The sequence below is a fragment of the Epinephelus lanceolatus genome, chromosome 21 (assembly GCF_041903045.1).
Source record: "Epinephelus lanceolatus isolate andai-2023 chromosome 21, ASM4190304v1, whole genome shotgun sequence".
In the NCBI taxonomy this organism is placed as follows: Eukaryota; Metazoa; Chordata; class Actinopteri; order Perciformes; family Serranidae; genus Epinephelus; species Epinephelus lanceolatus.
In genome coordinates this window covers 31,976,446-32,200,836 of record NC_135754.1, presented here as the reverse complement: position 1 = coordinate 32,200,836, position 224,391 = coordinate 31,976,446, and the positions used below count along the sequence as shown (strand labels likewise).

The 224,391-nt window shown below is 40.3% G+C and overlaps 14 protein-coding genes and 1 non-coding gene across 18 annotated transcripts; 6 read left to right on the top strand and 9 right to left on the bottom strand.

Annotated features, from left to right (window-relative positions):
* Positions 1–19,759: 19,759 nt before the first annotated feature.
* acsl5 (acyl-CoA synthetase long chain family member 5) lies at positions 19,760–37,178 on the bottom strand. Of its 2 annotated transcripts, XM_033610607.2 has the most exons (22): positions 37,103–37,178; positions 32,915–32,982; positions 30,303–30,468; positions 29,512–29,623; positions 28,179–28,243; positions 27,980–28,081; positions 27,773–27,872; positions 27,221–27,399; positions 27,038–27,070; positions 26,896–26,947; positions 24,774–24,847; positions 24,607–24,684; positions 24,389–24,523; positions 23,850–23,984; positions 23,647–23,742; positions 22,622–22,694; positions 22,245–22,333; positions 21,808–21,924; positions 20,983–21,126; positions 20,793–20,894; positions 20,447–20,518; positions 19,760–19,912 (listed from the first exon to the last, which is right to left on the bottom strand). In XM_033610607.2, exons 3-22 carry the CDS (start codon positions 30,456–30,458, stop codon positions 19,775–19,777), a joined length of 2,052 nt encoding a protein of 683 aa, XP_033466498.1. In that variant the 5' UTR covers positions 30,459–30,468; positions 32,915–32,982; positions 37,103–37,178; the 3' UTR covers positions 19,760–19,774. The 2 variants fall into 2 exon arrangements, with proteins under 2 accessions (XP_033466498.1, XP_033466499.1); XM_033610608.2 differs by lacking the exon at positions 37,103–37,178 and having other exon boundaries at positions 30,303–30,489; positions 32,915–32,988.
* Positions 37,179–39,336: 2,158 nt separating this feature from the next.
* On the top strand, positions 39,337–55,539 carry gucy2g (guanylate cyclase 2g). Its single transcript, XM_033612188.2, has 22 exons — positions 39,337–39,677; positions 41,473–41,821; positions 41,907–42,031; positions 42,204–42,386; positions 42,468–42,612; positions 44,813–44,948; positions 45,061–45,164; positions 45,294–45,460; positions 45,578–45,718; positions 46,950–47,033; positions 47,875–47,979; positions 48,167–48,238; positions 48,432–48,600; positions 48,704–48,859; positions 49,770–49,947; positions 53,210–53,350; positions 53,472–53,664; positions 53,943–54,117; positions 54,362–54,460; positions 54,598–54,689; positions 54,790–54,897; positions 55,023–55,539. The coding sequence occupies exons 1-22, from the start codon at positions 39,351–39,353 to the stop codon at positions 55,101–55,103; spliced, it is 3,330 nt and encodes a 1,109-aa protein (XP_033468079.2). The 5' UTR covers positions 39,337–39,350; the 3' UTR covers positions 55,104–55,539.
* Positions 55,540–57,595: 2,056 nt separating this feature from the next.
* Positions 57,596–63,795, bottom strand: tectb (tectorin beta). The gene is made up of 11 exons (XM_033612213.2): positions 63,720–63,795; positions 63,559–63,634; positions 63,265–63,455; positions 62,825–62,976; positions 62,644–62,716; positions 62,384–62,487; positions 62,190–62,273; positions 59,914–60,076; positions 58,550–58,628; positions 58,113–58,145; positions 57,596–57,826 (listed from the first exon to the last, which is right to left on the bottom strand). The coding sequence occupies exons 2-11, from the start codon at positions 63,623–63,625 to the stop codon at positions 57,753–57,755; spliced, it is 1,020 nt and encodes a 339-aa protein (XP_033468104.1). The 5' UTR covers positions 63,626–63,634; positions 63,720–63,795; the 3' UTR covers positions 57,596–57,752.
* Positions 63,796–68,717: 4,922 nt separating this feature from the next.
* On the bottom strand, positions 68,718–71,997 carry LOC117246652 (dickkopf-related protein 3-like). Its single transcript, XM_033610531.1, has 4 exons — positions 71,587–71,997; positions 71,156–71,330; positions 70,851–71,052; positions 68,718–68,921 (listed from the first exon to the last, which is right to left on the bottom strand). The coding sequence occupies exons 1-4, from the start codon at positions 71,737–71,739 to the stop codon at positions 68,861–68,863; spliced, it is 591 nt and encodes a 196-aa protein (XP_033466422.1). The 5' UTR covers positions 71,740–71,997; the 3' UTR covers positions 68,718–68,860.
* Positions 71,998–86,069: 14,072 nt separating this feature from the next.
* On the top strand, positions 86,070–111,484 carry LOC117246895 (plexin domain-containing protein 1-like). 2 transcript variants are annotated; one of them, XM_033610912.2, is made up of 13 exons: positions 86,070–86,279; positions 97,684–97,847; positions 104,104–104,244; positions 104,335–104,404; positions 106,091–106,213; positions 106,300–106,418; positions 106,527–106,626; positions 107,558–107,653; positions 107,746–107,827; positions 107,912–107,972; positions 108,058–108,181; positions 110,237–110,397; positions 110,712–111,484. In XM_033610912.2, exons 1-13 carry the CDS (start codon positions 86,204–86,206, stop codon positions 110,835–110,837), a joined length of 1,443 nt encoding a protein of 480 aa, XP_033466803.1. In that variant the 5' UTR covers positions 86,070–86,203; the 3' UTR covers positions 110,838–111,484. The 2 variants fall into 2 exon arrangements, with proteins under 2 accessions (XP_033466803.1, XP_033466802.1); XM_033610911.2 differs by having other exon boundaries at positions 104,101–104,244.
* A 2,781-nt stretch (positions 111,485–114,265) lies between these two features.
* Positions 114,266–114,337, bottom strand: trnac-gca (transfer RNA cysteine (anticodon GCA)). The gene has a single exon. It is a non-coding gene; the product is annotated as a tRNA-Cys (tRNA).
* A 724-nt stretch (positions 114,338–115,061) lies between these two features.
* On the top strand, positions 115,062–130,483 carry LOC117247319 (LIM and SH3 domain protein 1-like). Of its 2 annotated transcripts, XM_033611776.2 has the most exons (8): positions 115,062–115,281; positions 118,371–118,465; positions 119,536–119,620; positions 122,712–122,819; positions 125,188–125,295; positions 127,279–127,348; positions 127,448–127,539; positions 129,749–130,483. In XM_033611776.2, exons 1-8 carry the CDS (start codon positions 115,213–115,215, stop codon positions 129,920–129,922), a joined length of 801 nt encoding a protein of 266 aa, XP_033467667.1. In that variant the 5' UTR covers positions 115,062–115,212; the 3' UTR covers positions 129,923–130,483. The 2 variants fall into 2 exon arrangements, with proteins under 2 accessions (XP_033467667.1, XP_033467668.1); XM_033611777.2 differs by lacking the exon at positions 122,712–122,819 and having other exon boundaries at positions 115,063–115,281.
* Positions 130,484–130,602: 119 nt separating this feature from the next.
* Positions 130,603–146,472, bottom strand: LOC117247318 (kelch domain-containing protein 1-like). The gene is made up of 13 exons (XM_033611775.2): positions 146,063–146,472; positions 143,695–143,765; positions 143,333–143,450; positions 139,636–139,748; positions 139,000–139,084; positions 138,793–138,891; positions 138,582–138,656; positions 136,509–136,567; positions 136,289–136,401; positions 136,132–136,204; positions 135,929–136,013; positions 133,855–133,934; positions 130,603–131,002 (listed from the first exon to the last, which is right to left on the bottom strand). The coding sequence occupies exons 1-13, from the start codon at positions 146,162–146,164 to the stop codon at positions 130,867–130,869; spliced, it is 1,209 nt and encodes a 402-aa protein (XP_033467666.2). The 5' UTR covers positions 146,165–146,472; the 3' UTR covers positions 130,603–130,866.
* A 3,714-nt stretch (positions 146,473–150,186) lies between these two features.
* On the bottom strand, positions 150,187–170,794 carry plekhm1 (pleckstrin homology domain containing, family M (with RUN domain) member 1). The gene is made up of 12 exons (XM_033611331.2): positions 170,567–170,794; positions 168,033–168,122; positions 165,760–166,001; positions 164,105–164,779; positions 162,876–163,356; positions 160,730–160,877; positions 157,060–158,034; positions 155,797–155,942; positions 155,287–155,480; positions 155,131–155,194; positions 154,885–155,042; positions 150,187–152,861 (listed from the first exon to the last, which is right to left on the bottom strand). The coding sequence occupies exons 2-12, from the start codon at positions 168,084–168,086 to the stop codon at positions 152,750–152,752; spliced, it is 3,249 nt and encodes a 1,082-aa protein (XP_033467222.2). The 5' UTR covers positions 168,087–168,122; positions 170,567–170,794; the 3' UTR covers positions 150,187–152,749.
* A 5,782-nt stretch (positions 170,795–176,576) lies between these two features.
* LOC117247636 (interferon a3-like) lies at positions 176,577–177,893 on the top strand. Its single transcript, XM_033612226.2, has 5 exons — positions 176,577–176,933; positions 177,040–177,132; positions 177,239–177,388; positions 177,553–177,627; positions 177,723–177,893. Exons 1-5 carry the CDS (start codon positions 176,706–176,708, stop codon positions 177,807–177,809), a joined length of 633 nt encoding a protein of 210 aa, XP_033468117.2. The 5' UTR covers positions 176,577–176,705; the 3' UTR covers positions 177,810–177,893.
* Positions 177,894–183,736: 5,843 nt separating this feature from the next.
* LOC144459360 (interferon a3-like) lies at positions 183,737–184,782 on the bottom strand. The gene is made up of 5 exons (XM_078163040.1): positions 184,651–184,782; positions 184,464–184,556; positions 184,208–184,357; positions 183,969–184,043; positions 183,737–183,873 (listed from the first exon to the last, which is right to left on the bottom strand). The coding sequence occupies exons 1-5, from the start codon at positions 184,780–184,782 to the stop codon at positions 183,787–183,789; spliced, it is 537 nt and encodes a 178-aa protein (XP_078019166.1). The 3' UTR covers positions 183,737–183,786.
* Positions 184,783–188,344: 3,562 nt separating this feature from the next.
* LOC144459416 (interferon a3-like) lies at positions 188,345–189,391 on the top strand. The gene is made up of 5 exons (XM_078163382.1): positions 188,345–188,476; positions 188,571–188,663; positions 188,771–188,920; positions 189,085–189,159; positions 189,255–189,391. The coding sequence occupies exons 1-5, from the start codon at positions 188,345–188,347 to the stop codon at positions 189,339–189,341; spliced, it is 537 nt and encodes a 178-aa protein (XP_078019508.1). The 3' UTR covers positions 189,342–189,391.
* A 5,837-nt stretch (positions 189,392–195,228) lies between these two features.
* On the bottom strand, positions 195,229–196,271 carry LOC144459414 (interferon a3-like). The gene is made up of 5 exons (XM_078163381.1): positions 196,140–196,271; positions 195,953–196,045; positions 195,696–195,845; positions 195,457–195,531; positions 195,229–195,365 (listed from the first exon to the last, which is right to left on the bottom strand). Exons 1-5 carry the CDS (start codon positions 196,269–196,271, stop codon positions 195,279–195,281), a joined length of 537 nt encoding a protein of 178 aa, XP_078019507.1. The 3' UTR covers positions 195,229–195,278.
* A 2,557-nt stretch (positions 196,272–198,828) lies between these two features.
* On the top strand, positions 198,829–200,056 carry LOC117247002 (interferon a3-like). The gene is made up of 6 exons (XM_078163693.1): positions 198,829–198,902; positions 199,031–199,069; positions 199,191–199,284; positions 199,392–199,541; positions 199,706–199,780; positions 199,880–200,056. The coding sequence occupies exons 1-6, from the start codon at positions 198,829–198,831 to the stop codon at positions 200,015–200,017; spliced, it is 570 nt and encodes a 189-aa protein (XP_078019819.1). The 3' UTR covers positions 200,018–200,056.
* A 1,855-nt stretch (positions 200,057–201,911) lies between these two features.
* On the bottom strand, positions 201,912–215,395 carry cd79b (CD79b molecule, immunoglobulin-associated beta). Its single transcript, XM_033612072.2, has 5 exons — positions 215,217–215,395; positions 210,787–211,107; positions 210,567–210,685; positions 207,817–207,870; positions 201,912–204,543 (listed from the first exon to the last, which is right to left on the bottom strand). The coding sequence occupies exons 1-5, from the start codon at positions 215,266–215,268 to the stop codon at positions 204,454–204,456; spliced, it is 636 nt and encodes a 211-aa protein (XP_033467963.1). The 5' UTR covers positions 215,269–215,395; the 3' UTR covers positions 201,912–204,453.
* Positions 215,396–224,391: the final 8,996 nt, after the last annotated feature.

Genomic DNA, 224,391 nt, shown 5'->3' with positions numbered 1-224,391 from the left:
GAGCTGCTTAAATGTGTAATTTGTGGTAGATTTTATTTAGTTGAACTATTAATATTGTATACAGAATCTGAATCTCACTCTGAGTTACTGTTGTTGTTCACAAACTAAAGAAATGAGAGATCATTTTTGTTTGGTTTTTACTGAATATTTGAAGGTAAACTGTAAAACTATGTCACTTATTTTGTTGCAAAACTGTTTTGTTTTTTTAAATCAATAGAAAACTTTTTTTTACTAATTTATCATATCATCAAAAATATCATTATTGAAAAGTACCTTGAAATATTGTGATATTATTTTAGAGCCATATTGCCCAGCCCTACTCGCTCCTCCACTGCTTCACCCTCTTGTCCAAATATGATCACTTTGGCTCCAAATAACCAAGATGGCGACAGCTGATTTGATTCTTAATGAATAGTACTAAAAACACTGCATCATGCACTGCTGTTTTTCTACAAAGCAGCTGTAAAATCAGGCGTTTTGAGCTGCAGCAATCCCAAAAATAGCCTGTGCAATCCTGGAGGGACTGACTGTTAATTTAATTACAGTGACTACAACACAACATACTGGTTGTAATGTTACATAATCCTGTTCGTACACGTGTTGAACTCAGATTTAAGGTGAGAAACTTTCCTCCTTCAGCAGATAAATGGTTAAACAGATATCTAGAGTTTAACTAAAACACTTTTTACGTGGGGTGGGACTTTAAAATGTGCCAATAAACTCACAGCACACCTTCACTTTGATCCATGCTCGTCTGACATGTGCTACAAATCCACAAGTTTATTATGTCAGTAGCCCCTAATTATAATAAGTCAATCATCTTATTAGCTTTGGGAGGTTTTGTGTGACAGGACCAAAACACTTTACAGAGCGTGATTGGGCTTGTGTCTGCTTGTCTGCGAGGGTGTTATCAACACCAAATACTTCAGTATCACTGCGAGCAAAGGCAAACTCTGATAGTTAGTTGTTTATACATGTGTGTGTGTTTGTGTGTGTGAGGTGTGGTTCTTCGCTGAGGGCTGTGATTTGTGCGTGAGTGTTTCTGAGGGAGAAAACTTTGCAGTGACATAGATGCTGATGTGAGCTAATGAGCTGCTGGCTGCGACACCACAGAAGAAGACTTGTAGTCTTTCTTTTACTGTAAATCACCATTCTGTGAAGTTCTTTACATCCCAGTGATGAGTGTGTTTGTCACTGTGATCAGATTCATGGTGTGCACACTTTCTCTGCAGCATGAAGGCCGGCTCTGACTTCAGTATGTGATCATCCTGTACATCCCGTTTCTGAAACCCCGCAGCACAGGTGTGAACTTGTCGAGTTGTGCACGTAGATTGTGAAATCCTCGGCAAAAACAATAGACAAAGTGCAAGTTAATCACACAATAAACAACATAAAGAGTGGGAAAATACAAACACTGTGGCAGCTCTGGGGTCAGATTTGCAGTTTATATGACACACAAATGAAAGCAACAATATCAGAAAGATTTGTGTGTCTTTCTCTGGTTTCCTGACATCGAGGAATGTCAGTTCCACCAAATCCACCTGATAAGATCTGCGTTTCATGTAAACGATGCCAAGAAAAAAAAAATGTTTTCCTTTTCTCACATCAAGTATCTTTCCTGTGATCTGCTGTTCATTTCCTTCACGTCCCTCCACTTATCTCCTCCTCTCCTCTCACAGGAAACAGTAGCTTTACACTAAACTTCAGACAGTTCAGACTTGGACGTCTAAATATTTGCCTGTATCAAACAGTAACCTGTGTAATGATCAGAGACACTCGGTGCATATTAGTGATATCTTTGGATATGATCTTCATATAGACCAGCCAGGAGGAAATGAGTCTGAGGTGCCATGGCAATAGATGAATCCCCATGGAAACAACCATAATGGCATGATTTCGCCATGACAACCACATTAACTGTGAGAATTTCACTGATGAACCAATCAGGGCTTCGGAAAGGAAGAATGTCACAATCATTCAGGTTTTTTTAAACTGGAGGAACTTTGTCATAGGTCTGAGAACGCCCCTGTTCGTTGTACCTGCTCCGCAAGAACTAGGAACGATCTTAGAACGCTGATTTGAGGGACTTTTTGGCTCCTATTTCAAATCAGACACTCTCTAAGGACACCTGAGTGATGTTCAGTAGGGTCAAAGTTCAACTTACTGTGAATATTTAAGCAAGTAGAAGATGAACTGATTTCCAAATGGCACATTTCTTCAATATTTTAAGCAAGATTACTTTTTAAATTTCATCTTTTACAGTTTCAAAATACCATAAACTGAGAAGGGCCTGAAGCAAAACTTTCGGCATCCTGTATGGGCAGTGCTCAGTAGCGCCCCCTTTAGCAAGTACCACAGCTTCTAAACCAGGCGTGTCAAACATACGGCCTGGGGGCCAGAACCGGCCCACCAAAGGGTCCAATCTGTCCCTCTACATGACTTTGCACACCAAATGGTGATCGACTTGTCAAGGCTAAGAGGTGTCAGGTTTTAGGAGCAAGTTAAACAGTGAGTGGCCTACTTCATGTAAAATGCTGCTACAGAGACTTCGGTAACACTTTACTTGAAGGTATCTACATAAGGGTGACATGACACTGTCATAACTATGACATGACACGGTCATGAACTTGTCATAAACATTATGTACATGTCATAAACATTTATGACTGTTGTCATTAAGTGTCATTCAGTTTTTGTAATGACAAGTTGACATTGTTTGGGTTGTCTTGATTATGACAAGTTGACATTAATCAAAGTGACATTACCAGAAGATGTCTTTATGTTAATGTCAAGTTGTCAGGACATCCCAACTTGTTATGACAAAGACAACTTCTGGTAATGTCACTTTAATTAATGTCAACTTGTCATGACAAAGACAACTTTTGGTAATGTCACTTTAATTAATGTCAACTCGTCATGACAAAGACAACTTCTGGTAATGTCACTTTAATTAATATCAAGTTGTCATAATCAAGACAACCCAAACAATGTCAACTTGTCATGACAAAGACAACTTCTGGTAATGTCACTTTAATTAATGTCAACTTGTCATGACAAAGACAACTTTTGGTAATGTCACTTTCATTAATGTCATGTTGTCATTATAAGGACATCCCAAACAAATTTAATGTCAACTCGTCATGACAAAGACAACTTCTGGTAATGTCATCCTGGTTAATGTCAAGTTGTCATTATAAGGACATCCCAAACAAATTTAATGTCAACTCGTCATGACAAAGACAACTTCTGGTAATGTCACTTTGATTAATGTCAAGTTGTCATAATCAAGACAACCCAAACAATGTCAACTTGTCATGACAAAGACAACTTCTGGTAATGTCACTTTAATTAATGTCAACTTGTCATGACAAAGACAACTTCTGGTAATGTCACTTTAATTAATATCAAGTTGTCATAATCAAGACAACCCAAACAATGTCAACTTGTCATGACAAAGACAACTTCTGGTAATGTCACTTTAATTAATGTCAACTTGTCATGACAAAGACAACTTCTGGTAATGTCACTTTAATTAATGTCAACTTGTCATGACAAAGACAACTTCTGGTAATGTCATCCTGGTTAATGTCAAGTTGTCATAATCAAGACAACCCAAACAATGTCAACTTGTCATGACAAAGACAACTTCTGGTAATGTCACTTTAATTAATATCAAGTTGTCATTATAAGGACATCCCAAACAAATTTAATGTCAACTCGTCATGACAAAGACAACTTCTGGTAATGTCATCCTGGTTAATGTCAAGTTGTCATTATAAGGACATTCCAAACAAATTTAATGTCAACTTGTCATGACAAAGACAACTTCTGGTAATGTCACTTTGATTAATGTCAAGTTGTCATAATCAAGACAACCCAAACAATGTCAACTTGTCATTACAAAAACCAAATGACACTTAATGACAGCAGTCATAAACGTTTATGACATGTACATAATGTTTATGACATGTTCATGAGTGTCATGTCATAGTTATGACAGTGTCATGTCACCCTTATGTAGATACCTTCAAGTAAAGTGTTACCGAGACTTCTCACCAGAATGCAGTTCTCTGAAAAATCAATACTTATCATGTTCATATTTAAAGATATTGAACATAGCTTAAAACCATATTGATGGATCCCTTTTGCTAAGGCAGTAGGCGACAAACGAAAAACACGGGCAAGTGGATTGACAGTGAAGTCCAGTCTTTACCGAGCACATGCGACAGTGGAAATACAACTCATCAAAACCAAAGTTGTTTCACCAAACAGAAAAAAAAGTGCATGAAGGAATGTAGCTCTCGAGTTAGCTCCCCGTGGGCGGTTCCTCTCAGAATTGTTTGGTCCGAAATGCCTAAGCAGCGGTGGATAGTAACTAAGTACATTTACTCAAGTACTTTACAGTTTTGAGGTAAGTGTGCTTCACTTGAGTATTTCCATTTTATGCTATTTTATAGCAAACCTCTATTCCACAACAATTATAAAGGAAACACTAATTTTACTTCACTATGTTTATTTGACAACTTTAGTCACTTTCTACTTTCCAGATTTAAATTAATAATACAAAATATAATCACCAAATAAATGATATTGTTATAATTATATCAATTAGACTTTACCAATCCCCAGAGGGGAATTCATAAGCAACATTATATAAAGTCATATAAATTAAAAACTAGAATTACTGCCCCATGGCTGTACGCCTCCACACACCAGTCAAGTTTTCTTACTGTACGTGCACACCAAGAGCTGCAAAAGCGACCGATTCAATTCATTTTCAAAGGGCACTGGCGACCACAGCTGCAAAAGCTGGAAAGCGTCCGCGTTTTGGCGACCAGAACATCAGATGAAAGTTGGGCAGTTGTGAACTTTATGCAAATTAGCTATGACGCATTTCAGCTGCAAATGACCAGCCACCAGTCGAAAAGTAGATGTCCATCACTTGTGTGGAACCCAGAGAACATCCTCGGAAACTGTAGTTCCTACCACACATTCGTTCCTACTTCAAAATGAGAGAGAAGCTAATCACTGCTGTAGCTGAACACCGAGTCCTTTATGATTCGAGCCTGTTTACATATAGGGACCGAAATCAAAAGGAGCAGGTGTGGGAAGCCGTGTCCAGAGGGTTAGTAGTTCTGTTCTGTTATCACTGACCAAATTTCTTTACTCATGTAGCCTAGCTTTTGGGGCTGGGCAGCCGGCAAAGGCGCTGTGCTCCAGCCAGTAACCTGCTTTGCAGCTCCTTTAAATTGACAAGCACAATTGAACGTTCAAATGTATGATGTCATGAGCGACTTGAGCTGCCAAAAATATTTTGGTTTGCAGCTTTTGCAGCTCTTGGTGTGCACGTACGGTAACAGTTCACATCCATGTCTGTGAAAAGATGGATGCTTCACACACATTGTCCCCCAGGCAGCACAGAAGATCTTATCAGTTCATTGTGCGAAATTTAGAGAAATTCCCTTGAGGAGTTCTTGAGATACAGTGTTCCCACGATGGGGTGGACGGACAGACGGACAACCCAAATACATCATGCTTTCGGCCACACGGAAGCATGAAAAAATGAAATAGGACCTAAAAATAATGTTTTAAAAATGTATGCTTATCTGTTGTTTGGGTATAAAAGAGCATTGGCTTATCTACAACCCAAAATTCAAGATTAAACGATGCTGTGATTTTACAGAATGAAGTTGACAGTGACACAGGCTTTGATATAAAGCTCTGACTCATCCACAACAGACGCCCCAGAGCTGAATGCACAGTAACACATCATGACCCTCTGCAGTGCATAAAAGGATGGAGCATTCAAATTCAGGATAAAATGGGGACAAAAACAAGAACGTTTCAACCTGGGAAAATTACGAGTGGTGTTTTATCCGTCTTAACCGACCAATCAGATGAGTGTTTCTCCACAACACCCCAAATGAACACTAGTTAAGTGTCGGATGAAAAGGTTAATGGACACTCGTAAAGTCAAAGAGGCTCATTTACACAGAGGAGAACGAATCCCTCACACACACACACACACACACACACATGCATGACTATTGAGAAAGAGCAGACACACAAACACCAGTCACAAAGAGATGGACTTTCCAACCTCCCCTGATTTACAATCTGTCTTTGTCTCTCAGGACCGGCACACTCACACAATGCTAATGGCAGCAAAAAGGACACGGTTCCACGCCTAAAATGGTCTCATCGCCAACTGCAGTGAGACGCCCGGTGACAGGAGCAGAGCTGGAAAGTTGGATCCTGACTCGCTTTATACCAGCGAGCTGCTCTCCCTGCCCCCGACACCCCGACAGCTGCAACATCTGGAGGTTTCTGGAGACTCTTCTGCAGCTACTATAGAAATATATGATGTTTAACTGTGTTTGTGGCCTGATGACGTCAGTTTGTTCAACAGGTTTAAGAGCAACAAGTATGGAATAACATTTAAGTCCATATGTAAATAAATATGCCTATGAAAACATGTACATGGCTGAACAATAAATTCCGAAGAATCTAGGCAATAAAAATTATAAATAAATGTATGTATAAATATATAAATGAGTCAGTATGGTTTAATAAATTAATAAATACATTTTTACTTCATTTTATTTTATTTCATTTTATTATATTTTATTTCATTTTATTTAAGTCTATTATATTTTATTTTATTTTAGTGTGTTTTATTTTATTTTATTTTAGTCTATTTTATTTTAGTTTAGTTTAGTTTATTTCATTTTATTTTATTTCTTAAGGACTTTTTATTTAAAGGCTACTATTTATTTCAAGGGATTTTTTTATTTGATAATTCCACATTTATTTACTTCAGGATTTATTTTATAACCATCTTTATTTATTTATGTATGTTTTTATTCAATTACTTATTTATTTAATATTGACTTAAATGGCATTCCATAAACTGGGGTCTGACATTTAAATTGTTTTAAATAATAACCACAAATAAAATACATAAACAAAACTATTAAGCTTGAAAACATTTATCAGATATAAATAGAACATGCTGCAAATAAATCAGATTTTTTGCAGCATAAAATCAGCTAACATCGCCCTGATAATGCAGCATATAAAAAAAGTGCGAAAGTGCGAAAACAGTAATAAACTGTAACACAGTCATAGTTACTTGTTATTTTTTACATTTGAAAAAATGCTGATATGATGCAGTACTGTAGTACTATCTAACCAGTAGTAAATACATCTATATATATAAATAAATATAACATAAAACATATAGAAAATAAATAATATATATATTATGTAAAAGACAACATTTTGTAAATTCTACTGGTTGTAATTACAGCCACTGCTGAAATATCACCCTTCTACAGTTTAAAATAAAAAAAAATATTAAAAGGAAAAAAGAAAATAAATTATATATAAACCAAAGAAATCAATGAAATCAAAAAAGTAAAAAAAATAATTAAAATTAAAATTAAATCAAATTAAATCAAATCGAATCGAACTGAATTGAACTGAATTAAATTAAATTAAATTAAATTAAAATTTTCTTACCTGTATTTGTTAATAATACTGGAATAATGTCATATTCTTTCATAATATAACACTTTGAAAGAAGATATTCTGCATATTAAGTAGTTTTACTTTAAATACTTTAGCAGACGGTTCTTCCATTTTTAGAATCAGAGTACATCTTCCACCAGTGTGGCAGACGTGTTCCTCGATGGCAACAGGCGTCGACAAACCCATTCATTCATGTGACTGTGACTGACGCTCAGTGTTCACGTTGACTCATTGATAAAGACATAACAGAGGCACAGATACACCCCGACTGTACAACACCCTGGTGTCAGTCTGTGCTACGACCCTATGATTCTGTCATTACACACTGGTTCTCATTCATTCATTCAGTCATTCATACGTCCATTCTTTCAATGTGCAGATGTTCTTTTGTCAGTCATGTTTTTGCTGCTCACCCACAGTGTCGTTTCCATTTGACTACTCTTTCTAAATCATGTCAAAGTTTCATTGCTGAAATGTTGCTGCATCATTTTACATTTATCAGAACAAACACAGCCCCATGTTCCTTTAAACATTTCACAACTGCAGCATCTAAATTGCTCCGTCACGTCCAAACCGTATCTGCTGACCCACCTGGAGCTTTGCCTAAACCAACATCATTATTGTTTCTGGATCCTGAAGTTTATTTGACCTTTGATATCATAAATTCAAAATAGAGCTGAGAAGTTTAGATAAAACAAACTCCCTGAGGGATCTGTTTCACATTTAACTACCACAGCACAGTCTGTTAGTTAGACGTGAGTTAAATTAAAAGTTTATTCTATATTATTGAACAGCTTACAACCTACACTTATAAAAGATGTCATCTGATGGGACAGTTTTTTGAATTGACAAACTAATCCTGTTTTTTCATATCCAACATCCAAGTCAATTTTATTTAAAGCCCAAAATGACAAAACACATTTAGTCTCAGAGAACTTTACAGGATGTAAATATATTTGTTTGGAGTGAAAACCTTCCTCATATTGTCAGTGTTTAACAGATAAAGTTGAGCTTTTGTGCCGTAAACAAAGAATAAAGCAGGTTAATCATTACTTGTATCTGCACATTTATTACTTCATATCAAAACTTTATTGGTGTCTGTGGAATAAAGGCCTTGACTGTAATGGTGACTGTTGTAGACAAGGTTCTGAACGCCTTAAAGTAAATTATTAGTTGAAACCAAACCTGGAGAAATGCAAGGATTTGTTTAAGTCTCTTGATATTAAGATGCTGCCCCAAAAAACGCATTGCTAAACTGACAGGCGAAAAATAAGTGAACTATGGTCTTTGTGTCCTAGAAACTGTTATTGTTTGTCAAAAAGGCTCTTAACCATTTGATTTTTAAAGTTACGTTAATACAGTCAAAGTCAATGGGAGTGTAGCCCACCGTCTTTAAAATCTTTCACCAAAGTTGCTTTCTTTCAATAGTGGGATTTCCGTCAATATTTAACTTGTTGATAGTTTTAATTGCTTTTCTGGATATGGGAAGAGAGTACCATCGTTTTAGACGTGTGCATGCGTGAGCTTGAGTGGGCGGTTATCTGTCAATCATTTTTTTGAATCAACCCCCCATCAGTCAAAAAGTTAGCAGTTTTTAATACAGCTATTCACTTCAGTTAGCTAGCTATGCTAACGCTAGCTAGCATCTGGGTATCAACTTCCCGATCATAATGGAATACAGTAACTTTGACCACTGCTCATTGTAGAAGGACTACTGCAAGAAAACACTTTGTTTTAATTATCGGACAATAAATCATAGTTGTTTGTTTCTGGCTGCCAGTATTAGCCAGCCTTGCTAGCACGCTAACTAAGTTTGCTTAAAAGTTGTCCATTTTCACTTAAAAATGTCAATTAATGTCCGCCTGTTCGGAGGGTAGGGGCACGGAACCCCTGGCAGAAAAAATGACAAAGTCCATGACTCGACATCTCTCTAATTTACATAAAGTGTCCCAAAATAAGATTTCATTTCTCAGACATAACATTTTAGTTTCAGACTGAGTGTTTTCTGAGAGTTTTTGTGTAAATGTCCATTCCCTCCTCCCACATCCTGCATTTTTTGGGCTGAGTAGCCCCAGACCATGATATGAGATACGATAACTGTCTCAAAAAATAGTTATTATTATAAGTCAAAATGACTCTTAAAGAAATTACACCAGAGGGGTTATTTTTGGTTAAACATATGCTTTATTACTATAATTGAAACTTGACACCTTTTTTTTTAATGAAAGTTTGTGTCAAAAGTAAAATAAAGTTGAGCTGCAACTCCTCGTGAGAACATTTTTCTCAAATGGAAGTTTTTGTAAAAAGTCTCCCTTTTGAAAATAACTAGACTAAATTTGAGATTTTCCATGTAGTTGCATTTTTTTCAATATCGTAGATAAGCTAATGTACACGGTATGATAACCGTTAATTTTAATATCACGGTACACCTTAAAACCCTAAACTCATTACTGTCTTTCTTCAAGTTTACTGGTGCAAACCGCTCAGTGTGGTTCTGTGGTAAATATGGACACATGTACTTTAAATGTTTGGTGTCTAAAAAGCTGCAAATCCTCAGTAAATAGAGACTTCATATATTCTGCCATCTTCCTTGTATCTGTGACTCTTTGTCAATGGCGACTATTCAGTCATCACAGGCTCTGGTCTGTCTCAGCACGGACTGTGTGTATCTGCCTCAGCTAGTCACAGACCAGCACATACACACACACACACACACACACACACACACACACACACACACACACACACACAACAAACAGTACAACTGATGCAAACAGAAATACATCCATATCACACTTTATTCACCTCAGTGTGTGATATAATCAGAACTGCTGTCTGACACCATCAGCGTGTGTTTACCAAGTCACATCTTCATCCTCTCCACAAACAAACACTAAACTGACTTGACATTACCTCACCACAACTGAGGTCATGTTTACTCATACCATTACAATCCCCTGCACTGAGCGCTGAGAGCCAGTGTGGGTGAATCAGTAAGCTCACCCCCCCCACCCCTCCCTGCGTGCTGCACGCTGAGTCAGCTGAACTTGACTGTTCCCACCACAATGAGAGCGACTATGAAAAGGCTCATGTAGAATAAATTAATGCAGGAACTAGAATGATTTCGCCGACTGGGCTGACCTTTTGTGTTCTCGTGACCTTTAAAAGTTGTTACTAATCATTATATTATTGGGGGGGGGGGGGGGGGGGGGTGTCGATACAGTAAAGTATCACGATACTTTGCATCATGATTTTGTATCAATACACGGACACCAAGTATCAATCTTTTATGCAAATACACATTTTAATTAATTAACTTTTAATGCTAGAATAATAAAAAATCAGTTGCTTTTTCATGCCACTAGATGGTGCTGATGTTTTTTCCCTGGTGAGGTCAGCAGAGGTCACAGTCAGCGACATTTGGCATTAAGTTCTTCAAAATAAAGATGGAGGCACCAGAGAAAGAAATCAGAAATGCAGCATCTGCGTTTAAATCAAACGTCTGGATGTATGTTGGAGTTTTTAAACACAGAAGGAAAGATGGACTTGGATATGACACGAGCGGTTAGCAAGCAGTATCATGTGAGAATAAAATACTCTGGGAATACTACGAACATGAGGCTCACCTCACACTCTACCATCACCAGAGATAGCGTTAGCCACTGACGGTCAAGCTAACGCTAAACCCAGTCCACCGAAAAATCGACACTCGACACGCTTAGCTCGACAAAACTACCATCCAACTCTTCATATTCGAGGTTTTCTCACAACAACCCTCGGAGACTGTCTTTATTCTTTTCTCTCTACTGTTCTGTTAACCTTGCTCTGGCATTTTGCTCAACATTACACAACGTCCGGTGATGGTGGCGCACTGAGTAGTCGTGGTTACACCTGCTCTACTGCTAAATCTAAAATTACTTAAATGATCTCATTCTGCATCAAGAGTGCCATGAATGTTGTGTATCGACGTGCTGCAAGTGAATTCGCCACAGAAAGGAAACAAGGACAAAAATAGGACAATCGAACGACGTTTTCAGAAAGACGACGCGCCGGGCTCAGATTTGGGAGAGGGGAGCGGTGCGAGCCCTTTGCAGACAGGTAACACTGTCTACGCAAAGAGCACAGAAAGTCCCTCCATCACGGACATTCTGTATGCCATACAATCCTACAAACAAGACTTTCATGCTGAAAAGGACGGTGTATTATCGTTCCAACTGACACTGAAGAATGCAGCGGACATATCGCCAAGGCTGAACAACACGTATCCGCCGCCGAAGACAACATTACATCACATTTTGTTCAATACAAATTTACCAAAGAGGGAAAAACAAGTGATGCAAATCGACACCTTTTACAGCCAGTTAGCAGGCGTGTTAGCTTAGATTGGTAGTTAATGCGACAATAATGCTGCATTCACGTGGTGCCAGAATAATCAGAAAAATGAGCTCCCGATTGGTAAAATTACCACCCTCAAGTCAGAACAGCTCGTTAAGTCAAAGAAAATTCTGGTACAAGCGTTGATGAGTTGACGTCATGTATGAAGAAACACAGTGGATAAAAGTTAAAGTTCAGTTCAGTTGAATATATGTTTGAGCATGTTGGCGGATTCTGATACTTCATTTTAAATCGACTGCACTTGTATAGCGCTTTTCTTGTCGTCCGACCACTCAAAGTGCTTTTACACTACATGTCACATGGCCGAGGCTACCATACAAGGTGCCACCTGCGCTACCACCACACTCGCACACCGATGGAACAGCCATCAGGAGCAATTTGAGGTCAGTATCTTGCCCAACTTCAACACGTGGACTGGAGGATCCAGGAAGCGAACCGCCGATCTTCCAATTAGTGGATGACCTGCTCTACCTCTGAGTCACAGTCGACCAATATCAGCCAACACAGATGACGTGACGATATTATCACGCATCCCAAAGAACCACATTTTTTAAACTCTCAAATATCACTTGGTATTGGCCTCAAAAATCTGTTATCAGATGGGCTGTTGCTGAAACCAGTTGTTGATGGTGACATGAGATGGTAACACTCTTACTATTTCCAAAAACTAGCCAAACCATGAGCATGAATATGACAACAATAAGGCATGAATGAGGATGAACCATTTCTGATAAGATTCAACCAGACAGGCAGATTATTTGTTTCAGGTAAGAAGTATTTGCAGTGTAATGATAAAAGGAAAAATTAATTTCCAAACACCTTGATGCTGTGTCTTTTCATCAGACCGGCCTGCGCTACATGCACACGCAGCTCTGCAGGCTGCAGGTGAAGCGTAATCACTGTGTTGCCCATTTGCTTTCAGACCAGGACATAGGTGGAGCCTCACTGTGTTTGCTCTGCCACAATAAACCTGCACAGTGTCCTGACAACAGGCAGTTATTACCAGCAGCACTAAAAAAGCTCCTATTCCCCATTACAATCTGTGGTCAAACATTAATGGATAGAAGGAGGAACCACAGACACACAGGCTGAAACACACACACACAACAACACACAGTGTGGCTTAAAGAAATCATCATGCACACCTGGTATTTTCTAAAAGGACATATGAGCTCAGGAAACAGTGAATGCTCAGCTTATATCAGTCTTTACAAAACATTCAGCAGTATAGTAGGGATTTAAAATGAATGTAAAGCTGTCTATGCATATTTATTAATTAACAGCCCCTAAATGCAGGCAAGAGGCCACTGTTTGACCTTGTCATGCATTTCCCAGTTTCATTTCACCACTTGCACTCAGCTCAAAGAGGATTCCCCTCATGAACTCGTTACCCACAACAATGAATTTGCAAATCACAACTATTCATGATGTGTTCAAAGTCTGAAACTGGCAACAATCTTCTGAGTGCACATAATATTTCCTGGTATAATAAAATGACAAAGTCCATAAAGGTCTCGTATATTCTACTCAGTCTACTACTAACAGGATTAGATTTTTCTTCTCTGATGGGTAGAATATTGTTTGTTCTGCTCTAAATAAATTGTTTACATTTTCATTCTTAGATCTTCTCAATCCTCATCCTTAAGGCTGCCCCCTAATAGTCGACCAAACGTTAGTCGACCAGAAAGGTTATTAGTCGGCAAGATTTTATTGGTCGCTTAGTGGCAGAAATAAAATATGAACAAACATGAAACTCTATTAGGAGCTGCACCTTTTCAAAATAAATCAAAACCTATATGACTGGACCATGTGAGAACAGGAAGTGGACACAGGAAGTGGCTACGCTCAGCAGTCAGACAGGAGTCACGTTACAATATGAATATTACTATCTGACCTGCTGAAAATGATACTGTAGAGTGTTCACTAATTTTCAGTCAAATAAAACAATTTGTGGGAGTGAATTACATGTAAAGTCAATGTTAAGATGCGATTTGACACAAATTCCAGTCGGGCGGCACGATGGACGCGAATTAAATGGCACAGACAAAGCAACCTGATTTCACACCATACGTTTATTCGCGAGAGTTGAAAAATCTGGACTTCAGCAACCAATTTGCGATGCGAAACCCAATTAGCACTGAGATCCTGTGGGGACGTATGACGCCAAGGATGTACCAGCTGAACTTCAGTCATTGATTTATCGATTTCATTAGCATATGACGTGAGTAACTGCCGTGTATGAAGCGAGTCAAAACAAAATATTCTTGTCATTCAAACTTGTGTAAGTAACACAACGTAAAAATTCGCAGGCTTTTGACAGATGTGAAAAATGCAAAAAATCTTGCCTGTTCAAAAACTTTAATGACAAACTAGAGATCTGGAGTGCGCAAATGTGACTGACGCAATGTGAGGTCGTACTTATTTTAACACGTACGACAATTTCAGACAAAAAAACGGACACAGTGTGCAAAGGCCTTAACTTGTGTCACAGCAGCAACATAAAGTTTGCTGATCCAGCGGGGACTTAGGATAGTTGAGAGGGCGGTCGCATTTTTATGCGTAATCAGACCCCCGGCACTTGGGCACTTGATCTTGCTCTGACTGAATTCGAGTTACTTAAGGGTGCTAAGTGAAGGTCCGCTCCACCGGGCTGCTGCTGCAAAATGTATGTGAACTCTGTGTTGTGGTGGGTGCCGGTTGTTTGTTAATGTTAGCGGACTCCATTTCTTGTCCATAGGTTGATGTGGAAGGTCTCAGCTTTTGTATATTGTAAATGTATATAGAACACCCTTAAGAAGCTAAGGTTGCTTTCACACTTGCCCTGTGTGGTTCGGTTCAATCGAACTCAAGTTCATTTGCCCCCTAAGTGCAGTTCGTTTGGGCAGGTGTGAACACACCAAAACAACTGGACCAAGACCTTCTTGAAGAGGTGGTCTCGGTCCAGTTACAATCAAACTCTGGTGCGGTTCGTTTGTGGTGAGAATGTGTTCCGACCTGGATTTGAACCAACTGCAGTCACATGACACATTGTTTGTGTTACTTCCTGGATTTTTCCCACATGGAAATTCTGACCAATCAAGAGCAGCTTTCTCACACAAGGCATTTTATCTGGTCCACTTGTAAATGTTGCCGAACCAACTCTAGGCAGTTATACAACTTTGTTGCAAAACTAGTCCCTGATTCAGACCAAAGGAGACAACTCTAGGTCTGAGGGCAGCCTGAAACTAGGGTCATCACAACACCATGATAGGGTCCTTTAATGTTATTATTTCAGCCATTATACTCATTTTTATGCGTAAATCAAGGTTCTCAGAGATGTATGCTGCAGAAATTCATGTAAAGACAATTATGTCCAGTGACATTTCATTGAGTCACATCAGCAAGTGAAAGTAAACCTCTCCTGTTGACTGGAATGAACCTCAGACTAACAGAAAAAAACAACACAAACACAGACTTCCGTCACAGTTTGAGGATGGCACTACTTCCATGTCAAAGTGAATAAGTGCATTTGTGAGGAAATAATTAGCAAGATTTTTACTATTTCTGCTTTCCCCCGCAGATGAAAATAAAACTTTCATTTAGGAACTTTAAGGAAACAAACCCGCTCCTCATCCTTAGTGTTTCACATCCACAACAAACCAAACCAGCAGTTGAATCCCGACATTAACACGGAGACCTGTTACTGTGAGCAGCAGCAGCAGAAGTTAAACTCCTCTTACCTGCTCCGCGCGGTCACCTGTGGCGGAAGAAGCCATGTTGGAGAAGCTGCTCCGGTTCACAGGTAGGATTGAATCACAGGAGTTGAGGAGGAACCAGACTAATCCTTACACCGACTGTACAGTAGTTTTGAACACATAGGAGGAGGTGACATCCGCGTGAAGCTCCAGTCTGTGACACACTGAGGGGACTCCTGTCCTCAGGGGTCCGGAGACAGGGGGAGGTGAGCGGGGAGAGCGGCGGGTTGTCCCGGTGTAAACTCCAGGTGAAGCGGAGCTGATCCAGCTGCAGCACGGGGGGACTGTCTGAGAGGAGCAGAGACAAAAGCAACCACAAGGTGGCAGCATTGATCACATGAGCTTCACATGAACAGACAGTGTAGTAACTAAGGGACTGTTCGTTACTCAGAAGAGGGGGGCATGTCAAATTATTTTAAAGCACTGAGGAGGGACTTATGGCTATTTATTTTGGCCTACTCGTTTGTCAATAAGATGTATGATTCTGTATGAATAATCTGTAGAATAGAACAGAATACAGGGTGTCTGCAGGTCCTTAAAGGGTCTTAAATTCTATTTTATATTATATTTTATAAATATATGGCCTTAAAAGTCTTTAAAAAGACTTGCATTTAAATTTGTGAGGTCACAACCAGTTTATCTAATTTATCCATGATTTAATTTCTTTTAGTCAAAATGAGTCAAGCTCTTCTGTTTGTTCACATTTCTGATGTCACAAATCTTTACGCCTACCACTGAGCCTCATACTGTCTTTTTAACTTCACACTTGCACTTACCTGTTTGCAAAATGTAGATCAGGCATGTCCAAAGTCTGGCCCGGGGGCCAATTGTGGCCCGCAGACCAGTTTTAATCGGCCCTCAGCTTGACTTTCAAAATATACCATATGCGGCCCTTTACACAATAATGGTTAATCGAGCAAGATCACTTTGCATTTTTACCCTTCACCTCACAATGATGGGACTATCATACAGTTTGTAGGCAGGCATCACATTGTAATAGTTCATTAAAAGATAAAAATGGTTGCATTTGTCTCACTTTTTTTTTAAAACCCATTTGATGCGAAAATCAGTTGGCCCCCAGGTATTTTCACCTTGTTTTATGTGGCCCCCATTCAAAAAAGTTTGGACACCCCTGATGTAGATGAACCTAACTCAATCTAAAAACCATATTCCCATATAAAACCTACCTCTGCTCGGGACCACATGTATAATACATACGTTTTTAAGTACCCATAATGCTTAAATAAGAAAATGATGATTTGTCCAAAAATCAGTCTTGAAAGGACCTTAAGAATAGTGATGGGCAAAGCAGTTCTTTAGATGTTACTGAATCACTAGAATCAGTTCATTAAAAAGATTCATTCAAAAGATTCGTTCACCGCTTGGCGGAAGGAGCCCTGACTGTGTACTGCGTAGTCCGACTCACTGAACTGATACACGGCTGAGCTGCTGCTGCATCTGCCCTGCACTGGTGAGTCTCATTACTGGCCAGCCTAATGTTTTAAGTTTATCTGGAAACTAAGTCTGTTAAAACAACATTAGCCGTTAGCTTGGAGAAAACAGTCCCTCTGAAAGTGTATGGCTGAGAAGAATTGATTTGAATCACTCAGGGATCGGGGTTACGTCGTTCACCAAGTGATTCTTTCACCAAGTGATTCGTCACACGGTAGGCAGTCCCTCCCTGCACCCCGGCTGCCTTGCGAGTGATTCATCGTTCGTACGAACCGAATCGGCAGTTCCACTACCGGACTGCATGCTTGCTGATGAGCTCAACTGAACTGAGAAATGAACGAATCAGTTCCAGAAGTGATTCAGTTCAATACGTTCACTCAAAAGATCCGTTCTTTTGAACGAATCATTCGCGAACGACACAACACTACTTAAGAAGCATTAAATTTAAGTAACTGATACCTATAGACACCCTGGAATAGAATCGAAAGCCTTTACTGTCATTGTACAACAATATAGTACAGCTGATCAGGTGATTAAACAAGTCAATAAAACAAGCATGTAAAAAAAACAGACAATATAATCATTCATAAAATCAGAAATAAATAGTATTTAGGAAAGGCTGTATTGAGCTGTACTCAACAAATGGAGTTTTGCACAAAGAAGTAGTGGATTGCACTTGAAGACTGAGATAATTTCATGTACTGCATTTCAAAACCTTACTGAGGTAAAAGTCAGTGTCATCAGCAAAATGAACTCAAAGTTTTTAAAGTAAAAGTTGTCATTATGCAGTGAAACATTCGCTGTCATTGTTTTACTATCATATAATCTACTGTGTAGTCGTTAGGTTGCACGGTGGTGCAGTGGTTAGCAGTAGCTATGTTTCCATCCAAAAGTGATTCAAATCATTGGGAAATGCGCATTAAAAGAAATATGAATCCTGTGCGTTTCCATTAAATGTACGGACTTTGGTGAAAACTACGAACTTGCGCGAGTTTTCCGCAGAACCGGAAACAAGTCTCACATTCTTCTTCTACGTTTTCTGGCGGTTGGCAACCAGCTTGTAAATGCATTACCGCCTTCCCGACCCGGAGCGTGGATATCACCATGGAGAGAGGTGCACTACGTCAGACTTAATTCGAACATAACTGTTTCTATCCCACGTTTTGCGAATCAACATTTTTTCGAATCAACCAAAACCCGGCTAAAGCGAGCGTATTTTAGTTTGTGCGAATCAGGGGATTTTAATTTGAATTTGGCGTTTCCATCATAATTTTCCTATGCGATACTTCTAGATGCGCATCTAAACAGGCTGATGGAAACATGGCTATTGTCGAATCACTGCAAGAAGGTTCCTGGTTCAAACCCAGCGGGAGTGGGTGAGTTTGCATGCTCCCCCCGTGTCAGCGTGGGTTTCCTCTGGGTACTCCAGCTTCCTCCCACAGTCCAAAGACATGCAGGTTAATTGGTGAGTCTAAATTGTCCGTAGGTGTGAATGGTTGTCTGTCTCTGTGTCAGCCTGGTGACCTGTCCAGGGTGAACCCTGCCTCTCGCCCAATGTCAGCTGGGATAGGTGCAGTTACGTAAAATGAATGAATGTATATTATTTTATTTGTGTAACAATAACTAAGATTAGCCCATAATTAATTATAATCCTCACTATTTTACGGCAAGAGAAACTAGGAGGTAGATTCACCAGCATGCAGGTGAGGGTGGACAGTGGGCGGACTCCATGAGCAGGTTGTCAGTTCAACATATTTTCGGCATGTTTGGGAGTGTTGCAGAAACGATCAACTGGACAATCCTGTACAAATGATGTGAAATATCACTGGCCCACTGATGCCATTTTGTCATTCATTTCTCTCAGTAATGTCAGTGACACAGCTAAATATACTGCAGTACAGAGATCATCTGTACCTGTAATGTTTGTGTTGTAACACATGAGGGCAGTGTGAGCAAACAAACAGCAGAAACATTTTGCCTTAGTTGAACTTTGGGAACAGTTCAGACTATGTGGATGTTCGTCAGGAGCAGTGACACTGTGTGTACTTGTATATTACATGTTTTATTGTAGTGTGGACACGAGATTTTGTCTGTTAAATGTCCGATAGAAGTTCAGCTTTGTTCTCCATCCTTAGATTACCCTTACATTTCACTTATTGTGTGTGATATTGGCTACATGATAAACATTTAAAGGGCCAGTCCACGAGGAGAATGACTCAGCCATGTGAAAACTGTTGTATATTCATGTCCTTTGTGGCTCTGAAGGTAACTGTGACATCATGTATTATTGTGTGATTTTACATGTGTCATTGCAGCTGTGACTTGTTTTGTGGCTTTACCACGTAAACCACTGATAATTTTGCTTTGAACTGAAGGCTTTTGGGAAGCAGCACTGACGCATCCAACTCTTTGATGAGGGTAAGAGAGTTTCAGCCAACAACTGTGAAAGGATGAGTCACCCAGACTGCAGCCAAAGAGTCGGTCCCCCCCCCCCAGGCTGCTCTGAAATGAGAAGATGAGTTTAACAGAATCTCATTGTCTCAGGCCTCTGAGGCCAAAACACACAACTTCAGTGTCTTGTTCTGGGTGTTTAGAGATGGAAATGTCTTCATCAGAAACTGAAAAGAAAGAGACACAAACACAGAAGATGGTGTCGCATCCATTTATTGCATGTTGGCGTACAGTTTGTCGATCTGTGGCTGGAAGAGAGATTTGAGCTCCGCCCTCTTGGCCTTGAGCGTCGGCGTTAACAGACCGCTCTCGATGGTGAACTGCTCTGGGTGCAGGTAAATGTCTTTCACCTGCGTCAGGTGGTAAGAAGAAGAGGAGGAGGAGAAGAGCAGATGGTTAAAGTTTGGGTACAAGATTCTTCTCAAGATGCAAACTGCAGAAAAAACTTTAAATGATTAGAGTCTTCGTTTAGAAGTTTAATCTTTGGAGGATTTGGGGGGATTTCTGAGCAGTGAGGAGAGGAAATGAGTCGAGTGTCTGACATCTGCGTGGTCCTGATGTTACCACAGGACATTTCTTTGAACAGAAACTGCTCATTTTAACCACTAGAGGGTCAACTGAGCCAGGTTCAGTGAGATGTGGAGCACCACAGATGTTAATAACCTCTCGAAGATTCAGCTAAAGGTTGATTTACTCTTTAAATATGGAAATAAAGCCCTAAAAAAGGACACTGTTAGAATCAGCTCTAGATGCCTGCAGAACATTTAACTGGATTTAGGATAACAGTATAATCACCAATAATTGCAAGTGTCCCCAACAACAGTGGACTTGCGTATACCTTACACATGACTCCTGATGAATTCCCCAAATAAAACAGCTGTTACCTGCTCGAAGGACTTGAGTCCTGCTTCTTTGCCCAGTTTGATCATGTCAGACAGGATGGCTTTCTTTACTTCCTGTAAACAAAAAAAAGGTGATCACTGTTGGAGTCACTGCTCTTGATGTTTGATTTGATTTGCAGGAGTTGTGTTATGAGTTTTACAGCAAGCGTGCAAGACGACTCCAACTGGCGTCTTTAATCGTTAATGATCACGTTTACCGCAGATATCCTTTGCCTGTGTGCGGGCAGCTATTCAAGCTTGAAGAGACTAAATTATATTACAGTGACTGGATTATCTGTCCGCAGCATGTTTGTTTTGTACAACGAGGGGATAGAGAGGGAAACCTTACTGTTTTTTTGCAGAGTTCTTCCATGGAGCCTTGGCACCCCAGATCCTTTGCAAAACCTGGCAGGACGTCCAGGTCAGGGACCACGATGGCGATCAGGCACGACTACAGACAGAGTACACAAGTTGGATTATCAGATTGAGAGCGTACGTACTGACTGTATATGGACAAACTGTAGATATGCTGGTTTTACCTGTAGACTGTCTCCATGCACGAACACTTGGGCCACAAGTCCGCTGTGCACATACACGTTCTCAATCTTCTCCGGTGCGATGTACTCTCCCTGAGCCAGCTTGAAGATGTTCTTCTTCCTGTCGACGATCTTCAGAACTCCACTCTGTTCACACAGCAGTCACAGAGGAGAAATCACCCTGTTTCTAAAACCTTTCAGTTATCAAGCTATCCATTATCCAGGGCTGCTCATGGGGGCAGCAGGCCAAGCAAAGCACCCCAGACGTCCCTCTCCCCAGCAACACTTTGCAGCTCCTCCTGAGAGACCCCGAGGTGTTCCAAGACCAGATGAGATATGTAATCCCTCCATCGTGTTCTGGGTCTGCCTACCAGTTGGACATGCCTGGAACACCTCTAACAGGAGGCGCCCTGGAGGATCCTGATCAGATGCTGAACCACCTCAACTGACCCCTTTCGACATGAAGGAGCAACAGGTCTACTGAGCTCCCTCCGGATGTCCGAGCTCCTCACCCTATCTCTAAGGCTGAGCCCAGACACCCCACAGAGGAAGCTCATTTCAGCTGCTTGTATCCACGAGCTCATTCTTTCGGTCACTACCCAGAGCTCATGGCCATAGGTGAGGGTTAGTTATTAAACTATTCCACCTTAAATCCCTTTTGTTCAAACACTGAAAACACTCAGCCAACATGTTTTAAGGGCTCCATCCATAAACATTACACATCTGTTGCAGAGGAACATGTTGTTATTCAGTCGGCTCATTTACATGAAGTAGAGAGAAAATTAAATTACATCAGCATTTTCCTGTTATCTGTGTTGTGGTTCTTACCGGCAGCCATTTTCCGATGTCCCCAGTGTGGAGCCAACCGTCTTCATCCAAAGCCTCTGCAGTCTTCTCGGGGTCTTTAAGGTACCCCTTGAACACATTTCTACCCTTGATACAGACCTGGAAACCACCACCAAGAAACAAAGACACAACCATTAAATATGCTTTCTTTAAAAACCTTCTTAAAAATGCTAAAGATTTGAAAAGCAGGCAGGTGGTCTGCAAGCCTCTGACCCTTCGTTTACAACACTGGCAAACTAATCTGATATATCTAGACTTTAATAAGATTAAACTGTTTTGTTTTTTCCTTTTGATGATTTATCAGGATTGTGACTCGTCCACTCGGGTCTCGGGATCCTGGCTCTGTAACATTTCTCAGTCCAGGTAGCGGTTTAATATCCTCATCCCTCCACCTCACCTGTTCAGTTCCATCATCTTACCTCTCCTTCTCCGTTTGAGGCGAAGTAGTTCATCTCTTCAACATCCACCAACTTCACAATGTTACAAGGCAGCGGCACTCCAACATGACCTGTTGGTAAAAGATCATGTCATTTTAAAAATGAAATTAATCTCAACTTTGAAGAAATGTTGCCTTTGTATTTAAAATTCAAATATAATTCTAAAGTGTTTTAGTGGTGGCAGTGGTGACGAAGTATTCCGAAGCACCACTCTGTTAAAATTCTCCATTACAAGTAAAAGTTCTGCATTTAAAATATTACCCAAGTATGTAAGTATAGTCAGGAAAATGTAGAAGCTAAACCTATTAACTGTTCACTCTCATGTAATGAAATGCTGGACAAGAGGTTGACCTTCATACCTGAGGTGGCGTCTCCTGGTGTCGTGAATGTGCAGCCAGCTGTGCACTCTGTCTGACCGTACGCCTCAAAGATCTACAGTGAGAGCACCAGTCAGGTTAGAGTAAGAAGGGCAGTGTGACCAGGTTGTCATGACAACATGAAGTGATCAATACCAGGTTGACACTGATGGGTAACCCCCCCCCCCAAAAAAAAAAAAAACATGAGTGGTAATGTATCTCAGAGTTCCTCAAACATCATCAAGTACATGACTGCTTTGAGGAACTGGGATAACACTGTCCTTCTCATTATTCACAAGATAAAACAAAAAAAAACATTTGAAAAAAATTAAATGTAAAATACAAACAAATACAAAAAAATAAATTAAAATACAAAATTAAAATACAAATATAAAATAAAATACAAATAAAAATACAAATATAAAAAATTCAAAAAATACAAAAATAGAATACAAAAATACAAAAAATAATACAAAAATAAAATAAAATACAAATAAAAATTCAAATATAAATAATTAAAATACAAAAATAAAAACAAAATTAAAAATTAAAAAAAAATAAAATAAACAAAAATAAAAACAAAAATAAAATAAAATCCAAGAAAATATTGCATTTAGCTTTATGGGGTGATAATTCTCAGGAGGTGTGCATGGGGAAAACAAGTGTTAAACTGGCATCTTTAAAAAATTCCTGAAATGTAAGACAAGATAAAATAAACTTTTATTAATCCCCACAGAGGAAATTCTGGTGTTGTAGCAGCACAAGTACAGAAATAAATACAGCTAAATCAATTAAAGTAGATGAAACATAACTGGAGTTAATAAAACCAGAAAAAGAAAAGTAAAAATAGAAACTATACATGAGCAATTTAAAAAAAAAAAAAAAAAAATCACTAGACTAATATATACTATGGTTAAGTGTTTGTATTGATATAGAAATATAATGAGTTAAAATTCTATTACAAAATATGTCGGAAATAATATAGTATAATATGTAATAAAAGTTGTTACCTGGATAAATGTTATTACCTGACAGCCCAGAGTCGCCCTGAGGAAGTTGAGCACAGAGGGAGATATGGGTGCTGCTCCCGTCACCATGACCCGCACTCTTCCACCAAGAGACTCCTATGATCAAAATAAATACATAATTAAAGAGACTCCTAAATGTAAAAATTGGGCTTGTTTTCCATTAGTTGACTCTGTTTCTATGAGAATATTCTACTGTGCTGCACCTGCACTTTGTGGAAGATGAGTTTGTCCCAGACGCTGTTGTTCCTGATGATTCCCTCCTTCACCTCAGCAAACTTCCGCTCCACGGCAAAGTTCAGCAGCCATTTCTTGAAAGGCGATTTGGCTCCACTCTGAACCTGGTGACGGGACGTTTGATTACAACATGTGAAATAAGAAACTGGACGTGTTGAGCTGATGATTAAAGCAGAGTGAGAGGAAACAGGGGGTGTTGTGTCCGAGAGGAAGAACTCAGACCTTTAACTTCAGTTAAATTACAAAACCACACTATAAAAATACTGTTACAGGAAAAAGTACATCAGTATAATCAGGAAAATTTACTTGAAGACTGTTTTATATCACATATCATAAGATTTTACTAATGTGAGTATGTAAAACTCATAATGTAAATAAAGCAGTCAGATAAATGTAGTGCAGAAAGTAAAAAATTTCCTTCTGAACATCAAAACACTCGACACAAGTACTTAAATAGAGTACTTGAGTAAATGTACTTAGTTACATTCACCCTCTGCTAATCACTAACTTTGTCATAGATGCGGTTGAGAAGTCGAGGGACGACGGGGAAGATGGTGGGCTGCAGAGTTTTCATGTCATCTGGCAGCAGTCTGATGTCTCCCTGGAAGAATCCGACCCTACCTCCAGCACCGTACATCACTGTCTACAACACACACACACACACACAGTCATTAAGTCTCATTTATAAATACATGATCGTAACATGCTTTATGATCCGAGTCTCACCTGTACGACTCTCTCGAACATGTGTGCTAAAGGCAGGAATGAAATGCTGACATCCTGAGTAGATGGGACAAACGCCACCTGTGGGACGCACACCGTTAGCGACACGTCTGTCTATAACAAACTCTGAATATTTCACTTAAGTGACACCTGATGGTTTTTAAACATACGTCAAAGCTTTTGATGATGGCTGCAGCATCAGAGACCACGTTCCCATGGGTCAACATCGCTCCCTTGGGGTTTCCTGAAAAAGAGATAAAGTTTTTTACCTTTTAAAGTATAAATATAATTTCAGGTAAATATGGAGGCCTGATGCTGCCAGTGTGATGGAGAAAAATAGATCATGTAGGTCATTATACTGAAAAACTCTCAAAATAATGGCAAAGTATCTTAAAACAGTGACTCATTTAGAGATAAACTCATTACTTTAAGATCACTCATTATTTTGAAATATTAACACATTTGACATAAGAGTCATTTTGCAATAATGAGTCATTACTATAAGATGTAATTTTTTTGTTATGCCAATTCATAATTTTGCAACAATAAGTAATTTTAAAATAGTATGTCATTTCGAGATAAATCATTTTGAAAAAGTTTCATTATTATGTGACAGGAAGTCATTATTTTGAGATCCTATATCATTGTGAGATACTAACTCAATATTTTTCATGTACTAAGTCACTATTGAGAAGGTTTCTCATAATGTTGAAATACTAAGTCGTTTGAGTCAAGTCATTATTTTCAGATATTCATTTTACAACACTCATTATTTTGAAATATGTACCAACTCATTTTTTCAAGAAGAGCAAGTCATTATTTTGAGGACACTTTTCATTATTTTCCAATAATGAGTCACTATGAGACACTACGGCACTATTTAGAAATATGTCATTTTGTAAAATACTAAGTCATTATTTTGAGTTTTTATTTTTTGCAATAACGAGTCACTATTTTAAGAGACTAAGTAAGCGCTTTGGGGTTGCATTTTTGATGTATGAAAGGCGCTATATAAATAAAGTTTGATTGATTATTTTGAGTTTTTAATTTTCATCTACTTACTTATTATTTAGTCATGATTTTGAGATACTAAGCCATTATTTTGAAATTAACAAGTCATTATTTTCACAAAGTTTTACTGTAAGATACTGAACTCAATATTTGTCACATACTAAGTCACTATGCAGAAAGTTTCTCACTATGCTGCGATACCGAGTCAATATTTTGCAGTACAAAGTCATTACTTTGGGGATGTTTCACCTATATATTTGTGATTAGTCATTTTAAGAAACTAAGTCAATATTTCAAGATACTAAGTCCTATTTCAAGTTCCTTAGTGACTATTTTAAAGAAACTAAGTCACTATTTAAGACAGTAAGTCATTTTGAGATTCAAAGTCACTATTTTGAGAAAGTTTCAAATTATGACTTACAGGATCTTTTTTTTTTCTTTTTAAAAATCACATTGGTGGAAATGGGCCTCCATAATTATTACTTTGGAAACAAGTATTTTTCATAGCAACATAGTTGACATAACGATCGCTTCTACACAAATTAAAAGCTGAATGTCGAGTAAATACATGATTTAACAAGACGAGTGTCACTACTACACTACAGCAGCTCTGTGAGGCTGTGCTTCAGGTACAGAGGTGCTTTGAGTGAAACGCTAACACCATCATACTGATTTTATCAGGTACAATGTTTAGATGAGATCAATAAGCCTTTGTTGATCCCCAGAGGAGAAATTCAGTTGTTGCAGCAGCAGAAAGGACAGAAGTACAGATAAAGAGAGAAAGTAAGAAGTAAATTAATGGAGGTATACACAACTAAATAACAGGAGTAAAAACAAAAACTGCTAACATCTGATAATTTGCCCACTGACGACAAGACGGCACTGAAGGAAAGTCAGAGCATCTCCAGAGTTTCTAGGATTCATTCTGCAGGAGACATGTCATGACAGTCAATGACTGCTGAGACATTTCACTCAAAACCATAAACGTCACCTTCATGGTGGCGCTAGAGCAAAAGTCAGGGGATCATTGAAGTCAGTAGGATTCATCCTCTGGGGACCAATAATGTCTGTACAAACTCACAGGGCAATCCATCCAATAGTTGTTCAGATATTTCAGTCTGGACAAAGAGTGTTGAACCAATCAGCTGATATTAACATCCTTAGTTTATGAGCGGTTAAAAGTGAACTCAACCATGTCTGCTCTTGCTTTTCTCAATCACAGACTTCCTTTTCTTTCTGATTTATAAACTCAAACCCTTCAGATGAAAACAAAATGATCACCTGTGGTGCCGCTGGTAAAGCAAACAATACTGAGGTCTTCAGGCTTCGGTGGCTGTTTGAGACATGAAATCATCAGCAGCACATCAGAGCAGCATGTTGCTGGTTAAATCTCAAAACATGAATATCTCAGAATTAAACTTACAACTGGCTTTTGGAGATTACTTTTCCCCAGAGCCTGGGGAACAAAGAAACAAACATGCATGTTTTCAATAATGCTTGTGCTTACTTTGAACAGTATTACTTGTGCAGAGCTGAAACAATTGAAGCCAGTAAACACGAGCAGTGACTCACCAGTAACCACTAATTCGTGTTGGACATGCTTTACCTCCACATCCTGCATTGACACAATGTCGACTCCACATTTGGTTCCCCGCTCGACCAGCTCAGAGTTGAAAGAGTCCATGACGACGATGGTTTTGAGGACTGGAGTCTGGCCTTTCTCCCGAGTCTGCAGCAGTGTTTCTGCTTTGCTCTGGTTGTCACAGAGCACTGTGGAGATCTCCGCTGGAAAAAAAAAAAAAACTTTGTGTATTACCAGTAGAATAGATATTATAATAGTGTTGACACAAGTGCTTTTATGAAGCAAGCAAATGCGCTATACAACGTTGAATTTGTCAACAGTATTGTAGTTTTAGTACCATTTCCAAATAAGTAAAACTATATTAGAAGCTGTACCAATCGTGTTCTTTGTCTTGTGATAAACTGCCCACAGATGATCACATAATTAAAAGCAAAATGAAGCACAGATTGAACAAGCATGTGTGGTAAATAAGTGAGAAAAGATTAGAGCACCCTTGACACAGATCCCTGTGGAGGCTGATGAGTTACTGGACTCTGTCATTAGCAGGATTAAGAGCGCGAGAGAAGCTCCAATTACCTCGGTCGATAATGAACACAAGAGCTTCAGGACCCAGGGTGTCGTACAGGGGAACCGCTACCATGGAGTAGGTGTAGCAGGCCTGCTCACCGATAATCCACTGTGAGTGACCCATGAAACAGAAAGAGAGCGTTTACTGTGTGTTGCTTAGATTAAAAATAAAAAAATAAAAAAAAAATCACCCCCCTTGGCAGCGTCCACACTCACCTCAGGTCTATTCTGAGCAAAGATGCCAATAAAGGTCTCAGAGTTCGGCTTCAGGCCCTTGTGAAGGAGCCCTGACCCCAGGTGCTCCGCTCTATCAGACACCTTCATGTACAGGAAGTGGGGGAAAGGTCAGCTGGAGTTCACAGCAGTTCATCTTCAACATGTTTTTCCCAGTGTTGCATTTCCAGTGTTGTTTTACCTGTTTGTACCTCAGCCACTGGTACGGCCTTCCTGGTTTTCTGTAGCCCAGACACGGTCCATTACCTGCAAGAGACAACAGTAAACATGTCATTAATTTTTTCTAATTGATTAAAAAAAATCTACACATTTCAGATTAAAAAAAGAAGAAATTAAGGAACTTGAAAGATCATCTGGCAAAACCTTATTTTCCACCTGCTCTTTAGTCATAAACACAGGAGAAACTCGAATTACTGCTCCGTGGTTGTATGCCTCCGTGCACCAGTCAAGTTTCTCACAGTTTACATCCATGTCTGAAAACATGGATGCTTAGATCCATTTTAAGGTGGACACAAAAGATTAGTGTCACCAATTCAGTATCTGACCAGGAAAGTGTTTTTGGAGCACATTATGATGTCACAGTGAAGCTGACCTTTTGGATATATATAATGTTGTCACTTCATTTTATACTGTTAAACATACGTGTAAAGTTTTGTCATAATTAACATCTGAATTCTTGAGTTATGGCCAAAAACATGTTTACTGAGGTCACACTGACCTTGACCTTTGACCACAAAATTCTAATCAGTTTAATCTTTAGTCCAAGTGGACATTTGTGTCAAGGTTTAAGAAGTTCCCTTGAAGCCCTCTTGAGATATTGTGTGTTCCCAAGAATGAGACAGATGCATGTCACACTGACCTTGACCTTTCACCTCCAAAATCCAATCAGTTCATTTTTGAGTCCAAGAAATTCCCTCACGGTGTTCTTGCAATATTGCATTCACAAAAATGAGACAAGGTCACAGTGACCTTGACCTGTGTCCTACCAAATTCGAATCTGTTTAATCAGTCCAAGTGGACGTTTGTGTCAAAATTGAATAAATTCCGTCAAGGTATTCTGGAGATATTGCGCTCAGTGACCTTTGACCACCACACACTAATCAGTTCATTGTTGAGTCCGAGGGGAAGTTTGTGCCAAATTTGTAGAAATTCCCTCAAGGCGTTCACAAGAATGGGACGGACAGACAACCTGAAAACATGATGCTTGAAGTTACAACTATCGTTGGAGCAGAGGCTTAAAAACAACCTATATCAGACTTAGAAAACGGATCACCAGAATTTTTTTTCTCCCACTCGCCTCTATAGGTCAACAAAATTCAAAGAGGAGCGTGAAGCCTTACTCTCATACCCTACACATTTCCACCCTTACTATACCCACACATCTATTTTCATTGAAATGGTTTGCATGTGATGAAGGGAAGGTGCTACTAATTGTTGCATACCAGAGAACCACTGGTAGCATGAACACCCATCCTGAGAGAGTCATCAATGAGTGTAAAGAAAGTTTTCATCACCTGAAACCTTCAGACCCCTCTGAAAGACCTCATACATGGTCTTGGCGTCACCATGGTAATACGACATCAGGTTGTTGTTGTCCTCAAGCAACGCGCTCTTCCTTGCTCCATCCTGAGGACATCAGGAAGAATCAGTCTGAGAATTAACATTTCACTGATAAACTGTGTTCATGAACGTACATAAACATGCTCATTAATAATCCCCATCAGATGGTACGGCCTATAATCACTATTTATCTTGCATTTCCACGTCACTGCATCTAAATGTATTTCAGTCCAATCGACAGGAGAAATTGTTGGCATTGTACGTTTCTGCAAACCACAAATACCAATATCAAGGTTTCTAAAGTAACTCAATATATGAGCCGACTGTCATCAGGAGGTGGAGGGGACGCTGGATGGCGTGACAACAAGGTAAGATGCCTAAAAAGCTGTACACAACTGTTTGAGACCAACACACAAACAAACTGGATGTTTTTTTGTGAGTCAATGCTGTGTTTCCAGCAGCTTTTTAGGGACCGGTCGCTGTTTTTCCTGGGGCTTTTTAGTTGCCAAAAGTGTGCTGTCATTGTTTTTCCAGCAGAGATTGTGCCACCCAGAACAGATATTTTATGCCAGAACCTGATCTTTTCCAAACCATAATCAAGTGTTTTTTGTGCCTAAACCTAACTACACGTTAACCATGCAAATGCAACTCATCCATGGTTTGCAGAAATGCACAATGCCAACATTTCCTCTGGTGATTGGGTTGTGTATTTTAGCAGAGTAAAACTCATCCTGGCACTCTTTACCTTGATTCCTAGAGTCTGGTTGTTGAGGTCCATGGGGCTGCGGAGGGGACTGGGTCGTGTGTTGAGGTAAAACAAGGTAGCAGCTCCCACGGCAAACAGGGAGATGATGGCCGGGGTGGAGAGAGGCGAGAACAGCAACTGCAGAAGGAAGTCCATGATGCAAGGTCTGCAGGGACACCGAAAAATGCTGCATCAGAAGATCGAGACATTTAACACTTCAGCATAAAGTTTTGTCTAAAACTTCACTATATTTAACATATATGATCTTATCATGCAGATCTAAGCTCCTTGACATAGCTCAATATTGTTTATATTATATTATAACTCCAGGTCAAAGTCAACATGACTTGTTGTGAAACACTTATTGATAATCACTCAAGATAGAGTCCAACCCATGAACACCCAAACATCACAGTCTGTACGTACACTACAACAAAACAGTGCTTCAATCTTTAAATCTGACAGTATTACAAATGCAGCTTTTTTATCTTCTTAATAAAGAGCGCGACATACATTTTTTTTGACCTTTAAAACAGTTTCGTGCATGTGTCATGAGTGTGAACTCCACCGAGGTCGAGGTTAATTATTTTATGAGAACACACCAAGAGTTGGGGAATGAGCTTGTTTTATGGCATTTGTGTGTCCATTAACCGCATTTATAGTCAATGTAATAAAAAAAAGGAAAGGTTGATGCTTACTTCCAGCATGAAAAATCAATTTGAATAAATAAAAAGGAGGTAACAAAAGCATGGACCAATTTTTCTCCATCTTTTCGGGTCAGGATAGGCCTAATTTTCGCAATATTATGCAGATGAAAAAATGCAGTAGGTGAGGTTTGTTTTAAATGAGAATTAAAAGACAAATCTTGATCAAATGTTACTCTGAGATTTCTTACAGTAGTGCTAGAGGCCAGAGCAAAGCCATCTAGAGAAACTATGTCATCAGATAAAGAGTCTCTGAGTTGTTTGGGGCCAAGAACAATAACTTCAGTTTTGTCTGAATTTAACATCAGGAAATTGGTGCTCATCCAGGTTTTTATGTCTTTAAGGCAGTTATGGAGTTTAGTTAATTGATTAGTTTCTTCTGGCTTCATCGATAAATACAACTGAGTATCATCCGCATAACAATGGAAATTTATAGAGTGATTTCTAATGATGTTACCTAAAGGAAGCATATATAGAGTAAATAGGATTGGTCCGAGCACAGAACCTTGCGGAACTCCAAAACAAACTTAAGGATGATTCATCATGGATGTGAACAAACTGAAAACGATCAGATAAATAAGATTTAAACCAGCTTAGTGCTGAACCTTTTAGGCCAATTAGGTGTTCCAGTCTCTGCAGTAGAATTTGATGGTCAATTGTGTCAAACGCCGCACTAAGATCTAATAAAACAAGTACAGAGACGAGTCCTTTGTCTGAAGCAATCAGAAGGTCATTTGTAATTTTAACTAGAGCTGTCTCAGTGCTATGATGCACTCTAAATCCTGACTGAAATTCCTCAAATAAATTATTATCATGGAGAAAATCACACAGCTGGTCTGCGACTACTTTCTCAAGGATCTTTGACATAAAGGGAAGATTAGATATTGGTCTATAGTTGGCTAACACCTCTGGATCCAGGGTGGGCTTTTTTAGACTTTTTGGGTTTAATTACAGCTACCTTAAAAGACTGTGGTACATAGCCTGTTAATAAGGATATATTGATCATATCTAATATATGAGTGTTAACTATAGGTAAGACCTCCTTAAGTAGCCTAGTTGGGATGGGGTCTAAGAGACACGATGATTTAGATGAAGAAATCACTGCGGTCAATTCTTGGAGAGACTGGGGAGAAGCAATCTAAATATATATTAGGTCTTACAGCTGTGTTTGAGGTTAGATAGATAGGCCTACTATCTGAGGACAGGAGGTCATGAATTTTGCCTCTAATAGTTAGAATTCTGTCATTAAAAAAGCTCATAAAATCATTACTACTAAGGGCTAAAGGAATACAAGGCTCAATAGAGCTTTGACTCTCAGTCAGCCTGGCTACAGTGCTGAAAAGAAACCTGGGGTTGTTCTTGTTTTCTTCTATTAATGCTGAGTAATAGTTTGCTCTGGCATTGCGGAGGCCCCTCTTATACGTTTTGAGACTGTCTGCCCAGATTAGACGAGATTCTTATGGGTTTGGAGAGTTATACCAAGGAGCGAACTTTCTTTGCTTTGTTAACTTCTTTTTAAGAGGTGCTACAGAGTTGAGTGTTGTTCGCGGCGAGCCTACAGCACTATCGACAAGATGATCAAAAAATACTGTGCATCCCTAACTGATACTTTTGTACTTTTACTTGAGTAAGATTTCAAACACAGGACTTGTAACAGTATCTTCCACATTGGTATTCATGGAGATAAATGTGTCTATTATTTGTGTGAACAGATCAATAATCCTTGTGTAAATGTGTGATCCTTCTTCAAATACAAAAACTCACAATACATATATTTCAAAATGAAACAGATCTGCAAATATGTTTTATGTGAATTGACATTGACAAATTGGCAAATTCATTATTAGTTTGTAAGAATGGACCCTTACAAAAACAAACACGCTGATTTAAATGCCACAGCTGTCCTACCTATTGCCGTCCTCTCAGGTGATCGACTCTGCAGATGTGTGTGTACACAGCAGATCCTTTCCTCTGCTCTGACGGGTGACACAAGGAGAATGAGGACTCATAAAAATCAGCCTGACAGAGTCAAGACGAACCTTTGAACCTTGAACATCATCATCACTTCTACTGATAAAGAAACCCAAGCACAGACGTTTAAACTGCTCCGGGCTGTACATCAAGATATTAAAGGGTGTGTGTTGTGCAATTTTTTTAAGTTTATGTTAAACCAGCTCAAACAATAAAAAAATGACTTGATTTCAGTCGAGAGTGATAAACTTTATCTGAGACAATGTCAGAAGGAGGCCAAGATGCTGCAGCTGATGAAAGGTTAACGCTCTTATCTGCTAATTATCACGTTCAAAGTCCTCACGTTTCAGCAACAAAACACCAAACCTGACAATTCCCTTTATAAAAAGATACTTATAGATAGTATGCAAAAGGTAAATAATCATCAGGTCAACATGTGGAGTCTTTCCTTTTAGTCCATCGCTCCATTGACTCAGTGAGCTTTAGCGCCACGTTTTAAAGGTGCTATCCATTTAAAGGTGGTGAAATTCTGATGTTTAATGATGTAAAATGTTTCGCCTTTTATATTATTTTCTGTTGGCTTTTCTGACAGACAGCTGTCTAACCGCTATGACATGCGGAAACATAGTGCCCACTACCCACCCTCCGGTCTCCGATCATTAGCTAACGTTAGCTTTGGCCGCCCTGTACTGCCCACCACCCTGGGCAGGTGCTTGCTAGCTAGCGGCACCGCACATTTGACGATTACCGCTCGTAATGCCGCCATGATGCAACAGCATTGCTGTGGAAACATTGTGCCCACCCTCTAGTCTCCTCCCAGGTCGCCCCGGAGAAAAAGCGTTAGAGTTTTGAGCCACAAACCCTCTTTGGCATTGTGTTTGCTCTGCTAGTGCCTTTAGCAGAGTCAGCACAGCTACTGGTGCTACTTAGTCTGAGTGGGTGGAAGTTCGCTGCATAAATCAGCCTCTCATTGGGCGAACGAGCCACCCGCTGAAGTCCCGCCCTACCACCTCCGGTTGTGTAGTAGTTTTCAACCGTTTAACATGTCCTTTACTAACTTTTGCGGTGTTTGATCTTGCAGGGATGTAGCCATTTTTCTGCCATGGTTCGCATCCTGAAGGCGATATTTTTGTGGGCGTATTACACCAAAACCTGTTTCCCCCCGGCAATATTTTTGCAAGCGACCCAGGGTGGCTACCATGTTTTTGCAGCAATGTCGTGCCACCACCGAAAGGCAAGTAAGCAGCTTCTTTTGAGCCCCAGAACGCCTTTAGCTCTGTTAAGTAGCACATAGTCTCGCTCACCAGACCTTTCTCAAGAAAAGAAAGGTCTGGCTGGGCCGACTCTCACTTTAAGATTGGAGAAAAAAACGCCCCGGCTGCTTGTATTTCTTTCAACCAATCACAATCGTTCTTGGCAGTGCCAGCAACGGTGCGCTTGCAAAAATATTGCCTATGTTTTGTGGCTCAAAATGAAGTCGCTTGCTCACCCAGGTCACACCGGTGAGCAAGCGACTTCATTTTGAGCCACAAAACCCCTTTAGCATGGTTGACTATGTTAGCACCAGTAGCTGTGCTGAGCTAAAAGGGGTTTGCAGCTCAAAACTGAGCCACTTACTGACCAGGGGGGAGACTGTAGGGTGGGCACAGTGTTTCCACAGCCACGCTGTTGGGTCGGGATAGCATTACAAGTGATAATTTCCGAAGGAGAGGCAACGTTAGCTAACTTTAGCTCCCACCAGACTTAGGTGGCACACAGTGCAGTAAACTTAAAGTAGTAAATTTAACCTATAACTGGTTTATTGTCGACAACAGTCCGATTCAGAGTCTGATTCTGATTGTGTGAACATGGTTCTCAACATGAAGGTGGCTGAGCTGGCAGCTATCAGCTAGGTATAAGTGTTCACCAGGTGGAAACTGGAGGGTGGGCGTTACCTTCTCTGAGTCTGTTATCAGCAATGATCATAGTATGAGTGTATTGCAAAGAGGTAATAATTAGCTAGCCAGTGCGATACGCACACGCGCACACACACACACACACACACACACACACACACACACACACACACACACACACACACACACACACACACACACACACACACACACACACACACACACACACACACACACACACACACACACACACACACACGGTCTCACATGTGCTAACATGCACACGCAGAGGGACCGGCTACCACAACAAAGAACAGAGAAGCTCAGTGTGACCTCATTCTCTGCTCAGGGCATTGTTTCTTCATTAGTATCTTTACATAAATAGTGGTTGCTGCTATACTGATGCTCTGAATGTCATATACAAAAAGAAATACTTCAACCTCCAAATGACCATTAGTGTATCAATTACTCACCCTGTGTTATGTTGAATTTGCGAAGACAACTTTATCTCACATGCCTCCACAGTGAACGAAGAATCCAAAAAATGGAAATAAATTCTTGATGAATTTAAGTAAACGGGGGCCACATTCAAAAACAGCAAACCATTCTACAAAAAAAAAAAATCCTTTACAAACTCAAAATATAACATGTGCAGTATAATCCAAGTCTCATTTATCAAGTCGTATGCTCAGTACTTCCCAAACAGACAGCCCTTTCCAATGAGGACCTGAACTGACACTTATCTATGCTCTCTTCAAAGCCAGACTCCATTGACAAAAACAGTAATTTTAGCTAGCTGAACACAGGCGCCGCTGGTCTACTGCTGCCTCAATCAGTCAGTTTGTTTTTGCTATCGTGTGACTTTGGTGTTTTAACGGGTTAGTTTGGACTCACCAAAGTCACACAATAACAATAACTAACTAACTGATCGAGACTGTGGTAAACCAGCAGCTCCTGTGTTCAGCAAGCTAAAATTACAGTTTTGTCAATGGAGTCTGGCTTTTAGTTCAGTTCCCCTTTGGAAAGGGCCGTCTGTTTGGGAAGTACTGGGCATATGACTGGATAAATGAGACGTGGATTATACTGCAGGAGTTGTGTGAAGGTTTGTAAGCAGTTGTTTTGACGCGGACCCCTATGACTTCAATTCATCAAGAATTTTCTCAGTTTTTGAATCATTTGTTCAACATGGAGATATACAAGAAAAACAAAGTGTTCTTTACAAAATTCGGTGTAACACGGGGTTAGTAATTGATAAACAAAGAGTCATTTTGCAAGTGAGGTATTCCTTTAAAAATCAAATGTTACATACATGTATCCAGTCTAACTTCACTGAAATGGGTTGGACAAACAATGCAAACTACAGCCTCCAAAATGAACACACTGTTCAATGAAACACTTTCAGCAAAAACTGAACATTATAACCTTCATGAATAAAATATATGCAAGTCCTTACTTCTTGTAAAACTGTCCCCAGTTGCATTAGACTGATCTAAGAGCAGAATTAAGACAGGCCTAACACTAAAGACCAGTCTAATGTCTCTGTAAAACTGACCTCAGTTCTGCACTGGTCAAATCAGGAGGGCTCAGCAAACTTTAATTAGCCATTGAACAGGACAAAATATTTTTTAAACAGCACTGAATGTTAATTTAACTGAATGAAAATAACTCTTGTAGAATTTTAGCCTTTAAACTTGATTACTTTAAACATATTCACATGTGCTCAGGCCAGAAACTTATCAGCAGACTGTGCAGTACACTGTGTCTGTGTTCTTTGATGTTTCACACTAAACTCAGAAAGATAATGTGAAATTGCACCTAACACACCTTGATCACACTGATTAAAGTGACACAACGCAACATTTTCTGGACAGCAGCCACCATGGAGACATTACAAAATAGTGGTGAAGGCTAAAATGTCTCTAACAGTAGCAGAGTAGTCATAAAGACAGCAAACTGACTCTAGCTAAAGTTTGCTAAAACTAGCCACCAGAGGCTACGGTGCATTTTCCTGCTTTTGAGTTTAACTTTTCATTTTGTAAAACAAAGATTAAACAGACACTAAATGACAGATACATCAATTAAACTGACAAACACATTGTCCACTCAAAGCTTTATATATTTACTTAACAAACACCGTGCTAAACTTCTAACATGTCGTCATGTGTGACTGATTTCTGCTGGACGGTAAGCTGAAGGTAAAGGTTCATTAGGAGAAGCTTTGAGAGGTTACCTGGTGGGATTAGCAGAGGTGATTTGGGGCCAGGTTGAGCAGGAATCTCCTGGGAAGGAAAAATAAGCAGCTGAAGCCAGCAACAGCACTAATGCACAATCTGCCCACCTGTGGTCATTAGCACCTTAAAGTGCACACAGGTGTGTGTGAACTTCTCTCGCTGCCACTGAGCAAGGCTCAACCTGCCTCATCTAGTTTCTGCAGATAACACTCCCCCGAGGGCTCCAACACAGTTTTCACTTTATTTGTCTTAAATTTATTTAAATAAACAGTCGTTTTCCACTTCCCCTCTGGTGTGTGTGTGTGTTTGAATGCAGTGGATATGAAGAGACTGTGATGAACTTTGATTGTGGGTTTATGAACATGAGTGATAACTAGAGGCAGACAGGATGTGGTACCTTTGGAGTTTACTGATTTATGGTTGATAAAATCTAATCAGTGAATTATCTCACCCAAATCTGCCTTAACAATATCAGATGAGCAGTGGTGGAAAGTAACTGAATACATTTAATCAAGCACTGTACATTTTAATTTTGGTGCGATATTGCTACTTATACTCAAGCAGTAAAGTTACTACTGTACTTAAATACAATTTTGACATATTTGTACTTGAGTATTTCCATTTTATTCTTCTTTACACTTTTACTTCACAACATTTCAGAGGTAAATATTGTCTTTTTACTGCTTTATATTTATATTTATAGCTTTAGTTACTTTGCAAATTGTAGTTATTAATACAAAATATAAATCAACTGATAAATATGATGTATTATTAAAGGTCAGGCCAGTGGTTCTCAAACTTTTTACAATAATGTAACCTCTTTAAAATAGTTTTTTTTTTTTCATGTAGGAAAATAAGAATATTGAAATTTGTCATTTATTGAACTTACATATACATTTTTTATTTAACTTATTATAATATTATTACGTTGGGAATCATGCATGACTTATACATCTTTTAAATTAGCATTTTTAAAAATCTCACATACCCTCTGCAGTACTAGAGTACCCGTACCCCTATTTAAACGTCTAACATGTACAATTTAGTCACATGTAGTGGCAACGTTGCAGAGTGAAGTGTTCTCTCGTATGCCAAGCATGTATGAGAACTAAGATGGCCAGTGCAAAAAATGTGAAAGCTCCTATCTAGAGCCATTGGCTGGTTTGTCTGTTCTGGGCTACTGTAGAAACAACATGGCGGACTCTGTGGGAGAGGACCTGGACTGAATCCAGATGTCCACCCTCTGGACTTGTCCCTCAGGGACTTCAGTCGTACGTACCGTGACAAGTTCACCGTCATCACGTATAGTCTTGCGAGGGCAGAGACCACAAGACAGGCCTCAGGTCTGTTTTACTCATTGCCATGGAAACATTCGAGCAATAATTACAATCATTGTAACTGCTGTCATATTCTGTCTGCTCATCTGCCCCTGCAGACTCTCTGGAAGTCTGCAGAAAGTCCGCCTTGTGGACCAGGTGAATTGTGGATTTGGACAGCCCTAAGCGCTCCCAGACTTCCCAGGATCATGCCCACAAAGTCTGCGATTCTGCAGGTGCGGTGAAGTCTGGACATCTAGATTTAGCCTTGATCCTCATGAACATATAAACGGCTCATTCTATGAGAAAACACCACAATAATAACATATATTATTCTGAAGTGGGCCACTGTAGGTAATGAGTGCTTTTACTTTTGGTACATTGAGTATATTTTAAAGCCACTATTTTTGTACTTTAACTGTACTTTAAGTTTGAAAGCAGGACTTTGAGTTGTAACAGAGTATTTTTACATTGCAGCATTGCTACTTAAGTAAAGCTCTGAATATTTCTAGTTAAAGAGTTGAATATCATTTTTGATTTTAGACACTTTGAGAAAGAAATGTGAGCCATGAAACCTTCACACATACAGAAATTCTGCTTCTTATTGTAAGCACTGATTTCGTCATCATCGCCCTTCAGAGAAACGCTATAAAAAGAAGTCCTCCTTGATTGCTTTAAAAACATCCAGTGATTTCAAGCAGGGGGTTTTAAACGTAATGGTGATACAAGAATACTCTCTAATGAGGAGAACAGAATAGAAATTAATGGACTTAATGCTTCTTTGTACCTCCCACCCTTCTCCTCATATTTCCATTTTCTCCTCCCTGACCAGCGTGTCCATCATCACCAGGGAGGATGGGTATTTAAACCCTGTGAACATGAAGCACCTGACAGGGCGAGAGTGATGTGGAGGGCAACGTATTCTCCTGACATGAGGTACATACTGGTTCTTCACTTCACACTGACGGCTGTCGCTGTCATCAATAACGACACCAACAGGTCTAACAAGCTGATCATTGGCTTCCAGGCCCCCTGGAATATCTCGTCCCCCTTCAGTGCCCTGCGGCTGGGCTCAGCCTTGCAGATAGCCGTGGACAAGGTGAACACCAACCCCTCCCTCCTGGGGAACTACAGTCTGGATTTTGTGTACACGGATACAGACTGTAATCCTAAAGTCTCCCTGGGAGGATTCATTAACCAGGTGTGGAGGGAGAACGTGTCTGCACTATTTGGTCCGGCGTGTCCTGAAGAAGCCGAGGTATGATTCATGTGATGTGGAAATTTATTATTCATGCATTAGATCTTTTTTTTTTTTTTTTTTGTGCATCACTTTTTTAGAGTAAAACAGGAGTTCCACAGGTGTCTAGCTTTGGTCCACTTCTCTTCAGTTTATATATAAATGTCTGTATGTAGGTATATATGTGTGTGTGTGTGTGTATATATTTATTGTTAAAGTTGATAGTCAAATGACTATACACAATAATTGAGACTCTTAAAGGGACAGTTCACCCCAAAATCAAAAATGCATGTTCTTCCTCTTACCTGTAGTACTGTTTATCAGTCTAGATTGTTTTGATGTGAGTTGCAGAGTGTTGGAGATATCGGCCGTAGAGTTGTCTGCCTTCTCTCAAATATAATAGAACTCAATGGCACTCAGTTTGTGGTGCTCAAAGCGCCAAACAATACATCTGAAACACTCAACAGCAATGTCTTGTTCCAGAAATCACGACCCAGTTACTCAAGATAATCCACAGACATTGTTCTGAGCAGTTTCATGTAGGAACTATTTTCTTTGTATCTAACTAAAGTTGACGACCGTATAGCTGCACAGAGGGAACCATCAATTCTGAACTGATATGGTTAGCAGGTGTAGTTCAGTCGAAAAAAATATCTTGAATACTCGCCAACCCACACCAAAACGATCTAGATTGATAAATAACAGACAGGTGAAAGGAAAAATCTGTATTTCAGATTTTGGGCTGAGCTGCCCCTCTAAGGTGGTGCCATAGTTGTGCAATTAACTTTCTGGATAGGGAGCTGGTAATATCTCATCACTGCCATGTTCTCAAGAAACTACCGGTAAATATGTAAAGACTGATGATTAAACTCATTCATAATCATTTCTGGTTGAGTGACTTGATGTGTGTGTGTGGGGAACTGTGACTTTGTGTCTTTCCATATAACCTCCTTTCAACAGACTTAATAGGGCTCATTGATGCTCAATGTTAGATGTGTATATAGACATGAATAGAGCCTTCAGTCCTAGTCTGCGATCATTTTGTCCATATTTGTGCACATTTTCTTAAAGCTTAAGAAGATGAAACAGAGCAGTACCACCGGAGATCATGGGGGAAGTGTAGTGTAGTTGAAGCGTGATACGACCATAGGACATGAAGACATTAAAAGATGGTGAAACAGAATAAATCGTTAATACAGTGAAAAGAATTCTCCATCTACATGTCACTATGTATTTAATGGCATGACAGACATTGCCATCTGCAACACTGCCTCTGTTAAAAGGTACAGTATTAAGACTTCTTCCACTACCGCCTCATTTGTTGTGTGAAACTTTTGCATTCGCCCTCTAGTGCCATCTGTTGGCAGTTATCAATGCCATCATAAAGGACACATGGACGTATGAGGGCAGTGAGATTTACAACAAATGGAAGTATCTAATTTTATACATAAAGAGAGTGTAAACCAGCCCATAGACAGACAGGTTATTACAGTATAGATCAGCAGTTCCTAACTGGTGGGTTGCAGTACAAAAGTGGGACGTGGGTCCATCGTGAATGGACTGCAAGTGACTTGCGAATGTATCAACTTTTTGAAAAAGACACTTTATTTTTGAGGTACAGTGAGTTATCAGCACAGAGCTCTTATTTTGAAGTGCCATTTCCTGCTGTAGAGCGAGGAAATAATGAACAGCTAATCTGTGTGGACCTTGAACTAATGACTAAGGAGAAATCTGGACCCCATGGCTGGACAAGTTGGGGACCACTGGTATAGATCATCAAGTGCTAATTTCTAATATTATTTTGAATTATTTCTAGGTTACTGGTCTCATTGCATCCACTTGGAACATCCCAATGTTTGCCTTTGTGGGACAGTCCTCCAAAATGGACAACAGTGAAATCTATGACTCCTACATCAAAATTGTGCCCCCTCTTAAAAGAAGCGCAGAGGTCCTGGTGAAGACCCTGGAGTTCTTCAGGTGGAGTCACGTAGCGATGATCGGAGGGGGGTTGGATTCAAACACTTGGGACAAAGTCGACGCTTTGTGGGACACCATTGAGAATCCGCTGAGAGAAAAATTCAACGTGGCTGCGGCAGTCAAGTTTGATACCAGCAATCCTGAGCTGTTGTATCAAAATATTCAGTTCATCTCAACAGTCGCCAGAGGTAAGAAGAGAAGTACTTTGTTTCTGGCTCTTTAAAGTCATATTTATACTGCTGATTTGGCTTCTAAATGTTTCCTGCCCTCCAGTGATTGTGGTGCTAACAAACAAAGATGATTCAATGGCTCTGTTGCTGGAGGCTGAGCGACAGGGTCTAATGAATGGCGACTTTGTGTTCTTCCTGATACAGCACTTTGAGGTCAGTGGCAGTGTGGTGAGTCAACTTTAGATATACAGTTACACACACATTTAATTGAGGTAAGTTGTTGTACTGTCAGGCAGAACCTAAACTCTGGATAAGCACTGAAAAAAGATCAAACTTATTATCTTCCATACCTCTTTAAGCTGTTTTTCATGGGTTTTGTATCCATCTTTTTCCTGAGCAGGATAACTTGTGGAAATACGCCCTGAACAACAAAATCCACCATGCCGCCATACGAGCTTTTGATATGACCTTCATCATCGGCCAGAAAGCCTACGAAGGCTATGAGTATTATGACTTCTTTGAGCAGGTTTTTGACAGACTGAGAGGACACCCGTTTCAGAGCAACTTGACATCCGAAAGAGAGGTAAGCACCCATCAACCATGTGAGAAATTGATTATTAAGATGTCTGAACACTTGACTATCATTTTATTTTTCTTATTTCAGGTTAGCCCGTACTCTGCCTACCTGCATGATGCAGTGCTTCTTTATGCGATGGGACTGAAGGAAGTCCTCAAAGATGGCAAAGACCCTCATGATGGACGGCAGCTGCTGCAGAGATTAAAAAATAAATACCACATTCGATTTGACGGTTGGTAACTGAGTGTTCGTAAAGCTTTTTACAAAGAAATGACAAGAGATCTGCTAAAAAGTAAATATGGTTTGGTACTCTTAAACTGTGTTAGAAGAAGTATTCAGATCTCTGTAGGAGAACTCATTTTGCAGAGTCAGTCTGGTCTCACTTCCAGAGTTTAAAATACGCCGCTTGGGCAGTGTCCCTGTTGTCATTATAGTGACGTGTGGTAGATGGTCCAAAAACCACAGGACTGTGACCCAGTAGACTGGTGTTCATGTCCCGTGTTTAACTAAAAGTCAATGAGAAGTTATTCTGTCACGTCAGTTGACTCACCCGATACTGTCAACCGTGTTCGTCTCTTGACCCTAACCAAGTACTTTTGTTGCCTGAACTTAACCGCTGACCCCTTCTTAATCACATGAAACGACTCATAAGATTTGCAGCCGATCCCTCTAGGTCAAGATCTGTGAGAAGGTTCCAATGGTGGACGTGCCACACCTCTTTGCCATGATCCTTTCCCAACAACACTGCCACGTGTCGTGTCTCACCACGTGGTTCTTCTCTTCTCCCTCTCTCTTTAGGGTTTACCAATAGCTCAATGACCATGCAGTGCATGAATGTATAATAACAACAGTGCAATTTTGGCTAGCTTACATTAGCTGAGATGCTAGTAGAAGCAAGTTGGTTTTTGTTTCTTTTTACTAAGATGGCAAAGACATGACCTGCCTTACTTAGCCTTTAGGGCCGTGTCAGCCAAAGCGTTTTTTTCTGAGGCAGACATATTTGTTTTAATGCTTTATAACGAGGGCGCCGTGTATTTACATTGTGCTACAAACTCCAGCAGCCCAGAAGCATTGGGCGTGAATTCTGCTGAGCTCTGCTGGTTGAATGTTTTCTTTTTCTGAGCCCCTGAGAGTTGAAAATGTTCAACTTTGGGCAAAAACATCACACTCGTCACTGTCAATTCAGCCTTCAAACCGTCACATCTTACATGAAAAGGTGCTGAACAAGAACGACAACGGAGAAGTATGTTAAAACTGGATACACTGTACATATATTTTGTTTCCTTTCATGAACCCACACAGACCAGCGGGTCCGTCTTCTCTCCCTGCAATTACTCTACCTTGTGCAGACATGTCTACTTCCACGGATATCCTGTATCATAGCAACCAGCTACAGTCATAGCATCTCAACTGAGAAAATGCCACTCCCCCAAAGCGTTCTCAAACTCTCCCAGTCGGTGTTACCAGAGGAGCACATGGCATTTTCAGCTGGGAAAAAACACTCTGGTGAAAACAGGGCCTTAATCTGCCTCTGACTGGCTCACTCTGAGATTCTTACCCTGACCCTAACCAATCGTAGCTTGTAGCTAAGATGGTAGCAGAGATGGAGTGTGTTAAACTTAAGTCCAAAATGCTAATGTTAGCTGAGATGCTAGTGCAGATTAGTTGGGGGAGGGATGTGAGGAGTGGGAGGGCACTGAGGTACAGTGGGGCCACCACCAGATATACCTGACATCATAGACCGTACAATAAAGATGGACGTCAGATGAAAACCTAAACATCTAAACCACTCCGTGGTGGCCGGCTGCAGTGTAGGTCAAAACCTCGCCCCCTCCATGGTAGCGGATAGGATGTGAGACAAACTAAAAAATCAAAGGACATGTCAACCTAAAATGACAGAAACCAAAGATGGTTTCTGTCATTTTAGGTGTGTGTTCAAGCGTTCATTTTCTCGGTAAGTTTGGTTTTAACTAGTTGTCCAGTGCTATAAAAAGGGGGTCTGACATCGCTGGATGGATGAGGCCATACTTGTCCATCTTTGTATACAGTCATCGCTTGAGATTCGTCGAACTCTCTGTGTCAAGATACAACAAAAAAGCTAATGCGTCAAAATATGATGAGTAGGAATAAAATCACGTCGGCAGAATGGCTCATTTTAGATCAGTTTATAATTACAACTAATCACAATCACTATTATCGCAGCTGGTAAAGGTTGCATTTATTTTAGTCGCTTTATCGTCTGCTAGGTGGCTTAACCCATAAAATTAATAATATGAATATGAATATATTATTTTACAAGTACAATATTTCCCTCTGAAATATAGTGTAGTACAAAGTAGCATAAAATGGAAATACTCAAGTACATACATCAGAATTGTACTTAAATACAGTGCTTAAGTAAACATACTTTCCACCACTGGTTTTCATTACAGGCGCCTCTGGACTGGTCCACTTTGACGATGAGGGGGAGAGAAATGTGGACTATTCCATTTATGACCTGCAGCATGTAGGAGACGTCACCAAGTTTGTACCCATCCTCCATTATGACAGTCACACCAAAGCTGTCCGGTAAAATATGTACATCTAATATATATTATCAAACAATCCAACTTTTTTTTTTTTTTTTTTTTTTTTACGAACTCATTTTGGGGAATAATACTAAAAACAAATGTCATTTCAGGCCAACATCTATGTTTGCCTCTGTGGTCTGGCCGAGCGGAAGACGTCCCTCTGACAAACCAGAGTGTGGGTTCAACAATGAACTCTGTGAATGGCTCAGTAATGGTAAAGGTAACACTTTTCTAATTATGCAACCACTAAATACACCAATTATCCATATATTATGTTTCCATAAAATAAACCAAACAGGCCAAGCTAACCACCGTCATGATTTGCTATCTTAATGGCTAGCAGACATAATCCTGCTGGCTCTGCTCGTGACCTTCCCCATCATTGGTGTACTGGCAGTTTTGTGCATCGGGGTCCTCATTCTGCAGAAGTTACGTCTCCAGACGAAGCTCGAAGACGCCTGCTGGTGGCTGATCAACTACAGTGATATCACCATCATCAGGGAGCACTCAGTATGAGCACCGAACACTGATGAAGAATAAAAGAAGCATGAGCATGCATGTATGAGTGTGTTTGCCTGTCTGGTTTTGTGTTTACAGGCTTGTTTGGTGTGTTTGTGTCTCGTCCAGGGATTTCAGGGTTTATCTCTGAGCACCACAGCCAGTCAGAGCATGAGCAGTGGCTCTCAGTCCACTTTCTCCAATAACAGTTTCGGCCTGAGGGACAAGACAGGGAAAGAAAACGTCTACACCACCATAGGTCTCTACCAGGTACCATCTTATTCGGTTTAACGCCAGCCAATGTAACCTGCTATATACCCTTATACAAGGGACTGTTCTTTACTTATCAGAGGAACAGGGTGGCTGGGGTGTGACTTCTTTTTTGTTAGCTACAAAAAGGTTTTCCTTGAGCCTCCCTGAGTGACTGTGGAGAAAATGCAATGACCCATCGTCCTCCATAAATTAACTTTAACAATGAATTTTTAAATATTCACATCAAAGGATCAAATGACGGATTTGGAGCCAATGCAATGAGCAAATTATCAAAACAAACAGCTTATTTCTTTAGCAAAATGCTTATCCACCTTAGAAATCACATCCCCATCACACACCTGTGTATTCACCTCAGCAAAATATGGGGGTATGACAGCAACCCCTCCAACCACACACACAACCACCTGTTGTTAGCATTTATACTTGTGCGGTGGTGTGTCTGTGTCATTCTGCAGTTACACCTCCAAAACACTAGTGGGCAGCGGGGTTTCTGCCAAGTACTGTAAAGTTTAGTTGATTCAAAACAAACATTAAACACACATTAAACATGGCTTAATAGAGACAAATTCAAAAACAAGTACACCAATCAGCTTCACTATAACTCGCAGCATTCACAGACAAACACTTGTCTTTATCTGGACACATTTTCCCCAGAAATACAACATGCTAACATTATTAGCACAAGCCTATAGCATTTTACATTGTATAAATTACCCTAGCAGCTAGCAGACTTTTCCTCTCCTCATATGAAACCAGGAACAACAGCAACATTAACAAAGGTAACGTTACAAAATTCAGCTCCATTACAACTCACCAGGTTCACTGACAAAACAACTGTCTTATACTAAACATGTTTTCCAAACAAATACAACATGCTAACATTATTAGCACAAGCCTATGGCATTTTTCATTGTATAAATTAGCCTAGTGACTAGCAGAGATTTCCTCTGCTCATATGAAGCCAGGATAAATCACGCACAAGACTTAAAATGCTATTTTTGTGGAGGCTTTACTGTGTTCACAATTTATTGTTTCTTATCTGTGAAATTAAAGTAAATAAAAGCTTTGTTTCCACTGAGGGAAATGGTTTCAGCTTACAAAATTAGACAGGAGGTCTGCAACGCCGAAACCTGGCATTACATTTCTGGGGAAGTGCATGTCAGGCTACAGCATATACAGGAATAAATGCGTTTTCCTAATTTTTTTTTTTTTTTTTTGTTCCATACAGGGAAATCAAGTGGCCATCAAGTACACCAAGAGCCCTGTTTGCACTAACTTCCATAAACCTTCAGTTATTGCGGAGTTCAATATGGTAAAGTTCCTCATGTTGTTCTTGATCAAACAAACATTTTGATTTTTTCGTTATTCTGTTTTTTTTTGTATTTGTTTAAATAAATGTAAAGGTCTAGATACAGGAAATGTAACTAAAAAGAGGTATATGTAACGTTCATAATGAAGAAGAAACATCTTCAACTTAAAGGGAAATTTCAGTTTATTTCAACCTGTCTCCTATCGTCCTAAATTTGTTTCAAGTGACTAGTGACATAAAAATAATAGTTAGCATGTTAGCCGTTAGCCTAGATACAGCCGGGGCGCATAGTAGCGTCAGACCTGTTAAAACGTAAGTGAACGGGCAACCTTCAAGTGCAAAGTTAGTCCACTAAACAAGCTTTTTTTCCACAAAGACCGCCTCATATCGTTAGGATAAATGTCAGAGAACATACAGAAAACGACATGTAAGTGTGTTATCTTACCTTACCGGTGTGCTGTTTGTTTACCATCTAGCTCTGCTTTCCAAAGCATGGCCGAAATATCGCGAGAACAAGAACCAACAGAAGGCAGAACCGGACAGTAGCCTGAAAAGTTCATTCATTTATTTTATGAAAGATTTATAGATAGCTGTATCTAGGCTAACGGCTAACATGCTAACTAACAAATTATTTTTATGTCACTAGTCACTTGAAACAAATTTAGGATGATAGGAGACAGGTTGAAATAAACCTAGATTTCCCTTTAAAATAAGGCTGCTTTTTTTTCACAACTACTCAAATCCTAAAGATATTATTCTTTAAGACATATTAGTGAACATTTTCAGCACTCATGAAATACATACAGTTGTTGTGTGCCTAACCATCTCAAACTTTTTAAGACAGATGAAAGAAATGAAACATGAGAACTTGGTGCAATTCTTTGGTGTTTGCATTGAGCCACCAAATGTCTGTGTGGTCACCCAGTACTGCAGGAAAGGCAGTCTGAAGGTCAGTGTCTCAGCCTCTACTGCATGTACACACACTTTTAATTCTTGCTGTGAAGTATCACTGCAGAACTGACACTTTTACGCTTTGTATTGTAACTCAATACCGTCTCAATACTATATTGACCAGTAATTTTAAGTGTGTAATTAGATATTTAACTTGAAAATGCTGCTGTTATTTTTTTCTGCAGGATGTCCTGAAGTCTACAGATGTTGAGCTGGACGCGATGTTCAAGCTCTCCTTTGCTTATGACATTGTCAATGTGAGTCAGTTCATTTAAGCAGCATGTTATTGTTGTTACCGATTTAGTGTTGGGAAAGACAATTTAATCATCATATGCAATCAGTGTTTCACAAATGTACTCAGAGTACGGGCTGAGTTTTTTTTTTTTTACATGGTAACGGCCAGCTAGTCTTTAATGTGTTGTGTGTTATGTGTGTTTATTTGTGTTCTAGGGAATGGATTTCATCCACAAAAGTAACTTGAAATTTCACGGGAACCTAAAGCCCAGCACGTGTCTGGTGGACAGTCGACTCCAGATAAAACTCTCTGGCTTTGGACTGTGGGAGTTTAAATACGGCAGCAAAAACAAGATCATCCCACTGGATAGCCTCAATCATGAAGGTCAGTGGCTGCACTCGAATGTTTACCAAGTGTCGTTTTAATTGTTCATGAATTTATCATAGCAGGAAACAGATGTGAGAACATGTGTGGTGATTTGTTGTAGTGATGTACTGGACAGCCCCCGAGCTTCTGAGACAAGTCGGACTCCAGGTCAATGGGACGCCCAAAGCGGACGTCTACAGCTTTGCCATCATCATGTGGGAGCTCATGTACAACGCTAAGTCTGGCCCCTATTATGACATCAATCTGGAGCCCAAAGGTAAACATCAAGCAAAGCCTTTTGTTCAGGGCAGGTCATGCCCTGCCATAGTCTTTCTGCATAATAATCAATGATGTGCTTGTATTTGGGACAATGCCATTGAAGAAAAGGCGTTCTGAGCAAGGTGTGTTTGTTTTTGGGATACTGTGCTGTTGTTGGGACTCTGAAATTATGAGCTGTTGGAATAATGGCATGGCATCGTCCAGTTTACTTGACTGAGATCATTTAAGTCTTCCAAAAATAAAAATGGCACACAGGAGGCTGGAAATGAAACAAAGTTAAAATTAATTCAACTGAAAATGACAAATAACAAGACGAAGACTGCTCATGCTAACAGTTCTGTGTTAGGCTGCAATAAGCCCAGTTCAGACCAAAGATTTGAACAAAGACAAGCTGAAACAGGTACTTGCAATGCACCGTTCTGCAACGTTCTAAAAACCTGCCAGTTCAGATAAATAATTATCTCTGTGCAACAACTCTCGTGCATCAGTTCTGATTTCCACCTTTTCAGGCTTATTTTGTGGCTGAATATAATTTGTAGCTTCTTAAATTATAAATGAGGATGCTAACATGCTCAAAATGACAATGCTGTACCATGTTCACTATCTAGAAGTTTAGTGTGTTAGCATGCTAGCATTAGCTAATTGGCACTTAACACAGTACAGCTGAGGCTGATGTGAATGTTCTGGATACTGGATTATTCTATGCCAAGAAGTCTTCTTGGGCCTAACGGCATCATATGACAGATGTAATTCCACTGTTTGGCCAATAGTTGTTGAGAAATTTCGTCTGGTTGTGGACAGTCTACCAGTGCCACACTGCTAGCATGGCCAAAAAAAGTCTCAAACTAAATTCCCCAGTTTTCCAACACCACGATGATTCTTGCTTCTTGCATCAATGTTTTCCCCAGAGATTATCATGCAGTTGCGGACACCTTACCAAGGGGAATTCCTCCGACCACCTCTGTCTGAGGAACTGTGTGATGAGAACATCAACTTACTGCTGAAGGCCTGCTGGAATGAAAACCCAGACCACCGACCACCGTTTGCTTCTATACGGAGACAGCTGAAGGACATCAGCCCAGACAGGTCAGGCTTCAGACATTTTTCTTGTTCCTTACCCATAATATGCTTTAAAATGCTGTGAGGAAATAAATTGTTCTCCCTGTCTCTAATTTAGGCCTGCAGGTGCAGTATGTAATATGGTTACATGCTTTAATTTTATTTACTTGCTTGTTGTCCTAAACTAGACAGCATTCACTGAGCGCATACCTTTGCTGGGGCTGAAAATTCAGCCATTATCTGTTCACCCTCATGCCGAGGGAGGCTCTGGTGAAGTTTTAGAGTCCTCACATCACTTGCGGAGATCCGAGGGGGGAGTGGGTAGCAACACAACTGCACACCTAATGGCTGACGGCAACCCAGATTAAAACGTCCAAGAACACAAATTGAATCCACAAAGTATCTCCATACTGCTCGTCTGTAGTGATCCAAGTGTCCTGAAGCCCCGACATAAAAAGTTGTTTGGGAAAAACGTCATTTAAACTCTGTTTTTAGCCTCATTGTAGCCTGTAGCTCTAAATACCTCTCTGTACACTGAGCTGACGTGTGTGCGCTTGAGCGAGACCGCAACACATGGGCACCGCCTTCATGTGTGTTCACATGCTTTCGCTGGTCTTGCGCGCAAGCGCACATGTGAGCACAGTCAACAGAGAGACAGTTAGAGCTACAGGCTACAATGAGGCTAAAAACAGAGTTCAAATGACGTTTTTCCAAACAACTTTTTATGTCGGGGCTTCAGGACACTTGGATCACTACGGACGAGCAGTATGGAGATATTTTGTGGTTTCAATTTTGTGCTCTTGGACGTTTTAATCTGGGGCGCCGTCTGCCATTAGGTGTGCTAGCCGCTCCCCCCTCGGATCTCCGCAAGTGATGTGAGGACTCTAAAACATCACCTGAGCCTCCCTTGGCACGAGAGTGAACAGATAATGGCTGAATTTTCATTTTTGGGTGCACTATCCCTTTACGTTAGTGCAGTAGTTAAGGAGTCAATAGCAAAAATGTTAAAGGTTCTGTATGTAACTTAACTTTAATCGTTTTTTTATTGCCCACGGGTGAACGGGTGGTAACGTAATCTAAAAACGGAAACTTTCCCCAACCTTCTCAGTTGCCTCCAGCTGTCTGTGGTCTGATTTCTATGTAAAGGACTCGAGCTGAATTTTTCCCGAAAAATCCAAAGGATATGACATGATGCGCATCCTTGAGCTTCTTTTCTCTCTTTAGATCTGCTACAGCTTTAGCAGAGTGCAACAGTAGCTAATGTTAGCTAAGAGATGGATTCCACTAGTGTGAACAAACAACTGTCACCCACCACAACACACTGCGAGTCCACACATGCCGGACATGCCGTTTCCGTTATTTTACAGGTAACATCTCGAATTCAACCAGAACAAGAGCAAGTGCCGGAGGTCTGATCCTGGGCCACCCACCAGATTAGCACACTTTGTTGCTGTTGTTGGCCACTAGCCCGATGTGAACCACAGGGTTGGTCTTTGCACTGGCTAAATTCGAGTTGCTGATGTATCTAAAGTCCGAGCGACTGTCTGCTTTTGTATTGGGGAAGTAGTGTCCTTGCAGTGGGGAATCAGGTGGAGGGTCCACAGGCTGCCCTAGCTAGCTAATTCTTATCTCATTTGTGCTCTGATAAACAGTTAATCCATTAAATTAAATTCCCCATGGTGAGGACAGAAATTCTAATGTAGAGGGGCATCGGTGGCTTAGTGGTAGAGCAGGCGCCCCATGTACAAGACTGTTGACGCAGCGGCCCGGTTTCAACTCCAGCCTGTGGCCCTTTAATGCATGTCACTCCCTCTCTCTCTCTCTCTCTCTCTCTCTCTCTCCCCCCCCCTTCACACTTGTCTGTCCTATCAAATAAAGTCCAAAAATGCCCCAAAAAATAGCTGTAAAAAAAAAATTATAATAATAATTCTAACGTTAGAAAAAATGCTGACATGTTGTTGTGGTTTTGGATGGCTAACGTTAACTAACGTTAGCTTGCTTGCTGACATAGACAAATCGCTAGCTAGGTAATATAGCAACATGCTGCTTAAATGATTACTCTCTTTTAATTCATCCAGAATCCAGGGCTGGTAAATTAGCTACCTTGCCGTTTGCACATAACTTTTTCAGCTAACGTTACGAAGCAACCAATGCCAGATAAATGCAGCATAGCTTAGCTAAGCCTACAGCTAGCTGGCTACCTTAGCGTGCCTGCTCACTCATGTTATCACTAGGAAAATACAATGTGAGTGGATTTATTGGATGGCTATCTTGCCAAACAACTTCCTAGCTAACGTGATACAGTACATGATACTAACTTATGTGTAAGGGCAATTTCCATTCCACGTATTTGTTCTTTGGTGTGTGTTCCATGTTGTTGCTTTCCGTATTAAATGTACAAATGAACTTGTCTTACCACAAGGTGCAGGGCAGGCACTCGAAACTTAAAACACAGACTTCAAAACTTAACTGCTGTCATGAAGCAGTCAAAAAACCGTGTCGCTACAAACCAGAAAAAGCACTAGACAGCTGATAGCTCCACCTCTTTATACATGGCTGCTAGCAATCACTCAGTCGATGCTCAGTCAGCTGATTGTCAAAGTAACATCTACCTGTCAGATTAACAATTATCGCAAATACAGCCTGCAACAAGCCCATTTTCATTTCATTTGACATAATTTATAATAACAAAATCCATACACAAAGTCGTTAAAGAAAAATTCATTCCAAAAGCAAAAATTTGGAAAAATCATAATCATGGCTCCAACATTATTTATCACACATTGGTGTTGATGTAACATTACAAAGCACTTCTACAAGCCAAGAATGATGTAGCAGTGAACGAGCTAACCATAACCTGAGCTAATGTTAGCAAGCTAGCTGTAACTTAGCTATTCTACATGGTTGCTCTCAACAGCAGCGAATGTAATTTGCAAGTGGTTAACTACGTAGTATCATGGAGCCAATGGTCCAAATTAAATATAGGAAGATTGTAGATGGTAACGTTATGCTAAATATGATTGAAATGTACTTTCATCCTTTTACAAACAAGATGGCAGTCAGTCACAATCAGTTTCATGTCACTTTTTTAGCCGATGCCCACTCATGGCTACCGATGGCCTCAGAGAGAGGTGTTGCTAATAACAGCTGTTTTGTAAAAGTTACATACAGAATCTTTAAGGATTTTCAATATTAAAATGAAAATTTGAGAAGTCCTACTGGTTAACAAACGAGCAAACTCAACCGGAAAACTCCTTAAAGGAGGTGATCATGATTTTCTGTACTGTAGTCATGCAAATATACTGGATAATATGGTGGAAAAGTTGGAGAAATATGCAAATCACTTGGAGGAGGTGGTGGAGGAGAGGACCAATCAGCTCACAGCAGAGAAGAGCCGTGCAGATAAGCTTCTCTCCAGCATGTTACCAAGGTACTTGAATTCAAATAGCAATGTATGGTAACCCATTCAAATCACGTGACCACGGTGGCACCGGCTGAATGGGCATCCATGACTACACCCCTCACCTTGTCAGTGCTTCATTGGTTCATAGACCGATTGCAGATCAGCTGATGGCAGGGAAGTCCGTGGAGCCGCAAAGCTACGACATGGTGACCATCTTCTTCTCTGACATTGTGGGCTTCACGTCCATGTGCTCTGTCAGCTCTGCGATGGAGGTGGTGACGTTCCTCAATGACCTCTACAGCCTCTTTGACGACATTATCAAGATGTACGATGTCTATAAAGTAAGTCACACGCAACGATTTTAGTCTGTTTTAATCTTTATGAATTGAGGGGAGTATAATCTGTAATATGTAGGTTAGAAGTTTTTGTGCACAACATAGGACTGTAGTTTCATACACACCTCACAGACATGACAGTAGTAGCAATCCTTTCACAAACTCTCCAAAATGTGAGACTTTTTTTCAATATAACTGCACTTTGCTTATTGCAGGAAAAAAAACAGCTTCCCACTGTTACTTTAAAAAACTGGTAGTAAAATTTTGTCATCTTCGTGTCTTAGGTGGAAACAATTGGCGATGCGTACATGGTAGCCAGTGGTCTACCTATCAGCAACGGCTTTCAGCACGCTATAGAGATATCCACGATGGCTCTACATTTCTTGAGTGCAATCAAGATCTTCAGAATCCACCACATGCCTACTGAGAATCTTGCAATCCGCATCGGGATACATTCTGGTTAGAGACAGATTTATTTTATTGTTAATGCTGAAGTATTTGTTTTTTTCAGGTGGCATATTTAGAAGGAACCAGAAACTTAATGAGAGTGGTTATAAACGACCAATAGTTTGCAAGATTTCTGGTTCATTCAAAGTCGTCCTACTCACTTGTCATTGAGAACTTTGCTGAAGTTTGTACATGAAAGATTTGAGACATTTGAGTGGATACACACAGTTTGTCTTTTTGCTCGTGGGTTTCATAGGTCCAGTGGTTGCTGGAGTGGTCGGCACCACGATGCCTCGCTACTGTCTCTTTGGTGACACGGTGAACATGGCCTCTCGCATGGAAAGTAACAGCTTACGTGAGTCACACCTATACAGAGGCTGTTTATTCAGACCATCAGTACTTCACTTTCATTAATCAAACCTTCTGGAGAGTGGTTTAAGCAGTTTTAAAACTATACCTTCAAAATGTTTGTCCCTGTCTTCTGTATAACAGCCCTGAAGATTCACATATCTCAGTGCACCGCTGACATTCTGGTCCAGGCTGGATCGTTTGTGCTGGAGGAAAGAGGGGAAATTGAAATGAAGGTGACTTAAGAGTCTGCATGTCTTTTTTTCCCTCCAAATAAGATGTACAGCCAATATTTTTAACATTTTTAATACCTTCATGTGTTTGTGTCTACGACAGGGTAAAGGGTCTCATAAGACCTACTGGCTGCTGAGCAAAAAAGGATTTAACCCTCCTGTCATTGCTCACAGCTCTCCACCATCTGACAGTCACAGACTACAGGCAGAGGTACAGTTAACACACCACAGTCTCTTCGTTTTGATAAAGACACTATATATCTATGGTAGTAAATGTAGTATTTCATGTAAAGCAGTGTTGTATATTGACCTTTGTTTGTGATATCTCTGCTCAAGAAACTAGGAATGGTCCGAGTCGCTGAGAAAAGGGCCCAGAAAACGCTGACCAAAGCCATGATGACAACAGTACACATTTAAGGAACAACTGCATATTCTGACCAAATTAAGCACAATTTGGTGGGTTCACAGAAACGACTTGTGAAGAGGAGACAAAATGTAGACAGAGACTGGAGTGATGATATAAAACACCGTAGAGCTGAGAGGATCACAACATTTGTGTTTTCAGACTCTTGCTAAAGAAAGCTAAAGATACTTTCTAATCTTAAAGGGACAGTTCACTCAGAAATCAAAAATACATATGTTTCCTCTTATTACAGAGTATTGGAGATATCGGCCGTAGAGATATCTGCCTTCTCTCCAATATAATGGAACTAGATGGCACTCAGCTTGTGGTGCTCAAAGGGCTAAAGAAATACATTAAAAAAAAACTCAACAGCAATGTCTCTTTCCAGAAATCCTGACCAGGTTACTTCAAGATACATTTTTCAGGCGCTGTGAGCAAACAAAACTACAGTTAAAGGAGAAGTCCGGTATTTTGCACTCATTTTCCGAGAGTTTGGGTTTCCCCCTGCCTGGCTTAACACTGCTGCCAGTAGCCATGTGTGAGCCTGTCCTAAAACCACCCCCTAAACGTTCGTTTTCAAAGCCATGAAACTCGCAGAGTAGCTCGTAGCTAACGGTGGTTTCCGTGATGATTTATGTGACATTTTGTGTAATCCATTGGTTTTCTATAGAAGCCTCATTGTCCGTTGGTGGTAATCCGCCACCGGAAACGGAAAGAGGGTTGTTTACGACAAGGTTATAGTCATTAGCCATGTTTCCATGAGCCTAATTAGATGCGCATCTAGAAGCATCGCATCGGAAAATAATGATGGAAACGCCAAAATTCGAATTAAAATCCCCTGATTCGCACAAAGTAAAATACGCTCGCTTTAGCCGGGTTTTGGTTGATTTGAAAAAATGTTGATTCGCAAAACAGGGGATGGAAACAGTTATGTTCGAATTAAGTCTGACGTAGCGCACCTCTCTCCATGGTGATATCCACACTCCGGGTCGGGAAGGTGGTAATGCATTTACAAGCTGGTTGCCAACAGCCAGAAAACGTAGAAGAAGAAGAATGCGAGACTTGTTTTGTTTCTGGTTCTGCAGAAATCTCGCGCGAGTTCGTAGTTTTCACCAAAGTCCATACATTTAATGGAAACACACAGGATTCGTATTTCTTTTAATGTGCATTTCCCAATGATTCGAATCACTTTTGGATGGAAACATAGCTATTGTAGTCTTTTAGCTCAGTGAAAGTGCCGGCTCGACAGTGCTGTGTGCGCTCCTGGAGGAAGAACAAGAACGAAAAAAAAAGTTTTGTAATAAGTTTAAACAACTGCACAATGGATTACTCGCTTGTAAACAACCTTCGCAGTACGATGCCTTTGAACACAACGCCAACCTTCTTCTTCTTCTCTGTGTCCCATTACATTGCAATTGTTTCCTGCCGGTTGCCGACACCCACGTAAAGGAGCATTATCGCCATCAAGTGGGCTGGAGTGTATAACGCTTCAGGGTCAAACGAACAATCAAGCAGAAGTTTACACACGGGTGTGACGCAGCTGAAAAAATAGTTCCACAATCGAGATGAATAGTGAAAACACGGATGGAAACCACAGTTAGCTATGATTTTTATGTCAGAACATCAGTTAACACCACTGACCACTCTGTCCAGTTTCATGGCTTTGAAAACAAATGTTTAGGGTGGTTTTAGGACAGGTTCACACATGGCCATAGGCAGCAGTGTTAAGCCAGGCAGGGGAAAGCCAAATTCTCTGAAAATGAGCAATCATCACTATTTTGGTCTTAACCACTCCATTTCATCATAAACAACCCAGAAATGGTGCTCAAAGTGCAAAATACCGGACTTCTCCTTTAAGAGAAAACGTATGTATTTTTGATTTCGGGTTAACTGTCCCTTAAATTCTGAGTGACACATCCATTCCTTCATTGAGAAGAAGTGGAGTCAATGCTAATATAAAAATACTGATTGTTTAATTCAGACTGTTCTTTGTAGCTCATATTTTAAAGCAAAAGGAAATGGGGATTTGATGTAAAAATACAAAAATGTATATATTTAGGCATATGTCATATGAGAAGAAATTAATAAATTAATATTATAATATATAATTATATTATATAATTAACAGTGATACAGGTTAAGTTTCTTAAGTTTCTTACTGTTTCTTTTAAAAAAAACAATTCTTTGTTGCATTTTGTGAGGACGTCAGACAGCCAACTTTATATATTTTAAAACAAAAATTGTTTCCTTTTAACATACAGAGAAGTCAGACTCAATGATGCTGCATGTAATCAAAATGGTTTGAAAATGTTTTGTTCCCGAGGATTAAATTTGAATGAAATAAATATTAAAGTATGTTTAACCATCTGATTTATGTTTATTATCTGATTTCAATTTCTGGATTAAAGGAAATAGTTTATTTATTCATCAACATTGTGAGGACGCCCAGGATATTTTTTCATGAGAGAATGGGGGCATGATTAAAAACAAAAAGGGACAAAGATCATTTCTTTAAAAATGTCAGTAAATCTTTATTGGAAGAAGCAGTGAAGGAATGTGTGTGACATTTCAAAAGATTATCCAAAGCATCAATAAACATGCTAATTACAAATAATGTCTGTGAGATAATGAGAGTGTGGGGGTGACACGAATACAAGTTTTTACTACATTCTTGATCCGGTTGCTAAATCACAGCACATGTTTATGAGGACCACCAGCAGGATGAATAGTGACGTGCCTGTGAGGGAAACAGGAAAAGAGAATACAAATCGGATCAAATGCAGATGAGAGACAAACAACTTATGTAGATTAGCTGAGACATAGCATGTTTCTCAAAAATGTTTTAAGATTTAATGACTTTAAGGCCAACAAATAAATGAAGTATTTTCCCACCAGGATTTGATTTCTGGTTATCTACAGAAAACAACAACAGCAACATGTTTGGGAAGAAAATATATGTGACATAGATACAGATTCAGATACATTTTACCAACAGTAGTCATCATTGCATCACATTTGTTTACCTTTCATGTGTCCATTATTGGAGGAATTAATACCTGTTGATAGATAAAGACATCATAATACAACATAAAAGCAATTACAGTAAAGACAAAAGACAAAAACAGTCAGCTAATGGATAATTTTATTTTGATAGAGGCAAAATTACAATGCTACAAATTGATATTTGTATATTTAAAGTCCCCCAAAACTCAAAACAGTTTTTAACTTACTGTTGCTTCATTTGGATGTTTGACCGGAATGATATATGTCAGAGTGGGATCTAATTTAATCATTTTTACCTCAGTAATTTAACTTTTTTTGTGGGAAAAAAAACATCAGACACAAACAAATATTCCAAGCTAAGAATTTTAAATGTCTTCAAACATGTCTGAAGGGGATGTTAAACACTGTGAAAAGTCTAAAACACCTCAGCACGTGAAGACCACATGGCGTACTGTACCTTTAATGTGAAACTCAGCTGTAAGGATCCCCCCACTTGGATCCGCCTCTGATGACAGACTTCTAAAAGAGCAGGGACCCTTGAGGGAAGAGAGGAGGAAACATGAGTTCAGTAAGAAGCACATTTTGTCAATTAAACTTAGACCAGACTTGCTTTGACCAGGGGACACTTCTGCAAAATGAGGCCAGGGTTCAGTTAGGGACATTTCTAGGATTTGAGGACAGTCGAGGATCAGACCACTGTAGGGGGGTCCTGGGAACCTTCCTGAACATTTTTTCATAAAACAAGCTCTATTTTATTTTTTTATGCACTCTTGAATCTTATTTACATTTAAAGTACGAAGAAGTCCCATCCAGTGTGAATCAAACGTCACGTAATAAACATACTTATTATAACTCAAAATATGATCATTTTTTAAACTTAACAAGCACGACCATTTAATAGAATTAACCACACTAAAGCAGTGGTTCCCAGCTGGTGGGTTGCAGTCCAAAAGCGGGTCAAAGGTCATTCTGAATGGACACAAGTGACTCGCAAACATGTTAAATTTGTAAAAAACACATTTTATCTTTAAGTACAGGGATTTTCTGGCACAGAGCTTTTATTCTGAAGTGCCGTTTCCTGCTGTAGAGTGAGTGACTGACAGATAGCTACTTAACAGAGACAACAAACTAGCTTAACACGGCCAAACACAAGTATGCACTGAATGTATTAAACTATGTGGACCTTGGACTAATGACTAAGGAGAAATCTGGATCCCGTGGCTGGACCAGTTGGGAACCATTGCGCTAAAGGGTGCCCTGTGCGTCGCTATCAGATGCCGAGGGCGCTGATAAAGTATTGGTATTCGAAAACCTGTGAATGAGAAGGGGATGGGTCCCTCCAAAGGATCATCAGATAAATCTGAAGGGACATGAGATGAACAAACCCACAAAATTACACAAACTTAAATCCATTCTGTGGACTTTTGACAGGAAATCACTTGATAATGACTTAAACGCCAAAGGGTTGGGAACCACTGGTTTAATCGTTACCAATTAATTGGATTTTATAAGCTTATCATGTATATTCTGAAAAGTAACTCATAACCTCATTTGTACGTTGCTTTGGACAAAGGCATCCAAAAATAAATGTAGTGAAGTATAAAGCAGCAGAGAGTGGAAATACTCAAGTAAAGTACCTCAAAATTGTTCAGTACTTGGCTAAATGTACTTGGCTACTCTGGAAACTGGTGCCTCATAATGACTTAAACTGCATGTGATATTTCAAGGGCAAAAAGAGTTGGAAATGTAACAACAGGGACTGACATTGATAAACAGATGAACTGAAGATATGTTGATATCATGTCTAAGTGTTGCACTCACTGGTTGACAATTGAGCCTCTCTCCATCACAGACCTGGACCTCACAGTGAAGCCAGACAGTGGAAACCTTCTCCAGACGTTGGAAGCGGAAAGAGTTGAACTTGAACATGGAGCGGCTGTCTTTGGCATTCTCAAAAATCGTCACAGTGTTGTCAGAGGAGCAGCTGGTGGAAGACAGAAACAGGTTTAATCGGAAAATTCATTTAAGTATCAAGTGGCATCCAGAGGTGTCCTTTCACATTTAACTACACTGTAAAACTTATTTGAGGTATCAGGAGCAGACTCTGAACAAATGACTCAAGTACATTTTCAAGATTTTCCACTGTCCCAGACAAACTTCCAATGTCACCCAGCTGGTGCATGCTCCATGCCCTGTTTACACGTGGCCAGCTATTTTCATAAACGGACATTTTACCATCTCCGTTTTCAAAAATAACATCGTGCACACCTGTCCGTTTTCAAAAAAATCTTCGTTTACACTAACCCGTATATATATGCTGTCAAGAGCATGCCAAACCTGTAGGTGGCAGTGTAACGAGAAGCTCAAGCCCACGTTTGCCAATCAGAATCCCGAAAATAGCAACAACAACAACAACAACAACAAGTCACTTCCTCTCTCTCAGTAATGGCGCCAGGATCATCATTCGTATGGACTGACCAGGAGGTAGAGCTCCTGTTAAATGTAACTTTAGATTACAAAGCCACAAAATTACAGGAGAACATCGACTGGGAGACGTGCCAAAGTAAATATGCCGACATACTTACCCTCTTTTTAGAGCACTACCCAACGCATCTAGCGCTACAACCCCATCAACCGATTTTCCTCATTGAAACGAGGACATCACCCGCGCCATCCTCACAACCAAGCTTAAGGCAGTTCGGGGGAAATACAGAGGCAAAATTGCTGACCTCCGAGCACTCATTCGTCTCTGCTCCTCGACATAATAGAGCAGCTGTATTTGCAAATGCAAACAGACAAGAAGGGAGGTAACCAACATAAATGTGACTGCTACTCTGAATGTATCCATGGTCACCATAGCAACAAAAGTCGCACTTTTGACACAGGTGCAAGTTCCGGCGCATACTGTGACGTCGGCTGTCTATAACTCCGTTTATTGCAGTTTACATGTAAACGTGCAACCGGAGTTTTCCAAAATCTCCACTCTGGCCGGAGTTTTTAGAGGAGAAATCTCCGTTTGCGTGTAAACGAAGGGTACAAACGAAGGAAGATGTCTCCGTTTATCAAAATCACCATGTACGTGTAAACGGGGTGTCAGTGAGCTTTAAGTCTGTATTTCTCTCATATTGACGTTCCAATAAAATACAGTATGGTTGATGTTATTGTTAATTTTTAGTCTTGGCTCAGGCAAATAATGAAGTTCAATGTCACGAACATTGTCAATAACCAACAACTGCACTTTCTCCACTGTCAAACAGGAAACAGCAAAACGGGGTAGACAGTAAACATGTACCCCTTTTCGACAGTCCGGAGCAGGCTTGGCTTGGCTTGGCTTGGCTTGGCTTGGTTTGGGTCGTCAGCCCAGTGCAGCAGGGATTTGCATCTCCATTACAACAGGGCCACACACTTGAAGGTGTGTCTTTCACTGATGACTGCTCATCTTGGGTGATGACGTTTAAAAGCAGAGTGCTGATCCACAACTAAAGTCCCCTGTTATTTCTGCTGCATGTGTCTTTCCACAGCAGGGCAGGGAAAAGAAGTTGACCTGTTGGAGGTGAGCTGTTTGCAGAGGTGCAGTAAGAGCCTGTTGTCTGCAGCTCTTCATCAACATCTCACTGCGGCGGTTTCTGCTGTTATTCTTCCTCCCTGCCGTATTATTAGATTTGTCTTTATTGAAGAAAAGCCACCAACCAAGTTCCACTAATTCAGTAATATACACATTTCATTTTCTATAGATTCTTCGCAATAAAAGTCCATCGTTATTTTGTTATGTAAGAATTTATTGTGAAGCAGCAAAATAAGGAAATGTTGATTTTTTTGGGCCGAAACTTCACATAAATGTTAAATGTTTTATGTTATGTTAATTAAATGTTAATATGTTAATGTTAATATGTCAAATTTCTAAAAGGGAGTTTCCACCAGATGGAAAATGATCTCAAAGGGAATCTAGTTGCAGTTTTGCAAATAGTGACCCCTGCAAGATACTCAGTCTTTGCAAAATCTTATCATGTGTGACTTTAGTCTTCTCAAAATCTTTTTAAAGTCTTCTGGTGTATGGTGGACACTAGCTGAACCAGTTGAAATGTTTGACTTTGTACCTGTTGATGATGAGACTCCACCTCTTCTTGTCTGTTGAGTATGGAGTAGGAGTGGCCCAGCAGTTGTTTATCACAACTTTGAATCTGAGAGGTGATAATTGAAAGATGTGTTAGACTTTGAGTGGTTGTGGTACTTGTATGAATATAAACATAATCTTTAAACACCTGGAATATTTCAATATATGCTGACATACCTGTTACTTAGTCCTTTGGCCTCGATGCCGATGAAGACTTCAGAGCCGATCTCAGAGGTGTCGATCACATACGGGGCGTCCTTGGCGTACAGGAACTTTGAATTCTACAAAATATATACATATATTTTATATTTTTATTTGCATCTTCTTATTGGTACAGCTGTTCTGCAGAGGATTTATTAAACAAATATAAAAATAGCATGACTGCATGAAACATGTTGCCTCCACTGGAGAAACTGAATCTGCGAGCGTCTACTCACCGTGAACACGTTCATAGACAACTGTGACCTAAAAGTGCCTAAACTCCCGTTGTTGACATAAACTGTAGCCACTCTGGAAAAAGCAGAGGGTTTAGTAAAAACGCTGCAAGTCATTGGGTTAGAATGCACTTATGTTCCACACGGTGACTGTGGTCGCCTCGTGTCTCGTGTCAATGCTTACCTTTGGCTGAACACTGCGTTATTTACCAGGTAGGCTGCTCGGTACATGCAGCTGAAGGTGTAGTTGACCGGCTGGTTTCTGACTGTGAGCGACGTGTCGTTGGACACGATGGAGTTGTAGAAGATGTACTTGGGATCTTTGCCGGGCATGTACTGTCAGAGGGGATGTGAAGACAAGAATATGAATAATATTTTTTTGTACTTTTTGGTTGTTTTCTTCTGTTGCTGAGGCTCTAAAATAAAAATGCGATGCCTTCACCTGAGAAACAGAGACATTGTTTCTGGTTTTTAATCAATGTAAAATGCTTTAGCACTACAGACTAAACCCCGTTGTCCTACTTTGAACTGGGGTGGTGTCAAAACTATCACAAAGCAGACATGTCAGAAACTGGGCGAATAAACAAAGTCTCCATGGCTGGATACAGTAATTGTGACCCTCACCTCAGACTGCGTGCCGCAATACGAGTGGTTTTTGGGCGTCAGGTCTGGGATGATGAAGCGGTAGTAGCCTGGACTGTGTATTCCAGAGTAGCAAACTCCACCCAGGGACAGCTGGTCGATCTCCCAGCCGTACGGACACTCAGGGACGTTGGCAATGATAGCATTGGGGAAACATGACACCATAACATAGTCTGGAATAAGATGCAAACTCTCAATAAACCTGGCAAATAATTGCTTGAAATATGTGGACATCCAGCATGAGAACAACCTGATCTCTGTACTGTGTGATGTTACCTGCTTTTTGGGGAGAGCATGTCCATGCAACAGGTAGAAGCATTAACAAAGCACCAACAGAAGCCATGCTGTGATACTGCGAAGAGATTTTAGTTACCAATGAGAGAATATTCAAGGATAACATAGAATGATGTAAGTATGTCATTAAATAAAAGATTTACCTGTTGGGGAAAAAATCTCTTTATATATTCTGATGTCAGAGGATCCTCATGGCTCTTCAACAAGCCACCAGCACCGGCAACTCTACAACTAACATCTTGACAGCTTGGGGAGGTATTTTATACCATCACAGGTGAGGGAAATCAACTTCTCCCCCATTCTCTCTTCGTCTCCCCTCTGGCAGGTTTAAGAGCTCTATTGTGTCACTGCTCACAAAAGCTTTCTGTGCTGCTCGGACATTCACTTTCAAATGACCAGCGTCTCACGGGACGAGCACTCAGGGTGCTTAAAGTCACCTTATCTGGAAACGGGCTCACAGGGAAATCTGTCAATTTCATACAGTGAATAGAGACAGTTAGGACTTGTTATAACATAGGAGGGCGAATAATTTATTTCACACTTAGCTAGCAGCATCGCTGTGGCAGCGGAGGAGTGATTATTGAAGATTTTCCACCTGTTTTCACCTTGTTACAGTTTATTAAATGTCTCCTGTCTTTCTAAATTTTATTTGTGTCATTCATATATGCTTATGTAAAGCAGAAGTTTGACATTTTGGGAAATAACCTTATTTAGTTTCTGGTGGAGAGTTAAACAAGGAGATTGATACCACACTCATACATGTAGTCAGAAAACTGTTAGCTTAGCATAGCATAACGACTGGAAACGGGGGTAAACAGCTAGCCTAGATCCAGTCACCATAGTCACAAAATCTGCTGACATGCACCTCTAAAGTTCAGAAATTATCATATTATATCCTGGTTGTTTAAAAGATGAAAAAAATAAAAACAATACAACCAAAGCAAGGATGTCAACGGTTAACCCCCAGTCAGTTAGCAGCTGACAGTATTTTTGACTGGTCATGCATTATAGATCAGTTTTGCTACTCTTCAGTTCACTGCACTGCACACCACCTAGATCTGGTGTTAGCTAACATTAGCTAACAGCGCTGCTAATTCAGCCCCCCCCCCCCCCCAGTTTGCCCCAGTCTGCCCTGTTGAGTAAGCTCAATTTGTTATGCTATGTTATCACTGCAAGCGCTTTTAGCACTGTTAGCAGTGTCAGCCTGGCTAGTGTTGCTAACATAGTTACCGATGCTAAAGGAGTTTTGCGGATCTAAAATAAGGCGGCTACTCACCGAGGTGACCTGGGGGCCACCATGTTTCCACAGCAATGTCCTTCTGCCACTGAGACGTGGTTTGCAGAGGTAATCGTAAATGAGCGGCGCCACTAATTAGCTCCCAGCCCACCTGCGCGGTTATTTACCGGTAAATGGGTGTCGGGCTATCGACAGAAAAATTAACCAAAAAAGACATTCCTTAGCCAAAGTGTAAAAATTACAATTCATTTTATAGGGAAAGCCAAACATAACTCATCTGCACACACTGTGACAACACAGAGATAGCTGAAAATTGGCAAAGTGTCCCTTTAATTAATGAGCTTGTGGTGTTGGTAATTGGATTTTAATTCCTCTGGACAGAGCCATGCTAATTGTTTCCCTCTGTTTCCAGTCTTTGTGCTAAGCTAAGCTAAGCTAAGCTAAGCTAAGCAAGTGCTAGCTGAACCCGAATATAAAGCAGACAAATATGACAGTGGTATCAGCCCTCTCATGTAACTTTCCACCAGAAAGCAAATAGGCAAACTTCCCCTGCTGTTAACCAATAAATCTCTGGAGATACAATTTAAGTGTACCTGCACACATTCACGTTTCGGGAACAGAACTTGAGGTAGACAGAGAAACAGACTGCCCTGTTCCTTCTCTTTGTCCTCTTGGCCAAAAAGGACAAAGTGTTCAGGAACACAAAACCATTTAAGAAGCTAAATAGTGCAAACAGACATGTATAGATACCTTCAAAAAGTGATGGCAGCTCAGATAAGAGCAGGCTCACACTACTAACTAGTGTTCTTAAGTGGAGATGATAGGGCTGTGTTTTGCAGCATTCAGTAATATAAGGTTTCTCAGTTTTGTGCGATCAGATATCACCTTTGTCTTGTCAGCCCTACATGTGTGTGAAACATGTGTTTCATTGGCCTGTTTACATCATTTTAATTGGTTTATATCGAGTTGCCTGAAGCCTCAGTCACTTTAGTTTGATATCTATTCAGCTGACAGTTCATCATGTTTAATTATCTGTTCTAATTATATGTTTTTTAAGAAGCTAAAATGGCTGGAAAACTGAAGATACTCAGGGGAAAAGAAAAGGAAAAGGTAGATTTGCCTCCAAGGCATCAATAAAGTTAGAACTCTTTGTTTCTAACGTTCGCTTCCGTTCACACAATCAAAAACCTCCTTGCAAAGACTTAATGATGAGAGCTGTAAAACGATAGCAAAGAGGTTAGACGCTAATGTCCTTCACAGAACAATTCAAGTCACCCAGCAATTGAGGGGGCAAACTGCAGACGATTAGCATCTGAATGGAGCGACGGAGGAGTCTGTGAAGAAGATATCGATCTAAGAACGGGTCAGGAGACAGCTAGCGTTACAGCATCTGGTGACGCTAACAATCAGGAGCCGCAAGACTCCGCCATGTTATGTAACTGCAGCCTGTCATCCAAGAAACGTGCTCACTGTGTCCACTTTGAGCTTTAAAGTGATACTCCACCCCAAAATCTATCTTTTGAGTCTTAAGTATTCATTATTTACTATAAATTTACTGATATCTAAATTAGAAAAGTGTTTGTAAAATGTTTGTTGTTATTCCTAGGTGGAAAACATGAGGCCACAGTCAGCTTTTCACAGTAGGAAAAGTATCAGAAACCTCTCAAACCACTCATGCAGCGCAATTCATTTCTCTATTGTCCATCTGTATGGTTAATTCCAAACATATTGTGTGTGTCCAAATATTTTTGGCAACAGGCTCGCCAGTCAAGCAAAAGTAAATACCACCCCAGATTTACTCTCACTTGGCATTTCATGTTTCTAAATTTGAGTTTTGGGGGCTGTGTCTCTTGGACGCTTGCTGTTTCTGGTACTTTTATATAGCCCCGACCTCACCTGAGTGCTGTGGGGGTACACAAAATCTGTTTTTTAACTAAAATGCCTGGAAATCTCTGTCAAAAAACTTTTTAATGTGTAATTATGTATTTAAAGGGGGCCTACGCCCATTTTCAAAATTCATACATGTTATGTCTGTGGTCTAAAATATTAGTCAACATGAACAACACTCTCCACAATCCAGCAACTAGAGTGCTAAAAATCGAATCTGTGAGGTCATCAGGTATCAAGTCTGGAGTTTCTCCATTGGCAATGAATGGTGAAAGACGTTCTAGACCAGTGGTTCCCAACTGGTCCAATCGCAGGGTCAAAATTTCTCCTTAGTCATTGGTTCAAGGTCCACACAGTTTAAAGGGATAGTGCACCCAAAATGAAAATTCAGCCATTATCTACTCACCCATATGCCGATGGAGGCTCAGGTGAAGATTTAGAGTCCTCACAACACTTGTGGAGATGAAGGGGGAGGGGGGTAGCAACACAACTCCACCTAATGGAGGCTGACAGTGCCCCAGATTCAAACGTCTAAAACACATAATTGAAACCACAAAATATCTCCATACTGCTCGTCCATAGTGATCTAAGTGTCCTGAAGCCCCAACATAAAAAAATTGTTTGGAAAAACGTCATTTGGACTCTGTTTTTAGCCTCATTGTAGCCTGTAGCTCTGACTGCCTGTCTGTACACCGCGCTCACGTGTGTGCACTTGCGGGCGAGACCAGGGAAAGCGTGGACACACATGAAGGAGGTGCCCACATCTCACGGTCTCGCGCAAGTGCACATACATGAGCACGGTGTACAGAGAGGCAGTTAAAGCTACAGGCTACAATGAGGCTAAAAACAAAGTTCAAATGACGTTTTTCTAAACAACTTTTTATGTCGGGGCTTCAGGACACTTGGATCACTACGGACGAGCAGTATGGAGATACTTTGTGGTTTCAATTATGTGTTTTTGGATGTCTGAATCTGGGGCGCCGTCAGCCTCCATTAGGTGGAGTTGTGTTGCTACCCCCTCTCCCCTTGGATCTCCGCAAGTCTCCATCGGCATATGGGCGAGTAGATAATGGGTGAATTTTCATTTTTGGGTGCACTATCCCTTTAATACATTCAACATCATGTGTTTGACCATGCAGTCCAGCCAGTTTGCTGTCTGCCAAGTAGCTATCCGTTAGTCACTCACTCTACAGCAGGAAACAGCACTTCAGTGTAAAGAAATTGTGCCAGAAATGTACTGTACTTCAAAATACAGTCTGTTTTTTTACAAACTTGACATGATTGCGAGTCACTTGTAGTTCATTGAGAATGGACCCACAACCCACTTTTGGAGCGTGACCACCAGTTGCGAACCACTTCTTGACAACACAGAGCACCCAGGGGAATGCTCTGAGTATACAGGTATATTTTCTGTTTCTGAGGCTAATTTGGGCTTAAAAAGAAAACAGTGTGTAGATCTAAAAAGTAAAATAAAATTAGCCTCCTGTTCATTGTCTATGGAGTAGCTCCAGACTTTATACTTGATGACATCACACATTTGAGACTTACTTCTCTGGTTTCTGGCTTTGAGAGAGAATCGTTCATGTTCACAAATTCCCAGGCCATCAAAACAACATTGGAATTCTGAATTCCCCTTTAATGGAGGAATTGCATGACACATCATCAGAGTAACACTGGAATAAATTCACTGGACAAACAAAATGCTTTACATTTGGGTTTACTGTGTCTACAATGATGATAAACATGGACTACCCAGCTGCATATTCACCACAAGAGGGCAGCAAAACCTTTTCTTCAATACACTCTTGCTGATGTGTATGTATTATTCATGAATGATTGATTGATTTTTGGCAGGTTTAAAATAAAATCATAGCGGTGAATAATTACAGATTCTTTGCTTTTGGAAAACAATCTTTTTATTCTTTAAACTGAAGGGGAATATACATTTATAGATATCATCAGTGATCACTAAATCTACACTAGATTACATACAGTAGTGCTTTTGTCAAAATTTACAAAATGAAATAATAAAAACAACCGTACTGTACAAGTCTAATAAAACATGCAGCTACACAACACATTTGGAAATACCTATGCTTTTTATATACAAATATTTACAACACATTTACACAATAAATAGCTTTAACATTGAGGCTGGCATCAAGATTTGGGGACTTGGCAGGTCCAACTGGTTTGTTCAGGCTGGTAAATAAAATCTCTCCTGAAAGACAAACAAACTGAGGTTAGACCATGAAAACATGCCATTTATTAAACATATTGAAGCATATTTTAAAAAACAACTTGTGGTGTGACTGGATTAACATGTCAGGGAGTCTTGCGGCAAAACTTTGTCGTTAGGTTCCCATTGACACCCCTCCACTACCTCACACTCCTTAGGCCTTGCGTACATATCTCCAAGTTACCATCACATACACAGAGAACTAGTGTCAGTTTGATTAAACAGGACCATGACCACTGGACACAGGTCCTCTGATTCCCCTTCACTCCTATCACATTTATTAGCACAAGCTTGTCTTTGTCTTCAAAATAATCAGCTGTTTTAAACAAACAGGAAAGATACAATACATGTCGTGCCACCGCCTGTCAAATAAAACTATGACATTGGAACGTCACTGCCAACTAAACTTCACAAATGTCACGAAAATGCTTCTCCAAAGGATTTAATTGGTGTTTTTGGCTTTCTGAGCTGTTCCTGAAGCCGTTTTACCGACACCCATAATTTGTTTTAATTTCTTCCAGCTGTGAGTAGCTCCTCCGTTTCCTTTGTGCAGTGTACTAAGGACAATAGTGTGCATCAAGTGCAGACATGCACACACACATATATAGTTTCTTTAGTGTGCATGGTAACTGTTTTGTGGTGCCATATGAGTTCACTACACACTCAAAACCTGTTTAGATTTAGAGGAAAGATGCACCGAATGATCGACAATGACCAGTGACCTGTCAGTCAGTCTCAGATCCTGTGTCAATCGAATTTACATGCATGTCACGTCACAAACAGCAGCACAGACAGTAGCTCAATAATGTCAGAGTCGCTGCAACCTAATCTCAAAATATGCCGTTCATTCCCATGCATGCTGCACATGGTTTCAAAGCTCCTGTGTTACGCTAACTAGCAGACTGGACAACACCACCCAAATCTGTTTTAATTATGGAGTTGATAAGGAGCTCACAAGTGTAGCATAGCAAAGCTAATGCTAACCATTTCATGTAAGTGGGTGGAAGATGCTAAAACACTGAGACACTCTAAGACCAGGAAGTATAACTCAATAAAAACACAAATTTGGGTGTTCTACCTCAGTCTGGTTGTACCCAGTTTGGGGTACAAAATGTTTACATAGAAAAGCTAATGCTAACCTTTTAGTATAAGTGAATGGAAAATGCTAAAATGATTAGCGCCATATTCCACGTAATATAGTTAAATAAAAACATGGAGTTGGGTGGTCTAACCGAGTTTGCTTGTTAGTTTAGTGAGTCATCGAAGTATGGTACGGTTCATCTGACAGATTTGGTAGTTCATTCTGTGGCAATAAAATGTTTTTACTCTAGTAATTGAAAGGAAATAAAATGGTGACGTTACTTGAGCTGAAAGGGAGCTGAGAAATGGTTTGAGCAGTCAAAGGAGCTGTTTTTGAACGATGTTTTCTAAACGTCGTAAATTTATTTTCACTCAGATTTCTGTGCATGCTTAAAGAGACACTCATCTTTAATGTCATGTATGCATTTTTAATATTTAAAGCCAAGGTTTAAAAATATGTTTGTCTATGTTGTTGATTACAGTTCTTAAAAGGAAAGAAAATTTGCAATTGGCAAGTCAGACTTTTCAAAAATCAGAAACTGGAATTGGCTAAAAGAATGAAATCGGTGCATCTCTAATTAAGTGTGTGGAGTCGACTTGGAACACAGTTTGAGTCTTCAAGTAACATTTTAACAAAGGGCTCTAATAAAGCAGGACCTTCCTGACATGACATTATAAGTAACGTGCAAATTCCCTCACAAATCTGCAATTAATCAAATGCTGTACAACAGCTGGACAAACAGTGGCCCTGAGGCTTTTGAGGCCATTGGTAAATCAGCTCTGAGTTGTGGTACTTTAAGTGGATAAAAACACTCTCTTTGCTGTACTCACTCTCTCTGGTGTGATGCAACGTTTTCTCGACACAGCAGCCCCTCATCACAGGGACAAATCTGGTTTATGCTGAACGCCAGACCGCCGTCGGGGACATAGCAGCTCTCGCCGCGGATCAGACGTCTTTTGCACACCTGCTCACCATGGTGTCGAGCGCAGCACATGGAAGCCCCGCAATCCCTGTCGACTTTACATCTGGCACCTGGATGAAGGAACCCCAGGTTAATTCAGGTCCAGCTGTATTCAATTCCAAAATTTACACTCTTAAATAAATGAAAATTAATTGTTTGCTGTTGTACTCTTACCCTCTTGTCCGTTGGGGATGCTGCGGTGGCACTTCCCAAACATGCAGCTGAGACCGCGGACACACTGGGCATCCCTCCGACAGTAGTGGCCCTCCCCTCGCAGGGGAACACAAAGACCAAAGTGCCGATCACAGCAGAAACCTCGCCCACAGGCCCTGTCATGCTCGCACACGGCCTGGAAATAAAATGGCGAAATGTTAAACTTGGCCCAAATTTAAGTCCTGTATGTCATAAAAATCCTGAACATGGAGCTATGTGAAGTCTAAAGTGTCCTAACAATATTTTCATATAAGTAGGTAAAAGATCTGAGGTGTAACTATTTTCTGAGCTTAAGAGGAAATATTTGACTACACTAGCTGTGATGATTTCTGACAAGATTAAATAAAGGTTGTGCTTAATTCAAATTCATGCGTAGTATCCATATATCTTACCATGGTTGCTTTCACTACAGGAGCGCTTTCTCTAAGTGCCTTTGCTCCTTCCTTTGGAGGGCTGTGGGGCATGTTGAGCATCCAGGCCCATATCCGAGCTTCGGCCCAGGAGAAGCAGAGACACAGGCAGAGCATCCACAGATTCCCCAACATTTCCACTAACAAACTGATTAAAAAAAAAAAAAAAAGAGCAAACTGAGAGAGGCTGAGAGCGATTAAATCAAGACAGGGTGACTCAAGGAGCAAGAAAAGATGAGTCACTTGTCTCTGAGTCCACACCAAATAAAAATCCAAAGCTTAGAAGTCCCAGTAAAAGTGTAGAAAAGTGTCAGGACAGCAGGGATCCCAGCAGCGACGGTGGCTGCCTGCTCTTCCAGCGGGACATTTATAGGTCACCTGGGCTGGACTCCCCCCCCCCACCAGGCTGTTTGTCCAAACATCAGGGTAGGAGGAGACAATTAGTTGTTAATGGATTAACTAAATTGCCTGAGTCACCCCCCTGCAGTCAGAAAATAGTGGCAAAATGACCAGTCGTGGAGAAAGGGAAAGAGGGGAGATGTGGGGGTGGTGGACGTGATGGACTGACAACAAGCCTCACACAATAGAGCCAAGACAAGCACCACCTCCGTGTGGTTATCTCTGCCAGACAAACAAATGAGGACAATAGCAGACAAATGCACGACATGTTTCACTGCTCACTGAGTGACAGGTAAAGTCACCGAGGGGCCCAGCGTCCAAACGCTCCTGGCCCCGACCTCGGCTGCCCCGTCGCCCCCTACCCTATCCCACTCCAGACCCCACGCTGTGAGCAATTTGCAGAAGTGCACCCTGCAGACGACCCCATGATCTCATTAAATGTAATTACCATCAGCCATTAGTACTCGGGGGGAGAAGGGGAGGGGAGACAAGTTGCTCGGGGGAAACAAGCAGATTCATTTTTGCACATTTTCTGCAGCAACTTCAGTTTCTTTTTACTTGCTAAAACGGGATCAGACCAAACATTACATAACCTTAAATCCACTGAAATAACAAAAAGTAATCACTTGATTTACGAAACATTAAAGAATCAGGTACCAAAAGTTAAACTTGCAAGACTGACAGTATGTTCTCTCATGCATGAAGTGTTTTCATACTGTGTATAACCTTCTTCCTGTCTGTCTGCGATACAGCTTTTTCTCACAACAAAGATAACAGCTGTGCTTGTACCTGGAAAGAGTAAAGAAAAGACAGTTGGCCGTAAGTGTGAATGTGAGTGTGAGTGGTTGTCTGCCAGATTTCCGGTGAATGTTGGGCCGTTTTGCCGGCAAGCTGTGAGCATTTAGACACACAGGGCCGGATTGGCGAGTTGATCCAAGGCGCCCAATTTTCCGCCTCGTAGGGTAGACATATTGGTGGAACCTTTTTGGTTTAAAAAGAATGAGGCTGCCTTCTGCCACGGGAGGAGCTGTTGATGACACCGCACGTCTGACCCACTGGCGGTGGATAAACAGGAAACAGCTGATAGCAGGAATGAGCAGCTAATAGCAAGAGGGAAACGCAAACCTGGAAGACAGTAGCTATGTTTCCATCTAAAAGTGATTCGGATAATTGGGAAATGCGCATTAAAAGAAATACGAATCCTGTGTGTTTCCATTAAATGTATGGACTTTGGTGAAAACTACGAACTCGTGCAAGATTTCCGCAGAACCGGAAACAAAACAAGTCTTGCATTCTTCTTCTTCTACGTTTTCTGGCTGTTGGCAACCAGCTTGTAAATGCATTACCGCCTTCCCGACCCAGAGTGTGGATATCACCATGGAGAGAGGTGCGCTACGTCAAACTTAATTCGAACATAACTGTTTCCATCCCCCGTTTTGCAAATCAACATTTTTTCGAATCGACCAAAACCCGGCTAAAGCGAGCGTATTTTAGTTTGTGCGAATCAGGGGATTTTAATTCGAATTTTGGCGTTTCCATCATAATTTTCCGATGCGATACTTCTAGATGCAAATCTATACAGGCTGATGGAAACATGGCTATTGTAAAGATGAGCAACTGGGGAGACAAGGAATTGTGCGCCCTCCTTGTCTTCACAAACGAAGAGGCCATTAACCATCAGATGACGGGGACGGTAAAGGACGGGCCAACTTATGAGAGAATCGCCAAAGGACTGACTAGTCGTGGCTTCCCTCCCACGTCACTGTTTACATCATACACTGAGCTACACGTTTTGTTACTTGCTCATGCCCCCCATTGCCCCGGAAATTCTGTATGAACAAAAGTAGGCAGGTGGCATTTTGCTGCACTCCCTGATTTTGTTTTTATACTGCCAATGCTGAAAGAAGACTGATTGGGCTTTCCTGCAAATTTGCACAATTCCTATCTAAAAAGGGCTTATATGTCAGCCCTGTGATAGTCAGCTGGGATAGTCTCCAGCCCTCCAGTGACCCCTATCAGAATAATGGCAAATGAATGAATAAATGATTGTTTTTAGGTGGCTAAAATATGTTTTGCTGCTGCCCCCCTCTTGCTTATTCTTATGCTGGTACTCCTGCTGGCTTCTCCAAACTGGGGGCTTGCCGACTGCTATCTACTGTTTGTTATACAGTGACTGTGGATAAGTACCTCACATAACCCCACTTCAAAACATCCAGACTATCCCCTTAGGCTATGAGGACACCATTACTCACTTTAGTCAGCACCAAAAATATTCAGCTTTTGTTAAAATGACATCGTCTAATAAGCTCATTGTCATCAATCATTTCCAAAACCTCTCACAGAACACAACAACGTCTTCTGGCAACTCGTAGTCTCTGGAGCTCCGTTACATATCAGCAGATAGAAGCTTGAAAATGCTTTTACCCTAAGGACAAAGAGAAGGACCAAATATGTGTCACTGCAAGAATTACTGGCCAGTTAGGAGTAATTTCCATCTCTGAGACACTTGATAAAACATGCATGAGTCTATGAGCCTGTTTTAGTTATTTAGCACTAAAGTGAGAACCTGCAAATCCTCTTCCTGGCTCTAAAGACGGACTCACAGCAGCGTTTATGTTTCAGTTTTTCCCAACACTACAATGAAGACTGTGAGTGTTTTTTATTAGTAGTAGTATTGATTCCTGTCAGTGTAGTATTGAGTGCTAATATTATACATACCCCATGTTTAATGAATTACAGGCCTTTCTGAATTTGTTGTGCCTATGTTATTTCATCTCCTTTGACCACTGCAAGGCTTCACGCTAAACTTTGTCTCATTCAGGTGGGATCACAAGCCTCCAGGCCACCATTAGACCCAGTACCTCACTCACTGGTCTTTATCAAGTATTGGTGATCACACTGAGGATGTTTATTTGCTTTGGAAGGAGTCCAATATGACGACTCTCCCTCCAAATAAGACTGTATGGTGTCGAGGAACTGTATCGTCAGTAATCATAACTTCTGTGTTTGAGCTTTACTTAGCATTAGCATTCATTGTTTCATTAGCATTCAGTATTTCGGCTCAGACTTACGGTACATGCCTGGATAATTGTTCATCATTTACATGTTCTTAGTGGCAGACAGCACAGATTGGTTACGTAGATACCGCAGGGTCTGCGCTTATCTCAGCTCCAGGTACTTAAGTCCTTATCAAAACAGGCTAACACAGACTAATGATGTAATGGGCGGTCAATTAGTAAACACAATAGCAGCGACTGGATCAATTAGCAATATGTAAACAAGTATTGAATCATGACTATGCAGCCATCGGAGCAGTTTAATGACATGGATTCATGTGGATTGAGCACTTAATGGCTCTGTAAAGGATGTGTCCATGGAAGAATACAAAACATTGGGGTGAAAATGCGTTTATGTCAAATTTATTTTGTCTGAGTCATGAAGATTTATGAGTTCCAATGTTTGCAGATTAATCATCAGACTAAAACTACTTGGCAACTTAGTCTATGTTTTGTAATTTATGAGCTGAAAATTTGGAGCTGTTCACTTACAAACACTGTTTTGCAGCATAAGAACTACAACTTAAACTACAACTCCCTCTCTCTTTTCTTATCACATTCCTCCAAACAGGTATTCTTGTTCTACATCTTACAGCAAGATACCCCCCCCCCCCCCCCCCCCTTTTATTTACCCAATGCCAACAGCAGATAACTGTCTCCAAACACTCCTTAACATGCTCCAACAGTGTTAATGACTCTGCTAATGACAGTCGTAATGAATGCCACAATCAACATTGCTGTGGGTCTTGCAATTAGGGGCTAACAAAAACAACGGGCAGGGTGGTTTTTGTCCATTGTAATGGACCTTGACCCCCCACAGGAGCTCTGAATGGTGGAGGCCACGAGGAGTCTGCCTTCCCATCACCACAAAAACATGCTCGGTGCTGGAGTGGATGGACGATTGGCCATCAGTGAATGTGTATTCACAGTACTGGAGAACAATGAGGTACAAGTACTGTTTCTTCGGGATTCAATAAGGAGTTTAAGTATATAGGCAAGTTTACACAAATTGCCAACAACTGCTTCACTCTAACACGGAGTGAAAACAGCCGTCACAGAGACAAAGGAGAGGTGATACTGTTTAAACATGAGGCACATTGTTGGACGACATACATGGCATTCATTTGTGCACATGAAAAGTGACAGAAATACTTAATAGGGCCAGGAATGAACAGAGAGCTGGAGAGAGAAGTTCAAACCCTGGCTACTCTCTCAGCATGAAGTAGGTGTGAATGTTGGATCGTCGGTTTCGGAAAGTTACATCCAACGTCAGCAAGGTGTGGGGGGCCGAGCACTTCTGACATATACTGGCCCCTTAATTCAAGATACTTTATTTGTCCCTTGGGAAATTTGTCTTGGGCATAAAGGCTGCCACATGAAGTACACACAATTACAATGCAGCAACAGACAAGTTCAAACATAATGTGGATTCAAATGCATTTCTTGAGTTTAGGAGATTCAGTAATGGAAGTACTATTCTGGCACCTTCTCCTGTATTTAACTGGGGCTCCTTGATAATCTTCCTGGCCTGTTTAACTACAGTCTTCTTAAAGAGCATCACAACCAGTAAGTTTATGCGTGATTTTAACTTCACTGATACATCACCAAACCAAGCTAAGATACTTTTTTGTCTTGTCCCACTTACCTGGCGTTTTTCTAATTTACCAAACTTTATTCAAACATAATTTCAGCTAGCAGGCACACAGGAAGGGAGAGACGGAATGCAAGGAGAAAATGGAGAGACACAGGCTATGTGATAGTAAACAAAATGTTGTTATACATTGATATCAGCTCCAGAAAATAAATTTGCCTTTATGTTAAATTAAATGGAAGATTACTGTAACAATTTCATTAAACAACATAATTCCATGACTTTTCAGTGATTTTTATGAAGTCCATGACTCTTCCAGACATGGAAAATGTGATGGTGAAATTCCATGACTTTTCCAGGTTTTCCATAACCATGGAAACACTGTAATATACACCTAATAACAGCATGATAAAATAACATCATTACCCTCTGTCCAACCCCAAACACTGTAAGTCTCCACCAAAAGTATGGCGGGGTATTGGTACTTGAAACCTTTAAGGTATCGATCTAAATAACCCCGTACTAGTAATATCGAAACGTCTTCGTCTTCAGTCAAAACATACCTGCATTCAGTCCTTTGTGTGTCGGGGATATGCAGAGTCTATGGCGTATCCTACGTTGTAGCCTGACGTGCACCTCCCCAGAAATGTAAGTATACATCAGGGAGATGCAGACCTCCTGTCTATTTTTGTAAGTTGAAACCATTTCACTCAGTGGAAACAAAGCTTTTATTTACTTTAATTTCATAGATAAGAAACAATAAATTGTGAAGACAATAAAGCCTCCACAAAAACTGCATTTTAAGTCTTGTGTGTGATTTATCCTGGCTTCATATGAGCAGAGGAAATCTCCGCTCATCGCTAGGCTAATTTATACAATGTAAAATGCCATGGGCTTGTGCTAATAACGTTAGCATGTTGTATTTGTTTGGAAAACATCTTTAGTATAAGACAGTTGTTTTGTCAGTGAACCTTGTGAGTTGTAATGTAGCTGAATTTTGTAACGTTACCTTTGTTAATGTTGCTGTTGTCCCTGGCTTCATATGAGTAGAGGAAATCTCCAGTAGCTGCTAAGCTAAATTATACAATGTAAAATGCCATAGGCTTGTGCTAATAACGTTAGCATGTTGTATTTGTGGGGAAAATGTGTCCAGATAAAGACAAGTGTTTGTCTGTGAATGCTGCGAGTTATAGTGAAGCTGATTTGTGTACTTGTGTTTGAAACTGTCTCTATTAAGCCATGTTTAATGTGAGTTTAATGTGTGTTTTGAATCAACTAAACTTTACAGCACTTCACAGAAACCCCACCGCTGACTAGTGTTTTGAAGGTGTAACTGCAGAGTGACACAGACACACCACTGCACAAGTATAAATGCTCACAATGGCATAGGTCACATGGATAGCCTGTGCAAAGAGCTAACACACAAGTATAAATACACCTTTAGCACAAGCTAATGCAGCAGTGGCTAACATTCAACACCAAGCACAGTAAAGAAAATCTCTTTAACTTGTGTCAGCTACAGACCTTATTTCAGACATGTAACAGAAAACCCTTTGCAAAGAAACAAAAGAAAACACAGTGTTCTCACATTTTAAGTCACATTTTAAATGAGGCGCAAGAAATGCCTCAGAGCTTTTACTGGGCAGACATTCCACAGCGTCCACACACACGGCAGATTTCAAAGATCATTCTTCATAAAGTGAAGTGAGGGGTGAATGAAGCCAGTAAATGTTAACAGCACATAAACAAAGCATTTCCATTACAAGCTGAATATTATACTCTACAAATCTGACTGTGCCGACAATTTATTTTAAGGAATGTAAAGCTTGTTTGTGATTAATGGAGTGTAGATATACTCATGAAAGAAAAATACTCAGTACTCCTCTGTAGTGTAGAATAATGTTAGTTTTCAGGACAATAATAATAATGATCATTTCTAATAACTTCTCCATTTTGAATAACATCTGCAAAAACTGTTTCACTCACTGTTTTTGTAGTTGAACAATACTGTCAAAACAAAACTGGTCTCAAAGTGACATAAAGGGAATTATATGTGTTTGTTTTGCTGTAATACCTGATTTATTTCTAACAACCAAGCATTAAAACTTAATGTTGGCCCCATTTAGCATGCTGTTGTTACCCTGACGCTCCTGTACAAGAGTCCAGACCAACCGTCACATTCAACACACAAGATTAGCCGCCTGTTCTCCTACAGTGTAAATTTCTAATCAATATAAACTGGTGCAAAGGTGATTCATCTTCCGAAAGCCTTCCTCACTGCCCTCTCACTAGCACCCCTAGTGGGTTGAATATAAAAACACTTGACAAGAACATTTTAGCCAACGACAGCTCCCTTCTAAAATGTAGAAAAACAGAGGCAAAACTGAAATCCTGCTTGTCTGCCCTAAAACAAAAAAAGAAATGCTGCTTAATAATCTTGGGAATTTAACTCCCTGGATTAAATCTGAGGTGACAATTTTGGTGTGATCCTAGATTTATATCTAAGGTTCAAGTCCCACATTGACAAGGTGATGAAAACAAAATTTTTCCACCTCAGAAACATCGCCAAGGTACGACCATTTCTAAATGGTCTACTCCACACTACTGAGGAGGCCACCGCGGTTCATGTTGTTGCCATGGATAACAGTATGACATCAATATGTCATCAACAAGTCAAAATATTGCAAATATCACAATATGAATATTTCTTATGCTATTAAAAATTACAACGGTATTATCGTGAACAAGACGATATGGCACACCCCTAAGTGTACGATCAAACCAACAGCGACCAGAGCTTTCAAAACAGCGGCGTTCGCGCCCACTCAGTCCTTTATAATGTGTCGCTGTTCAGTTACAGAGACCAAAATAAAAAGGCTTGGGAGCGCGTTGCAGAGGTAGTTGGTTGGTCTGGTGAGTTTTAAAGTGTGTAATGTTAATAAAAGAGGAGAGAATTGCAGGCTTATGTTGCGACGTAGCATGCAAGTCTTCCTTGCTTGGTTTGAATGGGATGACATACGTTTTCTGTTTTCATTGACCAAACATAACTTTCTGTAGGCCAACTATGAGCTTTTTGACTGGACAACAGCAAACAGCAACTACTCTGCTACTACTTTCAAGCCAGTTGTCCGCATTGCGGCTCCTTTAAATTGACAAGCACGATCGAATGTTCAGTGATTCACGTGATGAGTGACTAGAGCGACCAAAGCTGCCACAAATATTTTCGTGCTCCTTGGGCGTCCGCGAGAGACTTTGCCTCTTTGGAAGCTTCTGGTTTGAACGTACAGTAATAGGAGCCCTCTACTAACTGTTCATATGCTGCCTAGAAATGCTTAATAGAGTAACCATACAATCCATGATATCTCACCAGGTTTTACATACTGATGGGACAAAATCAGAAAGATAATAATGATAATCATGATTGACTAAAACTATGAAATACAGATCATTATGCCAACTTTAAAACCTTTTCAAACCCCCCGCATGGTTCTGTCCATGGTTCTTTAGTCTATAGTCTACAGATGAAAATAATTATAATATAAGGGATATTCTGATTATTATCTGTGATAATACTGGCAGTAATTGTAAAAGTAGAAAGAAAATAGAGAGTCAATGCAAGTGTGTACTGAGGTGACCTCCCATACTCTATCTGTCTGGAATGATACAGTGACGTCTACTCTAGTCATTAACTGTGTACTGTCTTAAAAGTGAGGTATCTTTATTGTTGGTGAGACAGATGTTAATTAATGACACCTGTGTTCATTGTCAGGTCCTTTATAAGTTAGTCATTGCTGCTTTTGGAAAGATTTGCATATTTCTTTTAAAAACAATACAGTAAAACTGATTTTGTGCAGCATTTTAAAGCAGGAAACACGAAAAAAAGTAAACGACAAAGGTCTTGAATTTGAGTCATTTTGGACGGGATGAGTATACAGTGTGCCCGGCCCAAACGTTCACTGGGAAACCACTACACATAACAGCCTGTCAGTTTATTATAATGGTAATAAGGCGATCTCACTGACTCATAACCAACTCCACATCTGTAATTTATCATTCAGACACAGTGGCAGTAATCCTCCACAGACACGTTTTGACAAGGGAGAAGAATTAATGATGATAAAATGTGCTCATTGTTTTTGGGGTCCTTGGACAACATAAATTCACTTACCTCATCATTATATATAACCTCATATAAACCTGTCCTCAGATGACTGAACTGCATTTCTGGTAAAGTTTAAATAATGTTCGCTATAAGCTGTTTCCAATTGGAACAAGGCAGATGAGTGTGACTCCCTCTGTAATGGGAAACAGCCCGGTGTCTTATTTGTGCCAGGTTTAAAAAAACTTGGAAGAACAGGAGAATCTGGAGCAAGGGTCACTATTGGCTAATAATCACAAATCAGGCTGTTATTAGGATTTTAAATCATTAAAACAAAGAAAACAGCGTGTCAGGTAAACAAGATCAAATCAAGTGCATATGGAGGGGTAGTGCACCTGGAGTTTGAGGGTGCTTTCACACCGGACCTGTTTGGTTCGGTTCAACCAACCTCAAGTTCGTTTGCCCCCTATGTGCGGTTCGTTTGGGCAGGTGTGAACACAGCAATTGCATTCGGGTGTACACCAAAACAGCTGTCTTGAAGAGGTGGTCTTGGTCTGGTTACAAATGAACTAATGTGCGGTTTGTCTGTAGTGAGAACGTGTTCCGACCTCGATCCGAACCAACTGCAGTCATGGCCGATCGGCAAATAAGCTGACATTCACTGATGGCAGTAGTCAATGTTTTTCTGTTGTGTCACATATATTTTGCACAGGCTAAAAAGCAGGGCTTGAAATGGCCACAAACTTAAATTAACGAGCAGGTACAAGAAGAATACAATGCCTGTTTGGTGACTGGGCTCTGTGATGATCTCACTGTTGTGTAACGAGATGGCTAGAAGCATCCAGCGTCTCTTCATCCTGGGGACGATAGAGAGTGTGTTTGTGATGAACAGAGATCCTCTCCTCCAGGACAAAAAGAGGCAGTTAACTCACTATTATTGTGTCAGAGGAAGCATCTGATAATGCGACATTGTAAATAACCAATCTGTAGCTATGTTTCCAACCAAAAGTGATTTGATCATTGAGAATTGCGCATTTAAAGAAATACAAATCCTGTGTGTTTCCATTAAATGTACGGACTTTGGTGAAACTACGAACTCGTGCAAGTTTTCCGCAGAACCAGAAACAAAACAAGTCTCGTATTCTTCTTCTTATACATTTTCTGGCGGTTGGCAACCAGCTTGTAAAAGCATTACTGCCTTCCTGACCCGGAGTGTGGCTATCACCATGGAGAGAGGTGCGCTATGTCAGACTTAATTCAAACATAACTGTTTTCATCCCGTTTAACGAATCAACATTTTTTCAAATCAACCAAAACCCGGCTAAAGCGAGCGTATTTTAGTTTGTGCAAATCAGGGGATTTTAATTTGAATTTTGGCGTTTCCATCATAATTTTCTGATGCAATACTTCTAGATGCGCATCTAAACAGGCTGATGGAAACATGGCTTGTGTTAAAATCGGCAGTAGGAGAGCTAGTTAACGTTAGCACTTAGATTTTGATGCACATCTATTCGTGCTGTTACGGTACTGGTACATGGAGCAGCCAAAAAGGAGGAAGACAGATTTGCCTTATGATATTAATCTACTTCACCTTGTATATAAATGTCTTGTTGAACATTTGACGTCACTCTTGATGTTGCCACACAGTTAACAGCTGAGTTTCCAAACCACATTACTGAGTCAGGAGGAAACTGAGATTTGGCACAGCTGTTGGATGTTGTAACAAAATCACTGAATGTACTTTTAATGAACTTCTCACATCAATCACCAAACTAAATAAAGGAAGCGGGAAAAGTCCAGTCATTTGGAACAACTTTACCGGACTCATAAAAACAGTTTCTCTCATTGTGTTTGTGTGTTAAGACGTAAGTAAATAAACATTACACAAGTTTATGAGGAGTCACAGAACAGATCCCAGTCTGCCCACTGGATGGCCTGTGTGTGCTGGATCATGACTTTTAAGAGGGTTTTTCCCCAGCCGATCACAAATGCACTTATTTATCGTATTTGTCAAGACTGCAACTTTGTTTTTTGACCATCAAGCTAAAGACATTTGACCTTACAATAACCTGAGTATCGGTAGCTGTAATGATATTGTAGCTTTTACTTTTGATTTATAAATTTAAGCTAACTTTAATATTTGTTTTTGCAGTTTTCTGCCCTGAGAGTCATTAAACAGAATCTCACATCCAAGATGCTTTAACTAGAGGGCATTTGAGCCATTTCAAATTGTGCCTTCCAAGTGAACGGTTTGGATTAGTGTTTTCATCAACTCTGATTTATATTCAGTATTTCACATTAAGGGCACTTTCACACCTATATCCTTTTTCCATCGCAGTGACCTGGTTTGGTGTGTCTTTAACTGATGATGGCGTGTCCTGAGTGATGACGTTTAAAAGCAGCAGGCTAATCCAAGGCTAATGTCCCCCATTATTTTGCTGCAAGTGTTTTTCCATCACACAGCAGGGAGGTGAGCCTGTTGTCTGCATCTCTTCATCAACATCTCACTGTGGCTGTTTCTACTTTCACTGTCCTCCCTGTGGCGTTGGTAGACTTGTTTTTATCAAAGAGAGCCACTAACAAAGTTCCACTAATATAGTGATAAACTTATTTAATTTTCTATAGATTCTCCACAGTAAAAGTCCCCCATTATTTTGTTATTTAAAAGCTTTTATTGTGAAGCAGCAAAATAAGGAAATGTTTTGCAGGAACAACACCTTCACAAAACTTCTTATATGGCTGATCTTGAACATGAAACAGTGAAATAAAGCAGATATATAAAGTTCAAAGTTCAAAGCTACAAAAGTACTGAAAGCTGAACACACAGAGACTTTTAAAAATGCCCTTTTCTCTGGTCTCCTGCAGACAGAGGTGAGGACAGTCTTGCAACACACACACAGTTTGTTTCAGGGGATGGGTCGTCAGAGGTTGGCTGCTGTCGGCCAGACGTCACTGATTCTCAGCTTTTGGACCTACCCCAGAGAAGGTCCATCTGTGGCGCACCTCAGCATAGCGTGCTGCGACTTAACTGATAATGGAAAAACGAATTGGCCCAGCATGGCACCGCCAAAAGTGGTAATGGAAAGATGGTACTATAGTTGGTTGATTGAGTGTAATTAGGGGGTGAAGTTGCAACATTGCATTTGATTTGGTTAGCGTTCACACTGCACTTTGTCAAGAGCATCTAACATTGTAAACAAACTCGCCATCACTTTCTGGTGTCAGAAATAAATGAGCAACACCATTTTTTTCTGTTTTTTATTTGTGGTAAATGTTTTGAAAGAAGACCGACAGTATGAGCAGCTGATAAGACAGTGAGTTGTCGAGCATTTTATTCTTCAAATGAGACGAGTGAGACAATGCAAACTGAAGAAGACAGCAGGCTCTAATGAGAGATTCATGGGTTCTCCTTGTTACAGAGACGAGTAACCTATGGTCATAATGTGGGATTTATACTTCTGTGTTGAATCAGTGGCGTACCCACAGCATATGCTGTGTTGACAAAGAGCCTACACTGTACGCTATGCCATCGCCTGACAAGCACCTTCCCAGAAATGTAACTATACATTGCATCACCACAGACCTCCTGTCTATTTTTGTAACCATTTCCCTCAGTGGAAACAAAGCTTTTATTTACTTTAATTTCACAGATAAGAAACAATAAATTGTGAAGACAATAAAGCCTCCACAAAAACAACATTTTAAGTCTTGTGTGTGATTTATCCTGGCTTCATATGAGCAGAGGAAATCTCTGCTTGTCACTAGGCTAATTTATACAATGTTAGGATGTAAAGTGCCATAGGGTCGTGCTAATAACGTTAGCATGTCGTATTTGTTTGGAAAACATGTTCAGTATAAGACAGTTGTTTTGTCAGTGAACCTTGTAAGCTGTAATGGAGCCGAATTTTGTAACGTTACCTTTGTTAAATGTTGCTGTTGTCCCTGGCTTCATATGAGTAGAGGAAAAGTCTGCTAGCCGCTAAGCTAATTTATGCAATGTAAATTGCCATAGGCTTGTGCTAATAACATTAGCATGTTGTATTTGTGGGGAAAATGTGTCCAGATAAAGACAAGTGTTTGTCTGTGAATGCTGCGAGTTATAGTGAAGCTGATTTGTGTACTTGTGTTTGAAACTGTCTCTATTAAGCCATGTTTAATGTGAGTTTAATGTGGGTTTTGAATCAACTAAACTTTACAGCACTTCACAGAAACCCCACCACCGACTACTGTTTTGGAGGTGTAACTGCAGAGTGACACAGACACACCATGCACAAGTATAAATGCTCACAAAGGCATAGGCCGTGTGCATAGACTCTGCATAGAGCTGATACACAAGTATAAATCCTGCCTCAGTTATGGATAAGCAGTTTGTTGTGTTTGCTTTCTATATTTGTGTCTGATCGCATTCTAACTTAAAATGAACCAAACTCTACTCTTGGAAGTGAACCAAGGTCCACGTTTTTAGGAGGACCAGAGTTAAATTGTTTGGTCTGCACCAAAGTTTGAATGAACTTATGAACAAACACCCCAAACGAACCGGTCTGGTTAAAAATGACCAAGCAGCTCAGGTGTGCAAGCATCCTAATATGGCTTTCACTGTATCTGGATCTTTCTGACATCAGCCACATGAACAAATCTTTTCAAATGGGAGACAGAACTATTCCAGGAAAATTCATGCATGTGTATGAATTGCAAAAGTCATGCATACTCAAAGTAATGTAATTTGTGTGAACAGGAACAACACTTACAGTAAGCACAGATCTGAAAGAAATAAAACTTAAAATGAGCTTAGCTGTAAGAGAGAATCAAATATTTCCTAAAACAAACCACAGGGGAAACTTTTCAAATGTCAACCATTCAACAATATCACATTTGTTTTGGTTCAACATGCTTCCACATGGGGGAGACATGCTCCTCCCATCTCCAACCCCCTTTTTTTTGGTGTGGAAGGAAAGAAAAAATGTAGAAATACATAAATATTTCCTCTTTGTGGAAGACTTGCAAAAATCCAGAGCACTGTTAGAGAGAAACACAAAGAAAGACACAAGAGACAGACAGAGAGGAGGGAGTGAAGAATCATTTCAAGGAGCAGAAAATAATGAGACTGGAGCAAAGGAAGGGCAAAGAGAAAACACCTTACTCTGCAACACTTCAACTGTTTGTCAACTCTTTCCCTGACATGGACCCGCCATCCCAGAAGTTACTCTAAAGGGCCAAACAAGGACGCAAAGCAGAGAAGAGTGACAGACAGAGGGGGGAGAAAAGCAGTAAACCTTGGCTGAGGTGAGGAAAAAGCAGTGGTGTGGGAGAGCAGTGAGCGACGAAAGTCAGGGGAGTGGAGGAGTGAGGCGCCCCGTTCCTTCCAGCGAAGTGAGGGGGGGAAGAAAAAAGAAGTAGAAGAAGAAGAGAGGAGTGATAAAGAGTCGGGGAAGGAGGGAGAAGAGTCGGCTGGACATGGGGCTTTGTGCTGTTCTCCTCATCTGTCTCTCCCAGGCTGAGCTGGGGAGAGTCTGGGCTCAGGAGCATGAAGGTAAGCCCCCGTTCTTGGATGCCAATATGCAGGTATTTACAGCTAATATTAACACTTTTTTAAACTGCGTTTCTTCAGAACAGACTGTCAAGACAGCTTCCAAAAATTCAGATTAAAAAAATATTATATGACCTGAATTCTTGCCGCTAACGCTGGCAACAGGCGAGCTTGAAATATTTTATAGGGCACTTTCTTGGGGGAGTGGATTTGCATATGTGTGCACATATGAATGTGTGAAGTTAACAGGTCCCTTGATATTTCTCTGCGTCAGTCACAGGAAGCACAAGAAAGACTGTGTGTGTGTGTGTGTGTGTGTGTGTGGGTCTGGATTTTCTGAAGAAGCCATTCCAAAACCTCTGTATTTCCGATCTGAAAACACAAATCATATGATTGGAAATCCTACAATTTGGCAGATAAATGTTTGAGGTTAACCAGTAATTTCAATTTGGCTGGTGTTTTCATTACAGCAGGCATTTTAGAAAAGTACAAAAAAAAGTCAATGAGAGCAGCAGCTGAGCCTAGAGTACTTAAAAATGTAAAGTTTCTTCTCTCTGTTGCTTTATCTTAGCTCAAGTTGTGTTTAATGGCCCAAAATACTGTGCTTAATTGTTTCTGTGCATCACCTGTATATATATATATGCTGCCTTCCTGTGTGTGTGTGTGTGTGTGTGTGTATGAGTGTACGCGCATGTATGTATTTTTGTTCTCCTTGGAGATATATTATTTTTAGCCAGCCCCCGTTATTCTGCTGCCGCTCCTCCTCCGACAATCAGTGGTGCTCCAGTTTCTCTGGCCTATCCTGTGGTCCCAGTTCCTCTGATCAGGGGCCTTGCTCTGCAGAGGACAACCCGACACACTGTGCAGAGACCAGAGAGACTAATCCCCCCCAACATAAGACAACTTCAAGTCCGGCAAAATGTCCACACTCATCTTCACCACTGAAATAACCCAAAGCCCAGGATTCAGTTTAAGTTGTCTGCCTCACCCCTGTACAGCAGGTGTCCCTATTTTAGGCCCTTTTCCCACAGCCTGAAAGCTTCATCTTGCTCACACCAGAAAGTGGAGCAGCTCTTTGCTAAAAAGGCGGTGCTGTAGTGACTACCTGCACCCTCACGTATCTGTACCATCCACTCCTGTCTCATGACTGATTGCAGACCACACCCCGTCTCTTTTGCAGAGCGGTCAGCTCGGTCAGCTTCAGCTGAGAGTGACACAAAATTGATTGCATAGCTGTCCCTGTTCTCTCAGAAGGTCAGCACCGTCAAGACTGTCCGCAACAGAGAAACAGCACAAATTCCAGTGTCAAATTTCACCAAACTCTGTTTAAAAGTTCCATGTGGATTTACTTCACCTGATTGGCTGCAACAGTTTTATTGAAATGAACCAAAATCTTGCCATTACAGAAGCTGGTTACATGTGTCTGCTGCATGTAGGTTGTGTCTGTGATAATATGTATTTATTATGCCATTCGTTCGCAAATACAGGTTGGGTTGGAAGGTACTAAAAACAACAGGACTACAGGCACTGACACAACAAGGCAACAGTTGTCTGCTGGTCAGTGTCGGGCAATCTGTGAGCATCTGTCATCCTAGCTTTTGCAGTGTGTCCCGCAATGTCGGCACCAGTAATCTTTTGTTGTCCTTTGTCATCCTTTGTCCGCTTTTTTGGCCAATTCGGCACGTTGAATTGGTGCTGGAGACGGCAGAGTCCATCAGTAAATAAAATCATTCTGACTGTCAGTTCAGCTCAGCACACAAGAAGAGAAATTGAAGTGAGGAATGTAAACAAACAGCTAAAGTCGAGAGAACATGACATCCAAACAAACTTGTTATATTAGGTGAAATCATGATTTTTAGCCATTGCTCTCTTTGCTCGGAACTGTTAGTGTTATTGTTCGCTAGCACACAGTAAATATCCTTTGTTCTTTAAACATCAGGTTGTGTTGTCAGTATGCTAACTGGCTAACTAGCATCTTGAATTCGTCCTGTCAGCCTCCTGGTTTCCCTTTTTGAATGATGAACACAGACGCCTGCAGCTATGGAGAGATATTTCTTCTCATACTATTGCAGGACATACATGCTAGTTAGCCATTGGGTGTAGTCTTTGCGGTGTGTTCAGGTGCAAGGCCAAGACACAGCCGTCATGAGGCAACAAGCAGTCGGCCTTCTTTGTCACTAGTTCTTTGATGTCACTTTGGTGCAAGAGTCAACAGCCATGCTAGCAGCTCTGTGAGGCTGCACCAAGGAACAGTGGTGCCTTGAGCTGAATGCTAACGTCAACATGCTAACAGTTTAGCAGGTGTAACTTTTACCATGTTTACTATTTTAGTTTAGCATATTGGGATGTTAACATTTGCCAATTAGCACGAAACACAAGTAAGGCTGATGGGAATGTTATTAGTTTGCAGGTATTTGGTCATAAACTTAAGTACTGATCAAATTAAAACTTTGATCTGATGATGACACTACATGAATGTGAGTGGATAAAAGCTTTCACAGTTCATTCTGAGGGGGGCATGAATATCTGAACCATATTTCATGCCAGCTCATCCAACAGCTGATGAGACATTTCACTCAAAACCAGAGAAGTATCCTGCTGGTGGCACTATGGAGGAACAGTCGAGGGATGACAAGTCATTCAGATACACTGTCTGGGGACCATGAATGCCTTTACAAAATAAAATGGCAAGCCGTCAAGTGGTTATTGAGATATTTCAGTCTGTCTAAAGTGGTGGAGGAAGTTATCTTTCCCACTCAGGTTTTGTCCCTTTTCTCAGTTACGCAGGGGGATAGCTGGAAAATCTGTCACATCTCCCAGTACAGGTTGCATGACCCGCTGTGTGACCTCGACAGTTCAGCAGGTCTCTATAATTCCTATTCACTATATGCACCTTAGTCAGCATGTCTGGTGATGCCAGAGTTAATGGTCAGATGTGTCCCTATCTTACATAGATTCATAATATTATGCAGTCTGACAATAAAATGAAAGAGAAGATGAGATTCATGTCTTTGAATTGTTTCATCAGGCAGAATAAAACGCATCTGTTCTTTATAAATTACACATCATGTTTCATTTAAGCAATTTTCAAGTGACAGACAGCAAAGATTAACCATCTGTGTGCAGCTCTTCAGTCCAAAATAATTACATTTACCTGCTGTCCACACAGATTTAAAAACCAGATGCTAACCAGATTATTGCCTGAAAAGTGCAGAGAAGCTACGTTTAGGAGTCACATGAAGACAGCTTGACTCACACTGATGGATTTGATGTGACAGACTGCTCTGATCAGTGGTCACAGTCGGCCTGAGGCTGAAGACAAATGACCTGAATGAGCTAAAAATGCCATAAAACCAATATCTTCTCACACTTTTTCTAGGTTGCCACCAAGAGAATATCTCCAGGATCTTGTTGTTGTAGCCAAAGACAATATAAACAACTCTATACTCCAAACTGTACTTCCTTCAGTGCAACATAGAACAAAGACGACAATAACCCAGTAATCTCAAAGCTGAACCCCAGTTATCAAACCTCACATCTGTTAATCTGACAGATGATACTTAAGTATAATATGCTCACTTCTGAATTGAATAAAAACAGATTTTCCTGATATTCACAAGCATATCTGACTGTGAAAAATTGTCCTATTGTAAAAACTATAAATACTGCAACACCGTAGAAACAGACAATGACCCACAACTGGAACAAAAAACATCTGCGAACTGGAACTACATGTCAGCTGCACTAAAAATGGAAAATCAGTTCCAAATGTAAACAAGAAACAACTCCATGACAGTGAATTAAACATTTTATAAACTCTAAGGCTGTTCCATTTGTCCATATTTATCTAAACGCCACATTTTTCCTTTTCTCTTCGGGTCCTTATCAGTCCAGCTGCCAGTGTTTGTGATTGTGTGTTATGGTTACTGCTGTTCCACGGAGTAAAAGGTGCCAAATGGCTTACTCCCACGCCATAAGCTCGAGGCTGGTTTTAACACAAATCACCCTTTCAGAATCTTACCACAATAAAACCACTGTGCTAAATTGCAATGACACACGCTGACATACATAGCAGGGACTCTGCGTTGTGATTACTGTTCCACTAATGGTTTGTTTGCCAGAGGACTGCAGGTGCTTTGCTATTCCTTGTCCTGAGACTACAGCACACAACATGGTACAGATACAGGGTCGAGACTTTGTTTGTAGCTAGAGATTTAATCATGTCTCCTCTGTTGTGTTTGGACGGTACATAATGGTTCACTCTCTTCAGCCTATCTGTCTCTGGAGCAAAGATGTTGGCCTTTTGTTCTCTTTTGTTGGGTCTGTAGATAATTCGCTTTTCCTTTCCAGGACTAAGTACGTGCCTTTGTGCCCTCAGTATATCCTCGAGTGTACGTCAACTTGAAAGTGTTGCACATTTATCCAGAAAGAGATTGCTTTCAGAGGAAATTTATTTTTCATCCCTGGACTTCATCCAGCTGAACAGACTGAAAGACCATTTAGCTTTTGTCTCAGTTGAGGAAACGTGGCTTTCTAGTCTAGTCTGTTTGTCCAATTGCTGTCTAGCTTTCAAAGCTCTGCTCAAATACTAAAAATGTGACCTTTTGTTACTTTGGTGTCCTGTCAAACAACCATTGATATAGTTCAAATTCTGCTAAAGACATAAAAACAAGTGACGAAAGAAAACCACAGAGCTACTGTACATTACTTAAGAAGACAAAGAGAGCAGGCGATTGGGGGGAACAGGAAACAGGCATGTGGGAGACAATAAAGGGATGAATGAATGCAATGTGTATATCAATAGCACACTGTACATGGTTCAAGATGCTGTGTCCTAGTTCTATGTGACTTCCAACACCCACTAGATTTATAAGGCGGATGCTGCAATGCAGGCACATCTGAGGAGGCAGATATAGTGGCTATCACTGCCATCCAGTATTAATTTTGGCAGTTATTTTTGATTTAGTCTTAGGCTCAATCCCAATACAGTCTTTGCCCCTAGCAATTACCCCTCCATTCTGTGCGTTCATGTCTAGGGGTAGAGTGTCCCGATTCTTCTTGGGATAGAGGGGAAAAGTCAAGTGTTAAGGCCCAGACACACCAAACCAACGTCAGAGAACTAGCAGCAACGGGAGTCCCCTGCTGCGTCTCCTCTTGTTGCCATGTCCCACCAAAAAGTTGCACATGGACACACCAAACCAACAACCGTATGTTCTGCTCCTGTGTGAGGGGACTTATCCCTCCATACCAACAGACAGCGGTTGTCTGAGATTGCAGTTCAAAAAAGGGAAACCTGAAAACCTGCTAGTCAGCCAGTTAGCATATCATCAACACAATCAAATGCTGAAAGACAGAACACTGCTGTGCTCCAGTGAATAACACAAACTATCAGAAACTATCTTCAACCTCATATAACATATAAAAAGTTTGTTTCATCCCTCTTGACTTTCCAGTGTTTCCCATTTCCCATTCCCATTTTTGCCTGCCATAGTTTAATTTGACCCGCCATAGTTTCTAAATAAAAGATTTAGGCTGCCGAAAGTATTGACTTCTCATGATAAAAATAATATCTCGAACGCCGTAGTGTTTTGTGTCGATGTGCTCAGGCTGTCAGATCCAGCGCTTGACAGTGAGAGCGTTTCACTCGACTAAAAATACGTGTGTGCGAACTGTAAAAAATATTTAGGGGCACATGTGCGCATAAAAAAAAATCAGCCGAAGCAGCCTATATTTTTGTCAATAAAAATATATGATAATCTAACCGCAAATGTTGGAGGAACTCCAGCCGCCTTCCCTCTTCCCCGTGTGACACGGTTATGGGCGGTTTTCCAAGCCACTGTCAGCACAATGAATATAAGTCCCACTGTCCGCTGGGTGGAAATAAGTCAAAGGGCTCTAGTTTCCCGGCACAGCACAGGGTGGCGCAGGGTGTGTGAACCCCGCGCAGAGCTAGTTTCGAGCAGCGCAACCCAAGGCGCGCTCAGTTTGGTAGTTTGGCAGACCGAGGTGTGCTGAGATGGGTGTGGCAGCGCAGCAGGGGGAGGTGTCGACAGATCCAGCTTGGTGCAGTGACAGTTTTGTGCCAAAAGGCTTCGCCGAAGGTGCGCTAAAAGCTTGCCATCTGAAACCACGTCTACTGTCAGCGCAGGGGGAGCGCAGCCGGTGTAAGCCGAAGTTTGGCTGACCAGCGGACAGTGCGCACACGTCACCAAAACCGCACAGAAAAGGTTTCCAGAATATCAGGCACATTAACGATGCAATAAATAGCCACAAAACCACTATTCAATGCAACTATCTGCAATCAGCACATAAATGTATCTCTATATCGACTGTCCCGTCACATCTGATGTCAGATCAAAGGGGACTGGCACCATTTGGCACGTTTGGCACGCGTAATGGAAACCCAACCGGATTTGATTAAACAGCTGCAAACTAATGAGTTCACATCCCTCTCAGCCAACCACAAACAGCCACAGCATCAGATAGGGAGTATATATTCAGCATCTGTCATCTTAGAAAAGTCAAAAGAAAAGAAACAGAGTGAGACTGCGAGAGAGAAAGAGAGAGCGCGTGCACGAGAGAAACGCAACATTGATTTACAATTGTGGTGACCTCCTCCCAGGCTACCTTTGCATCATCAGCCTGTGGAGGTCTGCTCGCAGTTCCGTATATTCGGACACTGCGAGTTTGGACCTCCCGGACCAAAACATCAGTTTCCTCCTGGGAGAAGTTTGGCCGGCTGACGCTGCTGCTCTCTTCTGCCATGGCGAATTGAGTAAACTCTCATTATGCCTTCGTGTGGCACATTTAAGGACGAGGAGAGTCCCCCCCCTCCTCACTTCCGTTTCTCTTCTTGTGCGATGAGCTGAACTACCAATCAGAGTGATTTCATCCACCAACATTCTCCACTGTACCGACACTAATTCAGCATGCCGAACCAGTGGAACAAAAGGCCAACTAATGCCAACAAGGGCCAACGGTGCAGGACACACTGCACCAATGAGGGCCACAGACACTCAACAACGGCCCAACTTTGACTGCTGGACGTCAACTTGGTGTGTCAGGGCCTTTAGCGCTACATGGCCCTCTAATGGGGCAGGCAATGTGGTCCTGAAATAATATCAGGATATTTCTGGGTATTTTTGCGATAACGATATTCTTGACGATATGACAAAATACTGAAAAATGTTACTATTAATTTCAAGACCACACAAACGCAACAAAATCAGTGTTATAGCTTTATATGTCAGCATAAACGTAACATTTCAAATTCAAATATTCTGTAAAATCTAAACAAAATGTATCTCTCCATTCTTTAGTTGGTAAACAACAACAGTAACTCAGAGTGAGGTTCTTATCCTGTATAAAATATAAATAGTACAGCAAAATAAGTCTCCGACTTCTGATCTGAATCATGGTTTTTCAGGGGGCAGCCCTACTGTACTTGCATCTCTCTAGCATTCAGTCATTTTTTTTGACAGATTCAAAGGATGATTCACAAGCACACACTTACTGATCATCATTTGAAAATTGTGACAACTAGAAAACTAGGATTTGTACAAAGTTTCAGTGTAAACTTTGACCTATCGATCCCAATGTTAAGCAGGAAAATAACGTTATTTCAGCCTCAATTCTTTCTAAATCTGTGGCACTGGAGGTTGAAAATGTCTTTTCACAGAGTTGGGTGATTAAAACTTGACTTTGGCTGGTGGCTGCTCGCTCTGCTCTGGTACAGCCACCGCTGCAACTAACAAACTCCACAAATCCATTCAACAGCTCCACTGTGGATTGTGGAGCACAGCTGCTTATTTACTGCTGAATTATAGCGTACAACTTGCACCAACAGCTGATGCTGCTAAGTGCTTTGCAGGCTTGCTAAACATCCTGGCACTGACTATTTACTGGCATTTACTGACCTGTCAGCACTCCATATTGCTCATACAGCATTACATAATAATATTGAAAGCATGTCAGTTCTCGGCATCTTATATAAAACATTCTTTTAACAAGTTTCGTAACATTTACTAGCCCACTGCTAAGTCCCGTCTCGTCTCATCTATGAAAACTACATGTTCATTTGTGATAGTTTTTATAATCAGAACAGCTGATGTATATTTGTAAATCATTCAAATTAATTCTGCCTGATTAGATGTTTCAGTCTCACTCAGGGAATCAATACCCCTGGCACTGCACCATATGTTGGATTAAACAGCAGAAAATCATCTAAATTGACATCATCCTGGCAGTTACCAGGAATATTCTAAATCTGGAGGGCTGTCAGAATCATTTCCATGCATTTCATTCTAATAGAGAGGGCATCATGATATATATTGACTGTTAAGCCACCAGCAATTCACCAGCAAATCTGTCACATCTGTCATGTTGGATTTTTGGGCCCTGTTTCAAATTCGCCATGATGTTTTTTCTGCTCCAGTTTGCACATTCCCAGTGCAGGTTCCACATACACATGTGTGTGCCAGACCTGGTGGACGGAGGTCAGCTTAATTCAAGTCCTTATGTAAAGACCTGCCGTCTCTTGAACTTTTTTTAGCCCCCTGTTTTCTTAGAAGTCCATCCAGGCACACGTGCAGATAATTAGAGAAGGTTAGAGATGTTCCAGGAAAGAAGATCAGCACTTAGGTTGTTTGTAAAGCAAAATCTGACAGTGACCTATTAAGTGCAAAGGCTGCAAAAAATGTTTCTACAATGATATACTAATGCAAAGTCCCTAATGTGCCACTTCCAGTGTTCCTCCCCCTCAAAGCGCCTCCTCGTCCCCTGCTGTTTGACGCCTCCTCAGCTGTTTAGTGATGATGAGTGCTGCCAATCTGACCCAATTAGGAGCCTCTTGTTCTGAAGCTGTAGAAACAACTTCCTCTGCACCATAATCAAACAAAATTCCTCATTAGAGCTGTCTCCCCTGTGTGTGTGATGACCTCTCTATGTTTCTTTCTCTTGTCCTATTTTGTTTAAGTCCTTTTTTTGTCTCTCTGTCTATTTTATGTATCTAACAATAGAAGATTAACTTCATTCAGTCCTTATAAAACAAGAGCAGCCCAGTAGGTATAGCCTTGAATAACTACATTTTGATTCTGATGATAAAATCCTCCAAAACCAAACTTGTTTCTTTTATCAGTGCAAAAATTGGAGTGTAACATGACAAGATATAATGTTTAATCAGTAAGATTCAGAGGTGTTGCTAGGCAGATTTTGTTACCTTTGGACAGAGCTAAGCCAACCTAACCAGCTGCAGCTTCTTATCAATCATAAAACATGAGCATGGTATCATACTTCACATCTAATTCTCTGCAAGAAAGCAAATCAGTATATTTCCCAAGATGTTGCACTAGTCCTTTAACGGTCAACAACTAAATCGTCTGTATCTAACAAAAAGCAAATGAAGAGAGTCCAGGTGCCAAATACCCAAAACATTTACATTTAGATGTCATATTCCCAATTTTTGTTTCAGCAAAGAAGACTTTTGACCACATAGGTTGAAAGTATGTTTACAACCAAACACCGTACCCAGATGTGATTGTTAAATAGCTAGCCAAAACCATGGGCGTTATTCTACTGTCATAACAGCCTCAACTGTTCAAGGGAGGCTTTCCTCTAGACTTTGGGACCTGGCTACAGGGATTAACTCCCATTCAGATAAAAGTAGGGCTTTCATAGTAACTGATAACTGGCAAACAGCTGCCACAATTGCTATATTCATATTTTTTCTTTTTTAATGGAAGCGCTGCGCATTTACACTATGCTACAAATACCAGCAGTGTGATGAGGCGCCAAGCGTCTATTCTGTTCTGAGCGCTGCTCACTTGCCATTTCTTTGTGGTTGCCAACAATATTCAACTTTGGGTAAAAACACTGCGCTTGTTCCGTCAATTTCTGTCCAATCACAGTGGAGGAGGGGCAGGACATATACCACATAGACCAACTGTCACATCGCTGTACAAGAACAGCAATGGAGGAGAAATTAATACTGAACCCAAACAGACCAGCAGGTCTGTCCTCTTTCCCTACGTGCTTCAGTCTTCCCCTCACCCAGAGCGAGCACTCTACCTTGAGCCACCATTTTTACCTGTGCGAATATTCTGTATCAAAGCAACCACTGTGTCCCTTATTGCGCCTCACTGCCCTTGTGTTCTATGAATGAACAACTATTGAATTCGTTTTAAAACTGTTATCTTTGTCATTCGAAAAGCAACAATATACCTAACAATACAACAATTTTCTAAATTATCATCGATTGCTGGAGCATTCAGATTCAGATTCAAACAGACAAAGCCAAACCAAGAAAAACAGCTCCAGACCAAAACTAAAAAAATACAAAAGGACCAGACGCAGACTGTGCACATACTTCTGGTCATGTGCTGTAAACACAAAATAGAAAGACAGAGGCTGAGAGGGAGGTCTGAAGTACCTCAGGCTGGCTCTTGTCTTTTCTTCTCTCAAGATGTTCATAAACACGCTGTTACTTAATAGCTCAGATCAGTAAACTAACAGCTCACATAAAATGTAGACAGCAAACTGGATTCATTCCCTCAACTTGTTCTCCAGTAGGAAAACAGCAGGGACCTTCATCCAGCTGAACGATCAGCGAGTTCTGCTGATCTCACAACTCTGTCTGAAAATGTGCACAGGACACTGAGTCATGGATCAGTTTACTGACAAAAAAAATGAAAGGAAAGTTCCAAATGGGAAAAAATACAAACATCCATCTCTGATCTGTTGAGCAGATGACAAGAAGCCCACACAGATGTAGGTGTTCGGCAGAGACCTGTGTGAATAGAGAACACTGGTACCAAATGAAGGTTTGTATTACACTTCACTATTAGTTAATAACCTGCTATAGTCCCGCCAAAACACACACGCCACATTATTAATTTAAAATGCAGAAATTAAAAAGCCATCACGGCACTATTTCTGCATGACAGATGTAAAGAAAACTGACTTGTGATTCTGTTTTTTTGGGTTTTGTGATTTGTTATTTTTCTGTCTTTGTGTGACTTATTGCTCAAAACATGGATTACACTTTCTGTCTGTGTGTTAATGATCCAAATTATGGTAACCATTATGGTAACCAATAATGAGCAGCTGTGACCGCAGGGTTTAAAACTGTTCCACTTCCTTTTAAAGACAATATTTTTGCCAAATAATTTCCAAGCTTTCTCACAGATTTCAATGATCATGTTCTTCTCAAAAGGCTGAAATCTAGCAATGCTGCTTTAAATGCTGAGGACCTGACAGTTTGTGTCCATTGGATAGTATAAAAAAAACATCCTGGCTCTGCAGAGTTTAAGAGACATCTGTTCTGTTCATGGATTCAATTCTCCTGGATGTCTCTGCATGCAGGGCCCACATGTGTGTTCACTGTTCACTCATAATGTCTGTCTTGTTCTAGATGCACTGAGCGGGACTCCTCTGCAGAGAGATGGGGATCTGTCCGGTTTTCACAGAGACAGTAGGGACCAGCAGACCCCACACAAACACAGAGAAGGCCGCAACACTGACGCAGGAGGAGGACTTGATATCAGTACCCTGCCTGACAACGTGACCCGCGTAGTGGTGAGATCCAAATAAGTGCTAAAAGTCTGTTAATAAAGTTTTCCATTTTAGTATGCAATTTGTTAAACACTGCATCCTTGATATCGGACAAAGGTAGACGAGAGCAGCCTATCATTTCTCGCTCATGATCATAGAGTGTGCTAGGTGAGCGACATCTATAGCTGGCCGATTTAATCAGCTGTAGCTAGCTAATACCCCTTTCAAACTGAGGGCTCAATCAGGGTTGAACCAGCATTGATGTTGTGTCTGAAAGGGTTAACCCACATTGACTGACATGGCTTCACAACCCAGGTTGAGAGGTGGGTCAGACAGGGGTTGGACAAGGGTTGATTTCAATGTGAGTGACACACCACCAGAGTCACTAACACCCAGGGCAGGACAAATTTATCACTGGTTGCAAATGGGGGTCCACAGTTGCGACGCAATTGCCGCAGATCGCCGCTGCCCATTGGCAGCAGGAATGTTTTCAGCTACCAACATCATGGCTATGTGGCAAGACTTCAAGGTGTGGGAGCACTGACTGTCCATGGTGAGAAGGAAATCGAGCGGCAAATAGCAGGGATGGTGGGGGACAACATAGTGTATGGGAACGTAACGATGCTGCTGAATGAGACAGGCAAACATCATTCACAGCAATGGGTCACAGACAAACTGAAATCCCTGAAAAAGCAGTACACCTTCAGTAATTACAATATTACAGGCCAAACCAGATACCAGTTAACTACAAAACACTAGCTCCGAATATGACATTTAAAGCCCCAAACGACAGCATGCAAGGTATGCATTGCTCCCGGGTTGTGACTCAGGTCGTACCTGAATTAACTGTGTTGGCTGGCTTGGTCTGAACTGACAAAAGAAGGGTGGAACACAAGTGAGATGACCCTGGTCATTGGTGTGAAAGAGGTATTGGGGCAGTGCACAGCCACTTCCCTGAGCGTTTCTATGGAACCATCTGGCAGTGAATGAAACATGGCTATCCTGAACTCTGAAACAGTGCTGTCTAAACGAATGGGGAGGCCATCGTCCTACATGGCTGGCCAGCTACCTACCTAGCTGCATCCATGGAAAATAGTGACAGAAATATTGCCACCAAAATGGTGACCAGCTTAGATGAGACTGACACAGCTCTCCAAGTTGTTGTAAGTTAACTTATCCCCAGTTCAGACCAAAGATTCAAATCAAGACAACTTGAAACAGGCAAGTACTTCCAAAGGTCACACCAATGCTACTAGATGAGACGGTGTATCATCTCTATGCAACAAAGCTTTTTACTTCCATTCTGATTTGCAGCCTTTCAGACTCATTTTGGGGCTGAATATAATTTGTAGCTTCTTGAAATATGAATGAGGATAGTGATAGTGAGATACTGGCTACAGCTGCATTTGTAGTAGTGATGAAACAGCTAAAAACAGAAACAAAGCCAGCATTAGATGGACTGTATTCATAATAAATACGCCACAATAAAACACCAGTTAGTTAGTCTGTAGCCCTTTTTAGAGTTGTTGCAGGAAAGCCCAATCAGTCTTTTTTCAGCATTGGCAGTATAAAAACAAAATCGGGGAGTGCAGCAAAATGCCACCTGCCTACTTTTGTTTACACAGATTGCGCCTTTTTCAGGGCAATAGGGGGCGTGAGCAAGTAACAAAACATGTAGCTCAGCGTGTGACGTAAACAGTGACGTGGGAGGGAAGCCACGGCTGGTCAGTCCTTCGGCGATTCTCTCGTAAGTTGGCCCGTTCTTCACCGTCCCCGTCATCTGACGGTTAATGGCCTCTTTGTTTGCGAGGACAAGGAGGGCACACAATTCCTTGTCTCCACAGTTGCTCATCTTTACAGTGTCTGTCAGGGTTGTCTTTCCGTCTTGCCACTAGCTGCACACTAATTCCTGCTATCAGCTGTTTCCTGTTTATCCAACGCCAGTGGGTCGCACATGTGGCGTCATCAACAGCTCTTCCCACAACTCATCAACAGCCCCTCCCATTGTGGAAGGCCGCCTCGGTCTGTTTAAACTAGAAGGGTTCCGCCAATATGTCTACCCTACGAGGTGGAAAATTGGGCACCTCGGATCAACTTGCCAATCCGGCTCTGTGTGTCTAAATGCTCACAGCTTGCCGGCAAAACGGCCCAACATTCGCCGAAAATCTGGCAGTGTGAAAGGGGCTAATAAGAATGTGTGTGAGTGTGAGGGGGCAATTTGTTTGAATGAATTCAAATGCACCTCCCCTCCACAAGAATAATGTTGACAATGGTTCATTAACTTCACAATACCAGCTATTTCAAGCTTAACATAACATTTACTTTATGTTACCAGTTATTTCTCGAGTATGGCGATCAGATACTTCAGAGCATTGTCCGTGGCAACATCTAGAACCACTTAACAGGAGATGTCAAACCCATCATGTCTTTGTTAATGTCAATTTTTTAATCCATCTATGATGACGATCCCAAAATCCTTCCACACACCACTTCTCAGATGCTTTGGCGTCATTATCATTCACTTAGGATGACTTTACTTGTCAGTGTCGTCCATTTTCAAAGCAAACAACATTACTAGCTAAGCTTGTACCAAACTAAGCTCAGTCTACTGATAGGTCAAGAAGGCAAGGAACAGGTTAAGATGATAGTGAAATTTTAGAGTGCACTTTGCTGGATCAGAAGGCAAACTACTTCAAACGGTCTGCTGCACTTAACGACTGCAGCTTTTCTAATTGGAACAGGCCATTACAGATTGAGAATTGACTACATTCTAACAGTTCAATTTGAAATAAAAAGTGACAGCCCTGAGGTCGGGACGTTATAAAAACTTAGTGACCAAGTACCAGACTGTAAGCAGAACATATCCAAGAGGTAGCTACGAAAAAACATGGACACATGACCAAAAAGCCCCACAAATATAGCAATTTGGCTGGCAATATTGTTTAGAGTTGCTGACAGTTTCGGCATAGTTTTCTGCAAACCTTTAACTGCTGCTGTAGCTTTGGTTTTACCTAAAATGATGGAGGCATGATGGGTAAGTCAATGACTCACGATGTCAGGTTGAATTGGTGAGGGGAAGCTAATAGGTTATTATAGGGTTTAAGATAAAAAGCAGGGATTTATTTTCGTGCATTGCAGAAGCTTTAACTTGACTATGGATGTGTTATTGTGATAAAACTGTGCTGAAAGGTCAGTCGGGGTCACAAAGTTTACACTCTGCCAAGCTGGAGAAGCTTTGAGCAGAGGTTATTGTTATTCTGTCAGGTGGACTCGTGCTGTGCCATTTTCCACTCATTACCTTTTACAAATATGTGCGTGTGTCTGTGTGTGTGTGTGTGTTTGAGTGTGTATGATGAGGTTTTATTTGTGTCTTCTTCTCTCATTGAATCAGCCTCAGTAAAATTCAACCCAAATAAATTGTGTTGTACATTTTTTTTTTCTTCCACTCCCTCCAATTCAAATTGAAAACAGATGATAGCCTCGTCCTGCCAACTTACAGTGTTTGTTTAAGCGTGAGCATGTGCGCGTGTGCATGTGTGTGTGTGTGCGCTCACGAATGACTCACTTGGACAAGATCACATGTAACCCTGCTGTTGCCTTTTTTGGGGGAGGTCTGATCCCAATTTCCCAAACCCCTCCACCTCTCGTCCAATGGGAATCTCTTTAATAAATCAGTCAGCTGTGAGGGAAAAGTGTATGATTGTTCCCTTCTCCTCACCTAGAGATCCCACACCCCCCTCTAGACAACATTGGCTGGTGTCAGGCAGTGGAGATGGGAGAAAAAAGTGGGTCACTTGCTGTATATGGAGCAGCCAGAGAGGCAGTGAGAGCGCTGCATTTAACTGCTCCACTTTCTGAGCCCACACTAAACCCCAGAACCATTGCTCTCTGTCACCTTGAACTGTGCCATACATTAATAATGCCATCAAGAACGCAGATCTGTACGAAGTCAAAGCACCGTGTGCAATGTGTAAACAGCTCCCCCAAGTGGAACTGTTTGGACAAAAATAGATAAATCCCAGATGTGTGGTGCGGTGCTTCCCCACCAACCTCTTAACACAAAACATCTCCTCTTATAACCCCGTTCTGACTGGTTGTATGTCTTTAATTTGTAAGCAGATCGATCAGAGGATCAAGCAAAAAGTAGAGCAAAGTCTCCAAAAGAATAAATTACTTTATGTAGCACATTTTGTTTCCCTACCTCGAGACTCCTTAGAGTGATCCTACTACTCCTCTTAGGGTGCCATTCTCAAGGTTAGGAACCACTTTCCTACTGAGGCATCAACTCTGATCCTCTCTGATTCACCACATCAAGGCTTGATCATGTCATGGAAAAATGGCTGGAAAAAAGCACACAAAATAAAATAAATACATGTTTTACTGAAGTTATTATTCATGTAAGTCAATGGTTTTCATCCTGATGATGATATTATCATGAATGACTCTTGATACAAACAGAAATATGCAGGTTTATGGAGGAAAGAGAGCGACCCATTAGAGGGAAAGGGGTAAATAAGGGTGGACATACTTTCCTCACCAGCATTTATTATATCTTTTTTTATGAAATGTGCATGAAATAAAATGCAGGGCTACAACTTTAATTTCGTTATGGACTGATCTCCTTATCTGCCAACCTCCACTAGCTAGCTGAGAAGAGGTTTTCAAATGTAAACATCAGCAAACATCGAAGGAAGATAGAGAATATGGTCATCAGCTGAACTAGCATCCTGCTAGGCATTGTACGGGCACTGGATAATTGGACGACCTCTGTGCCCACATCAGTTTTTAACAGGATATCAGGAACTATAATATTCTTTTTTTTTTCCACCAAAACTTGGCTATTTCCCTGACACCGTCATTCAACCAGGAGGCTCTTTTTCTATATGGCAATCTGACAGAGCAGAGGACTCTAGTGAGAGAACGAGAGGACACCTGTGATTTAGGGTGACTGGTGTGAGAGTAGGATTGTAAGGTGCTGTCCCGTTCCTGTTGTTGCGCCACAAAAGGAATGAACACTCTTTATTACTGCTATATGCCGTTCAGAGGTGCCTGCAGAGCGGCGCTGGCCATGTTCGGAAGAGCGACCATTCAGCCATCTTGTTGAGGTCGAGGTATGTGAACAAACTACAATGCAAACCTCCAGTGATTTGAGACATGGAGCCAGTCGGATTCTGGAACTCAGAGTCTTTAATGGATTTAATTTGTAAAGCAACAGAAGTAACTGTGCAAAAATCTACAGGTAAATTATTCCACAACCTGAAACCATGGATTTACCAGAACTATCCGGGATGCCATGAACACACACATTGCAGCTTAAAAATTAGGAATGCAGTCTAGGAAGATGCAAATAAGGACTAAATTACAATGTACAAGGAGCTGACAGGATCACATTTAATGGAGTTGTACCTTGCTTGATTCCATGTTGCAAATCATTGATTGATTTTTTGTTTCCCACAAAAAAAAAAAAGAAAGAAAATGCTCATTAAAATTTCCCACATCCCAAGGACGTACTCAAATTACATTTCATTTGACCAATGGTCCAAAATCTTGTTAGAAATTCATTTCTTCAATATGCAAATTAAAAACTCAAGTGTGTTGCACTAAAGAGCCAATACTCATTTTTGTTTTTCCAAATGGGCAACAAATGGTCTTCTTGTTACAAAATGTGTACAGTGAATTCTAGGGCAGAACAATTCGCCGCGTTCAATCACAATTTTAACGTTTTCACATCACAAGACACTCAATTTTAATAACATTATAAATTTCTTACCAAGCTGTAAAAACAAGTGAGTGTAGTCAATGACTTTCCCAACTGTCAAGATGACTGCTTCCACCAAATTTACTCAGCTGTAGCTGATTACATTTAATACTGTGAGCTGACCAAACTCCAAGAGTCTTGGCTGTCGTCTTGTTAATATCCTCTCTCCATGCCGATGTCTGTACTATATACACATAATATTATGTAGGCCACCAATACAATACAATACAATACAATACGATACAGGCCTGCGGGGTTTAATTTCTAGAAATAATTGCTATTTGAATCACAGTAACAAAAACTGGTCAGAGGATTTGTAATTAGATATTTTCCTCACATCATTCAGCCCCAAATAGTCCCACACTGGTTTAAGAACGATATGGCAACATGACATGAGTTTTGAAAAAGTGATATCATAAATAATGCAGGTCAATGGCTGTTGAACCCCCAACTCTGAACTACCTCACCATGAATAATGTTTCACGAAAACCTTCCTAATGAGTGGCCTGTTTCTCTAAGGAGGACTCCCAGAGGTACTACACATGGCAGAGTTTTGGTCCAACAGACAGACGGACTGAGGACTTGTGGGTAAATCTGAACACCCTGCACAGGAGCCAAGTCCAGATCCATGGCATACTGTCCAACGCACACCGACAGGCGGCGGTGAGATGAGCGCACACACACACACACACACACACACACAACCATCTGATTTAACACGCAGGCATGTCTGATATGTTTTCTTATCCACAGAGGGTGGCACTGTCCTTTGAGTTCCCTTTTTATGGACACCACCTGAGACAAATCATCGTAGCAACTGGTGGTGAGTTTCTCTTTATGTTACTTGATACCACAGTGGGACTCATCTACTTCCAGTTAGGAGATGGAATGTCTCCCAGTGTGCTGAAGGAGACTCTGTCCTACCCTGGGGGAAATATTCAGGCATACCAGGCTATAATGAATCTGGTTAATTGTAAATGCCTTCATTTTTTAATTATTTTAATTGCTTAAAGACTTGTCCTAAATTTTTAACCCAAAGAAAACAATCATACGAGAGAGAGAGAGAGAGAGACATATTTGTTGATCCAACATTATGCTGTGCTATGCTTATGAATGTGCAGGAGATGGGAATAAAAAAAACAAATTGTACAATACAGCGCATTGCCAATGGTTGAATTTCTTTATTGAATGGCTGCCTGGAGCATTTGGTCATCATGTTACACGACATCTCTTATCTCTGTCGATATACGAACACTATAAGACACTGTTTACATGTAGAGGTTCGTGACTGTTAAAACCAGATGATCCCACGGTCACTGATTTTAGCTTTTATCTTTATTACTATACACCCTGTATACTTTTAATCACTGCTAAGAAATCTTTTAATGCAATCTGCACTGCTAATGCCAATGTAACACCTGCGTTTCAGTTCTGGTACCAAAATACATTTTCAGGGTTTTCACCACATTAACATTTATTTGTGGCAGTCCGCAACGGTATCATCATTTGCCGCCACATATTGACTTTGTATTTTTAGAGCTAGGCCGTTCATTCAGAGCACTGTTTCAATACATATATTGTTTGGTTATTCAGAGCACCACACTCTCTGAGCACAGTGTTATTTGAGCACAGATGGAGCAGAACAACGAGGTAAAGGCGAGACTTATCTCTTCATTAATTTGTATAGAAACAGAATGCTCTTTTTCACATAATAACAGTGCTCTCATTTAAGTGTTGTCCATCGTTTTCTCAACCTGCTTTAGATGAAAGCAGCTACGTTCCTATGACAACCACACACCCAGCACCGGGTCTAAAAGGTTTGCTTTCATTTGCCTCCGCAGCAGCTGCTTGTCCAATCCATCGATCTGCTCAGATCGATCCAACCACAAACTGATCGACTGATCAATTCTCTGCCCCACGACTCAAACTGCTGCTGAGGATAAGAAAAAATTTATGAAGAGTTTCGCCTGCACTGCCTTCACGGACCAACAAGCACTTCCAAATTCATGTGATACCGAGGCCATAAGCACCCTTTATGAGGCGCGCCCTTTAGCACCTGTATGAGACGCTCAGCTGTGTCCTGGGTACAACACGTTCTAACACGTGGTTAACATTGTCAAACTGTTGGGGTGAGGTTTAGGCAACAAATCTACTTGCTTAATTTAAGAAAAAACATAATTTTTTGAGTTAAAATAAGTATGTGAAGTGGCGTAAAAACGTCATGTGAGTGACGGCACAGAATGATCGCAAAGGGACACAGGCGCCCAACAAAAGAACCCAAAGTTCTCAAATGTTAAATATTGCTCAGATCTGACCAAATATTCTATGCCAGCTTTCAGTTCTTGACAGATTTTGATACTCTCCTCCAAACACATATCTGACAATACATAAATGCATAGGGGTTTTGAATACACTTTAAAATATGAAACTACAGCATGCATTCCAGGGAAACATCATTTCTATGGTTAAAAACATGCCTCAAGATTTTAACATCTGTTCTTCCCCCCAGGGTTCATCTTCATGGGGGACATCACTCATCGAATGCTGACTGCCACACAGTACATCGCTCCCCTCATGGCCAACTTTGACCCCAGCTTCTCCAAAAACTCCACAGTGAGATACTCGGACAACGGTAAGTGAGGAGCTCCTCTGTGAGGTTGGTAATGTTTGGGAGCTCCAGGATTTCTTTGACCAGCCTCTGTATCCTGCTCTGCTCAGGGAATCTATTTGTGGTGCAGTGGGACAAAGTGCAGCTGAAGGACCGAGAGGCTGAGGGAGCTTTTACTTTCCAGACAATCCTCCACAGAAATGGAACCATTGTTTTCAACTACAGAAACGTAAGTTCAGCTTAACTGTTTTCTATATCACCTCCACAGTTATACAGTGGGGAAGCGATCCTAAAATTGCACGCCATGTGAAAAAAAAATGCTGCTGTTATTTTTCAGATCCCCATACCAGTGAGTGAAATGAATTCTACTGAGCATCCAGTGAAGGTGGGACTGTCTGATGCTTTCATGGCACTCTTCCCCTCCTCACAGCTCTCAGGTCAGCTCTCAAAACATTTCTCCAAACACACTTTTTAATGCAAAAAAATGTAAGGAAATGTATTGCTGCCTCTGTAACAAAAAAGTGTTTCTGTTTCTTGTTACAATATATGTTTGTATTTTTCTTGTTATTATGAAATGCACCGATCAGCAACAACATAAAAGAGAAACTGATAATTTTTTGCGTCTAAGTGACTAATAGAGACAGCAATTTTTGATTGGTCCTGTTTTAATTGGGACTGCTGCAGCCAGCCAATTTATGACAACTAAAAATGCTTGTTTTTGCCTCTGACAGGCTCAGATCCCTACAGAGATAGACCCTTTTGTTAAAGAGTAAGATTAAAAAAACAGCCCATAAATGCCATCACCAAACCCACCAGACTCTATTCAAATAAATCGTAATTTAAGCATGCAGAGTCAGCATATTTTCACATCTAACTGGGTGAATTAACGGTTTATTAGAGTTGGTGATTGTTGGAACAGTGGAAAGACGAACCAAAATAGTTTTTATGGGTTTTGTTTTGTTTCCATTGACTTTAAATTATATGATAGGAAGTTGACTTTAATTGATATGATAAAGTTACTGTTATTTTAATGACGACTGGTGGGTTTGGCTATAGAAATTTCAGGGCTGTTTCTGGTTGAACAAAACGAAACACTACTTACTTCTAGAATGAATGAATTTTGTTGAGAGGTGCTCACTAGTCCATAAATAACAGCCTTATTTGTATAAATTGGTTGTTTCACAAATAAGGAAACTGCAAATCTTCATTTAGGCTTTGACTGTAACTTTCGACATATGAAAGCTTCTAACTTTTCTAGTTATAATGATAAAGTTTCTTGTTATAAGTGGATGTGTTGGTGTAATTAGATTCTTTTGTTTACTTACATAAATCTTGCAAACATACTAACGTTTTATATTTGTCTTAAAGAAGCGAATCGCCGCACTATCTATGAGTATCATCGTGTTGAGATTAACATCACAAAGATTGTTAGCAAATCTGCTTTTGAGTTCACACCTCTGCCCAGTAAGTATCCTCACACACCAGTATTTATACGAGAGCCAAGCCTCATTATTCACCTCTCTAACTTCAGCACACTGTGTATCCGATTCCTCCAGCTTGTCTTCAGCACACATCCTGCGAACTCTGCCTATCATCCAACTTGACAACTGGCTGCGGCTGGTGCAACACACTTCAACGGTAGGATGAATCTCTGAAAGATTTACCTTGTAATGAAGCTGCGGAGAGCCTGGCTCTTCTCATTTTGTTCTCACTGAGTTTCAGATGTTCCGACGGAATTGACCGGCACAGACAAGAGTGGTTAGATTATAACTGCCCTGAAGAGGTGAGGTACACTTCCCTTTTATACAACAGAGAAATGAGCAGCTATTAAATGTCTTCTAGAGTCATTCCTTTGGGTATTTTCACAGGCAAAAGGCACATGTGAGGACTACATCCCAATACTACCTGAGGGGTCTATGAGCTCCTTCAACCAGTCCTCTCCAGGTCCAACACCTTCTTCAGCAGAGATCGAAGACCAGCCTGTCACTAAAGGTAAACTTCTCTAAAGCAGAATCTAGGGGGGCACATAGTGAGGTATGTCAGCGAAGGTTCATCTCAATCATCCAGATGTACTGATCCGAAACTGATCGAATATTGGGCTGATACTGACTCAAACAGCTGGACTGGATATTGGTGATAATGGGACCAATCATTTAAATAAATTCTGAATTTACCTCTGATTACACACGTGTGTACTAAGGTTAGGAGAGAGATGTTAAAGTTAAGCCTGATCTTTCCAACACTCTCTTCCCAACACTGATATCGGAATGGTACTCAGTTTTAGCTGATACCCAAAGCCCAGGTATTGATGTCAGGACTGAAAAAGTCAGATTGGAGCATCCATACAACACTGTCTGGACAAAGAATAATCCAGCACCAGACAGGACTCATGTTTAGCTTTTTTGTTGAACCTACCAGGTCCTGAAATATCTCAACTGACATGTCCTCCCTACCCACTGACTATGGATCCCTATCAACACAAGAAAAGAGATAAAAACACAAAGCAAAGTTCGACTTTTTTAGTAATTTCTGAGTTATAGTCATGGTTGTAGATTTGGAGATAAAGGTCTTCACATTACAATCTATGATTCTGAGTAACTGTCTCTTCACTTTTGTTTGACAACTGATGCGTGGATTTGATTCAGCTTTCTCTAGAAATAATGAAGACTTCAAGGTTTGCTTTGACAATATCATAATATATATTTATAAAAGTACAATATGAGACTTTTGTCAGGGACAGAACGCTACATGTCCTGGACTTCTTCCATTGTTGTACCTGGTGTTTACACAATCCAAAAACCTTTGTCAAGACAGAGACAGGCATTCGATATCTGACATTAAAGATATATCAGAGAATAAGAATTTAAAATGTAATTGTCTGACCACTAGATATATTTTTTTTAGAAAGCAGAGAGGATCTGACAAAAGTTAAGAAGCCAAAAAAAGTAACCACATCTTTAAAGACAACAGTTGTGTGACAGAGTTCAAGGTCCAAGATAAATGCCCCTCTGCATAACCAATGCGTAACATTTGATGCACGAAAGAAAGTAAAGAATAATTTCTGTTTTCTTACAACTCGGATCTTATTTTCTTAGTTTTGGCCATTGTTCCAGTGATAATAACTTTGTACTAATCAAGTTAATTGAGATCTGAGAACGTGGCACATCACTTAAGTTAGCTGGGCCAAGAAACACAAATAGTCAATCAGACAGGTTTTAAACAAATTTCCAGGTTAGCCAAAGTTATTTGAGGAGAATGCAAGTTTATAAGCAAAATATTACAATTATTACACCCATCAACTTTTATAGACCTGTTTCCTAGTTCAACTTTTATCTATTATACTTACTTTAGTCAGGCACACACAGGTTTCCTGTGCAAAACGAGACTATTTCAGGGAGTTTTACCTCCAAATGCAGCTGTTTAGATGACTTGGTTACACTGCTAGATGGTTTCCAACCTGTTTGATTTTGTGACCACGTTGAACCTTTTTTTTTTGCCACGTTGGACATTGATCACAGTGTTCCCAGATCTCAGCAACTGTTTGGGTACACTTTTATTATCATCAATAGGAAATGGCTAAAGCTATTAAATTAGTTCCATGTTGTAATAAACCAGAATTATCCCTTTAACCTTCTGAGTAATTGTTTTTACAAGCTGGCTGAGACCTGTTCCAGGCTTTATTTGTCAATTTATTGGTTGACGGACTGTGCTGCTGCTAAAGTGTCACAAGTTTTCTTTGCACACACATAATGCAACACAGATAAGTTTGTCTTTTGTTCTGGTTTTCTCTTGAATGGGCTATGATGCAGTGCTGTATGAATTAAGTTGAGCTGAGTGGATGTTTATGACAATATGTTGTATCTTAAACAAACTCACATTAGCTGTCAAGTACAACAGATCTCTTGTGGTCAGTTGCTTTGCAAGGATGCCCATAGTGTCCTAGCAAGTCAGACCTACATATTAGCAATGTCTGTAAGGTTAGAGCCAACTCTTTAGTCGGCCACTTCTACATAATTCAACAACAATATCTGTTTTCTTTCCTTTTAGATATACAGACGAGTCCTCCAAACAATAAGGGGATAACAGAGAACACGGCCATCATAGCAGGCGTAGTGGCTGCACTGGTTCTGCTTGTAGCTCTGACCTTACTGGCTGTCTACTACATCAACACACACCCCACAGTTGCTCCACCGTTCTACCTCATGCAGGTGAGAAACACAAATTCATACAATCCTATAGAGTGGACAGTTTCTGTTTAAAGATATCCTACATGCATACTCATGTTTGCAGAGGTGGAAAGTACATTTACTTAACTACAAATCTGAGCCACTTGTATTTGAGTCTTTTTCTGTTGATACTTACTTTTATATGTAACATTTTTGCAGGACTTTTGCATGTTAAAGAGTATTTTTTACAGTGTGCTATCAGTACTTTCTCCTAAGTAAAGGATCTGAATGCTTCCTCCATCACTGCATGTTTGTCTGCTGCCTGGCCTTTAGCAACTACTGTCTGTTGTTCGTAGCGACGCACCAATAATTACTGGCCCTCCATGAAGTTCCGCAACCAGGGCTGCCACTCCAGTTACGCCGAGGTCGAGCTTGGGGGTCATGAAAAGGAAGGTTTCATTGAAGCTGAGCAGTGCTGCTAAGAGTCCTGGACTGACAGGACTCAGCCAGAAGAAGAAAGGGCACCATCTTGAGGACTGCAAAGGTATTACTAGGGGATGAATATGGACGATCAGGCCAGACATCGACACAGGGTGTCCCGACTCCAACCTTGGCGGCTGGACAGTGTTTACTGTAACTGCTCTTGTAGCTCTTGCCAGCTTTCTCTGTGTCTTTTGCTCTTTGCCATTACACAGGGGATTTGCCATATGATTCAAGGGTTGGAGGGTCTGAGAGGAAGACGACTGTACAGAGATGATGAGATGCAAGCGTGTAACTGTACAAAAACCCATCAATGCAAGGGGATGTCAGGGAATGAATCGAACTAGCCTTCATACTGCAAACCAACATACAGCTCAACTTAATGTGTTTCTGTTTTTATTCAGTTTATTTTTGTTTCATGAAACTTCCACACGACCAATGACTGGTTCATAAAATGTTATATCTCTGTGGACTTCACTATAACAGATATTTAGCTATATAACTGATAGTGACTATAATGGTCATCTTGAGCTTCTCTGGAGAAATTCTGTATGGATGAATTTTAGTGACATCACGTTATGAGAGTTTTCTTTTAACCTTTCTGTTTAAATGTCTTCTAATAAAAGCTGGTGGTGAGTGTTGATATAAATGTCATGCTTGGTGAGGAGTTGAGAACAAATGGTGCAGACCACTTTGCAGACATTTAGACCAGGTAAAGAAGATGCTGGTCAATGTCAGGTGAGTGCTATCGGGTAACATACAGTTTAATTTACATGCCAATATTTAATTCTGATAATTGAATGAATGAGCTCTAAATGCACTCATTCATTTAAACTGATGTAAAGGTACTATTAAATTAGTTCTTATAGTTGTTGCTTACATGCACATTAATACTTGGGACATGGACTGGCATGTAATTTAATACGCCACTAAACCTTTGAACATTTACACCTACTGTCTAGGCTAGGGTTGCAACGTTATGAGATTTTCATGGTATGTTAACCATCCCAGAAAATACTGCAGTGTCACCGTATTACAGTGCTGATATTATTGTATTGTGGGGTGATCCCAACCCCTAAATGATATGCATTGTAATATTATAATTTTGTGATCCACTTTTTTATTTCCTTATTTCTACCTAAACAAAGGAATACAAGTATACAATGCATATTTATTTTAAGGGTAATATTTGGCTCTCCTGAAGCTAAACTGTGCCGTAACAGGCAAAGATTGGAAAATAAAAATTAGACGATAGATAGATAGATAGATAGATAGATAGATACTAATTATTATCATTTACATCAATTCAGCCCACCACAAAAGTGATTAGTGTAACCATCGACATTTTACATAGAAATAGAGGAATAAAGAAGCAAAATTGAAACTGCTTACTGACTATCTTAAAATACCCCCAAAAGTTTACACTAGATAGGTACGTTCTTGAGAGTAAATGCTTCCTTATTGTTAACTTACATTTTCTAAAAACATATCCAAAAAAATTTAAAAATATAAATGAAGGTCATTAAGGCCTGAAAAGAAAATCAGTCATTACTCAAATAAAGTAATGTCTCGTATGTAGTTTTTACATTAAAACAACATACAAACAGACCCAGCCACCATTAGGGATTGAGGACAATTACAATACACTGCCACAAGATGGAGCCAGAGACTACACGACAGCCAATAACATATACAGTATCTCACATAAGTGAGTACACCCCTCCCATTTTTGGAAATATTTTATTCAGCTTGAGGATGGCCCACAGGTGCACAGGTGAGTTTAGGGCTGGATACATACTTGGCCAGTCCATCACCTTCACCTTCAGCTTCCTCAGCAAGGCAGTTGTCATCTTCTAGGTGTTTTGGGTTATTATCATGTTGGAAAACTGAATTGTGGCTCAGTTTCCTAAGAGGGGCGATCATGCTCTGCTTGGAATTCATGTTTTCCTAAGTATAGTACCAGTCAAGTATAGTGGTGGCAGCATCATGGTTTGGGGCTGCATGAGTGCTGCCGGCTCTGGGGAGCTCGGTTCATTTAGGGAAACATGAATTCCAAGCAGAGCATGATCGCCCCTCTTCAGAAACTGAGCTGCAATGCAGTTTTCCAACATGATAATGACCCAAAACACACCTAGTAGATGACAACTGCCTTGCTGAGGAAGCTGAAGGTAAAGGTGATGGACTGGCCAAGTATGTATCCAGCCCTAAACTCACCTGTGCACCTGTGGGCCATCCTCAAGCTGAAGGTGGAGGAGCACAAGGTGTCTTCACATCCATCTGCTCCATGATGTCATCATGGAGGAGTGGGAAAGGATTCCTGAAGCAACCTGTGAGCTCTGGTGAATTCCATGCCCAAAAGGGTTAAGGCAGTGCTAGATAATTATGGTTGGCACACAAAATATTGACACTTTAGGCATAATTTGGACATGTTCGCTGTGGGGTGTAACGTTACTCACTTACGTTGCCTGCTGTTTAGATGTTGATGGCTGTGTTTTACATAATTTTCAGAGGAAGGTAAGTCTATGCTACTATACAAGCTGTACACTGACTACTTTAAGTTATATCAAAGTGTCATTCCTATAGTGTTGTCCCATGACAAGATATAATGAAATATTTGCAAAAATGGGAAGGGTGTACTCACTTATGTGAGATAATGTATATTGATTGTATATTAATTGATTGATATATTAATGTTAGTTAGGTCCCACAGACCAACAAAACAGACTCTTTGTAACGTGACAAAGAGTTATAAGAGCTGAATTAACATACTGATATGTTGACTGCTCTTAGTTAACAAATTAACGTTTCAGAATAGGATTTCCAATGGCAAATCAGCGGTTGAGAGAGGTAATGAACACAACCTCCACACAGCTAAGAAGCTAGCTAACATTGCTGCTAGCTGCTCTAATTAATTAGCATGACCAGAGCTAGCTGCACACCAGAAGAGTCCAATTATCTTAGCAAATAACCAACAAACAAGTATTAATTATATCAAAATATGACTTACAGTTCGATGTACAGACATTGAAGCGAGGATAGTAACACTTGTGAGATTAATTAACAAGTTTAAAAACTTTAAAAACGTCTCTCCATCCTCAAAGCTGAAGTAGTGCAGGTGGAACGTACCATTCTAAAAAGGGGGTGGAAGAGTCCAATTGGTGCTAGCATTAATGCTAACATAAAATGATTTAAAGCATATTGAAACGATAATTGAATTGCTTAAAAAAGGTGAATAAAACATATTGTTGCGTTTGTTATATTTTAGCTGAGGTCTCATGATGCAACGAAATTGGCTTCCAAGGCGGGTAAGGCTTGTACAATAGCCGTTAACCGGCAAATTACGGTGGCAGTTGGTCGTAGATTCACCTTTACCGTGTATTTAAACGATAACTCAACAAACACAAGACGTAATGGCGGTTGGAAAAAAAAGAGGGGGCACCCGGATTTGAACCGGGGACCTCTTGATCTGCAGTCAAATGCTCTACCACTGAGCTATACCCCCGATGCAATATAAAAGGAAAACACATAGTATTTATCTATACATGTTACTGTGTTTCTGGGTGGTTTTTGTTTTATGTACCAGACTACGACGTGTGTTAGCACCGATAAAACTGTACGATGTAAGCCGCAACGTAACATTTAGCTTTTTCACAGTGTAAAGAAAATGGCCGCTACAATGTCCGCCATTCCCCGGCAGAGTGCGCCAAAATAAACTGTTACTCAGGGGTCTTGCAGTGTTATATCTCACCCACAGTTTGTCTGAATTTGTCGTCAATGGTTTAAAGTGTTTTAGTTTCACGGACATTAATATGTTAATTACATCATTATAGTGTTAAAATAGAGCACTGGGGTTACGGTTACGTTGGTGTAACAGTCGGTAAGTTGCGGCTCCTTTTAAGGTTATTACAGATGCATTTGAAGCTGCCTTCAGGTGCACTCGTAATTCACAGTTTTCCCGTAGGATGATGACAGTTGTTGCTGGGATTTTCCACGCTTTACTTAAAGTTGTGATAAACGTCAGATAAAATCTTATTTGGATCAACTAGAGCTTTTAACAAAATCTGTTCAGTAGGTTACTTTGAAGCTTCATATTAGCACAGTCTGGTTTCTTATCACCTACACACAACATGTGAAACTTCCTATATCCGATGGTTTTGAAGGCACCGTGACGGCTCCGTGCTTCACGCTTGACTCCTCCTCGCCTTGAGCTCCAGTCCGTATATTAATTGACATGCCTGCAGGCGAAGAAGAGGAGGACGGTTTGTGTCCCAGCTGCTCATCACAGCCTGTGTTTAAACTTTCGGATACTTTTCTTTTTAATCAGTAGGTTAATTGTTGTTTTTGTTATTTTGTGGTGTGAGGAATCCCTGCGCCATCATGAATCCGCCCTGTGGAAGATGCAATAAACCAGTTTACCCCACAGAAAAAATAAATTGCCTTGATAAGGTAAGGTGATACAAGTCTGACCTCATTCACTGACAAAATATCACTTTGATATTAGAGATTTCACAGGTATTTGTTGAGCTATAGTCTTTAATAATAACCTGTCTGATAATATGTTTTATATATTGTAGTAGGCACTCTTACAGGTGGAGGGAATACTCAGATCTTGACCTTAAGAAGTGGCAGCGCTGTATTAGAAATACTTTATTACATGTAAAAGTCATGCATTCAAATTTCTGCTAAAGAAAAAGTACAAAAGTAGGCTATTGGCATCAAAATATACTTTAAGTGCAATAAGCAAAAGTACTACTCATAATGTAAAAGGGCCCATTTCAGAATAATGTATATTAAATGTATAAATATGTTCATCATTTTTAAGTAGCAGATGGTGAAGGGGCTCATTTAACTACTTTATATACTGTATGGAAGAGATATAAGACTATATATCATCTTACATTTTGGATATCGTTGTATCGTGATATGGCATAAATGTTTTTTTGCCCTTGTTTTAATGTTTAAATTACAATTAAGTGATGTAAATTTATTAACTTAACACACTTTTTATTTGTTTAAACACTTGCCTTAACCCAGTTAGTCATTACATCCACATTATTGATGATTATTGAAGACAAAAATAGCCATCCCCACAACTTCTTTGCATCAGAGAGGGTATTTCATCACAGATATTATGTTTGATTTTGTCTACAAGTCCTAGCATTAATGAAGTGCTTTTGAGGACATTTAAAATATCTAGATATATATTGTGTATCGAGATATAGCCTAAAAATATCGTGACATATCACCCAGCCCTACGTGGTACCTTGAGAAGGAATCATTAAAGTTCTATCTTAATCTATAATATTATACAATAATTTATTTTTTTGTATTTATTTTTTTAAGACATGTAGAGTGGCAAGAAATGGAGATATTTAGTAAGTTACAAGTACCTCAACATTGCTCTTAAGTTCAGTATTTGAGTAAATGTACTTAGTTACTTTCCCCCACTGCCTATAGACCACTATGTATTTTCTTTTCCTTGACTATCACTGTAGCTTTTTGATTTCTTCAGGAAAAATCTGTAGTTGGTTTAGCAAAATGAAATTACAGTAAAAGTTGTCACTTGCTTTTAAAAAGTACTTCAGTGGTCAGTGCTTGAGAGGCAGATGTCTCTCTCTTGATGTTTATTTACTGTCACCAACTGTCTCATTAGACAAGCAGCTATTGTTATCACAGCATATGTCTTATTTTAACCCACAATGTTGTACATAAAGCCACAGTATCTGCTCTGCAATGCTTTACCACTATATAAAATGGACAGTGTTGTGTAAATTACATTAAAACTGCAAACTGCAAGTTAATTCACAATGAAAACTAGTTAAACTACATCTTAATTACTCTAAAAAATAGCAGGTCAAAGTAAATCTAGTTTCAGAAAGTAGTTCAACTACACTTTGGGAAATGATCACAATCTGAGTCTGGAGTGTCATATTGTGACACGGAGGTACAACTGAACTAAGTAAAGTGTAGATGTGTTTGATTTAGGGACTGGGGCCAGCCAGTTGTCACCCAGGCAGCAAGGATGTGTTTTAAGGAAAGGATAAGGAGCAGTTGTTGAGGTGGAATCAGGAAAATGCCACACTTAGCAGACCTGTTGACTGAAAAATGAGCTGATTTTAAACAATGGCAGGTGATGGTCATTAAACAATAATCATGGCCAATAAGCTCTGGCAGTGTGCCACATGTTATGGCAAAAAAAACTTCATGGGAAAACTATGAATATCGTTTTTAATTAATTATATAAACTACATGACCCAAGGTAAAGCTACTGTGATTTGAATATCATTTAACTGCCACCCAACTACTACAAACTGTAGTTAGACGAGTATAGAAACTACATGTTACCACATGCACAATAACATACAATACATAAAAACTTACACTGTATGTACACCAAAAAAACACACACTATAAGGGAGTGATGAGGAGGAAAACCACATCCGGTAGATAAACATGAGCCAGAAATCTCTACATGTTGGAAAAAGGGCATAGACTCAGTGTGTGTGTGTGTGTGTGTGTGTGTGTGTGTGTGTGTGTGTGTGTGTGTGCGCCTGTGTTTGTCAGTCATCATATCAGCTTGTTTACACATACTCTGATAAAGTGACTGCAGCCAGATAAAGACAAAACTCAGATTACTGCAACAGTCCAGTTTGATTAAGTGAATTTAAGGAGACAATAAAAGCAAAATTGTCTAATTAACTCACCAATTTTTGATTATTTCGTCTGAGTTGGTGCATAAACCCAAAATTCACGGAGTGAACCTTAGGGGAAAGTGTTATTTTTATGCACCTTTTATATAAGGAACTCGCATTAAAGCACTCTTTAAATTTCTCATCGCAAAACACCAACAAAGTTTTTCCATTCTGTGGCACTACAGTGTGTCAGATAAGTCATGTGAGCAAGTGAATTGAGGAGTTGGCGCACTGTAATCCACACTTTAATCTGGCAACTGACAATACACAGGTTTTAATATGCACCTAAACCAGTGGTTCTCAAGCAGGGGTCCTTGAGGGAGTTCTGGGGAATCCCCAGAAAAATGGCGAATATTTTATTTTCACTTTTGAACTCACTATAGAAGGGAGCCCAGTGTGAGTAAGAGTCATTAGAGTGACTATTCTGTTCATAGGTTTCACTTTCTCGATGGTTATCTCCTCAACTGTAACTGATAATTCTGGTCTCAATGACATCTAACAACCAAAATCTTATCAAATGGGGGTCCATGACCTAATATGTATCAATTAAGGGGTCTTTGACACGAAAAAGGTTGAGAACCACTTATCTAAATTAATTATAATCATTCTGATGTGGTATTTTCTGTAATCATCTCTTGTTATTGGCACTTGCTCGGTGCAGAGGAGAAACAGCTGTGCTCCCATGAAGAGCAGTAAAGACATTCTCTCACTCTGTCACTGCAAGTTATATTAAAGTCTTCTTTTTTTTTAGCTTAGAACAAATACATAAATCCAAAATGTCACTGAGACTGGATAAGAATTTCAAGTATTTGAAACTTATCTCTGACTTGTTTCTCTCTCCAGTATTGGCACAAGGGTTGTTTCAGCTGCGAGGTGTGCAAGATGGCCCTGAGCATGACCACCTATAAAGGCTTTGAGAAGAAACCTTACTGCAGTATGTGAGTGTTAACACCACACTGATCATTCTCATGGTTAAAGGGACAGTTCACCACAAAATTAAAAATACATACCTTTCCTCATACCTGTAGTTTATTTATCAGTCTAGATTGTTTTGGTGTGAGTTGAAGAGTGTTGGAGATATCAGCCGTAGAGATGTCTGCCTTCTCTCCAGTATAATGGAACTAGATGGCACTCAGCTTGTGGTGCTCAAAGTGCCAAAAAATACATTTAAAAAACTCCACAGCAATGTCTTTTTCCAGAACTCACGACCCGGATACTCAAGATAATCCACAGACCGCACAGAAGGAAGTGTGCATCTCCTGCTAGCTCACCTAGCACCACTGAGCTAGTTAATGTTACCGTTCACCCGAGGAGGACACCATTAATGTTTACATCTTGCACTGTATGGAGCACGAGCCTCTCATCCATGAGGAAGTGCACGCTTCCCTCTATCCCTTGAGAGGAGTTCAGATAGTCCCTTAGGGCCCTGAGACACCAAGCCAACAGACAGCTGTTGGTCGATGTTGGGCCATTGGTGAGAAAAAGAATAGAAATGGAAGTGAGGAAAGTAAACAAAAGGTAAAAGTCAAGAGGCTGTGAGATCAGACGAAACATGTTATATTAGATTTTTTTTAAATTGAGCTCTGTATCAGAAACAATTTGTAATTGTTTGTATTATTGTTGGCTAGTAGTCTTTAAATATAATTTATCCTTTCAACATCGGGTTGTGTTGTTAACGTGCTAACTGGTGTCTTTAATCCATCCTGTCGGTCTTGCGGTTTCCCTTTTTGAATGACAACTACAGACTACCACCTGCTGATATGGAGTTATTTACTCTCACATGGGCGCAGAATATATGTGCTAGTTGGCTGTAGTCTTTGCGGTATGTTCATAGTTACAATATGCAATATTGTAAATCTACATTTCATCTTTTACTTGTTTACAGTTAAAGTCTTTACAGCCAAAGCAGCAGAATTGTCATTTTTGGGAGCTTTTGGTCATGAGATGAGTAGATTTTTAAATTCAAAAACATGTTTGAACATTTGTTATTCTCCTCCTCTTCTTTCAGGCATTACCCCAAAACCTCCTTCACCATAGTGGCTGACACCCCCGAGAATCTGCGTCTCAAACAACAGAGCATGCTCAACAGCCAGGTGAGAGCCACCCACAGATCAGTCCTCTGTCTCAGCTATCACTCCTGCTCCTGCTTTCTGTCACTGGCAGAGATACTCATCCTAATCTTGCTGTCGTCATCATGACTCGCTGTATCTTCCCCTTCTCTATCTGTCTGCTCCACTCAGCTGTCCGTCTGATTCAAAAGAGAAGATGAGGACACATCTCTCAGGACAACTGGATTCCTTTAATTGAATCAATTGAGCCCTTTGACCGTATACTGCAATGAGAGCACGCAAGCCTGACTTTAATGTGAAGCTCTGAGAGTGGACTCTAATAACCTTACCAAAAAATGGAGCTTTATAAGTTGAAATGTTTCTCCTAAGTGATCGTAAACTAGACAGTGGTTTTAAAATACTTAATCTCTTCTTCCGTGTGGCACCAGCTCAACTCAGCCTCCCTGCCTGCCTGTACTGTTCTTAATCTCTAATCTAGTCACACTGTTAAAGACAGCAAATTAACCCGATCAAAGGATTAAGTCCTCCAAGTCACGCAAAATTAAAGAGAGAGTTCTTTACAGTTTGAATTTCACTTAAGGGATTGTCTTGTCACTCAACGTGTGGAGGCGAAGCTTTCCTTCCCCTGCACTATGTCCACTAGAGTTGCAGCGATATACCAGTTTCAAGTTATATTGTGATATAAAAGTTGACGGTTATCATAACGTGTATATCATACCCTTCTGTTTTCATTCCTTTAAGGGTCATTTTACTGGTAATAATATAAACTGTATAATATTGTGATACTGTGAAACTAGGATATTTTCTGAGACGGTTATGGTACTGTAAAAATTTCATACTGCTACAAACCTAATGTAAGTAAGATTCTTTCTGTTTAGCTAGAAACAGCTCCAAAATAACCATAGCCAAACCAACCAGACTCCATATAAATAAATAGTAATTTTATCATTGTAAACACACTTCATGTAGAGTCAACAGAATCGAGAAAACTGTTTTGGTTAATCTTTCCACTGATCCAACAGTCATCAACTCTGGTTTTGTTGGGGGAAAAAACTCAATCTACCCAGTTAGATGTGAAAATATCCTGGCTCAATACATGCTAAAACTACTATTTTTTTAAATGGAGTCTGGTGTGTTCGTCAATAGCGATTTTGGCTCTGTTTCTAGTTTAACAAAAAAAAATTTAGTCTTGAACAAAAAGGTCTCTCTCTGTAGGAATCCTTTCCATAATGTTGTCAGACACATAATAATAATCTGAACCTGTCAGCGGCAAAAACAAACACCCTTAATGGATGTAAATTGATAGTGCAAAATGCTCCAAGGGGGTTCCATTGCAGACTGTGGCAGCGGTCTGACTCAATATTGGACCAGTTTCATAACTCCATTAGTCACTTAGACACAGAAACATGGGAAAATAGGTTCCAGGTTGAAAAATACTAAAGTTAACCTTCACTGTGCAGCTGATGCTTCTTTGTTATGTAATCTTCTTTTGCTTCTCAATTTCTCTTTAAAATCCATCAACATCACCCTATTTTTCAACCAGATGATGTGTCAGCATGCACTAAGATAACAAACCACCTGTTAAATATTAGCATGACTGTTTGGTGGTGTGAAAACGAACCAATCTCTTATCTAATGTCACTGAAACTTTTTGAAACAAATTAAACAAAAGGCAAAAAATATATAAATAATTGCATGTGAGGGTGTGGTACACGCTTATATGTAAACCAGGATGTTTTATAGAAAGGAAGATAAAGATTCTGGGCCTCTCTAGTTGTGTATTTATGGGGTTAGTATCAAAATAATATCTAAAACTACACGGTAAATCTGTAATCTCATATTTCACTTTGAAGAAAAATGTACAGATTTGAGGAATATTGATGGAAAAAATAGTCAACAATTGCAATTTAAAAAACAGGGGTGCAAAAGGTCGCTAATCTAACAAACTGTCTCTGCTACAAAAGTAGTTTATACAGATAAGTTTGAAAAGAACTCGTTCATACAATATTGCAATATATTAAATATGCATAGACATCAATAAACAAGTACTGTGTTCAAAAGAGTCCCAAGAGATTTAGTGACCTTATTGCAGACAAGACCAACCTCTTCTCTCCAGGAGTTTATCATCCATCATAATACCTAAAAAAACATGTCGATGAAACTTGATGTCTTCATTATGAATGTTAAGTTTAACATGCTCATTGTCATGCTTCATATTTCCTGCAAACAACATGGAACTAGACTTTTTGACATTGAGTGACAACTTGATTTAGTTGTCTCATGAGACTTGTTAAATCTCTTTTAGAGAGAAAAAGGCTGGTGTCATCTGCAAACAGAACATAGCATTAGATACAGCAGCATCATTAATATGAATAAAGAATAATAAGGGTCCTAATATGGCTCCTTGTGGTACACCATGTTGCATTATATTACTTGTTGACTCATTACCATTACTAAAAACATATTTAAGATACCAAATGATTTTCCTGAAACACAGTGACAGGAACAAGTATGATGTAACCACACACATGAAGCAAGAGTGGGTCTATTTTTGGTTAAAACCCTTTATAGTATCATGTGACATAATGTTATTTATGCTACATGACTGTTACGATAACAGGGTGATCAAATTTACACTAAAAGCTGTTTCCTCCAATCTTTTTTTCCCTCTTCTCCTCTCCTCTCCTCTCTCCTCCTTCCCTCTCCTCAGTTCATTGTTTATAACCATAAAAGTCTCGGTGGTCAAGCACTCTTACTGAGGGAGCATATTCCTCATAGCAAGAACATGACTCACTGTGTGTGTGTGTGTGTGTGTGTGTCAGGATCTCAGATTTACTTTCAAGTAAACATTTTGGCTTTATTTAAGGTTGCAAGTGTTTTCCCCCGCAGGCCTAAATTTACAAAGGAAATCTGACAGATCAAAGCACAGCACGTGTGTGTGTGTGTGTGTATGTATATTTGTGAATCACATTCCGCAAAAGTGTGCATGCAACCTCAAAATATCTAATCTAGCTTTTGTCATCTTGAGGAATACCACTCTGTTTGGGCTGAGAAGTTAACCTCAGGGGTTTTACACTGAAAGTTTCTTGAATCCTGATGAATAACAAATTTCCAGGCGCTCTATAAGGAGGAGTTTGAAAAGAGCAAGGGAAAAGGTTTCAGCGTGGTGGCCGACACTCCGGAGATGCAGAGAGTGAAGAAGACACAAGACCAGATCAGTCACGTATGTCCGGTTCGCCTCAAAAACCGCAGAGCATCGAACAATCTAATAACAATAAATCTTCATACGTCTCTTTAGTCATAACAGTTAGTCGAAGTTTTAGTTGTGACGTCTTTCCAACCTCTGTGTCTTTGTATAGTATGTATGTGTCTGCATGTCTGCACGCACTTCTATAAAAATCTTTCCTTTTACATGTAAACTTGCTTGTTAAATTATTTCTAAGTGTTCCTTTTTAACCAATGCTGCATTCAGGTTATGATGAATTTATCGTTGTTGACTGACTCAAGACAAAAAAATTACAACAGCCTTCAAATGCAGTTGTTCACAACCACCCACAAATAATAACAATGTCCTTATTTCAGATTGAATCTCTATTTTTTGTATGTTCTTGTGAAAGTTTTACCTCTTCAGACCTCTAAAAATTACCAAGAGCAATAATTGTTCTTTAATTGAGCTGCACACAGTTCATATAAATGTACCCTTTAACAAGCGTGTTGAAAAATAGACATAACTTCAGATTGAAGGTTCACAAACAAAAAAGTTGGTGGGAATTACAGACAAGAGGATATGGTACTTTTTTCCCCATCATTTGGTGACAGGAAGATGTCATTCAACGAATACCAGTTCACCATGAATGCAGCTCATAACTCCACGTGAAGGACAAAAATGTGCATGAATTCAAAATATAACAAATCTAATGAAACTGTTTCACTCCATTTGTGTCATTAACATGTTTGTCAATAGTTGTCTGATATTATTTGCTTTCTTATTGAGAGTGAGATGAGAAGATTGATACCACACTCACGTCTGTACATTGACTATGCCAGCAACTGGTTAGCTTAGCATAGCTTGGTATAGGATAAGGCTGTAGCCTAAACCTAGCCTGGCTTTGTCCAAAGGTAACATCTGCCTACCAGCACTCCTAATGCTGTGTTCACACTATGAGCAACAAAGCAACAGGCCACAAGTCAATTTCAATGAAGGCCGTTGACATGACGCTAAAAACTGATGCCCGACACCATGCTACGTAACAGGCGTGATGTGCTACAAATGAAAGTTGAGCTGGAGTCAACTTTTTTTAGCGTTCCGATGACACACCAAAGCATACATTAAATTAAATGTTTTTGTTTTTAGCTGTGGTCAAACACTTAAGCTAAAAACATGCTGCCACGACAGCGCATCTAGGGCTACAAGTCATTTGCAATGGAAGCCTTCAACATGAAGCTAAAAACTGACACATGACATGTTGCTACGTAATGGGTGTAATGTGCTACAAATCAAAGTTGAGCTGGACTTAACTTTTTCACAGTTCTCAAATGATACGCTAAAGCATCAACCTAATTATATGTTTATGTTTCTAGCTGTGGTCAAACACGTAAGCTGAAAACACGGGAGCGCTGTATTTGTTCCCAACCCATGTAACTACAACTTCCGGGTTTGTTGCATGATGCCATCAAAAATACTTTTTCCCATAGTGTCAGGCTATGTTGTAAAAGAAACATTAGTAAATCAGTGGATACAGATTTTGAGCACCATAACTCCCACAAAATGACTCTGTCACTATCAGGATTTAATCCATTTGATATGTTGAAAGATTAGAGGAGCCACACGATTAAATAACTTTATCCCTGTTCAAGTTAGCGGAGGGCTAACCCAGGAGTTGGCCACTTGGTTAGCAAAGTCTCTAGTGTGTTTGGCCTCACGATGCAAAAGATCCGAACAATTTTATACCTGGAAGATCTAATTTTTTGTCTTAAAGTGGCACTGAGCAACTTTGATTGAAATTATCGGGGCCCCGCCTCAAACGCTAACTTAGCTAAAGTAGCTGACACAATGCTAGCTCTCTGTGTATTGCAGTGCACACAGGGATGCAATGGGGCTGCGAAATGTGACATAACAAAGGGGCCCAGATATTGATGAAGAGCACAGATATATTTTTGGCCAGATGCTGACCTTAGATGACATTAAATCGAGGTGCTTTTTTGCAAACACAGACACAAAAACCCATGGTAAACGAGCGCTTTAGCAACACTTCAACCTTGACTCTGTAATAATGTAGCTGGTCATGCTGTTGCTTTGTCAGCAGTAGTGTGAACAGAGCATAAAAAGCACAAGCCATATCTAATTTATTTACTTTATACAAAACATAACAAGTTGCAGTGTTACAGAGGCTAGCTGTTCCCCCGTTTCCAGTCTTTATGCTAAGCTACGCTAACCAGCTGCTGGTTGTAGTTTCATATTTAGCGCCCAAACATGAGACAAGTGTTCATCTCCTTATCTACGTTTCTATAAGGAAGCAAATAAGTGCAGTTCCCAAAATATGAATCTATTCCTCTAACATAACATTGATTAAATTAACTGTAAATTTCAGGCTCTTTACAAGGAGGACTTTGAGAAGAGCAAGGGGAAAGGTTTCAGCGTGGTCGTCGACACTCCGGAGATGCAGAGACTGAAGAAGACGCAGGATCAGATCAGTAATGTAAGAAACACTTGGTTCACACAAAATACTAAACATATTCTCACCAAGACAGTTTTAGACACACTGCAACACAACAAATGTCGTTTATGTTTTTGTAACGTGGGTAAACCAGTCTTTAAAAACTAGCTATCATAACGAGAAAAAACTCCTCCCTTATTTAACTTCACAGTAAAAACAACTGAGTGTTTTTTCTGTCCGTAAGGGACAAAAAAAAAACATGGGCAGATGCAAAGCAGCAAGTCGAGCGATTTCCCCTAAGACCCAACAGGAACACGTGACAGTCCAATAACAGGACGGTACATTTCCACACTGGCACAGAGAGACGGAGCAGAACAAACTGCTGCAGTGAAGGATGTCAGAGAGTACAGATCCTGCAGAGGCACATTTCAGACATTTCTCCTCGTCCACTGAGGAGCAGCTGCCCTATATGGTCAAAGTCTCTCAGCTGTGGACACAAAGTGAACGTCCGCTCTCTCCGCACACACAGGCACACACAGGCACACATACCACACTGAAACACACTTTCTCTTTTTTGTCTCATGGGAGATCTGGTTGCAGAAAGGAATGACGGGTGATAAGCTGCATGTGAAAAAGGCAAAATCTACTAACTGCTTTTTCCACTGGGCGCTTCCTTCCTTCCTTCTGTCCTTCCTCACTCCTTCCTTCCTTCCTTTCTTTCTTTTTCTTCCTTTCTTCTTCTATCCTCCCATCCTTCCCTCCTTCCTTCCTTCCTCCCCTCTGTCCTTCCTCTCTCTTTCTTCCTTTCTTTTTCTTTGTTTCTCTTTTCTATTCTCTTTCTTCCTTCTGTCCTCCCCTCCTCTCTCTCTTCCTTCATTCCTTTCTCAGTCCTTTCTTCCTTCTGTCCTTCCATACCTTTTTCCTTGCTCATATCTTTCTTTCTTTTTTCAGTCTTTTTCCTTCATTCCCTTGTTACTTTCTCCCTTCCTCCCTCCCTCCCTCCACAACTTCCTTCCTTCCTCATTCCTCTTTCGTTTGCCCTTCCCTCCTTTCTTACACCCTCTCTTCTTTCTTTCTTCTTTTGCTCATCTTTTTTCTTATTGTCTTTCATTCTTCCACCCTTCCTTCCTTCTACCCTTCCTCACTCCTTCCCTCTATTCTCCCTTTCTTCATTTCTTTCTTCCTTCTGTCCTCCCCTCCTCTCTTCCTTCCTTCCTTCCTTTCTCACTCCTTTCTTCCGTCTGTCCTTTGCTCCTTTCTTTATTTCTTTCCTTTTTCTTTCTTTCTCTTATTACCTTTTCTTTCATTCTCTTTCTCATTTCCTCCCTCCCTCCATCTCTTCCCTCCTTTGTCACTCCTTTCTTTCTTTTGCCCTTCCCTCCTTTCTTACACCCTGTCTTACCTTCTTCCTTTGCTCATATTCTTTCTTTCTGTCCTTTCTTTCTCCCTCCCGTCCTCCACCCCTACTTCCTTCCTTCCTTTCTTTCCTTTTCTATATTTTTTTAAGGCCTCACTCTCCTCCAGTCTTTTCCCCATCACATCGTGTCTCTGTTTGCTCCTCCTGAGGTCTGGTGAGGACACATGGAGGCTGCTCTTTCTCTTCTCTTCTTTTCCTTATTAAACATCCAGTTAGGTTTCCTCCCTCAGCGCCTAAAGGCCTGAACTGCAAGTGATTAATGTGACAGAGGTTGTGTCGTCCCCTCTGTGTCGCTCTGTCCCCTGGTGGACTCACTGTGCACCGCCACAAACATCTCACTAGAGTTTATCCTCTGTAAAATGTGGAGCAGTATGATGAAGAAGAAGGACGGTCACAGTCAGTTAGTTTAAGATGCGAAAACAAAGTGCACCATATCTGAAAACTTAAAAGAGAAACTCCTCAGCTGTTTGATGGTAGGAGGTTTCTTCTGCACAGAAAGAACTCCCCTCATCATCTCTCAGCACCTCCTAAAATGGTGAGCTGCTCGAGGCTCAACGGTCAGATTTGATGTGGTTTTAACATGCGTGTGTTGCTGCCTGTGTGTGCAGATAAAGTACCACGAAGAATTTGAGAAGAGCAGGATTCGAAGTGACGCGCCTCCTCCTGAGAACAGACAAAGTAAGAGATAGACTCCTCTAAATAACTGCATTAACTGTATGTATATATATATATATATATATGTGTATTGACTGTGTGTGTGTGTGTGTGTGTGTGCAGACTATGAGGAACAACCATCCAACCCTGAGAGACACAGTCAGCCGGTGGGACAAATGATGCGCCCTGCTGCTGTGGCACCACCTGGTGGAGTGGTAAGACTACTACATAAACATACACTTTGTGGCCAAAAGTATGTGGACACTCACCATCATATGTGATTGTTGAACATCTCATTCAAAACAATGGGAATTAATCTGATTTGCTCCCGTTCAGCCAAAACAGCATTCATGAGGTCCAACATTGATGTTGGGTGCTCCAGTCTGGCTCACAGCTGATCTTCCAGTTCATCCTGAAGGTGTTGGATGGGGTTGAGGTCAGGTCTTTGTGCAGGGCAGTCAAATTCTTTTACACCAAACTAGGAGAATCATTTCTTTATGGAGCTGTCCCTGGGAAAAGAAAAGGAACAGGAGACAGGAAAAGAACTTCCTCCAACTGTTGACACAAAGTTGGAAGCTCAGTATCTAAAATATCACTGTGTGATGCAGCATTAAGATTTCCTGTAATTGGAACTATGAGTCTTAACTCAAGCTATAAAAAACTGCTACACAAGTACACAGAAATACAAAAGTATAAGGCGAGGGTGTCCACATATTTTTGGCCATACAGGGTAGCATGTGTAGTATGTGTACGATGCAAGGTTATTATTATTGTAATATGGATTTTCAGTTTTGTTCTGTCCTTTATTTACATTTATTTATTTAGGTGCAATGACTTGTAGGGACGGGATTGATTGGAATCAAGCCAGTTTTCATGCACTGTTTGTACATATGCACCACAATTAGTATATAACCCACATAATCGGAAAGGCTATGATCAAGTGATCAGTGTGCTGACGGGAGTAAAGAAGGAAGTATTTTAAAGAGAAAAAGTCTGCGCAAGGAGGCAGGTTGGGGTGGTGGTTGGATCAGACTTTCTCCCAGACGACCTGCGATCAAATCATTGTGAAACTAAGTGAACTTTGAGTTTAACGTACGTCATCATGTTTCCTTTCCTAACCCTAAGCAACCTACATAACTTTACTTGCCTAAACCTAACAAAGGTAACTTCATGTTAAGTGCAGAACGTGACAATGCCCAACCATGTTTCTTTTCTTAAACCTAACCTACGTAACTTTGCGTTAAGTTCGTAACGTGACAATGCCCAACTATGTTTCTTTTCCTAAACCTAACCTACGTAACTTTGCGTTAAGTTCGTAACGTGACAATGCCCAACCATGTTTCTTTTCCTAAACCTAACCTACGTAACTTTGCGTTAAGTTCGTAACGTGACAATGCCCAACTATGTTTCTTTTCCTAAACCTAACCTACATAACTTTGCGTTAAGTTCGTAACGTGACAATGCCCAACCATGTTTCTTTTCCTAAACCTAACCTACGTAACTTTGCGTTAAGTTCGTAATGTGACAATGCCCAACTATGTTTCTTTTCTTAAACCTAACCTACGTAACTTTGCGTTAAGTTCGTAACGTGACAATGCCCAACTATGTTTCTTTTCCTAAACCTAACCTACATAGGTTTACTCGCCTAAACCTAACGTTGGTGACTTTACATTAAGTATGTAACGTGACAATGCCCAACCATCCACCTTTTACTAAACCTAACTTAGTAACTTAACTTGGGTAACCCTAACCAAGGTAACTTTACCTGCCTAGACCTAACCTACATAAATCTGCAATAAGTTCGTAACGTTATGACACCCAACCATGTTTTTTTTCTGAAACCTAACTTTACTTGCGTAACCCTAACCTACACAACTTTATGTTGAGTACATAACGTTATGACACCCAACCATGATGCTTCTCCTGAACCTAACCTACATAACTTTATTTTCCTAAACCTAATCTAAGTAACTTTACTCACCTAAACCTAACCTACATAATTTCACGTTAAGTACGTAACTTAACAGGAAGTACAAGACACGATGCCATTCATGGGCTGCTAATTCGTCAGATATCATGCTAACTGTTGTACGAGGATACGTTTCCTAATGATTTGTGCTTGATAAAAGTATAGCTAGTTTAAGTTCATACAGAAATTGTGTTCTTTCACAATATGTGTTGCTGTGCGTGTGTGTTCCATGAGTGTATTTATGTGATCTGAGTGTGTACCAGCTGTCAGTGTAGCTGTGTTTGTACAGTCTGTGTTATATGAGTGCGTGTACATGCGTCACTCAGTATGGAAATCCGATACAAATCATTTTGACTCTATGTTATACGTCAGTGCATCTGTGTGAGTGTGTCTCTGTTTATTCATTCCCTGTGTGTGTGTGTGTGTGTGTGTGTGTGTTTGATTTATCTCCTCAGAGACGTTACCAGGCCATGTACAGCTACACAGCAGCAGAAGCAGATGAAGTTTCCCTGCAAGAAGGCGACCTGCTCTTAGACGTGGAGCCCATAGATGAGGGATGGATGTTCGGGTGCAACCAGCGCACGGGGCAGCGGGGCATGCTGCCTGCTAACTACGTCCGACCCGTGTGAACCAAACAGACAGGAAGGGATCCACCTGCAGCACGAGCTGCTCTGTGAATCTGCCCTCACCTCCAACAACCAGGCTTCTTTTTTAAAATCAACTTCTGCAAATGAAAAAAAATCCCCAAGTAATTCTGCTTTGCCTTTTTTGTTGACGTATGATTTTCAAATACAAGAGAAGGTGTCAGTGAGAGTTCTTGAAAAATGAGACTCATCAGAGTGAAGTTTCACTTTAGGGAAGAACGATGGTACTAAAAGTTTCGGTGTTTGTAACAGAAACTCATAAGAGGAAGTAAGAGAGGAGAGGAGGAGGAATTAATTCACAAAACGGAAGAAATAATGTTAAATATACCCACAGTTTTTACTAAAATACTTCACACATGTAAACTATTCTTATCTGTCTCAGGTAACATTTCCCTTTTTATGTACGTCAGCAGTAAAGTGCAGCCCAGACAGAAACAGATGCATTCAAGTGTCATATGATGAACCAAAGAATTGATGACTTCTTGTTCGATATTATTAAAGACAATCATGATTTAAGCTGAACTGATTAAAAGTGGAATATTTGAATTTGTGAGTGAGGGGTTTTTTTTAAGTCAAAGATGATTATTTTGCCTAATTCTTTTATCCTAAAGCACACAACTTCTATTACATTGTTAATTGAGGAAATGATAAACACCACAGTGATATAATATATCAATACCTTTATTCAAAAAACAGACTGCACATCATGAAATCACTTTATGGATTAAAATTTAACCAAATCCAAACGTGTTGTTTAAAATAAGGCAAACTTAAGTTAAAACAATGAAACTGTAGCACCTTTTTTTTAAATCATTAAACACAGAAAAATAACACATATTCCCAACACACAGAAACATGAAAACAGTTTTGTAATAATTAATATTTGTAACGGCTCAGATTCTTGTCACTCTTAAAAACTGTAGTGCTCTTCAAGCTGTAAGAATGGGCTCCGTCGGGGAGAAGAAGGCAACTCGCTTGGCCACTCTGTTGTATAGTTTTGACGGCAGCCAGTTCAGATGCTTCCTGAACAGCTCTGGGTTTCTTCCTATGAAGTCTTCACACAATCTAGAGAGGACAGAAGAACACACAGCTTGTTCAGGTGCTTTAAAATGACTTCTGTCACATTAAATAATGAATAGCTGTAGCCCTGCTCTGACAGGAAGTGGTACATGTTACATATCTGACAAGCCCTTCTGCACACTGGTGTATTGTACTGTTCATTTGCATGTTAATGGTCTACCTGTTGGTCTCCTCACTTTCAGGTGTGTTTTTGCCCTCCGGACTGCTTTAAAAAACAGGACTAGGTCAAACTCTCGTTTGCTTGGTGTCCTAATTTCTGGAAGCCCTCGAGACAATTTGCAACATGTTTTGAAGCCTGTCAGTTTTCCCAAAACACCCATAATCTACCTTTGCACTAGTTTCCAACATCTCCTGGACTGATGTTTTGTGAAATTAGGGTTCATCTTCTATAAAAAAACTGAACGTGTGCACCAAATTTAATGGCAAGTCATGCAATAGTTGTAGAGATATTTCACTCTGGAGAGTCAGACCAACAAATTGGGGCCAACAGTGGGCTAACTGACCAAAATGGCTGCCACAGTGGCTAAAAATAAAACACCATTCCATAAAATCATTCTGTTGGCTGCAAGAAGTACATAAAGAAAGCTGCTAATTTTCAGGTGTTTTGAGGTGGATTTAGAGATCGTGATGGACAGTGCACCAATTTGTTCCAGATTAAAATGTCTCAATATCTACTGGATCGATTGTGATTAAAGTTCAGACATTCATGTTCCCCAGAGGATGAATCCAAATGACTTTTGATCCTCTATCGTTTCCTGTAGAGCCATGATGTGGTTTTCATGTTTGGTTTGTAGCTAAGTGTCCCTCCAACTGCTGAATGGATCACCATGAAATGTGGTACACACATTCATCTTCGCCTCAGGATTAATTTGAATACTTTTCATCTCAAAATTTTTCCTCTAGTGCCATCATCAGATTAAACTTCTGCTTGATCCAATTCTATTACCAAGTACAGCCTCAGTTTTACTTTTTTTTAAACCACTAATTAGCAAATGTTAGCATGCTAACACACTAAGCTAAAGTCCTTTTGTCAATGCACAAAAACCCGCTAACATCTGGCTTTTGTATTTAATGGAAAAGTTACCATTAGCATTCAGTTGTGGGACAAATAACTCAGCAGCAGTCGTGGGTACTCTTTTATTGACTCCAGCTCCAATCAGCAGTGATGACAAAATGATAACCAGGTGGACACCCTAACTTTATCCATTCCTCTGGTGCAATACAGTGATACGCATGCAACCACTAAATACCATTCATCTCCATTCAAACAACACTCTGACATTGTAAAATAGTTGGCACCGAGTTTGAAAGAGAGACTGAGTAAGTAACAGACATAAAAGAAGTAACCACCATGACATTTTCACTGACCTCTAAGCTGCTTTCTGCTGTTTACTAACCTGTTTTTCAGCTTGTCTGACATTGAACACAACACAACAGAATAAAAAAAACAAAGAAAAGTCGTACATGTTTTCTGCAAAGCCATGTAACTTTACACAGACTCCTTTCCTATTGCCAGTAGATCAGAGCTATCACCTACTTTTAGCGGACTCTCATGTTTAAAAAAAACTTTCATGTATGCTCTAATTTTGGTGGGAAAAGTGTACGAGTTGGTGGACATGGTAAACATCACACCAGCTTAGCATCAGCATGTTAGCATTTAGCTCAAAGCACAATCTAGATATACAGAAACGTAGTTCGGTTCATTTGATCAGGTCTGGTTCGGTCAGGACCCACGTGAGGGAATCAAATCCTGGTGACTGACAGACGATTATGCAGCAGCACGTCAACGCTTCTATAGTGTTTTTATTTATGTTGTTTGGTTTCACAAACAGCTCAAAGAGAAATAACTGATTGTACGCATTATTAGTGGGCTATTATTAGACTGCAAATTAATTGCATGTCATGAACAATGACTAACAGAGACGGGATGAAAAATCATTCATGGTCACACACTTTTTTTAATGGACTTGAGCAGAAAAACTGCAGCTGGATGCAAAGATGGCAGTTTTAACAGCTTTTCAATCAGGGAAAATACCCTCACTAAATTGCATGTGTGTCACCATGGTTACATGTATGCATTAGCCTTTATCAGGATCAATTATGAAATCATGGACAGATTTCATGATCAGCAGATGGATTTATCATTGGTTTAGCAATTGCTATAATCACATATCTGCCGACATGAAATCCTGTGCTTGGTTCGTTTTCTTTAACACCACAAGTCAGTCAGTTTGAGACAGCCTGAAAAGGTTGGCCTCAGTCTGCTTTCAGTTTGGTTGTTTGGTCCGCACCACGGTTTGATTGACAGCTTTCACCCCAGCCCAAAACGAACCGTACCAACCACACAAACGGACCTGAGTTCATTTTAACCGACCCTTAAACTGTGCATCTGTCCAAAAAATAAACTTAAGAGAAAATTAACTTTGAGGGTCAAATGAGCAGGGTACAACTTCAATATTTTAATCTCCAGTGACTCATTTTAATCTACTTCACATTAACATACCAAAGTCTATTGCCTAACTGCACATAATAATGTAAAGCTCATTAGCGTGACACCATGTTTTCCTGCACACAGGTCCAACAGAGTGAGTATAAATAGCTCAGAGCATTTAAAGGGTCTCTGTGGACTTTGTTAAAACTGCTTAATCGTGTGTGAACGCAGACGACACAAACACGCTCTCACATGCTGCTAATGTACACAACGTGCAGTCGAAACAGGACACGCATGTGACCGGCCACAAACACAACAAAGTAAGCCATGTTACACAACACCCATGACGAAATATGTATTCAGAGCTGATAACTATTCAGGACAACAGATGTAAGGTTCAACGTACCTGTAGAGGGAGTACGGCTGGGTCTGAAACACGAACACGTCTTTGCAGTGAGTTTGTGTTGGAGACCTCAGAACAGCCACCTGATGAGAGGTTTGACAGTAATCACATGAGGATGGATGACAGATGAAATACTGGTTTTATTTTTTAGACTTATTTGTTTCAAGTGACTAGTGACATAAAACTAATAGAGATTTCAGGCACGCTATGAGATCGCTGCTTGTTCCCATGATATTTCGGCCGCGCTTTGGAAAGCAGAGCTAAATGGTAAACAAACATGGCAGCACACCGGTAAGGTAAGACAACACGTTTACATGTCGTTTTCTATATGTTCTCTGACATTTATCCTAACAATATGAGGCGGTCTTTGTGGAAAAAAAGCTTGTTTAGTGGACTAACTTTGCACTTGAAGGTTGCCCGTTCACTTACGTTTTAACAGGTCTGACGCTACTATGCGCCCCGGCTGTATCTAGGCTAACGGCTAACATGCTAACTCTTATTTTTATGTCACTAGTCACTTGAAACAAATTTAGGACGATAGGAGACAGGTTGAAATAAACCGAAATTTCCCTTTAAGAAGTTTTCTGCCTCTTAAAATGGTGAAAAAAGATTTTTTTTGTGGAGTGAAAGCAGCAAAATGTGGGTTACGATGTCTCTGTGGACGGAAACATTGATGGGTCCAAACTGGGTCCACAACTGCTGTACGTACTGGCGCCAGATTTTCTACAAACGGTCATGGTCATCAGAGGATAAAGTCACATGATGGTGACTTTTCCTCTACCGTCACTATCAGGTCCAATTTTTACTTTGTCCAAAACTTTGGTTCATACCGGAAAACTCAGCTGTTTCTTTGTGTGCTGAATGCTAACTAGCAAGTGTTAGCTTAGCCTGGAAGCGTGCTCAGATTGAAAACATTATTAACAGTATACCTGCTAACATTAACATGTTTTTCATGCAGCTAGTGTGGCCGGAAACTCTTTCCTACACACTTCCCGAGCAGATTATTCTACGGTTTCCACAAGGTGGCGACACGTTTGCACTATTTGCAAATTTTTGTAAATGGAAGAGAGACAAACATTAATGGTGTCCTTCTTGGCTGAGCTGTAACGTTAGCTAGCTCAGTGGTGCTAGGTGAGCTAGCAGTAGATGCACTCTTCCCTCTGCACAGTGATACAGTTGGCAGGTGTAGTTTGGTAGAGGGAAAATAGTTCCTACATGAAACTGCTCACAACAAGGTCTATGGATTATCTTGAGTAACCAGGTCATGATTTCTGGAAAGAGACATTGCTGTTGAGTTTTTCAAATGTATTTTTTGGCGCTTTGAGCACCACAAGCTGAGTGCCATCTAGCTGCATTATATTTGAGAGAAGGCAGACATCTCTACGGCTGATATCTCCAACACTCTGCAACTCACACCAAAACAATCTAGACTGATAAACAGCACTACAGGTAAGAGGAAAAATATGCACTTTTTATTTTAGGGGGTGAACTGTCCCTTTAAAGACAAATAGAATAGATCACATTTTTCTTATCAGTTCTGTTTTTGTCGGCAACATGTGTGAAATCATTATGACATAATGTAGGTGCACTTCATACTTTGAGTCCTTAAACCACTTAAGCTTTCTTTACGTAACTCCTGTTGAGCTATATTTGGTTCACTCGAAAAAATTACATCAGTATTACAACAGTATTCCAGAAGGAACGAGGGGTTAAAAGACAAAATGCTGCACATTTTACTCAGTAAGACCTCGCTGTGGAACTAAATATAAAGCTTTCATGGCGGCCTCTAGCTCAGCAAGTAGTGTCCGAGTCCTTTACAGCATCCAAAGTTTGACTCCAACCCGCGGCCCTTTTCTGTGCGTCATTCCCATTCTGTCTCCCCTTAACATGTCACTCTCTAGCTGCACTGTACTAATGGCAATAAAAGCCCAAAAAATAATCTTAAAAAATAAATAAAGCTTTTGAATAACTATTAAGAGTTCAGTTTAACTAACTGTATCCTTCACATAATTTGCCCATGAAAGCAGAAATGGCTCTAAAAAAACAAACGAGCAATTAACAAGTTGTCATCACATACCGTGTCCATGAGGATGCACATGTTGCTGCTTCCCCCAAACACGACGACATCATTGTCATTTCCCAGACACGCTGTGTGACACACTCTGAGGGAGACCGACATTTGAGTGACCAAACAAGCAAGCACACACTGGCTTTCAAAACACTGAGCTTTTCTCTAACAAAACAAAAAGTTAATGAACTTAAACTGACAAAACAGTTTACCTGGCCTTGTCCTTGTGTGGGTTCCTCATCTTGGTCCAGTCTCTCTTCTGCGTGTTAAACTGCCAGGTGTCGTCTAACAGACAAAGAGAGACAAAATGACGACAAAGAGATGCAGTTATCATAAAGACACACAAAAGTGTCTGCAGCCGAGACTTACTGAGTGTTTTCCCCTCTACGCTGAGACCTCCGTATACGAAAAGCGTGTGGTCTGATGTGGGCGTCATGGTGAACATAGAGCGCCCCTGAGGTCCAGAGGATGAGGAGATGTCACTGGTGGAGAACAACAGAATGCAATAGACGTCAGTGCGTCACTGGAAAGAAAAGCTGTCGATAATAATGGTTATAATTAATGTGTGAACATGTGGAGGACGCTTTACAATTGAGTCCAGGTCCAGGTCTCCAGGTCCAAGCAGAACATGTCCAACACTGCTGTTTCCTGAAAACATAAACTTGATTTTACATAAAGAAGTAAAGTTTACTCATCATTAGAACACTATGAATGTGCACGGCTAAAAGGCTGCTACACATTTACATGAGCAAGGTGCACACAACACCTGAACTTTTAGAAAACAGTAGGCATTCATCCACTTTTCTGGTTTCAGTCTTTGCACAGATTTTGAGGCCTGGCTGCAGATATTCACCCATTCAGCCACAATCGAGTCAGTGAGGTCGAATAGTGACTACGATTACATGCACACAATATTCCAACTGTACAGCAGGTTTCTCTCTCATGTCTTACCTATAAACTTACTAGTTACTGTATGAACTATCGAAGGGCTGTGGGTGTAGTAAGAGCACGGGGACAGCTTCTCTGGGTCACTTGATCCACTTTAATTCCCGAAAAAGAACGTAGGACAACTGAATATCGACAACAATAGTGGCATCTCACATCACTCAGCCAAACTTAATCATAAGTCTCATTAGCTGCACTTAAGGTATGTGATATTAAATAGTTCCCTTTTGCCATTTTGCCTCTTTGCATCAAGTGTTTTTTCCCTACTGGTACGAACACAGCCTCCATCTTTCATTCCTTTGACCACCTTCTTGAAAAAGTCTTTCATGATGTTTAGAAGTAGATGTGTTTCTTCTTCTGACCTAAAACATGGGCTCTCTTTTGGCATGCATCTCTACCCCACAGCCTTGCAAGCTGTTGGCTGGTTGGTTTGTGTAAATTGCAAAAAGCTGACAGTAAACAGTGTCTCAAACTGTGGTTAAAAACCCCAGTTTAGACATACCAAAAACACTGTCCAAAGAATGCTCCTATACCCAAATAATACTGGCATATCCTCCATGTATTAGTCGGAAAATGCTACTTCATTATTGTCAATATTCAGAATAGTAGTGGAATATTAGGCCCAATCCCAATACTGCCCTTGCCCACTACCCCTCAGCCCTTGGCACCACCCCTTGGCCCTCGAAATGAAGCAACGAGGGTAGGGGTTGAAATCTTTCCCTAGGAATTGGGCACCACTCACTACGTCACCGCTTCGGTTACGTTCACGCATACGTAACTATTTTAAAGAGGAAGCTGCGAGCCATCTACATTTCCAACCGGCATCTACAATGGAGTCTCCAGTTGAGTTCATCCTACCTATCACATTTGCTCTATTCATCAGATGACAAAATGATACCTGTAAAACAGGGGACTTCTGCTAGCTACATAGCTAGCTAACCAGCTAGCATTACGAGGCAGCATATTTATACTAGCTGGCGTGTTATCGTAATGTGAAAAATCCGACAATTTTGCAGAACAGGGCAGATGACAGATGCCAGATAGTGCGAGTAGCTAACAAGCAACCTGACGAGGGTAACGTTAGCTAGCTGGCTAGCTCTCTGTCAACTCCAATCTAGACATCGTGAATAGCAATAAAAAAATTGTTATACTGTTCTCTACAAAAATATGCCATTATTCGAAAACGTTTTTACAAAACTTCCATGTTTATTTGTGAAATTATATGCACATGTATGAACTTTTTTCCCCCCGTCTCTTGCTCTGTGGTAGCCATGACGACATCTACACCTTGCTGGCAAGTCAGCATCTGAAATCCCTCGCTCCGAAGGGCCAGTTTCATACCCACTACCTCTCGTTATGCCCCCTACCCCTACACGCAAAAAGGAATTGGGACACCACTACCCTTTGTGGGAATGTGCAAATCTATGGGTAGGGCCAAGGGGTAGGGCTAAGGGGGGGTATTGGGGCGGGCCCTTAGTGTGCATGTAAACGTAGTCACAGATGTTGGGTCATAAGTTCTGTCTCAGAGTCAAGGTGAGGTGTTGGATGGGGCTGAGGTCAGGACTCTGTGCAGGACAGTCACGTACCTCCACCCAAAACGCAATGAAATGCAGTTTTTAAAATAGATCTGGCTTTGTACACAGAGGCGATGTCAAGTCACAGTAGTGTCCACATATTTTTGACGATATGCGGTTTATGTCCAGTGAATTAAACTCACCACACCACCAGAGATGTAACCTTTGTTGCCCAGAAGGGCACTGGCATGGCAGCCTCTGGGCCCAGGAGCAGGACCCTGGACAATACAACAACGTCAAACTATATTCACACCACACACACAAACAGTAGACTTATATAGTTATATCAATGTCTAAAAGTAAAACGCAACATTCTCAGTTAAAGTCTTACACATGAAATCATGTCTCACTCACCTGAGTCTCTGGCATGCTCCACGTAGCCGTGTGTATGTCAAAAACACAGACTTCATTGTTCCAGCCCCAGCACCTGAACAATGTGTTTCCAATCGTCGACTGAAAGACAAGATCGAAATATGATCATGAGTACCGAATAAGCACTATGCTAAGGTTTGCATAAAGAATCACTGCATGCTTTGTTCAGTGTTGGTCGTTGTTTCTTACCCAGGACATCTCCTCCACGACAAACCTTGATGTGTTTCGTACCTCCCCTATGGTCTTACATCCATATCCACCAAAGTAGATTAACCTGCAGCAAGAAAAGGACAAAACACTGATAATAAAAGTGAAATGACAAAAAAATTAAAGTATTTTTTGAAAAATCTCAAGAAATCTGATAAAATCCACCTTTTCTCCAACATTTTGTTCATACCAGCTCTTGAGATATCCCTAAACCAGTGGTTCCCAACTGTTGGGTCGCAGGTCCAGTCTGAATGGACGGCAAGTCTAACAGACAGCTACTTGACAGAGACAGCAAACTAGCTTGACGACATGGCCAAACACAAGTATGATGCTGAATATATTAAACTGTGTGGACCTTGAACTGACGACCACGGAAAAATCTGGACCCACTGCGCTAAACTAAACTTCACAAACCTTTTTTGAGGTGTTAAGCCTGCGTTTCCACCTGTGGAGCAGCCATTTGAAAAATGCAAACTGACCAGTTCTGAGTTAAAAACCTCCCATGTCGAGGATGTGAACAGCTGCTGGAGCTCATTTTCAGTTGTATGTATATGTTGGCTAAATTATTCCTCATGGAGCAGTTGGTGTGGTGTGATTTCCTACAGAGGCATCACTGACCTGTCTCGATGTACCCAGCAGGAGTGTTTGTTTCGTGGCGAAGGTGTCGCTCCCTTGGTGTCGGTCAGTTTCTTCCACGAGCAGCTCGGCTCTGTGAGGTCAATGCTGTACATCTGCAAATTAAATTAATCAGATCAATTAAGAGGTCGTCACATTTATGGAGTGAGACGTATGAAATGACAAATGCGTCATGGCTGCTGAGGATCTCTAACACTAAAAGAAGCAGTGTGTAGGATTTAGCAGCATCTGGTGGTGAGGACTGGAGTTTGTGACCAGCTGAAATTTCTGTGTGCCAAGCGTGAACTCCCAGTTAGAATTTTTCCAGCGTTTATTGTTCAAAAGGTTTTTATTGGGAGCCGAATTGTCTGCTAATGTGTACTCATCTTTTTTCTCTGATAACTTAAGATCCAGAGGCCGGCTGCACAAACCACCTTAAGTTTGCTCCTTAGGTATGACACATAAGGTTTAGTTTTTACTTTACTTAAGGGTGTTGAGAAGAATCTCTTAAAAGGTTTCCTTAGTCGAGGAAAGACATTAAGGTATTTACTGCACTGAAGGATTTTACAGTTGTAAAATCTACTGTTTCCATGTTTGCTTGATCATGTGCTTGTGATAGCCGAGGCTACCTGTTGTCACACCTCGTCTCACAACGTTGGCCTGATAGTAAAAAAGATGGCCGAAGATAAGACACAAAAACCAAATTGGTCGGAGTAAGAAAAAAAAAACTTTTTATTTTAATGCACATTTCATTTCTCTTCATTTCATTTAGTGCTCTATATTCATACTGAATCATAAACTGACCTCCTGTCTCATCATTAAGGGCACCATCAGATTCTCCTCAGGATACCTTTATTCTCCTCACTGATCACCATAAACTCAGCCATGCTGCTGTTAAGATGCAGTCAGAGGTGCCTCATCTCTTTTTCGATATTTTAGTAGCCAAGGTCCTCTGTGCAACAGTTTAATGAAGTGTAAGACCAAGATAAGGAGAAACATTTCAGGAAACCCGAAGGAGGAGGAGACTTGGGGAAGTTTTGTGCAGCTGATTTTATTTAAAAGGAAACCTTAACTCGGGTTTAAAAGGAAAATCTCACTTAAGGTGCTTTGCTCTTTTAAAAAAACAAACAGCAACAGAGATTTAAACCAGCAAAACACTGAATAAAGCAGCTCTACAGAAAGAAAACAAGGAATCAGTGTTTTCTGACGCTGCTAAGACCATGGTGGTGCAACATGGTGGATAAGTATAAACAGCTCATTCTAAGGTAACAAAACCACAATGATAATACACTTAAGAAAACACACTTGTACTCCATTCTGCCAATATATCACCTTAAATCCCACACTGGACCTTAACAAAAGGCCTATAAGACTCAAGCTGTCCTCTTAAACCAAACTGAAAGCTCCAGTAGAAAAAGGATGTAAGGTTTGACCCTGTTTGATCTCCATTTTATATTTATTGTCCTCTTTAAAGCCATTGTTGCAAACTTCCTGTTGACCTCTGAAAAATGCTCTGATCTGTGTCAGACAGCCGTCAGACCTGATGATCGAGCTGAAGCTGAAGTCTGGTATGACCCTGACAATTTCTCTAGCTGGGCTTGGCAAAATCTACCAGACAAACTTGATAGCTCACATTCAAGACATGTTTTAAGACTAATTATTTTAAAGTTCCCCTCCAGGCATTCATTAAAGCCTTAAAAACCCATCCCTGTTCAACAACACCTCATGCCTTAAACTCTACTGTGAACTGTTGACATCCCATAACTCCTGGGATGGGACACCTGAGGTCTGTACTATGAAGCAGGATTTGGAGTTAGCGAGGTAACTTCAGGGTTAACTCTGGGTTTTCAGTACTACGAAGCTGGTTCTCTTTTTAAATCATCATGGCAACTTAGGCTGAAGAGCTAACCTGCTCCGGAAAATGTTGACTTCAGGGTATCGGATCACAGCCTGTCAACACCCCGATGGATCACTGTAGTATCCATGGACGAAGGTCCGGAGTCTCAGGTAAAAAAGAGGAGGCGATATGTTGTTGATTTGAAGTAGCCTTCATTCATAGTTCTGATGACGTCGCTCGTAATCAACACCCTGCCTCTTTCACATGAATGCGCTCGTGGCTGGATGGGAAAACCCAGAGTTGACTGAACTAGTTGATAACCACATTTGTAGTACCGGTTATCCAGACGGCCGATGTTAGGGTTAGTCAAACCAGATAATGAAAAGATATCCTGGTTCGTAGTGCAGGCCTCAGCTCTGACAAGTTGGAGTTAAAGTTAGCTTGCAAAATACAGTCTCTTCTCTAATGGTGCGTTGGTTTTGTACTCGGAAGTTGGAAATTCCCAAGTCCCAGTCGGAAGTTTAAACTCGTACGCACCCTGAGATCGGATTTCCAACTCGGAAACTCGGAGCAACCCCATCAACCCTGACTTACGCATTCAAGATGGCTCCCGGTCACATACATAGTGAGTAAACACTCTGCTAAAGTACTGTTTATAGCAATGTTATCTTATTTGTTTTACATTAGGTCAGCCTCATCTGCGGCGGAGTGCGTGATGGTTTTGAAGCTGTCTATACTCCGAAAGTGCAAGGGCAACAAAGACTTTCATGCGGGCGTCAACTAGAATGCAAAAACTTGTCAACTCGGAGGTGACGTCATTCCCACTTCCGACCTCCAAGTACAAAATGAACGCAGCATAATGCCCTACATTCTGCTGAAGCATTGTGGGATTGGTTCCTTATAATGAACATTTGTCAGCAGATTTGTTTCAAATCTTGTGCGTCATTGGCTTTTTACACGTTCTCACCACAAACGAACCGCACCAGAGTTCGTTTGTAACCAGACTGAGACCACCTCTCCGAGAAGGTCTTAGTCCGGTTGTGCAAATCCGAGTGCGATTGCCGTGTTCACACCTGCCCAAATGAACCGCGCTTAGGGGGCAAACAAACCTGAGTTCAACTGAACCGAACAGAACAGGGCAGGTGTGAAAGCACCCTTAGTTTTGTTACAGAACAAAACCCTGGAAGTCAGGATCCGTGCTTCGAGGCTGTCAGTAGTTGGGTTTCCATTCAAATGTGGTGCAAATTTTGACCAAACTTTTAGAGAACTGCCAAGAAAATGGGAATTTATGTGCTTTTCCATTCACTGCTGTTATACAAATATTGGGGGTCGAGATAAGCAGATGGTGGTGCTTATTCTCAGGTCAGGTGCCAGGTGATGGGATTGAAAGAGGCCCAGTCAAATCTTTAAGTATTACAGTATTCTTGCAACTGCTCTGTGTACATAAACGAAATCCAGAGACGACGAAGAAAGCTCGCAGTGGCCTCTGCAGTGATGCTGTATCATGACTGTACTTCAATATTCATCACTGAATCTGTTTCCATTGCACTTCGTCACATTTACCCTAAATTTCATGGCAATCCATCCGATAGTTGTGCAGAAAAATACAACTTTTAAATGTAGGTTTGTCACACTACTACTATCTTTGCTTTGTTTATGAACTTGAGTCTCAAACTTAGGAAACAGGTTAAAAATCCTCAGAAGAGAAGAACAAAAAGAATGCTGGGTGCTTATCTCTCAGAAAAACAGATGCTCAGCTCCGTGACTCCAGTGTAATGATGATAATACACGAGGGCCACAAACTGTAAAAGCAGCTCAGAGACAAACAACAAGGTCCGACTTGTTTAGTCCGCAGCAACTCACCTGGTTTGTGTATCCGACGGGGTCGCATCCTGCAAAGATGTAGAGTGTGCCGTTTACATAAGAGCCACAGAAGCCTGATAAGTCTGAGGGTTTGTCTCCAGTGATCTCCCTCCGCTCCCTGTCACATACAAACACACACAAATTAAAAAGGGCCAACCTGAACACTTTAAACTCCACTTAGTGGGAGCTTTGGTTTCAACAAACAGCTCCCTTTGACTTTAGCCTTTCACACAGTCGCTGTATCTTGTTTGCACTATTTTTAAAAGAACTAACAAACATGCTGCAGCCCGACATCCATAGCTTAAATGTCAAGGTGACACAGTGTGCGCATCAGCTGATAAACAGGCCTCTTCCTATCTTACCACGTCCCGCTGTCTAAATCACAGAGCCATATCTCATCACTGGGCAGCATGACGTCTTCTCCAGCGACTACCTGTGAGGAAGAGATAAAGTCCTGGATTTAAAAAATACACTGTGCTATTATCTGCTGCACAAGCCGATAAAAACACAGCTTTGGATGTTTAAGTGTGATGTGTGCAAACATCAAATCAGACTGTAAGGCTCGTGTTCATTTGTGTGGTGTAAGTGTAGATAGATACTGTTCTCATGGCAACAACATGATACGGTCTGGGAAATGTTTTTGTCACAACATGTTCACGCAGGTAAAGTTTCATATAATGTAACGTTGAGCATGTTCTCTAATCCGTTCCTGCACGTTTGCCAGCTCAACATATTGTCTATATGCAGATATACGCTTAGCTGCCAGTTTATTAGGGACACCTGACTCAAACTAACGCAGCCCTACGATAACTCCTTAATGATTAGTTTAAATTTAACAGAAACACAAGCGACAGCCTCAACAAAAAATGAACATTATAACTTCTTGTGTGTGTGTGTGTTAGGGTGAGTTCAGGTAAAGTGGGACAGATAAGCACTGTAATGATTTGACATGTACAAAATCAACAGCCAATCAAAAAAGCTGATGTTGAATTAGTGGTTCCACTACATTTCAGTGTGCCTATACTGCTCAACATGTAACGGTGAGGGCCGGGAAAGCTGAGTGTAATCTGTCAGCTGACAAAACATCAACGTCTGCCTCCAGGAAAAAAGCCACAGTAGCTCTCCTAGTTGGTAAATAATTGCCTGCACTGACAGTAATGTTCAAAGATTTTATGTAAGCCTGAATGACATCATCCGGTGTCTCATTTTTAAACAGTGTACGCACAAAACGAGGCCTGTAAGAGGCGTACACCACTTCTCACGCACAAGTTGTGATGTATAGAAACAGACTTTGACCCACGCTTATGAATATTTTGGAGACAGGAAATTGGCGACGCAGATGCTGAGGTGGAAGCCTGACTGTCAAATATTTTTGGCACACACCATTTTAGGCTTTTGTCCGTCTTATAAGTCTCCCTTGACTTATTTGTATGTGGTTGTGGCAAAATCTACGCTGATCTCACTGCTCAAGTTCAGCGGTGGATTCGGTTCATCTGCCGGCCACAATACTCGTCAAATTGTGTGCAGACTCCACCTACTCTGCGCACTGCAGACATACGCCAGCTTGGTCATGGTGCGGACCCACTGCTACAACATTTCTTGCCACTAAACAACAGTTAGGATAGGTCTAATGTCATCGGGGTGGGCGTGGTCTGTCTTTACAGGTAGTCTGTGCAGTGCGAACACAGTCAGTGTGTCCCTTACTATAGATATCTGTGGGTAAACTTCTTAAAATATTGAAATGACTGAAATAAAGGTGATAAAATGGAGCATAATTTTGGACGAGAGTGACCGAGACCTTCTTGAAGAGGTGGTCTCAGTCCGGTTACAAATGAACTCTGTTGCGGTTCGTTTGTGTTGAGAATGTGTTCCGACCTGGATGTGAACCAACTGCAGTCACATGACACATTGTTTGGGTTAAACATGAGCATGTTACAGTCCTGGAGGATTATTAATGTGCACCTCCTCCTGTACTGCCTTAATATGCACATTCAGCACATCCAATGCATCAAAACATTGTTTTCTAGTTGGAGCCGCGCCTCGTTTTCAAACTGTATGCTTTGACTAAAATGAACAATGACAGCAATATAGTCCACGATGAGCAGCGCTAAAATCAGCCTGTGTAGTTGTCCCTCCATTGTGACATTAGAAAGTGTCACATTTATCTTGCAAGTGTACTCTTCTTCAACGTTTGCTTTACTTCCTGGATTTTTCCCACGTGGAAATTCTGACCAATCAAGAGCAGAACATGAACCAACTCTAGGTAATTATGCAGCTTTGTGACAAAATTAGTCCCTGACTCAGACAAAAGGAGACAAGTCTAGGTCTGAAAGCAGCCTGAGTTGCAAAGAAACCTGTTTTTGATCTACTGTCCCACATCACCTGAATATCCTGCCTGAGTCACAGAGGGGTTATTGTGTGTATCTTCTAAAAAGGGCCTTAAATGATTTATAGAAACATTTTTTTGTTGGTCTACCGAAGCAAACACCAAAGGAAGTGTCTCACATCACCTGTATCCACCTAAGAAATGTGCAGCTGAGGGTCACAACTGCATCAAAGTGTTAAAAAATTAAGTGGTCCATTCTTAATATACAGCATGCTGTTATACAGAAATGAGCATTAAATTAATATTGGACACACACATTAAGTTCCCACACGAGAAACAAGTAATGGCGGCTTTAACATGCAGAAGTACCTGCACAGGTACAGGCACACATTGATGTTTCCTACCTGGTAACCTCCCCACACATACAGCCTGTTGTTCTCTATGAACGCCGTGTGGCTGCTCCTCTCCAGCCGGCTCACCGGGGCGTCTCTCTCAGCAGCATCCATCCCCAACACCCGGGCTCTGCTCCTCCACACTCACCGCTCAGATAAAAACAAGTAAAATGTTTCCCGGGAGTTGGGAATGCTCTCAGGAATGTTGTGGCGGCTCAGAGAGCAGAGACCCGACCTGCTGCAGGGAGGAGAGCAGACTGAATTGGAGGCTTTGCGGAACGAGTTTTTCAGGCTTGCTGTCCTGAGTTACTCCTCCCATCAGCACGAGCCTGGTGTTTGTGCCACTTTATCGCTGTCGTGTGTTTGAGGAAGAAACCACTTGAACTCATTTAACCACTTTAGGGCTGCACACATCTTTAGATGATCAGATTAAATGTACTGAACAGTTTCATTTGATATCTGGGTGGGACACATGCTTGTTTGTTTGCTTTATAATAAACGTCATGCTTGTTTTTTCTACAGTTTTTTAAATAGTTTTTTATTGTCTTACAGTTTGCTCATAATTTCTGCAGCTTAATAAAGTGAAATAAATCAGCTCAAAATTAACCGACAGAAATAAACATTTTGCCTCTCAGTCACAGGTGTAACTGATTAAATCAATGATGGGTGCGAAACATGTGTGAGGCACTTTCAAGGCTCTGTTGTTGTGCATGTTAGGTAAAAAAGAAGCAATCATTATGTGATGAGTTGCACCTGTGCTTTGAGACTAGTCCAGCCCAGGGGCGGAGCAGGGGGGTGGGGGTGGCCTCTGGGGCTGCAGCCCCAAATATGTTCTTAAAAGCCCAAAATCTTTTAGGTTATTAACCCTTCAGAATCCAGTTATGTTCCAAATAAATAAATATTATAATGGTGGATTTTTATTCTAAATACACTCATAAATCATTAGCAAATAAATAAGTAAATAAATAAATAATATGGTATTGGTGGATTTTAACTCTAAATGTTCTCATAAATAATTAGCAAAAAAACCCATAAATAATTAAATATTGTAATGGTGGATTTTTATTCTAAATGCGCTCATAAATTACCAGCAAAAAAACAAAAACAAAACATAGATAAATAAATAAATATTGTAATGGTGTATTTTTACTCTAAATGCACTAATAAATCATTAGCAAAATAAATAAAAATAAATAAATAAATATTGTGATGGTGGATTTTTATTCTAAATGCACTCCTAAATCATTAACTAAATAAATAAATATTGTAATGGTGGATTTTTACTCTAAATGCACTAATAAATCATTAGCAAAATAAATAAATAATATTGTAATGGTGGATTTTTACTCTAAATGCACCCATAAATCATCAGCAAAAAGAATCTATCCTAATCTTTTGATTAGGATACTTTAGTATGTGTTGGGGTTGTTTCTGTCTATTCTAATGAACAAAGAATCTTTATGAAGAAAACACTTTATAGTAAAAATGACGATGAGTCGTCTTAACAGACAGTATTTTCACAAAAAACATCTGAGATTATTTATTTTTCATGAATATTTAACTCAAATCAATGAATAAAGTTGTGTTTTAAATCACATTAAAGCCAAAATACACGTGGTGAACAGTGCGCATCAAAAAATATGCCCCTATCTATTAATGTGTAACCCCACACAGATGGCAGCTAGACATATCAAATTAAACAATTAAATGCATTTGTCCTGAACTCATTCTCTGCTTGTACATACCAGCTCTTGTAGCAGCTCTTTTTTTCTGCTCCTGTGGCAGCTCGACTCCTCTCCTCACCATGGATGCATAAAGAGAACTGTGTAGCTGTTGCTGTGTGTCGTGTATGGTGCCTGTATGGTGTGTCCTCCAGCTCTGACCATGATCGCCTAAAGAAGGACGAAGCATGGCAGGAAATAACGGCAGAGATGCAGCTGCCAGGTGAGCAACCAAGCAGAGTATCTGTGAATGGCTAAATGAGATAAGTTGATGTTGGATTCATCTTAATTTGTGTTTTCAGACATATTCTAATTAAAAAAACAAAATTATCAGACAATAATGTGGCATACCCCCGCAGTAAGAGTTACTGTTGAAGACCAAGGCTCTACAAGATCATTTTCCCCCTTGGCAACTGTCATGTTACTTTTTTTCTCCATCTCAGATGACTTAAACAGTCGTGAATCTAGCTGCTGTAAACAAGGGGGGAAGGGGAATCTCCTTGTACAGTCGGCGGACTAGGACTTAAGTTCACCCCGGGACTTTGAGATGGGTGCAGACATTATTTTGGCAGTCATCCATCAGAATGTGATGATGTTGACGACCTTAAAGACCCTACAGGGTGTGTTGTTGACACCTGTCCTCTGTTTGTATAAGCACGTCACCACAGCGCTGAGTCAAAACAAGACCAGGCCAGACAAGCCTTGGTGAACTGGGACACTAAGAAACAGTATACTGCCAACTACTGCTGACTTCTCTTCCAACATGTGTGAAGTCAGTCAGTAGAGTGCCGAAATAGTTAGACGCTCAGATATATGTACAGTTACATAGTGTGTTTAAAAAACTACAATACAGACTATTAACAAAAGAGCAAATAAAGAGGCTGTGTGTAACAAGAAATAAAAACAAGCATCAATCAAATATCTGGAGACAGAAACAACCTCCAAGGTATGCAGACCTGTATCATCTGAAAACCCCAAAACGAATGGAGACTTTCCTACCTCACATCACCTTCGAGCTTCGGAAAGGGACGGACGGACAGACAGGTATGTAGGTAGGTAGAGCGGTAAATAGGTAAATAGATAGATTGGTAGGTAGGTAGATAGAGACATCGGTAGGTAGGTAGATAGATAGATAGATAGATCGGTAGGTAGGTAGGTAGATCAGTAGGGAGATAGGTAGATAAAGTGATCGGTAGGTAGGTAGGTGGGTAGATCGGTAGGGAGATGGGTAGATCAAGAGATAGGTAGGTAGTAAGTAAGTAGATAGATAAATCGGTAGGTAGGCAGATAGATTGGTAGGTAGGTAGGTAGGTGGGTGGGTAGGTAGATCAGTAGGGAGATAGGTAGATAAAGTGATCGGTAGGTAGGTAGGTAGATCGGTAGGTGGGTAGATAGGTAGGGATATCGGTAGATGGGTAGATAGGTAGGCAGATAGGTAGATAGAGAGATCAGTAGGTAGGTAGGGAGTTAGGTAGGTAGGTAGATAGAGAGATCGGTCAGTAGGTAGGTAGGTAGATAGGTGGGTAGATCGGTAGGGAGATGGGTAGATCAAGAGATCGGTAGGTAGTAAGTAGATAGATAAATCGGTAGGTAGGCAGATAGATTGGTAGGTAGGTAGGTAGGTGGGTAGGTAGATCAGTAGGGAGATAGGTAGATAAAGTGATCGGTAGGTAGGTAGGTAAATCGGTAGGTGGGTAGATAGGTAGGGATATCGGTAGATGGGTAGATAGGTAGATAGAGAGATCGGTAGGTAGGTAGGTAGGTAGGTAGGTAGAGAGACCGGTAGGTAGATAGTCGGCCAATATACAACAGGACTGTGACTACTGACATCAGAAATCGAAAAATAAAAACTCTATGACCACCAACGAGTTTGGCCTGAAGTGGGCCGGCAGTTTAGGTCTTCCTAAATTTCAGCGTGTTTTTCAACAACAGGCCTTTTTCAGAGCAGACATGTTTAGTTGTCAGAAAAAAAAAATCACAGGTGTCACTGATGATATTAAAGGCCCTGATCCAGGGTTCAACAGAAACGGCAGCCATTTTGAGAAAATGATAACCAATTCTTGGCTTTCGGTTACCTTCAGTGGCAGCCACTTTACAACTTACAGAAAACAGAGACTGTTGTAAACAGCAAACTGTGCACCCAAAATAAAGACATTTTAAATATTTGTTGCATTAGTGATATTTAAATACTGCTGTTTAAGTCAGAACTGGACAACTATTCTATATATTCTTTTACATCATATTTTTAGTATTAAGCTGGTGACACAAGGTGACTAAAAGACCTGGACTCAGTGTCTGTAGTGTATGAAGTGAAAACCAACTAAATACACACATAAAAATCTATAATTTATAATCTATAATGATCCATAGTGTCTGAAACAAAAGAGATTCATAAAATAACACACCGACATTTATTTATAATGGTCATTTATACATCATACATAATAAATGAGATGACAAATAAAAAATATACAAACCAGGAAAAACAGTACTGCATTATTCTCACGTATGATATGTTCTGCATATTTAAGTAAACCTTCAATGTTCTCTGCAGATTGTTAAAAAAAATCTATGTCTGTGTTACGTCTGAGTTCAACTCTACATCAGAGTCAAATCATCGAAACATGAAAACAAAATGAAGCAAAGTGAGAATAAAGACGCCAGCAGAGCAGGTGTGTTTGTTAGTTTAGGGCGAAGTTCATGTGCTAGAAGATATTACAACTTAAATACAGTTGAAATATCGTTAACAGTCGGAGCGAAGTGCAAATGTGCAAAGTAGGTATATGAAATCCAATCGTTTGTTGATTCTGCCACGCAGTATTTCAGATAAACTTGTGGCTCACCACACAAGCAGCAAACGGCCAAATATATTTTTTAATTAAAATTTTAAATTAATGTCTGAGTCTGTGAGTTAATATATGGAGAGAAACATTCCACTAAGTCTCCTTGGTGACTGATTTTTACAGGGTTCCCACAAATTCTCACTAATCAATTTCAAAATATTTTCCATAATATTTTACCCCATTTCAATTACTTTATTTAAGTAGCTTAAAACTGGTGGGCCGACAAAGTAATACATTCATTCATTCATTTTCCATAACTGCTTATCCTGTTAGAGGTCGTGGGGGGGGGCTGGAGAATATCCCAGCTGACATTGTGGGCGGGGTCAGCCAATTTAGAGTCACCAATTAACCTGCATGTCTTTGGACTGTGGGAGGAAGCCAGAGTACCTGGAGAAAACTCACGCTGACACGGGAGAACATGCAAACTCCCACCCTAGCATAAGCATATAAGCAAACAGCTAGCGCTTGCTAACCTTTCGTGCTCATTAGACATTCCCGCTGCCAACTAGCTACTTGTGTCAGTCGATCAGACCGGCACATACGGGTACTTCACGAAACATCGAGGCCACGCCCCTTTTTGGGGGACAGAAAACTGAAGACACGGTAGATCTCAGTGCAATTTGACGCATTTAGATTAGAATTTTGAGAAGTTTGTCTGCGTTTATTTCTTGTTACAGGCATCTAATAGTTGTTCTTTGACCTTGGCCTGAACCTAAGCTTTCGCATACCTTAATGATCGCTGTCATGACCTTTTAGATGATCTTTCCCTCAAAAGGGCGGCGTGGCCTTGGTGATAAAGCAATGCCAGTCTGGCCTGTGTATCACATGATACTAGTGACGTTTCAACAATCACGCAGCCCGGCACAAGAACAAGAAATACGAGGAAGATATTTTGTGTAACATTAGACTTGTTATGAGATTTTTAACAACATATTTTAAACAACAGCCAAAACATTCTGTTAAATTAAAAACATTCCCAGGCCTGGTAAACTTTTTTCGTAACTGTATAGGAACCCTGTTATTCCTTTTCAGCGTTGCCCACAGAATTAGAAACCATTTGTGGCGGTAGCTGCCGAGGAGGCTAACTTTCCGTTTTTTTTTTCTCAACTGTGTGTATTAGTCTATGTCCCTTCTCTGAATCCGGAGGTTTTGTAGGTTCCTGAACGCAGCACAGGCGGAACTCTTCATGAGTTCATTTTTTTCCTCGGTAGCAGTTTGTGGAGTTTTAAATCACAAGGGTGGATAACTGATCAGATCAGATCGATGGACGAGAGGAGCAGCTGCTGCAGAGGCGAGTGAAAACACACTTTAAGACCAAGTGCAATGAGTGGTCAAGTGTCACTTTCAATGCACCTGGCGTTCTGCTGCTCCGTCTGTGCCCAGAGTACACTCTGCCCTACAACAATGTGGAGAAATGAAAAACCAAAGACATACCAGTAGCACTCCTAATGAACAGTGGCAGCAGATGTTTTAATCGTGGCGTGAATGTGTGGGAAACCCTGTTTTTACTTTAACATAAATGTATTTGATGCAGCAGTCTAACTTCCCCCTCTGGGAGTTGAACAGAAACCAGCTGATGTGATGCTTTTTGGCCCGGTGTTACACACCAAGAGGAAAACAGTGTAAAGCTTAAATTAAAAAGAAGGCACAATCAAAACCTGTTGATTTGAACATTTCAAGTGCTGTTTTTTGATATTTTGCATGTGTAGTAACCAACCTCACTGCTGTATGGTGTTTAAATATGTGCATCTGAAGCAAATGCAGAATTATCCGTGGAGCACTTCTGGTAAACATGATGGTGACAAACTTTGTACAACAAGACAAAGTAAAAAACAAATGTTGGATGCAATTCTTGGCAGCAACCTTCACCGTCATCCTGTCCTTCGTTTGATGCCGTGGTGGAGTCTGAATTCAGAGAGGTATTAGAGTCACTGGTCAGTAACATTTGGCTGCATTATATCAGGCCTCTAAATTAGTGCAAGAGATTCTAGCTACTGCAGCGCTGTCGCTCATCCTGTTCGGTTTTAAGGTCAGTCATGCAAATCACATTCATAATTGCACTTGAGGTTACTTCATGTAAAAGCTAGACTTTGTGTTATTCCTCTCTTTGCTCCTCTCGCTTCCTGAAGATGTGGCTACATGTCCTGCAGATCTCTCTCCAGGTATTTCTTCATCCGCTGACAGCGAGGACACGAGTCCCCGGCAGCCTTGCAGGCCAGGTGAAACACAGCCTTACAATCTTTACATCTGCGTCAGAGAGAAAAAATAAACATAAAAAAGTGAATGTTAAGGCAGTTTGAAATACAAGCTCCATATCATGTCAAGAACAAGTAGAATTACCACCCCACGGTTTACATCCATGTCTGTGAAAACATGGATGCTTCACACACATCTTCCTCCCGACAGCACAGATCTATACAGTCAGTACAGTTTCAAGGTGAACACCCAAGATTAGTGTCACTAATTCAGTATCAGACCAAATGTCTCCCCTTCTGCTCCTGAGATATGATGTTGAGAAATGACCAGAAAAGTGTTTTTGCGGAACATTATGATGTCACAGTGAAGCTGACCTTTGACCTGTTGGATATAAAATGTCATCACTTCATCATTTTGTACCATTAGACAGCTGTGTGAAGTTTTCTCATAATTAGTGTAAGAATTCTTGAGTTACGGCCAAAACACCTTGACCTTTGACCACCAAAATCTAATCACTTCTTCATTGAGTCCAAGGAGACGTTTGTGCCAAATATGGAAAAATCCCTTAAGGTGTTCTTGATATATCACGTGACAGATAGACAGATGTGCAGGCGGGCGGACGGACAAACAACCAAGACTTTAAGTACTTTTCCAAGCACTCATTTTTTACTTTGCATATTTTTTTCTAAATCTGACATGTTAGCCTGGAGGTTTGACACTGGATTCCTCAAAGAAAACTGAGAAAGAGTTCAGCCTTCTACCTGTCTGTCAAACCTTATCGAAACAGTACGGATCTGAGTGGAGTCCTGTTAAGCATGGCAGCTGCTTGCTCTGCCTGCAGGCTGCTGCTGCAGTTCAATGGCTGGAAAGCCGAGCTAGCTGCTAACTGCTATCGCTGCAGACACATCCCACAAATCCATTCAAAAGCTCCACCAGTCAAATCAGACACACGGCTGCTTTTTTTACTGACGAATTACAGCTTATAACTAGTGCTGCTCAGTGTAAGTGTTTTGCAGGCTAACGAAACATCCTGGCACCGTCTATTTACTGGCATTTAGTAACCCAGTTGGCACTCTGATCTCATATCACTGTTCTCTGCTTCCTTATTTAAAACATTTTCCTGATACGTTTTCATAAAATCTTTTAACATTCTGTTCTTTCAATTTTACTTCAGTACTTTTTCAAGGGCCAAGTAAAGAAATGTCAGCTTTTCAAGGTATTCCAGCACTTACATATCTGAACCTGAAGGACCTTGTGTAAACCCTGAATAATATATAATTCTCTGGTTGACATTTTATGTGCATCCACTGTTGTTTTAAGATACATTAAGGTAATAAAAATTGGTCAGTGTTTCTTTGACAAAATCAACTTAAACACGATAAAAAATTAAGGATTTAAAACCTCTTCATTTTATTTGATTTTAATGTGGCGTGACACAATGAACACAATGTATTCTGTTATTAAAGGCATAAAAACCTGAATAATAGGTTTTCATATAATCATGACACAGTAAATACATATATAAAAAGAAATATTTTATGTCATGTTTCTTTCTTTGAAATATTTAAGATGCCTAAATAAAAACAAAGCTTCAAAAAAATCGTTACTTCTCTCTTTAACAATCCAAATTTCTTTGACTAATTCCTATAAAAATCCTGTTTGTTTTTTTAATACCAAGCCATAATTATGAAGCTCAAACTGTAGTTTGGTCTCAGTATGTAAAAGACAACTTGACTTCTGCTGCAACAGAAGTGAAAATGTTTCAGCACACATTCGTTTTTTTGTCTCTGAGGGTTATTTTTGTCATTTATCAACACCTGACCTCAGTGGGAGGTGCATAAAAGTAACCAGAAGAAACTGGAAGTGTTAAATGCAGACGAAGAAGTGAAATAAAGACGCATCTTTTGCGCAAGACAACAAAAACATGGCTTTTTGTCCTCTAATACTGTGTCCGCTTTTATAAAATGTTTCCTTTTGACTTTACTCTTGACATGAAACAAATACTGCAAATGAAAAATAGTACTTGTGAGGATGAACTACTCAATATGTGCGTGTGAAGTGGAAGATAACATACCTGGTGGTGGTGTCAAACTGGAAGGGGAAGATGATGTCATTAGCGTGACATATCTGACAGATGAAGCCACGCTGCGTGCACAGGTCACAGTGGAACACGTGGTTGGAGGCGTACTGCAACAGCGTCATCAGGTAGTTTGCATACTGACCCTCTGCTATCTGGAAAAAAAAAAAAAAAAAACACACATGAGGATGTTTCAAGGTGGCGGACGACAGGTGCCGTAACATAATGAACACAGCAGGATACCTGTCGCAGGTCCATGACACTGTACAGATGGCTCGACTCCAGCAGGTACGTTCGTTGTTCCATTCTGGCAGAGAATTAGAAACTATACATGTAATAAAATGTCGTAATAAAATACGATAAAATGTAAAATGCATACACACACACACACACACACACCTGGCGTGGAGTTTCTTGCAGGCTCCGCTGCGGCAGGTGAGCAGGTAGTCGCCCAGCAGGCGTAGCCTCTGCCGCAGGTTGTGGGCCTGGGACATGGACTCAGCGTGCCTCACCAGCTCGGGGTTCAGCAGCTCCAGGTTCAGCAGAGGCTCCTGCTCCACCTGAGCCAGCAGGTGCATGGCCTTCTTAGACACCTGGACGGGAACACACAGGTCACACTCACGGAGTCAGAACATGTTGAAGTTGTGTGTGTGGTAACTGAAAGTGAGTGCTAAAAAAAGCACTGAAACTAGACTTGAAAGACACTCTGCTGGAGCAGTACCAGGGTGCCTACATTACCCACAATGCAACTCAACAGGGCTTTATACAACTTTTATTCCTCAGACCTGTGAACAGACTTTGATGTATTAAATCAGAGCAGCCGCCCTTTAAATGATTTCACCCTGATATCTGACAACTGCATGTGTATCTGTACTTCGTTACGAAGTCATCTGTACGTGCTGCACCTACCTCTCGCTGCGTCAGGTCCCAGTTGTGCACCATGCGTGAAGGGATGATGGTGGTGTCTCCTTGGTGACAGGAGTCACAGTAGTACTGGCCTGAGAACTCACACAGCCTGGCTCTGCCCCGAGACGGTCCGATCTGCTGAGGACACCCTGCGTACGATACACAGCAGAGAAAAAATCAGCCTCTGATTCACATCCACTAAACACATACAAACTTTCTTAACAAGCAGAACATGCGCATCTCACATCCCCCCTGCCCCTACTGAATGGCACTGGCATGACCCGCTCTGCTCTCCCTCTAATTGGCTAGTACTTGTTACCTTCGTTAGTTACGATTAGGCATGAGTAATGGGATTGGCTAGGGTAAGAATATCAGGGTAAACCAATCAGACTCAATCATCATGCCAACACGCAAAAAATACGTCGGTACCTGTTTTTTTTCGGTATCGTAAGTACCAGATACAACTTAACCCTCGGCGGGCCGTGTCAATTCCTGTCGGAACCGACGGGGGCAGTAGATGCACGCCAGTCTGTGCCGAGGACGAGCGCAGAAGAAGAACGCCTGTTCTCCATCGTCTTTGCTAGAAACAATGGCTTCTACAACTGACAGAGCTCAGATCAGGCCCAAAAAATCCAGCCCGGCCCCACCCGAGCCCATGCATGTTCTGTCTGAGCCCGGCCCATCACTCTAACTGTAATTATAAGCCTGAGCCCGGTTTAAACCTGACTTTTTTTAAGGATACAAACTTGGACATTGAAGGCTGACTCTCATCTTTCTTTTCATGGCAAGCCTTCGCCATGTGCCTCTAAGTGTCGAGGTCCCCGTCTTTTTGCTGTCATAAACCAGCATCGCGCTGCACTTGGTACACTCGACGAAGCCGACACACATGTTGTCACTTTCAACAACTCACATGTGGCTAAACACTTAAAAGACAGACGCCCTGACTTGTTTAAAGAATTCAGGGTGAGTGAGTTTCAATTTTTGTTTTTTTTATTTTTATCATGGTATCGAACGAGTACCGAGAATCGTGAAAATTCACTGGTATTGGTATCGACTACTGCAATTCTGGTATCATGACAAGCTTACATGACACTCATAAATAAGAGTTTGCTTTGTTATTTTATGCTGTGATTGTGTGGAAAAGGGGATGAAACAAAGGAAAAATACTAAATTTGAATGAGACAGTTGGACGGATGAGGGTATCATGGACTATGAAGTCTAAATAAATGCTGTTAGTTGGTCATTTGGAGCTTTACAACTCATTACCTGCACATTTGAAGCTCTGAGTGTCCAGCCCCTTCTCTGAAGGCACAGTGCGGAGATGAATGAGAAGTGCTCCATCTTCTTTTAGTCTGTGCTGCACCAGTCTGTTGAGATTTCCAGTCAACCCCGAACATACTACAGGTGGCTCCCCAGAGCTCCCATCCTCCCCACTCTCCAGGTACGAGTCCAGAGCACCTCTGATCAAAACCCTCCAAGAGCGAGCCTCCTCTGTGTTCTCCGCCCTGAGTCTCAGCGTCTCCCTGACAGTCAGGAGTTTGAAAAAGGCCGGTCCTCCTGAGGAGACGTCAGGCACCACGTCTCGGATCTCCTCAATCAGGTGAGTTTGCCGCAGCAGCTTTCGTCCCTCTTGTACCCGAAAGCCTCTCAAAGCTTCCAGAGAGAGGGAGAAGACCAGAGGTGACCATGTCCGAGCCTCAGGATCTGTGGAGAAGTACAGAACAGATTCTTTGATGGAATCCGTTTCCAGATCAACACTCCGAGTCCAGTCGAATTCCTGTGGTGGAGGAGGTGCCTCCTGCCCTCCACATGTCCCCGTGTCAGATGATGGACCACGCTCAGGGCTGGAGGGCGCCGAGGACGGGGATGACACATCCACACCGTTCTCACTGGTGGGTTGCAGCACCTCCCACTGCTCATCAGTACGAGATGCTGGTCGGCATTTGTTGACGGCTTCAACTATCCGGTCCACCCAATCCTCAGCTTCGTCACGATTGGCTGCCCGGAGGTAGAGACGCTTCCCAGGAAAGGCCAGCTCGAAGCGGCCCTCGGGTGAGGCGATGCGAGCATCCTCACACCGCACCAGGGAGCAGTTCTCAGAACATGTCCGCTCCTCTGCGTTGAGATACAGCCGGAACTCGAAGGGCGACAGCTCACAGTAGTAATCACGCCACATTCCCATCGCACCTCGTCGCTCGAGATGTCCGAGTTTCAGCAAGCCACGAAAAGGGTTGGACAGGCCTGACAGACGAGACAGACAGACACAGGTAAGATAAGAGTCAGCAGGAGTTATTTTACATGATCTTTGGTCTATTTTTTGTGTGAAACTAGTTTTGTCAATACTGCTTTTACATAAATGTTTGATCTTAAAGTCACAAGAAAAACATGATAAATATGAACAACATTTAACCTCTTCCGTTCCGCTAGAACGCCAAAGTCCATGTTACGCTAACTTGCTGATTAAAAGCGGGGATTAAATAACACTCTGACATCAGGCTAAATTTTGGCAAGGGAAAAACATTTTCACAGGGGTCCTGCTGCCTCTCACCTCAAGATATCTGAATCAAAATGGGTTCTTCAGGGACCCACAGGTCTCCTCTTTGCAGACATGCCCACATTATGCCAATCCCATGCAGTTTTTCTCATGCAGTACAAATGTTTTTTTTTCTTTCACCTATTGTATTTCTGCACACTGGGGTCCCTAAACAGTTTTGGAATTGCATAAATTGGACACCACTGGAAACCAGAGCTCCCATAGTTGCCATTTTATGTAGTAAGACTTGACCTCACTGTATAAAATGACCAACTGTGACCTCTACAATAATCACAGCCTCATGAAACTTTACAACCCAAGCTAGAGACGTATATTAGCAATAAGGTGGTTTCTCAGCAGTTTCCAGAGCAGATGTGCTCACCATCCATTCACCAAAGAATGCAATTCTTATATAAATCTAGTCTCTGCTTACAGATTACATACACCACTTCTGTTTGGAATAAACTGTTGACCTGCTATCTCACTAAAGATAGCAGATAAGATCATACTTAAGCAAAACAGTGAAGCCTGGAGTAAACTAACTATAGAGCTATTTTCAACAGTTTTTACTACAGAATTGACATTAAAATTTTCATCTTTACCGCAAAGCAACTTTTAGAGAACTTAGGAAAAGAGTGGAGGAGAGTGTTAAGGTGATTTCAAGCCCTGATCACACAGAAAGTGTTTTAGCAGCTGGAGGCGCCTTTTTGTAATTGATTTTAATGAGAATTAAGGTTTTTGCTCGCTGTTTTTGTGTTGCAATGCTCCACACAAACTTCAACTCAGAGCATAAAACCGCACACTGGTCGTCTATGCTTTTTTCCCCATTGTCCAATCGGATGATTTGAGAGGCGGGCCTTCTGTGGTGGTCACGACAACAAGTTTACAGTTGGTAAACAATGGAGGAGAAACTGGTGGTAGGAGCTGCTGGATACTCAGAGCTATACGGCCCGACGATAGACAGCAGGTTGTCAAACTGACCCTGAGTCATCCTGAAATATGCCTGGAAACAGCCATCATGGAGGAGAAGCTGGACCAACTGGTGGTACTCCCCATGACCCACCCTCTTTTTTAGGGTCTCATGTACCCACACAGATCTCTGTTTATCTGCTGACAGCCTCTCACCCTCAACCAGAGCTACAGACAGGACCCTCTGCCTCAACATTTGACGAACTAGATACTAATTACTGTGATCACACAGGAAGGTTAGTGTAAGGACGTGATGGGGTGGCTGCCTAGCAACAATAAAAAGGCACAGCAAGTGTTTTTATTATTAGTGGCATTTGATTTTTTGTGGTGCGCCCTGTGTTTTGCAACCTGCCGTAAAGTAGTGGTCATTTTCATGATCCAATAGTCTATAGTAAATATTGTGCTCACTCTCATTGCCTCATTAGATGATGAAATAAAAAGGGTGACTTGTAATGACAAGTGAAATGTAGCAGTGATGACAGTGATATGATGTCGTGAAATAATAAAGTACTTCCCCTGGTGATAGTGTGACAACTACAGCTCCATAGTCCATACACTGAGGTGACGTTGTGCAAGAAAGACATAATGTTAATTACATTCCAGTGCAATCTGGCCACATCCCAGTAAATGATGCAACAACAGCAGGTGTGTTTTCATTTGACAGCTGATGGAAAACACCTGCTGTGATGTCACTGTTCGGGGAGTGATTAGAGCCGCAAAGTTTTCATTCAAGCTTCCGGTGCTGCAGGAATTTTCTGTCCTATGTAAATAGTGTGGTTTATTTTTCAATTTCACTTTTTGGCCACCTTGACTGACCAGGTGTGTTCACACTTAAGGCACCTTGGGGATTTTCCTGAAGACGACAGAGGAATGTTTTCACACTATCCCACTGATCTACAGGTGGCAGTCACGCACCAAGTACACAAACATGTTGCAAAACATTTAGAGGGAGGGAAATGCATTCAACCTCAAGAATACACTGAATGTGTTTTGCTGAGTAACACTGAATGTAAACAGGAACTTTGATTGAATGATTTGACAGATAATTTTAAAGTGCTTATGTAAATACCTGAGGCTGCCAACTTTTCACTGTCGTTTAATCTGATTATTTATTAATTAATCGATTGGTCAAATGTCTTGCTTTGTTTCACCAAAACTCCAAAATTCAAAGATATTCAGCTTTCAGTGATATGTGACAAAGAAAAGTAAGAAGTCATCTCATTTGAGCAGCTAGAAGCAGAGAGCTGTTGGTATAATTTCCACAGTTTATGTTTAAAAAAAAGACTAAAACAATTAATCAATCATCATGGTAGCAGATGATTTTTCTGATAATTGACCTATCAATTTATCGACTGAACATTTCAGCTCTAGATGAGATGTGCAATCTCTGTCTTTTAACTCACAGAGATAGAGTGTATATAGAGAATAAAGTACCTATTTGTCTGCGATGGACGACACTGGGAGGTGACGGGGCGACCTTCGGCTCAGCTGTGGGAGCAGGAGGAGGCACCTCTTCATGGTCTGACTCCTCCTCCTGGTGGGGCTTGTAGATGTCGTCCTCAGAGATCCAGCAACGAGAATGCTGCAATGGAAATGACACAAGTTTCTCAACCTCTCGAGGTAAAACTTTATTTGACTTAAAATCTTAACTTAAAATCTGTGTGTTTCATAGTTTATTAAAACTGATTTGATTTTCTTTGTGCATTTAACCTCTCTCTGCACATTTAATCTTGTGTGCTGCTGCAGCGTTTATGTTAATATGACAGCATTCGGTTCAGACACGTGCCATCCTAAAAGTGATATGGAAATTTTACTACAGCCGACATACTAAGATTGCTGTTGTGACTGTCATGTAAAAGAAATCAGGGAGCTTATTCAGACGTGAGACTGACACGTTCATTGACAACAGATTAACGCAACATCTGTGTGAAAAGGGGCTACAGGGTCCTTTATAGCACACCATGTACATATGGAAGACGAAATGACGTTAAGTGTCAGGTAATAAATGAATGAATAAATAAACACAGGAATAAACAAATATGGAAAAAAGCAAATAAATGAAAAAAATGCTTAAATAAATGAGGAAGTAAATAAATAAATGTTTAAATTAAATTTAACTTCCTGTCTCATTAACGTAAAGACACAGCAATAAATACATTTAATTTTACAAAACTGCTGAAATAAATTAAAGATATTTATATGTATATTTATGTCCTGTTTAATTAGCAACTTTTATTTATTTATGCAGTCTATTCAGTTTAACACAGAAATTAAAAAATATTGAAAAAAGCAAATAAATGAAAGAAGGAATAAATAAATGCTGAAATAAATAAAAGCATGAATTTAAAAATAAATGCAGGTTAGAATGTCCTGCCTCACTAACGTACAGACACAGTAGAAATATTAAAAATAACTACATATTTTTCTCCTTTCCTGTATTTATTCATGCATTTATCTATTTGTTTCCATATTTATTTTAACATTTATTTATATGTTTTTTTATTTCTGTATTATTTTTTCCATTTATTTATTATTATTTTCTTTTATTTTCTTATTTATTTATTTCCTATTTTTTTATCTCTGTATTTTTTCTATACTTTTTTTTAATTATTGATAAGTAAGTCGTTTTGTGTCCTCCATATATACGGAGGAAATAAAATCACCTGGCACTGACTATTTAGGGCTGCGACGATTAATGGAGTAGTGGACTGACATAATTAATCGGCAACCACTTTGATAATTAATTAATCAATTTTCTTAAGACCAGAGTGGCAAACATTATCTGCTTTCACCTTCTCAAATGTGAGGTTTTACTGCTTTTCACCGTTTTATTTAATTCTAATACAAATATCTTTGGGTTACAGACTTAAAGGGAAAAAACAAGACACATGAAAATGTCAATTTGGCGACATTACACAGAGCAAACAATTAAGATTAACCTATGATAAATTATTTATGAGTTGCAGCCCTGGTTTCATTGCTTCCCTATAAATACGACTTTTAGATCAGATTAACTTATCAGTTCGCTGGAACACGGATAACACACTCAGTGAACAGACCACAGTTTGAATAGTTCCTGTTATCATGTGTCTGTGGGGTTAATAGTGTGAGAACTGTTAGAAACTATGATGAATGATCTCTTTCTTTGTCACTGTCTAAAATAACCCGTGTGTAGCAACCACAGAAATTCCTATAATTGGGGGAAATATTGTGACATAGCCTGGAGCCGTCCCTGCTTGGACATCACGTGTAAAGACACAGAATTAAGGTTTTTGTGCTGCAGGAAAATAACTTTAATCTACAACAACCTGCCACTGAAGCGCTTTCATTTCATTCAAGATCATTGTAACACAGCAGGGCTGACGTGACTACTCATGATCCTCTTGTGTGGGAAAACATTTTTCATGACACAGTGACTTCCAGTGTGAAGAGTCAGGTGTCTTATTCGTCATTTCCTCATTAGGAATGCGGCAATTTTGGAGCAAGGGCAATTCTGCATTTCCCCTATTTGTAAAATCCTGAAGTTGTACTCAGGAGCCAGAGCACAGTGAAACACAGGAGAGTGTGTAAATACACTTACTGATAGAGAATCTGAGGACAACTTCCTGCTCAGGATGCTGGTAGAGCGACGTATGCCTTGATGCACTGAAGGCTCCGAGATCTCTGCTTCCTTCTCCACCTTGAGAGGCTCAGGACTCTCCTCAACAACCGTCGTATGAACGTCCTCTACAGGCTCCACAGATTCAACAGGCTCACTGACTGTAGAGAGAACGTCTGTGTCCGAGTGCAACTCAGAAGAGTCGCTAATGCAAACTTCAGATGGAGAGAAGTTCACATGGTTGTCATCAGACGTTGGCAGTGGCTCTGAATCAGACAGCGCTGAGTTTGGAAGCGGGTCCACGAGGTCTTGGGAGGGTGTAGAGGGACCGTGAGTCTCGCTGTCGGAGCCACTGGAAACAGCCGTCTCTGAGTACTGATCTGGACCTGTGCTGGAGACAAAGGAGTCTTCACGCATGGAGTCCTGACTGCAGTGGCCACTCTCTCTGAAGTCTGTCAGAGAGCTGCGGAGAAAAGGACAAGTCATGATATATTTTACTGCACGTGTATTATTATCGCTTTCTAATTTCAAAGGATAGAGCTGACATTATTCTACATTTTTCTTACTGTCAACAAACCTAAAGAAAACCCCCCAAGCCCATTCATTCCAAGTGAATTACAAAAGTTCATCCAATCAAATGAGACATTGGGCAACTAGTTAGCCTAGTCATAGAAATTTGTATTCTACTGTTTGTGAGTCTACTAGCTGAAACTACTAGAAAAACAATGCACACTGTTTTCAGTTTGAATGTGCCCCAAGTGAGGAAGGCGTGTGGACTTTGCTGAGACTTTAAAGACAGCTTCAATATATAAAAAGGCTCAATAATTTACCAGAACAGCTGAGCAGTGTGGTTTTTATCAAACGTTACTCATACAGGAATAAATAGCACATTTGTGGGGGACTATTTTCAGCTGTGGATTAATCCACATTTGGTGCAGTAGTGAGTATTTACAGCAGCAGGATGGTGTATGTGGGATTAACTCAAAATAAACTGCAGTGTGTGTGTTCATGGTAATGAAGGCGAATGATGTGACTCATTGAGGAAACAGATATATCCGGATTATGGGATGAATTCTGTGCTGTTTTTTCCATCTTTTCATGTAATCTGTTGACAATTAGATAAATATAGAACATCACCAGCCTAATTCTTCAACACAAATCTGCTCTTGTGCTCCTACATATCCAAAGACACAGCTAGAAGATGCACTTACTCCTTCTGTGGCCCCTTGGTGCTGATGCTGACGTTAATGGGCATGTCCAGGTCACATGAAGACCACTGCTCTCCTGTCGGGCTGCGGGGGTCCTGCCCCTGCAGGAGGCTGTCAGAGCTCAAGCTGGAGGAGAGCTGAGAGGAGCCTGTGGTGTCCAGGCTTAAATTAGACGAGTTGAGCGCAGTCCTGCCACCCTGTAATACATTTGTCCCTCTCCCCAACATAGTCACAGGGCACCCTCTCTGCATGTCCAGTGCATCTGACGAGCCTGACGACTGGGACACTGTATCCCACGATTCTTTATACGTGGGTTTGGAGGTGGGAAGGTCTCCGCCGTTGAGAGGCAGGTCGAGTGAGTCCGCCTGGGCCATGGGGCAGAGTCCAGCAAGAGCCAGAGGCGTGGTGGTCCATTCGTTGAGGACAGCTGACTTGTAGGAAAGGCTGAATGTGAGAGACGCCAGACCCTGGAGGTAGCTGAGCAGAACTTCCCGCTCCTCTGTGTTCAGGAGCAAGGCACTGGGCTGGTAGTGGGCCCGCAGCTTGGAGCCCTCACGGAACAGCGATGCGAGGTAGCACTCCAGCAGGCCGTGGTTGAGGGCCAGCCGCAGCCAGGCTCGGCAGCGACCCACGTCCGTGCCCACGAAGCTAATCTTCTCCAGCTCTGTGATCACATCACTGGGGATTTAACAGAGAGTTATTACACTTCATGAGTTGTCACAGAATAATTTAATGTGTCTATGGCTGCAACTAATGCTTTTTTACCTGACCTCAAAATATCTGAATAAAATGGGTTATATGGTTACCCATGAGTCTCCTCTTTACAAACATGCCCACTTCATGAAAGTCCCATTCAATTTTGGGCACAAAAAACCCATGCAGTTTAAGCATGGAGTACAAATGTGTTATTTTCACCTATCTTATTTGAATATTTCTGCATACTGACGTCCCTAAACAGTTTTGGAATTGCATAAATTGGGTATGACCGGAAAGCTGAGACTTTTGTGGATTCAATGAGCCCAATTTTATCAATGTGTAATAGTGTTAGCCTCCATAGTAGCCATTTTATTGTCGTAATTTAATTTTTTTGTGTGTTTTTTTTAATTTTACCTCACTGTATAAAATTACCTATAGTGACCTCGAGAATTATCACAGCCTCATGAAACTTTACAGACACAAACTAGAAATGTGGAGCATTCAGAAGATGGATGTTTTAAATCCGTATGTTGACAATTAGGGGGTTTCTCAGCAGTTTCCAGAGCGGAAGTGCTCACCATCCAACCACTGAAAAATGCAATTCTTACAGAAATTTCAAAATGTCAAAAGTTTTTGATACCAAGTCATACGCATGGATTTTTCTGTGGTGTTCCACAACTTCTTGGTGTCTTACTGTGGTATTTCAGAGGGATTTTTGACCAATTTTAATCAACTCTCGAATGGTAAAAAATGCTTACATTTAGCATCAAAACTGAGTAAGTAACAGTGTCAACCCCAAAAATGCTGCGACAACTTATGAGAAACTTATGAGAAATATGCCACATACTGTTGACCTACTATGTCCTCGTGAAAAGGCAAAAATGGGAGAGGTTAATGAGGGTTAAAGAGGTTAATCTAATTGCTTCAGTAATGATGTCTTTTTAGTATAAACATGCTCTTACCGGTGGGTGACGGTCTTGAGGAGGCTCCAGAAGAAAGGCTGAGGGAGGGGTCCTCTGTCTCCCTTCCTACTCCGGCTGCCAGACTCCGAGCGGATGTACTTGCTCTTGATACCGTGGATGAAGATGGCCTCCAGGGCACAGCAGAGGAGGTTCGCATCACTGTCTTCGCTGGTGACCACTGCGTCCGACGTCACATACCGCTTCTGCAGGGCCTTGAGCGACTGCGCCAACTTCTCTTTGATCTACGTGTGAAAGAGCGTGAGAGAAGGAAATATTGTCAGCTTCCTCATTTCTTTGGAAGAGAGATTAAACTGAGGCGTGGTTCTGATTATGAGAAGCAGGTTGGCAAACAACTGCTCAGTTCACCAACACACACATTAAGAGCCACATTTTTATGTGCAGTAAATAAAACAGACGGCACATTTTCTGCATTCCAATCTGCAGTGTGATGAGGACTAGGCGGTGAGGTGGCCATGCTGTTATGAAACATAGATTACCTACGGTCACATGACACCTACTCAGCTGACATGGAAACACAGAGATCTAGGACACTACTGCATGGCTGAAGCTTTTATTGAGGTTTTTAAAAGCTTTGAGTGACTGTCAACACATTTCATCAACCTAAAAAAAGTCCTTGAATGAAATCCTCAATTTGAATAAAGTTATCCATTGGATTAAATGAGTTTGTCTTTTTTTCTACTAACTAAATCAAATTTCTATATAAAATAAATGTAATTAATGACGCTGTTATAGTGCCCTATTAATAAAGGAGCATGCCGTCTTTTATGTGCAGCAAGTGGGAGAGCAAATCGTTTTTTGAATGTTGCTTTTTACAGGCTTAATGCCAACAAATATGGACTTAAGTACAATTTTGTCAGATAAAAAAATGCCATCAATTGTGGAAATGCCTGCGTCTATCTTCTTCCAATAAATTGTGACTTTTGGACTTTAACACTGTGGAGTTATTGGAAATGTTTGGAACATATCAGTCTGAGACAATCCAACACAGCCGCCACTGGAATCTTAGACTGCTTTCAGACCTAGAGTCGTCTCCTTTGGTCTGAATCAGGGACTTATTTTGTTTCAAAGTTGTATAATTGCCTAGAGTTGGTTCGTGTTCTCACGGCAGCATTTACAAGCAGACCAGATCAAATGTCTTGTGTGAGAAAGCTGCTCTTGATTGGTCAGAATTTCCATGTGGGAAAAATCCAGGAAGTAAAGCAAACGTTGAAGAAGAGTACACTTGCAAGATAAATGTGACACTTTCTAATGTCACAATGGACGGACAACTACGCAGGTTGATTTTAGAGACCACCTCTTCAAGAAGGTCTCGGTCTGGTTGTTTTGGTGCAGTTCTGAGTGTGATTGCTGTGTCAACACCTGCCCAAACGAACTGCAAACTGAGGGCAAACAAACTTGAGTTCCACTGAACCGAACCAAACAGGGCAGGTGTGAAAGCACCCTTATTCTACAAATAATTCTACTGTTTATAAATCATAGGTTTAAACAGAACTAATAAACATGCACACAAATAAATGAATTAGAATTTTAATGTCGACATTATGAATGAAGCTTCAAGGATTCAAACTCCTCAGCACAGCCCTACAGAGAACACATAACAAGCTTACATTATGCAATATGTTGCAGGGTACAAATTGATCCTTCAGCAACTCTTTGAAAATGATGGTCTCAGTGTTCACGTCACTGAGCACTGACGCACTCTTCTTTTACTGTGCTTCACTTAGCAGGACTTGAGGAACAACACAGCTAAGAAAACATTCCAGGGGACCAATTCTCTGCCTGCTTCCCCAGCTTCCTGACTCATATACATTAACAGCAAGTCAGCAGTACATTGTACACTGCCATGCTGTTTAATACATCATGTTACAACAGTGTACTCTGCTAACCATTAACTAAGCAAGGCCTGCACTCATTCTCCGCTGCTTTAAGATCTGCTATTGTTCAGCCATTGAGTCTGCATCTTATCTTGTGTCTTTAAAAGACTATGTTAAACGTTTTTTAACGACACGGCAAGAGAATGGATCACCAAGTTCAGGCCTGAAAGTGCTGTAATGTTGAAGTAGTTACAACAGTTAAATTACAACATGCGTTACATAAATGTCACAACCGGACAAGCAGAGATCCTTCCAAGAAGCTAATAGTCAATCTGACACTGACACTTGAGCTCTCACAGAGACAAAGAAAGAGTAAACAATGAGAAGTCTACAAGGAAACAAGATATTTGCACACAAGGGGAAAGCTTGTGGTTTTACCTGTTTGACATCTTTAGCCTCAGGTGGCGAATCTGGCATCTGTGTAGCTAGCATGGCACCTCCAGGGAAGGTTTACTCCCACATGGCACGCTGAAAAACAAAAAGTATTCCTTTGACATGTGCAGAATGCAACAGGCTTACCAAACAGCGTCTCTAACACCAACTATATTGACCCCTGCTCCACTGCTGACATGACTTTTAGCATATAAAATGGATAAACAAGTAGTGCGAGCTTGTGAGCCCTGACAGACAAGCAAAGCATGTGATAATAAGGAAGCTGTGCTTTTTTTTCCTTCCTCACTTCATGCTAGCACATTTGCCACTGAGATATCATTACATTTTCCATCACAAGACTGTGTGCTGAGACATATCTGCTATTTCATGGTTTCAGTAAGTCGACCGCGCTGCGACTGAGTCATGTGAGCCGCTGATTAAAGAGGGTGTCTGCAGGGAAGTAGCTACAAACTGCTTCAGGACTGACTTCCCCAATCAAAAAGCACTGTGAAGGGAAATCAGATCTGAACAGGATGACACTTAGAGTCCCTGACACGAGATAAGATAGCTCTAAATACCTCTAATGCCAAGCTACTGACAAAAATAGGATTACTTAACAGCAGATAGACAAGTGGTGTGAAGCAATAGTCTTCCAGTCAGTGCTAAGATAAATGTCCTTTGTTATATCACTCAGATCTAAAGTACAAAATCGAGGTAACAGTACTTTGCTTACGTATTCACATTTTATGCAATGGTATACTTCTACTCAGGGGTAAAGACTGTACTTTTTACTCCACAACATTTGTCTGACAGCCGTATTTTTCATAAACTTCCTGCCCTGTGAAAACCATGTCTTTCCAAAGTTGGTGCAACAGAAGGATGACTTCTTCTCAAGACAGAAAAAACTCTTTAAAACTAATTTTGGAACAGCTGGAAAATACATTGTCGTTTTTTTCTGAGCTCATAAATGGTCGACTTTTTAGGAAGACGTGGTTCTCACAGGACAGCGACACGACAAACATATGACGCAAAGACATTTTTAGAAAACAACAATGCAGAAATGTCACGTTTTATGAAATGTTATGTTTTGTGAAGTGTCATTGTGTTTTCTGACATTTTACGTTGTCGTGTGAGGTGTCATTCTTTCTGCAGGGTGTCCACAGATATAGCAAACTTGAATTTTAGACTATTTAAGACCTTTTTAATACCACCTTATATGACATTTAAGGCCAAACCTGCAATGGAAATACACATACACACACAAAAAATGTCCTTGCTGTCATCAATGCCATTTATTATTGCAATTATTCGGTCTGTCCAATGATTGTCAACAGTCATTGGGTGTGTCAGGCTGGAGACATTTTCGCAGTAACGTAACTGGAAATATTTAAAATCCATTGAATCTGAATTGAAGACAATGTAAGACTTTTTAAGGAGCTGCAGACACTTCTTCTTCTTTCGGGGGTCGCCACAGTGAATCATCTGCCTCCATCTAACCCTGTCCTCTGCATCCTCCTCTCTCACACCAACTGACTTCTTGTCCTCTTTCACTACATCCATAAATCTCCTCTGTGGTCTTCCTCTAGGCCTCTTGCCTGGCAGTTCCAACCTCAACATACTTCTGCCGATATATTCACTGTCCCTCCTCTGAGCATATCCAAACCATCTCAGGCTGCCCTCTCTAACATGAGCTGTGACCCTATCCATCCTCATCACTCCCAAAGAGAACCTCAACATCTTCATCTCTGCTACCTCCAGCTCTGCCTCCTAGTGCCACTGTCTCTAAACCAAACATCACTGGTCTCACCACCGTCTTGCACACCTTTCCTTTTAGTCTTGCTTAAGGAGCAGTAAACACCCTGCTCTGACATGGTGTTGTATTTTGTGAAATGATGTTTTCCTGTGTGAAATGTCAGTGTTTTCTTAAATGTATTAGTGTTTTCTGACATGTTCTTGAGTTTTATAAATACAGTAAAATGCAACATACAAATAAATGCAGCAGTAATATTACTCCAAAACCATCATATATAATAGTAAACCACTAACAAGAACCATTTTACTGCGCAGTGAGTGCCTACTCCACATACTTTAAATACCTTTAGCTGATAATGCTAACATACAGTCACTATAGTAAGATTTTAAATGCACTACTTTCACTTTTAGTGGCGTGTTTTAACAGTACTTTTAGTATTTTACTTGGCAAAGGATCCAGACACTTCCTCCACTACTGCTCACAGTAATGTAGCGGTCATTTAGTTTGCATACTGATAGTTTACTGTCAAAGGTGACATACATTTGAACATTTTCCTCGAGCTGACTGGCACCAAGTTGCCAAATGTAACGTTAGCTTGTGTTTTGGGCGTGTGACGGTATTCAGGCTCGACAGGGAAGGTCGAGACATGTTTACAACACAACAATAGACATTTATGAAAAGCAGCGTTCATGTAGCAGTTAGGTCAAAACAGTGAAACATGACACTGACAGGCAGCGTTAGTCTTACTGAGACATTAGCTACGGATGCTAACGAGCTAGCTTCTTACCGAAACAGGTCGGCTAACTTGGCATTAAGGTCCCAACACACCCGCTGTGTCCGCCGGAAATTATTATTCACTCGGTAAATATCCGTTAAATGCTCCTCAGTCCGTACAGTCGCTCTCCATCGCTCACAAAACACCCAAAATAATAAAACCGCAGGGAAATGAGCGTTTACTCGGATTTGTTTCCTCGAGAGACGGGACGCTCTCTTGCCACTATCCGGCTGAGGTGAAATGCATCATGGGAACTTGACTCGGTGATGCCTTCAGGCTCTGTCAGAAATACGGGAATAATAACAAAAGCTTTACAGGAACTTATATAAACGATATTTTCCTGAAATTAGTTGCTCATATACAGATTAATTTATGTAGGATTGTAACTGAATACACTCAATGAACTCCTGGAATTAAGTAAAACGTTCAGGCACTTGTTTTTTTACTCTAGTATTTCCTTTTAATGCCACTTTATACTTCTTCTTCACAACAATTCAGAGGGACATATTGTACTTTTTCCTTCACTACAACTGCTTGACAGCTCTGGTTATTAATTTATTTAAAGTCAAGACAGGACAGCTGAAACTAATAAATGGAGTGACATAAAGTTAATGGCAACTACTCTTCAGAAATAATTATTTAATTATTTTTCATGTAAAAAATATCCCTGTTTCAGCTTCAGAGTTGTTGTTTTTTGCCTCTTCTTTTTATTATTACTATTATTATTTATTATCATTATTATTATTTATTTATTATTATTATTACTATTATTGTTGGACAAAATAAGCATTGTGATCTTGGGCTCTTGTAAAGGCACTTATCAGTACTGTCTGAAACTTTACACACCAAACAATAAATTGATTATGAAAGACAATAATCAGCAGATCAATACGTAACGAAAATGACAATTAGTTGCAGTTCAATACGTAATAGTTTCAATATCTAGAAATAATCTGATAATACAATATATAATAGAAAAACAGCCACAGGGGGCTATGCAAATGAAGACAGTTGAAACAAATTAATAGACTTACATAAACGTAATGGTGACTATTTTATTTAATAATAATAATTTAAATATTTTTCATACATTTTCATTTTCATTATTATCATTATTGTTGTTGTTATTATTTTGATAATAATACTAATTATTATTATTATCATTATCATTATTATCATCATTGTTCATAGTATTATTAATATTATTATATTTTCAAAACTGTGTTTATTTATTCATTCATTCATTCACTTATTTATTTTTTTATTTTTTTATTATGGCTGAAAAAAACAACGTTTTCACTTTGGGCTCTTGTTCAGTATTTTCTGAAACTTTACACACCAAACAATCAATCAGTTAATCCAAAAAATAATCAGCAGATCAACACATAATGAAAACTATCATTAGTTTCAGTCCAATACAAAAACGTTTACATAATCTAATGACATAATATATGATGGTAAAACAGCTGTAGGTGGCATTTCTTTACACTGATTACTTTTAATACTTTAAGTACATTTTCCTGAGTACACTTACATATTTTTACATGAGGAACATTTTCTATGCAGGACTTTTACTTGTAGCGTATTGTAGTTTTATTGAAGTGTGGTTTTAGTACTTTTACTTTGGTAAATAATCTGAGTACTTCCTCCTCCACCACTGGTGACCGCACTAATGAGTCCGTGGGCTGCCTCCTTATATCCAGCAACACATGTGCAGAAATACCTAGTCTATTAAATATGCTTTATCCAAAAAAAAACAACAAGCTATAATTGTCACCAACATTGCCTGATCTGACCCTCAGTGCAGTAGAAGTAGTATGACAGTGGCATTTGTAGTTTCCGAGCAGCACTCGAAGGCAGCAGATCTTTTGAGGCGTGCTGATGTTGTTGTTCTGCTGTTGACATGTGAGGACCGTCAGGACTTCATGTTCCCGGACAGAGTTCCTGTTGGGCCAACAGTGAAGCTCAGACAAGTTTTAATCACACACTCCACAGCCTGGAAATTGTGTAACTCCACCACAGCACCCCACACTTACAGACTGTTAACAAAGTTTGTGTTTGTGTCAACTAATTAACAGAATTACCTTCAGTGGCCAAGTATGTGAACCACAGGGGTAAAATATTATTGGTTTCATAATTTCATTGTGTTTGATGTGAAAAGAAGGAACACAAGGACTAACAAAGTTGGGCAAATAAAAGTTAACAAAAGATTGCACTATTATGTGCACAAGTATGTAAAAAAATAGGTGAAAATATAAATATTATACAAACATATAGCCTATAAAAAGCATAAAAATAAAATGTTTATATGCAAGTTAAGTGTCCTCTAAGCTGTAAACTAATTTTAAAAAATTTATACTCTGATGGGAGCAGTGCATGTTGTTGTGTTAAAGGGTTATTGACTGTGTGTGGCTGATTTAACTGATCATCAGAGTGATAATGAGTTCTTTCAGGGGGTGAACAATCCATTTCTTGTGTAACTGTACTGCGGATATACTGTGATTTAATATTAAGTAATCAGATGGTCCAACAGGGGGCGCCATAGTGCAGTTATGGATCTGATTACAGTTATCAATGAATGTGAATCATACATTTCCTGCATGTGTGCTCACACTGTGTCACCACTCATAAAACACTGTAATTTAGACTTAAATTGTCCTTGTATAGTTTATTTTATTTCTATTATCATCTTTATTTTGAATCAGGTTTTCTTCCTTCCCCAGATTTATCTGTAGCCGACTTATTTTTGCCCTTGTGCTGTTGCAACACCAGGGGTCTGTTTCACAAAGCAGGTTTAGTGAAAACTCAGAGTCTGTTAACCCTGAAATGAGGGAAACTCTGAGTTTTCTGTTTCAAAAAGGGAGGTAACTCAAACCAGAGAAAGAGGGGTAACTCTAGCCTGTTTCAGAGAGAGAGGTAACTTAAGTTCTCGGTCAGTTACCGTAGTAACAGACTCTGTGAACCTAACCTGGTCAGGACCAGGTTTTTCTCAATGAACCTCGAGTTTCTCTCTGTCTCCGCCCTCTTTCAGAGCCACACACTCCATTTGATTTCCTCATTCATTCAGTCAGCAGGCGAGTTTTGGCGTAGCCTAGTTCTGCCGTCTGTCATTTTAAAAAAATCATTTAAAAAATCAGAGTCAGTATATTAGAAGTCCATTAGGCACAGTAGGTGGCGACTTTTTTCACTAACATGGCATGTCCTTTTGATAACGATCCCGTGGATGAAGGTGCAGCATTACTGCGCAGAGAATTAAATATTCGTCAGGAGATGGTTATCAGACCGCGCATAGATGTTTTAGCATTTCCACACAATTATCTCTTTGAGCGGTACTGTTTCACGTCACAGTCCATCATCTACATACACAACCTAATCCGTCCTTATATTTGCAACATTACCAATCATAGTCATGCTCTCACATCCCAGCAGATATTGTGTGTTGCGCTCACAGACTGTATAAAAATGCGCTGTGTTTCTTTGCAAATGGAAGTTTTTTGTACAATGTCGGAGACGCTGAGCACTTGAGTAAGGCAACTTTATGCGGGGCGGTCAGAAAAGTGTGCTCGTTTTACGGGCATCTGCCTTCTTTCTGTTGGCTGAGTAGAAGTCTGTGTTAGTTTAAATAGGCTTAATTATTTAACAGAACATGATATAGATGAGAAGACATTTATGTGTGTGAAAACAGCATTATGTTGGGGATACAACAACTGCACAGTCAAACAGCCACTTAATATTTACTTTACAATGTATAGCGTGATCAAAATGAAGTACCCCCATGAGATTATGCCGAGGTCTTACCTGTTTGAACAATGTTTTTATATTTCATCCTAAACTGCTGCCGAGTGCGCTTCTCCTCCGCGGGATTGCACTTAAATGAAATAAATTAATAGGCTACCATTCAAGCAGTTTTCCCCTGTAATATTATTGTGATTGCAAAGGACTGCATTTAAACTTATGCATTCTCCCACACCGTCTCCCTCTCTTTTGCAGCTGCAGCGGTGTTGCACTTCTTTTTGAAAACGTGTGCAAACTCGCCGTATGAGCGCATTAAGATTTCTAATTCTAGTGGGGTGAAAAACGCAGCCCTCCTCTTCCCCGTTGCCATGGTGACTCGTCGAATCGGGGCTCCATTGATGCTGGCTTTTTATAGTTGTGGTGCACGCGCTTAACTCCAGGTGAAACTACTCTGAGTTGATTAAACTGATTCAAATCAGCTGTTCTGGAACCGGAAACTCAGAGTTTCCTACCTCAGAGTAGATCAACTCAGAGTTCAGGATTTGACTCAGAGTTTGTTGAACCTGTTTTGTGAAACGGACCCCAGAATTTCTCACCTTAGGATCAATAAAAGTTTATCTTATCTAACAGTGTTTAAAATGTCCACAAACTCCTCTGAGTGCACATGGAGCTGTTTATCCAACTTACATAAGCAATGGAGGATAATAAAGTTAAAACAGTCACATATAGCCTATATTGTTAGAAAAATATTCATACTGAAATAAATAAAGATGACGAGCAACAACAATAAACAATAAACGGGCTCATAATAAATCTTAATAATCCCACAGCAGTGGCTTCAATGATGAAATGTCAAGGAAACAGCAGAATTCCCCCTCTGGAGATCACTGAAGGCTGATCTGTCCTCTGTCTGAAGCCTCCCTCAGAGACGTCATGACGTGTGCTGTGATTTTCATGTTGCAGCGTGACAACGTGACACGTCACGTAACGCAGGCCGTAGTCGTTTCCACTTTCACTTTGGGGGAAGCGCTTTCTCTTCATGGCTTCTTTGGTATGTGAACGCACTGCAGTCATCAATCATACATCATGTATGTGATTATGTGAAGGCAAATAATAAAAAAAAAAAAAAGTTTTTTTTACACTTTTTTTTTATCACAGATGGAGGTCATGCGGACGGAATGAAAACTAAATAAAAGAACTTAATAATTATTCATATGTTTAATTTATTTTTCTGCTTTACATACCATCCTTCATGATGCATAATCATTTCTGTATATGATATAACATGTAATATGTTGAATTTTGTCGATATATGCTCAAGTTTTACTTTCCCACCACCTCTATCAGCGATACTTTCAAAATGTGATTTTATAATTTATTTAATTATTATCATTATTATTATTAGTAGTAGTAGTATCATTATTATTATTATTAGATTTTTATTTTCGTATTTTTTTTCCTCCATGTTACTGTTAGAGTACTTGCTTGATCTCCTTATTATTTATTTATTTATCTATGTCTAATAACAAGGCCTATTTATTTTATTTTACTTTATATTATTTTTTCCCCTCTATGTTACTATTAGACTGCTTGCTCGCTTTCCTTATTGTTTATTTATTTATTCATTTATTTGTTTATTTATGTCTAATATCAAGGCCTATTTATTTTATTTTATTTTACTTTATTTTATTTTTTCCCTTCCATGTTACAGTTAGACTACTTGCTCGCTTTCCTTATTATTTATTTATTTATTCATTTATGTCTAATATCAAGGCCTATTTATTTCATTTTATTTTACTTTATTTTATTATTTTTTCCCTTCCATGTTGCAATTAGACTACTTGCTCGCTTTCCTTATTAATTAATTTATTTATGTATTTATTTATGTCTAATATCTAGGCCTATTTATTTGTATTTAATTTCATTTAATTTCATTTTATTTTACTTTATTTTATAATATTTTTTCCCCTCTATGTTACTAATAGACTGCTTGCTCGCTTTCCTTATTTATTTATTTACGTATATATTAAAAAAGAGGATCACAAATAAAATTTTCAATCAGCGACCACTAGAAAAAAATTCACATTTCTTGCTTTAAAAGTCGCCAAACACCCCGATGTTGCTCCAAAATGTTTCCTATCGGACAAATCTGTGTGATGATGAAAAGTGAGTTGTTTTAATGCTTTTATTAGAGATCATATATGAATTTTATCCGTTTAAACTCAGCGCGGGATTTCAGATTTATACATCATCTTATTGTGGTGAAAATGTTTCATTAGCAGATTAATTCGAATCCGAAATATGTGTGTGTGACATTATACATGTATGAAGGCCTGTGCGGCGGCTAATTGTGACGTGAAAGCTGCAGTGATCCCCAGGTGATGGGAAAGTGAAAAAGGTGCGCCCTGCAGTATAAATGAGGCTCTGCGTCTCTGCTCCATCACAACAACTGGTTGACAGGAGAAATCACTATTTGCTCCATACAAAGAAAACTTGTAGCTTCCAAAGCAAAATGCTCAGCAGGATCTTGTTGGTGTTGCTGTCTCTCAGTCTGTACAGTGCAGGCTCCTCACTGAGCTGCAGATGGGTGGATCATAAATTCAGACAGCACAGTGAAGACTCTTTGGCTCTACTGGACACCATGGTAAGTGCACTTCTTCTGTTGCTGCTGCTGTTAAAAGTCAGTCAGTGACGTTACTGTCTCTTTACTTCATGATGTGTGTTTGTGTGTGTGTGTGTGTGTGATGCAGGCTAGTAACTCCACTAACAGCACTGAGGATGCTGAAGTGGACGACACTGTGTCCTTCCCGAATCATCTGTACAGCCAGGCGTCCAAAGCATCAGTAAGTCACACTCAGCTTTGCTAATGAACATGAAAGAGACACACAACTGTTATAAAGTGACATAAATCTGTCCCTGTTGTAATTCATGATGAATGTTCTTCTCCAGGCTGAGGACAAAGTTGCTTTCACAGTTCAGATTCTGGAGGAGATGGTGGCCCTGCTTGAGGGGGGTTACAGCTCTGCATCATGGGAGGAGAACACAGAGGAGAACTTTCTCAGTGTTGTAAGCAGGCAGGCTGTCGGCCTTCGCTCCTGTGTGAGTCTCACTGTGGATTAACCTCAGATTTATAAACCTAAAGACATGAATCACTGATGTCTGTTTGACTAAATGTTGTTAAGTACATGTGCAGAGTTAACAGATCCACTGTGACTGTGTAGTGAAGATGGTTTTAATCATTGTTTTACTCTAACTTCATTTAGACTGTGCACCACAAGGAGAGCAAGAAGCTGCACATGTACTTCAAGAGACTCTCAAGCCATGTTCTGGAGCAAATGGTAAGTCTACCTATCAATGTATCAATCAATCAATCAATCAATCAATCAATAGTATTTATCATGTCTGAATGCTGATGATATTCTTCTGTGTGCAGGGCCACAGTGCTGAAGCCTGGGAGCTGATCAGGAGGGAAATGAAAAGCCATCTGAAGAGAGTCGACCAGCTGATTTTATCTAACTAACATCTGTCTGTCACATTAACAGTGTGTCACATGCAGTCTGTTTATTTATTTATTTATATTTTTATTTATTTTATTTATATATTTATTTATTATCAGTTCATTAAGGTTTTTATTTATTTTTTATCTATTTATTAAAATTTGTATTGATCTATTTAAGTATTTATTTATCTATTTGTTTATTTATTTATTAAAGTAATTACTCATTTATTTATTAAGAATTTATTTATCTGTTTATTAAGATTTTTTAAATTTAATTATTAAGTTATTTATCTATTTATTGAACATGTATTTAACTTTGTTTATTTAACATGCTTATTTCTTGAATTTGCATTGAACTAAATTTTATATTTTAGTATATTTTTATGCTATAGTCAATAAAAATAACATTTCTTCCAGCAAATGGACATGTGTTTATTGTTTTTATTCCTGTTACTTGAAAAAAAAAGAAAAAGAGGCATTCTTTTGTGTTACTTCATAATGAGTACAAATCAAACACACAGGAAGGTGTGTTTCTACTAACTAGGGGAGAGTGGGGTCGGTTGGGACAGATGGAAAGTGGCTTTTTAGCCAGTTAGAAAGCGACTGCGCCTTTACCATGCTCATACTCAGCATCATACTGGCCTCCCAGTGGGACGAGCCCGAAACACCTCTAACAGGAGGCATCCAGGAGGATCCTGATCAGAAGTCCGAACCACCTCGACTGACCCCTTTCGACGCTAAGGAGCAGTGGCTTTACTCCCAACTCCACACCCTATCTCTAAGGCTGAGACCAGACACCCACAGGGGAAACTCATTTTGGCTGCTTGTATCTGCGAACTCATTCTTTCGGTCACTACCCAGAGCTCATGACCATAGGTGAGGGTTGGGACGTAGATGGACCAGTGGTGGTCCGGTGTAGTGCCCACATCACTACGCATCAAACTGCCGATGGAAAACTTGTCACATACCACCACTCAGTCAGTGACTTCCATGTCAGACATCGACAAGAAAATCCATCCTTTCATGGCAGTATGATATGCAGCATTAGTTTATAATGCCACCCGAAATCAACGTAACTGAAGGAGCTGGAAAGTCCCTGTTAGACAGGTGTGAGGGGCGGTGGATGGGTCAAACAAACACTGGACTTCCACCCGGAAGCCTGGTGTTCGCTTCCCATATAAATGTTGAGCCAAACCATGATGGCTTTTCCAAACCTAACCACATGCTTTTGTAGCACAGTGAAATAAACGTAAATACGCTGTGTTTTACAGACATTGTTAGTTTATTTTGAAAAATACAGTATGTATGTAACGAGCAGAAACTTCACAGATCCTGTGAAACCAGCACATTCTCACTCCGACCTTGTCATACACCGCCTGGCCAAAAAAAAAAGTCGCCACCTGGATTTAACTAAGCAAATAGGTACGAGCCTCCTATTGGATAATTACTGCATGGGCGATTATCTTTCAGCTGGCAACAAGTTATTTAACCCCAACTGGTGCAATGAGTTGCTTCTCATTTCCTAAACAACCATGTCGAAAGACACATCCCGTGGTCGTGGAAAAGATGTTAGTCTGTTTGAGAAGGGTCAAATCATTGGCATGCATCAAGCAGAGAAAACATCTAAGGAGACTGCAGAAACTACTAAAATTGGGTTAAGAACTGTCCAACGCATTATTAAAAACTGGAAGGATAGTGGGGACCCATCGTCTTCGAGGACGAAATGTGGCCGGAAAAAAATCCTCAATGATCGTGATCGGCGATCACTTAAACGTTTGGTGAGATCAAATCGAAGAAAAACAACAGTAGAACTCAGGGCTAAGTTTAATAGTGAAAGTAAGAGCATTTCCACACGCACAATGCGAAGGGAACTCAAGGGATTGGGACTGAACAGCTGTGTAGCCTTAAGAAAACCACTAATCAGTGAGGCTAACCGGAAAAAAAGGCTTCAGTTTGCTAGGGAGCATAAAGATTGGACTCTGGAGCAATGGAAGAAGGTCATGTGGTCTGATGAGTCCAGATTTACCCTGTTCCAGAGTGATGGGCGCATCAGGGTAAGAAGAGAGGCAGATGAAGTGATGCACCCATCATGCCTAGTGCCTACTGTACAAGCCTGTGGGGGCAGTGTTATGATCTGGGGTTGCTGCAGTTGGTCAGGTCTAGGTTCAGCAACAGTATGTGCTCAAAGAATGAGGTCAGCTGACTACCTGAATATACTGAATGACCAGGTTATTCCATCAATGGATTTTTTCTTCCCTGATGGCACGGGCATATTCCAAGATGACAATGCCAGGATTCATCGGGCTCAAATTGTGAAAGACTGGTTCAGGGAGCATGAGACATCATTTTCACACATGGATTGGCCACCACAGAGTCCAGACCTTAACCCCATTGAGAATCTTTGGGATGTGCTGGAGAAGGCTTTGCGCAGCGGTCAGACTCTACCATCATCAATGCAAGATCTTGGTGAAAAATTAATGCAACACTGGATGGAAATAAATCTTGTGACATTGCAGAAGTTTATCGAAACAATGCCACAGCGAATGTGTGCCGTAATCAAAGCTAAAGGCGGTTCAACGAAATATTAGAGTGTATGACCTTTTTTTTTGGTGGTGACTTTTTTTTTGGCCAGGCAGTTTATATCAACGTTTGGTCATGGACTTTCCACGTCCACATACGACGTGCAAGGTACCCTGGGTGTGTTGGTTGTTGATGTTCTGGGACGCCGTGTCAAGTTCTCTTCTTTTAAGATACACTTCTGTTTTCACAGGAAATTTAACCTTTACATACAGTCTCTTTCAAAATAAATGCACTACGACACCGCAAATTGACGTTCTTTTTCCTTTAACAACAAACACACGTTTGGGTTTGGGCAACAAAAACACATGGTTAGGATTAGTAAAAAATAACAGGGTTTGGCTTTAGAATCTTACAGGACGTGAACACCGCTCTCTCGGGTGAAAGTCGGTGTTTGTTGGACCCATCCATCACTGCTGCTGCATTCCAACTTTCGCCGCCTTAACATTCATCCTTGTCGTTAGAGGATGCCTTCTTTCGTTGGTTTCTGACGCCACAAGTCACTGCCCAAGTGCCAGATTTCTATGACTTCGGAGTGAGACCGTGCTCGTGAAAACTGACTTGCATTTTGAAAAGACAGAATGCAGGTAACAAGCGTAAAGTGACACAGCGTCTCAGAACGTCAACAACAGACGCACTAAGAATACCTGATAATGTAATATGTAGGGGATACCGGGGATGATTGTAACACTTTTTGTTTGAGCAAGTGTAACTCAGTGGGGTTTTTTTGTTAGAGGTCTTAAATTTTGATACGTGGTACCCATATTTGTCTGCTATAAATAACACAGACTGTGACCTCTACTACACCATCACAGATTATGGAAATTAATGTCGAATACAAAGAGGTATGTTGTTACAACGTACCCCAGTACTGGGGTGAGTTGCAACACTAGCTGGGGATGGATGTAACAATTAAATTATTGTGCTTAAAAAAGATTCACAATAGGCTAAATGTATTCAAGCACTTCAATGAATAATAAAGAAGGAACAATAAACTTGTAAGAATACAGTAATTATAATATTAAAATAAACAGAAATGTATAACATAAATACAAAAAAGGTTTACGTTTGAACAGCATTTTAACAGTTGAACAATAAACATTTTTGAAGAGTAACTATTATCTGAGCAAACTAAGGCATAATACCTATAGCCTATTTTTAATCTGATTGGCAGCTGTGGCAAATGTAGATGTCCTTGCCTGGGGTGCAGGCTTCGTGGGCCTAAAATCCACACTTTTTACGAACTGTTACAACCCTCCCCATGCCTAGCAGCCATGAAAGAGCTAACAGTTTTTAGCATTTAGCTTCAAAGCTAGCACTAATGAAACACATCAAATTAAACTAGAGAAACTACTACTTGAACCTATGTAAGTGAAACAATTGTACATACAACACAATGGACACTATGCAAAAAACATGTGATGACAATGTTTGGTTTCTCACCTGAAAAACTGTTTTTTGGCTCTAGAACAGACAAATTTGGACTCAGTGACATGCGGCTTCACCAGTGAGCTCCAACTGTAAATGGGCATGGACTATGTTGATGATGTCACCACAGCCCGTTTCTAATTGGCCAAACTGAGAGTGTTACAACTATCCCTTTGTTACAACCATCCCCGGTCTCCCCTAGACGTGAGCGTCCACTGACCAAGCGATGATATGTGATGAGCTGGGAGTTCCACCCAACCTGATCTCACTCCAGAGTTGTCAAAAACTGGCGCTTGGTCAGTGACTTCTGGCATTTGACACTGACGAAACAAGCCATCCTTTAATGTTGGCATATGTGGCTGGTTGCTGTTGTTGATTATCGGTGCCCGGTGGTGTCAGGGGGGAACGTGGCAGGACAAGGATGAAAGTTAAGGCGGCAAAAGTCCAAGTAGGGTGGATGGGTCCAACAACCACTCACTTTCACCCGGAAGGCTGGTGTTCACTTCTCGTGTGATTGTAAAGCCAAACCCTGTATTTTTTCCTAAACCTTACCATGTGCGTAAGTAGTGTTGTACTGACATAGTGCATTTATTTTGAAAGAGACTGTATGTAAACTTTAAATTTCCTGTGAAAACAGAAGTGTACTTTGAAAGAAGACAATGCATGCAACAGGCAGAACTTGACACGGCGTCCCAGATTGTCAACAACCAACACACCCAGGGTACTTTCCACATGATATCTCGACGTGGAACGTCCCTGACCATCATCAAAATAAACTAACAATTTCTGTAAAACACAGCATATTTACGTTTATTTCACTGTGCTACAAAAGCATGTGGTTAGGTTTGGAAAAGCCATCATGGTTTGGCTCAACATTTATATGGGAAGTGAACACCAGGCTTCCGGGTGGAAGTCCAGTGTTTGTTTGACCCATCCACCGCCCCTCACACCTGTCTAACAGGGACTTTCCAGCTCCTTCAGTTACGTTGATTTCGGGTGGCATTATAAACTAATGCTGCATATCATACTGCCATGAAAGGATGGATTTTCTTGTCGATGTCTGACATGGAAGTCACTGACTGAGTGGTGGTATGTGACAAGTTTTCCATCGGCAGTTTGATGCGTAGTGATGTGGGCACTACATCGGACCACCACTGGTCCATCTACGTCCCAACCCTCACCTATGGTCATGAGCTCTGGGTAGTGACCGAAAGAATGAGTTCGCAGATACAAGCAGCCGAAATGAGTTTCCCCTGTGGGTGTCTGGTCTCAGCCTTAGAGATAGGGTGTGGAGTTGGGAGTAAAGCCACTGCTCCTTAGCGTCGAAAGGGGTCAGTCGAGGTGGTTCGGACTTCTGATCAGGATCCTCCTGGATGCCTCCTGTTAGAGGTGTTTCGGGCTCGTCCCACTGGGAGCCCAGTATGATGCTGAGTATGAGCATGGTAAAGGCGCAGTCGCTTTCTAACTGGCTAAAAAGCCACTTTCCATCTGTCCCAACCGACCCCACTCTCCCCTAGTTAGTAGAAACACACCTTCCTGTGTGTTTGATTTGTACTCATTATGAAGTAACACAAAAGAATGCCTCTTTTTCTTTTTTTTCAAGTAACAGGAATAAAAACAATAAACACATGTCCATTTGCTGGAAGAAATGTTATTTTTATTGACTATAGCATAAAAATATACTAAAATATAAAATTTAGTTCAATGCAAATTTAATAAATAAGCATGTAAATAAACAAAGTTAAATACATGTTCAATAAATAGATAAATAACTTAATAATTAAATTTAAAAAATCTTAATAAACAGATAAATAAATTCTTAATAAATAAATGAGTAATTACTTTAACAAATAAATAAACAAATAGATAAATAAATACTTAAATAGATCAATACAAATTTTAATAAATAGATAAAAATAAATAAAAACCTTAATGAACTGATAAATAAATAAACAGACTGCATGTGACACATTGTTAATGTGACAGACAGATGTTAGTTAGATAAAAGCAGCTGGTCGACTCTCTTCAGATGGCTTTTCATTTCCCTCCTGATCAGCTCCCAGGCTTCAGCACTGTGGCCCTGCACACAGAAGAATATCATCAGCATTCAGACATGATAAATACAATTGATTGATTGATTGATTGATTGATTGATACATTGATAGGTAGACTTACCATTTGCTCCAGAACATGGCTTGAGAGTCTCTTGAAGTACATGTGCAGCTTCTTGCTCTCCTTGTGGTGCACAGTCTAAATGAAGTTAGAGTAAAACAATGATTAAAACCATCTTCACTACACAGTCACAGTGGATCTGTTAACTCTGCACATGTACTTAACAACATTTAGTCAAACAGACATCAGTGATTCATGTCTTTAGGTTTATAAATCTGAGGTTAATCCACAGTGAGACTCACACAGGAGCGAAGGCCGACAGCCTGCCTGCTTACAACACTGAGAAAGTTCTCCTCTGTGTTCTCCTCCCATGATGCAGAGCTGTAACCCCCCTCAAGCAGGGCCACCATCTCCTCCAGAATCTGAACTGTGAAAGCAACTTTGTCCTCAGCCTGGAGAAGAACATTCATCATGAATTACAACAGGGACAGATTTATGTCACTTTATAACAGTTGTGTGTCTCTTTCATGTTCATTAGCAAAGCTGAGTGTGACTTACTGATGCTTTGGACGCCTGGCTGTACAGATGATTTGGGAAGGACACAGTGTCGTCCACTTCAGCATCCTCAGTGCTGTTAGTGGAGTTACTAGCCTGCATCACACACACACACACATCATGAAGTAAAGAGACAGTAACGTCACTGACTGACTTTTAACAGCAGCAGCAACAGAAGAAGTGCACTTACCATGGTGTCCAGTAGAGCCAAAGAGTCTTCACTGTGCTGTCTGAATTTATGATCCACCCATCTGCAGCTCAGTGAGGAGCCTGCACTGTACAGACTGAGAGACAGCAACACCAACAAGATCCTGCTGAGCATTTTGCTTTAGAAGCTACAAGTTTTCTTTGTATGGAGCAAATAGTGATTTCTCCTGTCAACCAGTTGTTGTGATGGAGCAGAGACGCAGAGCCTCATTTATACTGCAGGGCGCACCTTTTTCACTTTCCCATCACCTGGGGATCACTGCAGCTTTCACACGGTTCAAAGGTCACAATTAACCACGACACAGACCAACATACATGTATAATGTCACACACATATTTCGGATTCGAATTAGCGCCTCAATTAAAAAAATCTCCCACGATAAACACAAACAAATATCACAGCAAAGCGAAAATATCACGCGCGTTAAAAACTCTCATGTGTTGTAAAACAGTAGAAAATGCAAACAACATAATGACAAACACAACTCACTAATAATAATATTAGAATGTATAAGATAATATTCGATATTAGGGAATTATGGGATTATTTCAGGAATATTTTTGCGATTTTTAAAGGCCAAATAGAATATTGTAGACTTAAATTAAATGCCATATGACTTTATTTTAATAAGAATAACATATTTATGATTTCATACATGAGTTTATTTATTCAGTTTTGTTACTTTGCACTTTTTATTGCAGATTTCATCTCATGTTTTTGATGCAGTCACCTCCACGTTTTTGTGATTTTTAAACGAACCTGAACACAAATGTAATTTTCTTTAATTAAATCCGTGTTGTTGGTCAAATGTTTGATTGGAGTTATTTTTGACTTGTTTTCAAAAATTAAATCCATTTCGTATTTTGGAGATTTTAGACAAGAAATTGTCTTTATCAGGTTAATCTTACTGTAGTCTGCAGCTCTTTATGCGATGTGAATTACGTGTTAAAACGAACATTCTGTTTATTAGAGCTGCCATCTGTAGTATAATATAAAGCATAATTTATATATAATTCATGAATGAGTCTGTGACTGCGTGTGTTCACATACCGAGCATGCCGCAGGAGGAAAGCGCTTCCCTCGAAGTGAAACTGGAAATGGCTGCGGCCTGCGTTACGTGACATGTGACGTCCTCACGCTGCTATGTGAAAATGACAATCTGGTCAATGTTCGATTACCTGCAATCTGTTTATCTATTTATTCACTTTGTTTTATTACTATTAATTATTTTATGAATTACTTCTTCCAGCAAATGCAAATGTGTATTATTTGTATTCCAATTAATGGCGAAGATTTGTCTTTTTACTGAGTACAAATCTATAACATAAAGGAACATGTGTTTCTACTGTATGAGATTAAATATTACAGAATTATTAAAATAAGATTATTGATCCCACACCGGGGAAATTCACATGACACAGCAGCTCAAATATCAGCAGGTTGAATGGCAACAGAATAATTACAAGATAAAATAAAAAAACATATATGTCAGAATCAGGAAAATATAAAATATAAAGTACTAAAATTAGACACAACTATACACGTACTATTATAAGTCATTAAAAGAATGCAACAGAGGGGTTATCTTTGGTTGAACAAACTTTTTATGACTATAAGTGACACTTTTTAATGGAAGTTTGTGTAAAATGTAAAATAAAGTTGAGATTGAAGCTGCAACCCTACTGGAAACATTTTATTTATTAAATTGGTAGTTTGTGTAAAAAGTCTCTTTGTTGTAAAAAATAACTAAAATAAAGTTGGGATTCAATATTGTATAATAACCGCCAATTTTAATATCACAGTACACTTTCAAACTGGTGTACCGCTGCAACACTAGTGTCTATAGCCTTGTAATAACTCTCACAATACTTACACCGACTGAAAGTACAAGATAGAGCTGGTGTTAAATATCCAACTCAGATAAAACTGACTAAACAAAACAAACATGTCTATATTACATCAGACAGTATGAATGAGCTGCTGCACTGGAATCAGTTGCATCACTTTGCTTGTGCCACATAGCTGCAGGTAGCCTACAGCATAGATTTCAAGGAGAAAACTGGGGACAAGCTCCCTTCAATATTTAGAACATTTTCATTTGTACCCCCCAATAAAACATAAAATAGAAGACTTTCATTTTGGAAAAAATATATATAATTACACTTTAAATCAACGCCACAAATTGATGCATAAAAATTTTCTAATGGAGTGTGTCTGGGGAGGATTTAATCCCCTGGAGGATCGAGCTAAGCCCTGAATGCCCTTAAATCCATATGATGAAAGATTTAAAACAGACTTTTATTATATCTGGCCTATATCTATATCTATGCATTAATGTATGTTTATTATCTGGCTCCCTGGTCTCCTGTCATTCTGCAAAGTGGCCCCTGGGCAAATCAAGTTTAGTATCCCTGGTTTGAGCCCTAGAAAACAAGAATTCAACCCTTGTTACTGATCATAATATTTATCATTAGTTTGGCCCTTTAATTTTTGTTCCCATTATCTGGTTCACATCTCTTGTCCTTTTGGGCTTTTTGGAAATAAAAAATAATACATGCAATGTATGAAACACAAATTACAATCAATTTACCATTAAAGAAATAAAAGCCCAGAGCAAAGGCAAACGATATTTGTCCAAACTCTGCAGCCACTTTATGAATCACAGGCCTGATGGATGGTTTATAGTCTGATTCTCACACTCAGACAGTGTGCTCTGATCTGTAGGAGAATCCCCTCCTCAGCAGGCTGTCCGGTTCTCACGTTAAAAGCCTCCATGTTCTAGTTAAAACAAGGCGAAATGTCACTGACCATTTCAAATGAAGGTGCGTCACAGCACGCGCCGCAGTCACGCAGCCGCTTTCATTTTCTCTGGATGGGAACTTCTCGTTTTATGGCAGCGAGTGGACACAGGTACAGAGCCTGCAGTCCTATATTGATTAATGACTAACGATGATGACGAGTCCGCACAGAATTATGATGCAATTCAGTTTGGGTGTTTTGTTTGTTTATTTGTTTATTCAAATACACACAGAATCGTGTTTAGGAGCGTGCAGACTGACTGCATCAAAAACATGAGATGAAATATGCAAAAAAAAAAGTGCATATTGACAAAACTGAATAAATAATTTAATGTAAAAAAGCCTAAAATCATAATTATGTTATTCTTATTAAAATAAAGTCATATGGCATTTAATTCAAGTCTACAATATTCTATTTGGCCTTTAAAAATCGCAAAAATATTCCTGAAATAATCCCATAATTCCCTAATATCGAATATTATCTTATACATTCTAATATTACTATTAGTTGTGTTTGTCATTATGTTGTTTGCATTTTCTACTGTTTTACAACACATGAGAGTTTTTAACGCGCGTGATATTTTCGCTTTGCTGTGATATTTGTTTGTGTTTATCGTGGGAGATTTTTTTAATTGAGGCGCTAATTCGAATCCGAAATATGTGTGTGACATTATACATGTATGTTGGTCTGTGTCGTGGCTAATTGTGACCTTTGAACCGTGTGAAAGCTGCAGTGATCCCCAGGTGATGGGAAAGTGAAAAAGGTGCGCCCTGCAGTATAAATGAGGCTCTGCGTCTCTGCTCCATCACAACAACTGGTTGACAGGAGAAATCACTATTTGCTCCATACAAAGAAAACTTGTAGCTTCTAAAGCAAAATGCTCAGCAGGATCTTGTTGGTGTTGCTGTCTCTCAGTCTGTACAGTGCAGGCTCCTCACTGAGCTGCAGATGGGTGGATCATAAATTCAGACAGCACAGTGAAGACTCTTTGGCTCTACTGGACACCATGGTAAGTGCACTTCTTCTGTTGCTGCTGCTGTTAAAAGTCAGTCAGTGACGTTACTGTCTCTTTACTTCATGATGTGTGTGTGTGTGTGATGCAGGCTAGTAACTCCACTAACAGCACTGAGGATGCTGAAGTGGACGACACTGTGTCCTTCCCAAATCATCTGTACAGCCAGGCGTCCAAAGCATCAGTAAGTCACACTCAGCTTTGCTAATGAACATGAAAGAGACACACAACTGTTATAAAGTGACATAAATCTGTCCCTGTTGTAATTCATGATGAATGTTCTTCCTCCAGGCTGAGGACAAAGTTGCTTTCACAGTTCAGATTCTGGAGGAGATGGTGGCCCTGCTTGAGGGGGGTTACAGCTCTGCATCATGGGAGGAGAACACAGAGGAGAACTTTCTCAGTGTTGTAAGCAGGCAGGCTGTCGGCCTTCGCTCCTGTGTGAGTCTCACTGTGGATTAACTTCAGATTTATAAACCTAAAGACATGAATCACTGATGTCTGTTTGACTAAATGTTGTTAAGTACATGTGCAGAGTTAACAGATCCACTGTGACTGTGTAGTGAAGATGGTTTTAATCATTGTTTTACTCTAACTTCATTTAGACTGTGCACCACAAGGAGAGCAAGAAGCTGCACATGTACTTCAAGAGACTCTCAAGCCATGTTCTGGAGCAAATGGTAAGTCTACCTATCAATGTATCAATCAATCAATCAATCAATCAATCAATAGTATTTATCATGTCTGAATGCTGATGATATTCTTCTGTGTGCAGGGCCACAGTGCTGAAGCCTGGGAGCTGATCAGGAGGGAAATGAAAAGCCATCTGAAGAGAGTCGACCAGCTGCTTTTATCTAACTAACATCTGTCTGTCACATTAACAATGTGTCACATGCAGTCTGTTTATTTATTTATCAGTTCATTAAGGTTTTTATTTATTTTTATCTATTTATTAAAATTTGTATTGATCTATTTAAGTATTTATCTATCTATTTGTTTATTTATTTGTTAAAGTAATTACTCATTTATTTATTAAGAATTTATTTATCTGTTTATTAAGATTTTTTAAATTTAATTATTAAGTTATTTATCTATTTATTGAACATGTATTTAACTTTGTTTATTTACATGCTTATTTATTAAATTTGCATTGAACTAAATTTTATATTTTAGTATATTTTTATGCTATAGTCAATAAAAATAACATTTCTTCCAGCAAATGGACATGTGTTTATTGTTTTTATTCCTGTTACTTGAAAAAAAAGAAAAAGAGGCATTCTTTTGTGTTACTTCATAATGAGTACAAATCAAACACACAGGAAGGTGTGTTTCTACTAACTAGGGGAGAGTGGGGTCGGTTGGGACAGATGGAAAGTGGCTTTTTAGCCAGTTAGAAAGCAACTGCGCCTTTACCATGCTCATACTCAGCATCATACTGGCCTCCCAGTGGGACGAGCCCGAAACACCTCTAACAGGAGGCATCCAGGAGGATCCTGATCAGAAGTCCGAACCACCTCGACTGACCCCTTTCGACGCTAAGGAGCAGTGGCTTTACTCCCAACTCCACACCCTATCTCTAAGGCTGAGACCAGACACCCACAGGGGAAACTCATTTCGGCTGCTTGTATCTGCGAACTCATTCTTTCGGTCACTACCCAGAGCTCATGACCATAGGTGAGGGTTGGGACGTAGATGGACCAGTGGTGGTCCGGTGTAGTGCCCACATCACTACGCATCAAACTGCCGATGGAAAACTTGTCACATACCACCACTCAGTCAGTGACTTCCATGTCAGACATCGACAAGAAAATCCATCCTTTCATGGCAGTATGATATGCAGCATTAGTTTATAATGCCACCCGAAATCAACGTAACTGAAGGAGCTGGAAAGTCCCTGTTAGACAGGTGTGAGGGGCGGTGGATGGGTCAAACAAACACTGGACTTCCACCCGGAAGCCTGTTGTTCGCTTCCCATATAAATGTTGAGCCAAACCATGATGGCTTTTCCAAACCTAACCACATGCTTTTGTAGCACAGTGAAATAAATGTAAATATGCTGTGTTTTACAGAAATTGTTAGTTTATTTTGATGATGGTCATGGACGTTCCACGTCGAGATATCATGTGGAAAGTACCCTGGGTGTGTTGGTTGTTGACAATCTGGGACGCCGTGTCAAGTTCTGCCTGTTGCATGCATTGTCTTCTTTCAAAGTACACTTCTGTTTTCACAGGAAATTTAAAGTTTACATACAGTCTCTTTCAAAATAAAAGCACTACGTCAGTACAACACTACTTACGCACATGGTAAAGTTTAGGAAAAAATACAGGGTTTGGCTTTACAATCACACGAGAAGTGAACACCAGCCTTCCGGGTGAAAGTGAGTGGTTGTTGGACCCATCCACCCTACTTGGACTTTTGCCGCCTTAACTTTCATCCTTGTCCCGCCACGTTCCCCCTGACACCACCGGGCACCGATAAACAACAACAGCAACCAGCCACATATGCCAACATTAAAGGATGGCTTGTTTCGTCAGTGTCAAACGCCAGAAGTCACTGACCAAGCGCCAGTTTTTGACAACTTTGGAGTGAGATCAGGTTGGGTGGAACTCCCAGCTCATCACATATCATCGCTTGGTCAGTGGACGCTCACGTCTAGGGGAGACCGGGGATGGTTGTAACAAAGGGATAGTTGTAACACTCTCAGTTTGGCCAATTAGAAACGGGCTGTGGTGACATCATCAACATAGTCCATGCCCATTTACAATTGGAGCTCACTGGTGAAGCCGCATGTCTCTGAGTCCAAATTTGTCTGTTCTAGAGCCAAAAAACAGTTTTTCAGGTGAGAAACCAAACATTGTCATCACATGTTTTTTGCATAGTGTCCATTGTGTTGTATGTACAATTGTTTCACTTACATAGGTTCAAGTAGTAGTTTCTCTAGTTTAATTTGATGTGTTTCATTAGTGCTAGCTTTGAAGCTAAATGCTAAAAACTGTTAGCTCTTTCATGGCTGCTAGGCATGGGGAGGGTTGTAACAGTTCGTAAAAAGTGTGGATTTTAGGCCCACGAAGCCTGCACCCCAGGCAAGGACATCTACATTTGCCACAGCTGCCAATCAGATTAAAAATAGGCTATAGGTATTATGCCTTAGTTTGCTCAGATAATAGTTACTCTTCAAAAATGTTTATTGTTCAACTGTTAAAATGCTGTTCAAACGTAAACCTTTTTTGTATTTATGTTATACATTTCTGTTTATTTTAATATTATAATTACTGTATTCTTACAAGTTTATTGTTCCTTCTTTATTATTCATTGAAGTGCTTGAATACATTTAGCCTATTGTGAATCTTTTTTAAGCACAATAATTTAATTGTTACATCCATCCCCAGCTAGTGTTGCAACTCACCCCAGTACTGGGGTACGTTGTAACAACATACCTCTTTGTATTCGACATTAATTTCCATAATCTGTGATGGTGTAGTAGAGGTCACAGTCTGTGTTATTTATAGCAGACAAATATGGGTACCACGTATCAAAATTTAAGACCTCTAACAAAAAAACCCCACTGAGTTACACTTGCTCAAACAAAAAGTGTTACAATCATCCCCGGTCTCCCCTACATATTACATTATCAGGTATTCTTAGTGCGTCTGTTGTTGACGTTCTGGGACGCTGTGTCACTTTACGCTTGTTACCTGCATTCTGCATTCCGAAGTCATAGAAATCTGGCACTTGGGCAGTGACTTGTGGCGTCAGAAACCAACGAAAGAAGGCATCCTCTAACGACAAGGATGAATGTTAAGGCGGCGAAAGTTGGAATGCGGCAGCAGTGATGGATGGGTCCAACAAACACCGACTTTCACCCGAGAGAGCGGTGTTCACGTCCCGTAAGATTCTAAAGCCAAACCCTGTTATTTTTTACTAATCCTAACCATGTGTTTTTGTTGCCCAAACCCAAACGTGTGTTTGTTGTTAAAGGAAAAAGAACGTCAATTTGCGGTGTCGTAGTGCATTTATTTTGAAAGAGACTGTATGTAAAGGTTAAATTTCCTGTGAAAACACAAGTGTATCTTAAAAGAAGAGAACTTGACACGGCGTCCCAGAACATCAACAACCAACACACCCAGGGTACCTTGCACGTCGTATGTGGACGTGGAAAGTCCATGACCAAACGTTGATATAAACTGCCTGGCCAAAAAAAAAGTCACCACCAAAAAAAAAGGTCATACACTCTAATATTTCGTTGGACCGCCTTTAGCTTTGATTACGGCACACATTCGCTGTGGCATTGTTTCGATAAACTTCTGCAATGTCACAAGATTTATTTCCATCCAGTGTTGCATTAATTTTTCACCAAGATCTTGCATTGATGATGGTAGAGTCTGACCGCTGCGCAAAGCCTTCTCCAGCACATCCCAAAGATTCTCAATGGGGTTAAGGTCTGGACTCTGTGGTGGCCAATCCATGTGTGAAAATGATGTCTCATGCTCCCTGAACCAGTCTTTCACAATTTGAGCCCGATGAATCCTGGCATTGTCATCTTGGAATATGCCCGTGCCATCAGGGAAGAAAAAATCCATTGATGGAATAACCTGGTCATTCAGTATATTCAGGTAGTCAGCTGACCTCATTCTTTGAGCACATACTGTTGCTGAACCTAGACCTGACCAACTGCAGCAACCCCAGATCATAACACTGCCCCCACAGGCTTGTACAGTAGGCACTAGGCATGATGGGTGCATCACTTCATCTGCCTCTCTTCTTACCCTGATGCGCCCATCACTCTGGAACAGGGTAAATCTGGACTCATCAGACCACATGACCTTCTTCCATTGCTCCAGAGTCCAATCTTTATGCTCCCTAGCAAACTGAAGCCTTTTTTTCCGGTTAGCCTCACTGATTAGTGGTTTTCTTAAGGCTACACAGCTGTTCAGTCCCAATCCCTTGAGTTCCCTTCGCATTGTGCGTGTGGAAATGCTCTTACTTTCACTATTAAACTTAGCCCTGAGTTCTACTGTTGTTTTTCTTCGATTTGATCTCACCAAACGTTTAAGTGATCGCCGATCACGATCATTGAGGATTTTTTTCCGGCCACATTTCGTCCTCGAAGACGATGGGTCCCCACTATCCTTCCAGTTTTTAATAATGCGTTGGACAGTTCTTAACCCAATTTTAGTAGTTTCTGCAGTCTCCTTAGATGTTTTCTCTGCTTGATGCATGCCAATGATTTGACCCTTCTCAAACAGACTAACATCTTTTCCACGACCACGGGATGTGTCTTTCGACATGGTTGTTTAGGAAATGAGAAGCAACTCATTGCACCAGTTGGGGTTAAATAACTTGTTGCCAGCTGAAAGATAATCGCCCATGCAGTAATTATCCAATAGGAGGCTCGTACCTATTTGCTTAGTTAAATCCAGGTGGCGACTTTTTTTTTTGGCCAGGCGGTGTATGACAAGGTCGGAGTGAGAATGTGCTGGTTTCACAGGATCTGTGAAGTTTCTGCTCGTTACATACATACTGTATTTTTCAAAATAAACTAACAATGTCTGTAAAACACAGCGTATTTACGTTTATTTCACTGTGCTACAAAAGCATGTGGTTAGGTTTGGAAAAGCCATCATGGTTTGGCTCAACATTTATATGGGAAGCGAACACCAGGCTTCCGGGTGGAAGTCCAGTGTTTGTTTGACCCATCCACCGCCCCTCACACCTGTCTAACAGGGACTTTCCAGCTCCTTCAGTTACGTTGATTTCGGGTGGCATTATAAACTAATGCTGCATATCATACTGCCATGAAAGGATGGATTTTCTTGTCGATGTCTGACATGGAAGTCACTGACTGAGTGGTGGTATGTGACAAGTTTTCCATCGGCAGTTTGATGCGTAGTGATGTGGGCACTACACCGGACCACCACTGGTCCATCTACGTCCCAACCCTCACCTATGGTCATGAGCTCTGGGTAGTGACCGAAAGAATGAGTTCGCAGATACAAGCAGCCAAAATGAGTTTCCCCTGTGGGTGTCTGGTCTCAGCCTTAGAGATAGGGTGTGGAGTTGGGAGTAAAGCCACTGCTCCTTAGCGTCGAAAGGGGTCAGTCGAGGTGGTTCGGACTTCTGATCAGGATCCTCCTGGATGCCTCCTGTTAGAGGTGTTTCGGGCTCGTCCCACTGGGAGGCCAGTATGATGCTGAGTATGAGCATGGTAAAGGCGCAGTCGCTTTCTAACTGGCTAAAAAGCCACTTTCCATCTGTCCCAACCGACCCCACTCTCCCCTAGTTAGTAGAAACACACCTTCCTGTGTGTTTGATTTGTACTCATTATGAAGTAACACAAAAGAATGCCTCTTTTTCTTTTTTTTTCAAGTAACAGGAATAAAAACAATAAACACATGTCCATTTGCTGGAAGAAATGTTATTTTTATTGACTATAGCATAAAAATATACTAAAATATAAAATTTAGTTCAATGCAAATTCAAGAAATAAGCATGTTAAATAAACAAAGTTAAATACATGTTCAATAAATAGATAAATAACTTAATAATTAAATTTAAAAAATCTTAATAAACAGATAAATAAATTCTTAATAAATAAATGAGTAATTACTTTAATAAATAAATAAACAAATAGATAAATAAATACTTAAATAGATCAATACAAATTTTAATAAATAGATAAAAAATAAATAAAAACCTTAATGAACTGATAATAAATAAATATATAAATAAAATAAATAAAAATATAAATAAATAAATAAACAGACTGCATGTGACACATTGTTAATGTGACAGACAGATGTTAGTTAGATAAAAGCAGCTGGTCGACTCTCTTCAGATGGCTTTTCATTTCCCTCCTGATCAGCTCCCAGGCTTCAGCACTGTGGCCCTGCACACAGAAGAATATCATCAGCATTCAGACATGATAAATACTATTGATTGATTGATTGATTGATTGATACAGTGATAGGTAGACTTACCATTTGCTCCAGAACATGGCTTGAGAGTCTCTTGAAGTACATGTGCAGCTTCTTGCTCTCCTTGTGGTGCACAGTCTAAATGAAGTTAGAGTAAAACAATGATTAAAACCATCTTCACTACACAGTCACAGTGGATCTGTTAACTCTGCACATGTACTTAACAACATTTAGTCAAACAGACATCAGTGATTCATGTCTTTAGGTTTATAAATCTGAAGTTAATCCACAGTGAGACTCACACAGGAGCGAAGGCCGACAGCCTGCCTGCTTACAACACTGAGAAAGTTCTCCTCTGTGTTCTCCTCCCATGATGCAGAGCTGTAACCCCCCTCAAGCAGGGCCACCATCTCCTCCAGAATCTGAACTGTGAAAGCAACTTTGTCCTCAGCCTGGAGGAAGAACATTCATCATGAATTACAACAGGGACAGATTTATGTCACTTTATAACAGTTGTGTGTCTCTTTCATGTTCATTAGCAAAGCTGAGTGTGACTTACTGATGCTTTGGACGCCTGGCTGTACAGATGATTCGGGAAGGACACAGTGTCGTCCACTTCAGCATCCTCAGTGCTGTTAGTGGAGTTACTAGCCTGCATCACACACACACACACATCATGAAGTAAAGAGACAGTAACGTCACTGACTGACTTTTAACAGCAGCAGCAACAGAAGAAGTGCACTTACCATGGTGTCCAGTAGAGCCAAAGAGTCTTCACTGTGCTGTCTGAATTTATGATCCACCCATCTGCAGCTCAGTGAGGAGCCTGCACTGTACAGACTGAGAGACAGCAACACCAACAAGATCCTGCTGAGCATTTTGCTTTAGAAGCTACAAGTTTTCTTTGTATGGAGCAAATAGTGATTTCTCCTGTCAACCAGTTGTTGTGATGGAGCAGAGACGCAGAGCCTCATTTATACTGCAGGGCGCACCTTTTTCACTTTCCCATCACCTGGGGATCACTGCAGCTTTCACACGGTTCAAAGGTCACAATTAGCCACGACACAGACCAACATACATGTATAATGTCACACACATATTTCGGATTCGAATTAGCGCCTCAATTAAAAAAATCTCCCACGATAAACACAAACAAATATCACAGCAAAGCGAAAATATCACGCGCGTTAAAAACTCTCATGTGTTGTAAAACAGTAGAAAATGCAAACAACATAATGACAAACACAACTCACTAATAATAATATTAGAATGTATAAGATAATATTCGATATTAGGGAATTATGGGATTATTTCAGGAATATTTTTGCGATTTTTAAAGGCCAAATAGAATATTGTAGACTTGAATTAAATGCCATATGACTTTATTTTAATAAGAATAACATAATTATGATTTTAGGCTTTTTTACATTAAATTATTTATTCAGTTTTGTCAATATGCACTTTTTTTTTTTTGCATATTTCATCTCATGTTTTTGATGCAGTCAGTCTGCACGCTCCTAAACACGATTCTGTGTGTATTTGAATAAACAAATAAACAAACAAAACACCCAAACTGAATTGCATCATAATTCTGTGCGGACTCGTCATCATCGTTAGTCATTAATCAATATAGGACTGCAGGCTCTGTACCTGTGTCCACTCGCTGCCATAAAACGAGAAGTTCCCATCCAGAGAAAATGAAAGCGGCTGCGTGACTGCGGCGCGTGCTGTGACGCACCTTCATTTGAAATGGTCAGTGACATTTCGCCTTGTTTTAACTAGAACATGGAGGCTTTTAACGTGAGAACCGGACAGCCTGCTGAGGAGGGGATTCTCCTACAGATCAGAGCACACTGTCTGAGTGTGAGAATCAGACTATAAACCATCCATCAGGCCTGTGATTCATAAAGTGGCTGCAGAGTTTGGACAAATATCGTTTGCCTTTGCTCTGGGCTTTTATTTCTTTAATGGTAAATTGATTGTAATTTGTGTTTCATACATTGCATGTATTATTTTTTATTTCCAAAAAGCCCAAAAGGACAAGAGATGTGAACCAGATAATGGGAACAAAAATTAAAGGGCCAAACTAATGATAAATATTATGATCAGTAACAAGGGTTGAATTCTTGTTTTCTAGGGCTCAAACCAGGGATACTAAACTTGATTTGCCCAGGGGCCACTTTGCAGAATGACAGGAGACCAGGGAGCCAGATAATAAACATACATTAATGTATAGATATAGATATAGGCCAGATATAATAAAAGTCTGTTTTAAATCTTTCATCATATGGATTTAAGGGCATTCAGGGCTTAGCTCGATCCTCCAGGGGATTAAATCCTCCCCAGACACACTCCATTAGAAAATTTTTATGCATCAATTTGTGGCGTTGATTTAAAGTGTAATTATATATATTTTTTCCAAAATGAAAGTCTTCTATTTTATGTTTTATTGGGGGGTACAAATGAAAATGTTCTAAATATTGAAGGGAGCTTGTCCCCAGTTTTCTCCTTGAAATCTATGCTGTAGGCTACCTGCAGCTATGTGGCACAAGCAAAGTGATGCAACTGATTCCAGTGCAGCAGCTCATTCATACTGTCTGATGTAATATAGACATGTTTGTTTTGTTTAGTCAGTTTTATCTGAGTTGGATATTTAACACCAGCTCTATCTTGTACTTTCAGTCGGTGTAAGTATTTTGAGAGTTATTACAAGGCTATAGACACTAGTGTTGCAGCGGTACACCAGTTTGAAAGTGTACTGTGATATTAAAATTGGCGGTTATTATACAATATTGAATCCCAACTTTATTTTAGTTATTTTTTACAACAAAGAGACTTTTTACACAAACTACAATTTAATAAATAAAATGTTTCCAGTAGGGTTGCAGCTTCAATCTCAACTTTATTTTACTTTTTACACAAACTTCCATTAAAAAGTGTCACTTATAGTCATAAAAAGTTTGTTCAACCAAAGATAACCCCTCTGTTGCATTCTTTTAATGACTTATAATAGTACGTGTATAGTTGTGTCTAATTTTAGTACTTTATATTTTATATTTTCCTGATTCTGACATATATGTTTTTTTATTTTATCTTGTAATTATTCTGTTGCCATTCAACCTGCTGATATTTGAGCTGCTGTGTCATGTGAATTTCCCCGGTGTGGGATCAATAATCTTATTTTAATAATTCTGTAATATTTAATCTCATACAGTAGAAACACATGTTCCTTTATGTTATAGATTTGTACTCAGTAAAAAGACAAATCTTCGCCATTAATTGGAATACAAATAATACACATTTGCATTTGCTGGAAGAAGTAATTCATAAAATAATTAATAGTAATAAAACAAAGTGAATAAATAGATAAACAGATTGCAGGTAATCGAACATTGACCAGATTGTCATTTTCACATAGCAGCGTGAGGACGTCACATGTCACGTAACGCAGGCCGCAGCCATTTCCAGTTTCACTTCGAGGGAAGCGCTTTCCTCCTGCGGCATGCTCGGTATGTGAACACACGCAGTCACAGACTCATTCATGAATTATATATAAATTATGCTTTATATTATACTACAGATGGCAGCTCTAATAAACAGAATGTTCGTTTTAACACGTAATTCACATCGCATAAAGAGCTGCAGACTGCAGTAAGATTAACCTGATAAAGACAATTTCTTGTCTAAAATCTGGACACCATGGTAAGTGCACTTCTTCTGTTGCTGCTGCTGTTAAAAGTCAGTCAGTGACGTTACTGTCTCTTTACTTCATGATGTGTGTGTGTGTGTGTGATGCAGGCTAGTAACTCCACTAACAGCACTGAGGATGCTGAAGTGGACGACACTGTGTCCTTCCCAAATCATCTGTACAGCCAGGCGTCCAAAGCATCAGTAAGTCACACTCAGCTTTGCTAATGAACATGAAAGAGACACACAACTGTTATAAAGTGACATAAATCTGTCCCTGTTGTAATTCATGATGAATGTTCTTCCTCCAGGCTGAGGACAAAGTTGCTTTCACAGTTCAGATTCTGGAGGAGATGGTGGCCCTGCTTGAGGGGGGTTACAGCTCTGCATCATGGGAGGAGAACACAGAGGAGAACTTTCTCAGTGTTGTAAGCAGGCAGGCTGTCGGCCTTCGCTCCTGTGTGAGTCTCACTGTGGATTAACCTCAGATTTATAAACCTAAAGACATGAATCACTGATGTCTGTTTGACTAAATGTTGTTAAGTACATGTGCAGAGTTAACAGATCCACTGTGACTGTGTAGTGAAGATGGTTTTAATCATTGTTTTACTCTAACTTCATTTAGACTGTGCACCACAAGGAGAGCAAGAAGCTGCACGTGTACTTCAAGAGACTCTCAAGCCATGTTCTGGAGCAAATGGTAAGTCTACCTATCAATGTATCAATCAATCAATCAATCAATCAATCAATCAATAGTATTTATCATGTCTGAATGCTGATGATATTCTTCTGTGTGCAGGGCCACAGTGCTGAAGCCTGGGAGCTGATCAGGAGGGAAATGAAAAGCCATCTGAAGAGAGTCGACCAGCTGCTTTTATCTAACCAACATCTGTCTGTCACATTTATTTATTTATTTATTTATTTATCTATTTATTAATGTATTTATTGATCCTATATTGATCGACATATTTATTTCTTAAATTTGCACTGAGAAAAAATTTAGATTTTGTTTTTTTTCTACTGTAGTCAACAAAAATAATATTTCTTCCCGCAAATAGACATGTGTTTGTTGTTTTTACTCTGGTGGAAAAACATAGTGCGAATTTTGTGACTCCAAAATAGAAATTTATACACCAGGGGTCTCAGGGTGGGATGAATGATGGAGGCTGAAAACCTTTACAAAGTACTTTTGGCCAATAATGACACCTTTGGAGCACACCTTAATAATAACAACAATAATAATAATAATAATACATTCTATTTGTATGGCGCTTTTCAAAACACTCAAATACACTTTACAAAAACAGAAAAAACAAGATAAAAACAACATAAGAGCAGCAAAACACAGTTAAGAGAAGGAATTGGGACTGAATGCAACCCTGAACAGATGGATTTTGATCAAAGATTTGATGGAGTTTAAATCTGTACAGTTATGGATGTGTTGGGGGACAGAATTCCAGAGGGAGGGGGCAGCAATGGAGAAGGCTTTGTCCCCCCAGGTTTTGTGCTTGGTCCTGTGTGGGAGAGAGAGGAGATTTGCATCAGAGGAGCGGAGACTGCAGGAGGGGGTGTGATGGTGCAACAGGTCAGGAGGTAAGATGGGGCTTGGTTATGGAGGGCTTTGAAGGTGAGGAGAAGGACTTTGAACTGAATGCGTTGAGGAATTGGGAGCCAGTGGAGGACAGGCCTGATATGGTCGCGGGAGTGAGACTGGATGATGAGACGGGCAGCAGAATTCTGGATGTATTGTAGTTTGTTGAGGACTTTAGAAGATGAACCATACAGAATGCTATTGCAGTAGTCGAGTCTGGATGTTATGAATGCGTGAATCAGAGTTTCTGCAGTGGAGAAGGTGAGTGAGGGGCAGAGCCAAGCTATGTTTTTTAGATGGAAGAAAGCGGTTTTGGTGATATGATTAACGTGCGGTTCAAATGAAAGGCTGCTGTTGAAAGTGACTCCGAGGTTGCATAAATGTGGAGATAGAGAAAGTGTAGAATTTGCAACATTAAGGCTGAAATTATGGATGGTTTTAGTAAGGGAACTGGGGCCGATTAGGACCATGTCTGATTTGTCACAGTTGAGTTGTAGAAAGTTAGTTTGCATCCAGGATTTTATTTCAGTGAGGTGATTTTCAAGTGTGGAGCAGATTGTTGCAGTGATGGATTTGGTGGTGATGTAGATCTGGACGTCGCTGGCATAGCAGTGGAAATGGAGGCCATATCATCAGATGATGTTACCAAGCGGGAGGATATAGAGGATGAAAAGGAGAGGACCAAGCACAGAACCCTGGGGGACGCCTTGGGACAGAGGAGCGGTAGAGGAGGTGCAGTTATTGATATGGATGAATTGTTGTCTGTTGGAGAGATATGATCTGAACCAGGAGATAGCCGTGCCAGTGATGTTGTAACAGGTTTTAAGACGGGAGAGGAGGGTGGAATGGTTAATCGTGTCGGAGCACTAATGAACCAATGACATCATTGGCCTTGTGAAGACCTCCTCAGAGGTTAAATACCTGGGTTTTTCCACACCAGGTTGTCAGACTAGTTCCAGCCTAGTCAGACAAGCATGAACTGATGAAGCCTCTTGGATAAGAGGTCAAACGTCTTCTAAGACAAAACGAAGTCCAGTTGCGTTCGATTCAATTGCCTTGAGATATATATACTGAGCTGTTTGCTCACGTATTTATTGATCGGTTGATATTCTGCACAACCAGTATCTTTATAAATTAATACATAGTTGATCAACTTCTTATTTTCTACTTATTTATTTATGTATTAATTTATGTAATTTTTACCTTAAAAAAAAAAACAATAAAAAATACTTTCACCAGCAAAAGGAAATGTGTTTGTTTTTATTCCTGATACATAAAAAAGACACACATATTTAATATAATCAAACAGGATTAAACATTGTGTCTGATGCACACACAGATATCAGATACCATATTAAGATAAAACAGACATCAAACTCAGAGAAGTCATTATGAAATCATACACAACACTTTTTATATTAAAAAATTCTCTTGAAGCACCAAAAATGTCAGCTGAAATCTGTCGAGTCTGAACTGTAGAACGGTTCCTTTACACTTCAGTGGACCTCAAATCACATCTGATTAATTCACTCCAGTGTTACTAAATAGCATAAAATCAACAGCCGCGTATCAACCCTGTCGCCAGAAGAAATGTTGGCATGAACCATCTCTGCAACCAAGGACACGTTACTTTTTAAGCCTACGTTACATATGTTAAAACTTTATGTTTCAACCATGTGGTTAATGTGTTGCTAGGTTTAAGCACAAAATCCACTTGGTACGGGTGAGGAGAGGACAATGTTTAGGCTCAAAATACCTGGTGTTGTGACAGTTGGATGTATCACTAGGTGTCGTTAAAAATACCTGTTTTGGTGCACAAACATAGCTCGAAATGTCTGGATATATATAAAAATTTGCGGTTTTGGTGAACAACCACAGCTGAAAATGTCAAGATGTGATGTTGAAATTATTCAATTTTGGTACAACAAACACAGCTGGAAATGTCCCGACATACCGTTTAAAATACCTGGTGCGACAAGCATGACTGGAAATGCCTTGACGTATCACTAAATATACCAGGTAATGTTGGTAAAAAATATGGCTGAAAATATCCCAAAATCTCATTAAAAATGTGCAGCTTTGGTGCAACAAACATGGCTGGCAATGTCCTGACGCCTCGTAGAAATATCCATTGTTGGTGGAACAAACGCAGCTGAAAATGTCCCAACGTGTCGTCAAAAATACGTGGTTACGGTGCGACAAACATGACTGGAAATGCCTCGACGCATTGTTAAAAATACCTGGTTTTGTGCAACAACCATGGCTGAAAATGTTCCAACTTGTCAAAAAAACCTGGTGTTGGTGCATCAAACAGGGCTGAAAGTGTCCCAATGCACCAATAAAAATAGCCACATTTGGTGCAACAAACACTGCTGGAAATGTCCCGACGTCTTGTTAAAAAGACCCAGTTTTGGTGCAACAAACATGGCTGGAAATGTCCCGACTTCAAATTAAAAATACCTGGCAATGGTGCAACAAACATGGCTGGAAATGTCACAACGTCTTGGTAAAAATACCCCGATTTGGCGGAACAACCACAGCTGAAAATGTCAAGATGTGATGTACAAATTACTCGATGTTGGGGCAACAAACGCGGCTCAAAATGTCCCAGTGTGTCTTAAAAAATATCTGGTTATAGGGCAACAAACATGAATGGAAATGCCTCGACGTGTTGTTAAAAATACCATAGGTGAAAATGTTCCAACATGTTAAAAAAAAGCCGGCGTTGGTGCATCAAACACGGCTGAAAATGTCCCGACGCACCAATAAAAATACCAACTTTTGGTGCAACAAACATGGCTGGAAATGACCTGACGTGTTGTTAAAAAGACCTGGTTTTGGTGCAACAAACATGGCTGGAAATGTCACAACGTCTTAGTAGAACATGTTAAAAAAACATGTTAAAAAAAAGCCGGTGTTGGTGCATCAAACACAGCTGAAAATGTCCCGATGTCTTGTTAAAAAGACCTGGTTTTAGTGCAACAAACATGGCTAGAAATGTCCTGACTTCAAATTAAAAAGACCCGGTTTTGGTGCAACAAACATGGCTGGAAATGTCCTGACTTCAAATTAAAAATACTTGGCAATGTTCTGCCTTCCGTTAAAAATACTTCGTTTTCTTTACATCAAACATCTCATTAAAATTACCTGTTTTGGTGCATCAAACATGCATGAAAATGTCCCAATGCATGAATAAAAATACCCGGTTTTGGTGCAACAAACGTCTGGAAACGACAAACACGGCTGGTCATGTAAAGTTGTAATGATAAACTCAATTTTGGTGCAACAAACACGGCTGGAATTTCCTGACGTCTTGCTAAAAACACCCAGTTTTGTCGCAAACAACACAGCTGGAAATGTCCCAATGTGTTGTAAAAAAATGAGTTTTGTTGTTTGTTGGTCTCGAACAGCCTTCTCACTGAGGTGTCTCATGGAGGCCTCATGCCATCCGCCATCCCCTCCTCCTCCAGATGAGACACTTATCTCATATAGACGCAATCTGGACCACATCACTTAAGAGATATTAATCTAATGTGTATGAAATGTGGCAGTGTAACATATACATGGTTTTCAGAGATGCACAATGTCAACATTTTATTCTGGAGAACGGGCTGCGTATGTAGCAAGCATTTTAGAAGTAACATGTTGCACGTTTATAAACAAACACTGTACTAGAGGAAAATGACACATCTCCACATCTGAGCAGGGCCCACTGAGGACTCCTAACAACACATGATATGTACATTTAAAACCAAGACCTCGTACGTTATTGTGTGGATGTCTTACTCCCACGGGGCCTCAGCTACTTCAGCCTCGGCGTACACAGAGAGTTCCTCATACAGACCTCCTCCACATGTCTCAATCGCCAAACCCTGAAAGATGAAAATAAGTTTTTTTGCATAGTCAGTGATTCAGGCAGAAGATAAAGATATGCAGCTGCTAAATGTCACAGCAGAGCAACTGACATTTAAATATTTTTCATATAATTTGTAATGACACTCCTGACTCTTATATCACTTGAAAATTGCAGTTTTAAAATGGCCTACAAAGAAACTGTGCTCACAATTAAGTAATTATCATACCTAAGTAGTAAAAATTGATGTCTGCATTCATAAATATGTCATCACTGGTGTACTATTACCTCCACCAATAATCTGACTTATTCTCGTAAAAGGAGAATTTCGGATTTGTTTGTACATTGTGCGGGTAAGTCGTCTGTGGGGTTCCACTACGTTTCGCCATCTTGAGACTACACCCGCCAGCAAGGGACATACAGCACCGCCTTTGGCGTTTTCGTTGAGAGCCAGGCCAGCACTGCGTGACTGAGGAGCTGAAGGAGAGAAGCAAGAGGCGCTTCGCTACTACCCTGGCAAATATGAAACAAAGTCCCACTCTTTGAGCAATGTAATGCAGGATCATGCATATGCAGCATCATGGGAGACGGAATCCTTGTCGCCAAGAAAGTGCAAAAGGGAATCAAAAAGGCAGCGTGACTGGCGAATTAAAAAAACAAAGGCCCACATCGGGGTAGCCTTTCCCAGGTAGAGAGAGCTGCTGAGGGAGAATGGTAATGCAATCACAGGCCAGCGCCGCTGTTGGCTGTTAGCCGCTGTTAGCGGCCAGTCGCTAACAGCCTCATCCCTCTCCTCGCATCACTGCGCCGCTGTTTGCTGTTAGCCGCTGTTAGCGCTGGCCTGTGATTGTATTACCTTTCTCCTTCAGCAGCTCTCTCCACCTGGGAAAGGCAACCCCGATGCTGACCCTTGTTTTTTGAATTCGCCGGTCACGCTGCCTTTTTGATTCCCTTTTGCACTTTCTTGGCGACAAGGATTCCGTCTCCCGTGATGCTGCATAATACATGATCCTGCATTATGCTCAAAGAGTGGGACTTTGTTATGCGGCAGTAGTGCCGCTGGCCACTAACAGCTGTTAGTGGCGCAGTAATGTGAGGAGAGGGATGAGGTGTGTGAGGTTGAGCCACTTGTCAGTTGTCAAAGGACAAGACGTGATTGGTTTGTTTCAATTTACATCCGCCCCAACAGTCCTACGTTGTACACACAGCCAGCATAGTGAGTAGGGGGTTTGTCAACTCGCGTCGCATGTGTCTGTGTAGGAGCCTGAACGAATACTCCATGAAGTATCAGATGACATGGTTTCATCAGTGTTATCATAGCTTTTTGGTACACAGCGGCTACAGTTGTTGCAATACGTGTTTGAAACAGTGAGGCGCTAGAGTGCGCCATCTGTTTGAATGCAATATATGATTTCAGCGTTAGATGGGAGAAATTCCTACACACTGTGGCTTTAAAGCAATTAAAATCTATGTCCAACCCACAAATGCTGTTTTCCAAAGTTATGGTGACATTATTCTTAGTGTATAGTGGTTGCATGATGTTTTAAACTGTATATTTTTAATAACATCTTAGATCTACATGTAAAAGCCCAACTAGGGACAAGAGATGAAAATTAGCATCAGCTCTAAACTCTGAAATATGTTAAACTGCATTGTCCCTTTCATATAAAAAAATAGGCTAAAAAATAAATTCAATTTAAAAAAAGCAAACAAAAGTTCAGCAAACTTGTGGTTCCTCCAAAGAGCATATAAGCTGTGTTCATATTCATAAATGGAAAAAAAAAAAAAAAAAACTGAGAGCTGCACTGACAGAACAAGATAAAATTGTGGTTATGAGCTTAGCGATGCGAGGCGACTGTGTGCCTCCTGGTGTTTGTTACATGTGTAAAAACACAGCTGTGTCTTTACAAATACAACGACCACTTATAACAAAAAGTACCTTCTACAGTGGTGGAATGTGACGAAGCACTCAAGTACTGTACTCGAGTACAAATTTAAGGCACTTTTTTTTGTTATTTATTACTTTATACTTCTACTCCACATTTGTCTGACAGCTTTAATCGCTTTGCAGATTCAGGATGTCTACAGGTATCAGACAGTTAAAGTTAATGCTTTTTAAGACCCGTTCAAGACTCCTTTTAACTAAATTTGGGACATATTTTTGGATAAATCAGGTTTTACTTCATTAAGCATCGCAGGTTACCATTACAGGCAAGTAGCATATATGTGATCTTATACAGAGTAAGTTTTATGTGGGAATATGGTGATTAGAGTGAGTTAAGTTAATCTACATTTTGCCAGCAGGTAAGTGCAAGTATGAGGCAACATGGCAGTATTCTATTTTTTTTTGTTTGTTTTTTAAAGATTTGTAACATTATAAATGTGGACTTTAGCATAGAAAGGCTTTACTCATTTTCACAGAAATAAATTTAAAATTGGATAAATGACATTAGATTAAATGTCTGTAGCAGACCTCACAAATTCAAATTGAAGACTATTCAATGACTTTTAAGGCCTTATTGTTTTAACATTTACGACACTTTAAGACTTTTTAAGGACGCGTAGACACCCCTAGATTACAAATGTACATCCCCTTCCTGTCCAGTGAAAACCATGTATCTCCAGATGTGTTAATTGTGAACGTCTGTGATAAAATGAAGGACAAAGTGCTCCTTCATGTGTTAAGAAAATTCTCCTACTTCTTAAGCTAAGTAAACTTTTTAAAAACCCTATTGGATCAGCTGGAAAATGCAGCGTCACAAAGATGAAAACAGGGTGCTGAGCTCCTCTGCCCTCTCAGATACTCAGACCAGTTGCCTCACGAAAGCTTTGGAACAGCTTTACCTTTTCAATTAAGAGCTCCCCTTGTGTAGACACGTTTAAATCTAGGCTGAAGATCCAAATGTTTGATAAAAAGTTGACTTTTTAGAGATATGTGGTTCTCAAACAGAACAGACAGCGCGATGATCTTATAGAATCTGAGGCATTGTGTAGATTAAACGACCCAACAGCACATAAAGGAGTTAAAATGAGCTCAACCTTAAACATCTACATCTAATAGTACAACATATATATTAATGTAATAGTGATATTAATCCAGAAGCATCATATATAATAGTAATAATAATAGTACTTTTACTTAAGTGAAGTTTTGAATGCAGTACTTTCACTTGTAACGTGTCCACAGTGTGGTATTAGCACTTTTACTTAAGTAAAGGATCTGAATATTACTTCTACCACTATCTGTCTTTGATTAATATTACTGTAAGAAAAAAAATACACTTTAACAAACCTCATAGATGTGATCAGTTTCAGGCTCCTCATATATGCTGTCTCTCTTTTCCCACTGTTCATAAAAAGGAGAAATGAAAAGGAGAAAAGTTAAAGCAGTTACAGAGTTAGTACCAACTACTGATAAACACACTGTATACTGTACAATACACTAAAAGCGAACAATGATAAACTGACTGGCTGACTTGAAGTGTGATGTTCATGTTCAAGAGGACAAGACCTATTGATAAAAATGGCTACACTATTTTAATTTTAATTATTTTAATAACACCTGTTACACTGGCATACCCTGCATCATATACCCACATGATGATAACTGTAAAAAGAAAATGATGCACCCCTTTAAAATTAGAGAAAGGACAAGAAAGTGCATCGAAGTAGGCTACAGTAGCAATTGTGGTGACATTTAAGCAAACTGTTGAAAAGCTGTTGGTAGAAGCTGCACTGGAGCGCTTCCTTCACAGGGTCTAGTCAAAAAAAAGGGCTTTCAGAAGTTCATACATGGAACTAATTTGGGTAAGTGTTATCTTTCAGCTTGAGCAGCTCTGTTAGCTTATCAAGACTGATGCAAATTAAAGGCAGCTTTATACATTGTGCGGTGGGGTTTCTGTGAAGTGCTGTGAAGTTTAGTTGAACACACATGAAACACACATTAAACATGGCTTAATAGAGACAATTTCAAACACAAGTATACAAATCAGCTTCACTATAACTCGCAGCATTCACAGACAAACACTTGTCTTTATCGGGACACATTTTCCCCACAAATACAACATGCTAAAGTTATTAGCACAAGCCTATGGCATTTTACATTGTATCAATTAGCCTAGCAGCTAGTGGGTATTTTCTCCGCTCATATGAGACCAGTGACTGTGTGTGAAAACAAATGTCATAATAAAGTCATAATATAGTATGTCAAAAAAAAAAAATCATAATGGGGTAAGTAGGGGGCGGTTGTGGCTCAGAGGTAGAGCGGGTCTTCCACCTATCGGAATATCGGTGGTTTGATCCCCAGCTCCTCAGGCCCATGTTTTTGTTTTTTTTTTAAAGATTTTTTTTGGACATTTTTCCTTTAATGGACAGGTAAGCATGAAGGGCGGAGAGAGAGAGGGGGATGACATGCAGCAAAGGGCCACAGGCTGGATTTGAACCCAGGCCGCTGCGGCAACAGCCTTGTACATGGGGTGCCTGCTCTACCCACTAAGCCACCAACACCCCCTCAGGCCCACATTTTGAAGTATCCTGGGGCAAGATACTGAGCCCCAGATTGCTCCTGATTGTGTGTGAGCATGTAAACTGTTACTGAGTAGCGTGTGGCACCTTGTATGGTAGCCTCGGCCACCAGTGTGTGAATGTGCGTGTGAATGGGTGAATGTGACATGTAGTTGCACAGAGTTTTGAGTGGTCGGCAGACTAGAAAAGCGTTATACAGTACAAGTGCAGTCCATTTACCATTAAGTTATAAAAAAGTCTTATGCTGTGTCTCAAATCGCGTACTTCTGTACTTAGACTTAATATTTTGAGTGCATAAGTGCGTTCACACTGAGAAGTATGTAAAAATGCAGTGCACTATGAGTACCCGCATGGTACACTCAAAATGGTCAAGAAGTTGAGTGTGGAACTACGGACACTTCTCGCCCTCAAGATGTTGTCGGGTATAAGCCAGCAGTATGATTATTGGGTTATTTTAGCAGTCTGTAATGATTTGGTACCACGAACGATAACGCAAATGCTAATGCTAGTTTGCTAACTAGCTAATTTGCGGTAGTCATTTCTGGTGAGTGCACAACGGCTGTGTTTGGTTTGAGACAACACTATCCTGTCGAGAGTCGCACACTACGCCAATGAGTACATAGTGCACATAGTATACTACATGGAAGTGTACTAACGGAAGTATGTGATTTCAGACACACCTATAGTGTATGCCATTTTCCTGTACGGCCCTAAATCACACGCTGGCTCTCTAACATGGCACTCAGTCATCAAAACTTTAAAAACCCCTGATCAAAGATATTTGTTTAAAAATGTTAGAAAATGGTTGGAATTCCCCCCAGACCCCCCTGGAGGACTGGGTCGCAAAAGGTGTTGATTTTAAAAATGACATGTCCTGATATTTATTGACAACATTGTTGTTTTGTGCAGTAGGACACACAAATGAAAAACAACTTTAAATATCCTACAGTTGTTGAAAAAATTTGTTGATCCGCAGAAAATGGACTGACAACAATTTGGATATCTGATTAGGGCTGCAACTAATGATTATTTTAATTATATATTCATCTGCCAGTTGTTCACGATTGACTATTTGTTGTGTCTATAAACTGTGAAAAATTGTGAAAAATGCTCCTCACAGTTTTCCAGAAATTGCTTCATTACTGTTTTCTCAAACCAGAGGACTTGTTGCTTTTCTTCATTTTATGAAACTGTAAATTGAATGTTTTGGCCTTTTGGACTTTTGGTGAAACAAAACAAGCAATGTTAAGACATCACTTTGGCCTTTAGGAACTTGTTTATGATTAAAAGCTAATCTTTATCAACAAATGTATGAACATAATCATTAGTTGGATTAGCTGCAGGTAGGCCTTTGTTTTGGCTGTGACCTGGAAACATGTTTAAAGTGTTGGATATCTGTTTTATTCTAAAGAGCTTAAGTTCGATAAAAAGTATGTCTCATCTATTCCATCTAATTCAGCTAAACTCAGCAGTGCACTCTGGTGATCACAGATTTATTTTGGGGGCCTTGTTCCTCACCAAACGTTGTTTGCGTAGCAGTAGAGCAGCAACACACACAGCCAACACCAGGCCCTGGAGAATGATGAGCCCATCCTTCATCCTGGTCCTGTGCAGAGCCTCTTTCTCATTAAGGGGTCCTGTGAGAGGAAAGGTGTGAGCTGGTACAGACCTCTGTAAATCATCTTTGCATAATGTGTCTGTGTGTCTGCACAAGATATTTGTTGTCCCAGCCACTTACTGGCAACTTGAACCGCAGTCCCAGGTCCCCATTCATTGTTTATCTTGCAGAAGTACAGTCCGCTGTCATTTATGTTCACCTTATGGATTTGGAGGAAGGCCATTTGCTTCACAGTGGTGTTACTATAGTGAAACTTATTGTTTTCTGTCATTAACTTGCTTCTTTTTTCAGGCGCGTCATACTCATCAGCCTTGTACCACTCTACGCTGACTAGCCGAACAGTCCCAAAGGCGGGCACACAGTAAATGCCCAAGTTGCGTCCGACTGGCACACCATAGAACCGGGGCTTCTGGATGATCAGTTTGGGAGAGTCTGAGGCCACTGAGCAGACAAAAGAAGGTAGAGGGATATTGTGACACAGTTACAGCAGCAGTTTCTTTAAATCTCTTGAGACAAACATGTATGCAGATGATGTGGCTGTATTTCGTCCCTGCAGCTGTTGGTAAGTACACTGCCTCCGACATGATCCTGGCTTTGACTTCACATTTAATACCAAGAAGACAAATGTCGTAATGTGAAGAGGATAGAAAACTCTTTCAAGAGTTCTGCTTTGGCAGAGATAAAGTCTCTGTTATCATGGTCATAATCTTACAAATGATGATGGATGAATTAAACAGAATATTGACATAACAACTGGCAATTGACACTGAAAGTAGGAAGTATGCAGAGACTTCTAATTGTTTACACTGCAGTCATTAAGGTTGCACCTAGGGCTGCCAGCAACTAACAATTATTTTCATAATCAGTTAATCTGCCAATTATTTTTTCTAACTGATTGATCGTATAATAGAGTGAAACATGCTCTGTAAATTCCCCAGGACCCATGGTGACATCTTCAAATGGTATCTGACCAACAATCCAAAGCTATTCACTTTATTATCATGTATGACAATGAAAAGCATCAAATTCTCACGTTTAAGAAGAACGAAACAACAGCTTAAAACAATTACTAAAACAATTATTCGAGGATCAACATATTTAAATTTTCTGTTGATGACCTTGTCTATTGATTAATTATTGCAGCTCTAGTTGCAACTGATTAGCGAGTTGTTATTTTTTTCAAATGCTTTAACAAGTTCCCAGAGCCCATTTTTATTATTTTGTCCAACAAAAGTGAAAAACTCAAAAATATAAACTTTATAAAGACATAAAACAGAGAAGCAGCAAATTCTTTTTCTATCTGAGAACCTGCGATTAGAGAATGTTCAGACCTAAATTAATGCTTTTTCTGTAAAATAAATGATTCAGCTAATCATGTCAGCTCTAAACACCAAACAATTATTTTAGGTTAAGGCAACACGGAGTTATCATGGACCAGCAATTCAGGCCCATGAGCCAAATCTTGACTGTGTCAGGGTGCTGGGTGGCCTACAGACCATTTTCTAACTCATGATGAAAACAAATTAACACACACTGGGATTTTGTTCCTGTAATTTTAATGTAAATAAGGTGCCAGAGTGCATAAGGCTGGCTCCGGAAGTGAGTCAGTCCCCATAGACCCCAATGTTAAAATGCCCAACTTTACAGTGGAAATAAATTGTTTACAGTCTGATACAAAAAACAGTTTTGGTCTCTATAGCTAATCTATAATATGTGACAACTGTACAGGGGGTGAGTCTTTATATAACTCATCCTTTTACATTTTTTTTATGGCTTAACGCTAATGCTGAAGTTAACTTCCTCGAAATCCCCAGGGCCAAGACTTGAACCTTGGGTGTCAGGGCGTTCTCAGTCACTGTTCCCTGTTTTAATTTCCCCAGTTGACTCTATTCAAAGTCTCTTTTTATTTTATTGTGTTTGTTAACTCTAATATCCTCCTCCTTGTCCTACACCTACATTTATACAAAACAGTCCTTTTTACTGCCTGACATGATGGCAATAAACATCCTTAAATGATGAGTTGATGAACTTAGGGCTGCAACTAATGATTATTCTGATTTTGAGTAATCTGATTGTTTTTTCGATGAATAGATTCATTATTTTATCAAATTAAAATTCCAAATATTCAGCTTACAATCATATAAAAACAGAGAGCAGCCAGTCTTTACATTTGAGAAGCTGGAACAAGCAGATTTTTGCTTGATAAATGACCTCATTGGTTACTGAAATCGTTTTATGTATCATATTCTATCAATTGACTGATCCAGTGGTTCCCTACTGGTCCAGCCACGGGGTCCAGATTCTTCCTCCACAGTTTGACATATTCAGTGTCATACGTTTGGCCATGTTGTCGAGCTAGTTCACTGTCTCTGTCAAGTAGCTGTCTGTTCTCTCACTCACTCTACAGCAGGAAACGGCACTTCACAATAAAAACTCTGTGCCAGAAATTCACCGTTCTTAGAAATAAAGTTCGTTTTTTACAAACTTGACATGTTCGCGGGTCACTTGCAATCTAGTCGCAGCATAGGCCAGGTGTATGCAGGGGTGTTTCTAGGATCTAAGGACATTCAGGGCTTTTCCAGCCAAGACTTCTGTCAGAGGCTCCAGGGTATTCTCCCATTACACTTATTTAAATATTTAAATATATAAACAAGCTTTTTTTATCGTGGACTGAATAAGATAATGGATGTAGCTACCATGACGTCACCCACTGGTTCGTCGACTCCCATTTTAAAGCCTCAAGTCTGGCATTTCAGTTTTCGCCATCTTGCTTTTTTGGAGCCAGAAGCGACCAAATTTGAACAAGAGCGTGGAGCTGTGAAGGAGCGAAGGGGTGGATCTGGCTTAGAAGCTGAGGACACTTTTGGCAGGCAGCCTGTCACTCGAAGCAGCCCCGCCCTTAATCATTCATAAATGCAATAATACTAGTAATAACCAGACATGGGGGAAAGTCACACATGTGCAAGTCACAAGCAAGTCTCAAGTCTTTACCTTCAAGTCTCAAGCAAGTCCCAAGTTAGTTGTGGTGAGAATCAAACAAGTCAAGTCCCTGCTATAAGTCAAGCAAGTTAAGTCGAGTCATTGCTCAGGTCAAGCAAGTCACAAGTCAAGTCATATGTCACATACAGCAAACATCTCCTCACAATCCGCTAGCTACATGCTAGCTACAATATGCTGTGAAAAAGTCCGGTCTCTGTAGGCAGCCCAGGCTCCGCAAATGGCAACAAAAACATTTGGGTTCAGGCTGCACCACCCAGCCAGCACGAGAACAGCGAAAGCAAGCACACACACATGAACGCGGTGCCCATGTTGCACGGTCTCGCGCAAGCGCGCACACGTGAATGCGGTGTACAGAGAGGAAGTTAGAGCTACAGGCTACAGTGAGGCTAAAAACAGAGTTCAAATGATGTTTTTCCAAACAACTTTTTATGTCGGGGCTTGAGGACACTTGGATCACTACGGATGAGCAGTATGGAGATATTTTGTGGTTTCATTTATGTGTTTTTGGACATTTGAATCTGGCGCGCCATCAGCCTCCATTAGGTGGAGTTGTGTTGCTACCTCCTCTCCCCTTGGATCTCCTCAAGTGTTGTGAGGACTCTAAAACTTCACCTGAGCCTCCCTCGGCATGAGGGTGAGTGGATAATGGCTGAATTTTCATGTTGGGTGCACTAACAGGTGTGCAAATCCAGGGTAACTAGCAGGTATCTCTTGTTCATGACAGAGTCACAGAGGACGAGGGGAGGAGGGGGGAGAGTCGAGCTAGCTCTGTTGTGTTTGATAACATTGTTGAACGTAAACAGAAGTGACGCCCAACGGCGCTTAGCGTGCCTTTAATATTGAATTAAAGCAAAGTCCTTTCGAGTCATCTGTCTCAAGTCAAAGTCAAGTCTCAAGTCATGAATACAAAGTCAAAGTCAAGTCGAGTCTTTTATCAACGTACGTCAAGCAAGTCTCAAGTCATCATATTTGCGACTCGAGTCAAGTCATGTGACACGAGTCCCCATCTCTGGTAATAACAGAGTCAAAGATGCTTTACATAGAACAGGGTAAAAAATAGTATTCACAAGGTATGTATTCTAACTCTTTAATGCATTGGTTAATCCAACCTAAAGCTGCATCACTGTATACATTAAAGTTGTGGTGATTTTGTTGTTTAAGTCTATTTAAGTCTGTATGTGATGGTTTGTTTTTAATGTTTACTCCATTATCTTTCTCGTATAAGCAGTATATTAAAATAATAAGTCTTTGTCTCAGAGGACAACTTCCTCTTTCCCGCCAGATGGCCAGGAAGTAATGGTACTGTGGAGTCAAAAATAACATGCAAAACACTTGTATGCATTGTATCCATGGTTAAACAGTCATAAAAAGTACCATTAAATAACTACGAAAAGCATTACCAAACAATTAGTCTAATTTAAGTGCTGCACTAACATTCAGCGTTTCACAAATGTTAATATAAACACCAAGACTGTTGTTGTTTTTTGCATCATTCTCATTTTTCAGTCACTTATCAAATTGATCATATTGCATTAAGAGTTTATATTTACCTGAGATACTGATCAAAGCGAGTCCACAGCATCCAGCCAGTAACCAGCGCATGATGACATGCAGAAGAAGAAAAAAGCTATTTCAAATGCTGCCGTCCAAACGTTCGTCTACGTCTCTCTGCAGGCATGAAGGTGTTGTGAACCAGAGAAGAAGTGTCTGCACCAGTGAGTGTGCTGTCTGTCACCACACAGGCAAATAAGGGGAAGAGCACTGTAACGTTGAAACCAAAATAACTCTGAACAGCCCACACTTTTAACATTAAAATCCTGTTTCATTCACGCTGTGTGCCATTTTTAGGGACGAATGACGCAGTGTTGTTCACCTGAACATTTGCGGGGTGAAAGATACATCTGGAGGCTTTTGAGACGATTTGCGGGAAAACAACAAACACTCATGTGATACCAAATTGTTAACAGAACTAGGGCTTGGTTTTGTTTGACATTTTTCGATACTCATACCAAAACAATAGCTCAGTTTCAGTATCAATACTTTTTTTGTGGTGCCTTTCTTTTCATTTAGAAAAGCAGCAAATGTTCTCAAATGTTAAATGTTGTTATACAAGCTGTCTGACAAGACTTTAAAATAAAATGGATATTTAAGTTTCTAACATGACATAGTGTTTGAGCTGACTTTGTCATCAGGAGCTGAAGAGGATGGTGGATGGTGTGTCACCAAGGCAAAATGCCTGCCAAGCTGCAGCTCACTATTTAAGACAAACAAGCAACGAAACCGGTCATGATTTGGCGAGCCATTGTTGTGTTTCCAGCAGGTTTTTAGGCCCGAAAAGTGAGACACTGCTGCTTTTTGTTTCCTAACCATAAACATGGGTGGATTATGAGACAATGGACCCCTGGGCACAGATGTGTGAAGGGTCCACCACCTCTCCTACACAGGAGAAAGACACCCAGACTTTGTGGTGGTTTTGCATCTCTTTTCACTCATTGGGCATCATTGTCTCTTTTTGTGGTCATCTTGTAGTCATATTTTTGTCTCTTTGTGGCTGTTTTGCCCAGTTTTGTAGTTTTTGTGTCTCTTGGCAGTTCCTTTTAATCCCTTTGTGGCATGTAATGTCTCTTTTTGGTCATTTTGAGTCTTTTCCTGGTCAGTATGTGTTAATTTGACATTTAACTTTTTGCAAGTGAAGGCCAGAGGGGACCCTCCTGACACTTGGATCCCTGGGCCTGTGCCGATAGGCCCTTTCAGTAATCCATCCATGACCATAAGCAGCCTAAATCTAACCACATGCTAACCACAGCGTTGTTGAAATGTGAAGTTTCAACGTATAGCATAAATTGCAGCATAAATTGAACAGACTATATCTTGAGGTGTCGAACAGAACAATGTGAAAAGGAAAAATAATGCCAAAGACAACGCCTTCTATTCTTGGATCAATTAATGGATGCACAAGGATGCAATTTTAATTAGTATGGTAGTCACAGAGCACACACAAAAGCAAGGACAGTTCGTTTACTGGTCCATCTACGTCCCAGCTCTCACCTATGGTCATGAACTCTGGGTAGTGACCGAAAGAATGAGATCGCGGATACAAGCGGTGGAAATGAGTTTCCTCCGTGGGGCGTCTGGGCTCAGCCTTAGAGACAGGGTGAGGAGCTCGGACATCCGGAGGGAGCTTGGAGTAGAGCAGCTGCTCCTTCGCGTCGAAAAGGGGTCAGTTGAGGTGACTCGGGCATCTGATCAGGATCCTCCTGGCCGCCTCCCACTGGAGGTGTTCTGGGCACGTCCCACTGGTAGGAGGCTCCGGGGCAGACCCAGAACACGCTGGAGGGATTACATATCTCGTCTGGCCTGGGAACGCCTCGGCGTCCCCAAGGAGGAGCTGGAAAGTGTTGCTGGAGAGAGGGATGTCTGGGGTGCTTTGCTCAGCCTGCTGCTCCCACGACCCGGCCCCGGATAAGCGGATGAAAAATGGATGGATGGATGGATGGATACTTCAGAGTGAATTTTCTTGTCTTGATAACTTTATCATTTTGTTTGTGAACGTGTGTTGAGCCATGCTAGCAGCCAGCAGCTTGAGAGTGTCTGTGTGTCATCCAATTAGTCTGTCAATCCAACACTTTGGCATGTAGGATGTAGGGGCATCTCTTGGCAGAAATGGTGTATAAAATTCTGAACTATGCTTTCAATAGTGTATAATTACCTTAAGATAATAATCCTTGTGTTTTATTACCTTAGAATGAGCTGTTTATATCTATGTACGTAGCCAGTCCTCTTCCAAGAAGCTGCCATGTTGTTCTACAGTAGCCCAGAACGGACAAATCAAACACTGGCTCAGGGCCATTCGCATTTTAGTGTTGACCACCATAGTTCTTCTACATGCTTAGCACCAAGACAAGTTTGAGTTCTGCAACCTCACCACTAGATGCCACTAAATCCTACAGGACCTACTGGTCCTTTAAATATCTCAACAACTATTGGATGATTGCAGTGAATTTTGTTTAGACATTCATGGTACCCAGATAATTTTTCCTATTTTTTGCTAATTCTATAAAATATCCAACACATTCTCACTTTGACCTTGTCACATATCACCGTTTGGTGTTATCGAGATATGTCGTGCAAGGTACCCTGGGTGTGTTGACATTCTGGGATGCCGTGTCAAGTTCTTCCTGTTACATGCATTGTCTGTTTTCAAATTACACTTCCATTTTCACAGAGAATGTAGTTTGTATAGTCTCTTTCAAAATAAACGCACTACGTTGGTACAGCACCGCAAATTTACGTTTTTTCCTTCAACAACAAACACACATGGTTGGGTTTAGGAAAAAAGAACAGGGTGATATTCGATGGTTGTTTGACCCATACTCTGACTTTCGCCCCCTTAACTAACATTGTTGTCTCGCCACGTTTTCCCCTGACGCGTATCATGCTGAAGTGACAGGACTGCTTTTTCCGTCAGTGTCTGACATCAGAAGTCACTGACCAAGCGCTGGTTTTCGACGACTTCGAAGTAGGACCTGGTTGAAATATCTCAACATGTACTGAAGAGTCTGGCAAAAAATTAGTACAGATGTTTATGGTTCCTAGCAGATGTATGAGAAAATGTTAGCATGCTAACATGCTAAACTAAAGTACTGACTATGATAAACATTATACCTGCAAAGCATCAGCCCCCCAGAGCTGCTACAGCATAGCTAAAAATTTAAGATGGAAGCGAGACAGAAAAATTCCTGAATGTAGTGTGTGTGTGAACAGTGAAAATCACAAGTGGTGCCTGAAAGGTTATTGGGAACTTTGTGTGAAAGAGACTTTAATCATGTGCAGTCAAGAGTAACGTTTTAAGGTCAGCCAAACTGGTCACATTCCCCCAAATTCCCAAAGCAAACATGCATCTTACAGCTTCTGTATGGAGCTTAGTCAGTTAACACAGTGTGCGAGCAGCTGCCTCAATAACATGTAACCCTGACAGGAAATACTGAACCTCCCTTAGTTTTAATGAGAGGTGACTCAGAAAACCAGTCAAGCTTAGGGCCTGTCATTTTTTCATTTTCAGTCACTGTTTTTTTTTATAAGCCATGGTAGCTGCCCCAAAATGTTTTACAAATGTAAATGTCAGAGGTGGAAACTACTGACTTTTAGAACTGCAACTACAAGTCCACTGATCAATCAGACAATTGACAGAAAATAATTGGCAGCCATTTTGGTATTTCAAGAAAAAAAGCCAAACCTTTTAAGGCTCCAACATTTTGCAGATGATGTTACACTATTATTATAATATTATTTTATTTTTTCAATCTAATCTGACATTATGTTTGTTTATAAGGACAGAAGCATGGAAATACAATGTCTTGTCACCTTTAAGAGGGGTGCTTCGGGATCAACAACATTCAAAACAAAATAATTATTAGTTGCAGCCTTAAGTGTTTGCTAGACATTCAGGCATCCTGATGAAAATAAAGCAGCACAACTCATCCAGACAGCCAAAACTGAAAGCACCAACAAACACTTGCAGAGCAACGGAGCTCACATCCCTCTTAAGTAACTTCAGTCAGCACTGGGCAAAGTACTGAGCATAGCGTGCAACCACAAAGAATATGCAAATAAATCCAACACCCTACCTCCTTAGTTCTTGTAAGAGGCAGTTTTTTGTCTGATGACACTCAAGCACAAAAAACAGCAGCCAAGCAAGCAAGCGAGCCAAATGAGTAGTTCTGTTTAAAGAGAAACTACGTCCATTTTTAAAATTCATACGTGTTATTCCTATGGTCCAAGACAGCCCAGAAATGTAAGCAAACATGAAAAAATCTCTCTGAAATCCAGAGTGCCAAAAGCCAAACTTGTGATGTCACCAAGTATAAAGTCTGAAGCTGCTCCATCTTTGCAAATGACATCATGCATCAGTGTACTGCCCAGATGGAGGGCAGGAAACTGGAGGCAAGGCACAAATGCCCATGATTTGCGCCGTTTATGGCTGTTCCAATAGCTCAACCTGAACGGCTAAAGACTCTTAAGCAGAAGCAGTTAAGCAGGCAGATGGTGATGTGAGTTGGATTGCAGAGGAGGATCTAAGAGTAGCGTGTGGGTAAGGTGGGGAGTGTGGATATGAAGGAGTTTTGGGGCTTGTTTGGTGAGAGGCAGAATCTTGAAATCAATGCGATATTTAAGAGGAAGCCAGTCAAGCTGCTGCTGAACAGGAGTGACATGATCTTCTTTTTAAACATGAGTTAGATGCGATTACAATGTGCTGTGACAACTTCTGTGTTAATTGCCACCTGCCAGATTTAAGGAGAAACCAGGACCCTGTAGCTGGACCAGTTGGGAACCACTGTTCTAGATGACACTGAGACCACCCAAGGGAATGTACATTCTCCGTTTAAGGACTGAGACCACTATAATAGAATAAAGCTCATTTGGGTATAAAATAGATAACAAACATTCTGTGGGTTCACAAAATCTGTCGCCCTATTTATTGTCTATGAAGCAGCTCCAGACTTTATACTTGATGACACAAATTTAAGACTTACTCCTCAGGTTTCTTGCTTTGAGAGAGAGTCGCTCGTATTCACAAATACTGATTGAACTTTCCTAGACAATGGAAATAACATATTAGAATTCTTAAGTAGAGTTCCCCTTTAAGATGAAAAATGCCAATACTGGAGATGAAAAGATGACAGATGTAGCTTATAAACTACATTGCTTATGTCATATCATCCATTGTTGCCCAACAACATATTCATTTTTATCATTTACTTATTTATTAACATTAATGGCAGTGTTTAAGTCACATACATCATCCTGCTGCTGTAAACACTCACTGACACACCAAATGTGTGTTCATCTGTTGCAACAAATAGTCCCACACAAATAACATGATGCAGTATTTCACACATAAAATTCACTGTACAACACTCTGGGTTGTTTTTCCACATGTCTACTCCCAGGTTTAAAAACAGATGTGACAGAATTGGGAGTGTATCGTTCGGCAGTGAGGCCTGTTCACTGTACACACCACCAGAGGGCCTCAGCGCTCCAGTGTAGTTTCACATTATACAACGTGCAACAACATAAACTCACAACCTACTTTTCCCTACAAGAAGTATTTTATTCTCACAATATAGATACACTTTTTACAATAACAAAATGATATAAATATACAATACAGAAAGAAGAAAGACAAGATGTATATACAGGCAACACTGACTGTGGGTGTACCGGTAAAGCTCTCCCTCCAGTAGAAATGTAAACAACAGGAGGACACTGTGTGTGTTGTGGATCTGACTGAACTATCAGAGGAGACTACAGCTAAGTGGTGCAGCAGCGTGTCGATCTCAGACAGGATCGCTGCAGGTCACATTACAGAGTAACTGCCATGCTGCGGCAGCAGGATAAGACAAAGAGACCCCTCGAAGAGGAAACATTCATGTTCTTTTTAATCCCCCAGGGCTGATGTTAAAAACAGTGTTGAACACATAAACAAGAGAAGAGACAACCCTCTATAATCTATTGTAAAAAAAATACTAACTAGAAAACTGTAAAAGTGCTTATGTTGTTCATTATGTTTAAATATTCAGAGTAAGACATTTTAAATTCAGTTAAGACTTACACAACAGCAAGTGAAGCAACCTTTCTGCATGAAGACAGACTTTAGAAAACGACTGCGCATAAAGTTTTTTTTGTAAATATGTAAATAGGTGTTGATTATCTACACGTTGGAAAGTGGGGTTTTCCTTTAACTTCAGACTCATGTAAACACTTTATAACAACCATCATTAATACATGATATTTTAAGTTTAGTTAATAGTTGTTTACCGTTAACAAATAATGAAATGATAATTACTAATTTCTAATTATTTAAGGTTTTTTTTTAACCAAACTGTTCTCTTTCCCATCTCGTCAAATACTTGGTCAGCAGCCATATACGTCAATCTATGATGCTCTGGGTACCCCTCCTGCATTGGTTTTGGACGTTCAGGGGCCGAGTGTCAATTTACACTTATTACGTGCATTGTGTCTTTTCAAAATAAACTTCTATTTTCACAGAAAATGTACAATTTCTGCTTGTTAAATGCATGAAGTCTGTTTTTAAAAATAAACTTGGAACGTAGGTAACTATAGGCAACAAAAGCGGTTTACAAAACAACATCATGGTTTGGCTTAAAATACAGGGTTCTCAAATATAATAAAATATAAACATGTCTTGCCAAACTTGCCTATCGTTTTTTAAACATGATAGATTCAAGCTCTATTCAAACATAATTTTAGCTAGCTGCCATACATTAAGGAAGGGACGGAACGTGGGGAGAAAATAAAGAAACGTACATGATGGTAGACAAAACGTTGTCACATATTTACGCATATTAGAGCTATGTTACTTTGAAAGCTACAGAAAATAGATTTGCCCTGATGTTAGATCACATACAACATTATCCATGGAAGCTTACAGCAACAATTTCACTACACACAACAAAATTCCTGACTTTTCCAGGCCTGGAAAATGTGACTGTGATATTCCATGACTTTTCCAGGTTTTCCATGACCAAGGGAACCCTGAAAAGTAATATGTCCCTGACTAATTTAATGTCACGTCCCTTGACATATGTCACTGGTGTAGCAGGCGTCACATACTAGCACACTACACTGTTACAAAAATAACTCAATTGGCATTTGGTTTCACACAGGAAATGAACAGTGGTTTCATGGGTGAAAGCGCAGACCACCTCCACTCCCACCTGTCCTATGCAGATTTTCTTGCTCTTCATACTACAGCAGGTGCTACAAGCATCAAAAAATGCTGCGGCCCAGTTTGTCTCATACTTTGTCTAAAGGCTGCCTCTCTGCCCCAGTATGGGACACTGATGGTCGCTGACCAAGTGTTGATGTTTGGTGAGTTGGGAGTGAGACCAGGTTGTTTTAAAACAGTTTATTGTTGCAGACAATCTAATATTTTATATACGAGATTAAGTACTTGTTAATGGTTAATAACTGGTTTGTCAACAGTCTATAAACATTATTAAGATGCTTTTTTGAAGTTCTCATTTATGATAATAATACCTTGTTAAATGGCTGATGAATAAATACTGTGTGGTGTATCTATTAACATTATATTGGTGACCATTACAAAGTTGTTTATAGATGCACCACACAGTATTTATTAACCATTTAACAGAGGTAGGACCCAAGTCATTCTTTTGCATCTATAACACAGCAACTTCGTAATGCCCAACCAAATAATGTTAATAGACGCATCACACAGTATTTATTCAGCAATTAACAAGGTATTATAATGTTTATAGATGCTTTACAAACCACTTATTAACCATTAACAAATACTTAATCTCAGATCCACCTTATTCCTAGCCCCCATGATACCTTGCGTGAATTACGGGCTCACCTTCCGGCTGCGAACTGGAATCAGCTTTTTCCGATAGTAACGATACATAACGGTACACTCATCCTCTTTTCTAAGGCGATCATGCAATAAAACGTAATACACACCTTCTGTTACACCTGTTCAGACGGGAAACCGCAATCTTACCTCCAACAGCCATCTCAAATCGTTGTTTTTCTTTTTCAAGCAAGCAGTGAGTGAGCAACAAGTTTGTCATGCTCTAACAGCATGTTGTTAAATTTTAAAAAGCCAGAGCTAGCTTATTGTAAACATCTACTCCATCTAAAAGATGATTTATAATTTCTCACAAACGGTCACTAACACAACATTTAACACGTATTAATTTTAGCTCCATGTGAAATCAATAAATGTGATGTTTACCAGCTAATGCTCCACTCGTCTGCCTTAACATAACCCTATTTATCCCGTAGTCAATAAGGAATAATGAATTTTATTTTCTTATACTGGACAATCCAGTATTAACACTGTACAGTACAGGTGGCAAGCTATTCCTCTCTGTAGGCAGGTGATTAAAACTGTACCACTGGTTACAGGAACAATCTCTTTTTGTTCTGGCTGCATGTTCAACACTGTTGTTGGAGCAACAAATTTCAGTCTGGTTGTTAGTAAAGTTACAGATGTGGACAGTGCTAAAGGCACCAGAGCTGCTCAAAGACATTTTTAGAAAATGCTAATTTAACGTATCCGTAAAAATACAAAGCAATTTTAGCTAAACTGAAGGCAAATTACTTAAAAAAACAGAACTGCAGTTGGTGGTTAGTCACCAAGATTAGCCACTGAAACCGACCATATACAATCAAAGTGACTAACTACTTCTGCTGTCGCCATTATCATTTCTACAGAAGTGCCCTCAGGAATAAGGTGGATATAAAACATTAGATTGTGTGCAACAATAAACTGCTTAACGAACCTGGTCTCACTCTCACCTCATCAATCTGACGCTTGTTCAGCAGCCCTTGGTGTCCAATACCAAGGTACAGAGGCAGCCTTTAGTGGCAGTATGAGACAAACCAGGCGGCAGTGTTTTTTGATGCTCGGAGCAACTGCTGTAGTATAAAGAGCAAGAAAGTCAGCATTGGGTGGGTGGGAGTGGAGGTGGTGCGGACTTTCACCCATGAGACCGCTGTTTGTTTCCTGTGTGAAACCAAAAGTCAGTTGAGTTTTTTTCATAATAATGTAGTGTGCTAGTATGTGACTCGTGCTATACTAACGACGTACAGTACAGGCCAAAAGTTTGGACACACCTTCTCATTCAATGCATTATCTTTATTTTCATGACTATTTACATTGTAGATTCTCACTGAAGG

Coding starts and splice junctions, on each gene's coding strand:
- acsl5 (XM_033610607.2), bottom strand. CDS start 30,458: ATGGACTTCCTTCTGCAGTTGCTGTTCTCGCCTCTCTCCACCCCGGCC. Junction 22,695..23,646: donor GGGCGACTCTGGGCTGTCAG/GTAATAACATTT, acceptor CTCTCACTGTAG/ATCTTTGAGGCGTACGGTCA. Junction 20,519..20,792: donor AAGAACTCTGCAAAAAAACA/GTAAGGTTTCCC, acceptor TTTTGTTTACAG/GAAGTAAAGAAAGCCATCCT.
- gucy2g (XM_033612188.2), top strand. CDS start 39,351: ATGAGGTACATACTGGTTCTTCACTTCACACTGACGGCTGTCGCTGTC. Junction 41,822..41,906: donor CATCTCAACAGTCGCCAGAG/GTAAGAAGAGAA, acceptor CCTGCCCTCCAG/TGATTGTGGTGCTAACAAAC. Junction 54,690..54,789: donor GAGGGGAAATTGAAATGAAG/GTGACTTAAGAG, acceptor TGTCTACGACAG/GGTAAAGGGTCTCATAAGAC.
- tectb (XM_033612213.2), bottom strand. CDS start 63,625: ATGGCTTCTGTTGGTGCTTTGTTAATGCTTCTACCTGTTGCATGGACA. Junction 62,977..63,264: donor ATTGCGGCACGCAGTCTGAG/GTGAGGGTCACA, acceptor CCCCTCTGACAG/TACATGCCCGGCAAAGATCC. Junction 62,488..62,643: donor TGTCTATGAACGTGTTCACG/GTGAGTAGACGC, acceptor TATATTTTGTAG/AATTCAAAGTTCCTGTACGC.
- LOC117246652 (XM_033610531.1), bottom strand. CDS start 71,739: ATGTTGGGGAATCTGTGGATGCTCTGCCTGTGTCTCTGCTTCTCCTGG. Junction 71,331..71,586: donor CTGTAGTGAAAGCAACCATG/GTAAGATATATG, acceptor TTTTATTTCCAG/GCCGTGTGCGAGCATGACAG. Junction 71,053..71,155: donor CATCCCCAACGGACAAGAGG/GTAAGAGTACAA, acceptor TCCTTCATCCAG/GTGCCAGATGTAAAGTCGAC.
- LOC117246895 (XM_033610911.2), top strand. CDS start 86,204: ATGGGGCTTTGTGCTGTTCTCCTCATCTGTCTCTCCCAGGCTGAGCTG. Junction 104,245..104,334: donor ACGCACACCGACAGGCGGCG/GTGAGATGAGCG, acceptor TCTTATCCACAG/AGGGTGGCACTGTCCTTTGA. Junction 107,973..108,057: donor ATTATAACTGCCCTGAAGAG/GTGAGGTACACT, acceptor GTATTTTCACAG/GCAAAAGGCACATGTGAGGA.
- LOC117247319 (XM_033611776.2), top strand. CDS start 115,213: ATGAATCCGCCCTGTGGAAGATGCAATAAACCAGTTTACCCCACAGAA. Junction 115,282..118,370: donor AAATAAATTGCCTTGATAAG/GTAAGGTGATAC, acceptor TTCTCTCTCCAG/TATTGGCACAAGGGTTGTTT. Junction 118,466..119,535: donor AAGAAACCTTACTGCAGTAT/GTGAGTGTTAAC, acceptor CTCTTCTTTCAG/GCATTACCCCAAAACCTCCT.
- LOC117247318 (XM_033611775.2), bottom strand. CDS start 146,164: ATGGATGCTGCTGAGAGAGACGCCCCGGTGAGCCGGCTGGAGAGGAGC. Junction 136,402..136,508: donor ACCTGGACCTGGACTCAATT/GTAAAGCGTCCT, acceptor GTTCTCCACCAG/TGACATCTCCTCATCCTCTG. Junction 136,014..136,131: donor CCACACAAGGACAAGGCCAG/GTAAACTGTTTT, acceptor GGTCTCCCTCAG/AGTGTGTCACACAGCGTGTC.
- plekhm1 (XM_033611331.2), bottom strand. CDS start 168,086: ATGCTAGCTACACAGATGCCAGATTCGCCACCTGAGGCTAAAGATGTC. Junction 158,035..160,729: donor CGTCCATCGCAGACAAATAG/GTACTTTATTCT, acceptor CTCGTCTGTCAG/GCCTGTCCAACCCTTTTCGT. Junction 155,481..155,796: donor GGGACCTGACGCAGCGAGAG/GTAGGTGCAGCA, acceptor GTTCCCGTCCAG/GTGTCTAAGAAGGCCATGCA.
- LOC117247636 (XM_033612226.2), top strand. CDS start 176,706: ATGAGGCTCTGCGTCTCTGCTCCATCACAACAACTGGTTGACAGGAGA. Junction 176,934..177,039: donor TGGCTCTACTGGACACCATG/GTAAGTGCACTT, acceptor TGTGTGATGCAG/GCTAGTAACTCCACTAACAG. Junction 177,628..177,722: donor GCCATGTTCTGGAGCAAATG/GTAAGTCTACCT, acceptor TTCTGTGTGCAG/GGCCACAGTGCTGAAGCCTG.
- LOC144459360 (XM_078163040.1), bottom strand. CDS start 184,782: ATGCTCAGCAGGATCTTGTTGGTGTTGCTGTCTCTCAGTCTGTACAGT. Junction 184,557..184,650: donor TGGCTCTACTGGACACCATG/GTAAGTGCACTT, acceptor TGTGTGATGCAG/GCTAGTAACTCCACTAACAG. Junction 183,874..183,968: donor GCCATGTTCTGGAGCAAATG/GTAAGTCTACCT, acceptor TTCTGTGTGCAG/GGCCACAGTGCTGAAGCCTG.
- LOC144459416 (XM_078163382.1), top strand. CDS start 188,345: ATGCTCAGCAGGATCTTGTTGGTGTTGCTGTCTCTCAGTCTGTACAGT. Junction 188,921..189,084: donor CTGTCGGCCTTCGCTCCTGT/GTGAGTCTCACT, acceptor AACTTCATTTAG/ACTGTGCACCACAAGGAGAG. Junction 189,160..189,254: donor GCCATGTTCTGGAGCAAATG/GTAAGTCTACCT, acceptor TTCTGTGTGCAG/GGCCACAGTGCTGAAGCCTG.
- LOC144459414 (XM_078163381.1), bottom strand. CDS start 196,271: ATGCTCAGCAGGATCTTGTTGGTGTTGCTGTCTCTCAGTCTGTACAGT. Junction 195,846..195,952: donor GCCAGGCGTCCAAAGCATCA/GTAAGTCACACT, acceptor TTCTTCCTCCAG/GCTGAGGACAAAGTTGCTTT. Junction 195,532..195,695: donor CTGTCGGCCTTCGCTCCTGT/GTGAGTCTCACT, acceptor AACTTCATTTAG/ACTGTGCACCACAAGGAGAG.
- LOC117247002 (XM_078163693.1), top strand. CDS start 198,829: ATGTCACGTAACGCAGGCCGCAGCCATTTCCAGTTTCACTTCGAGGGA. Junction 198,903..199,030: donor TTCCTCCTGCGGCATGCTCG/GTATGTGAACAC, acceptor CATCGCATAAAG/AGCTGCAGACTGCAGTAAGA. Junction 199,542..199,705: donor CTGTCGGCCTTCGCTCCTGT/GTGAGTCTCACT, acceptor AACTTCATTTAG/ACTGTGCACCACAAGGAGAG.
- cd79b (XM_033612072.2), bottom strand. CDS start 215,268: ATGCGCTGGTTACTGGCTGGATGCTGTGGACTCGCTTTGATCAGTATC. Junction 207,871..210,566: donor TGCTACGCAAACAACGTTTG/GTGAGGAACAAG, acceptor TTTTATGAACAG/TGGGAAAAGAGAGACAGCAT. Junction 204,544..207,816: donor AAACTGATCACATCTATGAG/GTTTGTTAAAGT, acceptor TTCATCTTTCAG/GGTTTGGCGATTGAGACATG.